The sequence below is a fragment of the Falco peregrinus genome, chromosome 1 (genome assembly GCF_023634155.1).
Source record: "Falco peregrinus isolate bFalPer1 chromosome 1, bFalPer1.pri, whole genome shotgun sequence".
NCBI lineage: Eukaryota > Metazoa > Chordata > Aves > Falconiformes > Falconidae > Falco > Falco peregrinus.
In genome coordinates this window covers 4714512-5002869 of record NC_073721.1, presented here as the reverse complement: position 1 = coordinate 5002869, position 288358 = coordinate 4714512, and the positions used below count along the sequence as shown (strand labels likewise).

Below are 288358 nucleotides of genomic sequence, written 5' to 3'. Positions count from 1 at the left end.
CTCTATCTCTCTGTGTGAGTTTTACATAAGTTTTCTTTCCTTATCAGTAACCCGCATGGAGTACGCAGACTGATAAGAATGCCAGAGAAAGCAGCCAATACTTGTTTCATTGCTTGGGTTTATTTTGTACATTTATTGCATTGAAAAAAACTTAAAGGAGATGACAAGGCAGAGTTTTAGTTGACTGAAAATGATGAATTTTTTAGAGGAGTTTTATTCACATGCTTCCTGCTACTGGAGAGATGAGGGATGTTATTAACCTATTGAATACAGGTTGTGGTGGCAGGTGAGTATCTTGGAAAATATGAAACTGCATCAAAACCAGACCTCAGTACTTATTTGGTTGAGCTACTTACTGGAAGCAAGACTAATCCGGGTGGATTTTTCCCATGTTCATAGGAGACAAGTGGTAATACGGTGTTTTGGCTATACATACTCTGTTACAGAAGTGATTCTTTGTTCATGTGAGCCCTACATCAGCAAAAGGTCCAGGTAGGTGGGTATGATGCCCTGTGCTTTGGTGAAAGCTTTCACAATGGCTGTTGTTTTGAAATCAGTCACTTTCTTTCTTGGAAAATTTCTTTCTTGGAAAAAGATATTTCTCGGAAGTTTAACTCATATTTCATCTTGCCTGGTAATGTTACTTTAAAGAAAACTTCACCAGTTTTTGCATTTGTCCTGTTGCTTTGCTCTCGTTCCTCCCTTCTGTGAGCATACTTGAAGACTAGCAGAAAACAAGATAGAATCACAGAACGGTTTGGGTTGGAAGGGACCTCAAAGACCATCTCTTTCCACCCCAGTGCCCTGGGCAGGGCCCCCTCCCCCCAGCCCAGGCTGCTCCCAGCCCCATCCAGCCTGGCCTTGAGCACTGCCAGGGATGGGGCACCCACAGCTGCTCTGGGCAGCCTGGGCCAGCGCCTCGCCGCCCTCACGGGGAACAATTTCTGCCTCACAGCTCATCTACATCTTCCTCCTTTTAGTTTAAAGCCATTGGCCCTTGCCCTATTGCTACAGGCCCTGCTAAAAGGTCTGTCCTCATCTTTCTTACAAGCCCCCTTTAAGTATTGAAAGGCCACTACAAATCTCCCTGGAACCTTCTCTTCTCCAGGCTGAACAAGATCTTCTCAAACACATGAATGTTTTGCCACTGGTGTCACCAAGAGAGAATTCAGATCATCCTTCGTTTTGGTGGCTGAGACCTAACCTCCAAAGGCAGTGTGGATGGCTCTGTCCTCTGTCTTTGGGTCATGAGGAGAACAGGATCAAGAGAAAAAAGAGTTTAAATTTCTTCATCAGGTGACTAATTTTTTATCCCGAGGAACAGAGTAGCCCTTTCAAAAAATCTTAGTCCATTAAAAGCCACCTTCATCATCAGACAATTTTGAAGAGGTCTTTTAAAGTCTGAGATGTTATTAATCAATCAAAGCCAGTATCTTTTATTGGCTATGCACATAAATGATATCTATGCTAAATGAAATTAAGCAAGTTAAAATAAATGAAATCAGTCTGATACAATTACCCTATTTCTAGTAGGGACTTAGTAAACATTAATCTCCAGGCATTTTAAACGAATGCTTGACCCATAGCTTTCTGACCCATGCATCCGCACACATTGCAGCGTGTGTTTGCCCAGCAGAAATGCAAAAAGATTTGGCTTAATTCTTCAGCGATAGGACTATCCAGTGTGGTATGCTATCAGCATGGTTATTGCCTTGCATTTTCATTTTGTTAAAATTCATTTACAGTCCTGCAGTGTTCTGACTTCATGACTCCAGTGCCTCTGTGAGCTCTTGCAGGTCAGATACATCTCCTGCTGCTCCAGGCAGGCTGCAGCATCTCCATATATCAGCTACAGCAACTCATGCATTAATTAGTTTTGCATTTGTATTTTTTCTGGAACATGCTCTGCTCTAGGCCCAAGGAGAGCCATTGCATATGAGTTGCAATAACATGAATATCATGTTTGCTCCCAGCTGTAGAAAGCAACTGGGATATCTCAAAAACAAGTCCTGTTTGGTGTCAAGAAAGGATCACAGAATCAGCTTTTCCAGTTCGTTGTGATCTTAAAAATTCGATACAAGAAGGCAAGCATTTTTTCAGAGGCTGGTAGTCCATCTTTCTTGATTACAAAGAAGATGCCAGTATAGCCACATCTGTAGTAATTTCACGTGACAATCTGTCTAAGAACCTGCTGGTTGTGGTTGATAGGCAAATGATTGATATGAATTAATACAGAAACCAAGTATGGTTTGTATTCACCTCCTTTATGCCCTCCATTTTGTTTGTAAAATGTTGACTTAGATTTACAGGTTCTAAATAAAAACCTTTACACTAATAGCCATTTAAAATGAAAAGGCTGAACTGATAGCAAGGGCACGCCATACCTCATTAGGAGTGCTTCCCAAACTACAGGCCTGGAAATAACATATCTATTTTAAAAAGGCTGCCTGGGCTTATTAAAGGGATTGCGTAATTCCTTCATTACCATGGTAAGCCAGTTAAAGCAATAATTAACATTAGAATTTCAAAGTCCTTAATGTTAGTGGACGTGTAGAAAGTCTTCCAGTGAAAAGAAGCCTTATAAAACCTTATCAATATATCACAAATCCACAGGAATCACAACCCAGAAGAGCTGCTGCAGGGAAATAAGCCTGTGATAGACTGCTTTGCAAGGAGTCTTTTAGTCTCTTAAAGACCTGTGAATTGAATGTTACCTTCCCTGAGCTGGAAAGGCATTAATAAGTTTTCCAGTACATTTAAAATAGTTAAGCAATCAGGTGGAGAATTTGCAGGTGATACACAATTAGCTGAGCTCTGAAGTCCATAACTCTGGCACAGTAAGGGGGAGCAAAGCAAAAGCAAGGTGTGTAAAAAAATATGTATGATCATGCAAAAAAAAATTTGGAACCCAAATTCTTTTGCCCAGCCTAAGGCAAAGATCCAAATATCCTTCATTAATAAAGCAGACATACTTGGTTAGAACATCCCCATATGTATAATAACCTCCTCCCCTGCAGAACTTATTAGAAAGAGGAGAAATGGTACTCTGCTCAACAGAAAAACAAGAAGCAAAAATCATTTATTTCAATTACAAGATAAAAATTTTAATAACAGGCATTTCATGCAAGAAGTGAATAGATATGAATAGCCACATAAAATTGCTGTACTAGAAGCAATTATAAAAACCAAAATACCTAGCTAATTGTTAAATGAAAGGTTATGACAGTGCACATTCACGTATGGCTTTTTATATAGAAACAGGTTCTGACATCTATGTATCGTTTTAAAAGCCTTCTGTTGCAAGCCTCTAGTTTTGACTTTGCTGAGCGAGAAGGAGCTAGCCCAGTTTAAAACAAGAGGAAATTTAAATTCTGCACATCTAAAAAGAGCGAGTGTGACAAAAGTGAATCCTGCTGTGACATTTTGAAGAACCGCAGAGTAAAGAGAACAAATTCTGTCTGGAAGAGTGTAGACGTGATGGGTATCACTTGTTATCAGAACATGGGAATGATATAAAACCTAGTATCTAGCAAATTCAGTCCTGCCTTTCCTTCGGAAAAACTGGGAATTAATTTGTTTTGCCTGTCTTCAGATGCCAAAAAATATTTTTGGTCTTTTAATTAGTGGCTGTCTTTTTTCTTCCTCTGCATTGCAAATATCCAATGCTTTTTCCACAACAGTTTAAATCCCAGAGAGACTATGACATCCTAGGTGGCATTATGAGCAGTGTACCAGAGGTCACTCCTAAGCCTAATTACTTTCCCTGAATGAGCGCCTTTCCAGTTGCATTGCCTTCTCACTTGGCTGTAGGTCTCCAAACCTTTTCAGGAACTTTTGAAGTCACCTTCACAAGCACAAACTTCCCAGGGCAAAGCTTTCCTCCCACACATAGGCAGACATAGTGAAGACAAAGTGCCTTTGGATTTGTTGGAGACCTCTACCGCTACTACTGCAAATTAACCACATGGCTAGATGATGGCGAGTCTCTAAAATCAAGAGCAAAGACAAAGAAAGGCATAGCTTGGGCCTTAAACAGTCATGATAACAAAGCCAACCCTGTCAGCCCTAAACCCATGCTGGACCTCTGCCAGAGGTGAGTCTGAAATGCAGCCCTACCTGAGCTCAGGTTGCTATATCCATTGCCGAGGCGGCTCCGCTTTTCTGAGGGGCCAGGCCACATCCTCGTGGCAAGCCTGGGAAAGGAAAGGATGCTGACATCCGTTGTGACTGTGCAGCTCTTGTCAAGGCAGTCTCAATATTTGATGGAGTCCTCATTACCTCTCCTCACGGGAGACGCACTCGCGGGTACTCAGGGAGCCCCTTTTACATGCACATCAGTTTGCTCTCATCCTTATGACAACATTGTCAGGAAAACATCAGAGTAAGAGTAATAATAACAGTTTTTTAAATTCAGGTGATATTTGATTGACATGTTTTCATGCGAATAACATCAGAATAGCTATGCATCTTGCAAATAATGATGGCATCCTCTAAGTAGACTTCAAGTGCATGAATTCCTTTTCCCCACTTTTCCAAAGGTAATTCTCATTCAGATGCTGTGAGTAGCATTCTAGATAACATTTCAACAATTCCTGGAGGCTGGAAATCAGTCTTTCTAGAAATACCTTCCAGGTTTAAGTCAGAAAGGGTGCTGGGGTGTGCTGAATAATTCTAACCTCGGCAGATGTGTATGCAAGAAGATGAATGGTGAAAGAGCTGATGGAAAACTTTACTTCCCCTCTCTGAAAGAACTGATATTATTCTAAAGGCTGGAATATTATGGATATATTCATTTAATTGTAATGTAAATTGGAGGGTTTTTTTATTTGGTCCTTTTGAGTTTTTCCACATCTCTCAAAGATGTTTCTCAAAGAAAATTATGTTAATTTTAAAATTAGTTATTATTTTATTCACTTGCATGTAAGAAAGAGGTGAGAAGTAAAAACATGTTGAGAATGAAAAAAGTCAGAAAACAAACCTGGAAGTCTCTTATGTCTTTAAAAACATTAAAATATATCTATTTATTCTTTGCTAATAAATATATCTTTTGCAAGAAATGGTAGCGCACTTAAAATGTGTTAGCCAAGCTTTTATTTGAGCCCTCCTTGTTGTGTTTATAGGTAAACCAAATAAAGCATGTACATCCATGCACTCTCTCCTTTAAATTAGTATTATTCTAATATAGCTCAATATGAAGATGAAGTGGGACTCAATATCTGCATCATCGATCATATGGATATGGAGCGATTCCAAAATACAAATTGTGAACCAGACCCCATGCTGGAATACGTCATTTAACACCTCGCACTTGCAGGAATAACACAGAGAGACCAAGTTACTCTCCAACTCGCACCAAGTGACTGAGCTTGCTCATCCACTAATTGGTCCCCAGGAAGAAGGCTCTCACCTGGTGCAAAAGCAGCCCAGGGGAAGGGCATGCTGTGCCTTCCACCTACTCACACATCCACCCACAAGAGTCCCTGACTCAAAGGTTCACATGGCATGCTGTTGCTGCCGGCTTGATTTGATTTCCTGAGCTGCCCTAAGAGCCCTTAAAAACCCAGCCAGCAGGCAGAGGTGCCAGAAGCATCAGCCATGTGCCTCAGGACCTGATGTTTCTATAATTCCATGAAGCAAACTAGCTGCGACAACCTGACCATGAATAATTCACCGGGAGGGCTCTGGTGCACAGCCTTGCTGTGGCTGTTGTGGCACTTGCAGCGCAAGAGCAGCATGGCAAGGCAGCGGAGGGTTTCCCTCCCCAGTTCCCCAAAGCGGTGGCCCGTGAGAAACTGGCTGGCTGGCCAGTACCCCCCAGTTAGTCCCAGTGTGCCATGCAGCGTTTGGTGTGTGCAACACACAGCATTTGCTGGAGAGCAAGGGAATGAGCAAGAGGCCACTTGTGACGCTAGTTACTTGGGGCTAGGAAGAGGGGGGAGCTGAAGTTAAATAAATTTTGGTCAGTGAAGAGGACAGAGAAAGTGTAGTAGCTACTTCTGCACCATGACGCTCTGCCAGCCAGGGCCCAGGAGGGACAGAGCTGAGGCTTCTCTCTCTGCCAAGCAGCCTTGCCAAGGTTTTGCATGGTACTGGGCTGAAGACAGACCAAAGTCAATTCGCATGAGTGCTTAAAGAGCTTTCTTGTGCCTTCTGTTCTTGAGCCTCTGCCCTGGCATGGTGACCAAAGGCTTGGATCATTTGCCACACAGTGAATCAAAAGTTATGGTTTTGCAGACACAGAAGAGAAAGTGTTCTCTGCTCCTTCTGACATTGTCAATGGAGCAATGAACTACCAGGGCCAGCTGCCCAGTTAAGTCTGTCTACCATCCTGACAAAGCATGTAGACATTACACAAGTCATTACTCACATTATCTGTACTCTACATATATGGTGAAATTCTGATGGCTGGAGTCAGTGAGACTTCACCATTGATTCAGCAGGATGATGATTTCGTGAGACATTATCTTACTCACATAAAAGCAGACAACACTTTGTTTTTTCCAGTGTGACACCTGACCTTCAAATAATCAAAGAAGCTGCTGCTACTAAAATTTAGCTTAATTGACAATAAAGTGAAACGACCTGGTTCTACAGTTCATGAATTTATTACAAACTCTCCAAACAGCCCTGAACAAAAAGTAAAGGCTGGTGGAGGCAAGAGGAAATACCCCTGGGCTAGCTGCAGGCACACCGGCTTTCCAGGGGAAATTGGGTGGTTTTGAACTGGCTAAGACACAGATAAAGGAGAAACAATCTCTTCCATGTGTCAATACTCCTGTTATTAAAGTCCTGTAATGTTTGTACACTGCTGATCAAAGAAGGAAGGCGAGACAACAGGAGAAGGAAAGTGCAGTGAAAGCATGAAGCTGAGATTCCCCAATTTTGACAGAGAAAAATTGGAGAGCTACAAACTTCAGTTCAAAGGAAATGTATCAGATCTCAAATGCATTTTCAGGTTAGATTTTCAAGTAGTTTTCTCAGTCGTGTAAAGCTTTAAACATTAGTTTCCTGTGAAATGAGTGTTTTAGATGTTTTAGTTAGGTCATCAGAATAGCCTCCTATCTAGGATATTTAGGACATAACTTTGAAAATTTCATTTATCCCAAGTAGCTATTTCATCCTCTCAGTGGGACAACATGCCTAGAAAGTTCTTCCCTTCACAGACACCACAGCAAGAACAAGTTTTCCATCCAAATGTCATACATGTTTTTAAATTGAGAGGTCAACCCAAAATACGGAAGATATAATCAGCTTCGTGCCTTTGTCCATTGCCAAATAGAGACAAAATGTAATAACAATTACTGCACGGACAGTAAAAAAATAATGTCTTGCCTAGAGGAGTTTCATATTGTTGCAATATCCCTCCTGTTTGGTACAATGCTAGTACAAATCATAGCTCTGTCAGGGTAACCTGGTATGCATGAGGTATGTAGGCCACAAAACCATTTGCTATAGGGCCATTGTAAAGGAATGACAACAGATTTCTGTGATCCTTCTAAAAGTGGTCATTTGCAGATAAATTTGATTAAGATAAGGCTCAGGATCAGGACCTCATTGTATACAAACTCCTTCCCTTTGTCCCCAGGAGTTTATGGGACAAAGCAGAGTTAGGAGAGGTTTGGTGAACTGATGCCCCCGTGGTCATGTAGGACTCAAATCTCTTGGTTACCAGCTCAGTGCTCTATCTGTTGGGCCGTGCCACTTCACAGTCACCTCTGCATTTAATATATATAAAGTGCAATAGATATTCTGTGATTTTGTGTGCTTGACAATGGAGCAAATGTCAAAGGACTCCTGATCTCCTAAACCAAGCCCTAGTACTGTCAGACTTCACTGGCAAAAATCCATGTTTATTAGTAGCGCTTATTGCTAATTCATAATGTACTCTGTCACTGAAATATCACAAACCAAACTTGCAGCACCTGCCACTAGGGGATCACCGGCAACACATTAATTTCCTCTACAGTGATAAAATATGCTGTGCTGGCTTTGGCCGGGCTGGAGCTGATTGCCTTCACAGCCGCCGGTGCGGGCCACGATTTGGGTCTGTGCTGGAAGCCGTGCTGATGACACAGGGATGTTTCCGTGACCGCTGAGCGGTGCCTACACGGAGCCGAGGCCGTTCCTGCTCCTCCCCCACCCCACAGCGAGCGGGCTGGGGGGCACGGGGAGCTGGGGGGGCACAGCCGGGGGAGCTGACCCCGACCGACCCCAGGGATACCCCGTGCCATGCGCCGTCACGCTCGGCATATGGAGCTGGGGACGAAGGGGGACGGGGGGACGCTGGGAGCGATGGCGTTGGCCTTCCCCAGTCCCCGCTGGGCGTGCTGGAGCCCTGCTCCCCTGGGATGGCCGAGCACCTGCCTGCCACGGGCAGCGGGGAACCAGTGCCGGGCTTTGCTTTGCTCCTGTGCGCGGTGTTGCCTGGCCGGGTACGCTGTCTCCGTCTCAGCCCACCGCTTTCCTCACTTTTACCTTTTCAGTTCTCTCCCCCGTCCTGACATGAGGGCAGCGAGCGGGTGGCTGCTGGGGGCTCAGTTGCTGACCGGGGCTAAACCATGACACACACACAGCATATTATTTCTTTCTGCTTTGTATGAAATGAAATTATTTGATTGGTCCATCATGCTGTCTTAGGTACACATGATAAATAAATCCAGAAGCATTCAGTAAATATCCTCATTCCACCAGGGGAATCAATTATGTAAATTATTTGGCCTTTAGAGTTAGGCATACATACCTAGACTCAAGTCAATCATCAAGAGAAAACTTCAGCTTTCTCCTGAAATCTAGAAAACTTTTTCACTTGACTGTCGATTTAAGCCCTTTCCTGTAAACATTTTTCCTGTAAACACTGGGAGTCCAGCCTGACAGCTAACAATGTTTTCTTTACCTGAGAAACCTGTACCACACAAAATAGCTTGATAGGAGAATAGAACAGAATAGAAAAAGCAATCTGTAAACTGTGAAGGGTAAGACTGCGAATGCTTCATTCATTTAGGCCAGCAACTGCTGAAGGACATGCCAAACCTGCTGCTTTAATTTAGGTTTCTCACACTGATATGAACAGTAGTAGCACCCTACCAAGCTCTGGGGGAAAAAGAACTAGGTGGAGGGAGGGGAGATTTCAGGTCTTGGAAGAAGGATCTTAGACACCATGCGGAGGATACAGGGGGTCTCGTCTTGACCATCCTGCAGCTATCCACCCCTGTATGCTTCTCCACGCCCTGGTAAAGAGATCCTTTAGAGCCAGTCCACAGTCCTGCCAGCCTCTCCTGCCCTTAAAGATATGTCCACCACCACCGTTTCCTCCACAATATCAGCTCCACATGGGCCCCTTCATGACAAGCCCACTGCAGTGTCTATCCCAGGCCACCCCCAGACCTGACCTTTCATATCACATCACTGCTTCACTGAACTATCTCATTCAGCCTCCCATTATTTCACATCTATCTATCACTTTGGGAAAATCCTCTTTTCGTGACTGTCACCCCTAATCCTTTTTCTCCAGACACAGATTCCCTCCCTTCCTGTCTACCCAGGCTTGACAGTGGTGCCAGAGCCCCTGTCACACCAGGGAATTGCTCACGAGCAAAGCTTTAGAATCCAGGAGGCACCTCCGCTCACTAAGGGGGAGGCAGCACACGGCTTCAGGAAAGCATTCTGATGAACCCATAGCCTCGTGTGTCGCAAGGTAAGATAAATGGCTAAATTACCTGGTGCCTGTGCTGCTGGGTCTTGAATGATTTGTGCAGCTGGGGGCCTTGCAGGATTGATTTGAGCCACGGAGGAGGCTGGGTGCGGGAAGGAGGAGCCAGGTATCACCTTCACACCAAGTCAGCATGAGATCCCCTTCTACCACTGTCATGGAGTACCTGCCTCCCATATGGCACCAGGTTTCCCCCTCCTTTTTCCCTGCCCTTCCTGGCATCCCAGCAAGTCTTGCCATGTTTTTCTTCTCGGTGGCTCTCAACTCATACAGCTTCTTGCCGTGGCGCCGTGGCTGTCGTTGCTTGCTGAGCTTTAAGCTGGCATCACGCTAGGCACTGTGAGGTGGACACCCTGCTCGGGCTGTTGGTGCCAGGACACCTCTCTCAGCCAGGGCTGTTGCTTCCTACCCAAGAAAGAAACTTGCTGAGGTTCTGGTTCTGTGCAGGAGCAGCAGCAGCGAGATCTGCGTCTTCTCTCCCATCTCCTTAGCCTACCTCTCCTAAGAGGGTAAAGACTCCTCTTACTTAAAAGGGTCACCTTCAGGCTTTTCTCGTGTGGCTTTGGATCAGTGCCTCAGGAAAAGACCAGACACTGAAGTCCTGCTCCTCATCCAACCCAGCACTTGTGATCTGGAGACAGGGAGCTCCCGGGGCTCACGGAAAGGCCTGGGCTCTGTGCCCTGAGCCGCTCCCCCCTGCTGCGTGGGTCCCTGCAAGACCTACATACCCAGCTACACTGTCCCGGGAGTCCCAGCCTCCCGTCTCCATCAGCCCTTTAAAGCCGGGTTTAAGGAAACAAAACACAAGAGGTGTGGAAGAGAAGGGGCCTTCCTACAACATACCAAGCTCTGACAGCCTGCAGGGTGACAGCTCTGCTACTGAGCGGATGAGCCCAACGAAGAGTTGCTGTAAATCCAGCGTGCACGGCTCTGGCAAGGGCTGTGAGCACAGAGGACAAATCCCCCTAAGCATCCAGCTTTCGCACACGTGCAGAGGCACTTACTAAACCACAATAACTGTGCTGCAGGGTATCTTTTGCTTTCTTATTGTGCAGGGATTAAGGCTTGGCTGCCTTGATGAGAAAGCTGTCCCGATTGCTCACAAAGTCTCAGCATTCCCAGTTAAAACTGTTTTAAAGAGACAGGAAAGGCAATCAGAAAACAGTTCCCACTCCGTCCTTTAATACAAACTGAATTTTAACACCTAATTATGTGCTATACAGGCTTATTCCTATTTCCTGTGCCAAGCTGCTGCTTGGTTCTGATCTCGCAGGATGCTCACCCTCCCAGGGAGGGAGGCTTTCATTAGGAAGAAGGAAAGGCTGTGGAAGGGGAGAAAGCACGGCTGAATAGCGAGACAGGCAGCATGTTGCTGTCTCTGCCGCTCACCTGCTCTATGACCTTGGACGTGTGACAGTGGCATTTGGGGCTTTGGGTTTCCTGCTTTTAAAGGAGGAGGGCAGGCAATCAGGCAATTGTTTTCCTCCTATGTATCGTGCTTGGAGACACAGGAGTGTAAAGTGCTAAACTAGAGCAGTAAAATCATTCTGATAGCCTAATGAGAGCTCCAGAGAAGCAGCAGAATACATCCACCCCACCCCCCCCCCCCCCCCCCCCATCTTTTTGATGAAAAGAAAGACCCTGCCCTGGGTGAGAGCAAGCAGCAACTGTGAAAGTGATGCACTGAAATGTAGGAAACGCACCGGAGTGCAGGAATTTGGTTACATGGCTGTTTGCAAATTAATGGCTAAATCAATTAAATGAAAGCATGGGATTTCTCTTGAGGAAAGTCTAGTCACAATCGCAAGGAGAAGGGGAGGGGTTGTGGAAGGGGGATGACATAATCACATTTGCGAATCACCAGCAGTGTGCATGCTTTAATCCATTAATGGGGTTTTTATCTGTGATCATAAAAAGCAGGTTACATTCAGCCTGGAAGGGAGTGAGGGTTGGAGGAGAGGGGAGGGGAGAGCAAGAGCAAGAGAGCGAGAGAGAGACAGAAAGCAAGAGAGAAAGAGAGCACAATTCATTCGGTGAATTGCTTGCAAGCTTGGGGCTGATAATTAGGGACCTCAGGAGAGCAGTTTCTCAGAATAACCTGCTCTCCTTCAAATGGACCGAATGGAGACAGTGGTTCAGTCCTGCTGATATTTTTTAAGCCCTCCTCGCAGTTTGATGGGCATTCCCAGTGCTTTTGTGCACGTCTCGGAAAGCGTTGACGTGGAAAGGAACAGCGAGGAGGGGGAGGTTGGAGAAAAAAACTGCAGCTCTTCTAAAAATACGGAGGGCATGCAAGAGTGCGAGCAGGCTGGGGAGGAGGGCGAGGTGAGCGCGCCTCGCACCATGTTCCCTGGGTGCTGGCACGGCGCAGTTTCGGAGATGTCCCTCCTGTGACTGGACGCACCATGAGCATCTGGGAGGTGATCCTGGCTTTCGTGGTGGTGGTGCTGATGCTCGTGGCCCTGCTGGCCAATGTGCTGGTGCTGATGTGCTTCCTGTACAGCGCTGACATCCGCAAGCAGGTCCCGGGATTGTTCATCCTCAACCTCACCTTCTGCAACCTGTTGATGACTGTTTCGAACATGCCCCTGACCTTGGCTGGGATCATTTACAAGAGTCAACCAGGAGGAGATCAGATCTGCCACATTGTGGGCTTCCTGGAGACTTTTCTCACCACGAACTCCATGTTGAGCATGGCAGCTTTGAGCATTGACAGGTGGATTGCTGTGGTCTTCCCTCTAAGTTATCACTCCAAAATGAGGTACAGAGATGCTGCTCTCATACTGAGCTACACGTGGTTACACTCGGTGTCGTTCCCGATAGTGGCAGCTTCTCTCTCCTGGGTGGGTTTCCATCACCTCTATGCCTCCTGCACCCTGTACAACAAGAGACCAGAGGACAGGACACAGTTTGTGATTTTCACTGGGGTCTTTCACACCCTCAGCTTCCTCCTCTCCCTTATAGTCCTGTGTTTCACATATCTAAAAGTGCTGAAGGTGGCACGGTTTCACTGTAAGCGGATTGACGTGATCACTATGCAGACCCTGGTGCTGCTTGTGGACATCCACCCCAGGTAAGGTGCCTGTGCGTTCAGCAAGGGAGACTAGTCATTGCAGAGGAAGCAAGGAGGATGGGGATCAGTGTTATGTTAAATACAGTCTGATCTGTATCACAGCAGGGGATGGGGAGCGGGAAAACGAGCATCCTCCTTGCCAGTTTCTATTCTGCATGTTTCTTGTTAGTTGTGTTTATTTTCCTGGTTGCAGAAGCAACTATTTTTTTGCATGCTTAAGGGCTTTTTTGGGGGGAGGGAAAGCGAAGAATCAGGCAGTTTTGTCTGAGCATCCGCTTCCATTTGAGACAGTGATCAGATCACAGCCCTTTGTTTCTGAAGGTGGATTTAGTGGTCGATAGATTTGCATTTTTTGGCACTGTCAGCCCAAAAACGTGGCTGGATCCCTGAGGGAGCAGGCTGAGGCTGCACATGTCCCTTCAGTCAGAGTTCAGAAGGGAAGCTGGGTGCTGGGTGCCGCTCTTTCACCCAGCAGATTCCCTATTGCTGTGCTCTCTGTAACTTTATCTTTCCTGAAGGCAGAGTTGTAAGGGAATAACACCTGCAAAACGCATATGTTTGAATGCCTATGCTTAAATCTGAGAGAGAGAGACTTCAGTAGCAATGTTCGTATGGCAAAGCGAGGGATGTATATAGTTCATTTCAAATGAGAATCTTTAAGCCTCTTGTGCCTAGGCACAGGAGGAGAAAAGTCTCTGGGGGCTGGGAGGAGAATGGGCTTGAAGGCAAGCACCAAAGGGGTGTGAATGTGTGCTGGGATGCTGCGCAAAAGAGTCATGTCAAGAAGTATGCACAAACTATGAATCTTGCATGAACAGGCTAGGTCTGAATGTGGAAGGATGCAGATTTGCTGTGTGATACGGGGGAAGAAGTCTGCCTGGAAGAGAGGAAAGCTTGGAGCAAAGAGGGCAGTCCCACGCCAGGCGTCCCACCTGACCTCCCTCGCTGTCCTTTGCTCTGCGAGCTGGAGCCAAACACCAGCTCTCTCCGTTTGCAGCCAGCCGGGAGCTGAGCTGCAGAACTGAGAGCACATGTGGCTGTCCTCAACAAAAGGTCATATTTTGGGGATTCCTAAGCCTAAGGCAAATAAGTCTGAAAGGATCAGGGCAGGACAGCGCACTGTTAGAGGTACAGAGAAACATTTGCTCAGAACAGTCCAGTTAAGCTGTTTGATCTGTCTCTTGACCAAGAATGCAGACCAGAACTTTGGGCAAGTCCTGTTACTGTTCTTGAGAAACACATGTATAAATCTTCCCTTATTCACCAAGTCACATAGAGGAAAAAACACTCTTCTGCCCTACGTGCTGTCTGGTTGCTAAACTGTGGCTTGGCTGCTCTGAGTTCCTGCACGCACTGGGATGCGGTGGTTAGTCCCAGGACAGTGCCGTAAACCCACTGGGGCTATTTGAAATAGCAGTCGTTATGCCTAATGCTTAAAGTATGCCTGGACTGCACAGCAAAGTTTAGAAAAAGGGTCAAGATCTCAACGGCATTTCTCCTCCTCTGCTTTTTTTCTGGTCTGGGTTCATTTGAAGGCGTTTGTGCATTTTGTGCTCATCTCACCGAGGGCTGGATTCAGTGGGGCTGCGGGAAAGATACCTCCTTTCTTCAGAGGAGACAGAGCTGTACAGGCATTTGCTGCGAGTAACCTGCATTACTAACTCTTCTTTATCCTTCACATCAGGTTATTCTAATACCTCTCTCTAAGAAAGGAGAATTTTAGCTTCTTTTCTAGACTACAGAAATGGGGGCTGATTCGCCCCACAGTGGTGCTGCCTTAACTGGTGACAGCTACTGCTGCCGAAAGGGCCAGACTCCGATTTCCTTCCCTGCTGTGAGAGCTACACAAAGGCTGCAGGTCTCCCAGAGCAGTCAGTGACATTCCTAAAGGTCTGACATAACAAAGCATCGTTTGAATTATATAAGTGGTATATATACAGGCAATTTCAGTGTTCACTATAGTACCTAACAGTAGACAGCGATGCTGGGAGCATGCATGTGAGAGAACAAAGTTTGCAATCCCACCTTAGACTACCCTGACTTTTCTGGCTCTTTGCACAGTCTAGTTTCAAGGCTGAGAAATGTGTACAGACAATTTTCTGCTTCCTATGACTCAGAATCCACCCGCAAGGGGGTCTAGTGACAGGCATTATGACAGATGGCTTTATTACCTGTGACTCGGGAAGGCACGAGTGATCTTCTGAAGATCATTCGAGACGAGTACAAAGGAAACCTCTAAATACCACACAAATTTGTGTGAATGTTTAGGGCACATGTCCTTTCAAGTTAGCTTAGGCATTTTTACTGGATGCTGCTTTTCCTTGATTTTGTCCTTAAGACCAAGCTATCTTAGGTATTGGTTTCGGCAAGACTTCACTTAAGTGCTTAACCCATGTTTTTCTTCACTCAAACTATCTATACTATCTTTTTGGTGTGTTCAGCTCTACACATCTTAAGGTCCAGTATCTCATAAACTTTGTTTAAAATACCAAACCTTCAAAGGGATATATCTTAAATTTTCCAGGAAATTAAAATCTTTACATGAAAGCTTAGTCAATAATCCAGTTCTATTACTAGTGTCACTACTGGAATTTGCATATATGTTCTTATCTTAGTGCATTAAAGTGTGTGCAAAAGCAAAATACTCATCTGTGTACATTGTCTATATGAAGGAGTGAGATAAAATACCTTCCTCTGTGATATGGTATTTATTAGCTACATCTGGAAAGGCTGAACAAAAGAAATTGGTTGAAGTCTATCAGGACTTCCCAAGTCATGCGTGAGCTCCAGGAGTCAAAGACAGCTTCGTGTGTGCCAGTAAGGAAAAGACATAACTGGGGAAACTGGTAGAGACAAAAATTACACCATCTTCTACACCCTAACAACACCTCAATTGAACCAATTTCAGAGATTTCTTTTCCTATATCACTGTGTGCCTGGGTTACTATGAATGCAATATGACAGGTCTTAAGTGAAGCTGTTGAACGTCTAAGTTCATCTGTCTGCATCTAAAAATACTCCAGGTTCTCCAGCTCTTGCAGAATTGAAATCATATAGGTTCCCTTGGAAAGGTGGAATTTTTTTTTCCTTCTCAGCTGTCATTTCTTGCTGCAAATAACTCAGACATGCAACATGTAACACTTTCAGATGTGTTTTCATTCTACTTAGGCATATTCTTTAAGAATAAGATGATTTGTTATTTCAAGGGGAATAAACTTTCCCTCCAGTATTTATTTCATTTTACACCTCATGATAATTGATCTGGGGACCAGGAATGTAAGACCATTTATAAAATGGAACAAAGGAAATAAGTTTTCTTTAACACAACCAAAAGGTAACACAAGAACTCACGGCCACAGCACCAAAGCACAGTGAGATCCTCAGGACATAGCATGCGTTTAGATGATGATCAAACATTTCCAGATAGAGCAAAGAATGTAAGGGTATGGCCATAAACCTCACAGCTATTAACATATGGGAGTGTGGGACCTGGCAGTGAGTCATCAATTACAAATTCACAATAAAAACGGAGAGACCAATGCCAAGCAGTCAGGAAATACAGCGCGTGGCCGGACCATTTGGTTTGCCTGAGACGTACGTGATTGCGTTACCACGAGACCCGTGCAATGAGTCAACACACAGCAGTGCTGCTACGTGTGTAGAGAGGGATTTCAGGACTGCAGTCTGGCTTGGGTTTGCCCTTTCCCAAAAGGGTTTGTTCAGGTAGAGGTGGCCCTGGTTCTCTCGGAGATACAACCAGTTGGTGCCCATTGGACCTACCTGCCTGGAGAAGGTAGTAGCTCATCCACTTCCCTGTGCACAGCGAGCAGAGGAGTAACACGAGCAGGTAGAGGAGGAGGATGGGCTTTCATTGTATCGCTCTCTCAGTGAGTAAATGTGCTGCCATCAAAGGAGACTGCCTGCAGTGGAAGCATGGTCTCCGCCCCATGCTCCCATCGCCTTGCTGGCACACAAAGGTCTTAGCAGCTCTCTGGTGGGCCTGGTGAGACCATCACCAGGGATCTCAAAGGAGAAGCTCTTGTCCTAAAATGTCACAGGTAGGAAAAAACCCGGGGGGTGATTAATTTATATGTGTTTAATTGGGAACAAGGCTGATTTGAGGCGAGGAGTCAGAATATCACAGCATTGTGGATTTATTATGCAATTCCCGGCTTTGCGGAGCATTCCGCACGGCAGCCATACGGAGCTGCAGGGGCTGCCGAAAGGTTAATGGCCACCTGGCTCACAGCGACGGGATATAGTGGATGCTCCGGTGCTGGGCTGTATGTTCAGGGCATGTTTTTTCCTATTATGGTTCCGTTGTGTTCTATTGCTTATCTTGCTGGGAAGTTCCTCCTGTCTAAGGTAGTGGTGCTGGAATCGCTATTTCTAGGGAAGGAGCATGCTGCCTACCCCACTCTGGATATTTTCCAAATCACTGGATATCATGAGGCAAACTCTGGCCTGCAAATTTGGAATTCAGAAAGGAGCTGCAGCTGAATTTAAGGCTGAATTCCACCAATCTGACTGTATATAAATTGATATAGTGGGTGTGTGTGCATATAAATATGTAATCATGTATTTCTCACTAATTGTTTTTGGAGGGTAAGATGATCATACGATGCATTAATAATTGGTTATGTCCCCTATAAATGCAGCGCACCTGGTATCGGCTTATGTAAATACCACAGTTACTGGAAAGATTGATTTCCATCATTCCATAAGTAAAGCCATTAAAATCTGCTACCTGATACTGTGATTCATGTTCTTGTTTGTGTTGAATGTCACACAGTGTAAGAGAGCGTTGTCTAGAAGAACAAAAGAGACGGAGGCAGCGAGCAACAAAGAAAATAAGTACCTTTATTGGTACTTTCATACTTTGTTTTGCACCTTATGTAATTACAAGGTAAGTGTGAACCTACATACTGGAAAAGACTACTGAGACGCACTCTTAACTCGGAGAAGTAGGGCACTCAGAACCAGAAAATGATTCAAGTCTCCTGTGAAAATTTTGTGCACTGTTTCTACTCTCACGACAGAGATTGCATTTAGTGAGCTGACAAAACGATGTAAAACGTCAGAGCGTTTGTGCAATACCATTCTGATGCCATCTGTGGGTGTTCGGTCAGCCCTGTCGATATGCTGGCTGCATGGGAGTGATTTAGGAAGCCAGTCCACAGGATTCTGCCGGCTTTTTGCAGGCCAAATAGTCACCTACTCCTCCGATTGCTTCCCTGGTTCAGGGGGTGATCTGCAAGGGAAGACACTTGTCTGAGTAGGTCAGACTGTAAAAATCTGCTCAGCAAGATCCAGCTGAGGTGAGAACATGGCCCACAGCCTTAGATGATAGTTTTGTCTGACTGGTTAGAGTTTATTAGTCATAAACATCAAATAGCAAATCTGTTCTGGCTCATAGCTAACAAAAATTCTTGTGATTTACGGTCAGATATCTGTCTGTCTACTAGCTTATCTTTGGAAATGGGTCCTGTGGGAAACACAAAATTACTCCTATGAAACATAAAGTATTAGTAAGTGAGTATATCCAGAAAAGTGTTATCTAGTTGTTGAAGGAAATTTACAACATACGTTCCTTATTAAAAATCTCTGGAAAAACTGAAAGGCTGCTATGCAGAACAGAGAAAGAAGAAAATATTTTTAAAGTATTTCCTATTCCAACACTATTGAACAGAAACTGTTGGGGCTGACTTCAGTCAAACTCGGATCTGTCATAAAAAATTATTGAAAAAGCTGAATTAAGACTCAGTATAAATGGACATGTAACCAGCCCCAACTATTACCAATTCAGTATAATATCCTGAATTTTTATTTCTAACAACTCACCAGAAGGTATGGTAGTCTCTTGGTAAAAATGGAAATCTACGTGTCACATTGATTTTATGTTCATGATAATAATAGCTAATTGATTCATGCTGTTTGTTTGTAACAATGTTGCAAATACATTTGTGACAGTGTTACCTCGGTTTACCTTCACTTTCACTTAGTAGTCACCAAGAGACGCTCCATGCCACACACTCTAAAAGGGTATGAAAAGATTCATTTAGGGTCATTTAGCCTAGTAGTTCTCAGGCTACAAGTTATATAAAGCGTTTGTCTCATTGCAAACGGTTAATTTTCATTTTATGTTGGGTCTCTGAACTTAATGCAAGTCACCGCAGTCACAGAATAGCTCGGGGCTCCGTCCTGGGTGCCCCCCAGGGCTCTAACCAGAACTGTCAGAAGCATTTCTGTGCTCCTCCAGTGGCACCTCAGCCCAGCATTCAGGCACCAGCCCCCCACCTCCTCGCAGCTCTGTGGTGTCCCGATTTGTGTCCCTGGAGCCTTCAGACACAGAAGAGGGGTTAGGAGACCCCTGAGCCTCCTTCCTTTAGTCCATACAGGGATCACTGAAGTGTTCCCCTGAGTCTTTAGTCTGCTTTGCCACAGCGATGGATGACCAGAGGGTCCTGAAGGCGTGAAGATGCCTGCCCCGGGGTAGGCTGGGGCCTCGGCCAGGCACGCCAGGCGGGGGAAAGGCTATCACTTGCCTGCCTTTTTGGTTCTGACACATCTAGGGGATGGCTGCAGAACAGGCTGTGGGGAATTCCCTCGCTGGATACTTGAGAGACCTCGCCGGACACCGTGCTGCAAGGGCAGGTGTTCAAGGATGCACGTTATTGTGCTTCCCTGTGCCTCACACGTACAGCCGAGGGTGCTGAAATCCAGGGGATTAGGAGGGGTTTTGAGCTTCATTATGTAGGCAAGTATTATTTTCTGGGCTGTGTCCAGTGCTTTGCATTCACAAGATCCAGGCAATCAATCACAGGCCAGAAGACAGACGATGAAGTGTGTGGCTCAGCCTCTCATTCGGACAGCCAGCACCAATCAGCAATATGTTTAAAGTAAACATGTTTTTAAGTTCTTTGTGAATTGAGGCCTGAAAGCAGCAAATGACAAGATTCTACTATAACAAAATCTTTCTGCTTCCACACTAAAATCAAATAGCTGTCTCTAGAAATTCCATGAACCAGTGAAGGAGTTGTGCTTATAACCCCAATCAGATAAATTCTTCTCTGGGTAAACCAGACTTTTTCAGATTACATTAAGATAAAAATCAGATTAGGCACCTCTTTTATCAAGTAAACACCCTTCTAATTAGTTCAGTGGCTGACCTTAAGTAGTATATGAGTAGAGCCTGGTTCTTCTTGATTAAGTTTTTCCATTGTACCAGTATGACACATGTATTATCCCATATTATATATTTCTAGGCATAGCTTGTTTCTTGGTTTGTAAAAATTCTATTAGGACACATCTCTTCTTTTACTATATTTATCATTATGTGATTAAATAACATTGTTCAAAACCTATTTTTTCCAAGGAGCTTTTTCATAAGAAAAAATAAAATACCGATTTCTAATATTTATTTCTAACTCCAGGCTTTTCATACTGAAATACAGAACTTTGCTCATGTAAGTTAATAAGTGCTGTCAATGTGTGAGGAAATTGGCCTTAAATTAAAAATCTTGAAGTAACATCTGAAAGAAGTTCGTATCCCCGAGCCCTCAGGTTACAGAGGAGGATGGTAGAACAGGCAGAAGAAGATTAAAATTCTCTTGTATCATCTCTGGGGGTTAAGGGGTAAGCAAACAGTGGTTTTAGGCTGGTTGCCTGCTCTCTGCATGCAGATCGTGCTTGGGTAGACAAGCAAGTTCAGAATTCCCCTGCAAGCTTTGTTCTTGCATGTCTGTACATATAAAAGCATGGCTTTCCTATACAATCATAGGTCGACATATTTGAAGAAAGTGGCCTTCTAGTCTTTGTCAAAAGCTTCAGCTGATGTGAGGTAGAGATATTTTCCTTCTGGGTGGAAAAACCTTTTGGTTCAAGCTGGCCAGCCTTGTTTGCTATCCTTATATCTCTGTGCTGACCTGTGGTTCCTGCAGCTCTGAGGAACAGCAATGACCAAAAGCAATGGTCTGCAAGATTGGCAGGTCTGGATCCAAGAGTCCCAAAGTCATGCTGTTTCCTCACAGAAGCTGGCTGGTTGTAATACATGCAACATTTGTAATACCTAATATTTACCTTTAAGAGGCAAAACTAGCTAAGGGTAAATCGGCTGCTGATCACTGTGATGCCATATTTGTATCGAGAAGCAATTATTAAAATCAGGGTTTTTTTCACTAGCGAGGCTGCATACAAAAAAGATTCAGTCTATCAAGCCATAAAGAGAAAATAAAGTAAAATCAACAGCAAGATCAAATGGACGGGCAGCTAATTCATACGACTAACACAAAAGAAACAACTAAGGTATAATTCTGATACTATGGGACTTGGGGGGTGGGGGGGAGGGAACTATCAGAATGAGACACAGAAATGTTAAGAATACAAGCTTAAAGAGCTGATTCAGATTCTTGGGGAAAGGACTGAATTTCTTCGTGTGAGAACTACATCACCTACCAGCTCCAAAATGCAGTGCAGCTTTGTTCCACTCCTGAAGAAGACATTTTTGCTTGTTTGAGACTCTGGTCTGTTCAGAGTGTTCTCCATAACTCAGTTAAGTTCTCAGGTTTAAGCAATGCACAGCAGATGTGTTGCCATTGTAGCAGCCTGCCAGCTGGATGTATACATGCTCAGTAAAATATTTTACTTTAGTGATTAACTGCACATGTATATGAAGGGTTTTCAGTGTGTATTATCTGCATAAGAGATCAAGGTCTTAATCTTCAGCATGACATTCTCGTTTGTTTGCTGAAAGTCAAATAAAATAATTGGATAGCCATGTGACATGACACACTCTTCAGAATTCTAAGTTTCTAAAATATTAAGAAATTATCACAACAAAACAGCTTATAGCTTTGAAATAAAAAGGTATTGAAGACCAGACTAGAAGAGTGGCTTACGTAGCAAGATAGGGAACTACTGTAGAATTTAATTTACAGGTAGCACTGAAATATTAATGCTCCTTCACTGAGAATGTCTTCTCTTTGGCTGAAACATTTCATGAAAATTGAAGCTATGCATATAATTTCCCTCATAAACAAGAAACAAAAGCCTCTTTTCAAAGGCAATAAAGTATGTGATATGCCTTGAAAGACTGACATTTAATTGTTTGTACACAAAATGGAATTGCATAGCTTGGGGTTTGTCTGAGTTTCTGTGTTTGCTGCTTGATATCTGCAATTGTAGTTTACTATAAAAAAATAACACACAAGACTTGCAGAATGTGTAAATATCAAGGACACTTAAGGAACATAATCAAAGAAAATATATAAAATTCTGTTGATAAGTGTAGGCTTGTTAGTTAATCAGTCAATGAAGGTAAAATTAGCAAGTCTAGGCTTGCAACCCTGATATGCCCACTTGATATGCTTTAAATGGAGATTGTTAACAACTCGTAGAACTGATTGACAGACACTGAGGCATAAATTTGTCATATTTTGGTCATTCAAGGCATCCACTGAGTTTAATTAAATGTAATCAAATTCACATTTGTAAAGGATTCAGTAAAAGTGAATCAGCCAGATGAAATTCAACATGATGAAATGTAAAATGCAAAGAAGGCATCAAATATATGAAGCGGAGAATAACAGGAAAATGGCTCATGGTAGATTTCAAAGTAAATATGACTCAGTAGATGATTAATTTCCAAATAGTCAATTCTCATTTTAAAGCATATTAATGTGGGTGTCATAAGTTACATTTTATTAAAGAAGAGAGAATACATGAGGTGAGACCACCAGGCATCTTTAGTAGATGATTATTATGTCTTTGTTTCAGTCCTGCTTTGTAAGAAAGATATCAACCATGAGTTACATGGAGAGGTTGAAAGAACAAATTTTGGTTAGTTGAGGTGAAAGGAGAAGGAAATGGGGCGGATGGCAGTTCTTTAGTATCTCAGAGTTGCTTACAGTGATCAGCTGAGCCAAGTGGCATCAGTGGAAGGGCAAGAGTAATTCCCAAGTATTTCCACATAACATAGCCTGGTCACCTTAGATGTCACATGTCTGTGAGCCCAAAGAGTATTTTGGCTAATATCACCACTCCTAAAAGCAGCATTGTGCAGGTTGCATCTCACTTCCAATGGAAGCGATACACAAAGCGATCACATCGCTAGCACAAAGCACATAGAACTGTGCTCAGTAATAAAATTACCAGTGCCGTGCCAGTGGCTAAAGCCCTAAAGCATGGGCTGCAGACCCATGGTGCTAAGCCCAGCACACGTATGTAGGAAGAGACAGAGCTTTTGCCATGGAGATTGCAGTCGAAGCAAACCAGAACAGGGAGAGAAGATAGAAGCTTGTAGTCTGTGGTGCAGAAAATTAAGGATCCTTAGTCCTACTTTGTGCTCAAATGACTGGACCATGCCATCTGCCAGCGCTATTTTAAACAACACGATGTAGTGAAAGTTTATGGAATGAGAATAAAGTGAGTGAGGCAAAAAAATCCCCATTTCTAAACTGCTTGAAGTGCCAACACTGTTGTTGGTGCTGCTGCAGGAACCATGCTCCTGAATGCTCCTTAGAAATGATGCTTTGTCTGAAGAAACGTTAGGAACCGAGGTATTTTCAAGGCGGGTTTGAGGGCATCTGCTGCTGAAGAGTTTCAGCAAAGATCTTATTTGCCGTTGCATAGTGGGGCTCTCTAGCAGCATATGCAGCTGTTCGTCCTCTAGAAAAATCCCCAGTTTCTCAGCAGCTGTAGAGATGCAGAACAGAACTGCCCTTCAGTGTTGCTCAGAGACTTGGGGGAAGAAAACCTTGTGAGGTTATCAATATTTCACTGTCAAAAATACTTCTCAGTACAAAGGGTTAGGGTTATCTATGCTAGTCTAGGTATGAGAAGTATACAAAATTCTTCCCTCCCTCCCAGAAGGAGTTAAAAGTTTTGCCTTGTTAAATTGGTTGCAAATGTATACATTTGGCCTTTAAACTGACCGGTGTTTAAATTCAAGATACATTATGCCATTTCTCAATGATGAATTTTCCTTCCCTGTGTGCTTCTCCCATGACCCAGACAAACTGTTTGCAAGCACCAAATTATCTAGGAGCTGAACTGGCTAAAAAAGCTGGATAGCACGGGTGAGGTGGTTTCTCAGATACTCTAGAGGGGACATAGAACCACCAGTTCCGACTAGATGCTAGATTTTTAGATAGCTAATGGTGGGGCAATATGACTCCCATGAGCCCAAGCAATGGCACTTTTTGTCCCAATCTCAAACTTAAGTGCTCAAAGTATGGTTTTGCATCAATATTTATAAAATTATGTTTGGTTGTGAAGAAATAATTGTTTACAATACTTGTGGTTAAATTTGCCCTGCATGTTGGGTCCAATGGGGACAATAAGTGTGAAAATCTTCAGAAAACATACCTGGGGAGATTATACTATTTTAATTCCCTTTAGAGCTATATTGAGTCTGTGATGAACTTCAGCTGCCAGAAATATGATCTTATGACACACACTACTAGAAAAATGCAGAAACCAAAAGTACAAAATTAAGAAAAAACAAGAAGTGAAACATTAGTGTCTAACTAGAGACCTTATTAGGACTGAAAACCCTAGTCATCAGAGAGAGTAACGCACATTGTTCGTAGGGTTAAGTTTTGGCACAGAGACTAAAAGTGTAATGGGTGAGGTTCTATTATCTAGGAAGTGATTTTATGAGTAGATGCTGCGTGATATTTGTCATCAGCAAGAAACTTTCTGTGAAGTGTTGACCTGCTTACCACAGAGTATTTATGATCCTGAACATGGTGTTCATTAGGCCGCAGAAACAGGCCCAGGGTACAGTACTCTAGAGAAAGGGGTGTCCCTGTATCACGTGTCTCGATGGCCCAAGTGAGCCAGATGAGTTGAAAACCCATCTCTACATCAGAGATATGGAGTCAGGTTTTAGTCTCCAAAAGGTGTATTCCAATAACAAATAAATAGGCTCTTTTGAAGACTGCCTCATGTCCTGATGGAGCGATCCCATTTTGCACTGAATTCTTCAACATTTATTGAGGCACATGATCAAGAGAGGCTTTTAGGAGGCAATACATTTAAGGTCCACTTCTGGCCTAAGTAAATGTACAGGTAAACGTACAGAGTCAAGTTGCAGGTCCAGATACTCTGACAGGAGCTGTGTAGTCCCATCCTTGGGAACGAGTTTGTCATCTTAGAAATGGATAAGGGGAGGACTACATTCACAATTTCATCAGTACGGCTTTCTTTCTTTTGTTTTCTTGCAATTGCCCAGGAATAAATCGGGGGGTTGGGGCACCATTGTCTTACAGTTGTGCTGTTGCTCCATGTTTTTAATATGAATATTCACTCTTTCAACCTTCCTCTTTCCACAGACTTGTCGAATTATCCTCTGTGGTCCACATCAATTCCCACTGGGGAATCATTTCCAAGTGCTTAGCTTACAGCAAAGTTGTTTCAGACCCTTTTGTGTACTCTTTGCTACGGCATCAGTACAAGAAGACATGGAAAGACATCATAAACAAGATCCTCAAAAGAAGCTCCATCAATTCCTCTGCCCTCATGAGTGAATCGCACAATAGGAATACATTGCAGCTGAACGAGTGAGGAACCTGGTATGGGACCTACAAGACACGTGAAACAATATATGGGAAACAAAAGTAACTGGCCTATCCCTAGTAGCTCTCCTCAGCTGTCAAGGTTTTGGGAGGCAGTCATGGGCAGGTTGAAGCTCAGTCCATGTCCCTCCAGTAGCCCATGCAACACCCAAGGGAGGCAGGCTGCTTTGCACGCCCTGCCTCCGACTAATGGTATGCTATTGATCTGTGGTCCTGCAGGCTCCGCAAATACAAATCTCCCATTGATCTCCATCAGCAGTTATACACACATATAGGGTAAAAAGCCAGCCCTCAGCAGAAGGGCTCATTGAAGTAACGGGAGCAAACTGATGCCATCACAAGGTTATTCTAAAAAGCTGCAAAGGGATATTTGTGCTTTTCTCCACCCCCTGCTTGCTGCAGGTAACACTTTCTCTAATGGAGCTGCCAGCCTCGTTTTACAGACTGTCCCCCCCTGCAGCTGCTTGAGCAGGTCCTGTATAGAAAAACTCTTAATAGGAAAAACTTAATAGAGATATCATTACCTAGATACTCATACAGTGCCCAGCATAGCTTTCAACAACTTCTGATATACATTTTTTGAACAACCCTGTAGAATTATAGGAAGAGAATAGTCACTTCTGAAGTACGCTACAGGCTAGCTTCAGCCGTGTCTTCTTTGAGTTTTTTTAAGTAACTTCCGCAGAATCCCATTAGTTTTCTCCCCACTCAGTTTCAGAAAAAATAAAAAAGGTAGACAGGATGGAAAGGTCAGGATGCTGCCTGCCTACCAATATATCTGTGGTATAAAGAAATGGATTTTGGCCAAAGCTGCAGAACTGGGCCCTGTGCCCAGAGGAAATTTTTTTTTTTTTTTTAAATTTCTGAGGTGTTATTAATCATGTCTTTTTCCTACAGATATGTTACTTAAAGGAAAGAGGAGACTAAAGCTGCATGTAAAAGTATAATTTCCAAAGCAAGTGGAGAAAAATAATAGACCTCCCGCCCACCGTGACAGTGCAGCCAATAATCTGAATTGACATCTGAGTGGGCAAGTCTCAGGAGGGTTTGGTATTGATCTTTATAGGTCAAGATTACAGCTACGCATAGTAATGTTATTAACACTTACCACGCATTCAGTTCAGCCTGCAGATAACGTAGGCCTAAATACCAGTTAAATTTTCAAAACCAGGGTAATCCTACGTGTCATACTTCCTCAGACACTGCCACAGCATCTTATTTTTTGTAAACATTATTTATTGTAAGTACAGCTACAGCTGGTAGATGGCTTCATGACTGTCATGTAGACATATGACGCTGAAGCCATCTTCCAGCGATTCACAAAGAATTACTTTCCTGGGTAATTTTCTGTGACAACATTATGAAATGAGAAAGTTTTTCAAATGTTTTCTTATTAATTAAGCCGTAGAATATCAAAAGCAATAATTAATCAGTTGTGATTTCTGTTGTTTAGGAATAACTTGCATAAACAAAATGTGTTGTCCTCATAATCTCTTATAATTATTTTCATGTAGAGAACTATTGGTTTCAAATGCTTCACATTTATACTTAGATTGGCAAAACACTTATTACCAATTCTGACCTTAATTCTACACATATTTTTCTCCAGAAAGTGACTTAAAGTCCAAGTTCACATCAGAAATTAAATTCAGTTTTGCTGGGTGGGTCAAAAAAGCTTCTGCCTGGTGGCCATAAGGTACAGTTTCTTTTGTGAGGGTGAATGGCAAATAGATGCTCAGATTTTGAATAGTCTTGGTTCATTAGGCTCCATGCATGCCATGGCAGTGTAACTAACAGCTGACGTAGCTGGCTGTATCGCTACCTATTCTTGCTCATATTCTGACTGTCAACACTGTGTTGAGAAAATAAAGTTAGGATCATGTTGAGAAATAAGGCCCTGAGTACTAAAATTGTGGGATTACTTTTCAGTTACCACCTCCTGCAATCTCCCATCCCCCAAGCAAAGGCAACTGTTTGGTGCCTACAGAATCCCCAACAGCAAAGGTTAATGAGCTCAATTAGTATATTCCCTATCACTTATGCCAAATGATCAATACCAGTAATTCTGCAAATATTAGCATGCTCCATTCTGCAAACTCTACCATGAATATAAGTCTTTGATAGAACAGACGTTATGGCAACTACGATTTCCTATGTACCTTACAGAAAGTGTCCACTGCTGAAGCTTCTGGCCAGCGATTCAAAGCCCAGACAAGTAACTCATGGGGGGCTTCACCCCAAAGTCTGTGAACATGAGGTAACACCTCAGCTGTCAACCTGGAGAGCCTTGCCTTAGCCCTCACCCTGGCATGGTAGTACAGCTGCAAGGCAACATGTTAATCTATAAACTTACATTGTCACTTGCTTTATAAATGGAAAAATTAATATAATGAAGATCATCAACTACCGTGTCAATAACATTTTTTTCAGCTGAACTATTTAGTCATAAAAAACCCCAGTTACAATAAAATATACACACAAATACAGTTACAGCGTTTAAGTAAGTTTTTACAATGTTGCATGCAAAAATTACCCTTAGCCAGATGAAATAGTCTACCTCATTTTAACCATTTTACATCTTAGGTTTAACGTAATTTTCTCAGGTGCCATAGGTAAAAACACCCCGTTCAAGACTTGTTTCTTAAGAAAATCAAGTCATTTTGATGACTTGATTGTATCAGAATGCATGATGTTAAAAAGTTAATTATTAGTGAGTTTAAAAAAGACAAAAAGCTCTATATCAGATTGATACATGTTTTACGAAGACCATTTTTAGTGAAGTAAATTGCAACAGAATGATTGTTGAATGCAACAGAATGATTGTTGAAGTCAGCGGTTGTTGTCAACTTATACGTGGGGCTGCTGCCAAAGTCAATGGGAGTTTTGTATGTCAATCAACCTAGCCCCAGAAGGATTTCAAATTTTAAATCAATTATTCAAATAAAGTAAGATAATTTCCCAGGAAAAAATAATTATATACTTAGGATGGCTAGTGAAAGACAGAAGAATACAACATTGGACTTGTCTCATTATGCTTGTATATCACAGTCAGTCGCTGGTTGATTTATGTGTCACTGTGAGCAATAAATCTCTCCCCTTTTATGTGTTTAAAAAATTGTCTTTCTTTCATGGTGCCTTTCTTCTCGAATTAATCTTATAACAGAGAATAAATATAATTTCCCCTTACTTACATCAGCTGTCTGACACATTGTCATATTTCTACCATCTGAAGCAAGCGAGAGTTGTAAATGCTGGTGCTTGACAAACTGTCTCAGTATACAAAATAAAAGTAATACCCTCACATTTCCTGATGACATTTTATAAGATACTAGAAATATGATACTGTGGCTCGTTAAGTGCTAGATATTCAGCTGAATTCTTATAGGCAACTGGCAAAATTTTCTAAAATGTGTGTCTAAGTGATGAATGTAGATATGAGTAACTGTCTGCTGAGTATTATATGTGCTGTACAACACTTTGACTCGAGTGAGTTAGAATAATGATGGTAAATGTAATGCACAATAATTTAATATCTCTGGTCATGAAGCAGAACTGTTTCTCTTGTCTAACACAAATGCGCATGTGTGCGTGGGGGGGGATTTTCCATTTGTTATTTAAATATTTTTTTTAACATTTGTAAAATATGGCTACAATGTGTGCCCAAAGTATGGAACTGCATGTGCAAAAATTGTGCAGCTGCTTAGGCAATATGCAGTTTTCTGTTTGTTGGTATCTGCAATCCATATGCAATATCTATTTCTCACATGCACGTTCAATTGACATTTTCTTCATATCTTGTAAATTTGGCAGGCAGAACATTGGCAGATGATTAAGAGAATTTAGTCCACTATGTCATTTTGTGGATTCTGAGCTTTTTCCTCCATTTGTTTTACAGATATTTATATAATCTCAGAGCCCTAACTGTGAGCTAGGATCCTGTTTGATGGTATGTTTTTGAGCCAGTTTGAATGTGAAGATCTGGGTAATTGCATTTGGCAAAACCTCTGAGAGACTGATAAGAGTTTACAAATAAGTAATAAGTACCAGGTCCTCTCCTGGCATACATCAACATTAATAGTTGGTTGTTCCACCTGGGGATTGGGCCCCATTAGATAACTATATCCAGGTTTTATAGATCTGACTTCTAAATGTGTAGGGCCCAGTTTTCACGGTGTTTATGGATGGAAAGTAAACAGGATCTAGCGAGTTCCTCATGTGCATACATGCCCACTGGCAACGTCAGGCCATGACTCTTCTCTAAATAACTTCTATCCCTGTTTTTATTCTTTGAGTAGCAGACCCAAACACCCTCCTTTCAGTGGTCCTTAATCAGACTTTTTATAACCTCCCTTACTTCTGAAACAAATAAAATCTAGATTTAAAAAACATTCCAGACAAGTCTTTATGAACCCTGATGACTGCTGTGGCAGTAGCCATGCATGTCACAGCATCACAGCCCAGCCAAGGTTGGAAGTGACATTTGGAGGTCACCTTGCCCAGCCCCCAGGAGGCACATCGCTGCCTCTTGCATAGTTTACCTTCTCAGTTTTTCCAATGCATCTGTTTGCTCTGCAATAGTGTTGGGAAATGATCTTAGCCTGCTTCAGGTCAATAATAAAATCTTCCTGGAAAGAATTTTTTTTTTAAAAAAAACCAATTTTGGGAAGATAGCTTAGACTTACCTTCAAAAACAGCTGCATCAGAACAACTTTAGAGGTTACAAAACTGGGGCAGAAATAGATGCGAACAGGAGGCTGAGGATCAGGAAGGTTGGGAACTATAAACTGGTTTTGCTGCTGTTGCAACGATATGTGTTGCCCGGCTGCAGTGGGCTTTTCCTAGTGACCTGTTTCCACACTGAGAGCTCTCCAGGTCTCTCAAACACCCACTTCCCCCAAAGAGAAAGGCAAAATTTCTGTCAAAGCCCAGTAACTGCCAGACAGTGGGTCAAGGGTCTTGTTGAAGAGCAGCACAGCCTCCACAGGAGGACTCTTGTTGGGTTGGGAAGACGCTAATGGTTTTCAGGTGGGTTACAAGGAAGTTACTCACATTGTTTGAATGACCAGAAGCTACCTACACCTGGATGAACCTTACCTTAGGAGACAGTCTAATTTTTAAAGCTCAGGAGGTTTAGGTAGCTTGCAAAAGTAATTTCTGGACCTACATGCCTAAGGTTTCATAGTTCTCTTACCTCTCTTAAATGAAGAAGGCTCTGAGGGCTTTGAATAACTTGTCCTACACATTTGCACATGTGCAGTGAATACCTTTTGAAACAGCCCTTTGGAAATTGCTTGCTTTTCACTACTGTTAGAGCCCTCTCCTCCCCATGTTAAATGTTCTTGTGATTAAAGAAAGATTAAATGCAAAACCAGAGACTTCATACCTATGTCAGCTCATTAATACTTAACCCTAAAAATCACTAAATACTTCAGTGCATCACATTCAGCACAGAAAGCTCAGCTAGATCCTGATCCTATGTCACTATGTGTTTGCTTCGATGGATAGTTAGGGCTGAGCATAGGCTTATGGTTTTGCAGAATCAGGGATTGTATCTTCGTAACCTACCCAAGCCTGAATAAGTGACAACAATAACATTTTAGCCTTAAACTTAATTTTTTTTTTCTTTTAATTTGCTTTTTATGCTTTCAGCATTCAGTATATCAAAAATCTTTGACGGGTGACGTTTCTTTATGAAAACTGTCCTGCTCAAAAAGGCAGCTGTCCCTGTTGGAGGGGTATAAAAGTTTACATGGAGAAAAGAGCTGCTGTAGTCTTTGTAAAATGTCTACTTCTTAACCTGTAGTCCTGGTGTGTATCATGTAAATATGTATTTAGGATTGTCATGTTTTAAGCCAATAATGCTCTGATGTAATGAACTGGAGAGGTTGCTATAGTTTATACTGTATGTCTATATTTGTAAGAAAGATGGTTACCCTATAGACTGTAAGTGCACTTCAGAAATGTGTGTGTCGAGAAGCAAATGCATCAGGTGTATGACAGCATGCATGTGTGGTAATTGTGTAGTAAAGTATGATTTTTGTTGAAGAAATGCTATTGCACATTTTCAACATACCCAAAGGCATGAGTCCACATGGTGGATTAACAATCTGCAAAAATATATTAGGAAAAGGGTCTCCATTTGGAATTATTACTGAATACTAGGAAATTCTTTTCTAGTCACTGTAGTCAGCTAGAGCTGTAAAACAAACCTTTCTAGAAGTCATACCAAAAGCAAGAAATCGAAAGCCTCCATCCTCCTGGGATTTGGATGCAGCAAGAGTTCCTAAGGAAAAAGCAGTGCTTTTGAATGAAATGACCGTGCATCCTCGGGAGATACTAGTGGGAATGCAACAGGACCCAGGGTGCACGGTTGGCTATAGCCTTCCCAGTCCTGTTTAGTCATAGTGCACTGACACTACCTTGAGTTCTTGAACAAAAATTTAAAACGCCCTGTTAGATATCGGAGTGTTTTACCTTACCTTCTGACCACAGGGTCCTTATGCAAAGACAGGTAATTTTTTACTCCTCCTTTGCTAATGTGATCAATGAGCTACAGTGAGAAAAAAGAAAGAAATCTTGTGAATTGAATGACTTTTGTTAGGAAAAAAGCTGTCTGTAAAATACTCGGTGCCCTTAGGGTCACACAGCAAACATGTGACAAGGCTGGGGACAAGTTCTGCACACTCTGCCATCCATCCCAGCCTCATTCAAGTAAAATAAAGCTACTGGCATCAGCCAGAGTAAAGAATGGGTCTTTTTATAACAGAAACCATAGGGCTTCCCAGATAAGACGTTTGAAAAATTGTTATCACAGATTGCCTTGGAAAATAGAAATAGATAACTTAAAAGGTGCCTTGATTTACCTTCATTTATACACAGGGCATTTTTCTAAACCGTAGCTTTTTTTCCCACAGTGCTTTTAATTTCTTAAGATCATTTTAGGATAAAAAAATCACATTTGGCAATCACTAATCATTCCCTTCCGAATTCTTGCAGGAATGTAATGTATTACCAGTCTGTCCAGATACAGTTAGATATAAACATTTTCCCCTAGATTAGATTGTTAGATGATTACTTACTTAAAAAAAAAAAAAATGTTAGAGGCTGGTTTTACAAATATTTGTTGTTAGGACAGAGGGGTTGCTTGGATGAGTAAGGACCATTCATATAATGAGAGGCACAAAAGGTCCGGCCTGTGTATTTAAGCTTTTTGGTTTTGTTTTGCAAATAATGAGAATAGATGGTTTCCTATTTCTAAAAGCACCTAGCCAGTCTGAAGAAAGATAATTCTGAAATAACATTAATAATAGCTGCTGTAGATAGGGCATGTTTTGATTATATTGTTATAAATATTCCATTATAATTTATTGCATTATACTTTTTTGTATAACAATGGTATATAATTGCAGGGGCTATTTATTTAGGAAAAAATGGAAATATAAATAAAACCTTTCTAAATCACATGGACAGAGAGATACACAGACCAATTTGTGATGACAACATGTTCAAGAGTGCCATGGGTTAACTGGGACTTCAGGGTCCCAGGTAAGCCAAACTGAGTAATCTCCCAACAGATACTTCAGAGATACAGGTTCATTCATGTTAAAGGCAGATATATAAAATTCTACTACTGTACCTACAGTTTAAAGGAATACAATAAAATAAATTTTAATCTTGACTTCAAGTTTTTGAATAATAGGGCCTGTGCTGTCTATTCTGTTTACAATGGCTTGTGCTTTGTGAATACACATCAAATGTTGTAATATATTTTTATTACATAGAGCTAATGGTTAATACAAAGTGTCATATATAAATAAATACATACTATATATGTATATTGTGAATTTGTTAAATTTACTGTTAATGAAATGTGATTATGATAAAAGACTTGGTGTGAGCTATTTTTTCATATAAAAGTTAATGTTTTAAAAAGTCTGTTTCACTTCATTGTTGCAAATGTCAAGCCTCTAATGTCATTGCAATGATGGGACCTGATCAGACCAGCTCATTTTTAGAAATCTGCAAAGTCAGTTGCAATAGAATATTACTTCACCACAATATGAGTAGCACAAGTGCAATAATTGGAGAATCTTAATACGTAAGCATATGTCTAGTCTTAATACACATGGTCCTACTTAAATTGAGCAGGTTTCACAGCTGATGTGAAACCAAGGTTGGGGGAGAGCTGGTGGTGTGGGGCTCCCTCTTTTTGTTCCTTGGGCACCCTTGCCCACCCAGAGCTCTCACAGAAAGGTCTCTGGAGGTTTTAGACTCATCCCAAACACCACCCAGGAGGCGTACCCCACAGAGGGAATAGCTGGTAGTCCTCACAGAGGAGTCTTTTGCTGTCTATGAAGTCCAAACTCTTGATCCTCAAATGTGCTTTACTGCTGACTCAAAGGGTTTAATCATCAACTGTGCTTTAATAATGACATAGAATCAGAGAACGGGTTGGGTTGGAAGGGACCTCAAAGACCATCTATAGTTCCAGCCCCCTGCCGTGTGCAGGGCCCCCTCCCCCCAGCCCAGGCTGCTCCCAGCCCCATCCAGCCTGGCCTTGAGCACTGCCAGGGATGGGGCACCCACAGCTGCTCTGGGCAGCCTGGGCCAGCGCCTCGCCGCCCTCACGGGGAACAATTTCTGCCTCACAGCTCATCTGCATCTCCCCTCTCCCAGCTTAAGGCCATTCCCCCTTGGCCTGTCACCACGTGCCCACGTACAAAGCCCCTCTCCAGCTTCTTGCCGGCCCCTGTAGGTGCTGGGAGCTGCTCTAAGGTCTCCCCGGAGCCTTCTCCTCCCCAGGCTGAGCAGCCCCAGCTCTCCCAGCCCGGCTCCATGGCAGAGGGGCTCCAGCCCCCTGACCACCTCCGTGGCCTCCTCTGGGCTCGCTCCAACAGGTCCGTGTCCTTCTCATGCTGGGGGCCCCAGAGCTGGTCGCAGCGCTGCAGGGGGGTCTCACGGGAGCGGAGCAGAGGGGCAGAATCCCCTCCCCCGCCCTGCTGGCCACGCTGCTGGGGATGCAGCCCAGGGCACGGGGGCTCTCTGGGCTGCGAGCGCACATTGCTCGGTCACATGGAGCTTCTCATCCACCAGCACCCCCAAGTCCTTCTCCTCGGGGCTGCTCTCAATCCATTCTCTGCCCAGCCTGTTATTTGTGCTTGGGATTGCCCCGACCCACGTGCAGGACCTTGCACTTGGCCTTGTTGCGCTTCATGAGGTTCACAGAGGCCGGCCTCTCAAGCCTGTCCAGGTCCCCTGGATGGCATCCCTTCCCTCCCGCGTGTCGCCCGCACCACACAGCTTGACGTTGCTGGCAAACATCATAACTTCAACGTTCAGATGTGGGTAAGATCTCACTGAAATCACCACCACCACCTCCAGTCTTCTCCTTGTGATCTTTAAACAGAGATTTGGGGTGAAGATTAAATTCCACTGCAGTGCACAGTTTAGGCCTCTTAAGAGCTCTTTGGCTTCCCTTACAGGTGTTGAATCTCCACTGCAGAAAAGCAGAAGAGACCCCAGAAGAGCTCAAAATTATCAGAGACTGAGTAATTTCTGATTTAACCAACATGATTACTTTGTACTATGTCTTTGGCTCCCATTTCCCCCCTTTATTTTAAACAGCTCAGCAGGTAAGTTTCTGTTTCCATTTTGCTCTGCGCATGCCCTGCCTTCTTGTCACACACACACGTGCATGCACATGCATGGACACACTTGTGCATGCGTTCACAGAGTGCTCTACAGATTAAACCCGCGCTCTCAGAAAGGCAGGCAGGGCTGGGTAAGGTGCATCATTTATTCATGTTCAGCTCATAACCATTTTCAGTTTGCACAGAGGGCAATGCACAAATCAGGCTGCAAATGCAAAGCTTTCACTGTTGCCTTTGGAAGAAGAAGCTGGAGGCACGCTGGCTCTGCCAACCCTCAACGCCACAGTAATGTCCTCTTGAAGGGGAAAGACATTTCCCAGCATCAAAGATCTGTCCTGGGCTCCAGGCTCAAACAAACACTCAAAGGAAACCTGCTAACACAATGTGAGAGACTCTGGGAGGCTGTTCTCTCTGAATCTGTGGGAGGTTTTATTTTGCTCTGGTCTCCATTACAACTGCTTCTTTTCATCCCTTAGGAAGGACCTAAATATTGCCTTTGACATTACAAAGGCTAATGCAAAGAATATTAATTCCTGGAAAGTTTTGCCTGGAGATTTAACAGAGACAGAATAATTATCCTAGAAAATGCAAGGAAATGTAATTTGAAAGGACTTGCCATCCACATGGTTATAAAACTTTTTTCTTCTGCCAGCGTCATGCTGGAACCCAGTTAGAAGCCTCATGCCAGCTTCTTCTACCCAGAGTTTTGAAGGAAACAAGCTGTAATGACAGCAGTACAGTGGACCTGTATCCAGCATGGCAAGACACCTCAAACAATAAAACTATTTTTTCTCCTGTATTTATTAGCACATACAATGCAGAAAAGGGGTCCAGCCAAAGGTGTAGGAGTCCCAATGCAAAATAAAGAGAAGCATGCTGGTCCCTAGGGATGGAGTCCATCCCTTGGGTCAGCCTGGTCCGGCACACTGGAGCAGTACATGGGAAGGCGAATCTCAGCACATCTCCAGGTCACCAGAGGCCTCTGAAGAGCAAAGGTGGTGAGCCATTTAGTGGCTTATGGGCCATTAGATAGCAACAAGGTAACCTAAACCAGTGTTATATTCTCATATGTGGTGGTATGGACCATTTTCCAATGGGTGTGTGCAGATATGCCATGGAAACAATGCAGAAATACCCATATCAGTGTTATTTATTCAAATTATTTGCTAGTGTCTCTCCCAGAGTATTCCCAATGTATTTATTGACAGAAAGGCTCTAATGAAAGATAAAATTAAAGAAAACAAACCAAACACAATTACTTGGCAGTAAATAAGTGGCTATTCATGTGCAGTGTCCTGTCAACAGAAGGAAAAATTGTTCCAGAGGAAGATATAATTAAACTACTCTTCAACACAGGGTAAGTGCTTCTGGATAGAGAAATAGCTCTGGAGGTGATTTTCCAGTTAAGCAAGAGAAAAGAGTGAGCAGCAGCTGTGTCCATTCCTGCCCTGCCTGTACTCTGGCCAGCATGCAGTTAGCACTGGAGCCCTCACTGCCAGCTCACCTTGACACTGAAATAAGGAAACACTTGTTTGGGGTTTTTGGTGTTTGGTTTGGTTTGGTTTTAAATTAAACTCTACAAATTCAGATCTTTGCAGCACAGTATTTTCCAGGTAATTGTTATTTTTTAAGCCCCAGATTTGAATATGCATATAGTGAACCGTTATATTTGATAATTAGAATCAATTAACTTTGATGGTAATTTTGAGCATGCATAGAGGGTTCAGCTGAAAGAAACACTAGAAGGGAGCACTGCATATCATTCTGAATTTAAGCAGCCAAAATGATTCAGCTTCTTAGTTGAGGCTGGACATAGCTAATGCTATTTGCCTTTGGGTTTTGGTAAGGACTTCTATCACTTTAAATTGCAAATATTTCTTTTCAGATTTCTTTTTCTTTTCAACACTTCCTGAAAGTGCTCTAGAAAACCTATTTCCAAGATGACAAGTGATGTTCTGACACCTTTCTTAATGGTTTCATCATTACATCTGACTTAGTAATTTAAAATTTAATACTGCACCTTTACTGCCCAGATAGCACATTTAATTCCCATTTTACTAACTGCAGCTACATAGCATTTTCCTGTATCTGCCTATATGTGACATCACTTTTGCTTTCATTAGTTCTGTAAGCTTCTTAAACTGTAAAATAAATTATTATATACCTTTTCTACAGACCAGTAATTCCTGTTGCTATGTATTAAATATCCTGACTTTCATGACATATGGGAAGAAATAATGTTGGCTTGATTTATCCTGGTCTAACCCTGTTTCTGAAGTTGTGTGCTTGAACGTAATACTCCCAAAAATCTTAAATTTACCATTTGTCCAAATTAACCATCACAAGATTTCACTAACATCTTGGAATACACCTCTCATTCTGTTAGTGTTTGAGAAAAAGACCACTGGGGCAGGATTCAGCCAAAAACGTTTGCAGTAATATCTGGCCTTTCTTACTTCTTTCTATTGTAACCCCTCCACTCCTCACAGACAAACTGTCAACTCAAATTGTTCCATTTAAATGCAGGTTGCTCTGGAATCCATACAACTTCATACTGCTCATAAAAAATAAAACATGATACCAGCAGCCAGCCTAGCAAAACAGTAACATCCGAACGCGCTCTAGTCTGCTTAATTATCCCCTTTTAGACAAAGTGTACTTAAAGCATTGCATTTCAGAAAGTGAACCACCATGTCCTCCCCCCAGGGCTGTCAGTCATCCCCTGTGCTCCCACACCAGCCCCAGGACGGCTCGTGCTGTGTCCCAGGGTCCGTGCAGGGCACAGCGCCTAAGCAAGGACCCAGCATTCGGGATGTCCACGCACATCTGGGCTTCAGGTCAGGCTTCCCTCAGCACCTCTGCTTTGCAGGGAATGTTCCTTCACATTATCATCTACATCACAAAGTCTCCATCATTCAAATGGATGTGAGAAAGGACAAAGTATGTTAAATGCATTTTCGCCTTATTCAGTGTAAGAGTTGCCAATAACAATAAACATATCAGATACCTTTAAGAAGTCCAGTGCCTTGATGATTTAGGAAGTCAATTTTCCTTCTACCTTTAGGAAATGTAATACTTCTCAATGAATTAATGTAGTTTGGTCTACTAAGCATGCCCCTGCACAAGAGCCTTCACCACTACTTGGAAGAGTCTACCTTGTAGGCTGGTTTTTGGCAGCGAGCTTTGCTTCTCTGGCTTTGCCTCTCTGCCAGGGAGATTTTCTTGCCAGCTGATGTGGCGATCTGTCTTGCCTAGTGCCTAGGACTGCTTTCCATCGAGGCAAGCATCCCCAGAGGGTAATTTAGAAACCCCACGTTGGACACAGTAACATAACTAAGGTGACATGACCTGACACTGAAATGTCCAGTCTTTCTTCCAACAAATTTGCTGGAAGTTTTTTATCTGAAGTTTGTTTATAATTACTAAAATCCGACTATATGAGCCCTGCACAATTATTTTTTTTTAACTTCTATTATAATCATTGCTAATACCAAAAAGCTAAAATTCTTATAGGTCCATAAGGAAGTATTTAAAAAGAAATGTTACAGCAAACGATGGCAGAAAGTTAAGAGATAGCCTGAAGGGAGCTGATTAACAGGATATTGTAGAGACTTTCCACTGAGTCCAGGGGCTCTTGGAGTAAAGTCTCAGGTCTGAAAGAGTTTAACTATCAAATTCTCTAATTGCAATCAAGAAAGCATAAACACTAGATTTACAATCACGGGTAATCTATCAAGTGTACATTAATAGAATCACTTCCATCTGCAATGCTTTGGACTGGAGCATAATAAAATAATTCCTCGAGAAAATATTGCAGTGAATCAGACATCTGGGGCTTGCTGCCGCCAGGTAGGCTCAGTTATGACTGATCCAGCTCCAGCACAGGATGGCCTCACTTGGTTTTTAAAACTCTTAGTGATGGATGGTTGTTCCACAAATCCTCTATCGTCTCCAAAGTATTTCAAAATTTTACTGTTTCTATAGTTAGGTTACTCTCTAGAATATCTAACTTACTGCTGCAAACTTTGTATAGCAAACTGTATATCTCTTAATCGGTTTAATTCCAGTGCAATTAGAGAAGGAAGCACTTTAACAAGTGAGAATCTGAGGACTTAAAGCTCAGTTTCCAAGAAACTAAGAATATAAAGGAAACTTTCAGAAAAAAACCCATAAAGTTTCCCAGCCTTTCTCTCCTGCAAAACCCCTTTGAAGTGGATAAACACTTGCACAATAAGACTCTCTGTGCACGTGGATGGGATGCTGGCACAGGTCAGTTGCATTATTTCCAAGCTGCCAATGAGTCAACAGTAACAGTGTTACACGATTGTTTTGAAAGACTTCAGGACATTAAGAAATTGGAAAAAAAAAAAACCCCAACAACCAAACCCCCACATTTTCAAGATTTTGGTTACCGAAAACTTAGGCAAAATCTTACCTTTTCCCCACACAGTGCCCTATAGATGAAAGTTTTTGATGGTATTTTATATACAAAATATACATATCCTATAATATTTATGTTGTATGGAAACCTTGATGGGATACAAACAGGGGCAGCACCTGCAGGTTCCTCCTCATGTCCCTCCATGCCTCCAGCACATTCCACCGCACAGACGGAATGAGGTGGATAGGGAACACAGGCACTAAATACCCCGCTTGACACCAGTGGAGAGCTCCTCTGCAGCTCCCGGCAGCTAGGACCAGGTTTCACATCCTTTGAACGGTACAAGCTACCAGGGCTGGCAGGTTGGTCCTGAAATGCTGTAGTGTGTTTTTATAATCAATAAATATCCTTTTCATTTCTCTGAATGCCATTGTGAGGGCTCCCGTGTAGCTACTCTTGTCTGAATGGAATGAACGTATCCTAAAGGGATCCCTTCCCCGCCTGCCCCACGGCCCGTATGCTTTTAGAACATCGACATCACCCTTGATTTACAGGATGTGTGCGCAGTAGCATCTCCAAGCCTTCAACTAGAAACCGTCTCCAAGACTTCCATCCCAAAGTCCTACAGGAGCCACATGCCTGCCAGGCTCTACCCCCACACCCCTTTAGGGGGAACGGGGCCAAGGCTCCTGCTCCCCCAGGCCAGCCCTGCACACCACAGTCCCTGGGATGGACCTGTTGTGGAATCACCCTCTGGGCAGCCATTTCCTTATGTTCAATCCAAATTCAGTCAACTCCTGCTCTTAGCGAAGCACAGCTCTTGTCCTGGCTTTTTGTGTCAGATCGGCCTCTTGGCAGTTTCAGATGCTAAAAATTCCAGGATATTCTGGACATCAAAATAGTAATTATGAAAAGCAGGTGCTTTATTAAAATTTTGAAATGCTGACAATTACCTCAATCATTATCACAAGGTGTTTTGCTAGAAAAAAGATGCACCTGCACACTGTGGATTGAGAGAGAGAGGATGCCACAAAAGTCAACAGTCAACGTTACAAAAACGCCTGCAGCAGAACAAACCGGGCGCTAACAGCAAACCTGGCCGTACTGCGAGGCTCAGGCGTGATCCCAATTCAGTCTGTTCTGAACTTGGGCAGACAAGCAAGAGCCAGGGTGGCACTTTGCTGCGCTGATTGCTTACAACGGTCTGCACTTCCTCAGGACTGCAAATTCTTGCAAGGCTGCTTTTTCCTTCCATTTTTTTGATATAAAGACTGCTTTCAGCACTGTATCATCTGTCCTCATTTAATCCTTTTCAGAAATATCTGTGCAACATGAAACATTGCCGTTGATCTCATTAAGTGTCTTGTAATAATTGCAGGTTTTAAGAAAGCTAAAGACAAAAACTGACTGAAATTAAGCTTGTAATGAAAAAGAACTAGAAAAAAATGAGTAGGAGTATGGTAATTACATGCTTACGACTGTGACAGTAGGCAAAAGAAAACAGAGCAGCAGATGGTATCTAAATCTAAAGGAAAATGTAAATGATGCTCAACTCAGACCATCCTCTAAATAATGGTGTCTTTAGCAGCAGGTAGATGTTCCACCTAAAGAGGTGCTGCTAGATAATTCGAGTACCTACATCCAATATAGGAGGGACATACCAGCCACCTTTATTTGGATGAGAAATCACTATATCAATTTCTATGTACCCCAGGGCCTTTACCTCACTTTCCTGGCCATCTCTACAATTTTGTTTATCAATAAACTTACATTAGATTTGATATTTGCCAGTGGCAGTGACAGAAAACATCACCTTCCTCTGTGACCTTGGCAGCTTTAACATGACTATTTGCAATGTAGCTTGAGTCATAGTAGCTGGCCTCTAGTTCAGTGAGGAAAACAAACATAACACGAAAAGAGAACAAAAATTATCAAGAGTGTTTTAGGACACACTCCCGGAAAGGCTGCTCAGCATCCTAACAAAATTGTGATGTGAATAAGTGCAATGGAAAACTCAGGTCTCCCCAGTTTCCCATGTCTTTGCCTGCACTAGAACATGAAAGGCCAAGAGAGGCAGGAGGTCTAGCCAGCAAAGTGCTGACTTAAAGAGGTTTTTTAAAGAAGGGTAGGAAGCAAGGCATGTGTGCAGTCCAAACGTTTCATCAGCAAAAGCTTCTGTGACAGGTCTGATAAACTGCTGCCCAAAGCACCAGCCAGCTGCCTAAAAGCCTCTACCCAGCTATGAATTATCATGTGTGCATAAACACAGTGGATAAGTTTCTAGGGCCTTATTTTTGCTCATTTTATTATAATTCTGGAACCAGCAATGTACGACCACTCTGTAGAATCAGGCAGTATTTGTCTAAAGATATTTTTGTTCATACTTTGTTCCTTCTTTGCAATGCAAAAGAAAGAAGAGGAAAGGCGTATATACCTATGCATTTTTCACATTTATATACTTCTATATTTATAACACACAAATATATATATCTTTTACAAATGTATTCCTCTAAGGCAATGCTAAAGGCAATAAAATCTATTATCTATAAAAAGTTAGTAATTTTTTTTAATAAAATAATAGTATTTTGAGATTATAATTATTTTCAGTTCTCCTGTGTCAAGGGGACCCAGATAATATTGCTGCCTAACAGCAAACAATGAATATACATAAGCAGTGAGATCATCATCCATGAAGAACCTGCAGTTACTTTAGATTGTCTCCTCTATTTTTTGACCAACTTGCACAGATTTCTTCCAGGGACTGAGGCATATTTTTGTCTATGCTAAAAATAAGCAGATTAGATTGAGTTGATTAGGTGACAAAGACGCTATCTGTGCCTTCCTAATTCTACTTTTTCTTCCTCCATAACCCAAATTCCATGTGTGCCCACAACAAAATCTTCAGTGATTTTAAAGAGTTTCCTGGAGGGAGGTGATCATCCAGCGTGGCCCCAATTTTGAGTGCCTTGCTTGGTTCACCTGCACCACCCATGAGCTTCCATACCATGGCGTGACCCAGCAACACCCTTTTATGCTTTGCACTATGCTCAAGATCTTTATTATATCATCCCACGCTGCCTTACATAGTATTTTCTCCTTCGCCTTTCCATCTCAGCTCCTACCAGCTCATGCCATGACCTGCAGATGGGCTGACAAGTTACTGCTTGTTATTCTGTAATATCTTCCCTTCTTTTAATAGATGCAGGTGCACACACTGCTGAAACACTTTCCCCAGGAGCCCACAGTTCTTAATCATCCCATTAAATTGATTGTGTATTTGCCATAATTTTCACATTAAAATTATCTACTTTAACTGCACGCCCAGAGCTGTTCAAATTATTTGTTGTGAACAGCTGATTGAATTTGGCTCTGTTTGTTTACAGATTGTCCCCTGCCTGTTCACAGTTTCAGGGAGCTGCTGAGTCACTGAAGTTGTTCAAGATCTTTCAGAGATTTTGGGCCGGGGGAAGCACAAGCGTGATTGCTTACAGCCAACTGACATGAGCATGCTGTTCCTGAAACGCCACGGGGCACCTTGCAGACTAGCACCTAAACTGGTGGCAAGCCTGGTCTCCAGTAGGCGATCAGAGTTTTTCTCATCATTAATGCATGTGTGCACAGAGTCTTCCTACAGCAGCATCATAACAAAAATAGCCTCAGCCCTAGCTTGGCAGGAGCAACCTCTGTGGATAGAGCACTGAAGCATTAAGCCATCTGAGTAGATACATGTCCTGATATATGTCCATTCTGTTTATGCAGAGCCTGTGCGTTTTTGTCTTTCCATACTATGTTCTTCAGTCTTTTGGTCCAGCTGGCTGATATGCATAAAACAAGGGAGTTTCCAGGCAGCCATTTAGTGTCGCTTGAAGTGGTGTAACTGCTTGCTTTAAATAGCTTGCTTGCCCGGACACAGCGAGTATACATGTGCACGGCTCCTGCCTTGGAGGGAAGTGGTGAAGATGATGACCTCAGACTTCTGGCACTTTTTAGAAAATAAGTGATAAAAAAACCATATTAGCTACAACACTGACCATGGAAATCTCTCCTGTTCTGTTGTTCGGTTTTGAAAGTAACATGCTTTTATATCAGGATTTCAAGAAACGTGGGGATTTTTGCCTCACAAAAAGAAATATGCTGCAGCAGCACCCTGGCTGGTAGCCGAAGCAGCGTGGCCAGCAGGGCCAGGGCAGCGCCCGTCCCCCTGCGCTGGGCACTGGCCAGGCCGCCCCTCGAAGCCGGGCTCAGCTCTGGGCCCCTCACTCCCAGACAGACCCTGGGGGGCCGCAGCGTGTCCAGAGCCGGGCAGGGGGCTGGGCAGGGGGCTGGGGCACAGGGCTGGTGGGCAGCGGCTGGGGGAGCTGGGGGGGCTCAGCCTGCAGAAAAGGGGGCTCGGGGGGCCCTGATGGCTCTCAGCTCCCTGGCAGGGGCTGTGGGCAGGGGGGGTCGGTCTCTGCTCCCAGGGAACCAGCCACAGGACAAGAGGGAACGGCCTCGAGTTGCGCCAGGGGAGGGTTAGGTTGGGTGGCAGGGAAAGTCCTTCTTCACCAAAAGGGTGGGCAAGCCCTGGCACAGGCTGCCCAGGGAGCTGGTGGGTCACCAGCCCTGGAGGTGTCTAAAAGGGGTGTAGGTGCGGTGCTGGGGGACATGGCTTAGTGGTAGGCTTGGCAATGTTAAGTTTACTGTTGGACTCAATGACCTTTAAGGTCTTTCCCAATCCAAACAACTCTATGATTTGAAAAGCTCTATAAATTTAAGAAGACATCTCCTATTTAGGAATGCTTCCCATGAACTTCTACTCAAGAACTACAGTGCTGTTCTAGAATTAGTCTCTTGGCTTTTCCAGCATGCATTTGTTTATAACACGCACATACATGCACTGTTAAAGCTAATTTAGCTTGCAGAAGTTTGAAAATTATGCCTTTGGTTTAGAAACAACGTATCAGTGAACTGAAAACTACCAAACGCTGCTGTGAGTGCAGCTGTGACCATCCCCTCCCCTCCCGTTTTACGTTCACAAGAAGAAAAAAAACCCAGAGACAAGCACTGGTGATGCTACTCTGTTTATTTGTACATGAAGTACTGTTTCCCTGAACACAGGAGGAATGAAAAAGAGGGAAAGCATTTCCTTACTCCCAAGTCTCTTCTCTCTCACCTCCTCTCCCTCTGGGACGTTTGGCATGAACATACTTCCAGCATGTTTCTTTCAGGTTTTCTCATCTCATTTCCCTGCCCCTTACACAGTTTCTCTCTCTCGGTCACCTACACCGTCGCAAACAAGTTTTCAGCTTCTGAGAGATGGCTAGCTGATGAAAGGAGGTAGCTACAGCTGAATTTCAGGGAATTTTCTGTGCAATACATAATAAATGGACAATGCTGGATGTGCCAGTTATCTGTATCAGTCCCCACTTCTTACTGTGACACATATTTCTGTGGGGACTCTAGCTGGTCTCCATTTCTCTCTTTTATCAGCAAAATATTATAAACAAGAATTTCACCAAAACAGGGTGATTTTCAGCAGTGGCTTGGATTATGGCTCTGACTCTGGGAGGCTAATGCTTATTGATCAAGATGTTGTGCATACGACTTAGAGAGGGTAGAAGGAGCAAAGGCAATAAGGTACCATGTATAGCATAATTACAATTATCTCCTAAGTACAGAAAACATTCTTAGAAGCTCAATGTTAAAGCTAAACCACAACATTCCAAAAGCAAAAGCAGTCTTAGGAAGCAACAAGTGAAAAACAGAATATCCTGATCACAGAACCAGTTCAATGTCTTAAAAATTTCTAGCCTGACCCAGGCAAAGTCCTGAGTTCAGCTTAACCCCAATGAAGCGAACAGAAAAATAAAACTGAGAGCATTGGTTTTTGGCCACGGTTTCTCCAGATACTTGCAAACTTCTGATTTTTGGCTTTCTTTTACAACCCCAAAGGCTTTTAAAATAACAAAAGCTGAGATTCTTCCAGGGAGATCTGTATAAATACATGTGCTGGCAGCATTTTACCAGAGCTCAGATGACACATATTTATTAGTATTTTGTTTACAGCAGCACCCACAATGTGCTGAACCTTTTATAAACATTCAAATGTGGATGGGTCACAAATCTGGATGTAGAAAATTATCATACTTTCACGGTAGGAATCAGATAAAAATTAACTCTTGGCAAACCACGACCCTGGTCTTTGAATTACTGATAAGGAAGTCTATCAAATACAGCGACAAAATGGCTGGGCAATTTTATCTTGATTCAGTAGGTTTTGTATGGCTTCGACAGATGGGAATCTGTTCTTGTTTCCTCTCTAAAGCCTCTTTACAGCCTGACATATAAAAACATGCCCAAGTTCGTATTTCAAGGTAACATTTTCAGATACAGAAGCCACAGGAGGAGACTTTGGGGTTTTCTTCAGCAGGGTGTTTAGGCTTTTGTTTGTTGGGTTGGTGTTTTTTTCCCCCTTTTTCTTTCTTTTTTTTTTGCTTTTTTTTGGAGGGGCGGGCGGTGTGTGTGTGTTAAAATCATTATTTTACATCTTTAGTTCTTAGGCTGCAGCTTCATCACCACAACAAATTAAATGAGATGTAATCAGGAAAGCTGATAAAAACTACAGCCTCCTACACTCTGCTCTGATTGTTACTATAATAAGGCTGCATTCGTACAGTTTGGCTTTTCTAATGTCAAACAATTGGCAGCTCTGCAGTGTCAATGCCCCCTGAGGGCTGCCTGTCCTCATAATTGCTTCTGTCTACTGAAAGTAAATTTACAAAGTGTATACAACATGCCCACATAATGCACATAAACACAAACACTGGTATTTTTGTGGGTCACCGAGACACATTTCTAGTCTATCATATTTAACATCCTAAACTAACTTCTTACTCGCCCTCTGGAGTTTTGGCTTTTTTTGTTTTGGTTTTTTTTTCCTTCTATTAACAGACATTTATTTGATTTTAAATTGGAAATGGATAATTTCAACATCCTCAGCAGTTCATGATATTTTTATAGTATCTATTTAGAAACTCAACACCTCTCTCTGGATTCTCTTGCGATGGGACAGTGATGATGTGGAGCTGTGCCTGCGCCTGGTATAGGACAAATACTCTGGAAAACTGGAGGTAAACAGAGCCCTGGCTTGGCTTATGTCACACTTGCTCCACTGACTGTCCATGCTCCTGCTGTGAAAAAGATGTAACACCATTTCCTCCTTTGCACCAAACGTGAAATTCATGTCAGATCATGAACTCATCAAAGGAATGCTTCTGTGACCATCCTATTTCCTACCCTGAGCTTTTACCAGCTCTCTTCCAGTTCCCTTGATGTGAAAAACACTCAGTCTTCTCCTTCCTGCCAGATCCTGAATTTCACAGACATTTTCTTTTATTTGAAAAACTACAGTGATCAATATTTGGTGGAAAATAATATGCCAAAATCTGCTTCTGAACTCTCTTGGACTGGAAATCTTGAAATGCCACCGTCTGAGCTTTTCTTTGTTGGTCGTCTCACTGACTGCTTCAAAAACAAGGACTATTTGAAAATTCAGGAAAAGGCAATTTCATGGAAGATCATTCAGGACAAACAGCAGATTAGAAGATTTCAACTTGAATTGTCTCTTCCATGTTTCAGTTTGTCTCTGAAAAAGTAGTTATCTTTCTCCCGCCCCAACCTCATGTTTCTTCTGTTCTCATTTCCCAAACACCAGCCCTAAGAAGCTAACAAGTTTCCTGCAAGGATGAGTTCCAGGGAAGCTCTATGGAACTTGTATTTTGTGCAGATCTGGTCCGTAGTATTTCTTCTCAATCAGCATTTATCGTGCATTTTCAAAAGCGGGGAAAATTTGCTCTTGGTTATTGTCCCAAGAGTTAGTACCAGCAAGCCACCAAGCAAGCGACAGGGTGAAACCCCATCGTCCACATGCACTTACTACATTTGATTTTTAGCCCGCTAACAGCAAATCATCCAGCAGTCAAGGTATTAATAATACATCTAAAGAATGTGGTAATCTGAAAAGTACTCTCTGGAGACTCATACTGCTTTAGGAATGATAAATTGCTTCCAAAGCCAAGATGGAAATTCATCAATTCATTTCTATGAACACTTTAATTATGAGAAACTAATTTTATAATGCTGGATTTTCTCCAAATCATGTATGTTCTGCACACCACAGTGCTGAAGGTGGCATGGTTATTGACGATACAGTACCATCAGTAGTCAAATTTACAGTGACTCAAAGTCATTAAACTGATCCTTGATGACCTTCTTAGGGCAAAAGTGGTATAAAATATATGGTATAATATATATACAAGGAAGCACTGCTGTGAAATTTCGGTAAAACCAGGTACTGTACATCCCAGAAGAGTAACTCTCAAAGTTCTAACACTGAAGGAACTTGTTTTAGCATTTAAAAATGACAATATAGTAACAGACAATAGCAAAACCATCTAGAATTAAACTGAATAAGTAGATTTAAGGGCTTACACTTTGGTTTCGGTGGAGCTGTGGAGCTGATGGTCGTGGTCCTTCAGTGCAACCATAGGGGGCTGAAATACTACCAGGAACCGTTATGTTCATTACAGTGGCTCTAGATACCATTCGTTAGCCAAATATAGAAAAATAGACTTTTGTATTTAGGCAGATCAAAGTAGATCATACTATGAAGCTGTCAGTTCTGCTTGTGGGAGCCTGATCCAACCTTAGAGTCACCAGGAGCTGATTAAGGAGCTGGGGCAGGGCTGGGGCATGCCACTAGGAGACAACCAAGTGAATGAACCCCTTCACCTGTGAGCCACAGGGCTCACACAACTATGATAAACAGGAATGCAATTTTAATGCCTTTTATACTGAAGCCATGTAACCAGATCCAGATCCTTGTGATAAGAAATAGATCTCAAGTTTAAATCCCCCTGGTCTATTCAAGGGAGCTTATGCTGTCATTGACCCTTATTAACCCAGGTATTGAATTTCTGTCACATCTAAACCACAAAAAGTATATCCATTTTTCATATTTTTACATATTTTTGCTTGCTGACAATAAAGCTGGCTGAATTTCGTCAAATCTTTAAATGATGGTTTACTCTGAATGCCCTTTTTTTGTTGCTGTTGGGATACTACAGAGTTAATAGGAATGATTGTGCTGCTGATGTAAGAGGTGCATTGAATTCTAGAAAGCAGCTGCTGCAGATTAAGTGAGAGTTAATGACTAGAATAATTAAAATATCAGGTGGTTGATATTACTTCATATAATAATAGGTGGAATTGTTACTAACTGCTTTCTCTAAACAACATCAGTTGTTTTGGAATATAGAGTACATATTTGGAACGGAAAAGAATTCAAAAGAAAAGAGAAAGCTTTCTGTTCATAATTATGATTTAGTATTACTATTCTTAAATATTATTTAAAACATTCAGAGGAGGTTTTTTGCTTGCAAACAGCAAAGTATTTTATGTTGTTGTTTTTGGGGGGGTTTGTTGTTGTTTGGGGGGGGGGGCGTTGCATCTCATTTTCATGGAAAAACCCATTCTGTATATATATTTTTATCACAAGCCTGGCTGAGCTCTGTCCATATGGGCCTTATCCAGCTGGCATGCTTGAGGCTACATCCTGGGTCTCAATATATTTCTTTAGATCTCTGTACAACCTATTCCTTATACCTTTTTCTGGCCACAAAACCTGCTGTGCACACTGATGCTTTACCCTGTAAGGCAGTATCTTTCAGCTGCCTTCAGCCCCCATCTACACTGGATGTTGCAATTCCTCGGTATGGAGCGAAGGACAGGATGGTTTATTATTTAAGCCACTAAGGAAAAGTATGCATTTTCTTATGGAATTCATACATGTTGCAAGACAAATTTAAAGACATTTATAACTTCTCCATAAAGTCATGCAGAAATAAAATCTGAACGCAAAGGATTTCGTATCAAGCTATCATTTAATTTTATTTATTTATTTATTTAACATTCATCGTTTATCAGTCCGTCAGCTGCTTCTTTACCTGTGTTCCTGATCAGGAAAATAGAGCTTTCTAAACTGCCCACACCTTCTCTTAAAACAGTATTAAGCTAAAAGGGTCGGCATTTGCAGAGCAAGGTGATGGTCCTTTGCAGTATTTTGCTGAAAAAGCCCTACTTTCAGAACTGCTGATGTACCTTGAGAGCCCAAGTGCTGTCTCCAGATGCGATGCTGGCACTCCAGCCGTGCTGCACTGACCTTCACCTGGGAGCCTGGCTAGTAGGGAGAGGGAAATGCTTGAAAGGTCTCCGAACATCAGTTTAGTAAAGAGCCAAGCAAAGCAGCCTGAGCAGAAAACTGTGTGGGGTATTGTTTAATCCAGCTGTGCAAACCACCAGACACAGGGGAGGGGAAGATGGACTTAACCTCTCTGAGCCTGGCACTAGAGCAGAAGATTAAAGGCACTCATGTAACTGAAAAGGCAGATTAAGTATGTAAAAACACAGCTATAAAGTACCTCTATGTTCGCTGCCTAAACTTTTTTCACAGGTTTTCCAAAGTCCCATTCTTGGCATTTTTTACTGATAAATGCCTTCATTTCAGGTAGTTATGACTTGGAGTGTTATACCAAAAATTGTCCAGTCAATACAGCCCCTCTGAAAATTATGAAAGGTGGGAAAACATCATTTTTCTGCCTAATAAGCAGGATAATGAGCAAGAGAGTGCTGTTTAAAAAGTTCATGTGTAGCAGTAATACACAACTCCATCAAAATAAAACTATCTTGTCAGGTTAAGAGGACAGAGAAGCCACCACAGCAGCTGATCAATAATTTGTCCTGCAAATCTGCACGTGGACTTGGTGGGTTTGTAAGTCTCACCTAGATATAAACTGGCTATGTGTGCTGTGAAATAGGGATTGGATCAGTGGAAGATGGCAGAGAATGGTTATTTAGTGACTCACTGTTCCAGGTATAAGATTGTATTCACCGAGATAGCTTTTTAAAACAAATTTTGCTGTTAAAAAATCATATTATAGCATCATTGAAATAAAAAGATGTCATTGCAAGCTAAATGACCTTCAAAAAGAAAGACTAGTAAGCACATTAGACTAAGTATATAGATGTGATTTAAAGTTAGAAAATTAATGAAATACCAGGATAGAAACCTAAAAGTTCTATAAGTTAATCACCTGAAGCCAAAAGTATTCATAGCTGTTTATTAAGGACCGGAGAGGACTGAGAAAACTGCTTAGGGCTACAACAGCACAAAGTAACACAGGTGAAAGTGGTACTAAAATTATCCATGAAATCAACTGTAAAAATCACCGACCCTCTCTCCGTGTAAGCAACTGTTCCCGTGAGAAAAGCGAAGGATGTTTGAAAGGCTGTATCCTCTTAGCGAGCATGAAATAGAGCTTCTGTGGGCTCCTGCTGGGTAGTTGGTGGGTGCACACAGAGCTGTTTGTCCCGCGGGATTCCCATGCCGGCATGGCAGCGTACTGCAGCAGGAGGTGATGCTACCGCAATGTGTACATCTTGTCTGTGCGTCTGTACCCCCTCCCTGAGGCTTATGGCTGTAACCTGACTAAATTCACACAGAGACTGATTACAAAGATAAACGGTGCAAAGGCACTTTTGCCTCCGAACTCAGACGTTTTCAGACCAATAGCAAATATATTATATGCCAATTTTTAAAGGTTAAGTAGTAGAAGTTGCTGGTGTGAAACCACTTGTATTCTATGTCAGGTTAACTCATCTCTGTTCTGCTGTTTCTCTAAAAGGTCAACCACCTACCACAGCATGATAAAAGAGGCAAGTAAATTAGGCTGTATAACTCTGCCAGTGACTTCCGAAATCCACACTTTGGGAAGTTGTCCCAAATTCCCTGAAAATAACGAGCTGAAATTAGAGGGAAAAACCCCATAACTATACACACATAAAAGAAAGAAAAGCAGCTGGTGGCCCAAGTTGAAAATACGTGACAGACTTCAAATATCTAATGAAAAATGGCATTTCTTCACCAGCATAGCCAATACTTCATTTACATTCATTTTTATCAGTGTGTTTTACCCACACAGAGCTCAGCCTCCTGGTAAAAGCAATACTCACATACCCCTAGGAGCCTTCTGATGCCAGCAGATTAAATTTGAGTTACAGATTGCCAAGATTCATGACACTTATACCAATGTGTGTAAGCAGATACAAGTTTTAGGAGGTACAGTTTTGTTGGCTTCAGCATTCCCAAGCTGATGTGCAGATACCACAAACCGTCTGAGAGGTTAGCCTACTTGTAGTTACTAAGATGGATGAGAAAAACTGATAAAGGGTGATAAAAATTATGATAACTAAATAGATAAAGAATGAATAGCTAGATAGCATGACATAGATAGTCCAGAGCCAGCTCCCACTGGATTTTATGATTGTCAGAGCTCTGCATGGGAGCAGGTGACTGATGACTGGTATTATCAAGGAGAGTGGAATATGTCCTGTTTTAACCTTTTCTTTATTTAACCTTTACTGTATGGGTGAGATTGTGCTGCTGATTGTCTTATTACTTGGAAGAGATTGTATTTTTTTGTTTTATATCAGGGATGATCAAAGTTAACAAAGTTCTCATGTAATTAGTTGTTAAAATAGATCTGTAATTATAAAATCATATCCATCCTCAAGTTTTATTTCCTATCATTTCTGCAGGGTTACCTGTTTCCTACAACACTAAAAGGAAAAGAGATTAAAAGCACAGAATCTAGAAAAAATTACCTACTCTAAAGACATGGAAAAGGTAGATAGATAGAAAACACTGGTATTCAGATTTATTGGTTTGTGGTTTGGATCTCTCTAAATGTTAAATAGCAGTGCTATGTATTTAAAAGAAAATGAACATTCAAACTCCCAAGTGCATAACTGTAGCAGTAAATAGGGCACACATCAGTAATAATATATTCAGGGCAGGCATAACCATTTTATCTCAGCAGAAGATATTCACACATCTGGAGCTCCTAGTAAATTTCCTTTGAATTTGAGTGTTTTTCAGTGTAAAGGTACAGGAAAATCAAAAAAATAATTGCACAGACAAGCAAACTTGACAGCTAGTAGGCCATTTATTTAACAATGCCTGGACTAAAATGGAGTAAGGTCACTTGCATTAGTCATAGTCCTGTTGTGCCCAGGTACGTGCAAGCACTATTCACAGCCAGTAAAGAGAACCAAGGCCACTGTCTTCAGCATCTGATGTTACCGAGGTCTCCAGCAATCAAAGTCCATCTAATTTTAGCTAATAGACGTTGAAGAATTTCCCATCAAATCCACTTCTTGCTATCAAATAAAAAAACAACCTCTCGTTGAGATAACTCATACCTGAGAACAAAGCTTAGGGACCTCTAGGTTTGTAAAGGAAATCTCAAACCAGCCTGAAACATTATTTCAAGATAGAACTGACTTGCCAGGACTAAGACAGTAGATTCTACCCTCAGTCTGATTATCAGAGTGATTTAAATTTGGCTGGTTAGTTCCTCGTTTGCCTGTCCATGCCAGCCACCCCCAGCAAGATGACTACGTAGCCTTTGTGGGACTCCAGAGAGAAGCCACCTAAGAAACTCCATCAGTTCACAAAACCCCATGTATGGCCCTGATCTATTGTGGTGGCAACAAAATCTGCATAAGCCAAAGAACAAGACAAATTAAATTGCTAACGGATTGTCTGCTGTCATTACTCCATATTCCAAAATGATTTCACACCATTACCTGCACAAAGACATCATTAATGCCTTCTCAGCTGCCAAAAAAAAAAAAAAAAATAATCCCATCTTGACAAGTTGCTGTTATATTTGCTATACAAAAATATATGGCATATAGAATGCTGTAAGGGTGGTAAACAGAGTAAAAGTAAAATAGAATTCCAAATGCTAACGTACTGATTGGATTATTTAACTCTATTACTTAATTTAAATTATGCTGACTGGGAGCTGGAGTTCCATAATTACAGTTACAGAAACCTATGTACATGCTCTTCTATTGCCTTTGAGCCCTTGCTGCCAAATAAATTGCTATTATTTAATGGTATTGTAGAACAAGCATGGACTGGAATTGTCTAAGAAATTTAAGAATGTGACTTTGTTATGCAAGGTTCTATGTTGTTCATTCTGCAATCTTCTGCCTTTTACCTGTTTACAAGATTTGTTGACAAGAAAAAATGATTTAATGCAGGTGATATATGATATTTTTACAGTAAGGTTTCTACTTGCACTTTATTTTTCCTCAGTTTTGAATGACACTTTGATGAATGTCTTTTCAAGGATAATTTTATATAGGCAAAAACTGCAATAGCAATTAAAATGTTTATAACAGAATTTTATTTGGAGGTGTATGTTGCAGTCTTTCTACCAAGCATATTAAGAGATGTTTATTTAGCCACAGACTTTTGACTGGCTAATATCATGCAGCTGGCCCTTCATTTGGTGTAATTAAGGTCATAAGACTGAAACCAACAGAGCAAAGTTGACGTTCACCACCTAATACTTTGTCCAGTGTTTATTTAGCTCATTCTTTCCTAGATCTGATCCGCATCCTTCCTGAGCCTCAATTCTATTCTGCTGTACAATTTTATTACTTAAAAGCCAATAATAAAGAACAAATCCTGCTCCCATAGAGTCATAAGGCCAAAAAAGCAGCAGCAGCTGCAGTGGCAAGATGAGTGGACCATGCAGAGAAACACAGAATCCCTTGCATGTCGTAGAAGATAGTGGCACAAGGTGTGCATGAGCACAAAAGACACTTACAGGCAGGCCAAAAATCAAGAAAAACGATGGTATCAGTGGATTTGCAATCTATGCACGTATCAGTGACCAAGGCTCTCCTTTCAAACACATGGCACAACTGGCTGCATCCACAAGAAAAGCTTTGTTTCAAGTCCTTCTCCAGGTTAGAAAAGGGGTGCCATGCCACAGTGCTGAAGTGGTCCTTATCCTGTGCCCTTTCCGTTAGGTTTAGTTCACGGAGTTAAAACGCATCCTTAAAAAGCAAGAGGAGAAAACACTCCTGGCATTAAATTCTGGAATCACAAGACATCCTTAAACATAAACAACCCAAACAGGAAAGCTACGGTGGGTTATTCACTTCAGGATTTTTCCCCACGTATCATGGTCCTTGCCAAAAGGAAAGGGGACTGAAATTTTGACACGAGTTTTAATGATATTCAACAGAAGTTGTCCCCTCTCAGCCTTCCTCCTCTTTATTTTAAGAATAAAATGTAGAGTGTTAAAACTTTTTGGAATTGCAAAAATATACCGATTTTATACTTTAGAAACAATATTTTTCAGTTTTTCATTCAAAACACTTCTCCTTTATAAGTATCTTCTTTTTTTTTTCCTGTTCTATTTTCTATTTTTAAAGAAAACAGATTTACAAAGGATTAAATAACCCAACAAGGAAAAAATTTCATTCCAGGTTAACTCAAAACATCTTTCTACATTCTTCCTGCCTCTCCCCCGCACTGGAGCCTGTTTTGGTTCAACTTGAATTTTGTTTCTGATTTTTCACCCAACAAAAAAAAAAAAAAACAAAACAAAAAATACCCCACTACTCATCCAGCTCCACTAACAGAAAGGCCTCGTGCAGAGAAATAATGTATGCAGAGATGGGCTATGTAACTCTCACTACGACTACAGCCAGGCTGATAGAAGCAGAGCTCGAGGGCACCGCGGGCTGCTGGGCTGAGGTCTATCGCTGCTGCCGCCACTGCCGAGCCCTCTGCCGGAGCCGCCGCATGGACAGGCTGATCGGCTGCTTCCCGAACTTCTTCATGATCTCCTTGATTCTCGCCAGGTTGGTTTTGGAGATGGTGAAGTCGCACTGGGTAGCTCCCATGTCGTAGCCGACTTCGCAGGTCTTGGTGGCAGCGGTGTAGCCCTCCGCCTTCACACTCACCATGTATTCCCCTGGGTTGAGAAGACGCCAGTAATCACCATCGGCTCCTGGTAGGAAAAGAGATGGTTTTCAGAATGGTGGCCCTTTCTCCTGGAGGAAAGTGGTGTTTGTGAGAATATAGAAGTGCCTGCACACAGATAAGCTGACACCACGGGCACCAGCCCTGCGTCCTCCCACCAGGGGGGTGTCAGTGAGGCTGTTCCCCACCACACGTACCCCTCCTCATCCTGCTGAATCTACAGGAAAATACACCTCCAACATGTTTTGCAAAAGATGAAAAGAGGACAACGGGCCTCAATCTGGCTTAAGATTTTTGTCAGTTGCACTCAGGAAGATCCTGAGGCACGGGGCCATCTTGTAGCAGTGGGTGATTCCTAAAAGACCTTCCCCAAACTAATTCCAGCTAACAAATCAAGACCACCTGGACACATCATTTGGTGCTATTCAGTATGCAAAGTCTGTGAATGCATCATGTCAACTCACTTAGAGATCTAAGTAAATATGCCCTTCTCTAAAATCTTACATTGAGTTTATTACACTAGTTTTCCTACAAGGTATAATTCATCAGGGTACTTAACCACTTGCTTACCGGTAAACACATGAACAGAGCTCCTGTAATCAACTGAACGCCTCAGGCACAAAGCAAGATGTATTTTAACACCTTGATCAATCAGGACTTTCTGTTTTCTTCTTTTTTTTTCCCCACAAACAATCTCAGATTGCCCATACGTACATAAGGATGCTATTAGACTTCTTTTTAAGTATTAATATTAGCAAGTATGTTTAACTCTGGATTGGAAAAGGTGAAACACTAGCATCTAAAATTAATTTTGCACTCTGTCCTGGGAAAACCCACTGTGGAATGAAAGCGCATATTCAAATATGCAATCCTATATATATCTCTTGTATGAAGAGGGGGTTGGGGTTTTTAGCACTGATGAGAACTGACAGCTTTACTATCACTAGCCTTGGGTCTCTTGCGATGCAGCACGTCGCAAAAATTAAAGATGGTTTGCATAAAAGGATTATGTTTGGGAAAAGATCAGACTAGCTAGGCTCTGTTTAAAGGAACAGGATTTTAATTTAGGGGTTGGTAAAATAAAACACATGTTTGCAAACAGACAGCATTAGCACAACAGCAATATCAACTGCCTGATATTGCAGTCTCTGAATGCAAGTGTGAAATTGTGTGCAAGTAGCACACCTGATTGGGTTAGTTCTTGCACACCAGCTTGCTCAGGTTTTTCTTTCAGCCAGTTTAACCCTGCCTGGGGCAATGATCAAGGTCCAGATTTTCTCTTTCTCAGGACTCAGGCATTTTTAGCAAGGGTGTTCTGAGAAGCTCTTTATTCAGTTCTCCCTTACTATGGGATCCGTTGGCACCTTAACCCAAAGACAAAACATAACACTGTCCAAGTTTCTTGAATTTATCCCTAAAGGCTCATTTTTTAGCTGTAAATGCTCTGGCAAAACTACAGGGCTGGCAAAAGACTACAGATCACCCCATGTGTGGCCGTGAACTCATCCCTGCTCAGAGGCTGGCTCTAGCCCCTGGAGTTCATAACTGACCCACATTTTTCTGATGCATTTAACAGGCAGTTCATCGCAACCCTGCACAGGGCCAGAAAAAAAATCTACACATTTGTGCACCACCAGGAAAATTATTACAAAGCTGGATATTAAGCTGTTAGCAGTATGCACTTTACCCCCTTTCTATTTACAAGTAAGTAGACATCAGTATTTCTGTCAACTGTCATTGCCCAGAATTTAATACCAGATTAAAAGTTGTTGTTTTTTGTTTGTTTGTTTTTTAAATCAGATTAAATGCAGTAGGTAAAAAAATTCAGAGCAGATGGCAAGAGAAACACAATTAAAAATATGGATAAATTTAGTAAATAATAGGTTTGCTGAAAGAATAGGCTCCAGTGTGAGCAGGCTAGAGGCAGACTACATCTATCTCTACCTATTGGGTCTGGAAAAGAATTTCCATGTCTGCTTAGCTAAAATAACAATGAATAAAAATACACAGATAGTATTATTATGAATCAAATGTGTCAGATGACTCCACAAACACTTCAATTAAGACCAACACTCCTTTAATCTGATAGGACAGACCTTTGTCGCAATTCAGTATTTACACTCAAATGTTCCAAATTTTACTTATTCAAATACATTATAAAAATCTATCTTAATGCTGTGTTACCTACAGAAGACTCTCCAGGAAGGCTAGCCGTAGTGTTGCACGCCTGATGCATGTAACCACTAAAATCAACTTTTCTCTACTGAACAGGAATGAGGCTGGAGAGGTATAATACTGGAATTATGCTTAGTTTAGACTAATGTTATTAAATATTACTAAATGCTACTTCAAAATATTTGGGTTTGGTTACATGATGTATACTAAACTCATATGAAACTCACCAAAATATTCCTAAATTTTTTTTCTCTGAACCTTATGTGAAATTAAGTTAATTACGCTTTATTAAAAACAATCACGCAGAAATGTGCATCTGCCTTTGAACTCTGGCTGTGATACAGAAGTGTTTCACTAGAAAGAAATGGTACTTTTCTTAGTCAACATCTGCTCTGAGATTTCCAAAATGTGCAATTGCAGGAAGCAACCCACAGAACTGCCTTTGCACCCTGGGGGAAAACGTGGCCGGCTGCATTTGTCCATCCAGTTGATGAACTCTTTTCCAAAGGTTATCTAAGAGCACGGTCCACATCTAATCTAACAGTAACAACATGTAATCAGTCAGACTTAATCAATAGTTACATCTGAATCCAGAGAAAATGGAATAATTTTCCACAAAGCTCTTACTCTCAGAATCAATGATTTCAATTAGCCTATTAATCTTGTTAGCACAGTGTAAGCTGCCCTCTCTTCCCATAAGATACATTGTACACTGAAGAGAAAGGTGGTTTTTTTGTGTTTGTTTTTTTTTTTTTTAAAAAAAAAGTGCTTTCTGTGCACTTTTTTTGTCCACGGGAAGAAGCAGAGAAATTTTCTCAAACAAGTAAATGTTATTTGAGTGCCTTTACAGACAACTTTTGCCTGGCTCTACAGGGTAGTCAACCACATTAATGTATCAAAGAAACAGAAGACACCATACAGCTTAGCTCACTTGAAGCAAAACTTATATGACTAGAGAATGTGGCCAGAATTCTTCTCCTGCCTGGCCTATTTTTATATCAAAGCAACTCAGAGGTTTAAATGGATGCATTTTTCATGTTGAAAGGTATAAATGAAATAAGAATGCTGACAATTTGCCTTCTTTCTCTGGAGTTTTAAGTGTCATTTTGGCTTTCTGGTTCCAACATAAACTCTCTAGTTTCAAAGACTAATGAGACATACATTGTTATCTGTATAGTATAAACCAAGATAGAACTATCATGTTCCCATCTACAAAGTGATTCCCAAACAGAGTGTCAGCTTAAACGTCTCATTAAAAAGAAGGATTAAAAAGAATGAAATAAGTACCTTTGTTTTTACTAACAAATGCAGATGGCCTTGAGCCACAGAAACTCAGCTCTAAGTCTAGATGTAAATAGCTGTAAGATTCTCCAAGCGTTACAAGGTGGATTCTGGGTTCTTGCACATTTATTACACATGCCACTTCCCATATGCACATTTGCTGTCTTTAAACTGTTGATTTTTCTTTCATGTAGCAATCCAGTGCACTGAGAGCTGGAGATTAATCACCTATTGCATTACTTGGCCTCAACCAGAGCAATGTATTAATTCTGTTACCAGAGTAATACAACCTACAGTTTATGGCAGTCTTTCAAGACTGCCAAGACTTCCAAGACAAGGCAAAAACAACTGACTACTTTAATTCCCCCTATCATTTCCCAGTGGTCCCATTTTGAAATGTTTAAGACAGATTCATTATTGCCTAATTAAATATCTGTCATTCAATGTTTTCCTTTACAACAGAGACACAGTAGCACTGAAACAAAATTGATCATAAACTAAGTTAGATATTCCAAGTTTTATTATTGGCTCAGATAATCTACTGTAGAAAACATTAAAGATTTGGAAGTCTTTTATCTATATCTCTATGACATTCCATAGCCTGAAATCAGTTTACATGTCAAAGCGTGCCATGCTGTACCTAGGTGGCAAAGCATGTGAAAGTGGCTGCAAATGAAGGACCCAGACTTCCAGTCAGAAAGTAAAAAATACATAAAATCAGTGTTCCTGTTTCTAATATTAAAAGAAATCTAGAGCACACAACAATATGATTTGGCTGATTATTCACCATGATGCTACTTCTCCATAAACATCCAAACAGAAACCTTGTTAACCTCTTGCAACCAGCACCTGGAGTGTGATCACTAACGACTCCTGCTGATATCTTGTTTGGCTATTTCTTTCCATGTGCTCCTCTCCTTGCTTTATCCCTTCTGTTTCTCCATTTCAGATGACTCTGTCCTAAATCACGGTACGGTACCTACACAAACACATGGCCATCGGACACTATCCCGCCTGCTGCCTGCCAACAGTTTTAAAGTATTGCTATTAATCTTGAAATTGGCTAGTGTCTATTTAAAGCAGTTCTTTATTTGGTGCCATAACTACTTTCCAAGCCATTAAACAGGCTTAGAGTTTACTCTGGGTATACATACCTGCAATCTGGGTATTTAATCTAGATCAAGACTGTGCTAACAAGGCAAATAGCCATTTATGCATTATTTTTTTAAAAAACTATACGTATTGAAAAGTAATTCACTAGGCTGAAATTCCCCAGTGCAAAGCAGTGTTTCTGCTGAGCCCCATTCGAAGTTCTTTTACAAAGCTGTGGTGTTTCTTCAGGTTGTGAAACTCCCCTTTCCTTGCAACAGCTGTTTCTCCTCTGGACACAGCTCTAAATCACATCTCCAACACATTCACAGTCCTATAACTGCTAACAGCCAGAGAAACACTCTTTGCCCCACAAGGCATTACCTACACCCTTGTTTTTCAGTGCTATAATTATTCTGGGTGATACTTGCACTACCTTCACATGAGAGAAGGAGCAGTAGGAGTTCTTTAGGCGCAGCCTTTCTCAGGCTATTGATTTTGAGCAGATAAAAGTCTATTTGCTCAATAATTAAAAAGAGGTGGAAAGAGGAAGGGGGTAGAGAGGAAAGCCATAGTTCTATTCTTGTCTACACAGCTGCACCATGGAAAGGAGCAACCCCTTCCCCATGTGCCACTCCTGCAACCCTCTCCTTGGACTGTACGCTATCTCTGGCTTTTCTTAGAAAAGTTTTAAGTTGTTATGAGGTTCCGTATTTTGTTTTTACACCATGAAACTGTTCATTTGCACTGGTGGCTTTGTTTTTTTTACCTGTGCGAATGTCATGGTTAACACCTTCTACTGAAATAACAGCATTTGGGATTCCCTTTCCGTGCACATCTTTTACTATGCCTTTGATGCCCCGATGGACCTATTGAGAGAATAAACCAACAAATAAATATCGCACAGCAATGAACAGTACTATCACTGGGAGGATAAAACAAATGATTAATTTTATATGTGGAATTCTTGTATTATATGCCTCTTCTTTTGGATCACACGATTTTGAACGATCATTATTAACCCAGTATCAGCCTTCCAGGCATTAGGTTCTTGTGAATCAGCTTACAAATTCTGTCAGGATTCCTGAGGCATCACATTCAAGAGATAGATAAAATGAGCAGATAAAGCAGCAGATGTAAAGGTTTTTTTCTGGCAGTCCTTTCTAGCAAGCTCTGCACCCACATCAAATTTTAACAAGCTTCATTATTTTATCCGCCTAAGTCGAAACAGCCCGGCTGAAGTGATAGGCCCGTATTGCTTGTAGGTAAGATTTCTAGCACAAATACCAATATTCATATAATTAGTCATGCAAGAAAAATATCAGAAACCTTAAACTCCCTTTCAACCCGAGAAGAGTTGTGTTATTCAGAAGTCACCCTTCTGTTGAATACCTGTTCCATAAAAACAATCAGAGACTCGCGGTTGTTTTCCCATTCTTCGGGCAGCTCGCTCTCATGGGGATACTTGTCACAGCCAACGTAGATGGACAGCTCAAAGCAGTTGGTGTGCAGATAACTGAAGTCATTTATGCCTGTCAATAGGCAGTAAAAAAGAAATTATTTTATATCCTCTTTTAATCTGTTGATCAGATCTGATTATTTTATGCCAAGTATTAGAACTTATTTAAACACAAGCTGTGTGTTTATCTAGCTGGCTCAGTCTGCAAACCTGGAAGGGCAAAAGTTTTTTAGAAACACCACATCTCCTGTAACAAAGCACCAGAATAATATCAGAGCTATATGTTTAACAAAACAAGACTTTCTAAAGAGTGTCCCATCACATGTTCAAAACAGAGGACTCAGGATTGTACCATGACAGCATGGACCACTGTGTCAGCCCAGTACCACATCCCCAGTTCCTCTGCCTCAGAGAGCAGCATCCTTCTGCCATCACAAAACCTAAAAGTAATAGAGATTTAGCAGAAAACAAACAAAAGTCATTCCAGAGGAAGTCTCTATGATATTGGTGGAAAAGATGGGGACACAACCAGGAAGATGCTAGGAAGGGTCTCTCTCTACAGCAAAAGGCTTGTGCTTTGCTTTTTAGAAACCACTGAGCTTCACTAATCCTGGACACTTTCCCATGGAGCAGCGTTCACTTCTGATTGCCCTGGGTAGAAATGGGATGGGATGGGTTAGCTTGCATGGATGTGCAGCCATTAACTGAATTTATACAATTTATACAGCCCTAAATGCCAGGACACAGGGTAACATGCACACAGTGATTGTTATGTAAAAGTGATTTATCGGAGCAGTTGATGAAACAGTTTCTCAGTCTAAATGTTTTCCCCCATAAGTAATCTAGATGATGAGAAAGCCAGAAAAATCAAGGTAGTAATAATTCTTTTAAGTTATATATAGTGTCAGCTTGTAAGGAATGCAAGGATCTATTCTAATGTCTCTGCACCATTGCTCTGCAATAGGGATTTCCATCAGAAATACATCCTAATCAAAACCCAGGAACCTCAGTACCTCTGACCTCTGAGGAGCTGCAGTTCACGTCTGCGTTACAGAGTGCAGTGAGCCTTCCTAAGGTCCTGAGCACTACAGAGGGCTGCATTTAGATACAGATCTCAAACATTTCCATTTCTCAGATTCCTTTCCCATTTTGCACATTATTTTTCCTTTGCGTAATTCCATTTATTAGTTCTCCACGATCACAGATAACATGATACAGTACGTGAACACTAGAGGAAGAAATGATGTGAGCTTCATTACTTATTCCTCATGCATTTCAAATAAAAAATATTCAAAACACTTATTAATGTTTAAATTAATAATTTTAAACATTTATAAATGATTATTTATTATATTTTACATGGCAAAGTTTAGGAGGAAATGCATTCACCAAGAGCTTCTGATTGAAAAGAGCTTAAAAAAAAGCTTTTAGTCCTGTTCAATTACCACAGAGCAGTAGTCAAGTATTTAATGAGCCCTCAGTGCCTTCTGGATGCAGGAGGATTATATAATACAGATGTTATGCTTTTTATTTTTGTTGATGGGGAAAGCCTAAATATCAGACAGTGGCATATGCTACTATGCATAAACGTGCTTCCTCTCTGTTTGAGAAACAGCCACAATTATTTTCCCCTCACATACTGTATCGCATCCTGATTAATCTGTTGTGAAATGTTTTGCAATACACAGTAATTGCTCAGTTTTAATACATGTATTTAAGAAAATGGCTTAACGTTGCCAAGAGCAACTCTCCGTGTAGTGTCTGAACATGCAAATGCAGCCTTGAAAACACTGGAAATAAAATGAAATTCATCAGTCCTTTGCCTTTGTGCAGTTTATCCAGTGCAGAAGTGTGATATGTAAAAGAGCTGAAGAATTTGAATTCATTGCAGTCCGAAATATTTGCGGGAAAGAGTACGGCTGGGCTTCAAAGGCATACGGAGGTGTGCAAAGATAATCTGGGGTGCTGATACCTCTCTAGGGACTCTCTGGTGCTGAAAAGGAACTAGAAAAATCCTGTATAAATTTCTCCCTGGCATGAGCGGTGAGCAGTTTATCTGCATGATCACTGCAAGGCCAGTCAGCAGGTGGATGAGGAGAGAGAGGATGGGCAGCTTCAAGCTGTGGGACAGCAAGGAGATGCCATCCACACCAAAGGGCAGGTGGGGCAGCTTTCTGCAAGCATTATAGTGGTGTGTCACCTTCAGATCAGGCATTAAGCAAGCAGTGGCTTAGGAGGGGAAAGTGTTACATGTTGATCCAAAAGGTAAAGAAACAGAAAAAGTGGAATGAGCTATAGAACTACTTCTGTATAGCCATGGGATTACACAGTGAAAAAAATACAGGACAAATCTGTCTTCACATCTCGAATCGTATTTGGACAACCCTTTACAACGCAAGGTGCCATTGGTTAACTAGCAGCTGCAATACATACATATACATATATATCTGCAACAGAAATCGCACTCTTGCCTAAGCAGGCAAGAAGTCTAAAACCATCCTGCAGGCTGGAGGCTTGAGCTCAAATGGAAACTACATCTTTTGAGTTTTAGTCTTGAGTGCAAGGTGTAAAGAATCGAAAGTAAAAGCAATCTTCCAGTGTTTTGCTCAAAGACAATCTTGGAAGTCTTACTATAGTGTAAGAGAACAGGATGTAAAGCATAATGAGAAACATCATAAAGTAATAAAACAAATCAGATGAACCAAATCCGAACGAAATCCAATACGCAATTGTTACTGAGAAATCAAGATGCTATTCAGCATCCATATTGTACATCATTACTTAACGTAACTTAGTGTGACAGCTGTTAGTGACATGGCCAACGTCATCTCTTCTGAATCCATTCTTAATCATGTTTCTTATAGCACTTAGGAAAACTGAACTATAAATGAGACAATTAAGTGGTTGAGTTAGCATTCAGAGCTTTTTTTTTTTATAGGTTGCAGAAATGCATAGCAATCTACTGTCAGGCATTGGCCTTGTGATCTAAGAGTACACTCTTTCCCCCTGAAGTCACCCAGCACTTTTTAACCTCCTGAAAAAATATTTTGAAAAGTTAATTCTTGGCTCAATGCCTTTAAAGGCTGGCCAGGATTAACTTGACGTGGGCCAATGTAAAAGCCACGTCCAAAATTTAGAAATGTTTATGCAGTGAAACTACCTGCAAGCCACAAACATGAGCCAGCTCCAATAAAACGTGGTCTGCACAGACGCTCACATGCATCTGCTTACCATTACTGCTGCGGTTGTTCCTATTGTCATTCATGTGATGGCAGATGCACAGCTCATTTCTTAATTTCACAGACTATGTTGGCTAACCGGTGCACTTATAAAAACAAATATTTTGAGCAGATTTGTGATGAATCAGCTGAGTGCCTGATTCTGAGCCTGCTCGAAGTGTATACCCATAGAGATAATCACGCCTATTGCTGCTAAAAATGTGCTTATAATTGGGCTTTCCTGGAAATCGATGCTTTTTCTGCACTACAGGACATGGCTTCCCCTTCGTGCTCGTTAATGGGGTGACAGGCTTGGGCATATGGTGAATGATGGAGTCTGTAGTTTATTCTGGCAGCAGAAATGCCTATGGAGTCCCCCCAAGTTTAAGTGTAAGGAAGTCCAGGTCTCTTAAAAACAGGACAGTAGCAGGCAAGCAGCAGCTTTTGGTGAAAGCAGGAGGCTGAAATCATGATTTTCTTATCTAAGGGGCACTGGAATCTCTCCCTGGAGTCACTGCTTTGGCTCTGACACTGGTTACCTTTGATGTTCAGCAGCAGTTTTCTGTTGGCATTCTGTGAGATGGCAAAGGCTAAGAGGCTCTCCGCTGCTAGTGGGTTTGCACTGGGTTCCTTTTCTCCTACCAAACCATCTTGAATGTACAGAATCCATAAAACTAATGGAAATACCCAAGAAAGGCTGAAAACCCCAGTAGTCAATGAAATGGTCACCAGGTCCTAGTGACAGTCCCCTTCAATCTTCTGATACTTGATGAAATGCAGCAAACAGACTTTCACATGGCCAAATATTTTTCTCAGGGCACACGTTTTACCATCATTGCCTCTGCAATGTACACCAGGCAGCAAAAGCATTATCATATTTAGAAAGGGACTGCTAATTGTGGTTCCTACAGACACTTACTTCCAGCCACGGTGTGCCAGGAGGCTCCGTTAACAGTGCCATCCTCCTTTTGGAAGTCCTCTGTGTGACACGCTCTCCTTCTTGCATCCGTCATCAGCCGGTGAGTGGAGGCATAGGAATATGCAAGCCAGCGAAAGACATGGTCGTCCGGGGTAGGTGTGTAATCCTGGGTTTTCCACATCGATCGCACCATGTCGTAGGGGTACGCCACCACCAGCTCTCCTCCCTGCAAATTGCCTCCCAGCACAAAAGGAATTTTTTCCATCCATGCTATTATTGCTCGTGTCTCAACTGCCACCTGGGAGAAAGAGAAACAGGAGCTTTGGCTCAGCCTATGAAATTTAATAATCTTGTTTTAAAGGTAGACGAGGCAGGAGCCCTGCTGTGAGCTTCTCAGCATGGAGTAGCCAGCACAAGAGCTGTGGCCGAGGAGAAGGGCTCCTTTAAATTACGATGCCTGCCAGCCATGCTTAGGAGGTCACCGACAACCCATAAAAACTAACAAAACCTTAACATTAGTAATTCATGCAGCAGGAACATCTACCTAGTGCGAGGCCAAGAGCAGCAACCCACAGAGATGTCAGACTGTGACACGGCTCCCCCTGCCACGGGCTTCAGCTCATTTAATGAGTTTTTGAAATTAGGGATTTTGAACGCAGAAATATGTCTAAAGCCCCAGAACTGCCACAGTTAAGGGCCTTCCCCTCAAACCGGGGGAATCTCAGCTGCTATAAATAGTTGCCATTGTATTTAAAAGGCCATGTAAAAAGGAATTAACTTTTTGGCGCTACAATAAATGACTTTAGCATAAGCCACTGCATTGGTTTTGTATATGCCTCAGCAGCTGCTGTGTTATTTCAGGTAAGAATATATTTCAAATAAGAACAATTAAGAAAACTCAGGAGAAGTTTGTATGGTGACTGAGTTTGCAAAGAGCTCATCTACACCGCAAATCTAAGGAGAAGCCTAATTTACAGGACTGAGCCCTGTGGTGGGGTTCTCTTTGTCTACCTGTTGCTGCCTGAAAGTTGGGTACTGAGTTCTCCAGGTTCTTGCAATAAATGAGGGAAAAGAGAATCCACCAGGAAGCAGTTCCCTTCCCAAGGGCTGCCTCTATAATACGGGACTGAATGGTGCTTTTGTGGTACATTTTTATTTCCATGGACTAACAAGTAAGCCTAGACAAGTAGCTAAACTACTTAATCAGGTATGTAACTTCAGCCACAAGTTACTAACTTCTTGAGAAACGTAAAGCTCACTCTTTCAGCATGCTGCAGCCTTTGTGCTCCCCTCCCTCTTGTCTTACTCACAGTAGCATTTTCAGACAGGTACCAGTCGGGGATGGGGATGTGATGGTTTGGAACTTTTTTTTTACTCTTCTTCTGATCTTCTGACTCCCAGAGCAAAGAGTTTAAATCAGGGAAATTATTGTTGATGTCAATGCCGTCCTGAGTCCATCGTCCTAAAGACCAGCCCCCTAATTCTGAACCCTTAGATAAAAAAAAAAAAAAAAAAAAAAAGGATAAATATTCATTCGGAATACAACTTATGAGCCCTCAGCGAAGTGCTTGGGGATGTGTGAGAGATAATTCTATACAGAGAAATGGAAGGATGAATTATGTAATGAACTGAGATGAATAATTGGCTTTTTATTTATTTTGTATGAAACCTCAAATGAGGTAAAGCAAAGTCCATGAAAAATTACTTGGGGTTAGCCAAAATGTTCTAGTTTGTTTTCAAGGTTTCTTTTTAAGACTGGGTTTCCCCTAGGTTGCGATGGAGGTAGCATATATTTCCTTCCATGGCTGTGAGTTGACTTGTGTTCCAGTCTTCTGCAGACTTCCTTGGAAGATTTTCCAGTGCATTTGACCCTGAAATTTTTCCTCCTGGTGTCTGTCTTCTTCCAGACTGAATTATTATGATGCCCAACACGTTGTGCTCTCCTTAAAGATGCACTATTAAATTTCAGCTGCAGAGGAATGCAAAGTTTAATGTGCCTACTTGAGTTTCTCATGAGAAACACTGCATGAATTTTTCCTTTTCCATAACGATGTTTCCATTGAACTATACACCTCGGTATGTTTTTTTCTGCCAGTCTTCATGACCCTTCTTTCAATTTCTTTCCACACACATCTTCCTGTTAGCCAATGTCACATAGAAAACTATTTCTTTCAGCTTTTTTTCTGAGTAATATGTTTCAGTGGCTTATGTTTGCTTTGATGTGCGTATTTGTTTGGGGTGGGTTTTTTTTGATTGTTTGTAAAATATGATCTGTGGGGGAAAAAAATGACAACAGGAGCACATTTCGTTCATCTACTAGAAGCAAAATAATTCCTCGATATTTTCCTGATCGCATTACCGCTTTATACGCCTTGTCGTATCCATCCGGATTGACTGAGGGCAGGAGGTGGATTCGGGTATCCTCAATGAGATGTACAATGCGCGGGTTCCCAGCCAGGTATTCCTGGCACATAAACTGCATTAACAAAAGAATTAGCTCACGTCCAAGCACTTCGTTTCCATGAGCTCCTGCAATGTAGCGGAATTCTGGTTCACCTGTTGAAAACACATGGAACAGAAGCGTAGTCAGCGCAGCAAATCGGACATCTAACCAAATCTCAACATTTCACTCAGGGAGAGTTTGAGAAATGCCTTAGCTGAGCAGACGATAGATGAAAATGTAACTTTACAGAAACAATTACTTTCTGTTCTATTGTAGAACAGGTTTATATATCACTGATATCTAAAACCACTGTTTAAAACCTTCAAAACCCATTTTCCATTAAACAGATTTTTAATTATACTCACATTTTCAGCATGTTACAGGTAGATTTTAGAAGTTCTGATAGCCTAAAAATAACATGAAAAGTACACTAGCAATTCTTTGGGACAGATGTTAGGGCTCTTAAAAGGTAAGGGTAACTATATGTAATTGATCTTTGGCTTCACACACTCCTTTTCCTTCACTAATGGAAGAACAGGCTCACATATATTTTTCATGGTTATATCGAATGCCACGATGCTTGCAACTTAACTACAAAATCCGTCAGAGGTGATTAGGAATAGTGCCAGCTATTAAAAAAGGCCCCATCATGTAATTGTCTTTTGTATGAATAACACTTGCAACCAGCACCAGGACAGACCCTGACTGGCCAAGCCACGGCTGGGGGCTGGATCCTGCCTCCCGGTTTGCCTGGCCCGTGGGACACTCCTTGCTTGTTTTCTGCAGGACTCTCAAAAACACGTGAGTGGACAAGGCATGAATTATTCTGGTGTTAACATCTGAGATCAGCCCCAAGTCTACTGAGAAATTACACCTGTTGTGCTCCATCCCTTACGGCAAAGGGAAGAGATGTCTCAGGAGCACATAGCGGCACTCTTCACACGGGATAAACACCTATCAGGGAATTTATGGACACCTTTATTCCAACAGCTACCCCAGGCACTATCACAGTGAAACCTTTATTTTTTCTCCACAGAAGGACCAAAGACTGAATGAGTTTCTATTCTGAAGAATTATATCACCATAGGAAATTTTACCCCAACACTCACCAGTGAAAGATGATTTGGGAGATACGTGCATTCACCCCATAGAAAAGAGGTAAATGTCTATCCAAAGCTACCTAAATCCCCACAACTAAAATCCATTCCTCAGTACTAAAATTCACTTTTATTTTGCTATTTTAAAGATTAAAACTCATTATCATTAAAGAATTTGATCCCACATTCAAAATGCCTTCTATTTGTGCTCCCCCTCCTCTTCCCAATTTAGAAATATAGCATTGAAGTTCCTCCCACATACATTTGAAATCTTTGCTGTCGTGAATACAATTCCATCAGTGATAATTATTGCAGATACAGAGAATGAGGAGGAGAAAAAAAAGCCAAATCCCAACACCCTTCAACAGATTTAGTTAGACTAAATCCTAACCAACTTCGTGTTCTCCTGGGTTGTCAGAAATCTCGACAGCATACAGCTTTAGTCCTTGGTTGCTTTTTCCAATATTGTAAATTCTTGTGATGTTCGGGCACATTTTATTCACAGTTTTCATCAACTGCCAACAAAAAAACACAACACATAGTTAGACCATGCAGCACCGAAATAGATCCAGTATTAATTATTTCATTCCAAATTGCTTGTGGCAAACCCTCTTTGTTTGCTTTTCTAATTATTTCTTAGTTGTAAAAGCTTTATGTTTAGTTCATGAGTTTATGGCTCTGCTATCACACAACATAATGTTTGTTCAGCTGGAGTGAGCTGAGTGCTGTCTGCTGAAACACCACAGCAGATCTTCCTTACATGAGATGTATTTGTAATATTTGTAATATTATCACGACATTAAGGACTTGAAGGGGAAACCCAACAGGAATAAACCCAGTAAAAACATACAACTATAATATCAAGAGGTAGTAACCCACATTTTTAAAATGTTATGCAATGGAGAGTAATTGTCCAATTTAACATTTCTTTCTACACACTGTGATTTACTATAGCTCTGAGGCTTGAGAAGACCCAGGGAGTCCCAGCGGCACAGCAATGCACGTACGTTAGATTGCCACAGACACAGCCTGTCCAGCAAAGCAGATTTCTCTTTCCTCTGCCCTATGCAGCAGCAACTTAATTCAAAACAAATGGAGAGAGAAGGATATCATCCATTCAAACATTATTTCCCCCACGAACTCTGATTACACCTGCCTCTGACGAGGTAGAAACCAAGCCCACCCTTCTTTTATTAGAATGTGGAATGTCATAGGGGAAAATTGTTAGTTAAGGCAGTGTTGATGTGGCCAAACCAGCAAAATGGATTTCTCATAACTGACTTACCAACTTTCAGCAAAAAATAGATTTACTAATGCCAACAGCCTGTTTGAAATCATTCCTCCCATCAAAACCTAGTCTATTCACTGTTTCTGCAGATATTGCATGACATAGTCAAAATATAATTAAATACCCTTAGTGCTTACTAAAGCGCATGGGGAAGGTCATGGCTGAGGGTTTCAATGGAGTTACACAGATGTCATCTGGGTAAGGACACCGGAGGCCTAAAGTGTCCCACAAATGCTTTACTGTGGCATTTCAGGTGAATGTTAAAATTTACAAACAATACTGAAAATTTATGTGTTAATAATAAGAAGTTATTGCAAATAGCTTGGAAACACAAGAATTTGTGTGTCTCGATTTTTTCCCATTAGAAGGCACTGAAGAAATAAGGACTTTACCGTAAACTGGAACCGTAGGGACTATTAATTAGACAATCTTTTCATAAGCATGGATGCATACATTATTGAAGAAATATTGTAGCATAACAGAACTCTTTGCTTACATAGTGTTAAATTAGAAACAGTATTGGCTGATGATTTAAAAAATGCAATAATTAGATGTGTCCGATTCCCATGCCGCCATTTAGCAAATCTAAGTGGAAACCCTCCTCACATTGGGAAGAACATCATTAATATTCCTCTCATAAAAGGCTTCACTTCTATTTATAATCATGTTGCAAAGAGACTGAAAATATGCTATTTTTGTACATTTGTCATCTCACGTTGGTTTTACACGTATGAGAAACAATTTCTTTTCCAAATCTAAACTCAGCGCCTGTCTGAAAAATACAGTCAGTTATGCTCTTGCAGAGTATTGTCTAGTTTCATATCTACTTTTTCTCACCGCTGTCATCATCATCAGTGTGGTGGGGTTATGGGTACCCAGCTATTCCCATGACACTCTTTTTAAAGCTCTGGGCGTGCCTAAGTGGGTATGTCATCATTTGTTGTTCCAGCTGAAACACATAGGTGAAGCCAGAGGACACTGTTTTACATTTTACAGTGTCTAATTTGAACAAGTCAATTACTTTTTTGAGACAGACTTAAGCCTTCATGATCAACCTGCTCATAAAAACAAAAATACTATCCGTGGATGCGGAGCTATGAACCTCTTGCTAGAGCCTCACAGACCGAAACTTATCCAAGGTCTACTGCTTGGGGATTATTTATGTCCTACTGACAAGAGGACGAAATGCATTGTTATTGGATCAGAAACCATGTTTTTCTCCAATAGAGATAAATATTATTTGTTCACTATGCTGATGAGTACAGGCACTGCATTAAAAGAAGGTCTATTTTAGCAGGCCAAAACTGGCTGGCTGTAATGTGTAAATCATCATGGAATCATTTAGGTTGGAAAAGACCTTTAAGATCATGTTACCGTGCCAGCCCTGTGTTTACTAATTCCTCTCCTTGCACCCTGTTCAAACAGCAGGGAACTCCCTCCTGGCTGACGTACCCCTGCGCCCATGCAGCAGGGATGTGAACAACATCCATTGACAACTGGGATGTGAAATAGGGAGGACGAGCTGGACCTCCCGGAGCTGCCTCTGAAGCCCAGCTGCAGAGCAGAGCCTTTCCCAACGCGCCTGGCACTGCACTGCTCACAAGGTACCAAGAACATCAATTTAGGAAAGCAGTTAGAAGTATGTTAAATGCTCATTGCTGGTAAGAAAAATGCCTAGAACCAAGTTCAAAGTATATTACAATCAGTGGAAATATTTGTATTGGCCTCAGTAAACTCCCCATCATCTCTTTAATTGCAAGCATGTGATTACTTTCTGAGTCAAACAAAGAGCCTTTCCTGAATTAGGGCCTCTGTAGTAGACGTCACTGTGGCTCTTTTGATAATAGTATGGATATAACAATGTAGTTAAGTGTTTATATGTAAATAAGATACTGAAAATGAACATATTTCGTATTTGCTTTTCTCATACCCATTTCCTACAAACGGCACAATAGGTCACCTGAAATGTCACAGTGTTTTCTTTGTGCTTTGTACAAACTGTCAAAGACAATTGATGATAACAGTCAGTCAGGGCTTTATTAACAACCAGCAGGACTGTAAAACACTTCCACAATTACGTTCACTAACAGTTCTGATTTGACAGTTCCTATTTGTTTGTCACTACCAATTATTTACCCTATTAGTGCCCTGGAACAAGACTGCATGCAGCCTTTGAAGAAACCCTGCAAAACTGGTTTCTGAAGGTCCAATTCCTCCATTTTGCAGAAAAGGTGTATTAACTGTAGGTCTAAGTGACATCTACACTTCGAGGTGGCAAAGGGACTCTCCGTCAATGCCTTTCAGTTTAGGGCTATTTCTGATCCTCTGCGGAGATCACAGAACCATTTAGGTTGGAGAAGACTCTTCAGGTCGTTGAGTCCAACTGTTAACCTAATGCTACCAGGATCTCTGTGTTTCTTGTTCTGCTGCCACCCAAACCTGAAACTACCTCCTCCTTGAGCTTGGAGGCTATCAGATAGAGATGTCGAGCTGGCATTGCATGCAGCCTAGGATATTTGCTGGGCACCGCTCTGGTTTTCTACATTCGGTTGTTTCACCCTTCGATACAGATACAAGTGATCTTCAATATTCTGTATTACCATTAAATCTAGTCCATAAACACAGCTGACCATGAAGAGCAACACAAGACTTCAGGGGTGCTTGGAGTCTGGCTTGTCCAACGGCATGAGCGACATCCAGTTAAATGGATTTCAAAATTAACGTTACTAAGAAAAATATAATCTGGGTTTGTTGTTTCAAAGACAAGGTTGTACTCCAGTGTCCATGTCAAACTATTTCTGGGGCTATCTAACATCCATTTTAACAGCTTCCTATTCAGCACAAATACATCATGTAAATATTTTGGACTCTAAGACAATCCTGACTTCTGCATTCAAGACACAGCAAGTTGTTCACATTGACTGAAGAAAGAATCTTGAATGGTTTTTTTTAAGAGAAAAAATTGGTACTATAAATTTCATCTTCCTAAACAGAGAGTTCTGTTAAAATAAGCTGACACTAAGGAAAATCCCTCCTTCTCACAAATTCTTGACATATTGCAATGTAATATAACACTTCCAAAACATGGCCCAGGGAACACCCTCTCCTCCTCCAGTGTTTGTGATCAGTTTCTTCAGAGAGAATTGTTTTTCTAAGATGGCTGGCAGTGAAGTAGCTAGCAAAACTGACAACAGTGCACAGTATTTTTTTTAAAAAAATAAGTTGACTCTGGATCTTGACAATTATCGCTCCATTTTACGCTTATGAAAGAAATTATGAAGTTCTAAGGGTAGCTTTTGGGATATAAGACTTATTGCAACCCAACCTACAATCTTCTGTGTACCAGCAGCAGAACCCACTTAGAATACAATGAGCTCTAAATACACTATTTTGACACAGAGAATTTGGGAGAGCACAAAGACAGTTGACAGCTGACCAGCTGTCATCCACAGTCACAAATTTTCTACTTGTATGAAAATTAGAAAAACATTCTGTTTTAAAGCTGTGGTGTTTTTTTCCCCCCAAAGATATTTCTAACGTGATCAACCTGCCTTTCTGCAACGAAAATCTAAAATACACTTTATTTTATTATTCTTGACAGTAATTATGCCAATTGAGTTTCTACTTGTCTAATCTTTGTGCTAAGAAATATAGGCCATGAAATCTCTACTGAAATAAATGTGTGACTCAGTACACAATTGCTCAATAAAAATGAATGGTGATTCATGCAGTATAAATATGCTGAAAATCCAGCACACAGCAAATGATTCACACACTTCGAGTCCAAACGTATTATCCTTATAGCTGAAGAGAAAGTGGGCAGAAAGTCTTCTTTAGGACAACCCACACCTATGTCTGTGGTGATATGAAGCAAGATTAAGAGCAATAACAAAAACAACAATGTTGCCTATTTGGAGTTAAAGGAACAAGAGTAACAAGGCTGGTAGGTTTAAAATTATACTAAGAGGATTTTTTTTTCCTAGTGTTTTTGGTGATTTTCTGCTGATTTTCACAACTGTGAATACAGAATTGGACTCCCTAGAGTTTATTCTGATTATCCAGAGATACTGAAATATAGGAGAATTCTGATGGCTAAGGCAGGGTCAGATCTGAATGGAAAAACTGCTGCAACATTCACCACTCAAATAAACCTACAAGAAAAATGATGGCAAGTTACGTGTAAATACTCCCTCTGCCATGTAGTGTCACCTGTTAAAGGTTAGATGATGTACAAATTAAGACTTTGGGCTTTAAATAGATTAAAACCAGAAAAAAAAAATTTTTAAATAGGTTGCAGACATCACTTAGTAATATTGTTAATGGGTAGAATTCAGATGCTATAAGAACTCAAAAACCTGCACCCATCCACCCTTCATCCAGGAGGTCACACACCAGCCTCTTTGCCTACCTGCCTCATTTCCTTGTAGTTGTGATGCTTAAAGTCCAGATTATCTGTGGTTGTCATTTCATTTCTTCTGTGGTAATAATTATTTGGGTCTGAGAAAATAAATAAAAGAATTTTCACATGCTTATGAATTTCAAATATAAAGATGCTTAGCCATAATGCATGCAAGGAATGTGGAAATCTGAATTCCACCATCCTATATGTATTTAAAACAGGTTTTCAAAAGCAAAACTCATAGAAACAACACATTTGAAATACTTCTAATTACTGCACAAATCAGCTCCCATAGATCCAAATAGAAACGAGGAGGCAGCAGGCATCAGCTTGCTAGACAGCTACTCTGCACAAACAGCTAAACTCCCAACAGAAAAGCAGAAGGGCATCCTTAGGGTACAGAGGAGGGTGAAAGACACTGGAAAACCATGAGTCATGCAAGATAAGAGAGCAGGGTGGGGAAATCATATCAGAGAAAAAAGCCACAGCAAATGTTTTGCGTCTACTTGATTAATTTACTATTGCAAGGAATTACCTTTTAGTTTTCTTGATGAGTGTTTTCAGAGCCCATGTTTGCAAAATACAGAAAGGTTCTACTGTGCATATTAAACATTCCCAATCATTTTCATTATTTTCCCAAACATTTTTTTGTGGAAGTTGGTGTTTGTCACTTTAGAATTAGCATATTAATTTCTATACATATATAATGTATAGTTTGTGTGCTTTGATGAATCAAAGGAAAATATGTGGCAGAAGAAAATGTTTTGTTTCCTTGACTTTCCAGGTTATTCACCTGGAAAAAAACCCACCAGAAAACAGGCTAAAACAGTTCAGGTTCAGTTTCATATTTCCTGATATCTGTGCTCCTAGCCTAATCTGTTATGATGTAGAAATAAACTATTTGGAAAACATCAGAAAATTCCTTAATTTGCCATATCTGGGATGTCTGGATTTTTAAGTAATCATTTGTTACACCAGTGGTTGTCAGGCTGTTATGAAAAATTGTCTCCCTTAGCACAAAATCATCTTCAGTTGGTTTAAAATTATTGGGAAAAATCCAAATATGTAAGCCAATAATAATCCAATTATCAATCCAAGTATTATCTTGTCTAATTGCAACACAGCCAAAATCCATTGTCTCTAGAGCAGAAAAAATGATATTTTGAAACAGTATCACCTAGCACTTATAATTTGTTTTTTGGGAAAAAAGCATAATTATTAATAGGAAGAATGTGTAGATGCTATCCTGCAACAACAAACACTTCATGAAATTATAGAAACCCCGTAACACTTAAAAATACCTTATAACTTAAAACTTTTAAGCTTCATATTTCTAACATTAAAACCCTCTAAATTCTCAATCTTGTTCTTCCTATAACATTCTAGAAGTATTTGGGAGTTGGTTTTGAGGGTTGTTTTTATGTGGAAGGAAAGCAAAATTTGAACTATTTAAGTTATTTATGATATGAAACATGCAAGTTCCATTAAGCTTCACTTACTCATGTTCTCTAACACTTATTCACATGCTTGTTTCCCCTTCCATTCCCTAAGGTTTCCCAGAAGAATTAAAAAATTCTGCCATTAAAAATTAAAAATAATAATAAAAAAAATCCCGGCATAAATACTGGAAGGTCAGTTGAACGCTGTTGTACTAATACGACTGAAAAATGTCAAAAACCATCTTGCTTCAGCAAAACCTGGCTGTTCAATGCAGTCTGTCCTTTCCAGTGGGAACTTATTCTATCAGAAGGTCACCTAGAAAGGGATTTGAATTTGAACTTGATGAGGTAAGGAAACAAGATTTCTTTGTTTAATTTGTAGAAACTAAACATTAATATATTGATGACTGAAAAATGGAAATCTTTAAAAAATCCCACTTCTTCTAGAAAGAGAGAATGTGTTTAATGCCATACAGAATATCTTCACAATTGTAAAAATATAAACATCATAAAACTGCCAGGATGTTGAAGGCTTTCTCTATCACCACGAGCCAAAATATACAGCAAACGATATTTGTTCTTAATACTTTAATCCCATTCCTTTCAAAGTCTGGCACTTCTTCCATACATCAAACATTATTGTCATGGGAATGACTGTGAATGCTGTAGAGTTGGTGGAAACAAAGAAATGGTACAGTGAGAATGATTGTGTCTCTGGTCCTTCCTCAAAACCTGCCCAGTTTGACAGGTCTGTAGAGAATTAGCGCTCGTGTTTTGCCAGGCTCTACTGTAAGTCTGCTTGGATCACTGGATTTCTGCTGCAGCAGGAACACAGATTAGAAAATTAAAAGCTTAAATGTAGAAGGGCATACAAATCTTGTGCACAGCTGGTTAGGTCCACTTTGGCAAAAATAATTCTCTTTAATAAAGCAGAGAATAAGAGACTAAGAAACTCAAATCACAGAAGAACTAGAATTGAAATATACTCATTTATTCATGGCAACATCTCAGACAGTCTTTATTCCAAGCAGAAAAGGTCCTACAAAACTGTGGCACTCTCTTTTATATAAAGTAATATCTTAGCTTTTTCGACCACTAATTTATCTTTACATTACCGGTTGAGTTAATTAAGTTTGCAGGTAAAGGTGTCTTGTTACCTTCATAAGTATAGTCTTTATATAAATGGACAAGTGTCTAAGAAGCTCTAAAATACCCAACGACTTTCCAGCATGAGAGCTCTGGGGATTGCCCATAAAAAATACCAGAAAGGACCAATTGCTCAGCAGTTTGACATATAGAAGGCATCTGTGCTGGTCTTTTTTTTTTTTTTTTTTTTTTTTTTTTTTTTTTTTTTTCCTTCCCCCTCCTTTGGTTTTCAGTATTCTTTTAACTGGCACTGGAAAGGTATGAAGTGAGCTTTGCAATGACTTGAAGATGAAATCAACACTCACCAAACAATATTATCAAAATGCTCTCGTTTAGTAAGTAAAACTTGCATCCATTCCAAACAGGATTTTTGTGCTTCATTCTCACAGGAGTCCTACAATGAGTTGTATGGTATTGTACTGATGGAGCTTGGAAGCTCAAGTGATGCTCACATGATGCTCCAAATGGATGAGATAATTAAGTCAATCCAAGTGATTTAGGCAAGTTTTTGATAAAAAGAATATTCCAGTCTAAATCCTTCGGACTGCCTTAAAAACCTCAATGTGCCATTTTACAAATGACTGGGTTTTTTTCATTTCCATGTCACACAAGTGGATTTGACTAGTCTTCACAGAACTGAACATGCCAGAGAGAACATGTGTAATCTTGAAAAAAAATCTGCTGGCAGATATATCAGCTGATTCTAAGTTTTTATTCCACAGGATCTGTTCCATGGCAGTCATGAGCATTAACATCACACATTAAATCACTGATGAAATAATAAGCTTCAGCTGTAGATGGATTCTTTCCTATATGCATTGATGTATAGTCAAATACCAAACAACTAGTTCCCATTAAGCATAATGAATAATAATAATAGAAAACTCAACCTCTTAACCTGCAGTAGCTGCTTCTAAAAGGTTTTCTACCAACATTTGATCTTTCTAATGATTTCCTACAGTTTGACTCTGATAATAATGGTAATTCTGAGGACCATTCAGAATAGTATACATTTCATTTTACAAATAAAATAGAAAAAACCTTTTAACGACACCCACTGCATTGCTGGGGGATGGTACACATCTGTCTTAATGAGTATGGGGAAACATAATACATTGGCCTTTCTTGGGCGAATTATTGAATTTGGTCTCATTTTTATTCTGCCTTTGCCCAGGCAAACTCCCAAAAATTTTAAATTGCCCAAGATTAAGTTTAGCTTTGCAATGATAAAAGCAAAACACAAGGACAGACTGTCAGTCTAAGCAAAAATCTACTCTCACAAGTAGTTTGCTGAATTTAGTACTGCTGTATACATGATCACTTATAATGAAAGATACTTGTAGAAAGTTAGTTTTATACCAAATGAGCACACTTCTAGACTTAAGCAGGGAGCCTGGCAATAAGAAACAAGCAGTGAAAATAGGACTGAATGATGCATCCACTGCAAAACATAGTGTTCTGCTACAGAGTAAAGTTAATTTATCATCTTGGGTTGAAAGTGATGGCATAATCATGATACCAATGATAGTTTTCTATATAAGAATTATTAAAAATTAAAATTCATCACAAATTTATTCCATTAAAATAATTGCCTATTGCCTTGAATACTCTACAGTATAAATAAATGCATGAAGAGCTCAGCTAATTTTCTGTCTCCTATCTTGGGGTACTTTTGATCATATGCAGTTTCTTTCTGATTTTCCTTAGATTTGAAAAAGAACAGGCAAGGAAAGTACATCCATCCCTCTGAGGCAACTGCAAAAGATTGTGTGTGTCAGTCTACATTTATGTAAATACCAACAGTTTTGGAAACCGGGAAGGGAATTAAATGCTGCTGCTTTTGTCCCCTTTTTTTCCCAGTAAGAAATGGCAGCACTGATCCTCTCCTATAGGTAGGATTTTCTGGCAGCTTTCCTCCACAGCTAAACATTTTTTCCTTGGTGAAACAGCAAATCACTTCTGTTCCCTGAAAGATCGTATTGACATAGTTGGATAACACAGCTTGCTTTTTTTTTTTTTTTTTTTTTTTGTAGAGCTACTGTAATAGTCTAGAAAAGATTGTTTGTCAAAACTAGCCTACAATACACAAAAATGTTATGAATAATAGATAAGCATTTAAGTGATACAAATTACAGTCATCTTATCTAATACCACTTATATAATTGGTAATTTCTCTGTTCCAATTATCTAAATAATGCTTTCTCACGGTTTGTCCAACTTTTAGTGCACGTAGCATATGCAGCAGGTTTTATTAACAGAGCACTAACAACAGGAATGAGTCCTAGCTGCCTCGAACCATTTCCATCACATTCTGCCAGTGCTAACAGGCTTTTCTGGAATATTAACATCTTATTCAGATTTCTTCTTTATCTGGTATTCCTTTCTTACCCTCCCTCGTGAGCCTACGTGATGGAAAGCTGATATAGAGTACAGACTGAATGCAAATTCTTAACTTATTCATGGTTTAATAAAGACATGAAACCGAACATTACAAGTTTAAAAGACATGCAAAGAAGTTCAGTCATGAAAAATTACATACTTTCCTTCTATCTCCCCTTTTGTCCTGGAGTATTTCCCTACGCCCCATCTGCCCATGCATTGTCATTGCCTCAGGAGGACAGGGTGCGTGGATGCTCTAAAACATGACCAAACTGCTCCTCCAGACAACTTGATCTCTTGTATGTACACACTCAGGGTGCAAATATAATCAAAACCACAGTGGGTTTTCAAGGAAACTGAGCATCACATAGTTTCTTTTATGGGTCTTCAGAAAGGATATAGATGTGTGAACTGACAGATCCCTACCTCCTGATTTTGATGAATTTAGGAGACTTGCTCAGTTTTACTTAGGAGGAAACTCGGTCAGAAAAGAACCTTGGTTTCTAGTCGCACAGTCAATCGGTGTACTAGAGCAGTGCTATCAAAGACGCTGGAGCCGCGGCCAAACCAGTTGGTTACCTAACTTGGATATGAATAAGATGATGCCAATAAAGGGTAAGGAATCCAGTTAGAGGGAACTGCAAAAAATAAGTCATGTCCTACAGGAAGAAAACGTGCATGAAAGGGCCTCAGCAACCTGAGGAACAGCTTTGTTTTGAGAGCCTTGCGTGCAATGAATAAAATGAACTAGAAGAAAGAAATGTCAGTTCTTTATGAGCTAAAAAGACGGGTCAGCAGCTTATCAAAACCTATTAGTTCTTTCAGTCCAATTACATTTTGAATAAACACACCCCATTCCCATTGTGTTTCTCAATGAATACTTCTGGTATTTTCTTCCAGGAATAAACTGAGTCAGTCACTGCAGGCAATTAACTCAATAAATGATTATCAGGAAGAAGCACTGATGCTGTTTCTATGTTAACCCAAGACGTGCAAGAAGCTGTAACAGCTCTCGTTGCAGCAGTGGTGGAAATGCAAATAAAGTTCTTACCTTGGTAGCACCTTCACCCGCTGATACAGCCCCCTGAAGCTGAAGGGTGACAAATGCTAACACCACAAAGCAGAATTTGGCCCTGTATGGGTGTATACCCAGTAAGAATCTAGTGTAACTGCTGCACTTAATAAAAATCACCTTTCCAAATACCAACATTTTTGCTCCTCCCTCTTTAAGTATAGTTTTGTGGAATACAAAAAGATTGTGAGAATTTACCTTCAAATTGCTTTCCAAAATGGTTTGAGTGTCAGCTCTGTTACTCCCTGGAGACCTCTATGCATGTCCTGCATGACAGTGAAGTCATGGTGCTGAAGAAAGCTACGCTTTTCCTTCAGCCTCACACCCTGTGTTATAGAAACCAGATCCTCTGCAAACCCACACAGGAATTTGGGATAGATCACTGCTCTCCCACAGCCCACCAGTCCTTTCAAGAGCCATGGGGAAATACTGGCTCTGGAATTGTCCCTCCAGGGTAAAAGGTACAATGGGAAACAAGCAACCCACAGAGCCGAATTTTTCTAGATCCACAGTTGAAAGAAATCAGAATCCTACTGAAAACATGAATATTTACATACAGAGGACACCCTTGGTCAGTGCCATTCAGGTGCAGGATGTATTTGTCACCCACGGAAAAGCAGTTGTCCAAGTGCTGCTGGCGTTCCCTGCTTCATGGTAACACACCTACAGGCTAAGCTTCATGACACTTGCCCCATACTTCTCTTTGTCAGAGAGTTGTCCCTTCCACGCCCCAGACTGGTGTTGGGTTGGGTTTTTTTTTGGTTGGTTGCTTGGTTTTTTATTCCATGAGTATTTAAACATCTAAAAGACAAAAATCAGGCTACCTCTGCTTGTCATGTGAAGACCCTACATCAACAGTGGAATTGGAGGCAGCAAGTCTCCGAACAGCAGCAGGAACAGTTAAAGCGGTAAGGATAGCCTCTGGAAAGGCAGCGCTTTTTCTGGCTCTAGTATTTCTGAAAATACTATTCATAGCCCCCTGCAAAAAAAAGAAAGAGCTATCCCCAAGATGCCAGAATTTACAAACAATGAGAGTGAAAAAAAGAAAAAAAAGCAGATGAGAGATGTGAAATGAGTACTGGGCAACTTAGAAAAGGTTTGAACAAACAGTTTTGCAACTATTTATATATACATACATACACATATGAAGGCACAAATCTACCATGAGACTATTTACGATGTTCTTAACAGAAACATGGCTTTGCCATAATCTGCAGTACTGAATGCCGAACGTTTGGGGTTTTTTGTTTTTTTGGTTTTCTTTTTAACTGGGCTGTATAAGATTTCATTTTGTACACTCTGTTTGGCAAAACCCTAATTGTGTTTCACACTCAAAAGAGAAACAGCCAACACTGGAGGCTTGTGCTAAACATCAGGTTGTGTCTCTTCCACAAGCTTTACCAAGGGTAGGACCATTCACCTTCACCTGAGACTTACCAGGGATCATGATGGCTTTGATAACTCTTGAAACTGGCTAGAAATTATGTACATGCCCAACTCCCCTCCTCCCCCCTACAAGATAAGCACTAGTTCAGTCACAGTATTTGCCTTCAAATTAATTCAGGGAAGTCCTATGGCCTGTACAATGAAATTAAAAAAAAAATATTTAAACATCAGACTACATAATCATAAGAAGCTTAAGACATCTGCAAGTGACTGTCCCAATACCTAATCCTGTTCCCTCCCCGGTGCATGTGCACTCAGTAAGATTAATTGCATTTCAGCCCAAATAACAGAGAAAATCTTGTTAGATCGTCCACACAATCTGGTTTTATTAATAAAGCTATAATAATACTATGAGGTCGCATTTGAAGAGTTATCTTGATGCTGTCAATGTATCTAAATAGATGCATTTGGGGTTGGTTTTTTTTGCATAACTCTCACTAAAGACAGGTATTACATCAAAAGCAAAGATATCCAAAGGAAATAAAATTTCTGAGTCTTGGCACAAGCAGCCATGTTAACATCAATTGAGAAAGACTCTTACCTGGCAAAGGACACCCTAAGATTTCCAGCCTCATACAGATGCTACCTTCTTCAAACCAGGACCGAGGGTTTATACGGATATAACGTGCAACCAGCGGCACCGGCAACATATTGAGAACTGGGATCTCTTTCTCACTGTTTCCTTCAAAAATCTATGCAGGCCAAACATATGAAAATGGCAAGATCAGTTCTTCAAAAAGTCTCCTAGCACTTTTGGTAATAGAAACAAATACAGTCACCTGGTACAGCCCCAGGCTGATGGTGGCTCAGGCCAGAACTGCTCTGCAAATAGCGCAGTCTCCCCATGTCCCTCAGAGAGGGGCAAAGGAGCTGGAGCTCCACACCCTCTCTCTGGCAATAGACACCTCACAGGCATGAGATGTCCTCAGGGATTAGCAGACTGCTGCTAACCTTTGCACAGGCCATGCAACAAGAAACATCTCTCATCATGGACAAAGACTACTGCCAGGGTGGCGTTCACATCCATAGGCAGACACGTGCAGATCTGTCATACAGGGTGTTGCAGGTCCCTCTCTGTATTACGTGATTCACTCTTAAAATTAGTGGGACTACTGAGAAAGGTGGCCTTGTAGTCTTACACTGGCTAATCTGGCAAATCAAAACTGCACGAGGACAGCCCCCGCTTTTCCATCTCTGCCTTTCTTCATAAAACGTGTTTTGTGATACTCACCACATCTCCAGATTCATTTCTGACAGCAGTCCATGCATGACTGTCATTGCTCACCAATACTCTGTAAGAGGTCACCCAGTTACTCCTTGAAAAAGACAAAGAGTAACTAAGTTATTTTTTCATAACTTAGAAAGACTGCAAATTGTGTTTAGTGTAATAAAGCTTGTAAGACTGCTAGCAATGGAAATCCCACTTGGCAAAGTCACATCAACACTTGGCTGAAAAAGTGACATGCAAATCTAGATTCAACAGATAATTTAAAAAGCCTAGCACACAGAAGCAAAAAAAAAACCCACCAAGGTAACACTCTGGGATTTCAGGAGGTGAGGGATTACTGCTCTCCTTTTCTTTTATACGCAGAGTTTGGGATAAATGGCTTATCTAGAACCGATGCACCAGTGTTCAAAAATCTTACCTTTTCAGCTACAGAACATTTATTATTTCTGCTGCTGTTATCAGAGAGAATGGAAAAAAGTAATAAATCCTCTAGGATGAAAAGTCCGTGAATTTCAACCAGAAAAATTTCCATTTCTTCCAATACAAGAGTGACTGGAGTTTGCAGTCATTCCTGTATTTATTAGCAACAGATAGGAACAAAGAGACAATTCTGCCTCTGCACAGCAGGGTCCTATTGATCACAGCACTAGTGCGCTACTACAATATCCAGATCAATCTTTGGTAGGCTGATCTTTCTAGCGGTCTGTTATCTGATTTACAGCAAAATCCCCTGTAATCTACAAAAGCCAAATCTTCATTTGTACTTGAACTATGCCTTGTCTGTATTCAGCTAAAAGAAGAGTATAAGGAGAAATAAAATGCTGTTTCCTATGTTCTGAGTGGAGTCAAAGCAACGTAGCTTTTACACTGGACATTCCCATTGTAATGTGTATACAGGTATGGAGAAGGTAATGCCCTGACTCTCCTCTCATATTTAAAAAGGGCAGAAGAATTGATTTTTTTCCCCTAACACCTTCCTGGTTTCAATAGGTAGTGACATGGAGGAGAGTTTTGGCTTAGAGGTGTGTTTGTACCGTAAAGTCAGTCCAGGATGATTAAATTTTATATTCATGCATATAAACAGATTGTGCATAACCAGTAGTCCTCTAGAGCAGTTGTTGAGCGCAGCTTCCCAGCTAAGCCACACGGTCACATTGCTGGAAGTGAAACCAGGGCGAGGAAAGCTCTTGGGACTGGGGAGAACGGGGAATTTGGGCAGTTATGGGAAGAGCATCAGAGCACATGGATCAGAGATCAGGGAGTACCTGGAAGGACAGAGACACCTGTCAGAGCTGAGAGAGGGGAGATGTAGATGAGCTGTGAGGCAGAAATTGTTCCCCGTGAGGGCGGCGAGGCGCTGGCCCAGGCTGCCCAGAGCAGCTGTGGGTGCCCCATCCCTGGCAGTGCTCAAGGCCAGGCTGGATGGGGCTGGGAGCAGCCTGGGCTGGGGGGAGGGGGCCCTGCCCGGGGCACGGGGTGGGACTGGGTGGGCTTTGAGGTCCCTTCCAACCTGAACCATTCTATGATTCTATGACCTGAGAAAAACTTCTCTTTGTACTGCACCCATACAAAGACAACTTTGCTTTTCTTTCTTTTAAAACCAACAAATAATATTAGCAAACTACCCATAACTGCACACATTGACTCCACTGGCCTTATATTGAAGGGACAAACTAGCCCTTCTGTGTTCACTGAAAGAGAGTCAGGCCAGGGTGAAGACCAAAAAAGGGGCAGGGGCAGAACAAGAGCAAACTCATAGCCACAAGATCTGCACAAGTTCGCCCAGCTTCATCATGTACACAGTTGTGACCTTCAGATAATGCCTAAATCAATGCATGGCAGCATAAAATTTATAACCTTTGACTTCCATCTACTATTTCATTTTCTCAGTAACAGTGGTCCTACTCACACAAAAGATTCAAACGGATGCCCAGACTTAGAATGACACCTCAATCCAAAGATTTAGGTGTTTAGTAAGATTTAGAAAAGCACTTATGTATGTAGTATAGTCATACCCTCAGAAGTCAAAGATGTCATGAGATTTTGAAAAAAAATGACTGAACAAATCCAGCTGGTTTACAGATGAAACCAGTCCTTTGCAAATTTTCACCCAGCCTTCTTCACTGAATAGATTTTGCCATTCACGTTAGTTTGAATGGAAAAAAACAGGACTAGTTTTATTATCTTATTGAAAAGTTGAATACATCTATCACTCACAGTGTACACACTACTACATCATGTGTTAAACAACTTTAACAAGTTAGAAGTACTCTGAAAGTACTAATTGTCTGCCTGTCAGTGGCAGATCTCCTGGGGTAGGGATTAACTGGAAATCTGTGAAGTTCCATGCTGGCATCTCAGGTCTTCATGTGTGGAAGATAACCATGACTTCAGCATGCTATGTAAGTTTCTACTAACTCTTGTAAAGATCTTTACTTTCTTCCCTCAGCTTCTCTGTGACCATAAGTTGAAGGCAGGTGGATTTACTTCTAACAAAAATGGAAATTACGAATTTTGAAAATGGCCAAGATCAAACTCCAGGAAGCAGAAAAATAGCTTTTTCTGACTGAAAAAATCCCCCAAGCTTGAGAGCCAAACTCATGGGTTTGAATAAGGGTGGTGGTGGTGGCAGTGCACATATCCAGTGCACGTAAAATGGTGGTGAGTACTTTGTTGTTTGTTTTGTGGGTTGGTTGTTAGGGGGCATTTGTTGGTTTGGGGTTTTTTTTTTAATATTCTTGGCCATTTTTCAAAATTAGATTAAATGACTAAAAGAGGCCATGTCACAAACCAAATAGCTTCATTGCTTTGGAAATTTTACAGACCTTTTTTCGCTTCAACTGCACAAACAAGATTAGTAGGGCAAACATAATACATCCTTATTCATTACTCTACACCTGGAAAAAAATTGAAACGGGATATCATGGTCACACGAAAACAAGAAAACATTGAACACTCTTCATAATTGATAGTTTTATAAGAAAATCATGGCTCATATAGAAAGTTTTAAAAAGAACTCGCGTGTTTTACTGGCATGAGAAAATGCTGCTGTTGCACTAGTATTTCCAAGACAGAACTTTTATTTACCATATTTTAATTTTCTCACTCTCTACAGTTGCAACGGTTCAAGCTTCTCCCAAGGGAAAATGTATACTAGTCAGTCGTAAACATTTTCCCTCTTGAGTGGCAACAAGTAACATGCTTTCCAGAGGCAGGCTGCCAATTAAAATATAAACGGGACTACATCCAGTCTTGCACATTTTCAGTATAGAAGGCCTACAGAGGGTCGTGGGACAAAATAAATAGGCGTAATTATTAGGTTGCACACTGCATCCTATTAACTGTGCTTGCCTGTAAGGAATAAGCATCCAGTTTTCATTTGTTGAGGTACAGAATAAAACTGTCACAGGTGAACAGATCCTTCTCCCACCAGCACTAAATGCAAAACTGCCTCTAGGGTCTTCAGGTTCCCTGCCCCGCCCCCTTTTTTTTTTCCCAATGTCATAAGAAAAACAGCTCTTGCCAATAGTTAGAAGGCTGCTGTAAATTCAGATTCCCCTCAAAAATGGCATCTTCTGCATTAAAGTCTTATTTTCCGTGGTGGGGAAGGGGAACTCTGCATGTATTCTGAGTATCTGGAAAGCTAGCAGAAGCTAACACACAGGACTTCTAACCAGGCATCTGAGTATCTTTAAATCCCAGATATTTCTACAGATACAGACCAGCAGAAGAACATTCAACATACTAAATCTTCTCAGAGGCTGCAGGTTTTCTACACATGCCTGGCACAGGAGGTCTGATGCTTCTAGGAAGCAGATGGATGTGTGGCACATGCTCGAATCAGGAGCCAGCCTGTTTACAGTAAGCACGGTGCTTCCTAGAACTGAAGAGTTTAATACATACACGGTGCTCATGTTGCTCACGTAGACACAGAAATTGCAAGCTTTTGGGGAGATCCATCACAGAAACATGACAGCTAAAGCACAGTCTTGTGCTAAAAGAAGTATTGGAGAATGTCATCTGTGTTGTTACCTGATGACAAGAAGATCCATCTCATTGGGTTTGGGATTTGCAGACATTAATTTCTGCAGCGCGTCACATCAAATCCTTTCAGGGCCCATCAGCACTGAACAATAAAGCTATCTAAGGAGAGCTGAAAGAAAGCCTAAAGCGTTCCGGTACTTTGGGTGTCCCTACCGTTTTTTTAGAGAAGCTTTCTTGAATTCACGCTACAAAATCTCCCTGGACCTACTATTATATTCCTCAGGCAAAAATACAGATAGTTGTTGGTTTTGTAGAGTCAAGGAGACATCATGCGTGGAAAGCCCTATGCCAGCATTCAGAGAAAAGCGTGCTAATTATGGAGCTCTTTCTTGGCAGGAGGCTAGGCAATACCAGCGTTATTGCGTGACAGTACCTCTAAAAGTATTTGAGGTTACCTCTAGTTCATCATGCTCTAGCACAAAGTGCTACTTACATGACTGCCTCACAGATTTCATCAATGCTAGAAAAGGATCACGAGACACAGATTTGACAGGAATCATTTGGATTCAGGTGCTTCCTATCAAGAATCCTTTGTAAAATTTATGCCAGCCTTATCTTTTCAGGAGGAACCTATGTGAAAAATCTCAGCATCTATTGCCAACATTAATTAATTCACTTCACAGAAAGTAAATGCAAAAATCAAACTATGATCCCAATTCACTTAATGTGGTGGGGTTTTTTTAAAAAAAAATATTAAGTAGTTGGGTTTTATCTGAAACGCATTAGCTTTAGACAAGGCTTATTTAAACATCTTCAATTTTAAATTCAGGTTTTTTGTGATCCATGGAAGTGTTCAGCTTGTCCATTTCCATCCAAAAAAAGACAAGCCCGGGGATTAAGTGACTTACCCAGGGACAGAGAGGAAACCTGAATGAAAGCAGAGAATTAGAAACAGATCGCCTACAGCCTTGGCAGGTCCTGTCCAGCACATCAGCTTTTCCTTATCTAACCACATCATCAGGCAACTGAGCATAGGGAAAGGCATCATGACAGAACCAGAACAACAAAATGTCTTTCTGCCTGGACATCCCCAACATAAGTTGTTTACTTTTCTGTATGTGTGTTAGACACAGACGATTCCCAACTCAGCACAACACAGGGTGAGCACTAAATGAGAAGCAGTGGAGGGACGCAAGGCTTTTGGCTGCCCAGCCTCAGCAGGTGAGTGCATCAGCTGACACTTCTCACTCTTTAGGTACGGCTTTATTTTGTTTGAACAGCATCTGCTCTATGTAATACTTTAAGGGCAAGCTTCTCAACTATGGAAAGCTGAATAAGCAACAAGTGAAATAAATCTGATACTCTTCTCCTAGGCTCTAAGGATGCTTTTCCACATCACTAAAACCCCACATGAATTGAGATAAATGAGGAAGGTTGGCATGTGCCGGTCAGCAGAAGCTTAAGCCCACAGTGGCAGAGATGCTGGGGATGAGACTAACAGACATTGGCAGAGGTCGTGTTAGCAACATCTACAATGGACCTGGCTCCAGCTGACCATATTATTCTTCTGTTGTCATGATAATCTGATTTATCTCCATTACAGAACCCTAAAATTAATAGAAAATAGAACCAGACAGGCACATAGACGTGCATCCTCCAATAATATATAAACTGATACTCCAAAATACTTGAAAGAGCAGAATATCTATACTAAAATTATGCTAGGCAAACCTTCAATAGTACTCATGCAACAGAATCAGCATGCTGGCAATTAAATGGTTTCTGCTTGAAAAAGTAATTTGTAGTCTCATGCAATTAAATGTAAAACCATTAATATTAATATTCTATAATAATATTTATGCTGATAAAATTTTAAATCATCCACCGCTCAACAGTTTCAAAAACAAGCCAAGTCAAAAAATGCTTTACGCTAACCACAGGTAGCCCAGCAAGTTTTACAAACTAATTAAAATAAATATGATTTAGAGATGGAGTTTGACTAGCAAGCAAGGGTATTTTTTTTAATAATTGAAATCTTTGAATGTTTAATTTTTAAAATTGCTTCTAGCTGACTGAAATGAATATACTGCTGTGAAATCCAGCTCTTCGGAGGCCCTATGAAGAAAGGCCCAGGGCCAGAACTTCATTTGCTCAGAATGAATTAAGTACAGATTTTTCAAACATCTCTGCTCAGTGAGGAGAAGCTGGGGTTGCAAATGCATTTCCCATCCAACAGCTGCCACTTACAGCCAGGTTTTTACAAGATTTTAGTCTCTGACTTTCCAACCTTTCCCAAAAACCCAGTGCCAGCTGTGGGTGTTTCCTTTTGCTGTTGTGTGGTCAGATAGGAACACCTGAAGGTGCCAGGTCTCCTGCGTGGGGTCAAAGACATCCTCTGCCCCAAAGATGTTATGGCCCTAACACTGTCATTTTGGGCCACTCTTTGCCAAGACATGTGCCTGTGTCTGAAATTCTTCCTGCACCAGACTTTCCCCTTTCATATCTTCTATATCTGCTGAAGACGACCAAGCTAGGATTCCTTTTTCTCCTAAACCTCTTCGTGACATTTTAAATTTTCCATTATTTTTTTGTGTTTATTACACCTTTGAAAATCAGTCATGTATTTGAAAAGTCTGAACTATATAGGCACTGCCTCACTATGTCTTCTTGTCTCCTTCCCATGAATATTAAAGCAATGGGAAATGAAAAGCTCTGTCAGTAACCAGCAAATCCTGCCATTTGCGTGCACAGCTGTGGGTGTATTTTAAGTCATGCTGAAGGGCCTCACATCTACCAAGCGCACACAAAGATACAGCCAAGTGCCACTTGATGCACGCCAAAGGGATGCTGACTTGGGAGGGCTGTGCAGGGCACGGGCAGAGGGGAGAAGAGCAGCTGCCTGATGTCCCTTAAGTAACCTCCCCCACAACCATTCCCATTGCAATGACTCAAAATGCACATGGAAAATATACAAATCAAGGCTGTGATTAATAATTGTGAGTAATCTGCTGTAGCAAATGCCTGTTTTCATTTGATGCATCCCTCTCCTAAAGGCTTCAGCTCACTTGATTTCAAACTACCCATTGTGGTCCCTTCCATGGAGGTTAAAAAGCTTTCCTTCCTCTCCTGAACATCCCCAGCAAGCCTTGCAAGAACCTGCAAAGCAGGTTCTCTTCACACACCACCACTCTTCCACAGTGCCAAGCAGTGGTTCATCCTTCTCCTGGGGATGTCTGTGACCTGCTCCCTCCCAGCGCTGCACAGAGAGTCACCAGGTCCTTTGGCAAGAGCTGTAACTGGAGCGAGAGCACCATGACAAATCATACCCACAATAGAACATCATCAGTTTAGACATTTTTGTCAAACTTGTGAAAGTATGAATACATTTCTGGGTGTGCTGTCAGAACTCCACCTACATGGGATCATCTGAGCTGGTCACAAACCCAGGAACAGATGGCGAGCGGTCATCAGCAGTGATGAACGTGGTACCAAAATCCTGTGTAGATGACAAGAATCGAGGAGGAAGATTAACATGGCACAGGGATTGAAGTTAAGCAAATAGATGGAGAGCACTGGAGGCTGAAGCTGCAAAAGGCAGACTCAGTGTTGCAACCACTGAAAGCCCGTGAGATGGCTCTACCAAGTCAGAGTTAATGGAAAAATATAACTTATTAAGAAAACCAATCACAACCCCCAGTATAATATGTAACTAGTGACATTAATATGCCATGGGAGCTTTTTCAACACTGAATTCAGGTTGTTTTATAAGTCAGATCGATATAGTTGATATGATTTCAGTGGATTTGGAACAATTCACTGCACGAGAGGCTGACTTTGGGGAAGCTGTAATGATCTCTGCAGTCCTGTCACCCAGGCACCAGTTAAATGTACCGTAACAATTCAAGTCAGGACACAGCAGCTGTTTTTTTTAGCACAGAATTTGGATAAAACATGGAGACATTTTGATTGAATTTGCTGCAGTTTCATCAGGGTGTATTTTCTCAGCCTCTGTGTGGGGGCAGGAGGTACTGCTTTGAAAGTCAGCACCAAGTATGTCTGTTGTCCTTGGGAGCTGGACAGGATCAACAGTTTATTCCACTATGCTTTCAAAAGCAGCATTGCGCCATTGCTGTATTTTGCTCCTTCTTCATGTGTAGAGTGCAAAATCATTCCCTTGGGTATCTGCAGAAACGACTTTAAACACCTATGAGTAACCACTACACTGTCCTAAATGCTAATACAATTACACCAAAAGGATTATCACTGCTCTTTAAACTGTTATTATTAGAATAATGAAGGTGCTGATGTGATTATCTCTTCATGAAGCTGATCTTACTACTGAGACCATGGTCTTAATACCATGAATGACTGATAAACTGCAGAGGAAGAAAAGTTTTTTACCCTCTTGCAAGCAACAAAGTTCACCACCTTGCAATCCTCACATACGGATTGTCCATGAAAGTGAATCTCAGTTCCTGAGGAATTGTCAGTAAGTGCAGCAATAATTAAAATTTGGGGCAACACATCCATTTTGTGACTAAAGAAACAGCAGAATGCTGTACCACCAAAATTAGAAGCAAGTAAACTGCACTGACCTAAATTTATCCTCTATCTCTGGAAGGTACCCAGCTTGCTATGGACCTACAATGCCCCAAGGGCAGTTTGTCAAAAGGTATGCTGGGGGATCATGAAGAGCTACACCTCATACAGAAGGCTGAAGATGAGGATGTACTATAAAAAATTGCAAAAATATCCCCCCCAATTCAATTATAAATACCTTGTCTTTAGCAAAAGCATGATCACACACAGAAACAGATCTGCTGGATATTTATTATTTGTTATCCCTACAGAGTAGTACAAGGAAATCAAACAAGTGACACAGTAGGGAATGCGTAATGGTGGCTACGCTAGCTTCTGGTTAAAATAGCTTCAACAGTGATGAAAAAGAGTGACCAGTTTAAAAGTATGTCAGTTTAGAAGCAAGCAATATGTGTAAGTAATTGTAATTATTCCTTCCAGCTAACACCACCAATGATTTATCATCTCCTCCAACCAACAAACTTTTTGAGTGCTGTTGCAGGTTTACCAGGTGTATGGACTAACCCCTACCCAAATCAGACTTTGAAAATTGCTCACACACACCCACCCACCAACCCATATTTTTTTTCTGAAAGATTAGTATCTTGCATAAAAATTTTTAAAATCTTAAAACCTTTCAGGAAAATATTGAAGAAAACATACTTGAGAAGGAAGTCTATTTTGATTTTTTTTCCTAAAAATTTCAGAATTTTGCTTTGGAATTTGAGCATTCTGCACAGATTATTTAATCCATGCTTTTTCTTATTGTTGTCATTTTATTATTTCATAATGTGCAGTGATAGTGCATAATTTAACATGGTTGAAAAGTTAATTTTAAGAAAATGCATCAAGTTACAAATCCATCTCACTCAAACATTGCAACCTCTTCTAAAAGTCAAAACATCCTCTCTGCTGAAACAGTCTGAAGCTTTATATTACAGTCGGTATACACTCTCTCTCTGTTTAGACGTGGGTTTTCTCTTGACAAGAAAGGTGGTGCTGAATTATCAAAAGATTGTTTGGGTTGTGGGAAACATGTTTTTTAGATTTTTGCCAAACTGCTGAGAGTGATAAATATTTTCTTTCCCTCTGTCAAGAGAGTGCATATTTTAAACTATCACATCATTGTTTTAAATATGTGGCATGATTCCACACTGATGCTTCCCGTGTCCCACTCGACAGCTCCGAACAGTTGTTTAAAGATACTTAGTTCATAAAACTGAAAGAGTTATTGGCAGCAATGTAAGGAATTACATACTGTATTTCTCCCCCAAATATTCAGCCATACACCCTCTTGTAGGCCAGCTATGGCATCATTCACCTCTCAGAGGAGGATGTCACATGCCTTCCTTAAAGGTCACATCACTCACAACTTTCCCTAGCCTGAGAAGGCAAACAAAGCAGTTCTGCAGAGAGGCATCAGCAATGGCCGGCTATCGACTGCTGGATATCCATAGTGAAACTGTGCGCTCACTGCCCAGAGACTCCCAGCTCCAGATGTTCTCGGTCTGTACAGAGGAACTGGTATTCTTCCCACTCCTGAGGTGTTAGCTTTTATTCATATCAATCAACACTTGCAGCACTCCTGAGTTTTGGATATCTTTAGTGTAAACACCAAAAAGAAGTGCTGGTTCTTGCAGGTGGGCACCACTTTATCTGTGAAATTCGGCATATTCTGGATCGTCTAAGCAGAGTTTGCCATTTACAATGGTAAAAAGAGCACTTTGCCTTGATTTCAGGTTTCCTGAGAATGACCAAGGTGCCCGAGCAGCAACAACCCTCGAGGCTGTGTCCTTGCTTTGACTGGTAAAAGGAAAGACTCCTCAAATCCAGGAGTTTTTGATTCAGAGCCTGTTTTTGCTCGTTACAGGAGGAAACAAGTAAAGCAGAAAGATTTGATTCCACGTGACTATCATGGAATTCACAGCAGGTGGTCTGAGCGCAAAACTTGACTCAAAAATCTTTTTCCTTAAAAAGGAAACAATTAAACAATCCAAGTATCCATCACTAGCCAAGCACAGCTTCCTCCTTTCTCTAGGCAGGTCCCCCCCTGCTTTCAAGAGCTGTTTCTACACCTTGGCCTCCCCTCCTCGAGGCTCAGACGCACGAGCCCTGGGTGGGCAGGTAGAGCCCCAGCCCCAGGGGAAGTTCAGCTGGGAACCAGCACCTTTCCAGTTGGTATGGGGAGAGGGATAACTGAGGCCAAGCCGCTCCTGCCAACATCCAGAAAGTGACCACCCCACGCATTTGTGTTCTTTGCATTGTGTCAAGTACATCCTTCAATTCATCATTGCCTACAAAGCTCCAAAACCCCAGAAAGCAAGGCTGGATGTGAATAAACTGTCTCTGGGTGAAGTGGGCCATCAGCAAAACCAGACTGCTGAGGCCAGTGCTGCTGTAAAGGAGTAAAGGTTTGCTCCCACCACCAGTATACTAGCTCTGGCTACAGCATCAGTCACACAAGCAGAATCCAAGACCAGACTGCTAACAACTCAAACATTGCAGCTCTGCAGTGAGGGGCAGTTATTTGATGCAGGATTCAGTGGGTTATCCTTGCCTGCCCTCCCTTGTCATTTCACACATCCTCATCAGGTCAGCAGCAGGAAGCTAAAGGGATTAGGACAGGTGCAAATCTGATGCAGGCAGAAGCTCAGAGAGGACTTCCAGTTAAATACGTTTTTCCACTTTAACAAAGTTTCTTGTTCAATACAAAGAGGGAGAAAAAAAAGGGTTGTTTTTCCAATTCTTTATCACTATCACATAATAGCACTGCTGAACCTAGCATATATCCGGGTGTCTAAATTATTTTATTTTTTTTTTTAATATAATGCTGGGAAAGTCTCCAAGGCTTAAATAAAAGTTTTACTTTGGCTCTCAAGCTTGGCAGGCTTTTGATTCTAATACAACACAGATCAGAGGGGTGTTTTTTGGCTCTTCTACCTGAAATAATCTTATTCTTCAACATGTTTCTATTAGTTATGAAAGCCGTATATTCTTGTCACATAAGCTCATGAAGTTGGGAAGGTGCCTCAGGTAACAGCGTGGCATCTTTTTGTACAGACTTTCACATCATAAACAGTCCTTTTTGATACCAACACAGCCAGCAGCGAAGCATAAGAGAAGGAATCTAATGAGTCCCCTTCACTTCTAGTGCCCGTTACAGCAAAATGGTCACAGAAGAACCTGCCCGCTCCCACAGAAGTCCTACCAGCCTGTTTCTCCTGGACTGGCTTACAAAAGCCAGTTCATTGCATGCAACCTCCATGACTACAGCCAGATCATTGTCCACAAAATTTGCTGTGACTACCAAAGCTTCCACCATTGCCTCTGAACCCCACCCAAAGGCAACTTCTGCTCCAAGCTCAGGGTCTCTACTGTTGTCTAAATTCAGGTCCCCTTTGTGTCACTCTTCCCCAACACCAGGATTCATGTTTTCTTCCTTTTTCTTTCACCTTCTTGTCTGCTGGAAGGAATTGGGGTAGAAAGTCACACTGAGATCACCTTTCAGATGCAACAACATGACTAATCCAGAAAGCAGCATCTGCCATCCTCCTGGTTATGATGTTCTCAGGTGCTGATACTATGGAAACCCCAAGACACCGCTCTTGGCTCAGATGAGGGATACATACCTCAGTCAAAGCTCTTTTGAAAGCATGAGCATCTTTGGTACCTTGGGGAGCACCAAGTTATTTTAAAAATTGAGGGACTTACAGATGCAGAAGCAGAGCACAGAAACGTCAGCTACACTGGTTTTATCTGTTCAAGCTGATGAGGGGAGAGAGAAAATGAGGTGGATCTCCAGGGAAGCAAGTCCCACAGACAAGACTGTATCAAAAGACACCAAGAGAGATGGAGGCTATCACACCTGGACAAAGAAAGCCACCTCCATGGCAGTCTCTTGTGAGCAAGATGGAGATAGGCAAGGAGGTCACCCCCTTCCTGGAGCTATTTGTCCCCACTCCCCTGCCCTCTCCATGGGGCAGAGCTCAGTGTTACAGGGCATGTTTTTCCACAGACAGTAGCCTGCCCCACAGTGCAGCTGGTCCAGCTGAAACCATCTTTGCTCCTATAAGGCAGAAATGTGCCTGTTTCTCCACAAATCCGAGTAACAACCCAGGAGGAGACTGGACCTGCTCCCCCAGCACCAGCTCTGCTCTTCCTGCAGACCTTCAGGGTTCTGCCCACCAACTCTTCAAGAGGGCAAAAGCAAGATTCAGTAATTTAAAAACCAACCAAAAAAACCTGACTGTGAATACCAACTATAAATAGAGCATCAAGTCCTGCTGTAAACTCGCAGCAGAGCTGAACTAAAAATAGCAATATGACAAGACAAAGCCGTGCAGCACTAGTGTTGATAGGAACAGCAATGTCAAGAGTATGACAGAAGAATAAGACTTTGCTACAGTAATTATCTACCTAACACAGAACAATGTGGAATAAGTATAGAAACCTTATTGCCGAAAAGGCTCCTACTCCCACAGCAACATTAAAAGAAATAAAATTAAAAAAGCAGAAAATTAAACTATAGAAGGAAAAAAACCACCTCTTCTTTTTTCTTAGGTATGGCGGTATTTTTCTGGTTTGCCTTTTATCATATTGCACATTCATTTTCTTAAGTGAGAGAGCTGACCAGAATGGATCTAAGGCTGTGCATCTCTTGCATAATTGGTCAAAAGGTCTAGCGGCGCAAGTGGGGTTATTTGCTCACATAATGCAGTGAGACTCAACCAGAAATTAAGAGACTGAACAAACACTGTAAAGATCAGGAAAAAAAAAAGAAGCCCTCGCCTCCAGTTCCCATTTATGCCAGGTGATTGCTTATTCCTTATATACAATTCTCATCTCATTCACACTGGCTGTACTACAGAGCCGTCTGGGCACCTACATACAGAAGCAGGTCACACACGAGTATATGCACACGAGTCTGTGCAAAACAGTTATTTCCCCGTGCCACAGACTAGTTCTGTAACACAGGCAGTAACCAGAAAGCTCACAAATGCTTTCAGCGTTGGAGCGGGCAGCACTATCACACCAAAGCTGGGTTCCTGGGCGATACGTGGCTGGATTGCCTCTTCAAACTGATGCAGCAAGGCAACCAACGGCAACTCGCTCATGGCAAGCACTCCTTCCTAAAAGCTTTTTAAGCAAGCAGGCTGAAACTCCATGGAACCTTCCCAGCATCCATACACACAGCACAGCATGCCTGCTACCAAACACTGCAGTCCTGCTCAACGCATACTGCGTGGGTTTTGGTTATAATATAGATTCCTCTTCAGAACAACAAAAAAAAAAGTATCATATAAAATTTGTTTTAACTGCTCATTTAAAAATTATGTTGTTTTGCAATTTTACCAATTATTTGGTGATTGCCTGTTTATTGGGAAATACCAAAGATGAGTGGTTATTTTAAACTAATTTCTAAAAAAAACCTGCTATCTAAATTAAACATGTTAAATACTGGAAAAGAATGAGGAAGTTTAAGACAAGCAAATTTGACAAGGTGAGTATAAAGTCATATAATCTGAGAGAATCACACCTATTGCTTTGCCAGATGTAGATACTAACTATAGAAGTTTACTATCCTTAAACTTGTATTTTATGCCATATATAATCATTTAGCCTTCTATTGTTCCTCCATTCAATCATTTGATGTTGCACAGCATTTCCATTATTTTTTCCTTAAAGGACCAAAACACAATACAACATGAATTCCTTGGTCTGAAAGCTCAGAATCTCATGGAGAAAAGTAAGCATGTACTTACGACCAGAGAGAGTTTCTTCCCTGTGTGATGACTCCAGTGAATTTTGTTAGCCTTCGAGCATCTACTTCAATCCACTGATATGGGTCATTTCTTCCTGCACACCAAGCCCCATCATAAAAATCATTTTCGTTAACACCTGCCTGAAAAGAAGGCAAAACTGTCTTCATAAATCAGAACCAAGAAACTGAAGGTCTTTCACGAGGGGGAAAAAAATAATAAAAAAAGAACACATGAAGTCATCATTCATTCCATTTACCCCTTTGGCACCAGTTTAAGACCCCTGAGACTGTCATTATCAACAGCTATATGGAGTGACCAAATTATTTCCTTACTCAAAGCGAGAAGGGAAGCTTTGCAAAGTCCCTTTAAAAACTAAGAACCATTACATATAAATTTAAGTTAGAGTTAGAAAACATAAACAGAGCTTCAGTTCATTCCACCTGTCTGTGGCTATGGCCTGATAGAGCCTTCATCCAGAACAAATAATCCATGTGGTCTTCAGAGTTATGAAAGTCCTAAAAGCCAGCTCCAAACCCATGTAAATAACGGTCATCACTAGAGCATCTTTGTTCCCCGGAAGCAGCAGAGGACAGTATAGGGTGTATGGAAATAATAACACTATTTCCCACCAATTTTCAGTCCCAGAATTATCAATTTTCATCACTAGGGTGTCAAAGGTTAAAAATTCAGGAATCTCAAGCTGCACTCCAACTTGTATAGCAACATATATCCCGCTTTATGCTGGGAAAAACACCACAAACAACCTTCTCAACATTTTCAGAGAAATAGCTGCAAGGTATTTTGAGTAAGCTGTATTGCAAATACATCTGAAATAGCATTTAAAGTAACATAGCATCTGAGGTCTTTAGATATTTATCTTATTACTAAAGCCCAGGAAATATTTGGCACCATGCTGGCTACTGTCATAGAGAGCACAGAAGTTTTTCCATATGGTCCTCCAAGGCTACATGTATTTTTATGAGCTTTCATCTGTGTTTATGTGGATTTGTCATTGTCATCCGTGCAATTCCAAGAACGGATATCGTTAAACATTTCCCAAAAATAAATGAAGAGTCTGGAAAGCTGTGTAAGTTCATATTAGAGATGGATTTTAAAGCTCTGGTATACAGCTACTGCCTGTTAGCGGTATATTTTCAGTTAGTGCTTGTGTATATGTAAAACAAATGAAATACCCAAGAACATGACTGTCAATTAAATTTCCCAAATTATCCTTCAGTGTCCCACTGAGCAGCATTAACAGATATTACAGTCATAGCTGGGTTGCAATGGCAGAGATTGACAGGTCTGTCTATGTCCATTTTTACAGACCATTTCCACCAAAACGGCCATTGGGTGGGTCTAACATGAGGAGAAGAGGCAGCTGTTAATCCCTTTTCCCAATGTGAGCCTGGTGCCATCTGAAAAAGAAGTGCTGCAAATCATAGCCACAGATTCCTAAAACTTCTCATTTTCTCAGGTATTCAAATCTGAGGTAGGGCAGCTTAAAAATGACTTGTTTGCCTCTACCGAAATTTCATTAAGCCAACTACTTCTATGTATTAACTCTGATATTTTAAACTGAAGGTTGTATAAAAGCCAAAGTATAAGATAAATAAAAAACCTATTAACAATAGAAGATAAATTCTTCAAGGAGAACCGAATAATGGGAAAACATAAGAATATAAAGATAATCACTGACCTGAGTTATAAGCTTTTTCAAGAAAAAGTTTCAATGCATTTTAAAATAAGATGGAATTTGAAGTAGCCTTAGGCTTTACACCCAGTGCTTGCCAGGAAGCGTTAAGATCTGCAGAGCACCTTGAACCAGCACCAGGCTAATCCCTTTCACACTGATGAAATTCCACCACTGTCCACAGAGCGAGTACCCCAATGCTCTCATTGCTCAGCTGGGTCCCTTGGTCCTCAGGCAGGCTGAGGATGTCCCATCGGTGTGGTGCTCCTCAGGGTGTTAACCTCTCCGCCACATTACAGTGAGGAGAGGGAAGCAGAAGAGAGAAAGAAGAGCTTATTTGCTACAAAACCCTAGTTACATACTCAATTCTCCATGGTTTCAACTGGAATAAATAAAGCTAAATGTATGTTTAAGCTGCATATTAAATATGAGGAATCTAAAGGATATATTTACAGCTTAAAACACTATGTCCTCAAACGGGGCAAAGAGGGTATTAAAAAAGAGAAACTGTGCTGCTACTTCTTCCTGCTCCCTTATTTCCTGACATCAGCCTCTCTGAAGCTAAAAGAATATTTTTACTAGGTAAAAAGAAGCAGGTGTCTATGTATAACTACCACAGAGTACTACCTGAAAAGGAGGAGTTCAGACAATGAGAAGTTCTTATTAGAAATATTTCTGAAGGAAGAGAATCCCAGTAAATTTATGTTAGAACTTCTGTTTTCAAGCTTCAAGCCTGTATTTCTTTCTTAAGGTGTTTGAAGTTTTGAATTTGCCTTATGGACATTTCAAAATATTGTTTTTACTAAAAAAAAGCTTATAAATTCAATCAAATACTGAGTAGCTAATATTGCTATTAAAATTAATTGGGAAAATGTTAATTCTTGAAAGATGAGAACAATTATCATCAAATATTCAATCAAAGAATATAGATCAAGATTCCTTTTCTCAGTAACATGTTTACTTTAATTTTAAAATTGCATATTGAATTAATGGAGATAATGGATTCAAGTTATGACATGCATAACTTTAAGCTGTATATTTTAAACACATCCATTATCGTCATATGTAGGAGAGTGGAGGAACTAATGAAAACTAGAAGTAAGGACTAGGTCTTAAGCAAACCCTTTGTACCTTCACTGAATTTTCAAGGGTAACTCAAAGCCTAAACCAGCTTATTTTTCACTTGCGGCCAAATGCAAAAACAATTCTCAATATTCAGAGTCTTATGAAAAAGTACCTTTATGACATAGGAAAAGGGACATTTTTCTGTCAGTCCTGAATAAGTTATTATAAATGTGAATGTTGAAAATTATGATTCAAATAAATCCACTGCTTATTATGCACCCAGAAGCCAAGATGAAGGGAAATCAAAAGGTTACAATTCCTTTACAAAGGCTACGATGTCTGATTTTTATTCCTGTTTCTCTTCCAAGTTAGGCATGTGCAAGACAGAATAAACACTTACCCACATTACCAGTGCTCCAAAAGCCTTATTCTATAACGAGGAGAAAGGTATTACTGCCTAAATGTATTCAAATGAAGAAAGACACTTCAGTCTTCTGCCACAAGTTAGCTGGAGCAGCAGTAAAAATATACCTGGTATCAAACCACTTCTGCTTAAATTCTTCCCCATTCCCAGCAGGGTGATCACAAACATTACCATAGAAAGTTTGGAAGGGAAAGAAGAAAAAGCATTACTCATCACAGGTATTTATAGCAACCACTGCCAGCAGAGAATTAAAGCACACAGGTTGAAATTCGAACTTCAGTAATTTTGCCTTTTGAAAAGCTCCATTATCAAAATACAAGCAAAAGAAACAGTGAAATGAAGAACTGAAACAAAAAGCATTATATCCTGCTTATCTGCATACACGATTGCAGTACTTGGTTAATCTTCAGTGTTGTTTGGATTTCTCCAACGAGAAAAATGGGGAAGGGGAAGAAACATAATTTCACTGATTTTTCCAGGTTTTAACCACTGCTAATTACTGTACAAGTGACAAATACTAATGACTTTTATCCCTGAAGGCAAAGCGCCTCAGTGAATATTATTTTATGCCCTTATTTTTCCTGATGGTGGTAAATTACTACTGGTTGTGCCACTACTGCTGTTGCAAGCTAGATCTCCCATATATGAGGCTCTAGTAGCATCACTCCTGCCCTTCTGGAGGTCCCGGCTTAATCACCACATTTATACAGGACCAGGAGCAAACTCAGGTGCAAGGTCACAAGAGAAGCAGATCCTAGAAGGTCTTATCCAGTCCTGCTAAGCCTGTCCTTCCTTGGACTAAAGCATACACGGACTGATTAATTTCATATGCTTCGAATGATCTAAACAGAAAAAGACCCAAACCCTCAGAAGCCTTTGAAAATCTTAATTATTCTGTGAATTCCCTGTGACCTGAGGTAATGCCAGTTACCTGGGGTGAGCCCTGAGCTTCTCAGCTGACTTCACATCAGATGATGAGGTTGAGCAGCATGAGCTTTGTCTTATTTCAGGGAGGAACACAACAGTCACATGAACATCGCGATGGCACCGTAGATACCCAGACCATGCCACAGGGACAGCAGCCCATAAAATGACTCAGTACCACACAGACCACAGTGCGCTGGGGAAACTTCAGCAGAATATTGGACTCTCAGAGCCTCGCTGGCTTGGTCCAAGCGTTTTTCTTCATGCACACTATTAAACAGCATGAAAACACAGCTGTTTGAATACCAGTGCTCTTTGCCTTTCCCCAGCGTGCCACAACCCTCCCTTCTGAGCAGCAGACAGAAATCACCAGGGACCTCATTACCCACCTGACACGTCAGCCCCCTGTAGGACCTATTCTTGATTATAAGCATATCTCTTCTGAATTTCAGTAGTATTTAAAGTCTTAATGCAAAGCAAAATCAAGCACTGCAACCCAAGTGACAGGGAAGAGATTTGCAAATTCTAAGTGGCTTTGAAAAATTTTTAAGTGCCATTAATTTTAAGCTAATCCGAAAAGCAATGGTATCTAAAGAAAAATAAATGCAAGTCCATACTTTCAACTGTGCCCGTCATAGTAGTAACTCTAAGCGGTCAAGGAGTTTAGGGAATTAGCGTTTCTATACTATACAGATAAGCTTTCAGTAAGGGTAAAAGCTTTTGATTTGAGGATTACAAGAAATCTTTATTAGAGGTAAAGATGTAGCAGAGAAAAGGGGCTACTTTTCAACAAGGAAAGCCAGAGAAATCACTTTGCTGTAAGCCAGATGTTGTGGGGTTATTTGTACGTGAGCCTCCCACAGACCTGCGATCAGGTAAGCCCCTATATCAGAAAAGAGCTTTTGGATGATAAGGAGAATCAACCCACGTAGAATTGCCCCGTGTAAAGCAATATAAAACAAGACGAGGCTTCCAAGTTTTACCCCCTTTAGTAATATGAAAATCTGCACCAAGAAGCAGCGTGCCATTGTGAAGCCTTTGTTCACCAGGAAAAAGCCACCACCTTTTGAATGGAGAAGACTAAAACCCCAGTTTGCACTGGACAGGAGGTCCCTTCACCCATGGCTCTGTGCACACTCCAGGGACGGCTCAACAGCCCCTGTGCTGCAGAGCTCATTCTCCCAATAAATGCAAAGAAACCGTCGCCACAGAACCGGCAGAAGGATTACAGCTGCAACGAGCAGGCACGGCTGCTATCCGTGCTGCCCAGCAACTGGAGATGGGACAAGAGGAGCAGGGGCTGTGAGGTCCTAGGAGAGAGGCCACCAAAAGAAATGCACTTGGTCTGATCCGAGCTGCTGACGCTTGCAGGGAGAAAGACCCGAGTGGCACCTCACTTCTGCTGGCTTGCCCGCAAAAGGCTTCTTCTGGAGGCTCCGAGCTATATTTCGGGGAAACATCATCCATAGGTAAGACTCTTACACCTCTCCATTTATTTTAGTGCAGTGTTACTGGTGATGACAGGACACCAGGCTAGATGGACTTCTGGTCTAAACCTGTACGGTTGTTCTTGTGTTTAAATAAATGGAACTTCAACACCAGCAGGAAAAATGAGGAACTATAACCAATTTGGAGGCTTGCATCACAGTCCTGGATCTTATGCCACTACGTTAACAAACCCGTAATAAAATAACTGAATATTCCTACAGAACCCATCTGAATCTTATCTGTATACTATTTTTGAGTTTCTGACTTTTTTTTTCCCTAGCAGAGAACGTCAAGCAGAAATGCAAATGACCCCACTCAGACCTCAAAAGAAATTAAAAATGAAGGCTTCAGGTAAGACCTCACGTTGCACCCACCCTGCTGTACCCACACACTGGCACACTTGGAAAGGACGACCCCACTCCTGCTTCTGCGCTGGTCTCCTGCCACTCACCTCCAGCTGGCTCTGTCCTCTGTGTGGCTGCATAGCAAAGTGGCTCATGGAGATTTCTGACCAGCATTAGTGGATTAAAACAGACACACACAAAAAAATAAATAAAATATGTGTGTATGCCAGTTCCCCCCCCCCAGGAAGCTCACAGAGCTGCTTGCACAGAGGCACTAGAAGAAGCTGAGGCAAAGGGGAGGCAGCCCCGTGGTGGGATTTTAACCACAAGTGGTCCCTCCCCCCAGCAGCCCCCCACCGTTACACTGTGGTGGGCACCAGGTGAAACTGCACTGCTGACTAGCACTGATCCTTCCTAGTCCCAGTCTTAGTTCATTAGCTAGCAAACCCTTTCAGCTGGAGAAAAAAAAAATCTAACAGAGGGTCTAATAATAAAAGGTAACCTAAATAAAATAAATAAACTTTAATAAATAAACTTCAGGGATTTGTCATTGCCGACTTGGCGCTAGAATCCTTATGACTATGACTTTAAGTTTTAAATGTTGTACTTTGTCATCCCAAAGTAACATTTTTACATTGGAAAAGACTGTATTTCAGAAAAGAGCACTAATGAAGTGGAAAACATAAACATAAGAAATGGGAAAATAGAATTTGGTCCTGTAAAGCACCTAAGCACATCTTTAATATTAAATAAAAGAAGCTAAATGAGATTGTAGGCTAGTGACTTCTGAATTGAAGGGTTTATGGTAGTATAATCATTGCCTCTGAGAAATTGCCTTAGGGCAAGTTCTTCACTTGAAACCACACTTTCAATTAACCATTGTCATTAACTACAGACAAACAACAAAAAAACCCCAGCTGGCTGTGTGAGCTCCCTTCCAGGCTGGTTCTTAAAGGAGCTGGGATCTCTTGCAGCTGGGAAGGGAGCAGTTCTGGGCTGCCCCCACCTCTGCTTGCTCGTAGAGGTCTGTTTGGGTTTGCACCGTCAGCATGCTCAATGTGGAGTTTTTTTCTGCCTAAGCCCCACGAATCTAAAGGTTATCCATCAGCCTGCTTCACTTCTGTAATTCCAGTGTTTCCCCTTCATTTGAATTACATGAGCTGACAAAGTAGTCAGAAAGGATAACCATCCAGGGGTTCTCCGTATACAGCAGTGCAACCTCCAGCCATTCTCCCACTCAGGAGAAAAAAAAATCGATGTTACCTGAATATTAAGCCTTCCTCTGTGGGCCCCCAGGCCATACCGCTTCGCTGTAGAGGCGTGGAGCTGGAAGTCAGTAATTTTTAATGTCTCTAGACCAAGTGGAGGACAATCTACAAAACAAAAGGTTGATTAAAATTTAATTTAACCCCCCCCCCAAAACAAAACAAAAACCCAAAACAAAACAACAAAATCCACAACAGAAACCAAACGAGTATTGAAAGTTTCTGGATTTCAGTCGTGCCAAGCTGGCTGGGGTCCTCAGCTGGCACAAACGAGCCCAGCACCGCTGAAAGCGATGAGAAATGGCAGCTCTCATCAAACCACCAAAGCAGTGCTGGCTCACACTAGCTGAGGATCTGGCTTTCTGAGGGTCCCAGGTAGTTATCGTTGCTTGCTGTAGGCTTCAGTTTCTCACAGATATGCACAGTATTTCCCGTCAAGTGCTTTTCAGTCCAAAAATCCCGTAAAATGGCCTTTTATTTTTCTCTCTTTTTGGCATTTTCTTTTTCATCTCTTGTTTTGATTATCCCCGCCTCCCCCTCCCCGTCCTCATTCCAAGCTACTGTATGAAGTTATGTTTCTAATTAAAGTCTGTTCTGGAAACTTCAATCCCAGTCCCTCCGGTTGCACAATAGCATCTGTTACAGAGGTCTGGGAGGCCAGACAGCTGAGCTCCGCAGAGGTAATGACTAAGCACAAAGAGGGCAATTTGGAAACAAGGGGCCAACTCTGTAAGCTCCAAATTGTGCAAAGCCTTGAAGAAAGCCCAGCAGATGCCATGACTTCAGCAGCTAGCCAGCAAGGCAGCAGCCTAGAGCCTGGAGCTCTGGCTTTGGAAGAGAAGATGTTGGAAAGAGTCTACTTCATGATTATCAGAAAAATGTTCCCCTGTACAACAACCCCAGCCACCACGGGATTTAAGTCTCTCACGAGGCTTAGCATATTTACCCTCAAAACAGTGTGGTGAGGAGGCGAAGACCCTCTCTCAGTGGCTCAGAGGAGGCGAGCAAAAGCTCAGAGAGATGCTCAGCTGTACCCCAGAGCACAATTCAGAGACCCTGAAGTCAGCACCAGCTGGAATTGGAAAGTCTACATGGGGCTGAGGGAAAGCAGTGGCAGACTTACTATTTAGATCAGGTACTTGTTAGGTCAGACTGGGTTTTGCACTGCTGTGGCCATATCAGTTCTGGGTTTGGACAGAGGACAGATTTTTTCTGCAGTCAGGTGTGGGAGGTTTGCTGTACCTCGCACGACAGGGCTGTAACAGGGACAGGAGCCGAGCACCAGGCGTGGAGCTCAGGCCACATTTCCAGCCCCCAGGCCACCCCTCCAGACCCCAGACCATCCCTCCTCACCACCTGCCTCACAGCTGGGGCTGCCATCTCCCCTGTGCCATGGTTGCTGGAGAATCGCCGGAGCTCACTCCCATGCCCTGTACCTGTATCCCACTTTACATATATATTTTTAATCACTCACCAAAGAGTCATGAGGGTATGTACCTGAAAATTTATTTCATCCTGGCGGTGTCTAACTTTCAGGTGTACTTTTGCACAAACTGGCAAAATGTATGAGACCTCCTATGCTCCTCCTTAGCTCATAACAACCTAAAATCCCTCAGGAAAAATGTTACGTGCTGTCAATTCACACTAGTATTTCTTTGTTCATCCCTAGGAAAGTTCTCATACAAATCCAGGGCCAAATGTCTCCATCAGAGGCAGTGAAGATAAATGTTAAATATTAATGTATTTTCTAAAGTACCAACAGTGATCTGAGTCTTACACAAGAGACAAAATGTAGACAGGTCCTCATTTCAAAGAGCTTTCAATCTAATTATCCGAAACAGAGAAGAGACAGGATGTATAAGGAAAGCCAGAGGAAGGAACAGCTCAGAGGATTTTTGTTTCATTGGCTGATTGTTTTAATTGCATTTCCTTATAGAGTGTTTCATCTTTCATCATACTCCAACTGGAAGAAATCTCAGGCTCTGTCAGATCTCTACCAGGAGTAAATTACACCAGCTGGGAACTGCCTGCCTTTCCTTAACAAGTTCAGTCCTTATGACAGGTTTGGAAATCAATCTCATGGTGTAATCCTGCAGAAGCATTTGCACTTCGGTATATTTTACTCTGTGAATAGTCTCACCGTTCCCAGGCGTGCAAAAGCTACCCAGAAGTACCCTTGCCAGGTCTGAGCTGCAAGTAAAAGCAAGCTGCTTTTACAGTTCATAAAATATCATTTAATTTGTTCATACTACACCTACAAGGCTAAGGGGCAACCTATGGGTACTGCTAAGAGTTAATAAAAACCCAGAAAATTTCCCACGAATGGAAGAGCCAGCTCCATCAGGAAGGGTTCCACGGAAGCTCGGTCTCTTCCAGGTTGCATTTCTCAGCCCATTCTCGGCTACCAGACGGGAGCGAGGGCTTACGGAGCTGCCCTGGAGCAGCCGGCGCATCGCTGCGCATGGGACACACAGCCACGCCACCAGCAGCCCCTTCCCGCTCCTCACCATTGCTCTCTTCCGTAGAAAGCCCTATTTTCATGAACCCTGTAGGAAATTCACTCATTCTGAGCCAGGCAGCTGCCTGGCAGACCTGGCTGAAGTTACCTGGAGTGACATACAGCTGCCAGTGCATGTACGAGAAGTGGGTTTGGTTTTATTCAGACTGCAATGTTACTAATTGACTATAAAACTGCAATATTCTTGGGTTGCCTGTGGGTTCAGGGAGGGTTTTTCAGACTGCAAGACAGGTATTTACGGGCTGACAAAATTGTGTGCATTATCTCTGTTTCTAGAGAAACTGAAGGCTAATAGTAGACTCAAAAAAGTTCATATGGACCTCAGTTAAATATGCCTGACTGCTCTTTATTTTCAAAGGATTAATTATTTATATTGTCTGTGAATGCATCAGATTAACAGGCCGATATTATGAAATGCTCAGTTTAACAGGAGTTTTCAATTAAAGCAAGATTAGGCTGGCGGGAGCTATCTATGAGGTGCGGTATAGATACCTTTGGTGAACACGGTGCAATACGTTGTTAACCATATGCTGTCCTTTCTCAATGTGCTCAAGCCTTACAGTATTTCAAGTGAAATCATTGGGATCTTTATGATCAATTCAACAGTATCCAGGAATTTATTTTACTGTTATTTATATAAATTAGTAGGAGACTCCGTAACTTGCTTTCTCTGGAACTGAACTAGACTTTAAGCTGTGACTTCACTAACTCACCAAAACACGTAAAGGGTTGGTTTTTTTTCTTTTAACTTGGAAAGAAAAATCAAGTATTTTGCTCCAATACTTGTCTGAAAATTAATGAAAAACGTTCCTTTCACAGTTGGTGCCTCTTTCTCCAGTGACCATCCCAAACTGGGAACAGAGCAGCAGGACTCTCCATAAAAGACCATTGACCTTTAAGATGTTTCCATCTGTGCAGCTCTGCACGGGGATGATATTCTTGGAGTCACCATGCCTATTGTTTGCAGTAGCTTTGATGTATGGCATTTGTGCTGTTTTCCAGAAGAGAAGACCTTTGATTTTGCTTTTAAAAAAAATTGTCTTCTATTTATAACCATAACATTTGACTATTAACACTTTAGGAATATTTTTTTTTTTCCACATGCATATGAATTCCAGCATCAATAAGGGGATGAAAAGATGAGCATATTAGACTAAAACATCAAACTGTCATGTACAGAGATGGTGTGGACAAATTTGTCAGTATGGCTTCATCTGATTAACTCCAAGTTACTCATTATAATACAACACAATCCACCTAAAGTTGCCATTTCGCTACTGAAAAAAACAAATCCTGAGTCATACTGTGAATTAGAACTTTAGGTAAGTTATTTTGTTGGTGTGTCCCTCCTACTTCCTAAAGCTACTAGAAATAACCAGAAAAACCTATTTTTGAAAAACATACAGGAAAAGAAATGGATTTTTGGCATTCATGAAGACTGTACTTTTTAAAATATCATTTTAATGTATTTTATTTAACTTTAAGAAATCTTCCATACAGCAATGAAAATTGCCACACAATCAGTAAGACTGTCTTAATGACATTGTATTCTCCATGCTAGTTTTAAAAACCCTTGCAGAAGCTACAAAAACTGGGTAGCATGAATAATCAGAGCAGTTCATACCTTATAGATTCAACTGGAAACGACCTAGCAAATTGGTAATTTAACTGGTTGAAAAAGTAATCATTATAAAAGAAAGGAAATTCAACTTTGACTTTCAAAGACATTTAAATCCACATACTACGTACATAACAAAATGCAGCTAGAGTATTTATGTTTTAGAGCAATCGAAAAGCAAGCATTAAGCTTGCAGATGCAGGGAAGAGGCTGTTATGGACATTTCTGTCTTCCTGGCCCATATCCAACCGTGATTTTGTGTGTGATTTGCAAGCATGAATAGGTATTCACTTGAGAAACAAGCCACTAATAAGATGTCTGGATCAAATGAATTAATTCCAAGACCTAAAAAGGGATGGGGTTTGGATTCAGTCTTAATAACATTTGTACCTTGAAGAGTGTTCTTGTGAGGTTTGTATTTCAAAAAGCTTTCCTATTAGCTGTGTTAAATGGCTGTATCTCAGTGTCCATTATTTTCAATTATGCTTCTGCTAGCCAGACAGGTGATTGTATCCCAGCTACGGGCAGCGAGGCATGTCTGATACTTCGACAACATTAGCAGTCGCCTATCCCTTGAAGTAAAGAGGAGGAAACACTTGAGAATTACTTCAGTCACAACCTCATCTCTTGAAATCTGAATTTACCAGTTATAATTTAGGGCTTGCCTGTACTGAGAGCATTACCTGAAGGAGCCACTGAGCTCCCTGCTCAAGACAGCATCAACTCAGCTTGCAATCTCAGCACGGCTCGGTGCAGGGGTGTTAGCCAGGTCTGCAGTTCCAGCCTCATGATGGCTGTGCCCTCCTGACAGCGTATCTTCCACCAAAAGCTGGTCAAACCCCCCACCTTCTGCAAAGCCAGCTTCTTTATACCTGCAGTATAATTACAGCTGCTCTGCTGCAACATTAGCTGTTCTTTATGGTAAAACTGTATTAGCAGGCATGCTTAGAAACACACTGATTCCATAAGTAGAAGACATATGCATGAGCAAGGCAAGGAAAACACTTCTGTTCATCTTTATTGCCTAAATCATTAATTTATTTTATTTTCTTCTGGTCGAAATCAAGATTGTCAGATAAGCACAGATAGTATTTTTTATCTCACGTATCAAATAAGGATGCATTTGGAAATTATTCTGTACTGCTCTTTCAGAGGCACAGTAGATAAATGATCGTTTTATTGAAATAATGTTTTCCATCAATTTAGGACTATGTTCAGTTTTTCAAATGGAAAGAGAAAATGAAGCATCATGTTTCCTCCTCACTTGTATTTTTAAGAGCCACGCTTATAATCCTTTTCAATTCCTGCAAGCCTGTGCTTGTCTAACTCCTCATGCAGAGTGATAACCAGATCGAGCAATGGAGAAATATCAGCCTTGTGCAGTCTGACAGTCTCCTTGACATTTGGAGGTAGAATGTACACTATTTATTTTCCATGATTCTAAATGTGTTTTAGCTCCAGGAGTTCATCATTTTTAAACACCTAAGAATCCCCTTGCACTTCAGAACATTTGTTTGGAGAGAAAGGATGTTGCACTATAGAGATGCAGAAGTTCAAAGAAGACAAGAGGAGGTCAAGGCAGTGCTGACGGTGTGCTATCACAGAATTTTCTCTATCCAAAAAAATGTTTTTAGTGCCAGTATTTTTCGTTGCTGCTGGTATCTGTAGCTTTGCATTTGGCGCTCGAGCTTTTACCACCAAAGTCAACAAAGAACATCATTATGATATAAATGAAGACCTCATCACCCTTCCAGTTCAACTGATTTCTCGAAGTTGTGCATTTTCCATCAAAACATACACTGCCAGTACAATTTTCAGTATTGCAGAGCATCCCAAGTTATCACTGCATTCAGCAGCAACAATAGACGCTGAAGTTTGTTTGTTTTTTTTAAATTATGCTGATCAGTTTAGAGGGTCACAACCACGTTGCACGCCTTGGCCTTAGTGTGGCCAGAGTTTGCCCAAGTTGGGGGATGACAGTGGTCAGCAGGCATTTACAGCAACAGAGATGATCTGTCAGTGTTGGAAGGGAAGCAGGTATGGTGCCAGCCTGATGTGGTCCAGGGTGCTATTTCTAGTAACAACCTATCACTGTAATTAATACCAGGTTTTTTTCTTTCTGTAAACCCATTTGCCTATCAGACTTGGCTATAGACTCATCCCTTCTCTGGAGACCTTGTTCTCTGGGGACTCAACACATAGCTTGCCGGCAAAGTACCGTTAGGTATCTCATGGCAAAATGCCATGTAATAAGACAGACTTAGCTTTAGATTTAGATTCCCCCTTTTTTTTTTTTTTTTCCTGGTTCATCCCCCAAGGTAGATGCAGAAATTAGGCCTTGTTTAAGCAAAACACTTAAACATATAATTAATGAAGAAGATGCAAATCTGTGAAGCTACTGATATAGGTAAGTTAAGCATACAATTAAGCATATATTTTGGGGGATTAAGACTTTAACACTTCTACTATTCATACTATTCTTCTATCTTTATGACCTTGGACAAAAATTCTTAATGAGGTTAATATAATAAATTTTACCCTAACAGCTAACTTTTTTTTTTTTCCTATGAAATTGTAGTTGATAATTCATCTTCCAACAGCAGACACTTTTAATGGAAACTCTGGCAGTCTAATTCTTGTGTTTCAAGTGATACTTAGGTCACAGGTATGCAAAGTATTTTAATACTGCAATGAACCTGAAAGGCAAAATAACAGGAAAATCACATTTCTGCTGACCTGTTACTTGCTAGAAATTCCTTGCTTTTCTGTGATGGACAGCCTTTGAGGAGGCTGAATTAAACAGAACAAGGTTCTCTGTTTTCTCAATAATTTTTATATTTACAGTCTTAGGACATTTGTGGGGGGAACGTGGTCTAGCTAAATTTTGCTGTTTTGACGATGTGTTTGTGAAAGTGTGAAATTTCCACAGATGTTCATGAGTCACACTCTATACTTGGTATAGCCCAGCTTTTCCCTGGAAACAGGTCCATAGATTTCAGTCTGAGCAATTTTCTGACTTTGTTCACATCCAAAGTATTGGTGGCAATACATACTAGTTTCTTTTCCGGCCTGGATTCAGGCCACCAGCCCCCATGCACCCCAGATTAATTAAAGCAGTACAGGCAGATGAAGGTTCTTCAGGCACACACACAGTTTCCTTTTATTTGCTTTTTCCTATAAATTCATTCCCAGGGCACGAAAAGAACAAACCAAGAAATGTGCACTTACAAACAAATCCCCTATACAGAAGTTAAAATACTGAATTATAGTCCCAGATCAAAGATCAAATAAAGGATTAAATAGATGCCAAAATTTTATATCCTAAGACAACATTAATTGTTCTCTAATCAAAGCTGTATATTTTTCTAGGACAAGCAACAAATACTGCACAGGGGTTTAAGACGTTGGGAACTTCTCTCAGAAGGAAAGGGCAATATTTATCACACCGCTGCAACATACACATCCTTACGGTTGCTGTTGAAGATTGGAAAAAAAACCCAAACCCACAAAACCACAAACACTTGGTTAAAAGCCAAAAAGCCCAGCTCTGTTAGAGGTCTGACCCGAAGCCTCAGGAGGAACATTTTCATAGGCTCTGGGTGAGGGGGAAGCCTAAGGAGGCTCACACTAGTGTTTCCCAAGTGATACCTCAGAGCTGCTTTTGATGATCAGATATGCCTTTTCTTTGCAACCACCTTCTCCAGTGGCTGCCTCTGGACCAAGGAGCTGTGTTTTGACAACCTTGTAGCCTGTGGGAGGGAGGTGATTTTTAATTCCTAGCTTGCTTGCTTTGTCTTCCAGGTAAACACGCTCCTTTCCCTGCTAAGACTCTCACCAGAAGATTTGCTGCGTCCATCTTTCACGTGTCCCGTGCTACCCACGCTTCAAAAACTGAACCAGCTCTTTTGGAAAGGAGTGGTGGCACAAGGACAGCCCTGGACAGAGAAGACATCCCTTAGAGTCAGAGGCAGCAGGCAAGAGTGAAAGCCCTGGGACATTTTCAGGGCCACCAAAGTTGTGTCCTCACTGTATCTGATACCAGGGACACACAGAGCCTTTCCACGGTGCACAGACACCACATGCTTCCATGCCTTCTTTATGCCACCGTGCAACAGCTGGCATGACTGGGCACAACAGTTACTTGGAAAGTTGCAGGGTACAGACTGTGTGCAAGGGTAAAAGTGTCTCTTCTGCTTCCAAGGTTGAGGGAAAATTCAGCAGTTAAAGGTAAATACAGAATAAATTAAGAGTTATCTTGATCCTTTAGGTCAGGTCTGACCTGAAACTAAACATTTCTGAGATTCAGAAAGTCCTTTGTATTTTTCTTCTGTTATTTTTCACGTTTTTTCACCCTCACACATACAGGTTGTGGCTGGTTCTAGATGCAAAAGAGTGCATTTAGCAGGAACAGCTTCTATTATTCCCGGCACAGCTGGAAGCAGGACTTTCTGGAAATCCTGTTCTCTGGGAATTTTGCAGCCAAGCTTTCAGACCCGGGAGGCTCATCTAAGCTCCAGATACCCTTTACATCCCCTGAGCTGCCTACTGCTGCCATCGTACAGCCTGCCTAGGAGATGATGTGATTTATGACATGGATGATGCGGGAGCCCGATCCCACATGCACACAGTCAGCATGCTTGGGCACAAAAAGCATTCCCCATTTTTCCTCCTGGCCCTGTTTCTTGCTGCTTCTGGTCCTTCTGCTCAGGGGGCAGAAGCAACCATACCCATACATGCCTGCAGGCAGCAGCATCCTCCAGGTGGAGAGGTGGGTAGGTATGGAAACACTGTCCGTAGCTCTTGCATGTCTTAAACTGGCTTCACCTTTCCCACATCTCTTAACGAGAAGAGAAAGGCAGAGGAAAGGGAGGTGCAGGCAGGCATCCCAAGTTTCTGCCTCGCTGCCCATGGAACACCTTGCTGACCTGACATAGGAAAGGATGAGGGTGGGAATCGTACTGCAAACCGGGTCATGGCATCTCATTAACAAATGAGACAATGTAAGGACAACTTGCATTCAGTGAGGACCATCAGCATATAGAGGCATTAAGTATTATTCTAGGCATAGCCCCGGGAAAGGTTTCAAGATGCTCATGATACAAGGTATTATTAGCATCCAAATCTGACAAGTCTTCCATATTCTCTACAAAGGAATATGTGTACTTAGTTCTGAAAAAGATGTATTATCGCCTTTAATGGTCAAAAAAATGCAGCCTGAGAAATATTGTATCAATTCTTAACTTTATTATGAGCTTTGACTAATGCTGAGTTTTGTGCTATTAATTTTAAAATGTCTCCTCTGAAGTTTTTCTGAAGCACAGGATGAAGACTTCCTGCAATTCCAGCTAAAGCCACAAAACCGAGTACAGCCATCAAAAAATATCTTTTTTTTTTTTTTTTCCAGAGTCAAATAAATAGAGTTAGCCAAACAATGGAGAAATAAAATGAGACAGACTGCTCGCACACAATGGCTGGCTATAGGACTGAAACTACCATTAAATATGGATATCTGTCCAATGTCTTCATGCCAGAAATAGCTTAAAATATCAAATCACTGAGGTATACCGCAAGAACAAAGATTCTACAATAGGAACAGTGATTGTAGCCATTAAAAATAAACACTGAAACTCGGAATAACATTAACAAGTACAAAATCAAGATGGAAAAGAGCTGCTATCTTAAGATACAAACCTGGCTCACTTAAGACACCTTAAAAGTGCTAAAGTTTAATCACTTTAGCAATTCAATTCGAGTGTATTTTACCAAAAATAGTACAACTGTATAAGAACAGTTGTATGAGTATAACATTGGCTTACGGTGCAATCATTTTTCCTCCCCCTCTATGAAAACTGTAGTAGCAACTTTATACAAAAATATATCCATAGTTAGGTATAACGCGTTCACTATGCAGTTGTATAGAGTAACAGCATAGTCATTAAATTCCTTAAACGTTAATAACCTGGAAAATGTCCCTAACTTTGGGCCCTGGAAATATACATCTACCAAGAATTCTGCCAGCTTTAAGGATTTTGCAGCAGAGCCACCTTTTTGTAGCAAAACAGGGATCCCAGGAGCACAAGGGAAGTATCCAAGTTGGAGGACATAGGAAAGGTGCTGTATATGCTCAGTCATGAGGATCAGAATTACACAGCTGGGGCTATAGTAGACCTGGTGGTGAAATACACATGAGCAGCTTCAGCAGTTCTCCAAAACCACCTCATTTCACTAAAATAGATGGCACTACTATGATATCACGCAGTTTTCACCTTCTCACTCTCCTAAGCACACCCGTGAAGCCCACACACATAGAGCAGGAGAAACCTGAGAGATTGTAAAGGAGGTCTCATTACCAGGGACGAGCCATTAAATTTTATTGCCACTACTATAGTTACCTCCACTCCCAAGTACTAAATTTACACTTGAGAAAGATTGAAATCATCACTTCTTGGTCAGTACTACTTAATGTTATTCAACCTTTAATCAAGTTAAGCTCTAGCACAGACCAAACTATATTTCTTTTACTTTTCCATAAGGTGGAAAACATGCTGAAAATGATACTGAAACAGATGGATCAGCTTCCTTTGATGAAGCAGTCCAAAGCCTAACACAAGTAAATCAGGGATGAAGACAGAATCACTTTGCTGTTCAGTTTTGGATTTCATAGTAGGCTGTTTTCTACCAGTTTAGCTTTCTGACTTAGCTCTTGATGGGAGCCAGCATGATGTAGTATGTGCTATGCCTTTAGGCAGCAGACAGTCATTAGTCATCTTAGTTGTGAGTTGAAATGTCATCTTTCACTTTTTCATGATTAAAACTAAAAATGCACATTTACCAACAGAACGTAGAATAGAAGTAGTCTGCATCTGCAGAGACCTAGGTGAATAATAAAGGATCATCTTTCCGAGAATCATTCCTCCCCTGCTGGTTTGTGAAAAACTAATCTGTGTCAGTTTTAAATCTTCCGAAAGAATATGCTGCTAATTAGAAATGACATTAAAATTTGCTTCCTCTGCACGTGGGCAAACAGAGCTGCAAACACACCTCCATGCAAGACGACCCTCAAAGATGGGCTGACCACTTCAGCAGAGATGGCCGAGCCAACCATCATACCCCAGCACCCCGCCGTGCTTTCACCCCTTGCAGTTAATGGTGCTCCTCTGGCAGGGGTAGCAGTGCTGCCCACGCCGAGGCAGCACCACCCATGGCGTGGGGGCGGCTGCTCCAGCCTTAGAGCTTATCTGCGAGTCCTCACCCGGCACAGCCTGGTCTCAGTCCCTGTCTAACCCTCCTCCTCCAGGTTGCACATCTGGGCTAAATACTCGACCTATATAGACAGCCCGAGACAGGAAATACCTAAAAGCAATCCAACTTGGTTTTAAAACCTTTTATAAAGTGTAAGTCTCAGTTTTATGGAGACCTGGTGTGTCTGCTCTAGCAGTGACTTTAGACATTTATACTTTTTTTTTCCTAACATCACATCTGTTGTTATTATTTCATATGAACTAGTAAGAGGAATGAATAAAAACAAAGTCACCGTAGTGCCTGGAGCTATCTATTGCTCAGACAATGATTTCAGTAGAAAGTTGTGTGTTACAGATAACCTGAAATCAAATTTCGTGCACCGTCCCAACCCTGAAAAAGGAATCAGTTTGTATTTTCTATCACACAGGAAAATAAAAAAAAAAATTAGTTGGATTGTTTGCTTGCCACTTAATTATTCTTTTGGATGGACTTTTTAAATTGCCTGGCTAATTCAAGCACAGCTCTAAGTACCAAAAAGGCAGAAGTGACTAATATATTTAAAGTCCCAAACAGTGGAAAACAATTTCAGCAAAGGGATAAAAAACTGGCCGAGTGCACATAGAAAATAACCAGAGGTTCTTTGGATACACCCAGAAGTCCTGAAAAGCAAAAGATTTAGGAACTCATATAACAGAGCTTTCTTCTTTCCTTTAAGGCACCCTATGTCCAAGCTGTTGCACCCTTGAGAAGCACCCTGCAAGCAGAGTATTTCAGTTTGAAGAAAGAGGAAGCAAAACCCCAAGAAACAAATAAATCCCTAAGTTTTCAGAAAATCAGATCCAGGCCTCGATTGAAATGTGACTACCCTCATTAAAAAAAAAAGAACAAAAAGAAAAGGGGAAAGTGTAAAGAGCAGAGGAGTGGAATTGCTGGGACGCAGGGAATCCCACTGGAAAATGCACCATCGATGAAGAATTCTAAGGATAGAGCCCAGCTTGCAAAGGCAATTCATTATTCCCTAAAGTAATTTCTGAAAAAAGGCATGATTTTTAAGAGCTCAGAAAACACCACATGCACCCTGCAGTTGGGCTCTCCCTTTGGCACATTTTACCAGCTGTGCTTCCCACGAGCTTTTGCTCACCTTCCTAAAGGATTTCAGCTTCCAGGTGACTTTTTAGCTTTCACATTCACATCGTGAAGACAGCACTTTGCACATACCATAATCCACCCGTTTTACTTCCCCTTCTCTACCTGCCTTCAAACTAGTTATGGAAGAGCCAATTTAGGGAACTAAAAAAAAAACCTCCAGCCCAGGCAAGCACCAGGGTTCCGTGGCTTTAACATCTCAGTTAATATCTTTTAAATATCGAGCATACAGCATTTTCACAAGCCTCTCAGCTTCCTGCCTGCAGAAAGAGAATTGCTAAAAATACCATGAAAAAGATAGGGCTCTTGATATTTCTGAGCTGATCGGAGGGGGGAACTGGAGGTTCAGCTGTTATGAAGCTCCAGCTCCATGCTACAAAGCAAAGGAGCTGAAACAGTTCAAGCAAGGTTCACACAAATATCTCAAAGGGTGGGCACCTCTCCAACTCAAATGACTGAGTGTTCAGAGGTCCTTCCTCCCTGTTCCAGCTTCCTACGATCTTGCAGCTTTACACAGCCCACAAAAGATTCCCCAAATTCATTCTGTGTAAACATCTTTTCTGCTTTGTTTAACAATTCAGCCCTGGTCCAGCAAAGGCTCATAGTCACAGGCTAAATGTTTAGCACATAGGCGGCTTCACTGATTGAAAGCTAAGTGTGTCAGAAGCCTCAATTATATGAAATGTGAGTTATTAGTGAGTTTAAAATCGCATGCAGGCATGTCTGCTGGCTCCAGGCTAAAAGCCCAAAGATCCAAACCAAAGGCAATGCATTTACCAGCCTGTGGACCCAATGAGGACTGCTCAGGAAAGCATTCAGATAAACCCTAATATATAGCACTTGCCCAGCGAGGTTTGACATCCTTTCGCACGATAAAAGCATCATGCTAGCAATAGCCCATGTTGTCACCGAGAGAGTCCCTGTCCTCACTGCAAAATATGAACGGTGTAACGTGAAAAGCAAAGGCCATGATTTGGGACTTACCATTAACTCAGCTGCTTCCTTGAAGAACCCAAGAAGGAGAAGCTCCTTCCCACCCACAGGAACTGGTAGTATTTATTAAGCATAGGTATTCTGCACTTGAAAAGCCATGGAACAGAGAAAGCTTTGAGGCAAGCTTCCCCGAGCATAACCCCCACCCCATTTCTCAAGTTTCTAATCAGGAGGAAAATCGTCTGATTCAGGATTAATGAATAGAAATATAGAAGAGTTTTGCAAAGGAATAGTTCTGTGCTGTTTTCTCTCCACTTTTTCAAAGACCCCTGTGGCAGTTTAGCTGCATAACTCCATACTAGCATTTTTTGTCATATTTTGGAAATTTTCTCATTCTATTCATCTTGTAAGAGTGTAGGGGCTCTACATGTATGACTGCCACTTGACTAGCATTCAAGCATCAAAAAACCCCAGGTACATAATTGCTGTTTGCATATTAGCAGTATCAAACAAGACACGTCTGCAATTATTTTGTATTCCACATGCTACTAGTACCCTTCATCATGATTTGGGTTATTTAGAAAGCAGACCTATAAGACATTGTTCCCCCACTCCACCCCAGCCCTTCCCATTCAGTAGTTTAAAATAGCACTGACTGCTTTCAGCTGCTGGCTGAGAACTTTGCTATTCGTTCATTGTGGGTTTGAACTACTGCTTGCAAACAGGCATCACTTTTTTTTTTTTTTTAAGAAGTGTTTTCAGATCCTGAGCAACAAGCAGTAGCTTTGCAGAAAAAATGGATCAGGAGTGTATTACCCCTCACATTTTCTTTTTAAAATAAAGAATTCAGTCATTCAGGCAGACAACAGATGCTATACCTTGTGATTTCAGTAGCCGGATACCTCAACCCTCATTCCTCCTGGGCTCACGTTGTCAGCCTTTTCAAAGGTCTTTGGAAGAAAGCTCATAGCCCTCTGACTCTGTATATGATCTCCCAACCACCTGTTCCACTACAAGATGGAAACAAGATATTTTGGGGGCTCTTTACGTCATTATATGTACCTAATGAAATACCTGATGTAAAGGAACTGGACCAGATGCAAGACACTCATCTGAGGGGCCTGCAAAAGTTTTGCACTCCAGTCCTTTGCTGGGATCCAAAAACATCCAGAGGAGCATGAGGTCAGAAATATCTGCAAAATAGATGTAAAATATTTTTCTCTTTGCCTTAGCTCAGCGTGCAATGGACCCTGGCTACTCCTCCCCTCAGCACTGTTCACCAGCAGCATAAGAGCTGCTGCCTCACCTTAGGGGAAGCCTCCTGCTCCAGTGGCATCCACTGAAGACTGGGGCACATCCTCATGCTGTTGGGTCATCTGCATCCTTGAGCAGATCAGAGTCTAGATTTACTATGGGAAATTCCAGTCTTCCCCCAGCCATGTGTACAGGACATCTATAATCCAGACATACTTTTGGCAGAGCTCTCAATGGAATTTTTGATTGGAATTTAAAGTGTGTAAAGAAAGTGTACTTTAAATACTCTATGGGATAAAACTGGGTCTATCCTTTGGGGTAGGGTACTTGCCATTGAGCTTGTGATGACAAATATAATTCTAACAGTTTCTGAAGTGTTTTCTGTAAATTCTCAGTACATAAGCTATTAGAGGGGGAAAAAAAAAAGAGAAAAATCATGTTGTCAAAGGCTGAAGTTTTAAGTCCTACTTTTATGCAGTCACACATGAAAGGCTGTTTGGCTGAAACTGAAGTTTATTCTAAATCAGTGAAAAAAAAAATCTCTGGGATGGTTGAAATCCAGCTCTGTGTTCAGACACCCTCGGTCACGTATATGGGGCAAACTTATTACACTATTGAAGGTTATATTGGGGAAAAGAAGAGTGCGTTAAAGCCAATTCTGACATAAAGGGTGGTTGCAACAGTGGTGGTAGGGAGTGCTTACACCCAGGTTTGAGATCAGCTCTTCTAAGATACTTTCAACTTTTCCCTCCATTTGACAGATGTTTTAGGAGGACTTGAAAGTAGAGAGGAGTCATAAACCTGTCACCATAAACCACTGTATCTCTGAAGAGGAGAACATGAAAATACTCTGATTTCTGGAAAGGAATGAGAAAGATGGTTGTCAGCTGCTCCCATCGCAAACAACACTGTCCCCCAGTACACCACAATGACTAATGCACCCAGGCGGTTTACTGTAAATCTTCAATGTGTTAGAGGAAGGAGATACTTGGCCTCACTCTGTGCTCTCAAACATAATTCCTCTTGAAATGGCCGACTGTTTTGCTTTCTAAAGCTCATATAAGGAAACAGGTAAAAGGCAAATCTGGGGACAACAGATAGCAGACCTCCTGAGCCCCTCCATAGGCCAAGTCTGAAAGTCAAGCAGGGACATTTGGGGTTCCCTTTTAGGTCCCAGCTAGGAGGATCAATCCTGTAGAGCCAAAAAGAAGGGAAATGACAAGAAAACTAGTGGATTTGTGATACATGGGAATGTGAGGAAGAAATAATCCTATAATCTGTAATTGAAGAAAGCAAATCCAATTTAGGAGATTAGTTCATCCAGACAATGGCTAACATTGAGGTCCAAAAGAAGAATAATCTGAATACAGGACTCTGGTACTTAAGCCAACTGAACCCCATTATAGACCAGGTGAGTGCTGTACATAGATTTTCATCATCTAGAAAGAAACACTACTGGGTATGCTATCTGCTGTGTACTAGGATTCAAAACTGAGCATTTGTCTGTCCACATCTCCTGGATGGATCAATACACTGCAAATATGTCCAGCGCAGCAAGTTCTGGGAGAAACATGGCCACCAGACAAGGCAATGGAACAGGCTGCTCCAATTTATCTGACTTCAAATGATTGCCCAGATGGCTGAAGCACTCGTATGTCTGTTGTGACCATACGTCTCGCAGGGAAAGTTGCTGAACATCAAGCTAGTGAGGCACACAGGTGTTGTCAGCCCACACTACAGGAGATGCTCCTTTTGTTTTAAAGCTCAGGAGGAGCTGAATGGGGCTGGAGAGCAAGGATGAGCGTGATTCTCCAACATAAAGACTAGGGGATGAGAAATCCTTCCCTGATGATTACTTGGGTATTTGTATTAGCTCTCAATGAATGAAATAGAGAAATATCAATCACAGTTTCCATCACCACCACCAAAATGATCACTATCTGTGGCTGTATTTTTAAGGAAAGGAACTTCTCTCAGATTGCAATCTGTTGTTGAGCACAAGACCATACCTCTTCCAAAAATATCTGTGTTTCTAGAAGTTTAAAACTATAAAAAGGCACATAATCCTATAATATTCACCTCATGAAGATCTAAGTTGTGTTGTTAGTTGAACTTGGTCCTTGGGAATCATGTTGATCATAGGAGAACAGCACTATTCCAGGTACATACCTCACATAATTCACAAGCAAGCCAAGGCTGACAGTTACATAAATCTGTCAGGCAATTCATTAAAACAAAAAAGAAAAAAAGATAAACCACAAAATAGATCTGTAAATAATTAAGAAACAGAGAGCGAGCACACAAACTCAGTTAATCAGGTTCACTATTCACTTTGAAAGTATTTCCCGTGTTGGTAGCTAGAAACTACAGAGTAGATTCACTGTGCAGTAGAAGAAAGTAAAAAGACATGTAAACTGCCACTACATGAACTACATTCAGCTTGCGTATACAACAACATTTGGATACAGCAGCACTTTTTTGAATACAACAACCTGCTAATGTTTGTGTGAAAGCAGGAGTAGAACCGTATTATTTACTATTACTGTACTTCTACAAGATTCCCATATGTAAATAACCACAAGTAAACAGAACATTAATCTCCTATCTGGGTGCATTCACTACTAAATTAGATATGCAGCTCCACCCATGAGCAATGGTTTCTGGAAGTCACCATGGCCTGCTGAAGCTTGCCAGCTTTTTTTTTCTGCAATATCAAATCCCAGTGGACGCACTGTGATGCAGCCCTGCACAAACCATGCAGGTTTGGGGTTTGCTCATGTGTCAGAATAGGAAATCATTCACTCTTTCTAATCCAAGAGTAAAATATGTTTCTCCAGCTTTGACATAGTATTAGTATCTTACGTATTTTACAAGACATTGTTGTAAAATATACTTTACAGTGTATAGGGCCCAATTCCCATTTATAAAGCAGCTCCTTTAAACACCTCTCCAGAATCAGAAAGTCACTTTAAAACCTTGTTTAGTTTAGAAAAACTGTAGATCACTGTGGAAATAGGGAATTAAAGCCTCATCTCCATTTAACATATAACATGGTACAAATCTTTGCTTGCCAATGCCAGTATGTTACCCACCAGAAAGGAAGTATTTTATGTCCAAAAGAGGACTTAGATAAGTATCAGCAGACTCACCAGACTATCTTTTGTAATTTTGTAAAATTCAAAAAGGGCTAGAGAGTAACAGCTAAACCCAAGTACTCTAAGGATGCTTTAAATGGCCCCCACGTACTTCCTCTGATGTCTTCATAGGCACTCTGACTCTCAGAGTCACCATCTGGCATGTCTTCGTTCCCCCTCTTGTTTCTCTCACCTTTTTTGTTGCCATTTTTAGCTATGAGTAGAAAAGAGAAACTGTTTCCCTTTTACACCTGTCAAGTTGATTTAACACTGCCTGATGACTGTGCAAAGAATAAAATGCCTTGCTCTTCTCCAATAGTGCTCCATCCCTTCCAGCACACAGCAGACACCCAGAGTACCCTGTTCTTCTGACACTGAGATGATAAAACCTCAGAGGAATGGAATCCTAAATGTTCCTTTTGCTGTGCTACAAAGAAATTAAAAATGTGTTTTCATCAGAAGCAATGAATTACAATTGCAGTGTATTTTACTAACAGCTTAACATAGGTGTTTTTCCTTACTTCATCAAATATGCAAAACCCCAACCAAACACCTTTTGAAGTCAACTAGAAGGCTTCCAGAGGAGCAAGGCTAGCCCCTGAAAGAGGTAGGTATGCCCACTGATCAGCATCATCTGCCATCAAGGAAGAGAAGTCCCCATCAGGAAAATAATCAGGCAGAAGCAATGCTGGAGACCCATCTTGGGGCTGGCCACAGTGCCCTCTAAATGTTCTTATTCCATCATCCATTATTTATTCTTGCCTGGGCATGGATAGCGTGTTCAGGTAGGTGACTGAGAAGTAACTTCTACATTGGAGATGTAACTGCACAGATACAACAGACATGACCATCCCTGAATGAAATCCCATGCCAAATTGAAGGAAACTTGAATGCTGTCTTTGATTCATGGCCTGTTGAATTAAATAGAACCAAACTGCCTGTTAAGGTAGCTCCCAGGGACAGAAAGATTAAAGGTGATTGCCTGCTCCTAATATGAGCAATTATCCCCAACACCTCTGTTTTCTCTCAGTGAATGTTTGAGCTGAGTAAAGGCTACAGAGTGTTTTGCACGTGTGATCACTGGATTTTGAAAGGCAAATAATTGTGACTACATCAGAACTTGCTTGTTCCCATTTTCCTTGGGTACCCAAACACCTAAACAAAGGCACGTATTTATATGTTCACTTCAAAAAGCCTTGCTTTATAAAAATAAAACAAACAGACAACAGTACCACAAGACACAACCTCACCATAAGCCTGACAAGAAGGCCAGATGTAATGCATCCTCTGCATAATAAGGATACAAGCACAGGCAACCACCATGCATCAATGTGGCAATCAAACCTCAGCTCTGTACCCAGGCAACAAATCTTTAGGTAATCTGGTTTTTACACGGACAATGAATTGGGCAAGCCTCAAAAATCCCAGGAAGAAAAGGCTCAGATATTGAAAACTCAAGAAATTACTTCTTCTACACCATACCTTCCATTTCCACTACTTCAACTTTTTGACAGATGCTAAGTTCACATAGCTGACAAGTCTTCACACCAAAACCAAAAGAAATAAGTGAAATTTGATTGTGAACCATTTGAATGACCTGTCTAGCCAGCTCACTGAAAAGAGAACAACATTAAAAACCAAGAATGAATTCAGATAATGAGTGACTTGTAATATGCTGGCATTTCAGGAACAAGTCTAGACTCAGGTTCATACTATTAAAATCTATTCAGTGAAACTGTCCCTTTTTCAAAGGGATATTTTTCTCACCTTAAAAATTAGTTTGAATTCACAGAAGGCTGCTAGGAGAATTATTGTAGAAAACTTCTCAAGCATAATCAAATCTGTTTATTCTGCTTATTTTTTTTTTCCTCATGTTACATTATTCATTGAAGACATGGGTAAGGAAAGATGCTAATCAAAAAGATCTGGCCAATTTTAAGAGCATTGCTCATTATTAATTCTCAGTCATCTTTTGTCCTCTTTTGTTATGACATTCTTTAAGTGGAATGGCTACATTATATTTCATTATTCTGCACATTTGTAGAAGTGCTGATGAGAAAATAGAAGCATGTAGATGAAAGCAAGCTCATTAAATGCCACACGTTTTCATCTTTGCTTGTCACATCTGGCAATTAGGAGGGGATACAGGTTATATTAAAATTCATGGGTTATGCACCTAGGGCCAACAAGTTCATTCTTAAGAATTATCAGTATAAGAAGTCTGAGCAAAAGCTTTAAAATTAAAATCTGCATTCTAGGTCACAGGAGTGCTTCACTTTCACAGGAATGGAAGCCAGCTACAAAGTTTGAGAGAAAGGATACCAGTGGGCTAGAAAACAGCACTGGTAAACACTCAGTGTTTAGGCAATTCTGTGCTTATTTCTTCTTAGTTCCTATAAAAGTCATTTATCACTGACTAGCCTTCACTAGAGACCAGCCTATGTATGCAGTCATCCCCAGCCTTCATTTTACCCTCTGATTCCATTCTAACCCAAAAGCCAATTTCCTTTCCCCCCAAAATCTCTTCTTTATTTCCAGCTCCTGCCCGCTTTCCCTTCACACCTTTCCCCTAAGCTCCCTGACACGCTGCCGAAAGCCGATGCTGGCTCTGCTCCTGCCAGACCCACGCCAGCTGCCTGTCCCGGCTGGCTTTCAGCCCCCCATGTTCCACTTGGAGGCACTTCACCAATGTTTCTAATGACTTCTTCCTAGCCAGAGCTCTGAGGCATTACCCCACCTTCAATGTGCTGGACTTCAAGCGTCTTTGGAAAACTTTGATGACTCTTTGTTCCTAGGCTTCCTCCTGACTCTCCAGGTACACCCTCAGCCTGCCTGTGTTTTCAGGCTTCCCCCTTTTCACCTTTCCTCTAGCTAACCCCATCCAAACCCCCTATTCCGGCAAGCAATGCTACCTCTTCTTTCCATGTTTCCTTCCGTTCTAGCTGGAAACCTGGCATATCTCTCTCTAAACCTCCATTATCTTGTTGTCACAGCACTGTCAAAACTAGCTGGCTGCAATGAGGCTTTTACCATCCCATACCAGGGTAACATCAATAAGTAGTTCCCACATTGTCCCAGCACAGCCACCCATCCCCCACAAGGTTTCTAAGGTTCGTCTACTGCCTGTGCTGTTCCTTCATCCTCTTCAGGCCAGTCCACCTTCCTTCTTGCCTCTGCTACATCTGGCTTCTCTCTTCTCCGTGTGCCTCTTCCAGGCGGCCTCTCCTCACACAGGCCCCCTTCTTCTCCCAGGGCCTCACTTTATCTCTCCTACATCCAGGGAGCTCTCTCTTCTTCCTCTGTTTCTCCCAGGTCTCTCTTCCTCCACTCCTCATTTCATCTGCTCCTCTTCCATACCCCTTAGAGCTATTTAACTACTTAGCAGGAACCAGCCACAGCTGCACATTATCCACATCAGCCAACCCACTGCCCCTCAAGCCAGCCCACAGCTGTATATTATCAGTGTTAATTAACCTGCCTTCGTTCCTCTATAATTCCTCTACATCTCATATCTTGATAAACGCCTCAATGAACGTAATATTGGTCTATTTTTATAAATACAAATTCTTTCTGCAAGATAAGTTTTGTGGTTGCATGCATTGGTCCTTTTATCCTCTTTTTGCCTTCCCTTACTGACTCCTCCTCAGACATGTGGTCCAGTGAGATCCTAACCCACTCAAGAGATTCCTATGCACTACATAAATTAAAAAAAAAAACAAAATAAAACAAAAAACAACAACAAACCAAGAAAACAAACCCCTTAAGAATTATATTGTTGAACAGGTGGCAACATTACCCCAAAATAAACAAATACGGGGCAAGTAAACAGTGATGCATCTGTGAACTTGCACCAAATCTGGGGAAAGCAACAGATAAGACAAGACAAAGGAAATCATGATTACTACACACACACATACATTGGATTGCGCAGAGATCAGACACTGGAAGACCTGTGAAATACAGAAGAAATGTGCACTAAAACCCTTTCTAATCACTGTCATACAAATAAAGATTACACTACTCCTTTGTTTTCTAAAGGCAGTTAGAATTGAGGTATGGCCAGAACAAGAACTATTCTAACACGTATAACTTTCGCAAATCAAATCAAAATAATTACAGATTTAATTGTGGTAGATTTGGGCACAATAGGATTGTCAGTGGGACTGTTCAGTCACTACCCAGACCAATGTGCAACACTGAGCACTGTTCGTGGGGACCTCAGCCTCGTAAACTCCTCAGTTTTTTGCCTGTGTTTTGCCTGTGTGCAGACGGACCCCCAAACCATCTGTAGGGATCTGCCCCACAGATGGTAGCTGAGACTGCATTTATTAAATTCTATTAAAGGCCTCATAAAAGAAAAACATTGATGTTAATAAGACTCTTTCCACTGATTTGAATGGGCTTTGGATAGAGGCCTAAACAAACAAGGATGGAATTAGAAGATGGAAGTATGTATAGAAACCTGTCAATCCAACTGTTTACCTTCAAGGATGACTTACTACCACTTCATTTACGAGTCATTTAAAGGGCAAGGAGGCAGATTGATATTTTTAACTGTTACCTGAATCGAGTATTTGCAAATACTGATTTTAATAATACATTTTTTTTTAAAAAAAACAACATTGTAATGTCACTGGCATCAGTAGGATTTCTTTCTACACTAATATTTCAGAGACTGAAAATATCTATATTCTCACCGCCTTCAGTAATTAGCTTAAATAAATTGAGTCTGCATCATCTGTTATGTGCTGTGTCCTTCAGACTGCTATGTTTGATTTCAACTTTGATTCAAAGCTAGGGCTGATCAGTACCAGCTGCTCAGCCAAAGGGCAGATCACACATTCCGGTTTCTCCTCTTTCTTCATCCCAGCTCCCAGCCAGCCTATTGTTTGTTACAACTAATTAATCCCGCATGCCCCAGCTGCCAGCAAGCCTCACAAAAAATCAGATTTTTCAGATTTTTGTATTTACTGCATGTCCAATAAACCAATTCCAGTTCTGGATGTATGTAGTACACATAAATGTGTACATATATGCACAACACACATATTTACAGGGCCAGATGTGTAGTTACTATTCATGGATACCTGTTTGGAAACTGCTATTACTATTCCTAGCTGACCTCTTAACAGGTCAAATGTGAGAAATCATAGGTACGTATTTTTATTTAGGCACCTCTGTGAGGGGGCAGATTTCCAGATCTTCATTTCAAACTGGTCCCCAGTGACATGTCACTAAGCATTGGAGTCACTGCATTGGCAGGACCTGGCCCTTTCCTGCCTTTGGGAGAGGAGAAAGAATAAATTTCAAATATGATAGCCAGAACTTTTAACACTGTATTTAAAATTGCCTGACACTTCCTCCTAAAAACATCCTGTTTTCACTTACATCTTTAACAAATGGTAACTATTCTCTGCTGGGTGTTTGTCTTGGGGCTTATTGTGGCTATTTCAGTTAAAGTAATTCAGCTGCTTCTGAGGAAGTACACTGCATTTTCCCATACTAAAGTCAGAGTAACAACTAGTTTGTTGGGTTGGTATCAAACCTTCATGTGCTGGAGTGAGGAGCGCAAGTTTGGTAGAGGGGATCAGTTGTTTGTTGCAGCTCTGGCTAATTTTTTAAGAGCTCATAGAGGCTTTAAAACCTTTTATTGCACGTGGCTGGTGAAAGCTTGGAAATTCAGCTGTGTCAAATGAGCACAAGCCTGCTGTGGAAGGAGGGACTGAGCTATTTCTAGCTGCTTTTGGTGGTGCATCATCAGCCTTTCCTGTGCTTCGCCTTGACCTTGTGCTTGGCCATGCTGAGGAAGAGAAGGAGGGTGAGGAAGAACATAGCCTGACTGAATGCAGAAATAAAATTACTTCCTGGACTCAGAGTCAGGTAGGATGGAAAGTAAAAAAGAAGGAAATTAGAAGATGAGTCCTGCACATGTCAATTGGTTGGCACACAATGAGGTGCTTTTTGGGCAAGGTTTGAGGAGTCGTTTTTGGGGGTTTTTTTTCCTATTCTCGTTCCATAACTTCCTATATAAAAAAAATGAATGTGATTACATCTGTAAAATCAAGCATTCTTAGGAAATGACCACATCTGGGCTACCTGTAAGAGCTCTGTGTGTTCCCCTAGTAGGTCAGTGGTGTAATATAGTTTGAGTTTTGTACTGCTGTGTCTACACTGCATAAACAAAACCAGGTTTGGAAGGGATGAGTGTTCCGTAATGATGGAGGTTGTTACTGATATAGCTGTTGCACCTGTTTACTTCTCTGCACCTGTAAAGTGCTCAGTTCAGTGGGTGGGGAACAAGGAAGATGCCTATCTGTAACTCATAGAATGGTTTAGGTGAGAAGGGACCTTAGACATCGTCTTGTTCCACCCCCCTGCCCCTCCCCCCAGCCCAGGCTGCTCCCAGCCCCATCCAGCCTGGCCTTGAGCACTGCCAGGGATGGGGCACCCACAGCTGCTCTGGGCAGCCTGGGCCAGCGCCTCGCCGCCCTCACGGGGAACAATTTCTGCCTCACAGCTCATCTACATCTCCCCTCTTTCAGGTTACTTTATCATTTATCTTTATTTGTAAAGATAGATGAGCATTGCTCTCACAGGGTGGATGCTATCCTCATTGCTGTCATGTTTGGTAGAGTACGTGTAAAGTCATGGTGCCGGGGAAATTGGGAAAAAGCACCCATGAAAGTTAAAGCAGAGTTGAACTGCAGAAGACCCCACCACAGGCTGGAAACATGTATTGTCTCCACCGCGTTGAAGAAGAAGCCTGGTACCTAGTTAGGTAGCTTTAAAATACATGTGTTGCCCCTGGTTAGACACTAAATCTAATAAGCCAGTCCTTGAGATGGTCCAGGCAGTATTGTCTGCTTGGGAAGCTGCTGCCTGGCTGCTGGCCATGGAGGGAGCCACGGGCACAGATGTCTCGTGTCTCTGCTCCCCCGCACAAGGTATATTTGCTGTCATCCTTGACTTCTGCTGTGAGTTACACTGGCAATCTAAACTGCCTGCCCCATAAACTGTTTTCCAGATTTCAGAAATAGTATTTTCTTATCACTGTTATTATCAAAGCTTGTATCTTGGCTAACCAAAGTCTAATTAATTTCTCTTAGTGTTAACATTCAATAGAAAATATTTTGTTTTCTAACTGCTACATGTAACTGGGAAAAGTTAAAGCCACTCTACAACCCTTGATCCTCTGTTTTGCTGTATGCGTGTATTAATGGCTCTAAATTGCAAACTTTGTGCCATATGCTCCAGCTGTTAACATTAAAAATTAACCTTCTGAAGTAAAGGGGAGTTCATCTGTAGGGGAGTAGGATTTGGCCCCAAATTTTACAACTCTAAAGTTCATGGGCCAAACTGTCTCTGAAGTAAACCAGTAAAGTATCTGCCATACTTTTGGGAAACACGTAATATTACTTTTCTTTCAGGGTGGTGTAATTAGCTTTTAATGGGAGCAACCGGATGGTAAAAGCTGATCAAGTCTCTGCCGACTTTAACAATTGCATATTTTCATGCAATCCAAAGCAGAAAATAGAAAATGGAATTAAGGGTGGCCTTTTTTTTTTTTATTATAAGGCATCTTTGTTACTGTTTACTTTCTTGGTTTTACAGGTCAATAATTAAATTGAGCTTGTTATGGCTTAGTCTTTTACAGGAAGATCTTTGTTTACATATCTTCCTCTGGAGAGCTTTGAAGTGAAATCTCAAAGAAATTCACAGGTTTATAAGTAAAATTAATTCAGAAACATCTCTTAGATTAAAATGACAATGCAAAAAGTAAGGTGTCACAATATACAATCAGCTTTTAATATGAAATCTGTCTCTCTTTCTTTTGCTTATAGAACAGCAGCATTAACAACAAGCCAGTTGTCAAGTGTAATTAAGAAGGAAAAGTCCATATCCTAGCAAGAGTGCAGCACAGTTAATACATTACCACTCTGAAATCTCTTTACTTGATGAGGAAAGGGTTAAAAAGCCTATAAAAGTTCTGTAGATCTGTTCTGTGGGATATAAAAAATTAATGTGTTGTCATCATCATCACCATGAGAACATTTAATGTTATTATTACCAAGACTGCCATTAACTGGATATTCATTAATGCTAAAAGTCACAGTCAGCATGAGATTCAGCAGACTCCAAGCTCTGGAGGAGGAGGTGGAAAGTTACCTGGTGGAGTTTCAAGAATAGATTTTCCTTTTTTGTTGCTTTTCTTCGGTTTTAACTCTTTCCTGCTCGGTTTGAACCCTGGGTGCTCCTCTGTCTCTGCAGCACGGATAGGTCCTTCCTCTCCGGGTTGCTCCGTGAAAGGAAAAAGCTCTTCACCGGGATATGGAAAGGAATAATAATGATCCCTGTTGCTAATCTCCTGCAGGTAATAATCCTGATCGTCCATGGGTGCAGCCCGGGACACATCCCCCAGCAATGCCAGCTCAAAGGCGCAGAGAGCGAGGCAGAGTTGAGAAGGACATGAGCCTTTCTTGCTACGGGCAATCATCGTTTGCTTTTGCAGAAATCTCCTCTGCAAGTCCCAGAACTTTATTTGTAGATGGGGAAAACGGAGAACCCTGGCAGCTGGCAACCCCCCCTCCCAGCCCCCAGAGACACAGAGGGCTAAAGGAGCCTGCCTGTGAAAAGTGCCTCTGCTTTGGGCTAGTTTTGCAAAAGTTGCGAGGAGCGCAGCGGGACGGAGGGCTGTGGAGGGAGGGGGCAGGACGGGGATGCATGTGATCGTCAGGCTTACCAGCCAGACAGACGGACAAGCGCTCCGCTCCGCCGGCGTTTGGCAGGTGGGATCTCCAGCGCGGTTAGCTTGCTGCTTTTCCTCTCCTGCCTCTCTTGCTTCTTTTAATCTTTTTTCATTATTACTGCTGCTTTCTTCCCAAACCAGAGTTACAAGACGGTTTCAGCTAAATCCCCTAACAGTTTCCTTAGCCTTCCCGCATGCAGTGGATCGAAGGGAGCATTTATTCAAAGAAAAGTAAACTTGGCAGCCCGCCTTTGCCTCCCAGCCTGTATGCAAAAGTGTTTTCATCCCCCAGATGATGCTGTGCAGATGGGGGTGGGCACACAGAGCCGGAGATGAACCCTGCCTGCAGCTGGCAGACTTCATCTGCCTGTACTTTGACCCTGGGCATACAGGAGGATAAGTGTGATGTGGGTCTGTGGCAAAGAATCCTCATTCCATACATGCTGTGCTATATTCCCTTTCATGGTGGTTTTTTTTTTTTAGCTTTTACAAACCTAGGATACCCCTCCAACACCTATCTCAGCCTCCCTTGTTTATTTTAGTTTATAGATGTGTAACTTTATATATAGCTTATATATAATTTATATTACTTTATATAGACATTTGTGTGTATATATATTTTTTGTATATATATACACATATAAGTTATCGATAAGTAATATAACTCAACACATACCTTGTGCCAATTTATAAGAGGCTTCTCCTGGGCCATATGGGAGCTCCTTGGACTCAGCCTAGCTGAAAACCAGAAAGGACATGTTTCATCAGTGGCCCTTTTTCCCATTCTTTTTGGAATGATCCTGACTTTTGTTCTCTCTGAAACGTCTTCTAAACAGATTAGGACGCGTTGTGCTAGCAGCTGCACACATGCAACCCAGTGTCATTAATGGAATCAATTTGTCTGAGAATAAAATCTTATCTTTCATCTTTTTCATAGCTCTAAAATAACCTTCAGTGCTGAAGGAAATGTGCAGCAGTTGGCTCATGAAATATGAATCCTTATTCCTGTGTTGAAAATACCAGCTTATATTTTCATCATGTATATTGTATTTCTTGACATTGTCCAGTCAGCTAGGAGAAAGCATAATGTGTTGCCCTGCTCGTTATTCTGCCTTTGCAATCACACTTAATATGTGTTTCTCATAACTTTAATACCATAATAAGCATAGTTTCCTATCTCAGTACCTGTGCCTTTTGGTATATTTGGTTTCCAGACTGTGGGCGATTCAGTCCCCAATATTTAATGATCATCCTTGCTTTCTTAGTTGCTATCCCAAAAGCAATTTAGCAATTATATTGTGTCTTTTGTCATTCCTTTTAGACAAATGAAAATATGCTTTCACTAGCAATTCCATTTTTATTTTCCATTTTTACAATTTTCAAAATCCCAAAACTGTGCTTTTTCTATTTTAAATATAGGAATTTTCATTTTCTAAAACGAGAATAAAATATACTTTGATTTTTTTTTTACTGTTTTACTGAATTATATATATAATTTCATTTTTATTTGATGAAAAACTGCTTCCCATGTAACTTTTCAGATAGTTTTATCTGGAATAGATGGCTTTGTTACCTTGAGCACACAGTGTGCAGTGACTGGGTGGAGTGTGGGAGCTAAGACCTACTGGATATGGGTGTGAAACAGGCTTCTTGTTCTCTGCATTCAGTGGCAGGCTGAATATCCTGGATATCCCGTCTTAGCGATTTCACAGATGTTCTGACTTCATTTTCCCTTTCCAAAGTATCCAGTCCTCTCCTCCCTTGGTCCTAACTTCTGAGGACAGAGCACAAGCTACAGAAAATGTGTACAGTTTTGTTACCATTTGCAGCACAGTCACTTTTTGCAAATGTTGTAGACATTCATGTACCTAGGGAAGTAATAAATAGACTGTTCCATGACATCATTAATGACCTATTTTTTCAATAACTAAAGGAGCTTTAGCTGCAAATTATTATTTCACTCATTGCAGTGGTCGAAGAAGGATACATAGAAATAGAAGAGGATTTACCTTTCTGACCATAACAAGAAGGATTTTCATAAAATACAGAGTTAAGCATATGTTAATTAAAGACCTGAGGAATGCAGTTTGGGGGGTATTTTACATTATTTGCTTTTATCAACTTTACATGTGTAAGTTACAATAATGTATGTAAACATCATCTATTTTCTCTCCCATACAATACCTTTTTCTTTAAAGGGACAACTGTGTGGGCTTTTTATTTTTAATTTATCATATATAACAATGTGTCATATTGAATTTGGACCACTTTAATAGGTGAGTATGCATAGGAGCTGTATATATGTAAATGCATGACTATAATATAGCAGCAAAAATCTTCTGCCGATATCAGACCTGTCCTTATTTAAGACCTAAAAAAATACATTTAAATGACACAAATATCCACCCAGATGTTACCCAGATCACCCATCACAATACCTTATTGTCCATGTATCCAGCAATTCATTGCTGTATGTTCATGTTAAGTGAGGTGTTGGTGATAAAATTAGGGGGCAAATCATGCTCCAGCAGCGTTTTGTCTCATTCTTTCATCTTGCCCCTAATAATTTCTGAATTTGCTGGCAGATTACAAGTGGATGCATCAAAGCAGCGAATATCTCAGTGAAGTTTCTAGTCATTGCAGTTAGCTGAGTGTCCCTGCAAGGGCCTCCTCACCAAGTGATCTGAGTTAAAAGGCTACCACGTGAGCTTGTGTGTTGGTGGAAGTGGGGGAAGCTCAAACATGCCTTTGGGGACACCCGAGCCAGGAGAGGCTTGGTGAGCAGTTTGTGGTCAGCCATGAGGATGTACCCAGCAGGACACAGCAAGGGACTTGAGGACCAGCAGCTTTGCTTGCACACCTCCACTTTTGCAGGTAAGACTTTTGCAGAACTTCAAGCAGTGCCATGCCCGTTTCTGCAGTCGCCACAATTAACTCTTTTCACTCTGTGTGTACCTACCTTAAGAAAGATTCATTTACCCAAACATACCTATCAATATCTATTCCTAGGTCTTGACTTGTGTCAATAACCAGCTTCCCTACTTTTATTTTGCTTCAATTTTAATACTTCCTGCGGGTGTGGGTACGGATGCACCTTCCAGACTCCTCTCTGGTTTTGGGGTGTGCATGCATCCAGCCAGCTGGTACCACACAAAAATCTGTCTCTGGGCAGAATTTTGGTCTTCCTCCCTCTAAGATGTTTTTACCAATTTTTTCCCCTCTTTCAGCATACATACAACTTACAGGAAAGAAGGTGTTTTTTCTTCTTAGACTGGCATGGGAGTATTAAGTTCACTGAAGGCTCAGATGTTTTGTGCCTAAGGGCTGCTCCTTATTTTTGCCTATGAAGTATCGTGATAGCTTTTAAAAGCTTGCATTCGATGTGGGAGGAGATAAAGCTAACTAATATTTTTGCAGAACAACTGTAACCAGCATTATCATCTCCTCCTGGATCGATGCCAGTGATAATGTGTAAGTCATTCTACCATTTGCTTTAAATCTTTGCCCTGCTGAAGTGAAACACAACATGCTGTTATCTGCAAACAAGCAGAGCTTTCCCCCTCTGTTCCCAAGAAGTATTTATTTGAAAGATGAAGGTTTACCCTCTAAGCTGAGTTAACACTTCTCAGGCAGTGTATTTTGAGCCACTTCCAACAACATCCCTGGAAAAAAAAGGCACTCCCCTTCACCCCTAGCTGCAGGCAAAAAGTTATCTTTAGCCTGGTCAGTCCCCATGTCACCCCTGAGCTGGAGACACTCAGGTGCCAGCAGTGGAAGAGCACAACTAAGCAACCCTTTCCTGCCCTTCTTATGCATCAAGATGGTGTTTCCCAGCTCTTATTTCACATATACTGTTCTGACATTATATAGCTTTTGTGGAACTAGCGGTTTGTGTTTGGGAGAACTGGGCTTTCTGTGTTGCGTGTTTCCCCTCCCACCTCTGCAGCCTTGTTTCTCCTTATCCGGTTGTCAACAATCATAATTTCATGAAGTTGCTGAGATGAGCAGCTCTGGTCTCAAAGGGGGGAAAGGATCTTTGCACAGAACTTAGCAGGGTTCATTGAAAAAGTTTTAAACTATATTGGAAGGGGGAAAGGGATAAACCCAGGCTTACTAGAGGTAAGCCTGGGGGTGGCATGCCGATGCTTGAGGGACTGTGAGGTCTTTCGGTCTGCTGTCTCAGTGGAAGTAGGGGATGGAGATCCATGTGCAGCAAAGATGCAAGGGTTATTGATGTGTTAGAAACCATGGAAGCCCTGAGAAGAGTCACACAGGAATTAGGGCTTGTGCCCCAAAAGGTGTTGGGATCAATTGCCCAACCGAAGTGCATCTACAACAACACGGCATAGGCAGCAAACAGGAGTAGATGGAGACCATCGTGGAACAGGAAAACTATGGGATAATTGCTGTCACAGAAATGTGGTAGCGTGACTCACGCAGCTGGAGTGCTGCAACGGATGGCTGTAAGCTCTTCAGAAAGGGTAGGCAAGGAAGGAGAGATGGTGGGGTCACCCTGTATGTTAGGGAGTGTTTTGATTGTCTAGAGCTTAACGATGGTGATGACAGGGTTGAGTGTTTATGGGTAAGAATCAGTGGGAAGGCCAACAAGGCAGATAGCCTCCCACCAGGGTATTACAGACTACCTAACCAGGATGAAGTGGCAGATGAAAAATTCTAGAAGCAGCTGGGAGAAGTCTCATAATCATTAGCCCTTGTTCTCATGGGGAACTCAACTTGCCAGACATCCACTGGAAACAGAACCCAGCGGGGAGGAGGCAGCCGAGGGGTTCCTGGGGTGTGCGGCAGGGAACCCCCTGACAGCTGGTCGGTGCCAGCCAGGGAAGGTGCCCGCTGGACCTGCGGTGTGGGGACAGGGAAGGACCTGTAGGCACTGTGATGGCTGCGGGCCACTTTGGGCACAGGGATATGAAATGATGAAGGGTTTGGTTCTGGGAGAAGCAAGAAGGAGGGTCAGCAAAACTGTGCCTTGGGCTCCTGGAGGGCCGGCTGTGGCTGGCTGAGGGGCCAGGCTGGCAGAGCCCCTTGTGAGGCAGTCCTGGGGGGCACAGGGCACCTGGAGGGCTGGGTGGTCTTCCAGATGGAAACCTTCCAGGTGCGGGAGCATCCCATCCCCCTGTGCCGGCGGGGAAGGAGGCTGGGCTGGCTGAACGGAGAGCTTTGGCTGGAGCTCCAGGAAAAAGGAGAGTTTATGGCCTTTGGAAGAAGGTGTAGGCCACTTGGGGGGACTACAAGGAGAGGTTATGCAGGGAGAAATTAGAAGGGCCAAAGCCCAGCTAGAACTTAATCTGGCTACTAAGGGACAATAAAAGACAAGTTTCTATAAATACATTAGCAGCCAAAGGAGGGCTAAGAAGGATCTCCATCCTTTATTGGAAGTGGGGGGGAAACCGTGACAAAGGATGAGGAAAAGGCTGAGGTACTAAGTACTACTTTGCCTCAGTCTATAAAAGTTAAACCCGGTCATTCTCAGGGTACCCAGCCCCTGAGCTGGAAGACAGGGATGGGGAGCAGCGTGAAGCCCCCACAACCCCAGGGGAAATGGTCAGTGACCTGCTCCACCACTGAGACACACATCCATGGGGCCGGATGGGATCCACCCGAGGGCACGGAGGGAGCTGGCGGCAGCGCTCACCGAGCCGCTCTCCATCATTTATCATTGTCCCGTCCTGGCTGAGCGGGGGGCCCAGCTGGCTGGGAGTTACCAAATGTGACGCCCGTCTACAGGAGGGGCTGGAGGAGGATCGGGGCACTACAGCCCTGCCAGCCTGGCCTCGGTGCCGGGGAAGGTTATGGAGCAGCTGATCCCGAGTGCCGTCACACGGCACGTACGGGACAACCGGGGGATCAGGCCCAGCCAGCGTGGGTTTGTGAATGGCAGGTCCTGCTCGACTGACCTGATCCCCTCCTGTGACAAGGTGACCTGCTTGGTGGATGAGGGAAAGGCCGTGCATGTTGTCTGCCGAGGCGTGAGCCAAGCCATTGACCATTCCCCACCGCATCTCCTGGAGGAGCTGGCTGCTCCTGGCGGGGGCAGGTGTCCCCCTCACTGGGTACAAGCCTGGTGGGTGGCCAGGCCCAGAGCGTGGTGGTGACAGGAGTCAGCCCCCGCCGGCGGCCGTCACACGTGGTGCTCCCCAGGGCTCGGCGCTGGGGCCGGCTCTGTTTAATCTCCTGATCGATGACCCGGGTGAGGGGATTGAGTGCCCCCTCAGTCAGGTTCCGGCCCACACGCAGCCGGGGGGAGCGCTGACCTGCCGGGGGGCAGGGGGCTGCAGAGGGACCTGGGCAGGCCGGGCCGAGGGGCCGAGGCCACCGGTGTGAGGGTCACCCCGGGTCCGTGCCGGGCCCTGCCCGTGGGGCACAGCCGCCCCCGGCAGCCGCGGGCTGGGGCAGGGGCTGGGAGCTGCCCGGCGGGAAAGGGGCTGGGGGGCTGGGCAGCAGCGGCTGGGCATGAGCCCCCCGTGTGCCCAGGGGGCCGAGAAGGCCAGCAGCACCCTGGCTGGTAGCCGAAGCAGCGTGGCCAGCAGGGCCAGGGCAGCGCCCGTCCCCCTGCGCTGGGCACTGGCCAGGCCGCCCCTCGAAGCCGGGCTCAGCTCTGGGCCCCTCACTCCCAGACAGACCCTGGGGGGCCGCAGCGTGTCCAGAGCCGGGCAGGGGGCTGGGCAGGGGGCTGGGGCACAGGGCTGGTGGGCAGCGGCTGGGGGAGCTGGGGGGGCTCAGCCTGCAGAAAAGGGGGCTCGGGGGGCCCTGATGGCTCTCAGCTCCCTGGCAGGGGCTGTGGGCAGGGGGGGTCGGTCTCTGCTCCCAGGGAACCAGCCACAGGACAAGAGGGAACGGCCTCGAGTTGCGCCAGGGGAGGGTTAGGTTGGGTGGCAGGGAAAGTCCTTCTTCACCAAAAGGGTGGGCAAGCCCTGGCACAGGCTGCCCAGGGAGCTGGTGGGGTCACCAGCCCTGGAGGTGTCTAAAAGGGGTGTAGGTGTGGCAGTTAGGGACACAGGTTAGCGGTGGCCTTGGCAGTGGTGTTTAACAGTTGGACTTGATGATCTTAAAGGTCTTTTCCAACCTAAATGACTCTACGATTCTATGAAGTTCAGATTCAGGACTGCATTCTTACTGAAGAGAGGTAGAGTTGTACATGTAAGTGAAGACCTTTTCCAAGATCTTTTTTTTTTTTCATACTACACAATCAATGATCACATGTTTGTGCTTAATTCTACTTCACACTGCTTCGTGACTCCTGCAACTTCTCCTTTGGAATATGTGCATCATTTTTTTAATTGGAGAAAATCTTTGTGCTTGGAAAGAAAAGATGAAAAAATAAGCATCCCTCTTTCATTGCCATTCCACAGTAACTTTCTGAGGTAGCACATAAGGTTTCTATATGTCTTGGCATCAAAACAACACTAAAAATAACTTTCCGTCTGAACACCAGTAAAGTTTCTGTTCCTTTGTACTTCAGATCTGTAGTAAATCATGGAGCACAGGAGCAAGAAAATTGAATTACACTTTTTAAGCAGTCATTTTCTTTTCCACATAAAGCGTTTACCCCTGCTGTCAACAAGTTCAAACCATCTCAGAGGAAATGGAAACCTAAAACTGACATTTGGAAATACAAAGTAAACTGCATTTAACATTTATGCATTTCTTGGATGCCTGTTTCTTACATACGTAACAGAGACAGATACTAGCTAGCTGTCCTTCTGCTTGCCTGCACACACTGCATGCATCCTGGGGTATCCAGGCATTTAAAAGCCTATTTGCACTTGTTGATAAGGCAAATGCTTGAAAGAGTGGCTTTTACAGCAAAAATGACAAGAAATGAAAACAAGCTCTCATACTGAGCCATTTTACTGATTTTTAAGAGTCATTTGACTTTAAAGGGAATGTCCTTATTTTACCATGTAAGAGATACCAAAAATTACGGGATCTTAACATTTGTCTCTGAGTATATCAAATAATGATACAAAATATGAGTGAGTCTAACGTATATCCAGTTATGCTCCCTCCTTTGTGAGCAGGCTCCTGTTTCCTTTAGGTAAACAGATTTTAGAATAAACAAATGACAATAATGGAGGTAATAATTTCCTTTAGCAATTGCTTATTTTAACTGGACAGAAATGCAGCATGCATCTTGACTGGGGAAATTACCCCAATGCATTATTCTCTCTAACTTTTCTCATAAGAACAACACTACCTTCAGATAATCATTCAGCATATTGCTTTTGTGCTTGTGTCTGAAGGAGCTCAGATTGCCATGGAAACAAAAGTTCCTTGTTCTCCTACACTTCCCTGTGCTATGATATGATTTTCACTATATGAACCATTTTCTTAGCAAGAAAAGGAATTGCGGGATTTTCATGTTTTGGGCATCTCAAACTCAAAATTTTAGGGATGGCTCAGTTCATGGCAGAAATGTTTTGAATGTGGAGCAGTGACTGCATCCATCATTATTGTTATTTAGGGATAGTTAGATCAGATACATCTGCATCAGTCCATTTCTGCTGGAGAAATGAAAAAGCTCCATGTACTCTTTTTCAGAGTTTTCTTTACTTTTTGCTTCCAGATGAGAAGAAACAGCATTTTAAGAAAGACAGTGTTACCCTGTGACATAAACAAAGCCAACAAAAAGAATTTCTGGCATTTTTGTAAAGAATGCAATAGTTCTTTTTTTTTTCTTTTTTTTTCTTTTTTTTTTTTTTTTTATGATGGGAACAACATTTCTTCATGCCCCAGAATGCCTGTAGATTTTCTGTTGACAACACATTGCCCTGACATTTGGCAGCCACTGCTGGATCAAAGCCAGCAGGATTATCACTAGGAAAGGGACTGAAGAGGCTGCCTTGTGATTACAAAATCTGTAAAGCTAGCAGTACAAAAAGGAGAATTAATAGTAATTTTTTTTCTAATGCTATTTAGTTTTGGTGGATTTATCAGCATTTGAAATACTTCAGGTCTCCATTAGTCAATGATTTAGAGTTTTTTGCACTGTTCAAAAATGGGCAAATTCTATGTGCATTTTGTTTTAACACTAAGACTGAGCCAACATTAAGCCAACAGAGATGACTGGATGACAGTAGTTTATGGAACAGTTGGAGAAAATGGGACGAAATGCCCCCACTGTGCACACAGCCAGGCTGCGGGTGATGTGCGGCTGGAATGTCCCTTTTGGTTTGCTTGTGTGAAAACAGCCACTTCTAGCAAATTCTCATGGACATCACCTACCTGCCAACATCTGAATTTCAAAAAGTAATGACTCTCACATTTCAGTCTGGTATTTCCTGGACTAAAATTGCTGTACGTGTGCCATGTGGAGTGTGAGCAGTATGTTTAATGCATCCCAGGCAGCAGCAGGGAAGTGCAATGCGGAGTTTGTCTGAAAGCTACTCAAAGGCCATTTTTCTGGGATTTCTTCAATATCCACAGCCTAAGTGTAGCCTGAGAAGTCATGGACAAAAGTCTGGTGGGAACTAAAGGTTCCTGAATATACTACTGAATGTAGTAGTCTCTGTCATGTTAAATGCCAATAAAGTTGGCAAACGCAATGTTGTCAGAGAAGAGCCCTTAAAATGTCTGTGTTTAAGGATTGTGTTTTAAAGACAGAACAGCAAGAACTATTCCTTTCAGAAACAGGTAGTAATCATGGCTGTGATTAATTTGGCTGATAAATACATAATGTGATACTTCTGTATAACTGTGTCTCTGCAGAGCTTATGTCCAAACCCAAACAGATTCAATATAATTTAGTGAAGTTTGATTATTTATTGTTAATGTATTTGTTTGAAGGTGGAAAGAGGTGATTTTGTTTATCTTTTATCTTCATAATCGGATATTTTTGACAATATACTGGAAGTACCTTCCATAATGCATTTGTTTATGAAAACAATGAAAATGCAAGAATTTATAGGAAAGAAAAGCTGTGAAATGAGTTTTCACTTGTCATACAGAAGGCATCAAAGATTCATGTCAGACTTACATTACTGTATATGCCAATATAATTTCACAGCTATGTAATAAACTTGTTTGAACTTGACTTATAGCCATTAAAAAAGGGCTTGTGCCAGCACGTTGGATAAAGTTATTTGAAAGCTGAAGGGATAGGCTTTAAAGATGCAGTGAAGCTTTAAGGTGATGTAGATGTTTACTAATATGTGGTATAACATAAATTACAAAGTTCCACGGGATTATTTTGCCATCTCATATCACAAATGCCCAACTGTTTGAAATGCACTAATATATTTTTCCACTGGGATGGTGAAATTCACCTTGCTTTTTAAAAACTATCTTAAGTATTTAATTTCCAAAAATCATAGAGTAGGCTAGGTTGAAAGGGACCTTTGGGAGACCAGCATCTCCCTTTTTAACCCCCTTTTAATATTAAAGTGTAATATCTCTAAGACAGAGTTTACTTCTCGCGGTGTGGTTGTATATCCCGCTCATGAGATCAGCACTGTTAGAGATATTATTGACTCCCACAGTTATGTCATAAAGAGTAGCATTAACATTTGGGTTACTGAATTTGACTTTTGGAAATACTGAAACTTAGCCAACTACACCCCACAGTGCAGTTCAGATTGGTTTTGCTTGCTTCGTATGGATTATGGCGAACAGTCCAAGTAAAATACCTTGGCTTCACTTGAGGCCAGATAAGCTTGTTATTTGAGTAGGGAGTAATTTCCAGAAGCATTCATCAGAACTTAAACAGCTTATCTTAGAAATAATGATGATAATAACAATAATAATATTTTTTAAAGGAAATCACTTGTGACTGATAGTAAGAAGAACTGCTGTCTCCTTTGCAACAGTATTGAGACAAGTGAGTTTCGTGGGGTTTTTTTACTGTTACAACTGGATGGATAGCAAAACTGCTACAAAGCAACTTGAAAATTCTCTGGCATTTTTAAGGATGCCATTATCTGCTGTTATTGCTTATGACCTTCTTTTCCTCTCCTGCCTGTGGTCCCTACATGTTTACCTTGGGATGGGCCACCTCTTCTTTGGCCATGATGTTGCATGGCATTGACCATAGTGTGTCGGGGGAGAGACTAAGCCCCGAGGGCTGGCAGACCAAGGACCATGCTGCTCCTCCACATAGTGAGGCATTATATAGTCAAGCAGGCTCCACAATTTTTCAGTGTCACTTTACCAGATTTTAATAAAAATATTGCTGCTGAGACCTGCCTTCACACTTGTGATTGTGTTCTGATTCGTTGTTCCTTTCTGTTTCTCAGTGGCCACAGTCTCACGGCTCCATTTCATGGGAAATCTCAGAAGATTTGCAGTGGTTTTGGAATGAGATCAGTAGATGACCTGCAAGGCTGGCAACCCAGGGAATGGGACATCTGCAGACCTGAACCTTGAGGCTGGCCTGATATTTATGTAGGTATAACACTGCACTGTAATGATCTTCCCTATCTAGTTTCACAGGTGATTTGAAGCCATACTAAATATGATGTTTCTTCTGAATATAAACAAGCATTTCCAAATGCATTCATCATCAGTATTTTATTCACTTTAGACAAAATCCTGGCAGAAACTCACAAGAGGCTCCAGATCATTTGCAGGGAACATTACCAAAGGCCTCTTTGCTAGCAATGAGGAAAAATGAAAATTTAGTTCCTCTCTCTCCAGAGAACTCCATCATGCACTTACAGACTTTGATTATTTAATGCTGAGTGACAGCTTTAGGTTTTAAGGGTACTTTACTTGTATTTTAAATGAAATTACAGTCATATGAGGTCATGATGTTTTATAAGTTGTGGAAGCCACTTTCAAACACTCATCTGAAAGCTGTGACTATATAAAAAAAAATGTCACACCCTTCCTATATATCTGGATTATCTCCAACAAATTTAAACTGCCAGGGGTGTTTTAGAAGCATCGTTTTTCCATCCTCACTCCCTCAAACCCCCATAATTTATTTAGGTCTTTGCAAATGCCTGTCCCATTGTGCTGCACTGTCACCAAGCTGTCTGTCCACCCGTCTACCCAGATGTCTGTATATCTGCAGTGGCCTTGTAACTAGTCACACTGGAATCCTTGAAGGGCTTCGTTTGAACTGAATGGAGAAATCAAGACGTCACATAAATTCCCTTCGCATAGTATGAAAATTGGATGAATAGTGAAAACACAGCCAAATTAGTAACCACAGAGATGGAAAACTGCACTGTGAATTTAATGATTTTCTGTTCTATTTAGCTGCCTGATTTCTCAACATACAGCTTCAGACCAACCCAAGCATATGAATCCTTTTGCCAAGCTGGCAATTTGGGGGTGTGAAAGAGAGCCAAAGAAATTCAGTCAGGACAGGGGAGAGGGAGATATGAAGAAAAATTGAACTCACTGTGATGAGCAGGCATAGGAATCAATCAAGTCATTAGAGAAGAGCAGCCATAAGTATCAATTCATTAAAGAACCATACAGGGTACATAGAGCAGAGATCTAGAAGAAATTACGCTCAGCGTTCTTTCTGCCTGCACATGCTACCTGTACCTCAAGTTCCCCCAGGACACTTGCTGCAAGCTTAGGGTTTTTTCATTATTTCTACATCAGCCTCCCTTTTCCCAAAGGCTGCAAAGGTCCTCCAGTCCCTCTGCCCCCAGTCAAAACAGTGTGTCATAAGTCTCCCCTGAGGGAACATGCACCATCTGTAGAGGGTAGGTACTGCTGCTCTGCTCATGCGAGAGACAACGATGGTCTGAAGCTGCCATTTCTGCACCAACACTTCTGGTGTGTGATTTCCACAGCCCTTGCAAGGCTAACAGGCGGGGAGGGGAGCAGACTGCTGAAAGCTCTTCCTGAGTGAGCTTCCAGACCTGTAGGCAGCACATCACCAAGCGGAAGGGAGTTTTATAGGCACATTTGATTTAAATCACACATATTTGTCTTCAGTGCAGACGAAAAAGGAAACTTCACTCACAATACCTGTCCTACCAATGAGGTCACCATATGTGGAACTTGGGTTGCAGTTAAGGACTTCTGGCTTTTTAACAGCTATGAGTATGTCGTGATTGGTTTCTTAAACTAATATGAATACAGTCTTTGGCAGCAGATCATCTTCTCTGAATTTTTACAATGAGCCGAGCTGTCAGCCACATCTTTCTTTAATCCTAGAGCTGCAATTATTTTGATTCTTGATTCAGTAGGTGCTTTGCTTTGAGACCTTGGTGAGTACCGTTTGAGCAGAGTGGGAAAGTCCTTCCCTGTTCTGAGCCACCTGGCAGTCGGTGAACATGGATGAAGGGCTCTGAGCCATGAGGAGGAGAACACTTAGGTAGACATGAGGCTCATCAGTGGTCATCTTCCTTACATGCCTGTACACCTCATCATATGTCTTAGCAATTCACTGCAGGGCACTGTTAGTTATTCAAGACACTCAAGAATCCACTCACACAAACAAAGGCTTTCCCAGCATCAGATTTTCATGTGTGAAATGCTCCGTGTCACGAGCTTTCCCATAGCCACAAGCATCTACTGCCTCCAGGGCCGCACGGTCAACTGTGTCCCAGCAACCTGAGGGCCAGCATGGCAGGGAAGAAGGATGCGATGTGCCTAGAAAATTTTCTTCTGCTATAGCACACTGGTAGTGGAAAATTAGCTTCAAAAGTTTGGATCAGCTGGAGGATCACTTACAGCTACTTTCTACATGATTTGCTTCTAATTGCCATCCATCATACATACCCGACTAATGGATTACAGTGCAGCAACTTTAGCTTCATCTTCCTTTATCTTGGAAAATCTGGGTAATGGTATTAAGTGTATTTTTCCATAAATAATTTGTACGAGGAGGCCAGCCTTGTAATTGCAATGGAAAATATTTGTTTCTTGTTATTTTGCCCAATCATGTGTAAATTCCTCCTGCCTACTTGTCTAAGACTGTCACGAAAGAAGAAAAAAAAATGCTTAAAAGGCAATGTTGAAAATGCCCTGGAAAGCACCAGAAGCTTAAAACAAAACAGTAGGGTAGAGAAAGGCAAGGCAAGACAGTAAATTCTGGACAGACAGCCAAATTCCACAGATAATCACTAATCTGGAAAAAAACCCTTGCAATTTCTAAGGTTATTGGAAGCATGTATCAGTTACTATTGATTTAGACTTTCTAGTGTTTAAATACTTCTGCATAAATAACATCACCACCACTCATCTACTGCAGCAACAGCACGACAGGCAAACCACGTGCAAGGGTTCTGATGCAAACAGCAACCTCATCCTGCCTGCAACCTGCCGGGAATGTAAAGTCCGCTGGCTGCAGACCTTGTGCAAACATCACTCCCAGCTCTAATTTACAACAATATTCTTTTCAAAAAGCTTTAATGAGATGGTGTTTACAGAGCACCACTTGTGCGTGTGAGCGGTGCCGGGGAGCCCGGCGGCCGGTGGTGCAGCCCTCCCCAGCAGGCAGCCCTGCCGTGCCGAGGCGTGCAGCCAGCCCCGGGCTCCATCAGGCCAAAATTACTTTCTTCAGGCCACATCAATTAATGATCCCCTGAATTTCTCTCTCGATTCCCTTTCACGTAACCCAGTTATTTTGTAGTTTGGTCCTTAATGCTTATGCCATCATTTCATGTGGCTCCTTACGCCATTTATTATGGTGTTGGTGTTCTCCGTGCCTCACATTTTTCCAATAGCTGTTTTTGCTAATAAATCAGGATGAAGCCAGAAGGTTTTATTATCAGCCCAACAGCAATCTACTGAGGTAACACTGCCTTTACAGACAGACATTTCTGCTTGGTCTGTCAGTCTCTTTATTTCCCTTGTCAGAAAATAAATGTCTGTGCTACAAAGAAAGGCTTAAAATGGGACTGTTGTGATTCTGGTCTCTTTGGAGTGGACTGCAATTGTGCTTCTATAAAAAAACCCAACCTATCAAAAACTATTAATGCTGGAGAATCGGAAGTGCATGTTCATCTTTAAACAGATAAGCAGCAATGTTGCGCTCTTTCAAAATCAGATTTAGAACTCAAGAAAGAGGAAAACTTTTTTTCCTCATAGTTTCTCCCTTTGCCCCAGGCGCAGAAGTGCTTCTTGCATATTTTCCCTTTGTCCAGCTTCTTTGCACTAGCAACAACATGTGGTTCAGCCACAAGCACAGAAAGCTGAGGAGTAGCAGAGCTGAGTCTTGCTTTGAACTTTGGCGCTGACCTGCTATGGGAACTGACCACATTGTTTAAACTTTCTGTAACTTCCTTTCTCTGTTTATTCTTCTTAGAAAAAGTGCATTTTTATGTAGCTGATAAGAGCTATTAGCATTATTCACTTTCATGTGCATTTGTATATTGAACACAGACTCAATATTACCAGATAATTTTGGTTTTGGAAATTTATTTTAGGAACTTTAATTAATAAGTAAGTTGACTATAAATGGTGCTCCACCATCCTAACAAGGAGAAACCAAAAAAAAATGTGGCATCTGTTCAAATAGTGTCACCTGGTTGCAGACTCTTCTCCAAACTATTTCTTGAAGAACCTACAACTTGTAAACTACCAACCAGTTTTTCAGGTATCCTGTTTATAAAAGGGAGTGTAAGAGTCTCCCTCCTGCTAAAATGGCCTTTGAGGTCTCATCTGTGTAAATTTCCTGGCTAAAATAAAAAATAATCACAGTTTTCATTTGCCACAAAAAAAAAAATAAAAGGCACAGGTGAGATGTCAGCTATATTAGTAGTTGATTCATATAAAAGACAGTTTCCTTTCCTAAGCAAATGAGGCAAAACTGAATGTTTGTACTTCTCACTGAAATTAGGATATTTCCCTAATGGAAAAATTTGGCATGCAAATTTTTGAGTTATACTCAAAATATAACTTTCTGCATATAACAAGCATGTTGTGTGCATATGCTTTTATAGAAAGGTATAGGATTAGTTGGTTTTATGTGGCTGCTATAAAGTTATTGAAGTGTAATGTTCTTAAATGTTTAATTACATAACACTGGCTGTATTTTAGATATATATGTAGATTTGTAATTGTAATGTATTGTATGAACGCAATAATAGTGTGTACAATGTAATTGCATGCCCCATATATAATAATGTAATAATACAGATTATTCAGGAACACATCTGTACTATAGTAGGGATGAAGGTGAGAGCACACAGGTTTGCCAGCAAATCACATTATCAAGGCTGGTGTTGAAAGACAGGCTCTTCCATAGACCTCAGGAGAGAGGAGGGGTGGATATCAGAAGGAAAGGGAAGAGAAAGGAAAAGGTTATTTTCTGAAAGCTTCGCAGTTCCTCAGTTTAGGGTTAGTATCACAGGAGGATCACACCTGTCAACTTCTCCTAGGTAGAAGACTTGGTGCCATTTTTTTGGAGGTGCTGGCCACGAATTGCTGACATTTTAGATGTAAGACAGAGCACGAAGCCTTTGCCCAGCCTCAGGAAGAGGTGTTGCAGAGAGAGCCGCCGGCTGCCTGAGCCTGATGGACGGGGTGCCCTGGGCAGCGTGGCTGCTGTCTGCTGGGACGGGCCATGCCGGCTGGGTGCAGAGCAGGCTGACCTCCTTTACAAGTGCTGCTAATGAGGGCTTCAAAATGAGGCCAGGGATTTGGTTTTGTCCAGAACAACGTGCAGCTGATAATGATGTGTAACTTCTTCTTTCTCCACACTTATCATTAATTCAGGCTAATTCTGAAGAATAGGCTCATGATATGGATGGTAAAAATTGTTATAATTGGATATTTAACTCCCTTTACAGAAGCTCAGGGGAGCTGAATGCTCTTTGACAAAAGCAGCAGAAACTCTTAAAAATGTCTGTTGACATTCTCGAAGGCTGATGTCATCGTGCAGCTTTTTCTTAATAAAAGGGTGATATGTGTGGGTGCCTACAGTATTAATTAACTCTTCTTTCTGTGTGGATCTGGATAGTTAATGATTAACACTTCTCACATGATAGTGGTCAGAATGGATTAGCTCAAATTACTCCTGTTACATCTTTTTAAAAAAAGCAGATCATAACACCAAATAAACAGCAGCAATGGCCAAGGCAACCTTTAAGTATAACATGAAATGAAGTCAACACAAATAGTGATCCTAGGTCATTAGTAAGAGGGTGTATGTCCCTCTCTGTGCTGGTAGATGCTGTTTCACATGGTTTCTTGCTTCTTGATTGCATTGATACTTGTTCTAAAAACAACGGCTCCTGTCCAGACCTGTTTGAGTCCCCAGATCCCACCAGCATGTGTCCTGCGACAAGCCCAGGGCTGATGGATTAATTTAAACAGTAAATGTAATTTTTAGAAGATGCCACGAAAATGCTACGGTATCCCCCAGACGGGCAGTGACTCAGCCCAGTGAACAGCCTGGAAACCATGTGAGAATAGCTGCAGGAGTGTGAAACCCTGTCTGCTTGTGATGGCATCCCCGAGAGTGCTGTCTGTCCATCATGATGCCAAGCGTCCAACCGAACCTCGGTGTGTGCTTTGGGGCAGATGTGCTGTGGAGCGTCACTGTCAGTTATTTCAGACCATGCCTGACTATTTCGAGAGCAATTAATGGTGGCAGCTCAGGGTTTGTGCTGTTAAACACCAAGTTTCCATCGTTTTCCTTGTGTTAAGTTAGTTGTGATACACTTTTTCTTTCTTCTTTTTTTTTTTTTTTCCCTTCCCTCTTCTATTAGTATGTTATTATATACAGCCCTCTGCTCTCTGGGGACCACATGGACATCGGGGGACTGGAGGTCCCCAGGTGCACCAGTCTCACGGATTTTCCCTGAAGTCCATGGGCAACACTGAGCAGCGCGGCATGGTACACAGGCACCAAGAAGCAGCTGCATTCCCAGATCAGGCTAAATATCTGTCTCAAAACCAGAACAGAAACTATGGCAGTTTACATCACATAATGACCCATTACAATCAAAATTATGATGAATAATGTTTTATGGTGACTGAGCTACTTATGATGTATCTCCCCACATAAATCCTCTGTCGTTTATTAACGAGTCAGTTCAAGCTATGGGCTATTCCTTACTCAGAGCATCAGTAATCTGTATTTCCTAAAATTAAGAATATGGGAAAGGAAAACAGTGGTAACCTTAAATCCCTGCAGCCTTCATATTCTCTGTCAAAATCCAATGAGCCAGGCCAACTGGAGCAAAAGTTATTAGAGTAAACGTTCTCACAGTATGGATATAAAAGCCTAATTAATTAACAAAACAGGCTAATTAAAGCATCAAACTGGGATTTGGTAACAGCATCCAGAGCACTAATAAAGTTAATCACATGTGCACAATTAACATGCTGTGGCAATTTGGGCCAATAGATTACAGCTTTGGAGTCTCTGTTGAACATCAGGAAAAGCTAAGGAATACCTCATGCCCGGGCCATCGTTCGGATGAACTGCTGGGCATCAATTATTGCAGCAGGTACCGTCAGGTAAGATCCATGGAGACTTCTGCAGTGCTACCAGTGACAGCAACTGAACCAAGGTCGGCTTGTAGGGCTCGAAGGACCTAGTTACTTCCAGCTTCTTCAACATTTGCTTGAAATTATCTCAAGTGTGATGGATCCATTTAAATGAGATTGTACATAAATGCCTATTATAATTAATAATGAAAGCAGTTGCAAGGGCCATACTTATTCGTTACCCAGCCTCCAGCATGGCTCATGCTGAGACCCATCAGTGCTGCCACAGCTGGGCACACCGGGCATGCTGGTTTGGACTGATCATACAAGACTGAAGCACATGTAGGTATAAATTGCTGTAAATCTGGTGCAGAGAAAATTAGTGTTTCATTCTGGCTACCTAGGTTTTCTGAAATAGATGACCCAGTCTTGACTTCCACTAAGTGAATTTACTCTCCAAGATACCAGAGGGAAGAAAGACTGTCCCTAACAATGTGTCTGCAGCCAGCTTGCCCTGTCCACTTCTTTCTCTTCCCTCATGTGCCCCTTAATGCCTGTGGTGCACAGAGGGATGTAACAGGTTGTGACGATCCTTGTGCCCGCCAGAAAGGGTCCTTGTTTCTTCTTGCAAGCTTCACCATGGATTGCTCTGCAGGATTTGGCCCCTGGAAGTGCCCAGAGCAGGATAGTGTTCAGCTGGCCGATGCAAAGGAAAGCCCAAAGGGATCCACATCTAGCCAGCAGGATGAGGGTAACAGCAACTGGAACATAAATAACTCTATATCCAGCATTCAAAAAACATAAATCTGGAGTTTCAACCAACAAATTGCTTTCACTTTGCAGAAGCAGAGCTAAAGGTCCATTTCCACAGTTTTAATGAAAGCCATATTTTTATCAGAGCTATGAAAATAAATTAGAAAACTTCAGCCTTTGGACTGTTGCTAGCCTTGATGGCGTTTGTAGGCACTATCATCTTACATTTTTTAAACTTCAGGACTTTCTTCTACTCTGGATGAAGTTGTGTTGCTATGAAATACAGTCCAAAACAATACCAACCACACCACAGAAAGATGCCTTCTCTATAAGAATGAACATTGTCACACGCACATCATGTGGCTGCCTAGTTCATACTGAGGACAGCTTCTCAACTTGACCCATTTTTCTTGATGTTGTTTTGAAGAATAACTATTCCAAGGTGAAATCTGAGACTTAAAAAATTTGAGAAAGGGAGACGGGGAAAAAGTATTTTTGAATTTCACCACAATTGAAATGCCAGTGTTTGCAATTCCAACCCATGCAACTTTTGGCAGTTTTAGAAACAGAGCAATTTCAGAACAGAGCTACAAGAAGGGTACCAGCAAAATACTGCCTTCCAAAATATAAAAAACTCTCTTTTTCTGTGCTATGCAACTGAACACCTGACTGTGAGCTAGAAGTCCCCTGGGTGGAAATAGGTTTCTGACAGCAGAGGGCTCTTTGGCTCAGCAAATGATGGAATTATCAACCCTAACAGCTGAAACCCACTGACAGAACAAATAAAAAGCAGAACAGAAACGAGCTGCAAATTTTTAACAGTAAGGCTAAACTTTATTGGAACAACTTAACTGGTGACAGATGTGATAGAGGAGTGAGAATGTCTTTAAAAGTTACAAATTTTGGTGCAGAAATAACCTAATAAAATTCCTTTTCTTGCCTGTATTTTGTAGTAGATCAAAATGGATAACCATAAAAATCTGTCCCAAATTTACAGCTGCTCATTCCTGTATGGAAAATGTCATGAACTGAGGATGAGGCTGGTTAACATGATTCTAATATTTATATGTCGGTATTCCAGAAATTTGTTTTAATGGAGATGTCCACAGAATTTTCACATTTAGTTGGATTTTAGTTACACAAGTTCACCAGCCTGATACATTTCCAAAGTGTTTGGAAATACCATCTGAGGCTTGAATTTAAGATTTGGAGAGAAATCATGGTAAAATATTTGAAATCATCTAACTTAGGGTTCTTGGTCACTGGAAAATGATACTTTTTTCCCATAGGAGCATGAAGTGGAATTCTGTAATTCAGTAACAAGAAAGTTACTTAGTCATGCATCTTCTATTCCCGAGGCCACTTCATATACTCAGGATCTCAGAAGATGAGAGCAGAAAGGAGCACGTGTGCATGTAGGTGCAAAAAGTTTATACTCTAGCCATGGCTGAGTCCATCATGACCTCGACCAAATGACCAGCATCCATATGACTTCCATATTATTAGGCACATTTCATCTTCTTTCAGCAGGGCAAGCATTAGGGAAGTGCTCTGATATATGTTCTATCTAAAAGCAATCCTACTTAACAGCAGACTGCATACTACTTCTAGATCAAAACTTGGTATTAACATGTGATGCTTAATGTCATGTCAAGAAGTTTCCTACAGTAAAGTTAACAGCATGTATGTGGTTCTTTTCTGTGAACTGAGATTTTTTTTTCTCAGTTCTGAATTTTTTATTTATTTTTCTTATCTTATTTATTGGTTATTTAGTGTAAAAAACATTGCCGTATCTCTTCCAACTATGTGGAAATAGTGATTAATCTCTGCTTAATCTGAGTTTGCCAGTTAGAGGTTACCTTAGCTCAGCATCATGCATAAATGCCTATACGTGGGGTCTCTTCATGGAACATAGGGAATATGTAAAGTAAATACAGGCAGCTTTTGAAATTCATAAATAAATACCATATGTCAAACCTTTTCACATGCCCTTGTGTAAATTGTTGTTTTGTTTGCAATATGTAACCAGATGTTGCTATATAAAATATCTCCCATGCTGAGAGTTGTTACTAGAGGCTGCAAAGAGCACATGCCGTTAGCGAAAAAACAGTGTTCTTGCCTTTTTTCCTTCTATGTACAGGAGTTTATAATCTTTTATCTCTTACTCAGAGTGGATTTGGTCTTGATTTACATGCTCCTGAAAGAAGAAGCAGGCTGTATTTATGCAATGCCCAGTGCCAGCATTTCCATCAAACTTGAAGGCTGCTCGTTCTCCTCTCACTTGGAGGCAATGTCGCCTTTTAGCACCCAGCCATGGGGCTGAAGGTCATGCAGGAACCTGTTCCCTTTCAAGAACAAGAGCAAGTGAACAACTGTCCTTTCCTCCTTGTACACCCTGCCCGGGCAGCAGGGTGCAACTGCACGTCTCCAAAAATGAACAAGTTTTTGGCCTTAAATTGGGGCACAAGCTTTGCCTTTGTTGCTGTTTCTTTCAATATATGTCCTTGGGCTCATTTTCTTGACTTGAACACAAAGAAATAGTATCAGAAAAACTGGACATTTTCCATTCTGGGGTATTTCATTGCAGATGACTTGGCACCACACTTTGCACCTTCCCAACAGATTGCAGAGCTGCCACCTGTGGGCCACATTCAGGGCTGGAGCTGCTGAGCCAAGTGGTGATGAAGATCTACCCTGGTCTTTAACCTTCCCAGGACGATGGGGTGTCTTTGAGGAACAAAGCTGGAGGCTTTGCAATTGACTCCAAAGATTCTTCTCCTTCTGTTTCCAAGGGCCTCTTTCATAAGCAATGGAGGGCTGAAAAAAATGGACATTTGTGAGTATTTCTCTCTCAAAACAACTATGGCATTACAATGGCAGCAACTTTGCAGAGCGAACTGCTCCTTTTGGAAGCATGCAGGTTTTCACACACAAAGGAATTTGAGGCAGGACCTGCATGTATGATCTCCTTCAAGTTAGTAACGTTGCAGAACTTGAAACCCCTAGAAGAGGACCTTACAGATTAAAGGGAAAGATGGGGGGAGCTCACAGACTTTGTTGAGCACTCAGAGGGGTGAGAACCTGCCTAAGAAGGACCCATTCTCCCTCTGAGAGCAAAAGGCAGATCAGGACATATTTATGAGTCTTACGACAAAAGAAAGACCTTCTTCAAATAATGAATACAATATCTCACAACAATCTTCTGCTTTGATCTGGTCAGCTACCCTTACCACTGCTCGCTGCAAAACCTTTGTGTTGTCGTTCACATATGGAGATGCTTTAAGCAATTACAAGAAAGCAAGACAAGCTGTTCTGCCACTTTATTTCGGAGCTCATTGAAATGGCCCTCGTCAGACAATGTAACGGACCACCAACTGCTAGGAAATTCAATCAGAATACAGCAGTACAGTGAAAAATTAGCCTCCTAAGGAGCAAGTTCAGTTCTGTTCAACTGAACAATGTGTTAAGACCATCTCTGAGCATATGGCTCCCCTATGATCCCCATTTAAAAACAATCTGAGCTGATTGATGAGGGAAATTAAAGGGTACATCTAAGCATTTCCTACAGCTGTTGAAACAGAAGAATATTTATTTAATTTTCCCCTATAGGAATATAGGACTCAAATTTCTGTAAGGCCCTCAGCTATAGCAGCATGTTTTTCGACACCGTCAGTGATACGGGCATAAGGCCTGGGTAACAATTACCCCATAAATGCTGCTTTTAACCACCTACTGACTTCACTCGCATCTATCACCATCAGACAGCAGAGTCTGTCACTGAAATTTAAATCAATGTATTTTAAGTTAGCAATGTGTTATTATTTTTGTTACTACTATAGATATCCCTTAGCCCATAGCAAGAATTTCTGGTCTTAGGTTTGGATGCAGGAGTGGATCAAATCGAAGCCAAATTAGGGGAAGAGCTCATCTTTTTAGATTTGAACAGGTCTGAGGCACTATACTAGGGAATCCTCACACTCAATTTTTGCTGCTGGTGTCACCATATTTATGCACATACCTGGGACCAGGTGATTTCCAGAGACTCTCCAGGGCCCAGGATGTGCTGGCTCCACAGACACTACAGATCTCCATCATTGTAGTAGAGCTGGCAGAAGTGTTATAACGTGGACCTTGTAAAGTTCTTGTAAAGGGGACAACGGGCAAAGAAATCACCTTTTAGATCACCTCTGCATGAATTTTCAGAGACCATCTGCGGGCATTTGTATCTCTTCATGTCCTGCCTCATCGTGTTCTCATCAGAAAAGCAGAAAATGGAAAAGACGTGAAGAGGGAGAGACTCTTTGGCTCTGTGTTGGTTTATCTACAGGATGATGATATATCTTTGCATGGAGTTATAATTAAGGGAAATGTTTTCGTTCAGCTCCAGATACTGCGATCAAAACTAAGTCTTGAAATAATGATGATAAAGCTTAAATATTTTTTTTCTTGAGGCCAAACTAATATTTAACACAAGACTTCTTGCAAAATCAGGTGGTAGTATGATGTATATAAAGAAAAGGTTTTACTAAAAGCTCAGGGATGAGCTATTAATTTGATTTGTTACCTGTAGTCCAAGCAGAATTGTGTAATACATTTCCTTTGGTTTCAGATTCATCTGGGAAGAAAAGGCATCGCATGAGCCCAGGTCTAGGGATGTGCTGTGCCTGGAAGGTGAGGTAACTGCCATTTCTGAGCTAAGCTCAATTTCAGTATTTTGATAGGCAATCGACCTGGGCTGGAGATAAAGTCCTGCCTGTCTTGTGCTTCTGAAGACCTACATTCACCATTAGTGCAATAGTAATGCAAGAGTTTCTATGCCTGAAGCTCCCAATAATTCCAAAGATTTGAATTGTCCTTTTGTGGCCTTTTCTTATCTGTGAGTCAATACTGAGTCAGTACTTGCTTCTCTGATAATGAAGAGTAAAATCTGTTCATCTTTATAAATATGGGGAAGCCAAGTTAGTCTTTTAAGGGAGATTTACTGAATGGCTCCAGAAAAAAAGAATGCAGCTACTTTGCATTTCTGATGGTATAAAAAGGCTCTTTGCCTTCTACACGTCACCCCTTACAGTGTTTTAATAAGAAACAAAACTTTTGACAGGGCAATGGAAAAGAAAACCTGTCATAACCTACCATTAAGCAGTAACCATACCAGTATGTGTTATATCTTTTAATAAGCTAAACAGTCATAATTCAGTGAATCTCAGACCACATGGCTGAAATATCTGGATATTACCAAATGTGAGGTGTCAGAAGAGAAAGATGAATCAGAAGGAACGTTAACAGTCACTGGTGAAACCTGTAAGGTCTTAAGCCAGAATCTTCAAAAGTAATTTGATGCCCTAATTGTAATGGGAATTGGGAGTAAGCTGTCCCACAGCAAAATGTAAGTTCTAGAACGAAAAGAGAAGCAGAACTTTTAAAATGTAATGCATAATACAAAGCACAGAAGAGATGCCCCATAATGAGAAACTTCATGTTTGTTCTGCTTAAAGTGAAGACAGTCTCTTGTTTGCATTGAAAACCTCTTTGCAAGTCACAGAGATAATCAAGTTATCTCTAACCTATTTAGAATAGTTTAGAAAGAGGATAAGTGATCTTATTTGTCTCTTTAGCTGGTAAGCCTATGAAAAGACATAAAAAGGGTTTTTTTCTGAGTCTGGTGGCTATCAATGACTGTATGTTACTGTAATTAACCTTGGCAGGGAAGGGGGTGGTGTGAGAGGATGTCTCCCCAACACATTGGCTCTCCGAGGAGAAAAGGCAAAAGGTGAAATTATTAATAGTTCCTATTAGATGACTTCTGAAGTACAGAGGTGGCAGCACTGCTAAGCACAAATACCACATTAGTTTCATAGCCAGCAATTTCATCATAGCACAAACCAGTGTTCCAAAGTACAACAAAATGATAACTTTAGCCCAGCCCCCAGAAGTGATAAACATCACAACAGGGAACAGATACAGCGAGTAAGGTGTGACATAACACAACTCTGAGAACACACGCTACAACTCTGAGAGCAATTAAATCAGCATTGTGACCAGAGACTATTAAAGCAATACAATGAATGCTTATGACAAATCTGTTTTAACATGCTGCGGTCAGATCGGTTGTTATCTCAGCCTTTTGAGCCCCACAGTGAGCACCAAAAAGGACTGTTGTGGTTTAACCCCAGCCTGCAAGTAATCGCTGCGCAGCTGCTTGCTCACTGTCCTCACTACCCTCATGGGATGGGGAAGGAGAATCTAAAACCAGTAAAACTCAAGGGTTGAGATAAGAACAATTTAATAATTAAAATAAAATATAAAAACCCCAACAATAATAATAACAAATGTAATTTAAAGGAGAGAGAGAGAGGAATAAAACCCAAGAAAAGCCAGTGATGCACAACACAGTTGCTCACCACACACTGACCAATGCCCAGCCAGTCCCCCAGCAGCGATCTGCTCCATCTCTGTCCAACTCTGCCCAGTTTATACACTGAGTATGACATCCTATGGCATGGAATATCCCTTTGGCCAGTTCCAGCCAGCTATCGTGGCTGTGCCCCCTCCCAGCTTCTGTGCCCCTCCAGCCCTTGCGCTGGCAGGGCCTGGGAAGCTGAAAAGTCCTTGGCTTGGTGTAAACATCACCCAGCAACAGCTAAAACCATCCGTGTGATATTAACGTTGTTCTCACACCAAATCCAAAACACGGCACTGCATCAGCTACCAGGAAGAAATTTAACCCCATTCCAGGCCGTGCCAAGACAGAGAAATACACAGCTACACATAAAAAACTCCGCAGAGTGCAGGCAGCACAAGCATTTCATAAGACTTCCACTAATGCCTTTCATCTTCTTCCTTTTCTATTGCCATCCAAACTGCAATTTCTTTATTTAATGCCTCTTCTCTACACATGTCACCTCCTTCTTTATCTTTCTCACCTGACTACGTTTCTCTGTCTGAAGGGGACCAACAGGCTTCTGTGTAATTCAGAGTCCGGAGGATGCCCAGATCTATCTTAGCTGACAGACGACCCTACAAAACCTTTTATTGTAGCTCCTTCAGAGCAAACATTCAAGAGTATATTTGCCTCCTTTGCAAAGAGCACTAGTCAGTGCTGGCTCCCTTGTGTGCTTCTGGGGTTTGTGGCCTGAGTAACAGGATGATTTTACCAAGGACGCTGGAGAGACTTATGGCACTGGAGTGCTGTGTAAAGGAGCACAGTGTATCCCATGAAATGTTTTTTTTAAAATCCAATAGAAGTCAGTGCTCTTAAACTGGAAAATATTTTGCATGGCTTCTCAATCCCATCTTGTCCTAACATTGTCCCAGCTGCTATACGTTGATCAGGGTTGATATCCTGATTTCCTATATAATATCAGGAAAAAGATAAAACTTAAGGTACATTATAGCACACGGTGTAAACAGCACTGTTTCCATCAAGGTGCCTTTTTTGCTGGCTTGTGCTAATGATAAAATTGCTTACACATTGTAATTGATTGTAAGTAGAGCTGACTTGAACCATTCATGCTGTCTGAGTGATTAAAATTCTCCAGGTGGATCCTCAAAATACAAAGGTCATATAATAAGTCTCCCCTTAAGTGAGAAATACTTTCTTCAGGGTCTATGCAAAATAGAGTGTAGTATATAATACACATATCTCTGCATACTTCAGTTTGGAGTCTGTTTGTGCTGTACCACCTCTCGGGTTAGGAGAATGGTCTCAGCTTAAAAGAGACACTTTGTACTCACTGCAGCACAGAGTTCTTGTATTTTCCTGTCATACTTACGAACATCATACGAGCAGCAAAGACCTGTATTATGAAGTTGTTAAGTAACAAGCGTAACTTTTTATGCCATGTTTTTAATCTCAGTCTGTCTGCTCCTCTAAACCTCCCCTAGATTGCCATGAAGAATTTTGTGGGTTTTTTGATTTGGATTAACTACAGATGCATTTGCAACAAGAAAATATGCCTTTAAAAAGATGCCAGAATTTTTGTCTGCCTAATTCTAAGTAATGGGAATAAATACATGTTAAATTATTAAAATAATCTAGAAAACCTTAGAAAAGGCATTGGCCCTTCTACTCAAAATGTTCTGTTTTTCCAAAAGCTTTAATTTAGGTTTAACCACCAGATGTTGAATCCAAGCGTAGATCTAAACCGTGAGTTTTCTCTTGTATTTTCTGCCACATATTGCCTCTGATGCATCTAGAGATGGTTGAAATTTTTCTCGTACATAGGACAGGTACAAACCCTCAAAACAGAACTTAAGTGCAACTTTTCTAGTGAAGCAGCAGTGGATTTCCACTGAGACCAGAGGACAAGTTTTGGTCAATGCTTTCTGAGTTGCAGAAGGGTTGAGAAGTATTTAATCTACTATGTTTCAGGCAGAACTTGGTGATGATGTGTGCAGCTATGTAAATACAAAGTGATTACAAATAAGAGATCCACCTTTTGAGGTCTCACAAAAGGCATGGGGTAAGGGACTCTTCAGTAAGTTATGTACAACCTTCACATCATCCACCACATTTTCGTTGTTACCATATTTTCACTGCTATTTCCTTCTCCACCTTGCTACCTGGCAAGTGACTCTTGCACACCCAATCACTGTGTCTATAAATTGCCCCTTAAAAGTTTTTTCATTTCTTTAAAAATTCTAACTCTACTGTTTTTTAATTCTAATTTTAATTCTATTCTAGATACAGTTAATTTCCTGTGGTTTGGGATGGATGTCTTTGCTTGGATGGCAGATGTACAGTGGTGGTTATGCTCTAGCTCGGGACTCCTTCGGGAATTTTCCCTCTAGACGTCAGGGCTCTCATTGTGGCCAGACTGCATTTTTTTTTCTCCAGGAGGACTCTTTAGGAGCTGAATTTCTTTAAATTACTATCTCTTTTTACAGCTCTCCCATTTTATAACATGACTAATTCAATTTCACTTAAATGTAATTGTAATCTCATTCTAAAAGCCGACAAGATTCTGTTCCTAAAAACTGACTTATGGTTTAAAAGGACCATATAATTTTAGCAAGGCTGTTCCATTAATAATTTATTTCTACAGTTTCTCTCTTTTCTTTCAGAGTTATATGCACTTCACTTCTAGACTTCCATCTTTTGTTTCTCTCTCTCCCTTTGAATTTTCTGGGTGAAAGAGGACTGCTTGTGAGGCTTGTATTAGGCTCCACCTAGAGATATCTATCCTGGACAGGCTCAGATATCAAGGCCACCTTTCTAAATTTTATCCAGTGTGAATTATATAAAGAACAGAGTTTAAGGCATCTGAGCTTTTAGTCATCATAATTAGCAAAGTGCACCTCTCTCTACGCTTTAAAATGCATATAATGCTTCTGATGTTTAAAAAGTATCCTAATGATACATATATTTTTTAAAAATGCAAATCAAAGAGAAAAAAAATGGTCAGATTAATCCTTGAGAACTTAGCATCAGCGTTTTATCATTGATAAACCTGTATGTCATCTGATGAAGAGAAATAAGGCACAACTAGACAGTTGAAGAGTTTGGGGAAAGCAGTAGCTGAAGATCCTGAAAAGTAAAAAGGAAGGTTCTGGTTTTTAAAGAGAATGTAAAATATCTCTCTTACGCTTTAAAAATGTATGCAAGATCATGTAAGCTTCAATCAGCTTTTAAGTTTAGAATGCCTTCCTAAAAATATATAAAGTCCATTTCAAAATAGAAATAAGAAGTCTGGGACAGGCAATGAATTGGAAAATACTAAGGGTTTTGTTTGCAAACTGAAGGTTTTGCCTTTGCCTAATTTCTTGTTACATGGACCTGTGAGACAGTTTACAAGCAGCTAAAGTAAATGATCTGAGTCTTCCAAAGAGGTTGGCATGGGACAATCCATGATAGGTAATTATGGAAGAACTTGTCCTTAGAAAGAGTTCCCTGCCACAGCTGGCCAATCCACAGGGAAATGGGGACATTTACAGTAAATCTTTTATCCTCACTAGTCATTCTCAAAAGCTGTTTTTTCTTCAAGAATGCAAGGAAAGGGATAAATGCTCTTCAGCCCTCATTAATGAGGAAGAAGCTGATCTGGGTTGCACCAGAGATCATCTGTCCTCTTCCAGATGCAAAACTGAAGAGTTGCCCAGACTCCAGCTGTCACCACAGCTAATTCCCCACTACTGCAGGTGGACTCAAAAGCAAATCTCCTGTGCCACAGCTGGTCCTTCAAGGCTGAGGAGTGATCCGTCTTCTTTGTCATTTGGATGGATGGGTTTGGGTTGTCCTCCTTGTACAGCATGGGAACAGCTTTACATGTACAATTTTGCACATACACCTCCCTGCTCGGCCCTGGGAAGCAAGCGAAATACTGTTTTCAGCCACTCATCTGCACGAAATAAACCCTCTGCTGCCTTTGAAATATGCTCATAAATTTAAATCAATACTGAGCCTGGAGTCTCCACTTCTTGATAAGAGCACATTTTTCATGTTGCAAGCATCTTGTTAGGACTCTAGAGGCTGCATCCTTGTCTGCCGGCCAACATCTGGGGTATCATTTTTTAAAGCAAACATTCTAGGTCATTATAAACTGCACTAATCTCCCTTGTTGAAATTTACATTTCTAAACCAAAGAGGGATCATGATGCATTTGTCCTGTCACATAGTACAGCATTTAACCAGGAGGTTAATTCATTGATTGACTTACCACCTCTCTTCAGCCTGCTTTGCTACTAATCTTCCATACAAATGGGGTTAAGGAATATCATTTAGATTTACCAACATAAACAAAGTGTAGAGCCACCCCACTAGGATGTAAAGCTTAGGGAATTCAGGGGATAAGAAGAAAAAAGCATAGCTGAAGAAGCAATAAAATTCACAGTAAAATGCACATGCTGAAAATAACAAAAAATAGAAGGAACAAATTAGGGAAAGGAAAGTTTCTGCTTCCAGCTGGCAGGGCTGGGCACAAAGGCAAGAGGGGGTGGAGAAGACAGCAATGTCCCTCCCACCTGGTAATCCATGTTCATGAGCCACTCTGGCTGCAGACCACAGGTTCCCCCTTCTCGCAGCATCTGAAATTGGTGCCCGATGGGCAGGGCTGATGGTTCCCCTGTTCCGTTAGAAGTGCATGGTGGTTTGAAGACCTCCAAAGGACACTGCCATGAGCCCCAAGGTGGCTGTCACTGCTGAGCCATGTTGTGGCAGCTGTGCTGCCACAGCTGTAAACAGGCAGAAATCTGGTCCAGTAGACTTAAAGCACCCAAAACAGACAAGCTAAAAGAAAGAAAGACATTAAATAATCTCATTGCATTGAATGGTTTCCAGCAAAACCCCCGGCTGAGAGGGCTTGCTTCCTGGAAAAAAGCAAAAAAAAAAAAAAAAAAATAGAAATGCTGGGTTTCTTTCTAGCTCAGTTTCTCTGCCCACCTCTCATCATACACTGGCACAGAGCAATCCTACCCTTACAGACTCCAGGGGAGCCAGGAAAACCCAGCACCTCTCCACATCGATCCCTCAGTGCTGCTGTTACAGTTTCAGAGCAAATTCTACCCTGAAGGTAGATCCTGTCAATCTGTCTATCAGCCCAGCCACATGGGAATAATTTCTGATTATTAAAAGTACCATGAGCTCACCAGCCTGGAGACCCAGCAGGCTCCAGGGACTCTCTAGCATCAGCCAGAGTGAAAGAAAATAGCAACTTCTGTCAAAGTGGCACAGGTTTTGCAATGCGCAGTAAATATTCTGTTCCATCCACCATCAACCTCGTGCTGTTGTGGTTGCTGCCATCAGCCAGCTACGCCGTGCTGTGCCTCGATGAACCTTGCCTCTCCCATGCCGTGGGACCAGGGCACTGCACTAAGACCTGCCGATTTCCTCGTGTGCACTCAAAGCAGTTCTCAGACTCAAGGCGTGTTCATTTTTGCCTCCCAAAGTGGAATGAAGCTGCGGGCATAAAACTGAGCAGATTGTCCCACCACTGGTCCTACCACGGGAGCTCTTTGTAGATAGCAATGATGGAGTGGAAGGCCGTATGTGCTGCCATTGTTTGTGTTGTCTGATGCTTTGATGTGGTTAGGGAGAAAGTCTATGATCTTACTGAAACGTGGCATAAAGGTGTGAATACATGAGGCGATTAGCAACCTCCATCTCAACAAATGAGGGTTAGGCAAAGTATTTTTACCCCTCTGCCTCCTTTTTCTTCTCTCTCCCCCATCCTCTAGTTAAAAAGCTTTAACTATGGAAGTCAGGAGATTTTTCCAATGGGTAAAGAAGGGGAAAACGAATAAATCTCAGGTTTGGAAACAAAGGAAGAAATCATTGGATGAGCAGTTGCAGCTGCCTTTTCAGAGCATGCTGTGCTTGAACAGCAATCTCCTGCTTTCTCTGGCAATAAAAATTATCTTCCCAGCACTTGGTGGCAAAGCCTGCTATTGAAAAAGCTTTAGTGAGGTGCTGACTTCAGTCTACCATCTTCAAAGCATTCAGTCTTGTTTACAAAAAAGAAATGTATGTGTTTTCAATACAAACCAATGCAAGCAAATCCTTGCCAACTTAGACTTTTTGCTAGCTGAGAAGGTGGTAAACCTTCTCTAATTTTAGTGTCTTCAGTCTGATCATGGTTCCTTAGCCTGGGTGACCTGTTGTCTCAATTGTAGTTTCTTTTCAGAAACACCAAAATACGGTTCTTTGTGCCTGTCTGTACCTTATATTCTAATAAAAGTGCTTTGATGGAATGATAACCTGGCAAAACTGTCTCAGGCCACAGCCCATGCAGCCCACAAGCACACAGTTGCCCTTACAGGCATTGTGCCAATCTTGAAAAAAGAGAGAACACTGAATATATTTTAATGGTAAAATCCATTTTTAACAAAAATCACATCTTAATTGAAAAAAAAGATTATTCAAGTGATTCTATTTTCAGCTAACCAGCAAATATATGAGAGATCTTTAAAAACCACAGAATTTTGATAGAAATGTAGAAGGCTGATGTTCACAGGCTTTGTAACTTACTTTTAAAAAAAATCTTTAGAAAAATATTATGTAATGAAAGGTTTTCCCCTTATTTTTAAAAAAGAGTAAGTCAGGGAGTTATCATGGATTGACTATCACAGTCACCTTCCCTGAGAAATGTTTATTCAATATTTGGCTGCTTTTCATGCTTTGTCTGACTTCAGTCTCACAAAATGAAAACACAGCGTTGAGGGATGTTGTCTGGGACTCGGACAAGAAAAATAAATGCAAGAGTGTTTTCTGATCTGTTCCAGTTAGAAACAAAATGAATTGTTCTCTATTTTTTTATTAGTGTGTCTGGACAATTTTGGCTTTTGGGGAAAATACCAAGCCAGAAGTATTCAAAATGTTCCCAAGATACGACAGGGTAACTGAAATGAAGTTGTTCTATTTACTGTTCTCTTGGAGGAGCTGGACTTTTCTGGCTGATTTGTCTTCTCTTTACCATCACCACTAACTGGTAAAGGATGCATCTGAAATGTGTATGTATAGCAGATCCCAAAGAGCATGTCAATTTAAACATTGGGAGTAGGGAGGTTTTGAAGGCAAAAATTTTGCAAAGGCCCAGGAAAATGTCACCGGTACATTTGTGACAGGTATCTAGAGTTCTCAGAAAAGGTAGATACATTTTGTGTGCACATATCACTGAATTCAAACAGTGTTTGGTGTGGATGTGGCAACACAAGGAAGGAAGGACACCCCCAGGACAGACTCAAAAGAAGGAACATTGATGGAAACCTTTCTTTCTTTTCTTAAAGGAATCTGTTCATATTTAAATGGTAAAACCATTGTGGCTTCACCACATAACGTGTCCAAGGAAGGCAGAGATTTTTTAGGTTAGAAAATGTATTTTGTTTACCCTTGTTTTCTCAGGGTAGAATCTAGAAACCTAGTTCTCAGTTTGTTGCACTTTCTGCTACATAGGCTGGTTTCTTGTGACTTACTGTGGAATATGTTTTCTGAAATAAAAGGTTTTCCTTTATACAAACTGTGACATGACTTTCATCCGGCTGACAAAACAGAACAGTGAACATTTTCAGTAGTATGTGGGAGTGGGTTTGGGGGCTTCTGTTTACACGCAAGAATTACTTGAGGTAATGAATCAAACTGCTGGCATCTAGCTTTGTCAAGACCCTACAATCTCCTTTTCATTGTATAATAATATTTACTCTCAAAGCACCCCCAACTCCAGCCTCAAAATGTCACTGCAATAGATAAATTTCCCGTACAAGTTACAACAGATACTTCCTTTTTTTCCTGTACCACGAGGTTGTGGTTTCTGCTGCAGATTCCTTTTCTTAGTTCTCCTCCTACACTCATTTTTCTCCAGTGCAGCTTCCATACAGTTATTCTTCATATCTATCAGCATGATCAAATGCATACTCGGCGACAGAAATATTGTTAAACAGTTTTTTCAAATCTCAAACCCAGCTTATTTATTATATTTAAATAAGAACAGATTTTTCCAAATTTGCAAGCATGTCTTGGTAATAACCCACAGTACATTAATAAAACATGTTTTGTTGCTTGCAGTCACTGTATGTTTTCCAGAGGTTGTTCCAGTAACAAAAGCATATCCAATGTGTTCTTTAAGTGAAGTAAAGAAAAACGAGATCAGCCCAGCAGAGAGATTTCAGCTGCACTCCTCAATGTGTACAGCTTTCAATTCTGATCATTGTTGATTCCCCTAGTTCAGCTGAGGAAATGCACTCTGTGCCTTTGTTAAGGTTTATTGAGAAGAGGTCAATGCAGTACCCACAGAGCTCAGGTTTTGTAGAGCCAAGGTGATGACCTGCCTCAAAACCTTCCTGGGTCTGACCCCTACATTCATTGCCCTGTGGTCCCCAGCAGAAGATGCTGCAGTCTGTGGAGGAGCAAATCCATGATGTTACTCAGCATCCTTCTTTCCTTGTGCTGGGACCAGGATGTAGGTCACCAAGAACATGGGACCTCAGACAGTTTGGTGGCCAATTCTCAAGTTACTGGGTCCTTGTGCCATAACTGTGCTGTGTGATACATGACACAGGTAATGTATACCGAATTTGGTGGTGTAAGTGCTGCAGTCAGTGACACGTCCCATTGACTTCATTTGGTTAGGGCTTTCATTTGGAAAGAAGAATAAATAATCCAATTTTCTGATTAAAAAAGAAAATAAAAAATTAAGCTTAGATGCTAATAAAAATTTACATAAACAAATGCCATGTTGAGTCCAGGCAACCTAAGCAAAGTCATTGTGTTGCAACCAAGAAAAATTCATTTTTATAAATGGTAGAGCCTGGGTTGTTGTCATTGTTATCACTGAAAGAAAGAGGGAATAAAAAGAAGAAAAGATTCCATTGTATTTCTTAATGTTCTAATGAGTCCTGAGTCACAGGTTTTTTCTTCTCAGGTTAGGTCATTAATAAGATGGTAATTTTCTAGCTGGCTGTGTGTCAGGAATATAATCTTCATACTGCTTTTTAGAACAGTTAACACTTATAAGACTGTGATTATGCTATGTGCTAATCCACAGTAATTATTGCAGGAATTTGCAGAGACAATATCCTCAAAGCCCCATTGCTGCATTTAACTAACTTAGAATGATACAGCCAAAAAATCATATCCTCAGAACTCAGGCCATTGTGGATATGGTCCTTCTGAACAATAGAAAACCTCAAGTACTCTATTTGCAGGTATTTGCAATATTGTGGTGATTTAAATAAACAATCTCTCAGTAATAAAGACTCAGTCTATAGCACTGTCAGGCATTAAGCAGAATGAGATCAGACACTGAAAGTATTTTTCATTGGAAAAGAGATCTCATTTCACATTTTAGAGCTGAATTTTCCTTTTTTATTAACATAAAAAAATCAAACAGTTGATTATTGTGCGAGTAATACCATAGAAATCAGTAGAATCGGTCCTGTGTTCAACAGGAACACAAACTTCTGTTGTTCTGCTTGTTTTCAGATGTAAAATGACAGCTCTGCAAAGAAGACCATTTTGAAGAGGGTATTGACGAACACTTCAACTATGAATGAGAGCAAAGAGAGTAGCTCTCAGAATGATGTATGGAAATATAATTTCTTCCGTTTTTATTTTTTTTATATAGTTGTACTTGTCCTTTAAGTTTTACATCAAACTTTGAAAATTTTGACCATACACCTGACTTTACTCCTTTCATTCTTCATGCAAGTCAAGGTTTAGAAATGTGTATGGTATGTTACAAAGAAACATATATGAAATGTATATGGGGAGGTGTTATGTACCAGTACAAAACCAAAAGTAAGTATAATGTAATTGATTATGGAAAATGGTGTTGGAAGGGGAGAGGAAGTTGCACCAATAGGTTGGGATAAATAAAGGAGAGTGGGAGGAAAAAAGAGGAGAATGGCAAGAGCACAATGAGCTGTATTATTTTCTTAAGATATGGGAACATCCCCGAGCCTTGATCTCTAGGCGGTGTAAATCTGTGGATGTATATTGATTCCAGCTCAGCAATGCCAGCACAGATAACTGAGTGTTCCCCTTGCAGACTCTCAGCAAGTCCCTCACCAGCTCTGCCACGCTTCAGGAATTTTCCTTAAGGGACTGGGAACGGGCCTGTGACAGCAGCAAGGGGTGATAAATGTTAGGGTTTGGGGGTTCGTTGATTTAAGTTCCCTGGCCAGTGCGGAGAAAGCACTTTGCAGGCCTTCATTTGGATAATCTGGCTCTTTGGAAAGTTATTTTAAGAATCTGAGGAAAATCGAGCCTATCATTTTGGAGTGGCATGCAACAGTTGCCTTTGCAGGCTGGAGAAAATTACCTTGTTGAGGCTCCCAGCCACAACACAGGGAGATTTTCCTTAGTGGCATCAGCTGGTGTTGGCAAATACCCTGCGCATGCCAAGGTGAAGAGCTCACACAATTTGGAGTGAGACAAATACAAGAAAGAGACCAGCTGCAGGCTAGGGACCTGTCCTGGGCTGTGCGGCAGACCCCGAGCAGCAATGAAGTTGACTTTTTGTTCCACTTTCTCTATCAATGGTGTCCAGCGCAACATGATGGCAACTGGAATTGTGACAGTGTCTTTTGTCTGTACCTTTTGCTTCACCTATACAACTAGTACTCAACTACTACTTGACAAAATTTGTACCCGTTTCCTTCTAAACTATCAGGATCAGCCTCATTCTGCTTCCTTAAACTCAGCAGAAATGAAGACGTTCTTGGAATAATGAGGCAAAATAATACCATATTTTATAAAGACAGTTCCAGTCCTGCCATCCACAAAATGATATCATTATGTAACTGGACAAGTGCTGGATTTTTAATAGAAACTGTAATAAATACATTAAATGAAAACATGTGGTGCTAATTTGTTCAAGACCTGCTCTGTTTTCTTGCACTGGCAGTTCCTCCCCCTTTAACTCAGCATAGGTTTGGTATTTCCTAAGAGTCTCAGGTGCTGGAACAACAAATGCGTTTTTATTTACATAGCATTTGTCATGGTAAAAGCATAGAAAAGCCTTGTTTTAAGGTCAAAAGTACAAGTAGAATCTCATGTGAAAATAGATGAATGCAGATACCTGACCTTTGAGGAACACTACCTGTCCAGTAACCCACTCACCTGCAGCAATGAGGCCAAGCCATGGACTTGTGCTCACTGCGTAGGCTTCCAGCGTTTGCCTTGACCCTGGAAGAGGGCTGGAGGTCAGCCATCCACCCGAGAGCAAGGCACACCAAGTACTCGTAGCAGCCAGCCCATGAAGAGCAGCACCTCACACACTGTACCACTGAGGAAAGGTTTTATTACAAGTCACCTGGTAATGAATATTTTCTTTAGAGGTCCATTAGCTAAACTGATTTAATGTGCAAGAGTCTCAACTTTCTTTTTAAAAGTTCATTTCTAGCCCACATGGCTGGGAAGGCAAACATGAAAATGAAATAGGAAACCCATGGATAACAGGGAAACACGAGCTTCAGAGAAAGCTCAAATGTTTTACTTTAATTAATCTCACGTTTCTTGGGATTGGACTCATTTTTTTCAATACATGGGATTAGCAGCAGCTCACACGCAATAGATTTTTTTTTTTTTTTTTGCTTTTAATTAAATGTCAATTAGCTGAAAAGATAGGATTTCTTATGTGACCAAATGTTCTGTAGAGATTTTTCTCTTTTCTTGCAGATACACCACGGTCCAAAGTTGGAAATCCCCCACCTTACCCAGGAGCACCCAGCAGCACTGACACGTACCAGAGGTCTGAAGCAGTACCTTTGCAGAATGAAGCATCCTACTGATGCTTTGGCTGGACCATATCTTTTTTAAAAGTTAAGATGCTTTCCTGGATTTTCGCACACAGACCCAGCAGTGCTGTCTGATAGTAAGGACTGCTAGGAGCTGAGGATTAGTAAGAGATATGTAATAATGTCAATTAAAAACAGTATTTTGGATGGATTACTAGAATCAGTCTAGTATCAGTAATCCCAAGTTAACTTTCAAAGACATTTTTTAATTTGGATCTGTGTACAGTCCACTTAGAAGCAGCAAAATAATTCACATTTGATTCATCTAGTTAAAATTCTAGTTGGATTTTCTTCCACAAGCAATGGATTAAACTGGATTTCCTCTCAATCACTTAGCATGGAGATCTAGTATGATAAATTGCCCTTGAAAATAAAACTGCGAGTCTCTTATTAATGGTAAAAAAGAACATATGCAGAGCGTGACTCTTTCTTAGCTGAAAAGGCACAGCATTCAGTAGATGAAAACCAAGATTATTAGAGGAGAAAGTTGAATCGATAAGTCTCAAGATGCAGAATGTGCACGGTTGTGGTGGAAGTTCTCTCCTCTTTCCCACTCAGAAGACCCCGAAGTTGGCACAGTGTTTCAGCTAGGTCACACACCGAGGTCATTTGCAGACCTATTGCTGTTGACATCTGAAAAATACTTGTTCGATATAATAAGTAAGTATAACTCCTCCCACTAATGACTAGTACATTGATGACGAGCAGCACAATTACAATGAAGAAAATGACATTTGGAAGCAGTATCAAACAGTACTTAACAACAATGAAGCTAAACACGGGGTGGTTCTCAGATAACCTGGGGAGACTTCAGAGTTAAATAGAAACAAGACCAAATCTAAACGAAGCAATAATGAGCTAGAAAAGGTGCTTCATTAGAAAAGAAAACTGAAAAGCTGGCTGTGATGCTTATTAAGACAGAGACCAGTGGCAAATTTCTGCATGGAGTGAGATTTCAGCAGGAATGTATCCCTTGGCTTGCACGTTTCCCTGGTTCCAACCAGTTTCATAAACAGTTGGACAGTTTCATAAACAAATGGTCCATTTTTAGTTTTAGCACAATAGTTTGTGCAGCAGTTAGTTATAGTAGCTAATTAGCATAACAGTTTGGAGCCAAAAAAAGAACATCTTACAAACAGACTGAGAAATGTAGTTTAAATTTAGTAGGCAAAATGCCAGAAATAAGCAGAGAGGAACTGATAGAAAATGAACTTCCAGTGTGGCTGAAACAAATATTGGCTTCAAATACTTTTAAACAGCAAGACCACAAATTCAGCCAAACAGGTGGAAAACATTTGGATGCTCATTCTCTCAGACATTTCTGATACTTTAAGAAAGGGAAGGGGGATTTTAGTGGCTGAAAATATAACTCAGTATTTAGGGTTGTGGTATAAGGTTTAGTAAAGAAAAGAAACCATTATAGTGACCTTGCCATGAAAATTATGCTGTTCATATTGCTGTGAAATGGAGGAGAAACTCAATATGTTGGTATATCGTGCTCTGTTATCCCAAAGTTTACAAGAGAAGAGCTCCCACACAAAAGTAATTCAATCATTTTTAATCTGCCATTTAAAAAGCGGGGAGGGGAGGCTGTCATTAGCCTCATCTTTCAGCCCTAAGGTGCTGAGACCTCCAGCTGTGTTGTAGCCATGTCAGCTGAGCTATACTGCAGAACCGGGAAGGGTGGGGGGGCTGCTTTGTTTACCATGACTACATGTGCCACCCAAATGACCAGGGTGCCAAGCCCACACTGGCATGGGCATGCTGCTGAGGTGCAGAAGGTCCAGCAAGAAATTTATTAAAATTGTCCACTAACATCAGGCCAGAAAAAAGGAGAGATATTTTTTATTCCCTCATCTATATTGACTAACCCAGAATATTTTGGATCTTCGAAAAGCCTTCAGTCACGGATACTCACGGCTGATAGTTTTTTCTGTTAAGACATTCTATATTTGGGTGTGAAATTGCCATAAAATACTTTTTTGATATATTGAAAGTACTCTGATCTCCATGCTGGCTGTATATTTTATCCCACACACTGGGATGAGGTATGGATAGGCTACGGGAAGGAGGCCATGGGGTGTCTGACCCTTCACAGGGCATCACTTGTGCTTGGCTGCAGGACCAACCACCAGCGCTGCAGAGACAAGGACCAGGAAAGGGTCAGATACATCTGTCCGGCTCCTGCCTGCTCCTGTCTCCTTATCCTCCAGTCTGACCCGGCTGCCTGCTGGGGGCCATGTTCAAGTGAAAGGTTGAAGTATTCCACACTTCCCGTCAGAAAGCTCTTCTTACTCTCTGTCAGCTCTGCTTGCAGCTTAGCTCTACTCCCCCCACGGGAAACACAGAGCTATATCCTGCTTGGGACTCTTGGAAGTCTCCCTGAGTACCTACACGTCTTCGAAAATCTTGAGAGTCAAAGACTCCAAGTGAGAAAAAAAAAAATTTAGCACTAGACCTTGGACTTGTCAATCACAAATATTTGTGGCTTCTTTCTGATGAGCCAGCCTGGGCCAGCGGTTTCAAAATCTCTTCTGACCCCATATGACATCTCTACAAATCTGAAGGGCTTAGACTGCCAAAGGACTCAGACCATTGCTGGCACTGAACAACCCCAACCTACATGCAAGGCAATGGGTTTCCAACACACACAAATCTCGTAGTCATAAAGAAATTATATTCCTGTTGACTTACATGATGCTGGGTTAACTCCTGACAAGGTGCTGAGGTGTACCCTCCATCCACTCACACAACGTAAAACATTCTGCAAAGGAACCGGTGACTGGGGCTGGATACCAGGCATCTTCAGGGAGAAGTTATCACACCAGGCTTTCTGCTGCAATAGGTATATGGGTATATATATATGGTATCTATACCAATATACAGCCATGGTATCCCACTGCCCCTTTTTGATTTCCAGTCTCCTAGCAGAGGGGACCCAGAAGGGTGCTACGACTCAGGCTCAGGTGCTGAACCGCAAAGGATGCCCTCACAGAGCCAGCAACCCCCGAAGGACCCGCTCTGGGTCTGTAAATGCCATCCATCACGGTTCCCTAAGCACAGAGGCAAGCAGCAAGCATGCGCTTGGCAGCCACCCTCCGTTTTAGGGAGAGCTTTTGTCAGGGAGGTGAGGGCAATTTTTTGCAGATGGTTTTATTTATTTATATCTCAGCAGCCCTTTCTCGGCTTTATTTATATTTATTGCAGGGGTTCTGTTTGTGGTTCAGGGATTGCACCGGCGCTGGGCTGGTACATTATAATTAGTGCTGATCGTTTTGCTTGTTGAACAAATGACAACTGGCAGCCTTTGTGGTGTTTCCATGTTGTAAGCACTTACCGCTGTGCCTCTCCGTGATGAAACACATGTCAGCTCCCAGCAGTGTAGGACCACCTGGAGCACATTAGCATCAGAGTGATTTAACAACCTGATCAGACCTTTTCCAAACAAATGGCATGTGGAGGAAGCAGGACATGGAAACTTTACCCGGTTGTCCCAAGCAAGCACACTTCCAAGCATTTCCCTGGTTTTTAGCCCTCCGTAACTTCCAGGTTCACTAGGTAGCTGTGTGGCATACAGTGTATCAGAGGCTCTGAAAGCTGCCAGAACTGCAATCTTGCTGCCAGAAGAGCAATTGTACCTGTCAAATACTACCAGAGCTGAGCCAAAGAGGGGAGCAGCGTCTCACCCATCGGCACGAGGAGTGGGTTGCTCACAGGAGTCAAGGGTCCTGTTCTTCTAAAAGGAAGACAGACTCTTCCAGAACCTGCAACGATCTTTTGATCAGGTTCTTCATACAACAAACAGCCTGCCAAGGATAATGTGGCTATAGCAGACCAAAGCCCATTCTGAAATGGCACCGTCATTAAAACCTCTCAGAAGGTAAAAAATGCCAGCATCAGCCCATGTGTGTCTGTGTGCATGAGTGTGGGTGTGCAGAGCCTGTGGGACACCCTAACCTGGGGCTGGCCTCTACCACTCCGTGTTAGCACAACAACTAGCACTGCGGGTCCTTACTCCTCCCCTAGCATCCCCTATTATGCCCCTAGAATAATACACAATAGAGGAAGCAATCTGAATCATTACAAGGATTTTCGGGAAGGATGGAAAGAGTTGCAAAGGAATTAATGCAGCATTTTAAAGACCCTAGAGATCTTTAGCAATAGCTAAAGCCCAAAGATCTCTTATTCTTTTCTTAAAGACTCAAAATACATTTTGTAGCTTTGGAAAATGACTTTTTGTACAGCTGGACTGGAAAAAATTCAGCACAAATAGTAAGCTTTTCTTTGGTTTATTTTTCATGTAAAGGCAAAACGTTATTTTCACTGGGGAGGCAGATGATAGGAACAAAGAGATAAAACCTTCTTTTAGCATAACGGTATTACAACTGGTATAATCTTTACTGCATGAAGGCTTCCTCATGGCAACGAAAAAGAACCCTAGAACAGCAAACATTTCTTTCACTAATTTTCTTTAATGGGAAGCTGGAAGGGACCACTTGGGTCATCAAGTCCCGTCCCATGTAACGCCAGGTAGCCATATAAATGGATGTTTAGTTTAGAAGGGTCCCTAAAACCCCACCTGAGATGACCTACACCCTGCACCACCTATCCCAGCAACACATTCAGGACCTCAGCTCAAAGGTGATGTTATAAAGTACACCAGGGAGAAAGAAGGAACCATGTAGGAAATTCCGAGTTACTCTAGTTTCCTGAAAAAGCAACAGTATTGCTGTTGGATAAAACTCCCAAATGTGTATCTAGATTTCCATATATTTTAAGTAAATTCCTGAGTTTTAATTTCTTCCTTTGTTTTTTTTTTTCCCACACAAGCAATTTGTGATATTCCAGTCTTCTCTTATTTATGCATCTGGAAATGCCTTGTTTATAAAACAGCAAGATCCCAAGGCCATATAAAATTTTGATGAGACATGTTCTCCTGGGGGTGAGAAGATTCAACATTTCACCTGAAAGTGCCTCTTCTATTAAAACTAGGCCACTTCAGCCTATCGACTCACATGGCCGAGACAGCAGCCCAGGCTTCTGGTGGGACTTGCTGGCTGGTAAGAGCAAGCTTCTGCTGTGAGAAGTGTCCCTCCAGCAGTGGCCAAACACCTTCCCACTCACCGGATGGCTCCCAGCAGATGTGCTGGATGCACATCTGTTTGCTCAGGACCTGCTGAGCTGTGACCTGCCCTCGACATGTGGCGGGACCACCAGGGAAACACCTCCCACAGCTGGGACCTTCTGCTTCTGCAAACAGCCAGGTTGCTGCAGACCGAGGGAGTGGGCTTCATGCCATCCCACCCTCATACATAAACAGAGAGGAAAGAAAGTCTCTTTGTACCACAAGAAATACCCAGAGGAGGCCCAGGTCAGACCTTTGGAGAGCTTCCCACGAGCTTCTGTTGTTCTCTGCATGGATGACTTTGGCGCTGCCCCACCTTCTCCTGCTGTCCCTGTGCAGCCACCCCACATACCCCATGGTGCACACCTGGGGTTTATCCCCCAGAGGGATGTCCATGCTGATGAGAAGCAACGCAGTGGCACCATCTCTTACCCATCATGGGACTGGTGTATATAACGTGCAGGCTGACAGCCATGAAGGAGTGATACAGCTCCTGCTCCTAGTCCTTGGAAAGCCACTCTCTGGTCCTGCCTGCTAGGTTTTACTGACCCGCACTCAGAAGGCACAGAGGGGGACTTCATACTTGTCAGTGGATCGCCAGTAGAATTATTTCCTAAGCAATAATTACAGGGCCAAGAAGATACATCTCCACAAAGTGCACCCCAGCGTGCATAAATGTATCAGAGGGCACAAACAGATCCTGCAGGTCCTGGAGCTTCACTGCTGCTTGTGTCGGTAGGGGTGGCGTATAGAGGAATCTTCTTTTTCCTTCTTTTACTGTGACTGTATTGCATCTTTTCATTTCTTGCTGCTAGTCTGCAATGTTATTTTGTGTAGCCTTTATTTTCAGAGCGGAACTTCAAGCGGCTGCAGTTGAAATACTGTCTTGTGATTTTGTTTGGATTTTTGATTAATCCTTAGCCAGTAAGAAATCCTTTGAAGCAGCAGAACTATGCTTCTCTGCAGGTTGATCTGGACACACAATAATCAGAGATAGACAGCAGGCAAATGTACCGGAGCAGAAATCACGGGTTTGCTGCTCAGTCCCTGACAGCTCCAGGTAGATACTCTGCTTTAGTTTTACTCGCTTCCCCTTGCACCAAAGACAGAAGCAACAGTGAGAGGACATTGCCCCATTAAGTCCCCCTTACTACTGGCCTTAGACCAAGCAACTAATCCTTACTATAGGGGCTGCCAACAGGCTGAGTAGGTGTTTTGTCTGCACAGAGCCCTGCTCCAAAGCAGCTCACCACTGTCGGAGACCTTCCTGCTACTCTCCCCCTCCCCAGTAGAGCTTCAGGCTGGGACCACCACAGTAAGAACCAGCTCACGTTTAGGCGAGGGAGGGGATAGCTGATGTGGAGCCCCTCACTTCTCCTCAGCCCTCGTTGTTCCCAGGTCCCCCTCCTCTCTCTGCCAGTGGGGGTGGTGGGTGGCGAGCATTTAACTGGAGCAGCACGTGCAAATGGAAGAGGAAAAAATTAGCTCAAGGTGCATAAGTCTCAGCTGCGGCTGCACAGCGGCAGCTAACGTGGTTATGAACCAAGAGGGGATCGACCGGTGGCATGCTCTGTGTCCGCCGCCTCTCCTAAGAGCGCCTTAAAACCCAACCGCCCATTACACAAGTGCCATAAAGCCTGCAAAGGCAGAAGCACGACAAATGGCTGGCGCTTTCAGGAAATGACGCCAGCCAAATGGATTTTCCCTTTGCTGAGAAAAAACTGGCAGCAAAGGGGCTGCTTGGATGAGAGGGGCAGCCTGAAAGTAATGCCTCTTCTCTCGTTTCCATCCCTCGCTGAGGAGCATGGTGCCCATCACGTGGGTGGATGCAAGACAGTTTTGCCCTTCCCTTGGGCTGCTTTGCACACTTCAAGAAGGTGAAAATTTCCTACTTGCAAACCAGATTGGTGCAATGCAGAGGATAAGTGCAGGGCTTCGGCTCCGCTTCAACTCTGGGTGTGTTTCACCTCATTTTCATGCTGGTACAACCTGAAAACAATTCTTCTCCCGAATTTCTTCAATAAATTATAAAAAGCAGATAGTACATGCTGGAAATAAGTGTTGCTGCCCCTTGCCGTCCTATTCAAATTGACTTTAAGCATGTGAAATGATTTTTAAACTGCAATGAACGTAACTACATGTACATTTTAAGCATCTAAGTTTGCAATTGTGACCCACTCAGAGATGCTTTTCTTGTGTAATATCCTCTAGGCTTGCATCTCAGCGTATACATTTTCTTTATCATGGAAGAACTTTGAAAGACTGTAATTCAGGGAAAAAATATTTATACTTCAATATTCTTCCTGTTGTGTTACAGAGTACAGGAAAAGACTTTGGCATCAAAACACTCTGTGAGGTAGCAGCTCCAAGTTCCTCTCCAGGCATCCAGCCTGGCTCTTTTGCAGCTGTGCTGGCACTGTTGGGAGTGTTCATATTCACCTTTGGCCTCAATAACCTTGCATTTGTGTTTAAAGAAAATTTGCACTTTATTTGGGCAACACTTGTTCTACTGAAGATTTCTTCAAGTGGCACCTTGAAGAAAGGCATGGTGCAAGTATCTGCATCAACCCGACCTGCAAACCCGAGCCCATGTTAATTTTCTTACATCTGCTCTTTAATACTGGGCTAGTGTGAAAATGCTTTCAGGATAACCAGGAACCAGCTCAGCTTATTCTGGGTACTTGTGTGAGCTGTAGAGCAGAAAATCTGCAGCATGTGTCTAGAAATCTGTTGCTCTGGGGAAAAGTAGGACAAACATGTTAGGAAAACCAGGCCTGAATGGGGCTATATAAAAAAATGGTATTTCTGCATGGTAAGACTACCAACATATTATAAAATCCTCTAATAAATTCAGAATTTTTTTCTTCTTAGGCACCTGGTAGATATCATATCATCATGTTAATTGGAAGGCCTTCTAAAAACGTGCACAATGTAAGGCTGAAAGCTCCTGTATCTATGTGAATATTGCAAAGTATCTATGTCAATATTGCAAAGATCTCACAGAGAAAACTTGAGGTGGTGCACTGGCAACTGGTGTGGTTAATCACAGCACTAACTATGCTGTCTAAAAGCCTGGAACTTGGTATTTGCTGTGGAAATGGGAAATGTTTCACAGCTTTGCCTCCTTTAAAGATAGCTGGTCTTCTGTACTATTCATATAGACAACTCCCCTCTTTTTTGCTATAGACCCAGTGTAACAGCAGATATTTCTTTTTGAAATGCAGTGAGGATCTAGTTTAACTGTTGATCAGCCATAAGGAGAAGAGGGGAGGGAATGGCTGCAGGGGAGAAGCACACAAAATTGCACTTCCTGAACAATGTGCATGTTTACAGGTATAGAAAATAATAAAAAAATCCCAATTGTTTGGGGTTTTTTTCTTGGTTCTTGGATTTAGAGATAACCAGGTTTCGGCTACCTTCACAAAGCTTTGTAAAAAGCTATACGTTTTTAAAAAATCTCAGGATATTGTTCAAGCTACATATTCTAATCAGTTATATTCCTCATATTCCCTTTTGCCTTGTTCTTTTAAAGCTACCTGTCAAGAAAATACCAGGCTGGTTCCCTGCAGCAGAGGAATTTCTCCCCATGCCTTTACACAAGCCCTGCCAAGCTCTCTAGACTCTCCTTCACTCTTCCCACCTGGAGCTACTCCTGCCCATCCACAAGCCAGGTTTCCTAAGTAGCTTTCTATTTTTCTTCCCGTGCCAGGTTATCTCATGAGACAAGGGATGTTTGGTGATGTTTTACACTCAGGGGGAATATTAGTTTAGGCACAAGGCCAAGCCAAGGCGGCCGGTTTGCCTCCTGATGTTAGCCAGCCTTGAGGGCAGGCAAGGCGAGCCCCCCCGGTCTGTCCTGTTAGAGGCTCCCCTGAAGTCGGACGGGGGTCTGGGAATGACACGGTCACGGAAATCCTCTGAGTCCCAAGGAAGTACATTAGCTGCAAGATCATCTTCCTTTCCTTTAGGTTCGATGGCTACAACCATGAGCTGGGTATTTTATTGTCTGGGGCAAACCCTTGATGCTGCCCTCTGGAAAGTAAAGTAAATGTGAACAACGAAGAATATGCAGCTCTTCGAAAAGGTAGTCCTAAGAGCAGCAACATATTTTTTAAATGCCCACAGCTGAGGGCACTTCAAAGTTTAAAGATCTACAGTCTAAAATTTCTTAGATAGCTGCCAAGACAACAGTGAGCAGTGAACGTTTCTCACTAGCTGCTTCCCTTTACAGTTGCAGGACCAAATCACTCGCACAAGCCAGTTTCTCTAAAAAAAAATCAACTTATCCCCACTCCTGCTAGGACTGCACTGACAGCTGTTCATCTCTTTCTGCCCTGACTTCTCCCAGTCTCCAGCACTTCAGTTCCTGAACTTCAGAGTGTTAAAATTCCCAATTTCCTGGCTCTGCCAGCAGTTAACTTCAGCAAATCCTGCCTCCCACGGTGCTGGACACCTACAGTTTCTGCCTCCCGAGGTTTTATCGTACTCATGCTAGTACACTTCTGCTAGCCCAAGTGCTTTGAACCCTCTGGCTTCAGAAGCTCAGGATTTTGACTGTTTGCTGAGTTGTTCTGTTTCAAATACCTGTCTTAGCTCATGCTGTGCTGCCTTCAGCCCCCCAGCCTTTAATTACGCAGCAATACGTACCTACCGAGGTGTTCTTTAATTAATGTACACTTCTGTAGCACATACAGAAGAAAGGAAAACTACTGAAAAGCAGCTTAATGTAAATGTATAAATTCAGTACTTCCCAAATACAGTATTACAAAAGCTCAGCCACAGTTGGAAGGGCAGGACTGCTCTGCAGCACCGCCTGCTGAAACCAAATACACTGAGTAATCCGGTTTCAGAAAAGCACACATTAACTTTAATTAATCAGTCCAGACATTATGCACACTTGGCTTTGGGTTGGGAACAAGCATTCCAGGATTCACCCTGAACTGTCTGACACAGTACCGTCAAGGACTGACTCATGCACGCCTGTTTGGAAGGTGTTATTTAAATGTAGAGGGTGTTTTTTCTCTCTATGAAACTTTTTTTTCACGTGTCAATAGTAGTACCAAAGCAAAAGATGCTTCTACACCACTCAGTTTGGTAATATCACTGTGAAGCAACAGAGCATTATTATTGTTTACATCTATAAATATATATATATGTAAAAATATGTATGGTTATATATTTTAAATTTATATATATATAGGAAATATGTGTTTTATATATTGGAATTTCATTTATACATATTAAAATACATATTTTTATATATATATTAAAACTGTTTAATGATTCAATAACTACTGAGCTACTGCTTAGTGTGCAACTGTCACAGAAGGATTTTTCAGTGGAGATGAACTGTTCATATGTCCTTTTCCTGATATATATTATGCTACAGGACAACTACGTAACGCACTGAAATAATAAACTCATAGAAGCTGGGCTTATGTTTGCCAGTCACAATGAGGAAATGGGATTTTTATTTGGTACCTTCAAAATCCATATTAGTTGCATCGAGGTTTGAGAAGGGATTTGCATTTGACAGCATGAATCAGCGTGAATGTGAAGGTGTGGGGACACCCCAGCCCCGACAGGCTCACGCAGGAGAGAGAAGGTGCAGGGTGATGCCAGTGCTTCTGCATGCACAGCATCCATGCCGTACGGTTGGACCCAGTGACCTTAACGGTCTTTTCCAAGCTAAACGATTCTACGATTCAGTGATTCTGCGCTGCGTGTAAATTGCCCTGCTGTGCGTGTTTCAGAACTGTTGCATAGTTCTCCCCGTGCTTTCTGTGTTATGTTGAGTTATGTAGGAGTTACGTGCAAGTTCTATCAAATTAGCTGAGTTACGTATGCACGTATGTTATGTAGCACGAGAACCACTTTCCCTTCACTGCTTGGTGCGATGCTGGGGAACTCTTTTTCTGATAAAAGCTTTTTGTGAGTGAACCTCTCGCCAGGGCAGGAGGCTTTGCTCACCTGGCTGCAGTCATCATCAGACTTGTCCCTTCTCTTGCTGCCTCCTGGGTGGCCTTCGCTGTGGCTGCGCTGCAGGGCAGTGGCCCTGGGTCTGACCACGGCAGCCAGCCTTCCCAGCTGCAGCTGCGTTCCCAGCTATGCCCTGCCCTCTCGTGGTGTGCTGCTGGCCTCATTTCTTGCTGGGAGAGCACCGCTGGAAAAGAAATGCCCGGTGACGTCCCAAAGCTGCAGCTGGGGGGGATGCGGGGGGCAATGTGCAAACACGCTCCAGGCAGCTGGGGTTTGGCAAGTGTCGTGCTGCACCCCTCCTCTCTGCCCCTGCCCCACATTGCCTCCGTCAGCAGCATCGCACCCTGCCACCTAAAATCATCACTACAGTTTCCCACAAACACAGGCTACAATAAAAGGCGTATTGTATTTTTGCAATCTGTTACATACCCTCCGGACCAGAGTCCTGCCCTTGCATGGGTCCTCCCATCTCCAGCCTGCACGCAGGGACCTGAGAAACCTCCTAACGCCAACCTTTTTCACTTCCCAGCTATAAATGCAGCGGTTAGCTTCTCTTCAGAATCTTAATCCAGTCAAGTAGCTCCTGTTCTTATTTTAGCTCCCCCCCCCCCCCCCCCCAATAAATTATCTGATCCCTTTAATAGAGTTCAGTCCTTCACAACCCTAAATGAAGGGTTGGACTGTGCTGTACGCGCTGGGCAGAAGAAGGTGAAGGACTCACATTTCTGCGGATCCCATCCCTGTTCCTCCTGACTCGGAGGTTAGACCTCCCAGTGCAACATGCAACAAAAGCCAAGTCTGCAGTGGGCTCAGCCGATCCCTTTCCAGTCAAGCCAGCATAGTTTCCCCAGGTTATACCATGATTTTCCCTCCCTAAGTCTTTTCAGATAGTCAAAAAAACCCACCTTTTCTTTTCATCTGACAGCCGTACATCTCCTTCTGCTTATTTCTGTCTGATTTCTTCTATTTTTTGGCTACCTTGCTTGGGTTTACCTTCTTCCACGCAATTTTGCCCAATCGATTTGTCGCATTTGTCCAGGATCTCATTTGACCCAACTGCAGCATTTCTTTCTTATTTCCCCCCTCCTTCCACCCCTTTCTGTAGCTGTTGTATCGCAGCCTTTGCCTCCTCGCCCTGCTGCAGGGCCACACTGCCTGGGGTGCCCTGTTTGCATCAGTGATCAGCATTTTGCATTGCTTTCTGTTTCTGAATTCAACAAACTAGAGGAAAAGTTACCATGTGTAGATCCAATTAACCACCCGGGTAACTGGGGCCACGCAGGCAGGACAGCACAGAAGGCAACCCTTGGCGTCTTCCAGGTCTGGGATAACTTGGCTGGAGATATCCAAGTGTATTTCTGCTTGAAATGCCTATTTAACGGCAGTGTGATTGTTCTCCAAGTGCGGGGTTGGTAATTGCTCTTCTCATAGAAGACCTGAGAAAGCAGCAGTCACTTAAACGAAGTCAATTCAGGCCCCGAGTACTGTGTATAAATAAATCTGCGCACGCCATGTGTCACCACGAGAGCTGAGCTGGGAAGACAGAAAAGCTGGGCATGACCTAAATTATATTGTGTGCTTGTCTGACTTACAGATGTGTTCGACAAGTCTATAGACCAAGGAAAAATAAACACCGAAGTTTTAAACATAAGGGTTTTTTTTCTACAAGCTCTTTTTTCAAGATTTCGCTGTGGAAGAAGACCCAGCTTGGTTGGCTAAACTGTGACATCTCACTACAGGTATGATGCAGGCAGCCCCAAATCTTTGGTCTCTGAGAAACCCAAAATGTTCAATAATCAGGATGCACTGCTTTTAGCTTCATCAAAAGCTGAACCCCACGTTATTTGCAAGTCATCTGTGGCTTAGGCCTCTGTAGCCTAAAATAAATAGTTTTGGGAGCTGCTGTGAGGCTTTTCTTCTACTGCAGGGCTGAGTACTAGCACAACCCTTCCCTTTCCTCGTTCCCATTCATTAGTAGAGGAAGAGATCGTTCTGTAAGTGTGCAAGACGTACACAGACTGAGGGAAGTGCTGTGAATTATTCTGCCCCTCTTTTTGAGAGCAAAAGGCAATGTTTGCCCGTGTTCTTCTTGGGAAGATGCCCCATGCAGCAGCTTTGCAATGCCACCACTTCCACACAGTAAGTTGTTACTGCAGCAACTGCTACTTCAGCAACTAAACAGTATTTTTAAAGCTCTTAGAGTTGTATTTTCAGCATTTTTCCTCTAGATCTTCCACAGCTGTGAGCCATAGCCAAAGGACAGCAAGCAAGTGGGGAGGCAGGGAAGGAGGGTGTTATGGTGTGTGTGGGGGGACCCTGCTGCTGGGCTGGGGATACAAACTGAAGCCAAAGGGCATGGCTTTTCTTCACTGGGGCCAGTGCTGGGCTTTCCAGTTCAGGAGAGACAGAGAACTACTGGAGAGGAGCCAGCAGAGTTACCAAGATGATGAGGGGACTGGAGCATCCCGGATATGAGGAAAAGCTGAGAGGGCTGGGCCTGTTCAGCCTGGAGAAGAGAAGGCTGAGGGGGGGTCTCACCAATGTCTATTAAATATCTTAAGGGCGAGTGCCAAGAGGACGGGGCCAGGCTCCTTTCAGTGGTTCCCAGCGACAGGACAAGGGGCAACGGGCAAAACTGCAACAACGGGGAGTTCCAGCTGAATATGAGGAAGAACTTCTTTACCTTGAGGGTGAGGGAACACTGGCACAGGCCACCCAGAGAGGCTGTGGGGTCTCCTCTGGAGACATACCAAACCCACCTGGACGTGGTTCTGTGCAGCCTGCCCTAGCTGAACCTGCTGTTAAAGGGAGCTGGACTACCTGATCTCCAGAGGTCCCTTCCAACCCCAACCATTCTGTGATTCTGTGATTCTGGGGGAAAGCAGCCAGGTACCAGCTGCACTCACATCACCCACTGGGGCTTTTTACTCCAGGAAGCAGAGGTGATGAACCAGTCACATCATGGGTTTGGGGCTTCTCACCACTGCGAGCATCAGAGGAGTCAAACCACAGTCATCATGATACAGATGTGCACACAAATCTTACTCCCTTTTCCTGCAGCCATCATTGGAGAAAAGTACATTTGGTGGGTGATACCAGGAGCAGGCACACGGACACCCAGGGAGCCTGACGTGCCCAGGGGTGAGAGCAGCCCCTGCCCCTGCCAGCCCACATGCAAAGACACCAACGCACCTACACCCGCTTGGAGGAGCAGCTTTTCCACCCAGAAGACGGGTGCTCAGCAATGACACGGGCGACGGACGGAAAGTGTGTCTTTCCTCTGAAATGCAATGCGTTGATTACTATTCGTGTCTCTTCCAAACCTTCTTTTCTGCTAATTGTGCCTTAATATGTACACAGCAGGCCTCTAATTTTCAACGGCAGCTTTCAGCCCGGCAGTCCATTAAGCTCCTGCCATGCTGGCAATCATTTTAAGGGCCTTTCTATTGATTGAGGCAATGCAGAGAGCTGGCAGAGTTTCCACAGGAGCTGTGACTTAAAAGCAGGGGTCCCTAGCAGGACACAGCCGAAAGTGTGGAGGCGAGCATCTCCCTGGCCTCACCCACTTGATGGCATCTTTCCCTTGATATAGGCAAAGAGCCTTTATGGACAGAAGTGTGGATCAACACCCTTAGCAGCATCTTTGCAAACCGGGATTCCCAGGCCACAGCCCAACAGCAGTTTGGTACCTGCTCTGAGCTGACTACTCATTAATAACTAGAAGTACTACTACGATAACACAATCTAACAAATTCCTTCCGTGCAGAGGTAGGTGCTGCACGATGGTCTGCACTGGTGTCGGCAGGTCCCTGTGGGAGGCTGCAGCAGTGCAGGCAGGCAGGACCCTGCGGCAGCTCCCCAGGAGGGACTGCAGGGATGAGGTTGTGGCGAGGTGGGGTCAGTCTCTGCTCCCAGGGAACCAGCGACAGGACGAGAGGGAATGGCCTCGAGTTGTGCCAGGGGAGGGTTAGGTTGGATATTTGGAAGAATTTCTTCACCAAAAGCATCATCAAGCCCTGGCGCAGGCTGCCCAGGGAGCTGGTGGGGTCACCATCCCTGGAGGTGTCTAAAAGGTGTGTAGGTGTGGCAGTTAGGGACACAGGTTAGCGGTGGGCTTGGCAGTGTTAGGTTTACGGTTCGACTCAAGTGATCTTAAAGGTATTTTTGAACCTAAGTGATTCCATAATTCTATGATGCTGGGGGCTGTGCGGAGTCAGTGCTTCTCCGTAGGCTCCCCATCTCCTGGGCTGCGCTGCAAGTTTTATTCCTGTGCACATCTGAAAAGAACTGAAAATTATTTTTTCTTTTTGCACCCGCCTTTTTAAAATGTAGAAAAAAAAAAAAAGAAAAGAAAAATCATGTATGTCCACGGCACGAAGTATTGCCTACATAGACCACAAGATGGTACTGCAACACAAGCATTTCTGTTAGAAAACACTGCTCGTGAAATGCCCCCTTTAACATGCCTGCGTTAGGAGCATGTATAGCATGTAGCAGGAGGAACTTTTGGTGACACCGTTGTGCCTTGTCTTTAATAAATGAGCGTCTGGCTTAGTTGGAAGATGGATTAATTTCTTGGCAGAAAGATATGTTCAGAACGGTGACAACGTCACTGTTTATCTTCAGTTCATTAAGCTGAAGCATACAAGCCTATGGACCGGACTCTACAGGTAACAACAGACTATTTCCCATGTAAACCGGTGCCTGTTTTTCTTAGCAGGAGATCTTCTGACTGTGCTTTTTCCAGCCAGCCAAGATGTTTGGCCCGAAGATGCAAGGTCTTACAGAAAACACATTTCACATTCATCTGCAGTAGCAGCAAGAATATTTGGAAGCGACCCTTCCCTCCGTGCCTTTGCGCTCAGGAAAGCTGCATCTTTGCCCAATTACTTTTGTTCAGCAGAGACATAGTATGAGAGACACATTTTCTGATATCTTTGCGAAGAGCCACTGCTATGCTTTGGCAAACGTGAAAATATATTGTGTTGATAATAAATCTGATTTCTGAGCAAATTACTGTTCTGGGAACGTAGGCAGCTCAGTGCTTCTGTGAATAATAATACTACTACTACTGAATTCTTTCACAAGTAGAATTGTCAAGAGGGGTAAAGGGAACTGGAAGAACTTGGGGTGAGCCTTACCCTATGTAGAGCTTGGCTGTGAGGCTGGAGTGAAGCCACTGAATGGCAGTGGCACGCCGTCTGCTCTGCAGCTGAAGACCACGGGGTCTGACACCCAGTGCTGTCATATCACTCAGGAAAATCAAATGCCGTTTTATTATATTCTGAGTCACCAGATCAACACTATTTTTATAGTCTGGACTAGAGAGCAAGATCCTTACCTCCAAGATGTCCCCTTGACAGTTAATTTGCTATTTTACGATACTTAGTCATGCCACAACCCCACAGTATAAAGTTGCAATGTGCTACACCAAGAGATCATATTTTGGAGCTCATGAAAGAGATGACTTTTATAAAAGCAGCCTCGTTGGAGACTTCACTTTCAGAAGGACCACAGGCTCCTAAGCGATGATCTATAGCCCCTTCCCTATGTGTTACTGCGCTACACACGGCATGAGGACACTCCCTGTTGATTTTATCCACACTTGGACACACGTGTCCGCCACCATACAGAAAACATCCAACTTTCTCCTGCCACCGAGTCAGAACTAGGCAAGACCTCCATTTAGCAGGGTGCTGGGTATGATTCAGCCTAAAGCAGAAATTCTGACCATGAAGGACGCTTTGATTTAGATTATATATGTAGGCAAAGGGCAGAGAGAATCTCCCCGACCACCGGTGGACTGCATGTGGCTGCTGGCCAAGATGAAGAGTTCCGTGCCACACACCAGTGTGTGTGTCATTTGGTCATGGGATTAATGCTCACGCTAAATGATAATGACAGGTACATTCATTAGCTTTTAGGTAAGATAATATCGTTAGGTCATGGTTCTAGCTGACAACTACGTGGAAATATTTGACCATGGCAGACCAGGTTAGCAAACATTTTGTATAGTTATCCCGACCACAGAGTGTTGACTCTAATTCCGAGCACAGCTGGCAGAAATCCTTAGTGTAAATAAATTGTTGACTGAAAATTTTACATTTGCAAACACTGGTGAATTCATTCTAGTTTTCTGATTCATGCTGCCATGCTACTATTTTTTACACTGCTAAAACATGTCATGCTCAGTCAGTTCTCTAAGCATTTCTGGTCTGTAAGCATTTCTGAACCAGAACTAATCTGTTACGGTTGTCTAGAACTACTTCCCTAAACTACTTACGTTGGGCTTTCCAAATGCCAGACCCAATCCTTTTTAAACAGCACGTTACCAGTCGGCAAAGAACCTAGAAATGGGCTTCTATTGCAAAAAATGTCACGTCATCGATCATATTCATGTGTGAAATGTTCAGGATTCATTAAGTTTTCAGCATTAATTCTCAACTGGGAAAAATCTGTCCCTGTGGAGCAGGACGGTGAATAGTTACCCTTAGTACTTTTAAATGTATCTGCGACTCCATAGTAAGCTCTGCTGTGGGGCTCAGCGTAGAGGTTGAAAGGGCACATGAAGGCAATTAGAGATAAGTCTTTGGGCTTTTGATACCTGCTAGCTAAATATCAGTTTCATTTGACCCACCCAAGATGCACTCTGGGAAGAAACAATTATTTTAGCCCTTGACAGCAAATTATCCCCAGGCAGCATTTTCATTTGTCCTCAAGAGTCCCCAGCTCAGGTACACCACACTGGCCAGTTCCACCTGCAGGAAGACTGCAGCTAGCAGTGACCCTAACCAGGTGTGCTGGAAATCAAATATTGAACTACTGTGCATTTATATAGAAATCCAGCCATTTTAGTCAAATAAAAAGCTTTCAGATAGTCCAAAGTTTCTCCATAACTTACTTTTTTTTTTTTTCTTAAGTGTGCATACCTCAACCTTTTTAACTAGATATAGACGTTTTTCCTGAAGAGGGAAACACATAACGTGCAACTAATTTATTAGGTAACACATCCTTGCTATAGGATGCATTTAATAACAAGATCTCATACTGATTTTAAACTACATTTTTCTTGGTAGTGGAGAAGAGTAATTGTGTAGAACCTAACAGAAAACTCCATAAAAGTTCTCCACGGCCAGCGATGGACTTCACATCCAGCCCATTAGTGCTTTCCTGGGAAAACATGTGAATGATATGATTAAATGATAGGTATTCATATTTACATGAACAAAATATGGAAGACAACGGATTTGTTATACTAAATGCTAAATGTGCCCTGTTGTTTAGATTTCAGTCATCCATTCTTACCTGGAATATACGATTTTCTTTTGCAAGAACTGTGACTAGGAAAGTCCATTTATCTTGAAGATATAAATTAGACTTGGAAATTTATGTAAATGCAATTATCCCTTATCTTTGTTTCAGAATTAAGGAAACATAAAAACCTGAGTGCAAGCGAAGACCATTTGTGAATGTGCTGACAAAAAGAAATGAAATTTTAGGTTGAATTCAATTAAAAATTTTAATGACTAAATGACATTGATAGTTTGAAAAAATGAATGAATAACATATATTGAAAATGAGATTATAAGCGTAATTGTAGGAAACTGATGCTATTTCTGTGTTGCAGCATCTTAAAGAAGGTTAAACTTCAACATCCCCGTGGAGAGTTTAAGAAACCACCTTTGTACTAATGTTTTTCCACTCCATTCTTTTGCCAGGGTAAAAGAAGTTGCAATAAACTGATAAGCAAAATGCTTTACATTCTCACAAGGAAAACGTGGTATAACTGTTGTGAAGTGTGCTGACTGAAGGTGAGAGTCTCAGCTCATCAATCGGCTTCTCTTTGGAATGGGAAAAATGTAAATATCCACACACAAAAATAGAATTTAAAAAAATAAAAACTCCTTTAAGCAGTGTATTTGTGGCACTAAATTTACATATTATGTCCTCTTCCATAAAAAAGCATCATCAAAAAGAACTTGTGCCAGTTTTGTATTAAAAGGCCTGTAGAAATCTCTTAAAATTGCCTTCGTTGTTGGTAGCATAGGTCCCAGACTTCTGTCTTCAGGTCGCCTAGTGTTTGATGCAGGACTCTTCGTAATCAGAGCTTCTTGCTTCTCACTTAGAGGTTCTGTGGAAAATAGAATTTTTTCTCAAAATATTTCACAAAAAATGGCCATGGTAAAGAAGCCAAACAAGAAGACAAATGACTAACTCAGAAGGCTTGCCAGGGGAAGACAAATGGAATTTGCCTTAGCAGCAATGATGTTTCAGAATATTGAATAAAGTCTTAGATTAGCAAAATAAATCACTGTTAGTAAATATGGATATAATATCTTTTCCTTTCACGTTAATTAATCATCTCTAAAACAAGCAGCATAAATCATTTCTGGAGGGAAAAAATCTGTTTTCAGAAAACAACTATGACATTGAAAACAACTGCCTCTCCATTCTAGAGTTGCAATTTTTTATACTGCTATTTCATTTGATGATGTGACTTATCTAATACCTGGTAGAAACGCTACAAGCCTCACTCACGTAAGCCTTCTTTTTGTTTGTTTTGGAGGCCGTCAATGAGATCAAAGTGGTACACAGGTATAGTGATGCCCCCCTTCCAGAAAGAAACGTAAGCCCTTGACAATGTACTTCAGCAAGATAGAATCCCACAGACTTTTCCAGTGTAAACCATATTCAGGAAGAAGATGCCAAGCTCTTCATCTGTTCAGTCTGCTACACTCGAACTTTCTCATCATCTAGACCAGTGTTTGGACCAGCCAGACTATTTTGCAGCCACATTTTCATCCTCTCGCTACTGTCGAATCAACATTGGGCAACATTTTGTCTGCCAGCGTTTCTCTGAGGATTAGCAACAGATGTCTCAATCAACACAGCAAAAACACAATTTCCCCCTTCTCTCTGGCTAGAAACACAACCTTTCATCATATTCAGATTTAGAGTCTGGATTGGTGCATGCTGGCAACAGCATGCACACCGTGGTAGCGTTTCGATTTAAATTGCGTGGGATAGATCTTGCACCTATGTAATCCCATGACAAACAAGCCCTGACTGCCTTCAGAAGCAGGACTGGCTTCTGTATGGTGAGATATATTCCTACATTCTGAATGGTTTTGATTTTTTTTCTTTATAGAGTCTTACTAAGATCTTCCAGCACCAGCCTTTCTATGGGAATTTTAATTTTGCTTGCCTCCAGGCAACAAGATTAATGCATCCTTCAAGACAGATTCCCATGCTTCTGTTTTGTCTCTTAATAAAGCAAAACTGACCTAGAAGAGGGATACTAATGATTTTCTTCACTTGTCTCAAAACAGCCAGAAGACACCTACCGAGATCCAGAAACTGGAACACCATGTGCATGGTGTATTTCACATTTGATGCATGGTCCTCCAAGCGAAGAACGAGTATCTGATCTTTGTCAAAAACCGTCAGCCAGTCCAAAAGATACACAACATAGAGCCCAACCTGTAACCTTACCTGTAAGCACACCAAAAAAAAAAAAAAAACCAAACACCAAAAAACACAAACAAATGAAAATCAATTCATGTACCAACGCTTCTAGCAGTAAGAAACCAACACCCACCTCCGTCTTCTGAGCAAAAATCCCAAATACCTGCTTTTGAAGCACCATGAAAAGACAGCATATCCAAAAATTTTTAAATTTTTTTTCTTAGTTTTAGTGCAGCTTAAGGAAATCTTTGCAAATGACCTTTCTTTTGGTGAAAGGTCATTTCAGTAAGGGCTTGGATGGGCACTTGCTGCTTCAGTCACAGGTCTGCATGAAAGCGCTGCACAGAGACAACCGTGTGCAGAAGGATGTTCGACCGCCTCAAGCTCCATGCTCCTCCGTGCTTGGGATGACCCAGCCTTCATGGAGACACTGAGGGCTTTCATCCCTCGAGAGGCACAGCAGAGGAAGGGAAGATGCTTATTCCTGCTACCTTCTCCAGGTTTTAGGGCTGCTTAATTCACCTTGAATATCAGCTGCACTGGATCATGCTGCCACCAATAGTACAAATATTCTGATTTGGTGTCAGGAATTAGATTTGGGTGTGTTTGCTTGTATTCTCTGATTGCAATAATTAGGTTTAGATCCAAGCTGCAGTAGCAGCGGCGGCTAGACAGTGTTAATGGTGCATTGTCTGAGAGGCGAGGGGAGCACCAGGCTGGGTTAGACCAGAGATGCGAAAAGGCAGTTTTTCAGCCTGTCCTGACTTAATCTCTGTTTTTCTTCCCTCCTCAATTTTACATAACAAGTTGAAATATAAAAAGGGTAGTCTGGTGTTCTTAAAAGTCCAACCTCCAACTGTGCTTATAAATATTTTTCTAAATCCCTCCAGGCTCAGAGGAGAGAAACATGAATCCCAAGTCATAAGTATCTTTCATAAAGGAGACTTAACATCTTCAAGTCGCGTTACCGCAGAACCCATGAAGTCAGATAACAATAGTCTCTTTTGCTCCTTACACTGACTCATACCCTAAATTGATACCTAAATTCCAGTAAAATAAGCCATATTTTGCATTATTGCCAAGTCGTTATTATCATAATGTATGATTCTGATGTGTGTCTTTAGCTGCTTGTAACAGTAACCCCCCATATTTAGCAGACTTGTTTACGTAAGTGCTACACAATAATTCAAAACATCATATTTGTTTAACACATCAGCCTAATACATGTTAATCCTGGCAGGGCAGCACTCCAGACCTCAGCAACACCCCACTTCACTGAACACGGGGGCAAACACACGGCTCTGTGATGGGTTTTGCTTTTCTTTTTCCCGGGAGATGGAGGTGAGCGAAGGGCAAGCATCGGCTGCGTGGTATCATTTGGGACTAAAGTGCTTTCCCACACGGGCTTAGAACCTTGTTTAAAGCATTTCACCAGAAAGAGGATTTTAACTAATTTTACTTAATATTATGGAGGCATACGAGTTAAAATTATGGGGAATATGTTCCCCCGATTTTCAGTTTTCTTGGGATCAGCAAGAACCTTGATTTTCTTCCCTACACAGTGTGTTGTACTGACTTCTTTTTCATCTGGCTGGTCTTCTCAGCCAGACGGTCTCTTTTCCATAAAGCCCCAGTGTTTCCCCTATACATCAAAGGCAACAGTAGAGTTCCCCGAGACATTCCTCCCTCCACAGAACCCATTTCTGCACGTTCAGTTTGATCGCCCTGGCTCGGCATGCCTCTCTCCGAGTAACACGCTTTTCACTGATTCTAAGTGAGGATAAGGTGACAAACACCCTTTTCTTTCCAGGTTAGCGTCTATCAGCAGCAACGATGTCTATGATGCCTCCCTTGTTTCAGGAATACACTAACAAATGGCAAAACAAAATCCTTCTAGCCTCATCACCCTATCAGCAATCTAATGATCTCACCGGGGAAAACGATATCTACTTTTTCAATATGTAGCAAACCACGCACATAACAAACTTCAGCAACTTGGCTGAAGAAGCAGCAGCTCAAAAAGCCCACTGAGGAGCACAGGGAGCATTTGTGGTTTATTACAAACACCTGCCTGTGGCTCTTTGGCAAGAGGCATCCTCTGTTCATTCAAAAACATCTTCTCCAGAAGGCTGCCTAAGACAACAAATGAAGATTGGTTCTGCATCCCGAGGAAGACAAGAGGAAAATCTTTCCTTCTGGATCTCTCTCTGCCTTTCTGTCCCCACGCTGGAAGAAATGCATTTGTGCAAGCAGGCGGCTGGAAAATCGCACCTCCGTGAGGTCCTGGAGGCTATCATCAAAGCCCAGCAGCTCCAGCCTACCTGCCAAGGTAGGAAGAATGTCCTTCTTGCCCTCCTGCTGCAGGCTCAAGCCTGTACAACACACTCTTTTATGGTTATTTTATCGAGTGGAAGCAGCAGTAACTTCACCCTGGAGACAAAGGAGGGAAGTACTCCCTCAGAGTCCTTTACAGCCTCAGCAAATAAAATAGGATCGAGTGGCAAACCAGCCAGACGTGACGCTTCCAAGTCAATCTCTTCCCTATTATTCTCCCCCCTGAAGAAAAACTTGAAGTCAGTTCTACACTAAAAATGTGAATTTTGGGATACTGAGCCTGTAATACTTACCCATTCTCCAGCCAGAAGTTTCTGTATTTCCCATTATCATTTTCTGATGTGCACAATTACAAAAAAAATTAAAGTTTTATCTAGTTATTGGTAGCCCTTTCTTGAGAAAGAATAGATAATTTATTCTGATTTTGAGGCAATTTCATACCACAAAGATCCTTGCCAGAGCTACTTTTTGGAGACATCTGCAAAAAGCTTACACATTAAACTGTAATCTTCACTGAATGTGCTCCCCATACGCTTGCACAATAGAAAGACCATATTATTGCTGTTGGCATTCATCGGGGAACAGACTGAGGAGACAGCTGAGCCAGTACATCAGCTTTTACATGTTTACATATATATTTGTCATCCGCTTTAGAAATGAAAAGGGAGAAAGTTTTATTTCTTGACGCTGATCTGCACCGTATTTCAGTATTTTAATAACCTCGACACAACGTCCCGTTAAACAAGCAAGGAATCAAATGTTCTTGGAAATACGTACGGGCATGGCATTGTTCAGGGTGTTGTTGTAGACGCAGGCTCTCAGTGAGTAATCCAGCACGCAGTTCTCAAACAGCTGCAGTGATTCTGCCACTTTTTCATGAAAATCTTCCGCAGATTTATTAGCGCTTGCAAAGTACAGATAATCCGAGTACAATCTGCAAATGAGATACATGTAAGTAAATGACAGAGGAAGTGAAAGAAGATTTGTTTTCGTGGCAATGGCTAACAGTTACATGAATTGAGGGGAAGGGTGGATATGGGTAACATTGCCCCACCGACAGCCTGCTCAGCCACTCAGTGCTTTTCTATTTTTTCTATTCACTTCAATGGGTTTTGGCTCAAAGTAACACCCACTCCAGGGAGGTGCTAAACATCCTCCCCGCTTTCAAGGTCAGCATCCCTTAAGAACCTGTGTCACGGCACTCTCCAAACTAGCCAGCTGCAACAAGGTCTTTTACTATCACATACCAAGATACTCTTCACACTAGTTCCTCTGCTGCCTTCTCCTCGTCTCTCCTCATCCAGGACATGTGCTTTCTCTCTGCTTCTTCCTCCTCTCTCTTCCTTGGCTGTCCCTCTTCGTTGGCTCTCAGCCACTTAACTTAACCAGCCACAGCTGCACCTTATCTACATCGGGCCAACCCCCCAACCCTGAAGCCACTGCACAGCTGTATATTACCAATGTTAATTAAGCCAGCTTCATTCCTCTACAAACCTGACCCTAGTAAACGTGTGAGCAAGTGTTTTATCCTGAAAGCAATTTTTTCAAATATATGTACTTTAATCTAGTATCACCTATGAACAGCAGAACTGGTCGTGGCTGGCATCGGTGCCCCTCTGAATCTAGTGCTCCACACTCCCATGGACAGAATTGGCCCTCACTGCAAAAGCTTAAAGTTGATTTCGAAACCGACACAGGAATGGGATGGGTTAGAAAGAGTGATTTTTATACGATTCCCTAAGCTTGGTACCATCAAGAGGAGAAAAGAGTCCAGATACGCTAGTTTTTGGCAGAAAGCTCCACCTCCAATCCTACATTGACTTTCCATCCCCAAAAAATCCAATTTCCAGCATTCCAACTCCTGGGTTTTTTTAAGCTGAAGAATTACAGCTAGGTGAATGGCTCACGATTGCACCCAAGCAGTCCCACCGCTGCTCCGTGGGCAGCAGGACACCCGCGCATGCCTGCAGGCCAGCAGCGCCCCTGCACCAGCTGCTGCAGCCAGCAGAAGCAGCAGCAACAGGAATTCCCCCAAGTTACAGCACAGGAGTATCCCCTCACTTCTTATTTTTAGCACAAGTTTTACAATTGCTTAATAGAACTTAAAAGAGATTATCTAAGTCTTTTTTAAGGGTGATGGTGGTGAAACAACCCCAAACCCACAGACAAGTTAAAGACCTACTTTAGTGTTAATCCCTGAAATCCTGACTAAACTTTTACAAGATAAACGTGGCTCAAAGGGACAAAGGAAATGCTCTGATGTGGCATAAGTATTAGATCTGCCGAATGTGATATTTTAACTTTATTTTGTCTTTAGGCTTAGAATCTATGACCAGAACCCCAACAATACTGCAGGATTTTGTAGACAATTAACACTTGAGAAGGAGTCCCTTCCCTGAAAGTGCAGCACAAACATTACACCTCCATAGCACCCACCTCTCGACAAAATTCCAGAAATCCTACATATCTTTCAGCCGCTTTCAAAAAAACACAGGTGACTAAGAAATGACCTAAAAAAATCAATCTATTTAGGTTTCATTTTATTGCTGTAGTAACCTGTTGTATTGCACTTCATTTATTTTTCAACTTCCCTAGATTTCCACAGGTACTTAAAAATTCATCATTTAATTTAGAAAGTTTAGGTCCTAATCCAGCAAAGCACTTAAGCACAGGAATAGCCCCTCTACACTCATTATTTATGTTACTGTTTTGCAAGAACGGGATTTTATTTACCATATGAAAAAAATGAAGACTCTCTGATCATTTAAAAAGGAAGAAAAAGGATAATTTGTTGCAGGACGCTTTTAATTCAACTTTTATGCATATTTTTTATGCATTATGTTTTATAATGAGGCAGAGGCACCCAATACTACCTATAGGAGTCCCCAGCTAAGAAAGACAAAGATTCCGATTTTTGTCCAGTTCTTCCCAGCCTGGCAAATGCATTTCAGACAGTTTTCTTTAAATGAAAAAATTCCCTCTCAGACCAGAGGGAGGGTACCGGGATTGGACTAGACTGGCTGGGCAGCCTGTTTCAAAGTGATGCCCACCGGTGCTTGAGGACCACAACCACAGCATCACGTTTTTCCTCTCCCTCTGCAGTGGCAGACCTGGGGTCCCTCATGCTGCACCCACCCAAGAGCCACCCCACCAGCACAGGGTGCGAAGGCGAGCTGGGGAGAAGCTAAGGGACAAAGCCAGCCGACTACAACTAATTTAGGCACACAACAGTACCTCCTGCTTGCGGAAAAACATGTACCTCAACCAGACTCGGGCTTGCTCAGCTCGTCCCATGGATGGCAGGACGGACTGCTCCTGGCAGAGCAGGTGAAAAGCTTCCTGCTGGGGGAAGTCAGCCAGCAGGCATCATGTACAGCATGGGCCTGGCTGCAATTTTATTTAAAAGATTTAAAATGCCTGATTAGTATTTCTAATCATTCATTAACATAAACGCATCATTTTTAAGGCTTGCTGACATCTTATGGAAAACTAAGTTCTTGAAGACAAGTTCTCTCTCTGCAGGGTAGTTGAGATTTTCTGTTTCTTTCCATCTGTTTTTAATTCTGGGGACATCTGCCTTGAAATAAAACCTTTGCTGATTTAGGATTTCAGCTGTTCCAGCTACTTGAAGTCCTTACCTTCAATTGCCATCCATTACAAAGAAATAATGATGCCACTGACACCCAACATCACGAAAATTAACATCTTCCACATATCCCCCGTTGGGGGACAACCCAGACCCCATGCAGTTTAGATCAGACCCTGTCCCAGAGCCTGTGCAGCACCCACGTCCTCCTGGCTACGGCAAGGCAACTGCCCTGCTGACCTGCATCGCTGATGGGGCTGCCTGGGCTGCCCTTCTGCCGCAGCTGCTTTTGCTCCTGCGGTTCAGATGAGCTATCAGCAACAAGGGCATAGGGGATCGTAAACAAAAAGAAACCGATTTATTGTAAATACAGCGAGGGAGAAGAAGCTGACTTTTTATGTCACCCTTATTAAAGCTGGCAAAGAGCTACACCCACATTACACAGGGCGGTTAAAGCAATCAGGGAATTTGTCGGTAATTTACATGAGGAAGCCACTTCTGCCAGCTCTCTCGCATAAAATTACCATCTGTTAAATCCTGAGGTCAGGAGATGCCATTAGAAGTTGAGAGCTGTGCTTTCTGACACAGGAGATGGGAAGCGCTCTCACAGCTCTGCCTCTCACCAGGAGCCACGTCCTACCCCCAGGGAAGCTCGGCAAGGAGCACCCAGCCCTTCCCACTGCCAGGTTGCTCCGGGCAGCTGCTGGGCAGCAGGGTACATGCTGCCTGCACAAGCACCCTGTGCCCACTCTTCTCCCAGTGCCTGAGCTTACACCAGGTCCCCGTCATCATTTGCATCCCCTTCTCTCTCCTGAGTGTTACTGGCGCCTTGCCCTTGCGCACTGACCTAGCCCCAGGTATCCTGAAGATCCCCATGGAGCTACAGAGAGAAGGAATTCACACCCCCTCGGTCTGATCCTTTCGGACTCTGCCTTCATCCCCTCCACCCTCCCCGTTACCCTCATCATTATCATCACCTTCCACAGTGGAAAGAAATGTCCCAGGAATCTGGAGGAAGACTGGAGAGAAAAAGTGAAACACAATGCTAAAAGTGAAAAAGCTAACGCAATGGAGAACCACTCCGGAACAGCCCATGCCTTTGCAAAAGCACAGCCCTTCCCTGCAGGCAAAGTCAGGAAGACCAAGGTGGACTCCTGTGTAGCTGCTGGCTGTGCAAGCTACAAGCGCCTAGCAAAGCCTTGTATGAATGTTGCACCAAGCGTTTTTTAGATCAAAAATAATTTGTATCATTTGCTGGCTCTGGAGCTATTTGCTATCTTTCAACCATTTTGAACAGTATACCCCCTGAAGACATAAACTTTATTATTTAACGTGAATTGGAGCACTTCATAGGACCACTTATGGTGCAACCTGTAACTACAGTGCCATACTCAGTCTAGTGAGCCCTGCCGAGGACCAGGGCATGCATATCAGCTCAGGTAATAATCACATTTGGCAATGTATAAATTATCTTTTACAAAGTAGCTCAGGTATCTATGTATGGCACTCAACTGTGGCATTTACACTCATGTGCCCCTCTTTAAAACACTATCACAATTACATACGCCAAAATATGCGGAATAAACCCCCTCATCATAAACCAAGTAACTGTGAAATAAGTTGTAAACATTTATTTGCATCCAAGACAGCAAGAGCAAATACAATTATTATAATAAGAAAATTTTCTTGTGTACTTTAGCAAAGTGATCCTTGCTCACCTTTCAACAGGGTCTCTCAACATGATGATGAGTTTGGCATTCGGCTGGAAGGCATGGATAAAATCTTGGATTAAGAAGGGAGGTTCTCCTTCAGTACTGTTGTCATAAAAGAAAATCCAAGCGTTGTTGTCCCACATTGTCGAGGCACTGGCCTCCCCTGGAAATCAAAAGCATCTCTGCTAGTAACTCATTTCATTCTTTGTATTGGAGTGGAAATTGGCTGAATTATGAACTGGTGTAGGCTGATTAAAATTGACTCTATTAATTTCAACAAACCTTGGTTCCTGCAAATTGATCAGGCCAATGTGCCCCAGAGCCAGAGCAATCACACCGCCTTGAACCTTTGTGAATGCAGTGATGGTTGAGGCAGTTTTTATGTAATTCCACCCGAAATATTACTGTCCACTAACCACACTGCTTCCTGTTAGTGACTGACACATGCAAATTTGATCTGGGCTGCAACAGACTGCTCAGGTTTGGGCATCCCCTCCAGAGCGGAGGCAGGAGCTCGCTGCTGCTGAAGACCTGCTGTGCTCTCCATAGCACCCCAAAGGTCCGTTCTAATGCTCCCGATGTCAGAGAAGTAACTTGCTAACAAATTGTATAATTTGACACAAACTAAAGAAAAAAGTGGAAACGACCACTCCAGCGGATCGATATTATTTAGAACACAAAGAGGAGACGTTGGTGAGCACATGGGAAATATTAAAAAATAAATGCACTAACCAGCTGAATTGTGCCACTGCAGTTTGAAATAACCCTTTTAGAGAATTATCCATTATCAGAGATTTTTTATATAACTACAATTATTCATGTAGATTAAGTTAAATATAACTATTCACTATTAGACAAAAGGTCTATAGAATAAATAACACATTGGGTTAAATGCCAGATTCGGATACCCTTAGTTGCTGAAGCAGCTTGCTCTCAATGGAATGCTACAGAGAGATACACAATCAGTAACGTCTCTGTGAGAAAAAGGTAAATGATGCTTCAGCTGCTAAATAAATTATCTGATACGATGTTTTGAACTGTTTAATCTTCCCTGTCTTTTAAAGTAATGCTGGCATTTATGTGGCACACTGCTGTTTAATAAAACATAGAGAGAAACTTTTTGGAAACTTCCACTCTTTGACAGTCTAATGAGAGCTAATTCTTGTTAATTAGATTTTTCAAATCAAAAGGAATGAGATGAAAAAATAATAATGTTGTAGGCTTACAGACTTGCACATGATTTCCCTCTTTTTATTTTTTCCCTTCTCCTGGGAATGTCCAATAAAGATTTTAAAAGATGGCCAAAACACAACATGAAAAAGATACTGGCTCCAAACTTCAGCTTAACATAATGTGATTCATTTATAAAGTCTGGGAGTTGTTAGAAAACACATTAATCTTCTGTCATGTTCATTTTGCCTCTTTTCAGAGCAGGAGATCAGGTCCATTGGCTAAAGCTGGGTGTCCACAACAGCTCTGCTTTTTCATTCTAAATTAATTAGCCAAAGCACTGCCTAATCATCGGTGGGCTTTGACTTGTCAATTAAAACTCAGTTAGCCCAGCTCCCACGCTGGGTGAAGCAGAAACACAAAAGACTAAATATAGGACAAGAGCTGAGAGAGCCGTACCACAAAACCACCACGCAGCTACTCCTGCGCTACCAGAAGGCGCTACAATGCAGATGGCACGAGCACTTCCATCCGCGGACGGGCAGAATGGTGGTGCCAGGGACGACAGCGACCTCGGAAAGGCACTGCTACATCTCTGTTACAGGCACGGCTAGGCTTAACGGCTCCCTCCAAAAGGTTTGCCTAAATCACGCCCAAGATTGAAGTTTATGACCTCGCCAAGCCATCTAGTCCTCTCTAGAATTAATTTTCTGGTCTTCTTTCATACTTCTCTCCCCTAGAGACCTCTGGGCATATTTGATGCTCTATTGGAGTTATTCCAATTAGCGCATACATAGCGACCAAACCTAAGAACATCTGCTTACATGTGTGCCACCTGAACTAAATGAAACCAGTGCATTTACAGAAAAATGGGCAGATTCTCCTATCACAGACCCAACCGCTCCACAGAAATTGCTCCAGCTGCATCAGCTGCCACCACCACAGATCTGCAGGCAGCACCAGGGAAGAGCACAGGCACACGACCGAATCATGCTAAAGCATTAACAGGGACTCAGGGTGCTGCTCTAAGGCACTCAGTCCGGGATAGTCTGGGTTCAACAAGGCAAATCTTCCCAAAACAACATGGCTGTCAAGAATTAAAGGGGGGGGGGGGGGGGGGGGGGGGGGGGTGTAGGATTTAAAAAAAAATCATCATCCTGGTCTCTGCAGACTCTTATAATTTTAATTTCCCGAGGCAGCCAAAAATACTCCTGACAGTTTGACAGTGTTCCTTTCTGTTTCATAATACGGATTTAATATCTGGAAAGAGAACAAGCCATACTAAACCTGAGATAAATTAATCACTGCTATAGTAATTATGTAAAATTACTGCAGTGCAACCAAAAATATATTGTTTTTTCTTATGGACTGAAAGAACATATGAATTACTAAATTGCCTGAAGAATGGATATGTAACAAGAATGGATATGTAACCTGTTTATTCAATCATGAATGAATTAGCATCATACTGTGTTTTCACAAGACATTCCTCTGAATTTATCATATTAATGATCACAAATAAACAAGTCCAGCTCAGAATGCCTCAGGCTAGATCAGTGCTGTCCTCTTTGGTTCATCTCTAAGCAGATGTTGGATTATATGGGAAAATGCAATTATTATCCCCTAAGTACAATAACCACAGAAGCCTAACTTTTCAAAATAACGTAACATGATGGACTACTGAAATGTTTATAGTTCTAATTCAATTTTTCTTTCTAGTCATCCGATATAAGAAAATGAAGAATTCTAAGCAAACTTGATATTCATACAGATTCATTTCCAACTAGGTAGCCTTGGTTTGTTTTATACCAAGGTCATAAAAGACTGACTTAATAAGTATAATCATTCAGGACTTTTCCCGTAAACTTAATAAGAAAAGTGAACAGATCCTTAATGAAACAAGAAATGAGACTACAGGAAAAAGAAACACAAAGTGAACTCTAGAAAAAGCTGTAACAGGAGGTAAGTAATCAAAGATGTACATTGCCGATTAGATTAGTGAATTTAATTAGTATAAGCATTTCACCCATGAAAGGACAGGAGATATTATCATAAGCAGGAGGAAAATATGCAGGTGTCCTTGATGGCAACATTTCTTAAGACCCCATCTTGCAAATTTTGCTCAGTGTTGAATATTTAATAAAGCGAATGACAGACTTAAATGGAGGCTGAGGAAAGTGACTACAGCCAAGTCTCTGGTTTAAACAACGTAAGACCACCACTATTTTATCAAGCCAACAATAGGTTAAACTTTTTTGGTTAGAATGAGACCCCAAAAAATTATTCTGAGGGTAGGCAGCAAAAACCTTGTCTCTATTTTGTGCAGAATAATGACTTCGGGCCTACTTGAATTCTTTTTCCGACAGGGAACTGTCTCTTGCACAACTAGTACTGTCATGGAATGTGTCTAGTTTCCTTGGGAAACTTTGAGGTGACAGTGTAAGACTGGTAAAACTCTCTACCCCTCACTTTTCTGGTTTTAGCAGGCAGCAAAAGCAGAATTTAGAAATCCCTGCTGCTGTTCCTCATGGGCACTGCAAACAGATGGCACCACGGACCACAGTGGGCGAGCGCAGTGGATTGAGCACTGTGTGCCACGGAAAGCAATCCAAGGTGCCCTCCCTAGAGCCCGGTCCTAACCATGGACTGCCACAAGGTACAGTACAACAGCACTTCTAAACCATCTTTAATGCTAATCAGGTAATTTAGCATCAACTGAAACTGTAAGATTATCTCCAAATAGTGTCCTGTACTGTGCCTCTGGGTTCCACGCCTGAAAAGAAATACTGGGCAGGAGAGTTTCAACTTGACTCTGTATATTCCTGCTCTTGAAACTTCCATTGTCTTTGCTGTTAATGAAGCATCTCAGGCTACATAGGCATGGTGACACAAAAAATAGTGGTCCTTCTTCCTACATGTATCTTATGTTGCATCTTGAGAAGAGAGAGACACTTGGAGCTATCATTGTCATCAAAACTGTCCCCGGTCAGGTACAGGATCTCTACAGCACCTATTTTACGTCATCATACCTGAATTAGTGCGTTATCCCAGACACACTGCTACAGCATTTGACCCTGAAGTTACAATCCCATCACTACAGGCAAACCCCTCATAGTGGAATCAATGCTTGAAGGAGTCACCAAGGTCATTCTCCCTTTTTTTTTTTTTTAAAAAAAAAAAGATTTCATTAAATCCTAATGTTCATCAGACATCCATCACTTGCTCAGGCATTTTCTAAAGATCATCACAACATTTTAACAAAGCAAGTAACCACCCTCCACGAAAAGGGAAGAACTTCTGCACTATCCATGCACAGCAGAGAAAACCAATGTCACGGGCTCAGTGCTGGGAACTGTTCACACGTGGGAAAATGCCCCTCTCGTGCCTCAGCTACCAATGTTGCCCACCTGGAGCTACAGGGACATATTTCAGAGGCTGTATTTGCCCTACCAATTATAATGTTGTTCATCTGGCCACGCTCATTTGCTGCTTCGCTCTGCAGCACACCCTGGATCTGATGTGCCGCTAAGTCAAACAGATCAAGGTAATCTTCCACCGGGTAACGATCATGAAATCCATCCCTCAGACGAATGATTCCTACAAACAGTGAAAAAAGAGAAGTTAAAAAAAAAGGGAAAAAAAAATCACAATGGCATGCTGGTGTAAACCAAGACAGCTTCATTGACATGGCTGGCACTGAGCCAGCCAACATCAGCACAAAATTAGACCGATGAAGTGTAACACTCAGATAAAAGTGCCAATAACAAAGTAGCTGAGATTCAAGATACTATACAATCCAGCTATAAATCCACAGCGATAGCAAATATCTTAAGTGTTCTGTTTTATAGTTCCTGCATGAATAGCTTGCATTTATTTTCTTCTAAATTTAGCTTTTGGAACGAATAGAAAAGACCAGATTCTGCTTTCATTTGCACCAATATAAATCAAAGTAATATTGGACTCCCACTAGATTTACTGTATTGAGACTGAGAACAGGCTCTGATGCCAAATATGCAAATCAACATAACTTATCAAAATTAGAAAACTGGGAAATCATTCATGTATTTGTCTTTCACAAGTATGAAAACAAAGCTCCACGAGAGTGTCTTATTTTAATCCCCTCCTTCCCTACGCCCCAGGGTCCGTTTCAGTATCACCTTCTCACTGCATTTCTCAGCATCTTGAGTCCCATTTTATGATTTTTATGCTCCTTCTCCCACACTTCTTTCCAAATCTAGTCTCACTTCTCCATTTTCTGCACACGCTCCCCAGGCCTGTCTGCATTCTTGTTTCTTACTATGCCACAAAAACAGTTTCTCAAGTGGGCAGTGGTCAAGGACAGCCTTGGGAAGGCAACAGAGTAGGAGCAAAGCTAAGAGCATAGAGCAGGGCTTCTCAGCTCTCCCGTTCTTGTTCCTGCAAGGCCAATAATTATCAATTATGTGAGAGGAAAGCTCAGCAAGGGAGTTCTTTTTTCCATTCCCTCTGATGTTCCCCTCTAGGAAAGTGGAATTTAATGAGGGTAGAAGAAAGATCAGCAGTATATTTTGACATGTTTTGAGGGGGGAAAAAAAAAAATGCACAAGCATGGTGATACAGGCTGCCTTGGTTTGTTGCCACCCCACTCACGGGAATAGAAATTGTGGCTAAGAGCCAGGAAAGAGAGACAGTCAAGCTGGGACAAAGTCCTGTAGAGCATCAACCACCCCAGCAGAACGGGAAAGTGGTGATTTGTGAAATGGGGCGTCCCCAGGAGGGCTGTTTAGCTTCAAACGAAATTAGTCAGTCTCATAAAAATCCACTGAATTAGAGGATGCCATAGAACAAAGAGAATTTCTTGTCTAGATAAGTGTTACAAACTAAACGAAGTTAATAGCCAGGAGCATAGCAGCCATATCCACTAGCGGACTCATAAAGGCGGCTGTCTCGGTTTCACTTGTTAGTCTATTTGTCATATTCTCCTTTTTTCTTTTTTTTTTTTTTTTTTTTTTTTTTTCAGTAGTAACCATTAGCTAATGAACTGTTGAGGTAAAATGAAAGGACTGAGCCACGAGGAGCAAACTTAATCTTTCATTCTCAATGGCAGACAGCTTGAGACGATCGGAAAGTCATCGCTACAGATCTCCCTCCCATGAGTTCCCAAGTGCCGCAATCTTTCCTCATTCTTCAGCTATACAAAGTAACTTTAAAAAATTTAATTATGCAAAGAACATTCTCTTCAAGGATCTGCACTTGATCCCCAGTGGCTGGCCAAAAGAACGTGCAAGTGGAGGGTTTGCAAATGCCAGCACAGAGAGAGGAATTCATCCTTGTTCTCAAATTATTTCTTACACTCCTCTGACTGTGCGGTAGGTCCACTTCTGAGCTTTAGCGAGTTCAGTCTTGCTTTAATAAGGATGGGTGCACTACCTCCTCCAACATTAATTCCAAATTTATTTTATTTATGCTTCATTTATTAATTAATTTATTTATTTATTTGTGTTGAGGCTAATGTAGATGTTGAGAACTATTAAGTATAAAGGATTTTAGCTTAACGAATCAGTTCAGTTCAGCCTTCCCTGCCAGCACCCTCATGGAAGACAAAAATCTTCTACAGAGGGTCCCTGTAGCTACACACCCAGGGACAAGCAGCACAGTATTCGCACTGGGAGGTGTCCACGTCTAAAATCCCCTTTCTTCACTGATCTGACTTTTCACCTTCGGGTCAGGAAGTAATTCTTATCATTTGTCTTCAGCCACCCGCTGACTGTGATGAACGAGTGCCTTCTCAGGGGGCTTCAGGGGGCACCACCATGCTTCTCTTGTTTGACCTTTTTTGATTCCTCCATCCACACTGGTACCTCTAGTGTCTCCTAAACTGGACCAAATTATTGTAAAAGCAAAACCGTACTTTCATCATACCGCTTTAACTCTTTGTTTGTAACAAACATGTAGAAAACGTCTAAAATACTTATTTTAGCCACTTCCTTACGGCATTTTCAGAGGAAGAAAATACCAGCTCTAGGAACACAGCAAGACCATGAAATCCTGGCTCTGGGTCTAAGCCTTCCTCCTCACTGAGCAGCAAGGAACAAAGCCCCATCTGCAGGAGCTCAGAGGTTCTTCTGGGCTCCAGGGCATGAGGAAGGGAGATGGAAGTGGCAACACCACGTGCAGGAGAAATAAAGAATTTAAAGTACACCCCCAAAATTAAGAACTGAAGCAACACTGCAGGTGTCCCACTCAGAAAGTGTCTTTCCTTGCCTTTAGCCACAGGAGATCATTAGAAGAGGTAGTTTCCCATTTCAAGGAAGCTTAGAAAAGCACCAAGGGAAAGCAGTGATGCAAAGCCGTTATCAAATGATCTACCCACAGAGCTAGGTTTTCCCCTGCTCCAAAGGCAGCGTCTGCAGTAAAGCAAAAGCAAATGAGAAACAGAAGCGAAGATGTCACCGTAAAATAGCCACTATCTTCCTCCTGAAAATAGTAATGTCACTGAAAAGCCTGTGATCTGTGATACCAAAGTCATATAAAGCGAGGACATACCAGTACTTAACAGCTAGACCCAATGGTGGGAAAACCCAGAGCCTGGGTGGAGTACAGCGAGCGTTACATGCATCAGCATCTAGAGGAAGGCACTAAGCACACAGCAGACAGGACCAGAAGTCTGTCTTCTCTGCCTCATCTACTCTCTAACCACGAGTCTGACCTTCCTTGGCACCCAGGGAAGACACAACAAGAAGAACATAAACACCTCAGACAGATAAAACGATGTGCTCAGCCCCACCACCCTCAGACACCCTTTGAAGGTGCAGCCACGATGGCAGGGGGGTGCATTTCGCTCCAGCAGGCCGTAACCTCAACTTATCAAGTCTGCCTTCAGAGCCAAAGGGTCACTTCATGAAATATTGATGTCACCCAGGAAAAGAGCATCAAAAGTATGTGCAGGTTCCTCAGCGTGAGAGCTTTCTCCTGCAGAGCATCTACTGTTCAGTGCTTTACTAGAGCTGCAATACTAACAAAGCTCCTACCACAAAGCAGATTTGTATTTATTGAACCATAAGAACCAAAGCCGCTCACGTTTCAAACATGGACCCATCATTTATTCATGTAGGAAAGGCTTTACAGAATTTTGCAATGCAAAACTGTCACTGCTATTCTTTAAAATTTTCCATCACGACCTAATAGTTCCTCTTCCTGCTCCTACAAATTCACAGGGTTGGTTTTATCTAGTGTTTTTATTTTTTTACTAGATTTTTCCAAACCACTGCAAATAAATGAGATGTGCATCATCTTGAAAAGTTTAACCCAAAACACCATTAAACAAAAGCAGGCTGAAACCCAGTGAGCATCCATCACCTGGATCTTTCAAAACTGAACTCCAGTGGTTTCAAGATAAGCTAGTATGGTGCAAATCCATAAACTTCATCCCAAATGTATACAAGAAATGTCAAAGTTTAATAGAGACAACTTGCCTGGATACCCGAGGACACGTTTACTCACCAAACCGTTTTCTTGTCCACCAGTGTGGCTCTTTGATCGCTGAGAACCGAACGTCGGGGTGCAGCCTGAGCCGGTCATACAGGTCTGTCGTCCCACACTTGGGCTGGCCAATGATGTAGAAATGGGGGAGGCAGCGCAGGCGGTAGTGTTTGTCCTTATAATGGTACAAGTGGTTCCAAAATACCTTCCTGAGGTAATCAAATATGGTTCGAAAGCGCCTTGAATACAGTGCATAGGAGTTTGTTGCATAAGGATCTGTGGTGGTGTTTCCTCTGTACTCTTCATACCAACATGGGTTCTTGCTATTTGGAAGGAATTTGTTAGGAATTACTGAAAACATCTGCAACATAAAGAACAACAATTTCAGTCAAGGCAGCGAAAAATTCACAGTTGTACTATTCTAACTTAGCACAGTAAAGAGAATATGATAGAAACACTAACTGGACATTTTTAACCTTAATTTTTTTATCCACAAAGTTGACCTAACTTATTTCTTCTGATGACAGCGGAACCAAATCCTGTAGTAACAGTTGGACTGGGAGAAGAGGACATTTAGTAGTCCTTTGATTTTAAGGCCAGAAAGGACCTCAATAATACTCAACCCCCCTGCAGCCCCAGAAATTAATTTCTGAAGTCAAACACGGAATAGTCAAATCAACTTGCAGGTTTTAACTCTGAAATACAAGGTTTGCAATGACCAGATTTTCAGGAAGGCACACTGGTAACCAGTTATTAGAAAGGCTCTTCTTTATTTATCATGTAAGATGAGTGGCAAATCAACTCGGAATGATTTTGCAGGAGACAAGGTATAAATTCAATGAGGTTGTACAGCTGTTGGAGGACTGCTTGATTTTTTTGTTTCAGGTGTCAAGACCATTTATAGAACCCATCCATTCTGCCCATGACTCAGGACATAATCTACAACATCACCCTTTCAGCTGGTGTAAATCAGGAGGCTCCAGATGGTGTAAATCACTATACGAACACCTCAGCAGCTCCACTTATTTTATCTCAGTAAAGGATTGACTCAAAGTCTTAAAATAAGCACACAGCAGTTTAAAACACAGTTCAGCTCATACTTACATGTGGTTCTTGTTTCCTCAGCTCTTCTAAATCAGGGCGCTGTCTCGTCATAAACTCTATCTTTGAAGTAATAGTGTCAATAATTAATTTAATGCTTGGATAATCCTTTACGTATGAAATATTCATTTTAGAAGGCTGGTAATGGTCTTTCATGTCACTAAGGCTTTCATTGTCCATTAAGCTTGGATTGCTAGTAAAAGCTCCGTAATGGAAGGGAGATGGTATTAACAACAGGCCGTGCTTGGCTCCAGTCAGTATGTAGGATGCCATCACTAGAGTCATTATAATCAACCCAAACATTAAGCTGCATAGCTTCCCCTTCCTCAAGCAGAAAAATCCATTCCAGCTTTCACTGTGATCAGTCCTCACTTCCAAAACTGCAAGCAACTTCATCTGCTTGCTATCCGTGTACAAAGGGATCTTATTTTCTCCTTTGCAAACAGGACACTTCTGGTTATTGTGATTAGATCCACAGCATGTGAAACACTGTCTGTGCAAGTCATCTGGTAATAAATGTATGCAACAATTAATGCAATACCTCATATTACTGCTGTTAAACTCCTGTGTTAATGAGCCAAGCACAGCCATAAAAATATTTCTGAAGCATACGAGTCATCTTCTCTAAGTCTGAAATTATTTAATTCCTTGAGTGATTCTACAATTACTCAGCAATGCCAAAGGACAGGTTCAAGCCAGAATAGGTAAAAGCACTCAAAAAAGCTACATATGTCACATAAAGAAAAACAACAAAACAAAACAACCAACACAAAAAAATAGATGTACTGTGGATGTGGCTTTCAAGAATTTGGCTTGGTAAGAAGAATGTGGCAAAGTAAGAATCAGCTACACAACTGGCTCAAGTTTTTCCCATTGAACAAAATGAGGGGGAAGAAAAATTGTTACATAGCGTGAAAATATGCAAAGAATAAAAATAACTCATTGTCCTCTGATTTACGCTGGAATAGGCAAATATGGGTAGAAATTTCCAGGTATTCTTAAAACAAGTGGGTTCCAAACCAGACTGCTGCTACTGGAAGCTTCATCTTCCCAGAGATGGTTTCAAAGATTTGCATTGTACAACCTAAAGAAACAAAAACATATATATATATATATAGACACACACAGAACAACAGAGGGAATATCCACACCCACCTCCATTCAAAGCCATAGCAAAGCACCATCTACTGCAAGTAACTGTGAAAGCTGTCTTCCATTTGCCAAGTGTATTAATTACAGTGCTCACAATGTTAAGCCCAGGAAATGTTTGTCTTCAAGTTCACGGCGAGCTGCCCTTTCTGTTCATCACCCACCTGCTCACATCAGTGAACAGCTGCTACGACAGGTAACACGGCACAACTTCCCTGTTAGCTGCTCGCTAACCTTCTAGCAGACCTTAATCTGCTCTTTATATATGGGAGCATCTACCTGTACATGGGGACCTTAAATTAACTGTCCTGAAGTGGGGTAGGACCCTACTTAAGAGAACAAGGCAGGGATAAGACAACAGTCTCCTTTCAAGCATACAAGATAAAAAGCCAAACAAAATACCCAAAAGCCATTAAGTGAAACATTCAGCAAATTGAAGGGATTAAATAATAGACAGGAGTAAAGGCTCACGACAAGATCTCTGGTTTCTGGACCAAATGATTCTGGGACGACAGCAATCACCTGCAAGGCACTGCAAAGTCACCAAGATACCTTCAACCACCACTTGCCAAAGACTTTGAAAACACAGTACTCACTAAAAATGGCAAGATGTATTACCTAAATAAAACTGACCCGGTTTCAGATGGGACAGAGTTAGTTTTCTTCCAACCAGCTGGTGCAGTGCTGTGTTTAGGATGAGAATAATGCTGATAACACAGTGATAGTTTGGTTGTTGCTGAGCAGGGCTTACACCAAGCCAAGGATGTTTCAGCTTCCCAGGCCCTGCCAGCACAAGGGCTGGGGGGGCAGAAGAAGCCGGGAGGGGGCACAGCCAGGGCAGGTGACCTGAACTGGCCCAAGGGGTAGTCCATGCCATAGGACATCATGCTCGGCATATAAACTGGGAGGAGCTGGCTGGTGGAGAAGGATGGCTGCTGGGGGACCAGCTGGGCATCAGTCAGCAGGTGGGGAGCTACTGTACCGTGCATCACTTGTTTGGGTTTTTCGTGAGTTTTATTTCTTGTTCTCTTTTTGTTATTTCCCTTTCCATTACAATTATTAGTATTACATTTTACCTTACTTCAACTATTAAACTGTTCTTATCTCAATGTATCTTTTTTTTTTTTTTTTTTTTTTTTTTCCCCCACAAGCCTCTTCCTCATCCCACTGGGGAAGCAGGGAGGAAGGGAGCAGCTGCGTGGTACCTAGTTGCTGGCTGGGGTTAAAGCACAACAGGAACATACCATCAGGGCTGCAACTTCAAGGCAAGACTCTGGATTCAGCAAATGCCCCTAACGGTCTGCACTTTGGTACCAGAGAGCCCAGGCCGAAAACGCAGGAGCAGGTGTCCCCTTGGTACAAGGCAGGCACCACAGGCAGGGACTTGAGCATTGATGGGTCCCGTGAAGGTCTGCCACGTCCACACAGACCAGGGGCTGAATCACCCTGTGGCACAGGGTATGTGCCATTCCCCTTTAAACACCTCCACACTGCAGCTGCTTACAGCCAAAAAGCAACCAGTGCTGTTTAAAGTATTTATGTCAAGCTTTCGTCTTGGTTGGAGCTTGTCCATGGCTTGGTTTTCCAGGCAGCATTCGGAGCAGAGACACTTAAAGTCACAAACAAGTCACGAGCTTAAGGATGGCCTTCATTAAAGCATATTTATGCATGGTTCCTCTAGAATTTCTGTTTCCATGGTTTATTAAATATCCTACTGGCATTACCCACATTTTTAAGCTCAAAATCAACTCTTTGTTTTGAGAAACCAGATTATCAAATACAAAACTTCATAGATAATATACCTTCTTCTATATACCAGAAAATATTTTTATTTTCTAGAATTACTTCTCTGGGGGAACTAAGCCCAGGAAATATTTTAAAACAAATCTTGAAAAGTCACAAGCAAAACAAGAAATTGGCATAGGATGAAAAAGGAAAGAAAAAGATGGGGAAAACCTAAGGAATAGTAGTAGTACGTGGCTCTGACAGGCAACTTCTATTTTGCCTTTTGTCACCTGATAAAGACATTAAGGCTCCAGTGCTGTGATGCTCCTTGTCCATCCTGCTGTGGGCACCCCTGAAAGCAGCGACTCAGCTCCCGCCTCCACACCTCTGTTTCCTCAGCATCCGCCAGGACCTGGTCTGCCACAAGGCACTTTTCGCTGTGCCACAGACAACCCCAGTACTAACCCCAGCCATGGCCCTGATGGGTTGGGTACAAACAGTTTTAGCTACGCTGGGACTGCGGAGAGCAGGGAGGGGACTGCTCCTCCTGCGCGAGGCCGACGGAGGGCACACGGATGGACCGCACGCGTGAAAGGCAACACATCACTGCAGATAGCAGCGGCACTTGAAGGAGTTGGAAGAATTCAGGAGATGACAGCTTTACCGGAAGAAAAGGGTATCTTTTGCCCAGAAGACTATGGATGATGAAATGCTAATTAATTAATAATATTTTTCAGAGGCAGCTAAGCTCTGTTATAATTAACTGCACCAGTCCAGAGAACCAGTTCATTGCTTTATGGGATTTCTAAAGGTCCAACATCCACTTGTACTACTTAAATGAAAATACATTTTCCAAGTCACCTTAATCAAAAAATGAAATAGATGTTTGAGAATTCACACTTACAAAACATTAGTGTACAGCAATAAAAAAAAAAAATCTGCACCACTATAATTCTTATATAGGTACAGTTTTCTAGTTTAAACACACATCAGTAGCCATGTACAAACTTTTTTCTCATTATCTTTTGCCACTGGCTCCCTCCTCTGGACCCACAGTACTTGTTCCTTCTCTACATTCATCTTTCCTTTCAAGGCTCAGAAATGCTTTTTCTCTGCATTGTTTCCAAACACTTTTCTTTCTTCTCCATCCTACAGCGCTCTTCATTCCCCCCAAAAACATCGAACCTAGCTCATTCTTTTGACACCTCTGTCTCCAGCAGAAGCCTTCCTGCCTGACTGTGTCCCTTGGCCCCTGAGAAAGAACACTTACACATTGCTGAAACACACATTTGGGTAACGTCCAAGACACCAACAATGACAATAATTTCTCGTGACTACACAATGGATACACAAAGGGCCCTCTGATTACCCCTACAACACACCAAATCACAGAAGTATAATCACTACTAATTATGAGCCCCAGAATCTGGTTATTTCGCTTTTAGCTCTTTCAACGTATCTTAATTCTTCAGAAACACTGCTGTCATTCGAGATAGTAAGTTCTGGTTTATTCCCACAAGAGCGTCCAGATCAAATGGGTAGTCACTTCAGATCCTGCGTTAATCATTGTTCTTCTAGCTGCATTTTTTTATGAGACAAAGTGCTTTTGTAAAATTATCTCTATTCTTGATGTTCCTCCCACCTAACACTGTCACATATTGGAGGCTTTCTGCAATCAGAGCAAGCGGGCTGTGCCTCAAGGACTCAAGAATAATTATTTAGAAAAATACTGAACAAAAGTATTTGTAAAATCCCTTCCCACAAAAAAAGGTTCATTTCCTTAATGAGTTTATTCTACAAGTCAGATGAGGCAGACAGAAATCGCAGCATAATCATTACTGACTACATTTAAACCAAAGGGAAATAAATCAGTGTAAGACCTTTCAATGAAACTAGTATTTGAAACTTCTCTAAAGAAATGGACCTGTGATGATTTTGACAGAAATGTGAACGACTATAGGGAGAGTAAATCAGATTCATATGTGTAATGCTAAACCCAGAAAATTTATGCTTTCTTAAACATAAAGTATCGCCCCCCCGCCCCCTCAGTGAATGTCCAAAAGAGAGAGACATGGAAAGGAGCCAAGAGCTCGTCAGTTGTCCAGCCACCATGGATGTTCCTAATGGCTGGAGAGAAGAACGAGAAAGGGGGGTCCTGTCAAGAAGTGAAAAATTTCCACTTTGCAAGTCAACATTTCAGGCAGCCATAAGACACCTGAGCAAAGATTTTCAAAGAGGAAGCAAAGCAGAACAGAGAGAGTTCAAAAAAAAAAAAAAAAAAAGCCAAAATACTGTAGAAAAAGAGAGGCTGGAGATGAGGGCCTTATAACGAGCAATAAGAAATGGGACGTGAAAAAAGCACCTCTTAAAAAAGATGCACAACGAAGAGACTACAGGTTACAGTGGTAGCTATAAAAAGATGTGGTAACCACAAGGTACTCTACAGCATCACTTCAGTTAAATTTATCACCTGCTACATGTTTGTTTTTGCGTAATTCTTCCACCTGAACTCCTCCACTTTGACACCCAGCGAGTACCTTGTCATTGCCCCCGACCGCTGCTCTCCAGCTCCGTGCTGTTTATTTTCAGAGGGACCAGTCACTATGTACTGTCTATTTAGGAAAAAAAAAAAAATATATATAGATATACATATATATATATATATCTCTCTCCAATTTATTTTCCAGTCGTCTTCTAACGGGGATCTGAAACTTGCTCAATGATAGTGACTGAACAGATTTATCTGAGATAGTCTTGCAAAATCAATTCAAGCCTTCTGTATTTGACATTAATCGTAATTTTTTTTAAAAAAAAGAGCTGTCAGAGATACATTGATGAATACAGAACGCAGGGTCTTAGAAAAACCACATAAGCTTTTCTGTCCTATCTTATGTCCATTTGTATGTTAATAAAATGGACTGGAACTGACTGAATCCTCCCCAGGTGCAGACACTTCTCATTAAACTGTTAGAAATATTACAAAATCCAGGAAAAACAATGTTAACTGCACCTTTAACAGCCGAGGAAAAGGCTTTATTGAGGAAAAAAAAAAAAAGAAATATGCTTAGGCTACAGTAAAAGTGATGTGAAATGAAAACATGAAAGGGCAGTGAGGCTGGTAGAGTAAAACCTTCATAAAATTTTCATAGAAGAAAAAAGCAATGTTTAGTAACAGTGCAGCACAACCGCGTAATTCCTCTTCCATTCCTCCATCTCCAATTGACATGTGGCCCGTGACAGCCAGGACCAGCACTCTCCCAGTACAACAGCAATTCTTCATCCCATGGAGGATAAGCTTATGACCTCTGGACATAAAAAACCTGCAAAATTTTACCATTATGGATACTTTTTAGCTATCAAGCTTACTGGAAATGATACCAATTGAACCAGACTACAGGCTGCACAATGATTTTGTGCCTAAACATAGTCTCTCCAGAACAAGCCAAAGTATTTGTACAAGTGTTAGTGAAGTATTTGTACAGCATGAGGAAGTTCATCCTGTCGGTGGGCAGGTTGCAGTGCTTCAATAAATAAACAGTACAAGTATTAAAAACATGACCAAAAAAAAAAAGAAAGAAAGAAAGAAAGAAAATGAGGTCAGGAAAGGAAAGGAATAATCATAGATTTTCTCTGTCCTGCTTATCGTGTACATTTGGCTCAAGTTAACATTTTCGGAAGAGAAACTTTGCCTGAACTCATGTCTGTTTACCTCAGAGAAAGCTGCTGGAAAGAAGATATGTCAATAAAATGCGAATCATGAACCGCTGATCTCTGCAACCTCCTTGCAAAAAAATAAAATAAAATAAAATAAAATAAAATAAAATAAAATAAAACCCAAACCAAAAGAAATTGCAATGGTTTAGAAAAGCCACAGGATTCATCACAAAGTTCAGCAGCCTCCTGCAGACTGAAGTTATGTAAAGCTCCACAATTTGCTTAAAAAAACTAATTTAAAAAAAATAATCAAAGCAACTCCCAAGAAATTGTATAAACCTACTAAGAATATTTTTTTAAGGCAATCACTTGAAGAACAGTTATATTTTAAAAGCTAGACTCTGTGGTCATAACCCATGATTATACATTCAACCTGTTGAACAACTGCTGAACACTTGTTCAAGTTTAAAATATTCTTTAAAGAACCCAGTTCTGGAGCCTTTAAAGCCAAAGAAAACCTCCTGAATCACCACTGAGGCAGCAATCTCGCCTCAATAACAACTGTGGCTTACTCCATAACCCAGCTGGTTTCTTTCTCAAGATCTAACCCAAACACGCTCTGCTCCTTCCTCATCAAAGAAAACGTGAGAACGGAACAAACGACACCATTTGCCAAAAAAAAAAAAAAAAAATCAGCAAACTCCCCTAAAATCAGTGTAACGTTAGTCGTTTCAATCCAATGAGGACTTGCTCTTATTATCTGTGCTGCGATGCTCAGGAAATACTTACTGAGCTTGAATCACCGCTGCATTAGGGCATAAACGCTGCCCGAATAAACCGGTTATTGCAAGCAAGGAAAGAAGGGGGACATGGGGAGGGGGAAGGGGAGCAGGAGGCTGTCCTGGATCAGCTACCATATGGCCATGCCTTCCCCAGGAACCTGGCATCGCGTCTAAAGCCTTGTGCAGGTTCTAGAAATTACCACGGTCCCGCTTCTGGTGCTCCTAACATGGCACACCCACACCTTCCTATGCATTTTTGTTTGATTTGCCTTGAAAATGTGAAAATAATAATAAATCTCGATACTACCCATTTTTATTTACACTGGTTTTCAGCGGAAAGAGTATCACTAAAAAATTTCTACGACTTCTGTCTTGTTTTTACTATTTCACCTGATTTAAATCAGTCTAGAATCAGACCTATCACTTATTTTTGGGCCACTTGCAGAAGAAAAGGTCCAGACAGAGAAACAGAACAGAACCAAAGCCAGACAACTTCTGGCCTACTGATAAACCCCAAACTATATTACGGTCTTCCAATGAGATCTAAAATAGCATACAGGTTTAGAAGATAACGGACTGGTTCCTCCACACCTAAGGCAGGGACAAGATCTCGCCTGCAACTCCTCTGCAGCAACACCTGCCTCAGATCCACGCTAGGTCATTTTCCAAAAGGAAGAGCTGTGCTGAAGGTTTTGTGAGAGCTGAAGAGAAGTGCAGGACTTTGGGGCATCATCACTGTAATGGCTTCTCCAGAAAGGCAGGTCCAAAAGCCCTGGAAGAAAGCAAGCACCACTGCCAGCTGCCCAACCTGTGGCACCATGTGTCCCAGGCACCACGAAGCCCTCACCCTGCATCAGGGTAGAGCTCCCATCAATGTCATTAAGTCCTTCTCCTTGTACAAACATGGAGCCAAATTATGTTCTCATGTTTTTATAAGGATGCTCAGTGTAGAATTTGGCTAACGGTACACACTGGCTTCTCAACTCTCGATCAAAACTTGCTGCCTACGAGGTGCAACATCTCCGGCAATTCATCTTTTCACTTCACTTAGTTTCTATTCATCTCACATAGCATCTTGCTACAGAATCAGTGACAGATTTATATTGAATATGAAAAAATTGCACACTGTAGAAAAACTTTGCCTTTACATAAATTACTCCAGTGCACGTCTTTTCATGGAAAAGCCATTTTAAGCCACTTTCAGAAATCATCATGCATGGTTGAGGTTTCATATCTTTTCTCTTCTTTTAATTCTCAAAGTAACTGTAAGCAACCTCCCAATATATCCTACACAGTCCTTGAGGTCATCCCAAGAAAACAGAGATAAACCAACGCATCCATCCCGTGGGGCTCACAGACTCCTCTCCCAAAAATCTGGAACCAGATTAAAAAGTTCTGGTAGCCAAAATGCAACCAGAAATCATGCCTAATTAAGAAAAAACACTCAGCCCCTCTTCAAAATGGTCAAGTCACCGACAGCCAGAACAGACATAAAATACTGATGCTAATGGCAGTTAACTTTTACCCCTTGCTAAGAAAAAAAGTATATTTTCTTAAATCTCCAGAAAGACACCCAAGGTCCAAATAAAATAAAGACAGGGATAGAGAAAGTTAAATAACTTATTCAGTGATTTAATATCACTGAGAATTCTTCAGGCTGAATTCGCCTTATTGATTTTCTTCTGCAGAAAACAGAAAATAACAAAAGAACTCGCAGTAATGGTAAAGGGATCACCTGAAATACAACTTCAGGTGCAGAGAGCGGGCGTGAGAAGACTGGTTCTGCCACAAATGTTTTTATTACATTTTTAATAAGATCAAGCAGCTGTTGAAGTTTCATTCCCGACACAGGGTATCCCATTACTTTACAATAATAGAAAGTTTTACCTACATACTCTTTCAAGGAATAAATCATTCCACAATCATTCCACCATCATTCCACAAATCAGCCAAATCCCTGCTATAAGTACTAAAGCAAGAGGGACACACGAAGCTCGAAGGCTGGATCTGTTACGAAGCTCTTCCACTCCAGATAATTTTATCAAACAAATCCAGGGGAGTTGGGGGTTGGCAGGTAGCAAAAAATATTGTATCTAAATACCGCTCCCATACGCCCTGCAGCCAGGCTGTAATCAAAAATACCTACTTCAAAGGCAAATAGCTGGACTGGTATCGACAAGTTCGCTTATCAAACGCCAGCTATTTTTTGTTATGCATTTCCTTCTGACAACTTGCCTGTCCTGTTTTATTTTCAGGCTGCCACGTCTGCTTCATTGTTTGAGTCTCTGGACAGATATTGCTGTAATTTACTCAAATAGCCCTTCTGGAGCAACTTGCTCAATAGAGATATGGGGTTTCCCTTCATGCAAAGCTCGGTTAGGTGAGGACAGTACGCTCGTTTGCAACACCTTATCTGAACAGGAGGAAATTGCTCCGGACAGCCAATTTCCCTGTGTCAGCTACAACGTGAGGATTGAGTGACTGCCTCAGCTTTAGGCATCTGCCACGCACGCCTCTCAGGTTGGGTGAGATGAACACCAAAGCCTCGCTGTGCTAAAGAAAAATAAATCTTCCCCATCAGAGTGCCAGCTGACTTACTCGAGGAGGAGATGGAGAGCTAGCGTAGCACAGTTGCATTTGCAGAAAGAGATCTTTCAGTGCTGAAGAGCTATTTTAAGCCCAGGTCTTTGTCTCTTGCATTGAGTACTGGTCCCGAACCAGCACGTGGGAGAAAAATGTTTGGAGAGTTATTTCCAACGGTCCTGGCAAGCATTTTCAGCCTCAGCATGCTGCAAAATAGTGGGCATTCACAGTTATGTTACTCTGATTACCGTCTTGTTCTTTTTACACATTTGATTTTGCTTGATTTTAGCAGCTGCTTCCTCAGGTTCGTTTAGAGTGAGAAACATATTCTTTCTACCATCTGAAATCTAAGACTTTCTGCCACTTTGCAAATGGTATACAGTACAAATTGCCAAGTCTTGTGGGTTGTGAGAGATCAGCTGCTAATTTAAGGCTGCTTTGAGGGGATGAATAACATTCTATAGAATAAATAGAATATGCATAATGCAATGCCTTCAGTGCCTGTTTATCTCATGGCATGGTAAAATGTTTTTGCATGCAATAATGCAACCAAATGATATCTACTAGAATTCATTTGATATACCTTCACGCTTCATAAATAAGCAGTCTTTCTGAAAGGGATGGGTCTATGTGATAGTTAACATTGCTTTAAACACAATATTGTTGTGACAATTCTAGAGAACGTATATGCTAACAGCTGCTCATTTGATTTTTAGTGACTGAGAAGGGATTTTCCTCCACCTCCAAACTGAATTTTCTCCATAAACTCTACTATCTTAACACAGTCAACTGAATTTTTTTGTTATGAGTCATATATGGTACTTCTCTATGAGACATACATTAAAATGGATGGAAAAACATATCTCATCTGTACCTAAGTACCATGTAAGTGCTTTTTTCATGAATAGGGCATTTAATCTTTCATCTAGTGCTGAGTGGGTGAAAGGAAACATACACAGCTGCATCCTGAAAAGACAAACCCAGTATTAGAGTCTGTCATTAAAGTTTCTTGTAAATTCAAACAAAAATTAGTCAACAAAAACTATTCATCAGCCAAATCACAACTGTGGCTTTGTTTCAATACTTAGGGAAAAAAAAAAAAAAGTGTTCCAAGCTTGGTAGTTACTTATAAATGTTCAACAACTTTAGCTCTTTAAGCAACGACACAGCAGATAAATCTTGGCCCATTAACCAAGAAACCACTCACTCGTTCGGAAGTGGACTCAAAGGCCAAATGGAGAACCCAAAAAGCTCTAGGTACTCTCATGAAATTGCTAATTAGTTATCTCTGTAAGAGTAACACAGTATCACCAGATAAAATTCTGCAGGTAACTTCTGGCTACAGTTTATTAAGCAAAACCTTTCCAGCATAATATATTATACTACTTTCAGCATCTTAGGAAAGTCTTTATTTTGCATAAGTCAATCAACATTTACTTCCAAAGTCTTCTACTGCTACTCATAAGTGTTTCATCAGAGGCTTAGACTCCATCCTTCTTCTGTATCACATGCTCTTTAGCGACACAAACGTGCAACAATTTTTACTAACCAGCTTACAAGATACCATCGTTCTGAAGATGTTTCTGCATGGCTATATTCTGTTTTGCTAACAACATACATCTTTATAGGCAGAGACACACTTGATGTGGAACCTAATGCCATCTGAAAATGGATTAAATCCTTAGTGCCCTCTCATATCGTTAGACCATCACAGCTAAAGCACAGCACTTCTATCACAAACTTCAAAGAAATCCAAACAACTTCTTTTGCTGATTTCCAGTGTTGCCAGGAGAACCTGTTGCATTCTTTCACCAGCCTCTCAAAAATATCCCAGCTCCCAATACAATTTTCATAACATGGTAAACATGAGCCCAGTAACCTTGCAATTTCACAAAGACCCCCGTTTACAACAATTACAAAAAAAAAAAGGGGGGGGGGGGGGGGGGAGCAGAAAGCCATGTTATGTTTGGGACCCAGTAAGCTAATACTGTAATATCCAGAACAATAATAAGATAAATTGGTTCCCCGGCTACTGAGTCGCCAACTCCCTTGACTTGACTGTGTGTTCCTCCAGGATTTGCCCACGTTTGACTTCAGTGTACTCATTTTCCACTTGGAAAGAACACAACCACAAATACCTTTTCATGCTTTATGCTGCACTTAGCTGGGTTGGAGATTGTAAACAAACAAGATAAAAATCTGAGAATTTTCTTCACTGACTTTCCAGGAAAAGAAACCAGGAAAAATAAAACAAACCAAAACCAAAACCCAACTCTGCATAATGATGAATGTACCAAGAAAAATTTGGCACGCACTCCCTCACACCCTGCCTTTTCTGCAACATTTTCTACAACATAAAGGCAACATTTAGCCCAGCAAACTAGATGGTCTTTACTTGTGGCACAGAATCCCAGGCAAGCTAAGAGACTTTTTTTCCAATTGAGATGTTAATTACTTCTGTTGTAGGGAGACTGTCTTACACCAGTCTTCCAATCTTATTCTGTGTAAACTACACAGGGGTCAAAATTCGCTTTTTAAGGCCTTGCGTTGAGAAATTATTTTTAAATATATATATATATATCTCCTTGATGGAGCTCCCAGATGTAACAACCAACTAATTCACACAGTGGTCCTTACTGATCCCTACCTGAACACCACCTGGGTGCTATACAGGGATGCCCGGGGCCAGGATGCTCCTCTCGCTTGCTCTGTGGGACAGCCCATCTCCCAAGATGGCCCAGAAGACACAGTTTTAAGGAAAAAGGGAGAACAACTGTTCTTAGATGCTCTGCTCCAGCCAGCTCTCACTCTGATGAAAAATCCCTCTGTCTTTGGAGGCAGCAGGGCACAACTCACAAGTGAACAGTGAGAGGTAAAGTGATGGTTTATTTTCAAACAGCAGTGCTTGTTGACATCCTTGGTTCTAAACAAATACAGGACATAGAGTTGCCATAGGACATAGCAGCTGAAATCGCATCGACACCTGTTCTGGAGCTCAGGTTCCACTTCTTGAAACAAACCATTTACTGAAGCAATTCACAGAAGAAATGTGAAGTGACACAAATTCCATCAACTGCAGTTGGCAGCCAGCTTTTCAAGAACAGATGCATGACTGTTAATGATAACCCAAAAAGCTTAGTTTCTAATGCAGAAAAAATTGAGATAGCAGAGAACACTAGCATCTCCAGAATACCCCCCACAAAATAACTTGCAAGGACTTATAAACTCCAACTTTAGCAGAATTAACATATCTAACCGAAAACCATCTCCAGCAAAAATTCCTCCCAAGTTTTTAAAGCATTTCCATATGTTACATTGCTCTGTTGCCAATAGCATTTACTCTACCTTGAGTCAAATGCATGAATCTTTGATTTCATGGGATTAATGTAATAACTTGGTTTAGGCTGTTAATGCACCCAAAGCTTTCAGACAGGCAGGAGACTAAGATGGCATCAAGAGCATGCAGATGCGTTTGGAGGGGACATTTTTTTATGTGAAAGAAACTAGAAATTCCTTAATATATGTCTGCACCAGGGACTAGATTGAAATAAAAGCTTGCTAGGGTGTCTTAGGATGGAAGAGATGGCTTTTAAACCCATTTATGGTTTCTGAGCACTAGTGTATAACATAAATAACAATAAATAACACCACCAAGGAAAACCCCTAAAACTCTTATCAAATAAGTGACAACACAAGCATTCTAGGAAAGCGGGGTTCACTTCTCAAAAGCAAGACCCAACCACTACAAAACAATGAGAAATCAAATATGTACATTATCTGCAGATAACAGTATAGAAATACGCTGTATTTGTCAGCAGAAGAGCTCGGTCGAGGTGATGCATCAAACTGCAACTCCAGAGGCAATGGCTCTTTCAGTGCCTCAGATCCAGGGAAATGTGAAAAATGGGTCTGTACTGACCTGTTCTATCCATAACACCATCCAGTTGCACATGTTTTTTTAGCGGCCACCAAAAGGAGCTGTATGGTTTCAGAAACAAGGCGCTATAGGAGCTGGCGCACACTCGGTTTCCTCTGACACTTTCCACCCTCAAGAAGGGTTTTAACAAAACACAGCGGTTGCCACAAGAAGCCGTTATTAATCATTGTCTTCCACAAAGATCACTCGATGCCCACATCTATAGACAGCAACATGCAATAAAGTGCCACAAAATGCCACATCTTCCATCAAAGCATCAGGACTGCGAGAGCAGCTCCGGACACCGCAAGCCCTCCGTCCTGCATTACGTCCTCTACAGCCAAGGTCCCAGGAGAACAAAGCTGCCTCCACCCCAACGGCTCTGGTTTGTCCTGGCTCCAGCAGAAACAGTTTAACACCAATCCAGCAGCCCTGTCACCCAGACGCAAGAGCCTCTGGGCCATGAGGCCATCAACCAAATTGGGTCTTTCAGTTGGGTTTCTTAATCATGAAGTGCTGCAGTGCTCTCCCCATGAAAGCCCTCCACCCTTTGGCCACATAATTGTTCGAGCTCATCTCTTCGCTTAGGCTTTCAAAGGGGAGTTGGCATCTTGGTTGTGACCATCCCCATCTGCATCTCCCGTGTCCTTCGGCAGAGCAGGTCCCGCTTCGCACAGCTGGAGCAGAACCTTGAGCCAGGCAGGGCCAACAGGGGAAGGCGCCCAGGGATCAGCTCTCTGGCCCAGATGGACAAACTCTTCCTAGTGGACAAAAATGAAACCTACTACATGAATAACTGAGTCAGTCCTGCTGCTTTTATAGCGGTTACCTCACCAGGATGTGGAGAAATTAGGCATGCTAGAAGATCATTCATCCTAGGTATGTAAGAGAAATAATAGTCTCACCACTGACCATTTGATTTAATTTACAATTTCCTTGCATGTTCAAATCCTGGAAAACATCTTCAGCATCCAAAACGTTTATAACCAAACTAAGTGACTTCAGAAGTTCAGAATAGTCTAAACTCAGAAAATTTCAGTTCTCATCAAGTGAAAAAATAAATTATATGCTGATAATATACCTCATTTTATTTGCGTGAATGGCTCGGTGTTGTAAATTAGACTTCAATAATAGTAGCAAATCAGAGTAAAACCTTACAAACACATGCTTTTTCTTCCTTTACATGTGAAAACTTTGAAATTATTCTTACTTTTCCTCCTAAAGGTACAGGGCTAAGCTACGCCAACAAAACTAATCTGGAACTGACAAACTGGTATTCTCCAAACATGAATATTTAAATACAATGTATGCATTATTTCATTAATGTTTTTATCTAGAAGCTTCTGTCCAACCTGAAAAATGATTTAAATGAGTAAAGGCAGCAGTTTCACTGCAAACATTCATGCCACACACAGCAGACTCAGGGGGATGCTAGAGTGCACTCAAGTGTATCTCAGAGTTTGGTTAATGTCCATGTGTATCCGACCCTTGGGGCAAAACCAGTATTTGCTTTCTTGGAGTAACTCCCAATGGCAGATGTCAGAGTGCTTTTCAAAGGTGCTTTTCAATTTGTGGATGACAAAATGACAGAGTACTGACATGCGTTACCTATACTACCATATGGCATAAAATGGTAGAAGTCCAAAAGAAATCTAGTTCTCCCAACTCACCATGCAGAATCCCATTACATGGGGATTGAGGGACTTTGAACAAAACGCAGATATGTATTGTGCATGATAGAAAGTCACCGGCAATCCAATTTCTAAATAAATCATCTAAGGCAGAAAGCATGGAATCTGAATTTCCCGCAGTAACCGTATTAAAACAGAGCGAATTTCAGTCTTTCCATAGGCTCAAAAGACAGGGAGGGTAATTTCCCTAACCTTCCCAAGCTGCACTCACGCTCCCCATCCCAGAGCCAGGCTGGGACCCCACTGCACGATGACAGCAGTGAGCACTTTGGGGGGCCAAAGCTGGCAGGTGGCATTTTCGGGAGCAATGGTGCAAGACCTGCAGCTAGGAAGTGAAACCCCTAGTTTCATAAGCAACTCTTAAGAACTGAAGCCCTCAATAATTGGTTTCATATTATCTGCTAAAACACTAATTTGTTGCATTTAGAAGTCAACACTATTTCTGTTAGTTAAGGAGTGCTTTGCTCACCTCCGGTTTTGCTCAAGCATAGAAGAAAAGGAGGGGGGGGGGGAAGTCTGTGCCATATACTCTGCCTCGAGTTAATGAATGCCATGCTAGAGCACATTTTTCACCACAGATGAAAAATGAAGGTAGCTAGTCTTTCAAAACAGCTGCTCCTGAGGACTCAAAAGGAAAATAATTTGGAGAGCAGCCCTCACATAATTCATTCGGAGCAATGGATTGACATCCTCCAACTGTCATGAGATCCACAGAGTGAGTACAACTCCATCTCAAACTGAAATCTGAAGTAGAAGACACATTCAAAACATGAAAACAAACTACAATACTACCACTGGGGACAAAACCCCAAACATTAATCATTATCCTTTAGCAAATCACTCAATTTTCAGCTGTTCTGCTTCAAGTCCAGAAAATGAAATTTCCCCTTTCTAATGGTGCTGCCTTTGAGCACAGACCAAAAAATAAATGAGCAAGAGGCTTATGTGACCAGAGAACAGAAAGAAGGTCTGCACCTGTCGATCTAGCATCTCTAGTAATGAGAGGAAAAAAACCCACCGTTGAGCACCATGACCCAGATCACGAGCCCTGTGCTCGCTCTCACTGGTGAGCAATCCGTCATCTCATCCCGCTCACTGATACTGCTCACACTCACTGGGGTCGGGAAAAACCGCTTTGCACTGGGTACCAAGTGTTCCTTTTCCACTTTAAGAGATATATCACCATTTATGTTTATTTACCCTTTTCTCTGAAGCCTTTAAACCCTGTGGATCAATTGCATCGTTCTGTAAGCGGATGCTGTTCTCTGATTCTAGAAGTGGTCCTCCCCCCGTCTGCACACACTTCCACCTTGCTTTCAGTCCCATGTGACTTCAAGACTCATCTCACTGCTTTTGACTTGGCTGAAGAGGAACATATATGCCACTGGTTCAAGTGTCTTTAACAACAGTATAATTCCTAACAACAAAACTGTCCTTTCTATAAAAGGTACTTTCATCCTATTGAAAATCTAGAAAGCCTATTAATTATTTTCTTAAAGACTGAATTTCAAAATGTCACTGCTGACATTTAAGGCTCATAAAAAATGCAAGCCTATATTATCTGTGAGAAATGAGTTTATACAATCTATTTTAAGATGGAAATATTTATCAAGGAAGACAGTTGCCCATTATGAATAAAAACAGAAACAAAGCCACTTATAGCAAGTTGCTTTTTTTTCTTTAATCTTTTACATACCAGGGGTGTATTTCTCCCAAGCACAGTGGTGCACAAAATAAGTGACATCTGGTGGCTATATGCTGTAATATAACAAGGCAACTCATTTCAAAGCTGTTTACCAATTCAAATTTTAAGTTTACTGCTTCTTAGTAAAGCTTTCTAGATGTTTTATTTATTTATTTTGACACAAATACTTCTGAGACTCCTAGGCATCACGGTCCCTATGCATGGTGACAACTGCTGTAATCTAATTAAAGTGGGATTGTCATACTCACATCAGGCAAAACATGACTCAAAAAAGGAATTAGCAAAACAGCACCAGGATTTAGCTGGGGGACACCAGAGAGAATTGTACAGGGCCAGACTGTAAGACAAGGCTGCACAGACTTCTGCAAAGGAAATCCTTCAAGTCCTCAAAGTAATTAATATCAGCCCAGGTTTCTCTGAGCTGTTTTTCATAAGGGTTTAATTGAACAAAAAAAGAAACAGCTGCAATTTTGATTCTGAGCTTAGCAGCGTCCTGGTGACTTACACTTATACAAACCTGAAGCAGCCTTTCCACTTTCCATACCTTGTTGCTCCTCAGCAATGGTCACATCTAATCCAGCCAAGCCCACTGCACCCAAACCTGCACTCCAGACACAAAGCGAGCACAGCTCCCCTTCTAACTCCTACAGCCCAGGAATAAAGCTCTCTTGTAGAAAGCTATAAGCCTCTCTTGGATAATTAATATATATACTGTCAGTCAGATACAGTTAAAATTACAAAATTGCTAGCACTGCATTTTCAAGGCTTGTAATACCAATTTCTTCAGTAATAAGTATTTATGGGAAAAAAATCTCTAAGCACTAACAGAAATGAGATTAAATATAAACAGACTCTAAATATTTATCAGCAGAGGAAGTCCAAAAATATCCCTGCAAAACTAAAGCGGATGGCAAGCTAAATCCAGAGCCATTGAGCATTCTTCGAAGGATGTGCCAGGAGGAACTTCATTTTCAGTTTGACATCGCTAAATCAAATTAATTCCTTCCTCCTATTCAATTGCTACCTAAAAATCCTTGATGCCAAAAGGACAAAGATAAAAATGTCCCTCAAACCATGCCTGAATGCTGCACTGGGTGCAAAAGCCTGCCCAGACTCCCACCCACACAATACCGTCGTGCAATACTTTAAATAAAGAGGCAGACTTTGGGGCTTTCCATCACTTTTAAGACCTGAAAGTCCTTACCAGGAATGTCCACCTCCATGGTCAGCTTCCCTTAGTGTGGAAAGGAGCACACGTCTGCAGGATCTCAATAAAAGGGGACCTCTGGGATAACACAACTACCGATAGATTATTTCAAAGAGAAATATTATTTCCTTTACACATACCCTCATCCCCACCAGACACGATCTTCAGCTTAAGGCTTCCTCCTGGCTGAACTAAAGAACAGATGCACAGAAAAGTGCAGCTGAATGACTTCAGCTTCAGTCACTCATCGAGAAGAAAACTTTTTAAGATCCCATTTCAATTCTTTTTTTTTTTTTAAATCTTGGCATGCTGAAGTCAGCAGGAAGACGTTTCATTGACTTTAATGAAGCCAGAGGTTCATCCTGAGAATTGCCTTTTGGAATGAACACAGCATTTATATTATCTCATTTCAAACCCGCAGTTTTTCTGTTCAATGCAACTTAATGATATTTGCTATTTCAGAATTACTTGTTATCTTTAAAAATACACAAAGAAGGTTATTAAAATGCTGCAGTGTGAAATTTTTAGTGATTATGGCTGGGATATTCTTATTTCATTAACAGGCAAGTATTTTTAATGCACAAAAATACATTGTCATAAAGTTTCAGTTCATTTTCTATTATGGAAAAGCTTTAGCATTTAGGAATTGTAATAGTCCCACAAAAATTACTGTTGATATTTACATGCTTACCTGCATTTTCACAGCACATTTCTTAGTGGCTTTTGTTTAATCTTTCATTATCCAATGTACTAGTGCAGCAAGATAAAAAACTGAAAAACAGGATACGTTACTACACCCACTTAATGGGTACCATTAAAAAAAAAGCTATCGAAACTCAGCTGAAGCTTTTTATGCATTCCCCTGTGTTACACCACACTGAGCTATTGCAGCATTGTAACTATGATATCAAACTGCAAGAATACTCCATTTTTAAAGCTTTACACAGAAATAAGCAGCAGGTGATTCAAAGCCATCTAAGAAAGGCATTTTACCCAAAGAGTTACTGGAATCTGGTTTTTAAAAAGAAATGTAGTGGTGGCTTAAGCTAAAAACTACTTGCTGTCCAGTACCAGAGCGTTATAGCACTGGTTTTCCAGCCTTACCGCTACAGCCGCACACTTTGTCGAGCAGAGGACTCTGACCTTCTCCAAAACAACTGGAAAACATTTTCAGTGCCCACAGTTTGGAGGAGCCAGATTCTGGTCCCCCTTACACCACTGAAAACCAAGAGCTGATTTACTCTCCATCTACCCTAATGCAAGAGAAATCCACTTGGGATTTCCATGGATACCAATATATATTCTATTTTACTATGCTGTGTGTTTTTAATAATGCTGATCTCCTTAGCAATGTTCAAAAATCCTCTCTACAGAGTTAAACACTTCAATATTTAAAATAGCCTCATGTCAGACAAATGAATTTTTCCTCTTTCCTGTAACGAGAGGTTCCACTGTTCCCTTCTGTTCACCTCTCACATCTCATCTCTTGTTGAAACTGTTTTTAAAGCTGGTATAAATAGCTTTGCAAAGTAATTCTAATACTAAATGTCAAAAGCGATCGTGCTTTCATTCTAATTTATCCTTATCTGTTCCTCAGGCAAGTTAATCCTCAACCTGAGATACTGTTTTCATAGCTCTATAATTTATGAAATTTTTCATCTAAATTATTTACTTTATGAATGGCTCCAACGAGTTGCTCAGGGCATAAAGCTGTAATACTCGATGCTGAAGTGCTCAAGAATACACTTTTGTCTTTCTAAACGAGGAGACCGCCACCACACCTTGTGCTGTAATGGCTATTGGTAGCCTTTAATGCACAGCAGTGGTTTTACCCGGACTTTTTAGCTGACCTCTGCACATAGATGCAGATACAACCCAGACACCGCAGTGTTACCCCAGGTCGGAGCTCCAGGGAGCCACAAAACGAGCAGAGAGTCCCTGATCCTGAGCACAACCTCCCAGGGTGAACCCATGCTCCACCGGGGAGCTGGACAGGCACCAGCTCTGCGCAGGGTCAAAACCGCTGCACGTGGGACCTGCTGCTCTTCCACCTCAACAAAGCGACCTCCCAAACCCCTTCCAGAAACAGCCCCAGGAATCTTCCTCAGGCTTCAGTAATCAATCCAGAAGGAAGAGCCGTAGAGCAGCCGTCCTGCAAATGTACTAGGCACGGACTGAAGACAGAAGAGGAGCACGACCGCCAGCCTAACGTGGTGAAATAGATTTACAAAAAGCTGGGCTTTCAGAGTGCTCCTTGAAAATCCTAGAAATTTCAGGTTCATTATCCATTTAAATTATTTAACATTAACGATATCTATTGAACATTATCTCTTTAATAGCTGCGTAGCTCAGCCAGAAGACAAATATCTCAACCGACAAGTAGCCAAAATCAAAGAGGCTGGAAAGGAATATTAGATAAGGCATCTTATGGACTTGAAAAAAAGTGTTGGTTTTAAGACCTGTTGAAAGAATTTTCAGGAGATGAAGCTCCCCTGTGAAGAGCTGGCCCTGCAAGCAAACCCATCTCATTTCATAATATATACTGCTAATAATCTATTAAGCTACCCTTCTCCATTTCCTCCCGTTTCTAGCTTTATACAGTGAAACCTCCTGGCTGCACCAGTCAGAGTCCCTCTTCTCTGGGCTGACAAATTCCAGCGCTCACAGGCCATTTACATCTTAGCTTCAGTGCAGCAATGTGAACACCAGGTTCTTACGTTTTCTTCAAATCACATGCAAAATCTTCCAGAATCCTGATTTCTATTACCTTTTTTTTTTTTTTTTTTTTTTCCTGAGGTCTCCCCTATTTGTTGTTCTCTCCCTACTAGTTTGGTGCCAGATCCAAAGCACTTTAAAAAGTGCTTTTTTTCCCCACGCTGCCCCAGGACATGAACCCCAACTAGGCACGTAAAGCATATAAGGAGACCACGATCTTCAGTCGTCTGATACCATCCAATATTGCAAACTCACATCCAACATGCCGCCTACTTTCAACACTACTGGCCACCAGGTTTCTTGTAACAGGTGCCCTAAGTACACACATTACAGATAAACCTTTATTCTTTTCCCTCTGCATCTTACAGAAGCTCACATTTTTTCAAACTGGTTTTATCTTTTTTTCTCTGTACATCTTTGAACCTTGCATTTTGCTTTCACTCTTTTTGTTTGATCTCACAGTTCTCCCCAGTTAAAACTCACCTGTAACACAAAGACCGCCGTTATTTGCAAGAAATGTCCTTCCCTATAATCCATGCAATACTGAGAAGCTACCAGGTCTAACTTAAACTTGGTTTATTTAAACCGTGCACCAATATATGCAAAAAAACCTAATAATGCAAAAGTCTTTTTCAATCTCATCAGTTTTTCTAACTTTACGGTAAGATAGCAGGGTACATTCAACCACACCGAACATCAAGGTTTTTTTACAGGAAAAATACCTCCTCGTGTTTTTTTTCCCTACTGGAAGGTGTGAAGCAAATGAAAAAAAAAATGTCAGTGTTAGTATATGGTATTTAGGTACGGATCTACACCTTGTACAGTGAGGAACAAGCTACCTTAGATACAGAGTTGGCATAAACCCTCACACACCTATTTATAAAATGGTGTGCACATTTGGTGAGTCCAAATGATGGCACATGAAGTTTTAGAATAGAAAGTGTGTATTTAGTCGCGCTTGGCATATAAAAGAATAAAGACGTTTTCACCTCCCTGCCCCTCCATCACCATCGTTCTCCTCAGGACTGCGCTCCTTTCAGATGAGCCCCATCACAAGAAGGCAGGCGCCTTGGCAGACAAGCGCCTTTCCCCACCGATAATGCTGCCGGGGCCGTAGCGGCTCCCTCCAAATCCCGGGAAGAAGGTTGGATGCACCAGGAGCTCCAAAAACGTTTCCGGAGCTGGGTTAGCTGATGTGTGCCACCTCATTTCTGGCAGGTTTGTAAGGAAACCAGCAGGATTGCCACTTCAGAGATTTGGAAACCGTGTTCCAGCCAGTTCCATGTCTTGGGGGAATTTTAAGAAGCTGGATCTGTGAATGAGAAGAGGCAGGGCGATGGGTTGGGGTGGTGAGTCCATGGCCTCTGGCGTGCTGCCACAGAAGTAGAGTGTTGGGACAGAGCCTGCCACAGACCTAGTCACCTTCCCCATCACACCTGGTCACCACCACAGCTGCCTTGTCATTGCCACCAGCCACCCGTACTCAACTGGACATCATTTTTCTTCCCGTTTCTTCTCACAAGGTACCATGGCCATCACCTGGTTGTCTCTTCTTATAGCGGATGCCACCCTCCTTCAAACTAGCGCTTGCAACCCATGTTCAACAGCTGCTGGAAACCAGGTGTAACACAAATCAATAAATATTCCATGGAAAAGCTACATTAACTGCTTGCCCCTGAAGTGCTGTTTAGGGGCATGTCAGGCACAGCTGTGTAATCAAAGGATTACAGCGCTGCAACGCGCCTGCCGCACGCAGCTCGTCGGGAGCTTGCCGGTCTCCCTCGCATGTAAAAACCAACACGAGTAACCAGGACAGAATTGTAATCATGTCTTTCAGCCTGGGAAACACAAATGGAAAGGTCGTGGGGACAAACAGCCACTGCGACTGTACAACACGCTTTCTTTTAGATATATGGACAGCCCTACATATTTTTAAGGGAACGAGTCAACAATGGTATACATAGTTAGTCAATAGTAGTGAAATTGCAGTGGAAGTGGAGACATCAGTGTAACTCAGGCAGCTTTGAGATAAGAACTTGTAGAAGCTTACAGAACCTTTCCCCTTGCGTGAATAGCTGTATTTAGACTCCAAATCTGGCAACACACTTTGTCAGTAAGAAAAACAGTCCACTTCGCTAAAAAACATAAATAAATAAGAAATACTAATTTGTGGGGGAAAGCAGTGCAGAAAAAAAAATGTACTCTTATTGGAAATCTACCTTGTCTCTTCACAGCACTTTGGATTCTTCCAGCTGAGCAACATAACTCCAGCCAAGGAGTGAAGTGGGAATTCAGAGTTACCTCTCACTGTGCAAGGTACGGAGGAAAACAGGTGGGTTAAGGGTGGAATTGCAGCCTGTAGACAGCAATTAAGGAGCCTGGTTCAAACCAGGGCACAGCTCCTACAAACTTGATGAGACATTGGAAACAGAGCGATTCACATCACCCAAGTCAAGCATCCAGGGTAGCACTGGATGATTTAGCAGCACATTTCCTTGGTGTTTCTGATTGTGGGATATACAGCCTTTTAAGGACACAGTAACTGCAAGAGTAATTAAGAGATAGGAGGGAGAGGGAGCATACTGGCACCTGCTTAAGTCATGGCTTTCTTCACCCGAGTGATGTATCAATAGGAAAACAGAAACGCAGTTGCATGTTCTAACTGTCTAAATCAATTATGTCATTCAGGCAAGATCAGAATGCTTCTGCTAGCTTACCTCTAGAGAAAGTATATCGGAACGAAATGGTAACGCAACGCTGAGTTACAGCTCTTCAGAATTTTGCTCCCGTGAACACATGAGGAGCCACTCAGCATAGGAAAAGTAGTTAACAGTAAGAAGGAATCCCTTCCTAGTCCACAGAGGAATTTGATAAGAAATTCGTATTGGGGGGTGGAGGGATTGCAGTATTGTGCCTACAATGCCTCATGAACTTTGGAAGAGTTTGCTGTCGTCCACCTAACAACTTGGGCTGAAACATAAACCAATACTTTGAGAGACACTTCAGTGTTGGGACACAGTCCATCTTTAAAAACCTGCGCAATAACACTGACATCACCTGGGCTACCAACGTAACCTTCGCCCACTGAAACTCCTGGTACTCACAGAGCTCCTGCCACAGGTTGCTTAAAATAATGTTGAAATATAAGCAGGATTTTATCTGCACCTCTGTGACTATGCCTACGTAATCCTATCCTTCCTAACGCTGCTAGTGGATTACATAACTTCATCTTTCAATTTAACCACATGAAATCATGAAAGTCTGCCTCAACCTTCTCATTTATACTATTGCCAGATCCCTAGTTTTAGTCTAGCAACAAAGACAAAATCCATTACTGTCTTCCACTGCATTAATGGAATGGCATGTACATCTCCACTGTTTCATCATATTCCTGTTACAAACCACCATATAAAATGCTCTAAAGTAGAGATTAGTCCTCCTGTTACAAAACCTGAACCATAAAACTATTCTGTTATTGATTTCAGAACTGCATGGTGACTGCACTTACAGACACAGGATCTAAGGGCCATTTAAGAAAAAAAAACCCCACGTAGTTTCACTACTAAATCTTCGTACAAGTAGTTTCCTCTTTTCTGCATTCAGATTGATTTTCTTTCTTTTGGCGTGTGAAGAGCCAGATGAATCCTTTGACTCAATGCCCAAGAGTGAAATGGCACCAGCAGCAGCAGAGAAGCTCTCAGGACAAGAGACGTGTGACCACATTTTAATCATTGACAAAAAGAAAAAGCTTCAGGACAACTATTCCATTAGTATTTACCGTTTATAAGGGAGTGCATATGTATATATGTGTGTGTGTGTGTATATATATGTGTGTGTGTGTATATAAAATACATATATCAATGTATATAAATAGCATAGATATAAATACATATGTATAGTCCATATCTACATGTTGTGACCCCTTATTGACGGAAATTTCCCTTTTTGCCAGAGATCAGGTAGTGCCCAGTTAGCATCAAGTGCAGTGCTGTTCAATTAGGCATTTGTTTACACAAAGGAGTGCATATGATTTTCAGCTAAACCTTAAAAATATTTACTCTTCATGAACAGTTCCAGCAAACTCTGAGATTTAATCTGTAATCTGCTCAGCTGACTACTCTGCTTTTTTTAGTCACAAGATACAAAAGGCACACGTTTGTTCTGCAGGAGATTATCATGATGTTTGGTCTGGTTAACAAATCAAGAAGTGAAACCAGTTGTATGTCATATGCAAGCAAATTAATAGTGAAGAGAACTTTAGGCCATAGAACTATTTAATAATAAGAAAAAGATAAAACCAAACAAATACATTCCTGCATCTGAAAGTTTGGTAGGTGTTGAGATGCACCATCCAAGAAATAATACTATCTATTAACCTACAAATCTACCTGTGTCTCAAAGTCAATTCACTGCAGAGTAGGGCTGTAGTGTTACAATGAAGCAGCACAAGGAAAAAAAGAAAAAAAGATAGGAAAAAAAAAACCCCAGCAAACAAACAAACCCCCCCAAAAAAGCAAAACCATCCAGGACACCACCAAAGTTCAGCTGGCGGGTTGTTGCTTAACAGACTCTAACCATAATAACCCGGCACTGAACCCTGACTGCATTCCCAGCAGAAGCATGCTACGGGGCTATTTTTAACAGCCAACAGCTTGCATTTAAGAAATATCCCTCTTTCCTTAAAAATCTGCATCGCTGAAAGGCAACATCCATCCACGGCTTCATTCCAGGTAGGATGCGCTGCCGGCATGAGATGGACCCTCCAGTGAAAGCCGCTTCCCCAGCGCCAGCCCACCCCACCAGCAGCGCAAGGAGCCGGTGCGCCCCGGCAGGCGGCGGGGACCAGCCCAGCACCGGGCGCGGTGACAGCGAGTGGCTTTATCCCAGTCACCATCCCGCCCCCTCCCCCGGGGCGCCAGCCGGCTCGGGGGCACGTCGGGAAAAGTGTGTGTGTGTGTGGGTGTGTGTGTGGTGGGTGTGTGTGTGTGTGTGTGTGTGTGTGTGCGCGCCCGTGTGCCCCCCCCCCTCACCCCGCCGCCAAGCACCGGGGGATGCTGCACCCGGGAGATGCTGCACCCGGGGGATGCTGCACCCGGGGGATGCTGCTCCCGGGGGCGCCCCGAGGTGCCCCAGGCCCGCCCCCGGAGGTGGGGGGCCACACTCCCGGACCCCCCTTTTGCTGGGGGTGGCACCGCCAGGCTTCACCCCGCAGTCGCACGGGGAGGGGGGGGGGCAGCCGGCCGTGTCTCCGCACCTCCCGAGCCGGCTGGCGGCGGCGGGAGCACCGCGCCCTCGGGGCCGCCCCCCCGGGGCTGCCCCCCGCCGTGCCCAGCCGTGCCGAGCCGCGCTGCCCAGCGGTGCCGCCTGGCTGCCCAACTTCCCGCAAAGTCCCGCCGCCTCCAAACTTGGGGAGCAGCGGCCCGGGGAGCCCCCCCCTCCCCGCCTCCGCCTCACCTCCATCCCCGCGGCGGCCCTCGCACCTACCTCCGCCAGCTCGGCTGGGCTCGGCCCGGCTCGGCTCGGCTCTGCCCGGCTCGGCTGGGCTCGGCTCGGCTCGGCTCCGCGCCGCGCTTGCCCGCCCGTCCGCGCCCGCCGCCTCTGCCGGCTCTACCCCGCGGGGGGGCGGAGGAGGAGGAGGAGGAGGAGGAGGAGGAGGAGGAAGGGGGAGGGAGGGAGCGGCCCGGCCGCGCTGCGCAGCCCGGGAGGCGGCGTGCTGCCGCTCGGCTCGCCCCCCCCATCCCCGGCCGTGCCCCCGGGGAGCGCGGGGGGGGGACAGGGGCACCGCGGGGAGAGGGGGCGCGGACCCCCCTTGGTCCCGCCGGGGCGGCGGCGGGGGGTCCCGCCGGGCATCGCCCCCTTGGCTGGCCGGTCCCGGCACCCGCTGGGCTGGGCTGGCTCGGAAGCCGTGGGAAGGAGCCGCGCCTCCACGGCAGCGGCGCGGAGGTGGCACCCACATCCCAGGTTGCGGTGGGGGTGGTGGGGTGGGAGGGCAGCCCGAGGAGACCGGGGGTCACATGCAGTCGGGCCCCCACCCCCTGAGCAAGGCAGCCTTGGATGCCATGGACTGCACACAGCACAGACGGCCACAGCCCGGGTGTGCGATGGCAACGCTGCCGACGTGGGCTGGGAAGCCAAAACCTTCTACTCAGTAAGTGCAAGGTTCGTTCTCAGCCCAGAGGATCCTGCCATGGGCACTTAAACATACATACATGTTCCATATACATATCTAAACACGCCGGCCGCTTACTGCACCAAGCCACGCAATGCACGCGTGCCCTCTGCGGCGCTGCGCGCATCCTGAGGGTTTAATGCCACGCTCATGAAGTTACCAGTGCCAGAAGCTGTTGGGCGGCTGTGACTGCCCGCGGCTGCCAGGGTTGTGGGAGCGCACGGGAGGAGGAAACTCCTCGTATTTCCCTCCTAACACTGAGTGAACCCAGCGCTGGGCTTAAATCCACGTGTTTCATAGGCAGCCGCATCCCTCCTGAGAAGTGAAGGTGACGAAGCATGAGCTAAACACGACGGAGTGGCCAATGCTCTGTTCCAGTATTTCCTTTCGTGATCAGGTCCGTCGTTGGTTATAACTTTCACAGGCATCTACAACTTCACACAAATTTGTGGGGATCTGTTTTGAAGTGGAACCATATGTAACTCCATAGCCAAATGCAAAACAGAAGCTTCCAAATTCCACAGCTGTGGTCGGGAGCTGCAGCCCCAGGATTTCAGGCGGAACATGGTACACCTGTAAGATCGTACATAAATAACTGAGGGACTGACTTAAAAATCACACATGCGCACGTTTCCCACCGCACAGACTGTCTCTCAGTTCAGGTCACATCTGATTCTCACCTAGTTCTCAGGGAAAAATATCTCACAGAATAAAACAGCTGACGAGGTGAAACCTGTGATTTATAAAATATTCATGTATTTTCAGGGTTTCTGGTCCGGGTTAAGTGTGCTGCCTTCCAAGGCCTTTGTAGGCCTCCTGGAATGCTCTGAATAGCAATTATGCTTAGCCAGATTCCTGCATCATTATACTCCCTTCCTTTTAATGCATTTTTAACAAAAAATAAAAAATCAGAAAAGCTGTCACAAAGACAAGATCTTCATTCCCTGGGGAAGTCTCTCTCCATGCTATTCCTCACCACCCATCGGCTGGAGTAAATATCTTGATCTACACTTGGTAGCCCAAACTTCCAGGCACTCCATAAAGGTTGTGTCTAACCATGTCACAAACTATCTTCAACATCACCTGGTGAGACGGGGAAGGAAGAAAATAGAAAATTTTATGGCATAATAAATCACTGTCCAGGAACTATTTGTGTTACCATGAGCAATGATTAGCCAGAACAGTCAGAATAAATAGTCTGAAAAATCTAAAAATGAATGCTGGACTTTAATTGCCATGGGTCAAGGTGTTCAAAGAGGGAGGACATGAAGAGACCTCAATACAGGAATTACAGGAAAACGTTCTCTAGATGGGTTTTCATAAAACGAGAGCTCCTGACCTCCACCTCTGTAAATATGATTGCTGCTGGTCGCCACGCTTACTCCGCCCCATATAAAGCATCATCTCACTTTTAAAACAAGTCCATACGTACTTCTTAGCTCAGAGCAGGGTCCTCTGGTAAAAAGACGGGCAAGCCCCTCAGCAGCCTTGCAAAGCAGGCACGCGACTGGTAGGGCAAGTGTGGGGGTTTTAAAGGTGATTTTTTTAGGCAGCGGAGAGGTCCAGTGGCTGGGTCTGACAGCAGCAGAACTGTGCCTTTACAACCAGATTTAATTCCGGGATAAACAAATAGGCTTACGTCCTCAAAGCGCCGCTGCAATGGGATGCTTATCCCAGGAAAGGGATCGCTCTTCCTCCATGTGCCAGTGACAGCACCAGCATCTTTAGGTTGTTCACCCAAAGGGGGGTTAGAAATGCAGATGTTTCTGCTTTGTGCTTCCTCTCCCAAGCTCAAAAAACAGAAGAAAAAGTTCATTGCCCGCAAGCGCTCCGGAGACTTTTTCTTCCCACTCCTGCTGCTTTTGGGGAGCCCTTTTCCCATGACCTCCCGTCAGCAGGCGCCTCTTACCAAAGCTTTTCTCAAGGGATCTTGCTGCAGGGTACCAGCATGAACTGATACCCTTACGTCAAATTGTGATCTCACCAGAAACAGATGTAACTTGTGACAGGAATAGGCAAAAACTTCCCCAAAACCTCCCTGTTCCCCTTCTGCCGAGAGCTGCAAGGAGCAAATGGATGTGCCGAGTTCACCGTGGGAGCTGCCCAGGTTAACAGGTTCAGGATTCCCACCTCACGCAGCAAAGCAAAGGGGCAGCCAGAACTGGAAGCAAATATTTTACTGGGTGGGGACCTCTAAATTCAGCCAGGGAGTTTCCATGCAGTAAGTTTGAAAAACCACAAGGTGATACGTACGTTGTACTTACCAGTTTTCGGACTCAACACTGCTGTGCTGCTGAGCCGCTCTGCTGCACCGCGGCAGAGCAAAGCCCCATTTCCCGCAGCCCTTCAATCCTGGCGGACACGGTTGCTTTCTAACACAGGCTGGGGCTCAGATGTGCAACCGCAGCACCCCGACACCTGCCGAGACTATTTCAGCTCTTCTCCCAGCTCCGGGGCTGAGCTCTGAGCTGTGAGTTGGCGCTATGAGAAAATTGCAGAAAGATTTACTATTCTGAGTTGCCTGTTCTCCCATTAAAACGTTGGTACAATTCTCACTGGAATTAATGGAATGTGTATGTTTTGAAGAAATGCATTTCCACTTTTATTTTCCCTGTGGTATCCTGGCAACAGACACGTTCCTAAAATACAGATCACTTATTTCATACCTTATACATCCTTCAGCTTTCGGTAAAGGGTCTACCCGCCTTCAAATTCTCAGAATGCTTTTTTTCTCTTTTCCCAGCTTGGGTCAGGAATTATTCTTCTCGTCATGCACATCCCTGGAGTGCACCTGGGAGTTCTTGCTCCGTCTTTAAGTGAAGACTATGCCTTTTTTTCTAGAATAGGCAAAAATTAATACTGAAACATGATTAGATGAATGTGTTGGTAAGACACATTACAAATGGTCTGTAAGATTTTAGTGACGTGTGTCGAGAGCCAGTTTTCTTCTGCCTAACGCCACCCTTTTATTCCCAGTTGTATGTCCTTCAGCACCCTAAGGAATTCCTTTTTTATTTGTGATATTTATGCCCTGCAAGTACTTGTTGAAGGGTATCATTTCCTTCTTAGTCATCGTTTAGCCAAGCGATATGTATTAAGTTCTTTAATCTTCACTCATAAGTCAGTCTCTTCAGACCCTTAATCATTTTTATTGGTCTTCTATGAATTTCTTCCAATTTGTCTGCATCTCTCCGGCAATGAGGTACCCAGAATTCAATGCCTTATTTTAGGTGTAATCTCCCTGCAGCAATACAAAAGATGTTACCTCCTGCTACTTTTATCTACCACTGATTTAACAATATGCTGGAGTCATGAAGTAGCTGGGAATCAATTAAAATAGATTTTAAATGGTTCAGTGCTCAGAATTACCATAATGCTTTTGTGGCACCGTATGCAATGAGGAGGCTTGAAGCCAGGGTTGAAGCCTGCTGCTTTTGGAAATACATGCGTGTGACTTCTAGGGCAGGCAAAGCTTTTAAAACCCACTGCATGAGCAGCCCTGTGATTCTCTAACTGAATATGAACGAGGAGTTACGATTTAGAAGACAAACGGAGACGGGTTCAAATTGGCACCAGAAATAGCTCGTGCATGCTGATGGCTTGAGGGTTTCACACTGCTCCTCCTATAGCTCTTACATACGTGACACTAACCCAGGGCTCATCACAGCAAGGGTAAACCGAGGTGAGCCAGCAGCCAAGGAGCTCGACATTAGGTTGGTTCCGGCTCTTATTGAAATCATTTACTTTAATACAAAACAAAAAAAGTCTTTAGAAATCTGTTACACATCATGAGTGTTGATTAAGAAAGAGCTTAAGATAGCTAAGGAGCAAACTAAATGGGGAAGGATGCTCCAAGACCTTGCAGACCTCTGCTGAAATGATCAGGTGATGGGGGAAGATGGTCCAAGACCTTGCAGATCTCTGCTTAAATGACCAGGTGGCTTCTTTGTCACCACTGCATGTGGTCGCTGGTGAAAGGCACATATCGCTGCCGCTAAAGCTGATGGGAGCTCCGCTCCTGGCTTCTCCTTTCCCATATGAACAACCCTGTTGTTTCCCTCTTGCTCTTGTGAATCAGGAGGGAAGAGTGTTGCTCTCAGAGGCATTTAGTTTCTGTTACAGAATAATCTTTTCCCCCCTGTGCCATATATTTAAACTGTCACTCTCCGGTTCTGGTATGTATGTTAATATATTTCATCTCTGAGCCACTGACAGGGAATTGTAGGTCACTGGGTCCTTCCGTGTGTACTCCAATGCCCAGGGTTTTTACTTTCATGTCATTTATTACTCCCCCTCCAGCTCTTGAATTCAAAACTAAGCATTTAAAATTTGACCAGGGATGTCTACTAACGACTGCTTGCATTATATGTGTGCCTTATTTCCTTAGGCCATTTTTACCATTCTATTTACCTCAAGAAAAATCAGATTAATTTTATTTTATAAGGTCTTTTTGCTTTATGCTCTAGTCTTTCCTCTTTCCCATCTGTTGTTCCTCATTCATGCCTAAACCCCAAGTTCCTTGCAAGCCCCAGCCTTCGGCAGGGGCTTCAGAGTTGAAAAAAACAGATTGTGACATGAAGGAAATATACATACAATACATGTGCTTGGATGTGCATGCACGTATGACTCTTTCCTTAAGAATTACTTACATTCCGGATAAACACCTCATATTCCTGGGGGGGGGGGGGGGGGGGGGGGGTGGTGTGTGTGGAGAAAAGGGAGGGGGAAAAAAAAAAAAGACTGTTTCTTTTAGCCATAATATATAAATATTTCAAGTACCAAGGCTGATTTGTTAATGTTGAGTTTGTGGGATGAGTGCTCACAACATGGACTTGCCGTTTGTAGCAATTCCTGTATGAACAGCAAACGCTGTGCTTGCACAAGAGGGGACCCAGGGGGGACCCCCAGCATCCCTCAAGCCTGATAAGAAGTTACTACCTGGCCAGTATTAGGGAGGGAGTGCCCAAATCTGGAGCCCAGAGATGCGCTCCCAGCCTGCCATGCCTTTGCACGCTCTGTTCTAGCCCGGACGGTACCCGATCCAGGGAACAGCATGGTCAGCAGCTGTTCCCGTAGGTATGATGTCACCGGTGAGGTCAATGCATGAGGTCAGCCTGCGTTTCAAAGAAGAGTTTTTACTTGTACAGGGATGGCCGTGCCGTGTTTCTTTACTTCAGGACCAGAAGATGGTCCCTGACCCTGTACAGCTGCAAAGAGATGCACTTCCAAGCATGCTTATGGTACATCAGCCTTCGTTTTACATATACAATTAATGTAATTTAGCTTGCTAGATGTTAGATGAAAACTATCAAGATAGATCAACTGTCTTTACCTTCAAAGTTATGAAAACTATTATTACAAAGATAAATCACATACCTCCTTGCTGACATAATGATAAATGTTTTCTCCAAGTGTTATTCTTTCTGTTAATTTCAGAAAAATGAACATTCCTTTTTTCTGCCTCCTTTTTTTTTTTTTTTGGCTAACTGAGGCTTTGTTACAAAGTCATTTCAATCTGCAATCATTCTTCCAGTACCTGAAATGACAGAACTGATAAACACTTTCTTATATTATAATTTTTAATGACTGCCAGAGTTGCCACAGAATTTTGACTTTAGGAAAAATACCAGAGATGGCAGAAAACAGAGAGATAAAATTTAGTCTCCATCATACAAGCTGAAGAAATAGCACTGGAGGGATGGATTTCATACATACATTATCTATTCTTTTTTTTTTTTTTTTTTTTTTCCTGATAAGTTCCTACACATATAGTTAAAACGCTGCCATACTCAAATCTGTAAAGAATCTCTGAGTTTCTCTTCGTGCTGGTTGCTTCCTCTCGCCCAGTGCCTAAAAGCGGAAACATAACAGCAGAGCTTCTGCACACTGGTAATATCTTGCTGAATCAGGCAGTTTGGTGCAAAGCCAATTCCTGTGACTCCTGTGGTCTCGCATGAGAAATTACTTCTGTTGAATAAGCGTTGACCATTTAATATACGGTGCTCGTGACTCAACATATATATTCAAGAGCACCGTGAGATATTTCGATACTGTCTCTGTATTTTTACAACCTAAACGTATTCCCGGGAGATTTATTCAGCTTTGCATTCTTTTTCACATGCACATTTTCAAGGGGGTTGTGGGGGAGCGAAGAGGGAGCCTAACTGTTGAGGGCAGCTCCCTTAATTTAGTACAGTCCTGTCCTTTCCAGCTCACCCACCTGCAAAATGGGAATAATAATAAGCATTTAAGGGAAAGTATTCTCATGTCTAGCTTGAGACCTCTAACGTTAGTCTCTCCAGAGGCTCAGCAGAGAGAAATAGCTTCTAATTCACATGCTTTGAATGAGCTTCTAATGGAGCCTGGTTCTCCCTGCTGGCCGTAAGGGAGACCAAGTTCTCAGCTCAAGCACCCCTCTATCAGGCGCTTCAGTAACACGCCAAAAGCCAGACACTGTGAGCATCTTCTTTCATACCTCATCCCACAACCATCTCCATGCTCTGTGGAGCAATATCTGATTAACTCAGCGGTTTTTCACGTACACAGAGAGGAGTGGGATGCGGGATGAAGACCGTGCACACACCCCGTGATCAGTGAGAGTGAAAGAAGTAGTATTTCAACAGCACTTTACATGGATTAAGCACAGTGAAAATGCTATTAATTATCAATATGGTCAGTCATTATTATTCATTAGTGGTTAGAGAAAACTACCGAGACTCGGGATTTTTGCACTTCAGTCCCAGGATTGCTTGCAACTGTGTGATATTGAGCAAGTCGCTTCGCTTCCCTTGTCCTCATTTTTCCTGTCATTAGAATATCTGCTTCATTCTTAAGTGTGATGTGAACCTTAATTAGGCTTGAAAAGAGCTTTGAGAACTTCTGGTGAAAAGTGAAATATTAATGTCAAGGATTACTATACAGCAGATGAGACGGAGCGATGGTCTCATCCCTATTCAAAGAGCTCAGACTGGTGCCATGGAGCACTTCGACGGCTTGTGAATTCTACCCAGAAATACTGAGGGCAGAGAAGCACACGGAGCCAATTCTCCTCAAAGTGACAGCCAAGAAGCACCACCGGGGAATTCACATTTGGAAAACCCATCTCTCCACTGCTTTCCTTCCAGTTGCACAGGCAAACTGCCCATCGGTATGCACAAATGGATATTTAGGCACCTAAATATCTGCCCCTGGACACAAAAATACAATTTGTGAGTGTGTGTCACATAGAAGGACTGGCACAGAAATCAATCTTTATTTCAGAAACTCTTCTCTGGTGTTTTTTAGCCTTTGTGTTGCTTATATGAATTAGGTCCCTAATAGAGATGAGCCTCATGTCCCAGAAACTAATGTGCTTTGCTCAAGAACCAAGACTTTCTGCATTTCATCATCATTCTGTTCGTTAATGATTCGGCTTTCCTGGCAACAATGAGAAAAGTTTATCTCCCCTGAGTATTTCTGGATGGTAAAATTACCACGTTAGTTGTGGGCAATTGATGCTGTATTAACTCGCCAAGGCTATATTGCCACATTTAATCACAGCGTTTAGAAGCCTGGCCACCTTCCTTCATACCTCTGGTTGCAATGATACTCTTTGTCCATTATTAATTTATTCGATTTGCTTTTATGCCTAAGATAGTGGCTGCCAGCTTCTGGCTGCTTGAAAGTGTAACAGCAAGATAAAATGAAAAAATGACAGTGACATAAACACTACTGAGAGGTCTTAGTCTGCATTTTAAGGATTGCTGTAAATCAGAGCAGTGGAGAGAGACAGGTTAGCAAAGCCAATGCGGAGAGGTGAATGTGCGTGCTGGAATCTACGTATTCCTGTAAAGCACATCTACATTTCACTTATACCCAGTGCTAATAACACTGCCATAATGTTGTGGAAAAGACGGCTGTGCTGATAGCAAGGTCAAGCTCTTGCACAGTTCCTTCAGCTCTCCAAGGGTCATTGACTGAGTTACTACACATTCCCACAGTGATACAGCCACATTTCCTTATTTACAGCTACCACCCTTCTTAACATCTGCCAGTCAGAATCAACAAAATACATTACTCTAGGCTGTCACGTACAATAAATTCTTCATTTCAAATGTCTTGTAACTTCTGTTTTCTAGTAGTCTCCATCCCATTGTAAAATCCAGCTAGCCTGCCCAAACTGGAACGCCAAACCCGAATAACTGAGCTGAGATGAGTTACATGCCCACACGTACACACTTTTTGTCAGGACGTCGCTGTGTTTTGGGCAATGTAGCAGTGTCACCTCACGCAGGTTCTCTCTGAATGTGACCACCTGCTTCCCTCCTCCAAAAGGCTGCACTCAAGAAAGTTATATTAATGCAATTTCAGGCTTGAGATGTGCCATCTGCTAAACTAGGAGACCCTAAAGTTAAATTCCCTACCAGAACCAATGCTTGGCTGCTCTGCTGTTGCCATCTGTATTTTTCACATTACTGTTTATTCTGTTACATGTGTGCCATAGTGTGTCAAAATGTTCACAAACTATAAAAGCAAATGAGCAATGTGACAGGGTTCGGCGCAGTAAAGACAGTAACTTGAAAATGATCAGATTTTGTAGACTTAAAAATCTCAGGGCTTAACCTTATGTAAACCCTTGGTTTTTCAATTTCAAATCTCTACTCTTAGTATTTGAAATCTTGCAATATCCTTATTCCCTCCGCACGTTCAGCAGATCGGCATACCTCTCGTGTTAGACTAACAAAGTACCACACGTTTGAGAGGTCTTTGTTCAGAATACATCATTCTCTCTGTTGTAGAATGTGCGACTACTGGTATCAATTGCTCCTGCAGGAGTTTTTAGGTCAGCACAGCTACTACGTGCTGTAGCAAAATCATGCCAAAAGCTTTGGTGCTCAGCTTCATGTGCTTCCCATCTCAAATTCAGCTTACATATGAACAAAGAAAAATGCTTGGGAAATATACAGGGATGCAAAAATCCCCACATTTGATGATTTACTTGGAGGTGACTCTTTTTTTAAAACATGCAGAGTCACACAGTATTGGAGCAAACTTCTGTGTGGTTGATATTTCTTAAATGAGTTCTGACATGCATTTGCTTCCGCAAACTTTTCTTCTTTGGTGGGCTGCAATTTCAGGACTTTGTTCAGTTGTCCAGGATTTCCAGTGGTTTATACCAAGGAGAGAGAGGCCTCTGGAAATGTTTGATGTGTCTCCCGCGGTAGTGATCAAATGTAGAGATCGTTCCCAGCCAGCCCAGCGTTTCTGGGCCATGCCAGACCAACGGCTCTTGCCTCACCTCGAGGGGCTGGAGATATGCAGGGGGGCTGATGCACCTTGAGCCACCTGCACTGACCGTGCACTTGCAGGTCACCCACATTTGCACCTTCCTGGAAGCTCTCAGCTTCCCGGGTGGGGGACTGTCCCGGGATGTGACCTCCGGCTTTGCTTCATTTTACCAGGCAGGAGCAAAATCCCGTGCTAGCACAGTCAGCCGTGTCAAATCGACATGAGGTTGGTCTGGCATGTCCTGGCTACAGGCTCAGCTGGTGTACAAACCATAGGGAAAAATAATGTAAAAGAAAAGCTGTTCGGATGAGAAAATGCCGAACTGCCTAGAAAGGCTGCTGTAACACCATTGCTTTTTTTTTATTTCTGGATCAAAAAAAAGAAATGCCAGTCTGACCCATATGCTGGAATCCATGCAGAACCCCAAAAGACCTATATACACGCTGGAAGACAAGTGCCCATATGGCGTCTTCATTCATTCATTGCAGTGCTGGTAGGCAGCAGAAATACCGCAGGGAAGAATTGGGGCTGAGAAGATATTTTTAATAAAACAGACTGCAGTGATCTATTATAGGAATAATCACTGAGCCTTTTTCACAAATATCTAAATTTCTATCTCATATACTTTCCCTTCCAGTTCTGGCAGAGAAAAAGCAGAAAAGAAAGCTTTATTGTACTATAAAACACTGAGAAAATTTCCCAGTTACCAGTGTTCTACTGTATCAAGGTTACCGTTAACTTCATTAATATTCATTTTCATTTACACTACTGCAAAGTCATTAATGTGATAAGAGTGTTATTATCTTTATAACAATAAGTATTTATTAAAAGCATGTACAGTGAAAATTGGTAATATGATGAAGCATTGCAAAGTAGAATGCAATGAATCCCTTAGGAAGAATAATAAAGATTTTTAGCTCTCTTTATTCCTCCCAACAACCTCACAGTATAAAAAAAAGCAAGATAACAAGGCAGGCTTGAAGTCACTTATCAGAATTTGCAAGTACTCTGAGTGTTTATCCTCAGTGAAAGCTGGAGGGATCCATTTCTAGAAAATTATTATTGTCTGCCCTTTTAGCAAGAAGCTGTCTTGCTGGTTTTGTTTAATTAAACCACCACTGTCAATTACTGCCTGCAAATAACATAAAAGTATTGAATGGTGAACTTGGGAAGGCACTCGGCAGTCACCAGGGCGCTGGGAGCTCCCTTTGCACTCCCTGCCCATTTATCGAAGGTGGGACGTCTGGTGCGAGATAAAATTCCTCATTTCTGTCCATTCACCGCTTCCTTCAAGGAAATAAAAATGATCCATAATTGATGTGGCACCATTGATCAAAACATCAGCATTTGCATCCCAAATTGCAATATTTGCTTCAGTCCCACATGCTCCATGTTTGTCGAGCCTTTCCTGTTGTCCTGGCCAGGGTTTCCTCCCAGGGGGGCTGGAGCAGGATGCTCTGCTCCGCTCTGACTCCCGCTCAGCCCTTTGGAGCACTGCCCCGGCCAAATCAGGTGCTCCTTTTCCCCTCACTACTGGCACATCCCTCTATTTCCCATTCTGTAATCAAGGTTTTATTCCTGCACTATTTTTATTTTTTTTTCCCCCTCCCCCCAGGAGAAGAAGCGGTTTGCTTTATGCTCCGCTATTTACCCAGGCTCTAGGGCCAAGCAGTACGTGAAGGTAGAGCAGTCCCAGAGCACAGGAAAACAAAGAGCCGTCCTTTCCGCCCGTACACTGTGTTCCCTGCAGCTCGGCTGGAGACTTCCTTCGGCAACAAGAAGTCTCACCACCGAGCTGCAGCTGAGTCTGGCAAGTGTTGCTGCGTGAAAAATGACAATCTTTTTTTTTTTTCTTTTAAACCGGTCACCAGCTGAGCAATGGCTCCTGGAACTTTTCTACTGCCAGAGAGTTGAAAAGTTGACCTCTGATAAACTTTCTGGGCCAACAACCTCATACTCGCTGCCACTGCGCTGTAGGTGAGGACTGCAGCGTGGTTCTGGCTGCCCCAGAAGTCCTCTCCTTTATTAAAGTCTCCCCTTTTTCATCCCAATGCTATCCCCAAAAAAAGTGTGAGGACAAGTGTTAGCGACATATATGGTCTTAATTGAATTGGATGTAACCTCTGACCAAAGTAACTGAATTCTCAGGAAGATGCAACCAGAGAAGTTCCACCGTCAAGTCGTCTTCCTTTTTGGAGTGTAATTTTGCTGTAGGAAAACTCCCCTTTTCAGTGGCATTGAAGGCATTCTTCCCTTTCCCGTGGCCACCCATAAAAAGATTGTTCCCCATCACATCCATAAAAAGATTGCTCCCCATCAACTTTGGATGTTGAGGACAGTTGAATCTGGGATAAGATTTTCCGTGATGTATGTGGGCTGTACAGTCAAGATAGGATGTACCTGGATCCACGCTTTATTTTCAAGGTGTACAGAGATATGAAATACCATTACAGCAGAGTTTAGTGTTAATTAGGTTCAGTTTTCCTCCTGCCGGTTTGCTCCACCACAGTTCACTTATTTTATTTCTGGGTAGATTGGACCAATGTTCAAGTACTTACTTGAATACTTGCTCATCCCACATACCCATAAATCTGTAATGCCATTAATTTTTGTAATGCTCTCATCACAGGAGGAACTCCAGCGTCCCGACCCACTCTTTCCCAGAGGTGTGCTGTTGCCCAGAGCCATTCCCATGCTCTCTCAGGGTTTGCTGCTGTCCCCCAGCTCTGCTCACCCTGCCCGAGGTTTCGCTCAATCTTTTTAGCAAAGAAGCCTTCTGTTGCAGCAAAGGCAAGCCACGGGGGCCTGGGACTGCAAAAACATCTAGATAAAGTGTGGGCTCATGGGAGCTCCTATGCTCACAGAGGTGACATTCCCCACCACGGGCATCGGGTACCGCATGTCACACCTCCTGGGGTGCTGCCCTGTGCTTGCAGGGAAACGTGGCACCTGTGCTCGCTCACATGTCTGCCCTGGAAGATGGAGAGGGCTGGGTGTCCTGGCCTGGGCAGTCTCGTGAGGATGTAGAGCAGGAGGAAAAGGGGCAGCAAACACTGCTCAGGCTGCGCTTGGGTACCAGGACAGTCAGCACGGGGCGGGGGGACTCTGCCCTTTGAAACCACGACTTCCAGCAGTTACAGCACCGCTGTCGATGCCATTCTCACGTGTACCTTGGGAACATTGTTCCGCTAAATATTTTCTGAAGTATGCTAACTTTACTTGTAAGGTTCTGAGCAGCTTTGCCTATTTCAGGCACTAAGCTGAATTTATATCAAACCTGAACGCGATAAAACATAGAGGTGAAAGAACCACAGCTAAAGCGATGCATTCATTTTATGTCCCAGATGCCTTCACTTATTCCTTACTGTTTGAATCCTCTCTTCTCTCCTTATTGCAGATTTAGCTTTGATCCATCCTGGCAGAATCAACAATCTTTTGTAAAAGTTCTTTTCAGTCTGAGCCCTTTTTGTGATAACAACTAAAACAGTACTGAAGGAAGATTTGGATTATATTGACGAGTGACTAGACGATTGATCTCACAGCCCAGGAAATGAAAAATACGCTGAAACTAATGTGATTTTAAATTTGACCAGGAGGAGGGCATCAGGATGAAGCCAACCACAGGTCAGTGTGGAGTGTCATTCTGTGGGGACTCCAGCCACCTCCGAAAATCAGGTTGTGGTGTTTGTATGGCATAAATTCAGCTTCTTCAACTCACTGTGGACCTGGTTTACTCCAGGGAACATTTTCAGCCTTTTTAATGCACCTTACTCCCATCACCTACACGCTGTGGAGAGGCGGCAGTGCATTCTGCCTCGCCCGGGATGATTCCTGTCTTGAACACCTCCTTTCCAACCTCTCGTTCACCAAAATCCAGTTTTCATCCCCCTTTTCTGACCGAGGGCTTTCCCCCGGGGAGGGCGGGGGAGGACTCAGAAGAGGTTCTTCTCTGAACTCCAGTTGTTCTGCGGTGAGGAAAATGCGCCTGTTTCTGGCACAGGGTCCTCAGATCCCACCGTCAGCTGCTCAGACCTCTTCTCATCTCCGCTGGGACTTGGCTCGGCACAGCAATCATGAGGCAGGTTGGTCTGAAGGGAAACGGCGATGCCTGTCTGCCAGTGTGCTGGGAGTTTTTTCTTCCTTTTTCTACTGTAAAGCATTCTTCCTTCCCCAGGCTGCCCTTAAGAATCTAATTAGTGGCCTAATTACCACCCCCATACTATGCCCTAGCTGACCTTTGCTGGCTCATGTTCTCAGCCTGCCTTCCCTTGTCGATATGATTTTGCGTTGTAGGTCTGCATGGTCTGCGCTGCTTCCCCCGTGCATCGCAACGTCACTGCGCTCCACTCAGTCGTTGTTTTTATTCCGTACTCCAACAAAATTGAACTCTGAAAGGACTGTAAATTTTCGGCCTTGAGAGGCTCTTCATTAAGTAACAAATAACTCCCTGCACCTACTCGGTATTACCCTGCTGGTGGCGGTTTGTCACACGCTGTGCCTTCCTCCCCGCTCAGCCCACTGTGACAGTTCCACTCAGCTGACGGAGCTGCTGCTTGCCAAATAACTGCACATTCTAGCGTGTTTTCTGATCCTCTGGCTTTAATATAAAGGCAACAGCAACACTTTTATCCTCGTTGCATTCGGTTCAAAGACTCGCGCTATCTCACCGGTGTTATCAGATGTCGGCAAGCAGTATTTCCCAGGACCAAGATCCCCGTACTGTCCTACAGGAATAGCTTTTTGTGGCTTCAAGAGCACTGCTGTTGCTAATGGCATTTCCACACAAAGAGGTGCTGTCCAAAATAATGGGCTACATTTAATACATCCGCGCTGTTGTTCCTGACACTGTCTCGCCAGGGTGCCGGGTAGCTGGGGTGCCTCTGCAGCCCAGCTGCCCCAGGTCTGGGGAGCAGTTTGAGCTCCAGCTCCTTTGCAGATCCTACCTGCCTTTGGGGCAAGTGGTATCACAGATCTCTGAAAGGTGCATTATTGATTTTCCAGGCACAGTGCATCTAAAAACCAACCACCACCCTGAGAAGTATGCCATAAAACAAATATTTCTTTCCTGCTGAAATGCATTATTGAAGCCTCTACCCTATAAATCCCAAGTAGATAACCCTCTCCATGGCACCTTGTAAAATAAGCAATTTTCTGCTACCAAGGAAACAAATTCTTTTTCTCAATCCTATCTAAACTCCACCAACATGGTGACAGACACAACATTGCATCTGAGTTTGTTTTTGACAGTCTCATACATTTCTAACACTGTCAGCAAAAATAAATGTATGAAGCTTTTCACTTTGAAGAGCTCTGGAGCAAAAAGGACTTTCTGGGACCTGCTTCACCCTTGCCTATACCAGACTTTATGCCCTAACCTTTCTCACGATTTCCACCACTGCTTCATTGCGAGGGTGAGGTAGAATTGAAGTGCCAAGATAAATCCAGCCCAAGCTGCCTTTTTGAACAGAGGGAGTGAGGCTGGAATTAGAAAGGTAGATATCACAGATTCCCATAAATATGCTTCTTTCCCCCTAGAACACGTCAGGATGAAGCTCACCATGCATCGTACGGGGCAGAAAGAAGGAACATCTGCCTGCTGCATCCAACAGCCCGAACTTGCATGCACTATCATGACACAAGGGCTTTAGATACCAGCACCTCGAACAGTATTCTTGGAAAATTCTCTGAAAATGTGGTTAGTGCCTGAGAAAAGCAAGCTGCAGGGCACAGTCTCGGCCATCGCAGCCCCGGCTAAGACACATGGAGCAGGACCTGGACAAGACCAGTTTTGCAGCAGCAGGGTGTTTGAGGTGACAATAGCAATTTTGACTACATTTTCTAGTTTCCTCATGAAATTGTCAATGGTTTGTTTCAGTAAGGCGTTAGCTTCATTGTTTCTTTGATTTGGGTTTTGTGGTTTGTTGGGTTTTTATTTTAATGTAACACTACAATACTGTTTCTTGATGATTATTATATCAGCAAATGTTAACAATTTATTTCAGTTTGGAATTTAAAAAAAATTAAGAAATTCCAGAATTTGCCTACAAAATGGAAGTATTTTCTAAAAAGCTCTAATCAGCTACCAAGACATCTGAAAATATTATCCTGTTTTCATCCATTATGAGCCTATGCAAGTATACAAATTTATTTCTCGGAGTGAGAAGTCCATGGGATCATTCATTTCAGAAAGCTATGTAATGTCTCTCTCCAGTGTTCATTTCTAGAGCAATCAGGAGAGTTAACTTAGCAGTTCATTGCTATTTTTCTGTTCTTTGATGCACAGAGTGTACATGCCCTGTACTGAGCAGCTGCCAGCAAAGGATTTGGTATCAACAGCCATCAGGGTCCACATGTGACCGCAGATTTTCAATACAGATATTTCCTTTTTCTTTTAAAGCTGAAGTTAAATTCAAGAAATCTTTATCTACATTAACATGTATTCAGGGATCAGCTGGAAGCCAAAATAAATTTGTTTCATATTATGGGTGAAAAAATGGCTTGTTCTCCAGCTCGGCAAAGACAGATCATTCAGCGTAAATCCCTCATATTAAAGCCCTTGCTTCTTACTACCAATACAGAATTCCCAATGAGAAGAAAACATATTTTCCTTTTCCTCCTCATTCTCGCAGTTCACAGAAGGTGTAGCCTAAGCATTTGAAAGTATTTCTATTTCAATATTCAAAAAGCAAAGCTTAAGTGGGTAGATATTGCAGCAGGCTCGTGTAATGGTGAAAAGAGCTGGACTAGAACCACTCTGCATTATTATACCGGGATACTGGGGCAAATTCACAGTCACCTCCGAGTCCAGCCGGCCCATGAGAGAGCTGCATAAATATTTGAGTAAAATCTTCAGGGAGCTGATGTACTGACTGACAAGTGTGATACCAAGCAGCTTATCATATATCTATCCAAGGAATATCTTCAGTCTGAAAAAAATGTATGAGGGACTGCAACCTCACATGGGGATGGCGAGGTTGCCGTTTTGTTTAACTAGTTAGAGCAAGAAAGTGAAGTATGCCAGGTCTCAGAACTGACTTCTCTTCAGCGTTGCTTTTCCCCTGATAAAACTTGTAACAAGCTGCTTTCCTTGTGTCTGAGGAAGAAACCTAGAGCTACATCCATGAGAAAGGACCCACAGTGTCACTCAGTCCTGCCACGAAAACCAATTAAAATTCCTTCGCAGGGAAACCAACGTCGGGTTGGTTTTTATTTTCAGCCTGCTATTATAAATAATAGCAAGGAAAAACAAAGTTTTTAATTTGTGCAAACGCTTTGACAAAGTTGTGCTTCGTCTTTATGTAAATATTGCTCCTGTAACCCTGCCAAGGAAAGGCCTTGAGTGTCTGCAGCCAAAAAACCCAGACCTGCTCCTATGTGAGCCCGTGAGCCCTTCGTATAATTCCTGCTTGTGGCTGGTATTCCAGCTCTTCAAAAACTGCCTACGAGCCCCTCCTGCCTGGGAATCCAGGCTGCCGTTCCCTGCCTGCTGTGCAGCATTGCAGGGGCAGCCATGGCAAGCTTTGCAAGGAAAAATACTTTTGTTAGACCAACTGACAAAGCTGGAGAGAAAGGGCAAACTTTCAAATAAGCAATCCCTTTCTGAACATTTGGACTTGCATGCCTGGGTGCTTATCTGTTCTTTTACAGTAATCCAATAAGAGATAAACTCTCTTCCCCTGAAAGCCATTACCTCACTTAAACCCTAGACAATCATGGCTAAAATACGACGGCTAACTACAAAGATGATGGCAGAGACAAGGAGGAGGGAGTTTGCTTAACTAGAGACAATAACTTTATACAGAATGAACAGAAATGTAATAGCTCTATTGCGTAACCTGGCTGTATTCCTCATTTCAGCTTCTCCAGTGGGTTGCAGCCTGCATTGAAGTGGGGAAGGGAGAGAAACTCCAGGCAAACTCCAGCCGGAGGTGGTATCTGTAGGATGTGTCTCAGCTCTGAAGTTTCCGTTGAATCTCTAGCTCCTGTATCTCATTTGATAGCAAACCCGAACTGTCAGGCACAAGGCTTTTCCCAGTGCCTCTGGAAACGAGGGGTTCAATTAATTTTTGCGAAAAGTGATGTGAGAATCAACAGAAATATCGTGGTTTTGAAAAACACAGGCTGAAGCTTGAAAACCTGCAGGCATTTTGTGATTCTGCCATTTCATAACCCATGAGCTTGCAGATTTGGAGATAAAATTACAGATGGAGTTGAATTTTAAAATCCCATAGGATGAGCTCCTTGATTTTGATGAGGCGTCCAGACTAGACTTCTCATTCCAAGATAGGACTTGCTTACATTCCAATCTAAAATTCAGTAAAGCCACACATGGGGTAAGCCTGCTGTTTTCCTGGGTAGAAGAATCACCTCCTCTTGTGTATAAGCAGGCTAAGGAGCAACCTCCAATAAAGTATGAAAATCTTCTAAATTCTGCTCCTGAGTCTATGCTGCAAGCATGACTTGGACCATTCTCCAGCAAATCATTGCTTTAAAAAAAGATGGTTTTGTACAGGAGATGTGTGCAAGTGGTTTATTACTCTTCTAGGTATCTGCAGGTGATTTTGTGATCATAAAATTTTGCACATAGAAATTTTCTGAACATGCCTTTTGGTGCCAAGAAAGGTAAATGCTGGGGAGCACTATCTGCCAAGGAATTTGTAGTTCCTCTGTTATAGCCAATGCTTTTAGTAGATCTGTTAAATAAGTCAGTAGACATTCCAATAAGCAGGGCTGGCACTACAGCATCTTCCTGCATAGAAAAGTCTGTGGGCACATAATGATGTGGGGGTTTTTTTTTCCAAATGTCTGTTGTTGTCCAGGAACAGGAAAAAAAATCTAGTTATGGTTCACTGTAACACCATATGCAAAACTGGAGTTATTTACAAATTCTCGTAGTCAAAACTACACCCGGCAAAGAAAGAGAGAGGGAGATCTATTTGTAATGGAAATCCACAGGAAATCTGAACTTAAAAGATAAAATCTTGTTTTAAAAGGCAAGATGTGGTAGTAAAAATGCCCAATTATTTCTTTGTTTTCATATGCAACCTGGTCTCACTCGTGAGTGCTGTGATATCCCCAAGAATAACTTCCCAAATGCCAAGAAGATGGAAGATTTCCTTGCTATTGTCCTTTTACCGGTTTTCCATAGCAGTTATCATTTTCTGCAGAATCAGGAGAGCAAGCACAGGTCTCCATCCCACAATCACTTCCACCATTCACGTGTACAATTTTCTCTTATCAATTATAGTCCAGGGAAATGAGAGAACTAAAATTCTCAGGTTAAGTAAGCTGTGCTGACAAGCTGTGAGTGGGAGCAAGGCCTTAGCTCCAAGTTATCAGTTGACCTTACTATGGCCAACCAATTGAAATAGTTAAATTATTCTGGTTTTTAAGGTCAGGAAACGGTGAAACAGTGAAACTCTTGCAGGAAAGCATATTTTACATAATGCTGCTCTCAGCCCTGAACCAAAAACACTGAGAATAGCCTGGAGGAGATCATGGTCTTTCATCCAGTTCCAAGAGAGTCTGGAAACACTCACATTTAAATTTGTTAACGATCCTTTAACTTTTTCTCTCTTTCCCCACCTCCCTCCCCCCCTCCATCTACCGTGGTCTCTCCATATGTGCCTCCTTCCTGTTTATTAGTTTATTTTCTTTTAATAAAAGAAGGGGAGATGGCTACGATACCTTCCCCTGGCCTCAGCTTCTTTATGATGGGCTCACTCCACCCATCGCTGTGAGCACCGCTGTCCCTTCTCCTGCTGACATGGCCACCTGCTAGATGGTTTCTCATTAGGTACGAAATCCTGGCGTCATGCTTACTGCTTGTACCTGCTGCCCCATGAGCAAGATCCTGACTTTGCCTCCTCTTCCCTAGTGCAGCCTGGCTAACCAGTCCTCAGACAGAGCTTTTATTCCTTCAGAAAAAAATAAAACCACAAACCCCACGCAACTGCAGCTCCCATGCTGTCACTTTGGCTGCACATCTCTGCACTTCTAGCTGTCCAGCCAACACCTTCCTTAACCTCTCTGCTTTGGTTTGCCCATGTCTCTGAAAGCCATGGAAATGCTTTTCCTCTCTCTTGCTTTGCAGCATCACAACAGTGGGAAGTTGTGCAATTTTATAGCCTAAAAGGTTTCTCGCCCTGCAGGGCTGCTCAGCTAAAAGAGAAATCAATGGTAGGGTTGAAAAAGGTGTCGAAAAAGGTATGGGGGTGTGTGTCTCTGCAAAATGAAGGGGTATTTGCCGCATCTGTGGGTCACACGGCTAACCCAGGAGAGGGGAAAGTTGTCACTTCAGAGTGCTTTCCAAGTGATAAAAAGTATTTTAATATGAGCAATACACTCTTGATTCTTGTACGGTATTTGCTGTCTCCAAATATTTAATTTTAATAACAAAGTGCTTAATCCTCTTAATGAACTCATTACATGCTGAGTCCCTTGGTTTACAATCAGAAAATTAGAAGAAAGTGAAGAGTAAAATCTGGTTTCGTCCTTTCTTGTGCTCCCGGTGAGTGAGGAGGGTACAGCAGCTGCCAAGGAGCGGCTGGGCTGGTACAGCGGCTCTCACCCACCTCCACCTCCTGCACAGCAAACAAGCTGCCAAATGATACCAAAAATGGAATAAATTCTGATTTTCTTTATCTAGTACGCATGCTCTGCCAGACTACCAGAAGTGAAAAGTCATTAAAAGTGGCAGAGTATTTGAGTGCTGAGTTGTCACCGGATGTACAAGAGGCACTTCACTTTTGAGACAGAGATGCCATCTCTTACATCGCCCCTGCTCTTAGTTAACCAGCTTTTTAAGCATGCTGATGTTGTTGTTCTTGTTAATGCATTCTAATTCCACTCTTAATGTTTTTGCACACTCATGCATAACCAGGGACATTGCCCTGAAGAACTGTTCACTGGGAAAGGGTGCAAGAAGCCAAGCCAGCAGTGGGAGGGGGAGCATGGGTTTCTTGTAGCATCAAGTAAACAACAATAATGCCACATACCGTGTAATTACCACCGCTCCCTCTTTGTGCTCCTTGTCTGCGGGCTGGGTTCATTCAGCAGGGAGAAGAGGGAGAGGGGAGAAGGGGGGAAGGAGAGGGCGATACCTGCTCCGGCAGCTGCCCGTTCCCCCCGCTGGCGGGACACCCACGAGCTGACCGCACCTGACGAGGCAGCAAAAATCAGGGGGCAGCAGGTTCAGAGAGCTGGGGGGCTGGACTTGGAATGGGATGGGAATGGTCACCCTATTTTGTTACCTCTCCCCACGGGAGCAGTCCGGGGTGAGCAGCCGTCAGGCCCCCGGGGCGAGTGCTCGGCCGTGCTGTGAGGGGCACCAAGAGCCAAATGTGCTTCCACCTGAGGGGCACCAAGAGCCAAATGTGCTTCCATCATGCCAGAGCAACATTCCCAGGAGGAGATCAGCTCTTGCACAGAAGACATAGCGGTTTGATATCCTGCTGGAGCAAGGAAGCACTTTTACAGAGGATCATTGCCATGGCGATTGATTTCAGATGTTAGAAGGAAAGCATCTTGTGTCTCCTCCAAACAGGCGCTGGAAGGTCGCTCCCAGGTCAGCACAGGCTCCTTTGCAGCAGAGCAAAGTGCACCATATGCAGGCCTACCTCTAATTAGAGACCTGCAGTTTCCCACATATGTATTCTTAAAACATCTGTAAGCATAATTGCAGTACACCAGTTAAGCAGCTTAATATGAGGCAGGCGTTCTTTTTCACCAGGAGATTGCCTTTAACGATGCAGCGTACAGTAGAGTTTGCAGATAAGGCCAGAAGTGCAACCTAATTATCTCTCTGCTAGCAGCTACTGTACTTAAACTTACATTTCCATAGCGGTATGCCAAGCTTTTTGTTTTCTTTCACAATGACTCCCATCCCTCTTAATGCTTAATTCTCCACGCACTTTAAAAATTAAGGAAACAGCCCCCAGCCTGGGCTCCAGCTATCAAATTAACTGCAAAAAATGCTCTGGAGCTCAGTGCCATCTCCTTATGCCTTCCCTCTTCATTGCTTTGACGCGTGCTGATAGCGCTCTTTTGTTAGCTGAGGAGTCTATTTAGTGTCTGTTTTGCAGGAATTATTCTATTTTTGCCAAAACACGGGCCGTGGTGTCTCTAGTGTGGCAGAGGGTGTTCAGAAGGAGCGTTCGGCTTTCCTCAAGACTTTCAGCAAGGCAGAGTTGTGGGGAACTATTTGATGGCTGAGACATAGTTCTCCCTTGTGGGATTTTTCAGCCTGGAAAAAGAGATTAAGGAATCAAATTAAGGTTGTCTAAAAATCTGAGCTGTTTTCCAGGGACATTTTATTTTTAACTGGTTTTCTGTTCTCTTTCCTGCTTGCCTGAAGTGTCACCCCATCTCACCTGGGATGCTTGCAACCTCATGAGGAAATTGTTGCTTCATAGCACTGGTCTGAGGCACCTTTACAATCTAGGACCTAAAGCTGGGGACCACCTGGGGATCATTTTGGGGGGAAAGGAGCCAAAGATAGGTCCTTTCTCAAGACAGGAGTCCAGTTTTCACCCCAAATAAAAAGACTTGAAAGATCTGTTGGATCATCTGTTTGATGCCACGGGGGTGGGAGACTGGAGTTTCTGCCTTTGCTGGAGAAGGCACTGCAAGGCTTGAAAGTAAAAAGCAGAACTGTGAAGGTTTCTACCATCACACAAAGACTCTGGATTTTTTCTTTTTTCTTTTTAGCATGGTAAACAGACAGAATGAGAAAAGCAGCTGACTAAAGGAACTGGATTAAGAAGAAAATGTTTTATGAAGAAACTGTTGTCTTCCAGGAAGAGGTCAAAGCTAGGCTGGAGAAGAACATACAGAGTCACTTAAAAGTCAGAGATGCTAGATGTTGATATGATTGAGAGTGGAGAAAAAGAAATCAAGAAATCAGTGCTTGCAAAAACCAAACGGAAATACCCGGAGAGGTCAGAAGGAGAGGAGGCAGCCGGGCGGAGGATCAAGGCTGTTCACATTTTGTGCGGCTCCTTCCCTCCTGTTTGCTTGCGAGGTGGTGAGCGTGGTGTGTGCTAGGGGAGTGAAACACGGGTATTGCTGCTTGCCAAACAGATGAGCACCTTGCAGCCCAGCAGCTCCCTCCGCCCAGGCAGCGTGGGAGCTTTGGTTTGGTTCGAATTTGTAGATTTTTTTTGTCTCTTATGATAACAACCTTCAGTAAGAGATAAACCCCTGCGTGACTGCATAAGCTTCCTGGGAAGAGTCATCTCTTGCGTGTACCTTCCTGTGTCACGGCCGAATTCTCATCATCGCCGACACCAGTTGCACAATCCAGCCCCTATTTTCCAGCCCACAGAAAAGCAGTGCGTGTCCAGCTGGCTTACCCTGGCACGAATGTGACCTGTGGGAACTGACAGATCATGCAACTTCCATCCCCCCACTGACTCATGGACCTCCTCCCCCGTCTCCGATGAGCAGACCAAACCACCAGCTATGTTTGGAGCAAGGGTTGCGCTAGCACCTTCTCCATCAAGCAAAGACATGATCAGAGAGGGATGTGGGAAAGCTCCCAAAGACCTCCTTGCAGATCTCTAACTGCATCTGCAGAGCCTGTGGAGGAAGGCACAAGTGACCACGAGGATATCAGCACTGCTGCTCTTCTAGTTTGCAATATGCACAATGCCCCGATGGGCCAGATTTTGTCTTTAGTGAAATCTTATGGTCACATCCAGGACATCTGCTACAGCGCGGTGACAATCCCATGGCATCGAAGGCTGGGAGCATGAAAAATGGGCTGGACAGTCCTGGTGCCAGGTGTCCAACCTCTCCAGCCTCTCCTGATGCTGAGGAGGAGCTGCCACGGCACTTTACACCTCCACCCCCAGCAAAGGGGATGGTCTTCCCAATGGCAGGTGATGAGCATTCATCCGAGACTTTAGGTTTTGGCTTATTTTAGAGTCAATGGGGAGCAAAGGATGGCACAAGTGGTCTCAGGGAAGTTCTTCTCTACAGACTCTAAGGAGACCTTAGAGTGAGTTTAAATACAGATAACTAAATTTTAAGATGTGTGTTGCTCTCATGCCACATGCCTTGAGTGCGACCTGTTGCGTTTGCTTCGTCCTCATCCAAAGCCTGAGAATATACACTGGGGATTAATTTCTCCCCTGGAGTTCTGAGCATCAGAATTGCATCCTAGTAGTCATACTGGTAATCTTTTTACACAGCCTTACAAAAAGTAAATAAAAACATAAAATATTTCACTGAAAGATTTGGACTGTCAGAAATGACACTCATCTGCCTCTGATGGTGAGCCGTATTTCAGTGTGTTCTTCTGAATAACAGAATAGAAATAGGCTATATGTTTGTACTAATCAAATTGGGAGACATTTTCATCCAATTATTTTTTGCCTGTAAGACCAGTGAAAGCAAGAAAAACATACATTAGTCTAAATAACTCTAGTTACATTTTGTGTGGATTCTGTTTGGAAGCAGATGGTTATGAAGGCAAGTCTTAGCAAGTATTTTAAAAGAATATAATAAATGCTGTATAAATAAGATGTGCCTGATGTCTTGCTGTATTCCTGCAGGATCTGAATTCTGTTGTGGTTCAAACTAAAGGAAAATAGAATTTTGCAAAATAAGCTAATGTGTCTTCTTCCTCTCATACTATAATTGGAGGCAGAAGCTAATTTAAAAGCAGCTTTACTTTTTAATAATCCATTAAACACAAATTTTCTCTGAAAATATTTCTCTGTGTCAATCGGCCCATAATAAAACAGGATACGCTACAGCTATGGGTCCAGTTCCTGCTCCCGGGAAAGAAGTTTAACAGTTTCAGCACAGGTCTGGGCTTCAAGTGGTCTGTATCTGCTTCTGTACCTACATCTGCCATACTGTGTGACCTTAGATAAGTCAGTCTCTGAAACTCAGGTATCGTCCTCGAATAATGAAGGTAATTCTCTCCTAGCTCACAGGGAAGCGATGCACTTTACCCAAGCAGGGTGAGGAGATACCAGTTTCAAGAACAGTGAAGAAATACCAACAAAATAACAAGTTCCATTTTTTCAGTCCGGCAAAATTCAGTATTGGCCTCAATATCTAAGAAATGCAGAAGGGAAACTTTTGTTTGCAAAATCAGAGAAACACATACACATCAGTGGACAATGTCGTTTCAGCATTATGAAATGCTGACTGTTTTTTTAAGGGTCTAAAGAGAACATCCTTTGCAGATGTTTTTGTTCCATGAATCACACTTTTAAAGGCTTATTCAGTATTGAAAAGCAACTTGGTTCCACTTGCATGGTTTCATTCAGCTATATGTGAAGAAAGAATTAGCATCCATCAATCTTTCTCAGCTATCTTTGATCTGGGAGCTGTAGCGATCCATAGGGTGTGCCACCTACATCCTGCTATAGTAGGAGCAATGCGCAGTTTTGCTGGGGATCTGGGTTTTCATCATTAGACAAGATAATATTAACAAATTAAAGATGGTTAAGGCTAAGGCTATTGCCTTTTTGCCCATCCTCATTGGTGTCACTTAACAAAACACCCACTCTTTGGGTTGAGTGATGTGATGGCTGCACAGTGGCCAGCCAAATGAAAACAGCACCAGGACGCTGGTACAAAATTTAAAAGAAGAAATTTTTTTCACTCACTGAGCAGGAGAAGCTGGTGGGCATTGAGAAAGGGTGGGCCCCAGTGAGGGTAGGCATGGTGTGGAAGGCAAAGGCATGCAGAAGGAATGAGGAGACAGTGTGGGCTGACATCTCTGCAGCCAGGCAGGCAGGGAGGGAGGGAGCAAAAGCTCAATAATTCTACCTCATCTCATAAAGTGCTCATCTGAGCACTGGGAGCAATTCACTAATGAAGAGTCTCCAGGCCATAGGTAAGACACTTGGCTCTGACAGACTGCCATGGAGAAGAGGCACTGACCGTGGTGAGATTGAGCAGCACACTGCAAAGAAGACCCTGGGTGCAGGGAAGAGCCATGAGAAGGAGTGCTGTGGCTGCCAGGAAGCCGTGAGCGAGGGATGAGAGGGAGGGGAGCAAGAGGGACGTGGCACTGCAAACATGCAAAAAGTCCAACAGGACCATGGCGTACCAGGAGCAGCTAAATTTAGATTTGGGTCAGTTTGGGGAATGAGCTGAACCTCAGATGGACCTTGTTAGCATGTTCCTAGAAATCTAGGTATGCGTGTCTTACAAAAGGGAAGCCAGAGAACAAGAATAATTTGGGAACAAGCGCTTGAGGACTGATCTATTCAGGGTAATTGTAGCTGCAGGAGATTTTTATCTTATTGTGTCACAGTTTATTACAAAAATCCTTCTAGGTAACTTTGACCATATGTGGAAACTGCTCAGTAGGATATTTTATCAGGGGGAAAAAAATAATATGAATTGTGTCTGAATTACAAATGTTATTAAACAGGAAATCTTATCACAATATGTGATATTGCAGTGAACCATTGGATTATGTTACCCCAGTCAATGATTCCAGCTGGGAAGTGATTAATACAGCTCGCAGACATGGAGATTAGCTCCATCGGCTGGCCAGAGGGTGAGCTCTGATACCAGCTGCCACTGGGTACCACATAACTGGCTCTCCCAGTAGCCGGTTAGATAATACGATAAAGATTTTGGAACATGGTAAGCTCTTTCCGTTTGGCAGAGTTACAGTCATACCTCTTCCTGACCAGTCCAGAGAGATTTTATTCGTGACCACACATTTCATATTAACTATTGGAAGTTATTGGATTACAGCACTGCAGTATGAAAGGTCAGCCACAGAGTGGACTGTGAGCAACTCTGGTTTTGCTGTAGGTCTGCATGAGGATGGGTAATCAGATAATTGTTCTGCGTGCTGGTTTTCTACTGATTTCTGTTCTAGTAGCTCAAAGATATCTGTGTAGTTTAGAGCAATATTCTAGTACTCTTGAGAAAGCACTTAAATAAGCCCTTTCTCTAAAGTGGATGTAATATTTCCATGCAATTTTCCTTTGGGTCTGAAATGTTCTGTGGCTGCAGAGGTTTTCCTGGAAAGCTAAAGGGGAAAGTAAATTTAATTTGACTGTTTCTTGGTTACCTGACCTTTCATTTTCTGTGGCATTGGGATTTTCCAATAGTCTAGAATCTTAATTAGCTTCTTCTCTTGCAATTACCTTTTTTCGATCTCAATTCTACCATCTTTCCAGTTGCTTCCTAAGAACTAGGGTAGAGGTCCACAAAGAAAAATCCAAAATCAAATGGGGAAATCGTCACCTGGAGTAACTCATGGTGTCTCTGCTGACTTCTTCCTAGTCCGGTATCGAAATAAAATGAAAAATACTGACAATTCAGCTGAAAAAATGCAAGTATCCTGATTTTTCCACATGTTTTCTTTCAAATTCATTGAAGGCACAGGGATGGCCTGTGCACTTCTCTGCCCCCCCCCACCCCCCCACCCCCCAATTATTGTTATTATAGAAACAGACCAAAAGGACAGGATTTTTCTACTTTTATATTTGTGTGCAGTAATAGTTCATCATATACTCCAATGGCCTTTCTGCTGTAGACGGGACTTAAACTCTACAGAGGCTAAAACTCATTAATTTTTGACTTAACTGTGGTTTTTATCCTGCTAGCTTTCACAAGCTATTTGTTCCTTCCCAACATAGCTTCCTCCCATGAAGCAGATTATTTTTTTTAACCTCAGAAATTAAACTCCAGTTCCAAGTATAGACAGTTTTATTTCATATGCTAAATTTTCACAATCAAAGGCAGAATCTCTGCAGAACAGGTTTGGAAACATCTGGCTCTTTTCTTTCGACTTTTGAGTCTAATTATCTCAGTGCAGATTATGATTGCTAAGTATGAAATCAAGCTGCCCAGCCGCAACAGTCTTGGAGAGTTTGGGGTTTGGGTGGTTTTTTTTTTTTTTCCTCCCCCTTTGAAACTATTTTCCCCACAGCCTTAAATCATGTTGAAATGGAAAAAGTAAAAAATATGTACCCAGAGAGCCGTCCACATGTGCTGGCACTTGGAAACACCACCACAGGAATTTTCTTGCTGTGTATTACAAGAACCGGCCGCTTTGTGCAGAAACCAGGGACGGTGGAGGGCTCGGGCGTTGGAACAGCGATGGAATCACTGCGCTCGTGGGGACACTGCCCTCGAGCCGGTGTGCACGGGCAAGGGACAGGTATCAACCCAGGGAGGTGAACATCCCTGGGCTGATACAGAAAGTGGTGGCTGAGGGCTCCTGCTGTAAAGGTCTGCCCAACGCGGGATGGAGAATTTCTCATCTGCTGCATCCATGGTGGCCAGGGGGGCTTGGAAAGCTCAGGTCTGATTCCCTGCTTGCTGCTTTTGAGTACATCACCCATCTCCGGATCTGCAAAGCAGTGGCCACAGATCTCACAAAAGAGATCTCAGTCTGTGATTCACTCCCTGTCCATAAAATGAGGGCAAGGAGTTACCTGACAAGAAATATATTAAAAGCCTGTGGCACTGAGGTAGCACAGTTAGAAGAATCATGGATAGTAAGTGAAATAGAAAAGGAAATAGAAACAAATTTCATTATTAAACTGGGGGGAGGATGACATGGCCTCCAGTTGCATCTGCTGATGAATCTCCTGCCATCTCCATCAGTGGAGCATTGCTCCGCTTTGGCTGTCTGCTTTGAGGACAGATGCTCTGCTTGGCAGCGTTGCCCCCAGAAAATTCAAAGAGAATGGATTGAAAATGTGTCAGCTTTGGAGACACCAGGCACCTTTTTTCCCCCCCTCCCTTTTCCCCCAAAAGGAGCAGAAGTGCTGAAGGAAGAGAGACTGTTCCTTCGTCATGTACAGAGTCCCATCTGCTCCAGCTTCAGACCCACGCCCCAGCCTCCCCTCCTTGGCTCACCTCACTCTCTGCCAGGTAGTGTCTAACACATCCACCCACGCCGAGGAAGGGAAAAGGGAAAACAACAACAATGAATCACAAAGAACCAACCAATCTTTCCATACAGCTTGGAAAACTCCAAGGAGACACTGCTGTTATTTCTGTTCTCAAACAGGAGTGCAGACGTGAAGGTGAGGACCAGGGGAGAGTGAAGGCTCAGAAGATGGGAAGGAAATCCTGAGGGAGGAGAGGATGTGCTCCCTGCGCACAACCCAAATAACGCTGTGGATGGAGGGTCAGTTGGGGCGTGCATTTCCCAACTTCAGCAAGGTTTTCAGGAATAAGTACATCTCTCAGGCAGAGGCACATGCCAGTGACACTCATTATTCTAGCCAACAAACACCTGACATTTTTCTGCACTACCTGATTTATATATCCTGGGAACCAGGAAAGGCTTTCTGCCATGGAAATAAAATTAAAAAAAAATCTAAAAAAGAATGAAGTTAGTTGAAAAGCCAGCTTTCTTTGTAAATGACAGATGGTGCTTGGTTGTAAAGGGTGAGGGGAGTCATCCATTAGTGCCGCTACTTAATGCTGCATTCTTTGTTTTAATTATGCAAATGCACTCAGACACCACAGCACAGATGCAGGCTTACGGGGGAAAGTATTTCATCTTCACTATTTTACTAATGTTCACCATTGCTCTTTAAGATATTAAAGAGCCCAAGTCAGAAGCACTTTGTAGGAATGCAGACATAAGCATAATGAGAGAACACGGCCCCAGTGGGACCTGGTGTCTCAAGGCATCGTGCTGCCTTCAGTTTGTACATGGAATTCGCACGTCTGCTCTACTGTTGATAGATGACGCCAGAGCACATAGACATAAACTTTTCTTAATCCCATGTGCAGTTTAAGGAAGTCACTAGCAGTGTTATGTGATGTCATCCATACCTTCCGAGTGACTCTGGAGAGACTTTAGTGTTCTTTACTAAACCCAGAGTATTTTGGGGGCCCCTTTGAGCCACTAAGGCAAGGTCAGATCGCTTTGCCACAGCTCCACACGTTGAGATGTGCAGTTCCCAGGTGCCGTGCACACAACCTGCGAGCAGGAGTCAAAGCTCCTTTACCCCTTCCTCTCCCCAACGTAGCCCCCCAACCTCCACATGCATCCTCTCGTTTGTACAGCACGTTATTTCAGGCTCAAATACGCTTCCCTTGGGCTTACATCAAAGCCTTCCCATCACACAGGGAATATCCACGGCTCTCCTGCTAGCCCTGTGTGAGCTGCTGCCTGGGGAGCTAACCACAGCTCTGCTTGTGAGTTTGGGAAGAGGAGATCCCATCGTCTGTGTGGCTTAACACGGCTCTGTTTGGCATTTTCATTTAAGCTATGCAATTAAAGGAGGCCCCACGATACTTCGGGCAAGAGGTTTGGGATTTTCCTTTCAATGAACTTTCGGGTCATCTTTAAAGACAAGTTAATTAATCACATTTTAAATCAGAGGCTGTCTTCAGCAGGTCTCAAACACAAAACAACTGTGGCCACATGTCCCTTTTTTACCCTGCTTTGCCAATCAAATCCTGCTTTCTCCACCGAAGCCACCTATGGCTTCACTGGCAGATGCTGCAAGTGGAAGTCAGCTCAGAGGGCTGCTGGTAAGAAGTAAGGGAGAAGGCTTTAGCGTGAAGACCGTAACTGCTTTTTCTTAGTCTTTGAATACTTTCCACCCTGTCATCACGTGGAGGACTTGCACACTTCAGTTGTGATTTTACCTGCCCAACTCTGCATTACTACCAGTCCATAGACACCTGCATCCACTGGCTGGAAGCACACCCAACATACCCTAGGTCAGCAGCTTGCTGAGGTTTGTGACCTTCTGGGGAGGCTGAGTGCTGTGACACCAGTTCCCAGGAGCTGAAGTTGTGCAGAAGGGAGAATCAGACAGGAGGCGAAGGGACCCACAGTGGTGTTAGTAAAAGACCAAGCCCCAGCGCAAATGCCCTTCTCACCTTACTCAGGTCACCTTTGTGAAAACTGTCTTACAGTGTATTTCGAAAGACAAGTTGTGGCATGGTTGCACAGAGGAATTAATACTAAATAAGGTTAATGTGGCATAGGCTAAATACAGGGGAAGACACATTTGGTTGCTGGTGGGCTACAGGAATTTTGAAACAGTGGGTCCCTCAAAGGCCCATGGCTTGCCAAGGGTCATTCCTTGGCACAAGGCACAGCAAATGAGACCATTTACAGATCATTAGTCCGTGGTGACTTGTGCAACAGACCGTTCTTCCACCATATTCTGACTTTCTGCACTGTTCAACATTGATGGTGGTGTCTCCACCCCCACACTTCTGAGGCTCTGATCCACCTTTCCCCTCACAAAATTCAGTCCCAGGGTAACTGGATGGTGGTGAGAAACCCACATCTGCAGAGGGCAAGGATGAGGAGGAAAATAAGGATGAGGGGAGCTCACCTCCCAGCTGCAGGGATGCATGAGCCCCAGTGCCCATGGTGATCCAAGCAGTGGTGGGAAGAGCAAGATGTAGCAAGTGGTCCAGCCCTTGCTGAGTCTCATCTCTCCCCCAACAGCTGCTGCTTCACAGGTAAGAGACAAGCTTCCAGAGGAATTTAGCCCTCAGGACCCTGGGCTGGCTCCACATTTGCTTTCCCATGGTACCTTCCCCATGCCAAGCACCACAGCCATCGGCACTCCGCTGTGCGTGCTTATATTGCCAAGCTGAGAGGAGGCTTAAGAATAACAGACAGGAGGACCTATGGTATTTCAAAACACTTCAATGTCAATTGCAAATGATGTTTAATGAGGCTCCTGCTGTGAAACAGTTTCCAGAGATGGGTGTCTTAAGTTACAGGACACTCAATGTTTGGGTATAGGCTTCTAACAGAAGGACTCGAATCAATAAAAGAAACCACTTCTCTACTCACTGTATAAAAATACAAATACCAATTAGCCCATGAGTAAGCCCTTGAAATCCTATGTGAATTAATTATTTAAGATCCTCTTATTGCCTCCTCCTTTCATAATTTCAGCCACTTACAAGGCTAATTTCAGGAAGTCTTCATCGTTATTGTCACAGGGTTTCTGCTCAGCCAGTAGAGGAATGCTGTCTCACTGGGTGTCCCTTACCGCTGCCTGATGGTCCACAACCAGCCAAGGAGGATGGCCTAAGTGGCACTGCTCTGTCAGAGCTGCTGGAAAAGCATACGGCAAAACCAGCGGAGTGTTTCGTGTCCTGCAGCAGAAGCCGGTGGCTAAACCAACTCAGCTGCTCAAGTATCATGGACAAAGCCAAGGAGATGAAAGACCGATGATATAATATTTATTTATTTGTCTGTTTGTTTGTTTGTTTGTTTGTTTATAATATATATATATTTCATATATAAAAATAAATAATTTTCTGTAAAAATCATCTGGGAGACACCACAAGAATTATCTGAAGGGAAGGGTAGTACAAGAGCAAATGTATGTATGTATGTAGGTAGGTAGGTAGGTAGGTAGGTAGGTTGGTCGCTCTTGAATACATTTAAGCATGGAATTAAAAGGTCTCTAATCACCAAATTTTAGAATTTTAGAATTTTTGGAATTTTAGAAACCCTCCATTAAACACAGCAGTGGAAGAAGGAACCTAAACTGTTTTAAGATGGATCTTGGCAGCTTTCTGGGTGGGATTTGGTAACAGAACAGAAGGAAGCCTCAAGTTAGAAATTAAAGGCTTTGAAAGAAGTTTTCCCCACAAGGAGCTGAAAGGAGATTTGTTGAGTAGTTGATGAATTTTGATTGAACCATATTTAGGCTATTAATTAATTCTGTTCTTCTGACCACCGGTTGCTTGAAAGACCACAAGGACTTTTTGACTAGGAGGGGTTTGCTTGCTTTCTTCCAGATCAGCAGAGACTGGTCACACTTTGAGCTGGGATATTTGGAGAGGTGTGACGCCACCCTACTTGCATTCAGAAATATTTTCAGGATGCAGATAGTGCAGATGGTTGAAGCTACGCAGCCATCAGACCTCAGGAAGGAGCATCCTTTCAGCCACGCCTGGCAGGGACTGCCTGGGAGAGAGGGAGGGAGGGAGCAAGGTCCATGCTGAATATCAAATGCACATCTCACCCAACAACTTCTCAGCTATTGCAGTCACGCTGGAACACTCCTATTGGCCTTGTCCTCTTCCTTTGGTATGTTGGCATTTTAGTGGCTTTAAATTTTTTGTACTGATCATAGTGGATTTTTTTCATAGGGCTTTAAAAAGCTCATAGAAAGTGTAATTCCCACTTCCTCTACATTCCACTGTAGGTGAAAAAGCTTGCAGCAGACTAGCCACTGCAAGACAATTTTTGTAAATTATACCAGTTTTATGATGCATTTGATTTAAAAGAGTCGTTTTCATTAGGCATCCACGAATTTTACTATCACACTGATCTTGCAGGAAATAAACAGCGTTTGCAGGACCTTAGAATTTTAATTATCTTGCTCTATAGTCAAGGCTATCCTAAGAAAGAACAAATCTGAGGAAAAGATACAAAGAAACATTACATTATTTAAAAAGTCAACCAAACAACCAAAAAAAAAGCTCCTTTAGCCATTATTTGCTCTTTTTTCTTTGGACCTATTAATCTCTGCAGAGCTGTACAACCATGCTAATAAGTTTCTGGGAGAGGACTTGGTAAATCTGAAATGAATTCCTGGCCTCAGATAATGAAAAAGGCTGAAGGATCATTGACTTATAAAAAAAAAAGAAAAACAAAAAAAAAAACCCACACCACCAAAAACCTTTTTTAAAAAGCTGCTTAGAATAATTTGTTTTTTAAAAAGCCACAGAGCGGTCAGACCTGCCGTCAATGAGGTTAGACTGAAGACTATTTATATAATTTCCATAAGACTTTGTACGGGTTGCTAAAATTTCATTGCCGGAGAGTAACTTCTCCTTTCAGCTCCCAGCCTTCGTAACAATCTCAGGTTAGTAAACTTTCAGAAAGAACAGGCTTTCACTTATTTTTACAGTTTGCACTCTTCAAGCTTGACAAAGATGAAACCGTACCATAAATTACAAACTGCATACATAAAGCTCACAGCTCACTGACGTCACTGAAACTTTATGTTTTTATGAGATAAAACATAATTAGAACATTTATTATTTTCTAGGATCTTAAATTGCCTATAGTTTGTTTGTTTAATATCTAACTGAATTAAATCGTACCTTGCTGCAAGCAAAACAGTATAAGCATCTGAATGTGGGACAGAAGATGGTCGGTGCTAGTAGGTCAGCGTTTGAGAGTAGGAGCATAGCATAGATATCCTGCCATTGAAAAATCTGTTGCATGTCTGTTTTAAAAACCCAGTCTAGAAAGAATTGACCTTGAGGTGCGCCAAAGGAATAACAAAAATATGAAAACTGATAAAAGTTTGCCTCTCATCTTCGATGTGCGTAATTGGTAATTTTGCATTCGCCTGCTCTAATCTGTATTTACTCCGTTTACGATGAAGGGCTCCTTCGTGTACTCTTACTGCCAATTTCAATCTGTTAATGCAATTCATACAACTACTTTATTGCTTTTATTTCTGGGCCATCTGAAGGCCAGTGATTCGAACACTTTAGGATTTATACATGTCTTCCTAGAAGACATCAGAGATGAGCTTTTTTTGATAAAAGATAGCTTAGTTGTCATTTCCAATTCTAATAAAACAATTTGTGCTTTCAAAGTACATTTTCATTTTTACAACAGAGGCTTAGTTTGGCTCTTGAATTTTGAATACAACATGTTAGAAACCCTGTGTTTTCATAATACCAGTTTTTAAAAAAAACATACATTTTAAACACTTTTCAGCAACCAAGTGTGAAAAGTTGAAGGAATCTGTTAACATATTGATTGCTTTGAGCACTGCTTTAAATTAGCTTTCTGTTCCTCTCCATATGGTTTTCCATTAAATTTAAATAAATTAAAGTTCAATTATCTGGAAGAGAGGTACAGAGTCCTCCTCAAGTTGCCGGATGAATTACCACTCAACCTTCGCTGTCAGGAATTCATCAGGATGTCTGCCTTTGGGTATTGTGGACCTAACACTTTCTCTTTTAGACAAGATTTCCACACAGATGCCAAGCACACTTTCAGAAATAGCCCTGCGATTGGAAATTACTTTCTTTCTGCACTATTATGTGAGTCATGCCTGTAAAAAACAAAAACAAAAACAAAAACAAAAACAAAAACAAAAACAAAAACAAAAACAAAAACAAAAACAAAAACAAAAACAAAAACAAAAACAAAAACAAAAACAAAAAAACAAAAAACAAAAACAAAAACAAAAACAAAAACAAACAAAAAAACAAACAAAAAACCCCCCAAAAAACCCAAAACCAAAAAAAAACAAAAAAAAAAAAAGCGCAACAGAAGTTCATCAGCTGGAGAGGCTCCACGCTGACACACACAACAGTTTTCAGTCTGCAGAGATGCAGCAGATATAAACAGGAGGATATGCCACAGATGGCGTCTTTCATTCTGAGAAAAAAACCATAATAAAAAAACCCCTTAGCTTGTATCTGCCTGTTGGATGCTCAGCATGCAGGAGAGGGGGAAGGAGAAGGGCAAAGAGCATCCCCAGTATTCACAGAATTGGATCTAAACCAGCCCATTCCCATCCAGTCTAAGTTTGGGATATATGCAGAGAAGGTGTTTTGCAAGAGCTTTGGAAGAATATTTGGAGGATGCAGAGGGTTATCCTCTTTCAAAACACAGTTTGTCATCTATTTGCCCCTCGTCCATGCGTGTCCTTCCAGCTCCAGCCGGTAGCACAGCAGCCCTGGCACCAGCCAGCTGACGGGAAGCATGAGGAGCTGTTTGATCTCTTGAAGAAAGATGGAAACATCATTCCGAGACCTGTTGCTCTCATTCTCTTTTTCTATCTTCCTTATCCCGGAGAGCATAAAACATACCTGCCTCACAACTTCTGTCAGCAGCAGAGATGCTCCCAGAAGGCCAAATCTCCTCATTATGGTCTCTGCCTCAAAAGTCTCATTTGCCTCAGAAGGAAAATGCAGCTGTGAAAGCATTATCAGAAGCAAGAATAACTTAATGGAAGTGTGACCTGTGAGAAAAATGCTGCCTTGAGGAGCTGAGAGGCCAGCCCTGTTTGCGGGAGAGGGCACCCATGGTGGTGCTGAGCCCCGAGGCCAGGGTGGTGGGCTGCCGGGGCAAGCGGGGCACACAGGCTCCTTGCTGGGATGGAGCTGGGCCATGCTGCCTGCTGGGAGCAATGGGAAGGGGCAAGCCAGAAGGGTTTAGCTGTCTTTTGAAATGATTAGAGAGCCACAAAAATAGCAGGACAGCAAAACAGGGCTGGCAGTAATTTCCACATAGTGGTTATCTCTACAGAATAGCTCTGCGGCTACATAAAAAATGCAGAAAACTGAATTAGGGAACACACGCTGGTGTGTGTATGCGGTGTTGGAAGCGAGGCATGCTCTCCCTGTATAGATACCGTAGACAGAGATATATCTATATTGTGTACATCTGACATATTGCTTCATTTTTTAAAAATCATAGCGTATCAAGCCTTTGTATGAATGCATAGGGAAATTTTGGAGGGTGTGCGGAGGTGCAGACTGCTCAGCCCTGCACTGCTGTGAAGTGCCCATTTCCCTCTTCCCTCTGCCTGAAACGCGACTCTCAGCCTCAAAAGTCTGTGCCCTGCTATAAAACTCCCCGTACCTCCACCTCCTTGAGACTCACCTCCAGTGGCCCCAGACTGGTTGTTCCTTTCCCTGAACATGCTATTCATCCCCAGCAGCAACTAAAAAGTTTTATTATGTGAAAATGCATTAAATGAGTGAATCATTTGTTTTCAAACAACTTGCTGTGCAATCGCTCATTTGACAAGAACCCTTGGTGCCTTGCAATTTGCTCTGCACACGTGGCAGCTCCAAAGGAGCCCTTAGCAGATGGGGGTCAATGAACAAAACACCCCTTTTAGCGAGCCTTGGCATATTCACCCCCAAACAAACCACGGAGTTTATTGTCTATTGTGTCAGGACTCTGTATTTGTGTAAGAGGGAAATCATTCATAGTAATGGGTCTATCCAATTGACAGTCTCCATTTTTAAAATTCCCAGAGTATGCATTTATTTTAAGAGATAAGACAATTAAAGAGGTTTAAACTGGCTTTTATAGGACTATTAAATTTCCCAATAGGGCCGTAAAAATTAATAAAATCAACTGCTGCTATTGTACTAAAATATAAACAGGCCTAGCATTAAGGACTGGGCTTTTTTTCCCCAAGGTTTTGTTGCTGCTGCTGTTTCTTACCGACAGGTACAAATGGGTTTTGTTCCCCGGGACCAGTCTCCCTCACGGGAACAGGGCTGAATTCCAGATGCACTCGGCTCCCTCCAAAGCCCAGCGATAGGGACCAGCGTGGGGTGTGGGGCAGGAGGAGACACCCAAGCCATGATACCGAGGACTCAGTGCTGCAATTGGCGTACATTGATCAGTCGGGCCATAGGTCAAGATAAATGACACTCATCTTGGCTAACGTACAGCATTGCCACTTCTGCTCATCACAGCTACACAGATTTATTGTGCAGGTGATGTGCCCAGCTGGGATCCATGAGGTCAAAGATTCTCTCTTCAGCTGGGTTCAGTGCTGTTCCCAAATATGTGTATTTACTGCTTTTCCTGCACCACGTAGCTCTATTTAAATTGGGTGGGTGGCTGTGCAAAGATGGATGCTGGTTTTCTTGTGTACTCCTGAAAATGAAATTTTCCATTCCTGTAATACAGCGCTACAGGTCTAACTCAGTCTTACAAAAGCAGCTTGAAGGTAGAAGCTGTCTAAATCATGCATTGCAAATTCTCTGCTCCATTAGTGGGGGGAAAAAATCCTTTCACATTACCTCACTCAAGCTGCTTTAATCACTTTAAATCGCTTCAAATGACTGTTATCAGTCATTTCATTTCCCTTGGTAAGGGTTTCTTCCCCTGAAACCTTACTGCTTTCTGCTACTGAGATGTTTCCAACCTCTACTTGGAACAGAACGTATTCCCTCCAGTATAATTTTCATTTTAACCTTTCCTCAATGGTCTAGAAATAATAGATTGCTAAAATTACTTTAATAGATTAGAAATTTAAACCTGGTAGAGGTAACCACCTAGACGATGTTGCAATTCAATGATAAGGCAAAGAATAACAAATCTTAAAGGTTACTGAACTAAGACTTATGTTTTAAGGCTGCTGAAATACCAGGTAGTTTTTACGGCCCTGCAATTAAATAACATCACCTGGTGTTATGGTTCCACATGCTGCTCAAAACCCTTCCACTCTGAAATTGCTTTCTTTGATGGTAACTCTAAGGGCAGTAATTACTGATGGAGGAAAACAAGTATTTTCAATATTTCCCCGTGGACTTCCCAATGCTTAAAGCACTCTGATGCTCTCTCCATAACCTTCTGGGCACTGGAAGAGTCAGGGCTTTCAGTCAAAATCTTCAAGCTAATTATGTGTCTTCATCGTTTGGAGTTGGGAATGTAAACCATGGGAACCTAGTGAAAAATTACTGCAGCTTTAGTAACAACCAGAAAAAATTTTGTGAAATGGTAGAATTAATGGGTTTGTTTCTTGCCTCTGTAGTACCCGAAGGATGGTTTCTTATAGAATATTTTCTAGAGAATTGCTGATTTTAATTCATAACACCCCATGTGGCCAAGCCCCACCCCTGCTGTCTATGGCAGGGTCTTAGCAAGCTGATAGATTTTGTCTAACTGAGATGAAATTTAAAAATTATCCCATGATCTTCTTACGGTGGCCTATGCATAACTATGTATATGCAATTCATATAAAAAGGTGGCGAATCTGGGCATTAGCCTTTACACGACAAGCAAGGCTGTGAACTAGGAGCGGCCAAGCCCAGAGGCAGAGAGGTGGCCGGCAGTGGGGCAGCAGCGGTGCCCGCGCTGGGGACGGCACTGAGCCACTCAGCCCGTCACGGCTCCAGCCTCACGCAGCACTGAACCAGGACAGCTTCCCGCTTGACGTATGAAAATAGACAGGATTAGAGGTCAAGAGAGGCACTTTTCGGGGGGACACTTCAACCACACTTTTTCAACGGAGGTTTAACACCGATTTATGTGCACACATCCCCCAGATATGTGGAGCTAATAACTTCTCTTTGACCACCTGCACAGCCCTTTGCTCTGCTCCCTGGATGTATCGGTTGCCCCAAAAGATCCACTTCTGGTTGAGTCCAAGATGTTAATTCTGTCACACAGAAAAGCTTTGAAGGTCTTGCCTATATGTTATATAGTTTCTTCTTAGCCCCTTGCAGAAAGCTTCACGGTAAACAGAGCGTATGACTCCAGAAAGGTGACCAAAAGCATTCTCTGTCAACATTTTTAGGCTTTTAAAATTGCTGCACCCCATTTTGAAAATGGGGTGCGCAGAGCTGTGGGCTGTGATAAAGGTTTCTTTATCTTCTTCTACCCTGTGTCTAGGGCTGTGTGACACCCACAGCTCTGCAACTCCCCAGCACCGCAGCCATCCTCATGGTGCAGACTTCAGCCAGGGGCAACGTCCACCCTTTACATTCCCCCAAAGCGAGGTGAACCTTGGAAGCAAACCTGATAACTTGCCCCTCTAAGAATAGGCTCAAGTCTGGTTCCTTTAACTGCCACCCCTGGTTTATTGTAATTGCCTGACTTCTAATGGGCTACTTGTGGTGTAAAATACCTTCTAAAAATACTTGGTAATTTCAGTACTTGGGCTGAAACAGCACGGTGCTATGACATTCCCTCTGCGTTGCGATTTTCACTGTTGCAACCAACAGCTACAAAGGCCCAGTAACAGCCTCCTGTACTCAGCATCCCTGTATTTATCTGCATACCATCTATTTTTAGCCTGCTTTTCTCAGATGCTAGCAGGGAGATAGTGCATTGTGCTGCACTGTGCTTTCCTTATTTATCAGTTCTAGAATCATGGAAAATACCACTTCATTCAGTTTACGTACTCCTCCCATGTAAATGCTTTAGCATAGATAGCCTAAAGTTGGGGGTTTTTAAGTTTGTGACATCTATAACCAATTATTTCCAAGATTTCCCATCTCCATCAGCAGTTTTCAAATGTTACTTTCCAACTCGGGGAAACAGCGTTGCTCTAAAGAGAATGGAAGAAGCAGCACACTTTAATTATATTTACTTCAAATTTTTTAAGAACCTACGAGTGAATTTGAGGTCATTAGTGAGTATTTCTTCCAAACTTCCTCCCTGACACAAGATTAACAAAACATATTGCACTAATTGACCTCACGGGAAGCACCTGAGAAGCAGAAATGAATTGTGCACAGCTTTTAAAGCCATCACGATCATACCAGAGCAATTGTTTCTCAGGGCGGGTTCCCACTTTCCCATTGCTCTTCTCCATAGATGTCAAGTGCAAAAGAGGTGCTCAGCGCAACATTTGTTAATTTTGCACCCAAAAAGAAAGTAATGGGAGGTTTGTTCCTGGCCCTAGAAGAGACAGCAGCCAGTGTAGGGTGACCGAGAGGTGGGACTTCCCAATCCCACTGGGACCCCCCGTGCCATCAGTGCTCCCCTTACGTCGCCGTGCAGCTGCAGAGCTCACCCGCGTAGGTGGGGTTACGGTGGCTACTCAGCAAATATTTGAGATGATTCAAATCAGCTTCAATAACAAGCTGCTGTATCGTGGGTTGACCTCAGCAGAAATAAACTGTGAGTGAATGAGTTATGCATATACCACGTGGCATTAACTCATCACAGATGTGACAGGAGGATGGGAATTTTGCAGCGTGTTTTCTGCTCTCCGGACATCCTCAAGTTAATTTAAATGTCACTGAGACACTCATAGCATGAATCATGATTTTAGAGATTTAATTTGGTGGGCTCAAACCCTTTCCAGGAGAAAGCTTAGCTGTTACCTGTGCTACTCCATCCTCTGCTTGGGATCGGCAGCTGACCAGAGCTCACCAGACCGGCAGGCTGCTGTGGTGCATCCAGGCACGGAGCCAGGAACCACTCTTTGTGCCAGCTCATCTTCTGGGCTGGAGAAAAGCTGCCAATGCTTCTGCATGGTGAAAATTCTCCCCAGCTGTAAATCACACAGTCCTGGCTATCCGAATGGACACCAGTGGCATCTGATGACACCTGCTTGACAAATCCAACACGCTGGGTATCTCACGCTTGACAACTCTACAAATGCTTCTGCAGCTTGTGATAATGGAAGGCTGTCAGTCATAACTCTCCTATATCTTTCATTCACATCAAATACTTGACTTTATCATAAGTAATAGGGAGTTAATTACTGCTCTGATGTGACCTACTACAAAGTTGCCCCAGAAATCTGTTACTAAACTGATTGCCTGGGCATGCTTCTAGACCCTTTAACATTTATTTTAACCTTCACCTTAGTGCACAAAACTTATGAGCAGTGCAAGCAGACTCTCCAGTAAGTAAATTCTCATTCAAGTAAGAAGAAAATATGTCCTGGGGCAGGATCCACCCACACTCTGAGTTGATCTCGAAACATCATTTTCATCAAGTTTTGGCACATAATGCAAATCCCTGTACAATAGTTGCAGGATATCAGTCAGTAAGGCTAAAAAAACATTGGCAAAATTTCTCTTTTTCCTTCCACTATGTTTACCTCAGTCGTAAAAATAAATGCCTCAGCCTGCAGTGGAATATTGGAAACATGTAAAAGGTAACTGAGCCTCCCATTGCACAGTTCAGCCAAACAAGGATAGAGATGGAAGAGTTTGCACTCTCATCACCACTCTCCTGCTTCTTCCTCAACTCCAGGGACCACTGACCCACTGCAAAGTTGGAGTTTTAAGGAGTCACGTGGCTCCAACCGCAGATTAATGTGTATCATCTAACAAGTCCAATGGCAGCTGAACGTGCATCATCCAGGGACAGCACGTCAACCCCACTGGGGATAAACTGCTTCCTCTAAATGCGGTGTGCACCCAGCCAGTGGAGGTGAAGATCATAAGGTCAAAATTCAGGCTGTTGTTGGAGCTGTGAACTTGTGGACTCACTGGGAAACCCGGCATTAATTTCCACCTTGGATCTGCTGGCGCCTTTGGAAAAGCACTACTGCTGTGTTGCTCAGCTTGGACTAACTCCACAAGCGCGCTGATGTGCAGAGGAACACTGCAATGTCGTGTGTGATTACTACACAACATCCAACTGCCATGCTGCTGTTTTTGCAGAAGCAAGGGCTTCTCCTTGAGAAAAGAGCCGTAGCCGCCCTGTTTGCGCTGGAGAGGGCTGGCAGCAATGGAGCCATTGACCTTGCTTCCCTAAATATGTTGTTCTTGCTAGTTAAATGCAATATGTGAACTGCATTTGAAATATTTCTCTGCTTCTCCTGCGGTGTGTAAACACTTGCCCTCATATATCAGTGACTATTAAATCACCATATTCTCATTTATATGTACACTCCAAGATGCTGATGGAGTCAAGTACTGTTATGTGTATGTATATGAGGATCTAATTTTACTCCGTGTATTATTTTATGGTTATCAGGCTGGATTCTGCTGACTTAATTCTACTGCCATTAAAAAAGAAGGGTGGAAAAGTAATGGATTTTGCAGTCATTTGATGTGTGGAATGAAAATGTTCTGTCCAAACCAAAACTGCATATGGACTTCAGCTATTTGTAAACATTTGTGTTGTTTACTTCCAGTAACACTGTGGCTTTTTTTTTTTTTTTTTACAGGAAATTCTTACAGGACAAAAACCAACAAGCATTTTTGCTAAAATATTAACACATTTCTGTTGATTTTGAAATCAGCTGAGCTTTTTTTCTCCAAACAAGCAAATCTGTAGGTAATTTGACTTAAAATTAGCAAGCAATGAACCTGTCTTTTTGATCAGAAATATTTTTGCATGGGCAAGCAAGCCATACAGACAAGTGAATTTGCCCTCAAGTCTGCTCTTGTAGGCAGTAAACACCCAACCTATCCAGTGGTGAGCCAGATCAGCTGAGGTCTTGTTTACACTGGTCCTTAAAATGCAACATTTTCTCACCTTTTGGTGATTCAAGACAGCCGGGGAAGGTTTATTGCTGCTGGGGGTAGGAGCTCTGTCTGGGGGCGCAAAGCAGAGTATGGTGGACTCTCAACATGCCCCAGTGCAAGGTGTCACCAGGGGGGAACCACACGGCTCGATTTCCTTGTGGCTGTACACTAAATGCTGGGTACATCCTTGATCAGGACATTTTGTGCCCGCAAAAAGCAGCAGAAAGAAGACAAAAACCTTTGGCTGAGGTCTGGAGTTTTGCTCTGATTCAGGCAGATTTCTCTCTTTCCCCCATTGTACCAGATGCATTGATTTTTTCCAAATTTTATATTGGAGAGCTGCAGAATTTCTGCTGACATTTATTTCTGTCAGTGTCTTTTTGCTGGAATTAGTGCCTGATACAGAGTCAGGAACTGATATGCAGAGATGAAAGCTGCTGGGTATCTTCACAGATCAAACCCCAAAAGCTTTTGGCATTTTGGTTTAAGATGCTACAAATCTGTTTATGGGTCCATTTTATTATTTGGGAAAGACTGTGTGATTGCAGAATTAATGACTCTTGTAATTTATTCGTGAAAGGGGCAGAGTCCCCGTTGCTGATGCAGCTTCACCATGGGTGCTAAAGTGCTTGTTATCATAACTTTGAGGATCAGGCTAGGAGCTGCCAGTGATTTATGTCCTTGGGACTGCCTTAAGCAATAAGATTTGGATGGCTCCCAGCGTGTGCGTGGGTGAGGAGTCAGTGATTGAGGAGCTTCTTCCTCTGCCTAGAAGGCAGCCTACACTGATTTAAAGATGGAAAGTTAATTTTGTGATACCTTCCACATTCCGGTGGTAGATTTTTATATAAACTTATTTTTCAGCTGAGATGGAAAGCCTTCCTCTTCAGATAAATCCACTTCGGTTAAGTAAATCTGGAAGCCTTTCTATTATGCCTGATTTTAATACCTTTAATTCATCGTTGTGGACTTAGAATAAGTCACACTGTAGCTTCTCTATGGTTTAGACAAAATTTAAATGTTGAAAGATGGCTTCATGCTGTCTTTAAAAAGAACAGATTTTAGGTCCTTCTTAGAATATGCATTTTTCAGATGTATAAAAAAAATTACAGAAATCATGATTCTTTGTCATTTTGCAAGACAACATGCCCTTGGCTCATCTGGCTTGCAGAGACTCCCACCTCTTTCTGGGTTGCTTGCTTTGGGGCAGCCACAGAATGTGAGCAACTGCCATGCAGAGTGAGTGTGAAAAACATGCACAATACTTTTGTCTTCTTTGGGAGTCATTCCAGCTTTCTTGTCTTTCCCTTCTTGTATCCCAGAAAAATGGGGGAAGGCTGGGTTCCAACCAGCGAGCACTGCAGGAGCGGGTAGGCAAGCCCAGCGTGCTCACAGGCGTGCGTGTGTCAGGTTAGAGGACAGGACCTGCTGAAACAGAGCACAGGGAAGAGAGAGATCTAGAGAGCTCAGAGCAAGGGCTGGGATTCACCGTCCAGAAGTGGTTAGCAAAAAAAATTAATTACAAGCCAAAACCCTCTTTTTGGTTATGCTGCCATTTATAGCAGCCTTAGTTGTGGATATTTGTTTTAAGATGTTGTCCCTGTGGCAGGGGAGGATTAATCCCTTCTGTTTGCTGTGGAAAAGGAGCTGTTTTCAAAACCAGAAACACTGTGCAACCACCTCAGGCTCTCCGGGGTTGCTGGAGAAGCATCCCCAGCACCAACCAAGCCAGCTATCATATTATGGGCCCTTACTCTAGCTACACCTCCTTGTAGGTGACTAGCCTTGAACACTGCAATGCACTTTCATATGGTGTAACAGATGGAGAACCTGTTCTGGTGAACTAAACATCACATGGGCAGCACTGGTGTTTGCCTTCCTTAATGGGTTCTTGGGACCTCCAGGTGCATAAATGTTCTGCCTCAGTATCTGCAGTCTTACGTGCTCCCTCCATGCTGCCTTGCATGGGTGGCTGTAGTGTCAGTCCTGCCAGAACATCAGTGGAAACCCTGTGTGATCCTGAGCAGCATTGTGTTCTCTGCTATTTTTGCAAATTTTGAGCATGCAACTCTAAAACCCTCTGTAAAACATTAATTACAGGAAAAAAATGATGTCTTTTAAATAAAGACTGTCCCAGAGGAAAACGGAGCTGACAAGTTATTTTGCTTGTCTAATGTTCTAGAACTCTTTGTCATAAACAGATGTGCACAGCAGATACTACAGCCACACTGACAGATTAACTTGCATGAGAACTTCAGGCTTTTAACTTGTTGCACAGCAAACTCGAGTACAGGCTGACTTTTCAAGCTGGTTGTTGCTGAAATTGTTCATCGTCTTGAGCTCAGCCATAGAATCGTAGAATCATTTAGGTTGGAAAAGACCTTTAAGATTATCAGGTCCAACCATTAACCCAGCACTGCCAAGTCCACCACTAAACCGTGTCCTTAAGTGCCAATCTACACATCTTTTAAGTACCTCCAGGGACGGTGATTCCAGTGCTTCCCTGGGCAGCCCAGCTTGAATGCTGTGCCTTTGGCTGGCTTCGCAGTGGTGCAGGTGGCTGCCGGAGGTGCAGCAGGGTCCCACGGGTGCTGGGACTGGCACGGGGCAGGGCTGGGAGCAGCCGGGTGGGAGCGGTCCTGCCTTCACCCCAGAAAGGGGAGTATCAGCGTTTTCCCACCCTCCAGACAGCACACAGATAAATCCACTGTAGCATGTCAGCGCTCTCGCACCGGGGGGTCCTGCATTTGATGGCAGGGGGACATTTCCAGGCTCCCCCACAACACAGTCTATGGAGGGCAATCAGAAACCCATACAACAAAGCATTGCCCTTCTCATTTACCAGCTTGTCCATTCTTTTCCACTTTTGCAGTCAGAGAGAAAAAAACCCATCATGTCAGTGATTGATGCCTCCAGTAAATTGGTTTTGTCATACCCACCTTTTCCTAGCAGATAAATGTCCCCACGGCGGAGGGCACCCCGGTCTTGAACACTTACAACTGGCATCACCAAAAGGAGACAGACTGGGATCAGGACTTTGCCTGGGGTTTTTGCAGGGAGCCTGGCGTGGCTCAGACTGATTCCATGTGTGCCTGCATGATAAAGAGGACCTGGACCAACACAGCTGACAAACCCACCTCCTAGCGCAGCTGCTAAATTGAAAGCCAAACATAAGAAAAAGGGAATAAAACAAGTCACAGTTCTGCATCCGTGAACACTACTTAGTAGAGTGATTGTAATTAACGTCCAGAAAAGCAATTATAAGAGGATATTATATTTTTTATACTCAACCCATCTTATTTCTACATGTGCTCAGAGCAAAATCTGCCTACTTTAGCACCTTGCAGACCTGCTTTGCAGAGCAAAATTCCCTCCAGAAAAGTCTGAAGTTCTGAAGAGATGCTTGTTCTCTTGCTGGGCATGTTACAAAACTATTTTATCTGAAATTAATAACCAAAACGAATCTTCATCTTTTCAGAGCAGTAATGAGAAAGATTAAAAAAGGTAAGTGCCTTTGGAACCTGTGCATGAGCCTCAGCCCAGTAACAACTGGCACCTGCAAGGCTGTGCCAGAAGCTTAAAAGGACACATTTTTTGGGTGTTAACGCCAGCAGCTTCCAAAACCACCCAAAAGCAGCTGGGCCTTTCCCTGCTCATCCTGCAGGTGCTTTTCAAGACTTTGGAAAACTGCTAGCTTCAAACAGTAGAACTTTTAATTCAAGAATATCCTCACTGGTCTCTTTACCAGGGTAGAGCTAAGACAGAGTGACAGCTTTCTGCTAGATGACACAAGAGGAGGCTGGGTATAGCAGGTGATCTTGGAAATTACAGCAGCTTCACAGACCAAGACTGCTCCATAGCTCAATCGAGCCAGGCAAGAATCTATGTAATCCATGACTTTTCCCTCCTTTCAGCTACAAAACAAGGCGTTCTTTTTCATGTCAAGAGCTTTTCCTATATTCACCTACTTTTCTCACCTTTCCATGTGTCCCACCTTCCTCGGGACAGAAGTCCACCCAGCTATGCACCTACACCGTCAGGCATAGAAAGAGACTGAGAGCAATTTACAGGGGTTTAAGCATGTTTTCTTACTCGATTTGTATCAGATTAAATTATTTTTCTCCTTCCATTCTCCTCATACACAGACTTGTCATAACTGTGACCACACTGAATGATGTTCTGAATGTCTCTGGAAAGCTCTTTTGCTCGGGCTGTCTTCAGTGGCTTTTGTGCCAAGTTGTGCTTTCTGCCGCTCCGTAAAAATTGTTTGTGCAGCACATCATGTCCAGCCGCATCCTACCTTGGGCAATGTCAGCTCACGCCATCCCTCACCTTATTTCTTCTCACTCATCACAAAGCCCAGGTGTCAGATCTTAACCAACTTTATCTCTCTTTTTCAGCCTTTCTGAAGCCCCCAGCTTGTTCAGTTGTTGTTATCTTTAGGTATGCCCATTACGCACTTACACACGCTCTTAGAAAGGCTACTTTCTGGTGTTTAGTACCATGCTTTTGAATTTGCCTCCCTAGACCAGCTCCCCTCAGCTGAACCACCCCAGCTCTCTTCCACAGGGTAAGTCCACAGGCTGAAAGCTCTCTTCTAAAGGGTGATTATTTTTCCCATTTATTTTGTTGACATCTAATAAAATTTCATCCCTTGCAAATGAAATTATTTGACTCAGACTACTTGTGATCCAGTAATCGCGGGTTAAAAAAAAAAAAAAGCAAAGAAAGAAAAAGAATCAAACATTTTGTGAAGTCTGTGTGTGGATAACGTAATTCTGAAGAAAATCCACTCCTCAGCCCTCCCCACTGGCTTTGCTATAGCTTTATGTGCACACGGATGACTTAACACAGGAGGTGCATCTCTACTGATGTGCGCGGCTGCTTCTCTGTGCGGCTTCAAACAGCAGTCGCACTTTTCCCTCATATAACTCAAAGCACCCTGCAAAGTAGCAGACCCATATCTTACAAGTCAAGAAAATGTGATGCTGACAGCTTGCTGAGAGATCGAATCAATGACAGAAGTGGAAATAAAACATCGCTCTCCCGTTATCCCAGTCATATTGACCATAACCACAGTAAGCCTGCCAAGTTACCTTTTTTCTGTACTTAAATACTCCCTAACTAACTGTTGTTAGCAAACGTAACATGAACTGGGAGGCAGAAAGTCTCATTTACATCAAAAATCCATGACATCCACATTGACAAAGACAAAGAGGAGCACATCTCCTGTCGGGTACACCAGGGTGGCCTCACCTCCAGCTAAGCTGATGCTGCAGAGAGCTCTGCTTCTGTATCTGGGATCAGGCGCTGGAGGAGACCATGAAATTCGGTGTCTCTAGTCCCACATGGTTCTGCTGAATCAAAAGTCCCCTGTTTTTGCATGCCTTATGACTTCTTTTCTTAGCTCCTTCTGCAGACAAGCCAAGGTCTGCGTCTATGTCCAAGTTTTGAAGCTTATCTAGCAGGGGTAGGTCAGGAGTGTCATTAAAATTCACAGGAGTGATGCTGATTTACCCTGATGGATCCAGTTTTACATAGGAAAAGTCCTGTTCACATTTCCAAGGAAAGAAGTCCTGGACAGACAGGATGGCGTTTAGTCAACAATTCTCCAGGGCCCAGGATCTTGCACAAAGCCAACACAAAACCACTCCATGGCTGCTATTTGACCTCCAGCCTCTCCCCATGAGGCCACCTCCACTCTCCTACCCTTCAGCCTTAACCCTCCACAGCAGGTATGGTCATCAGCGCACACCTTATGCCAGCACACGCTTGCTTAAAAAGGGAAAGTCCCTAAAATCTCTTGCCAAGGTCCTGCGTGTTCTGCATACGTGTCTGCTGCTTTGGCACTGATTATAATTTGGTGTCCGAGCTTTCTGGAGGCAGGAGGGATGAGAGCTGTGCTCACTCCCAACTGCAGCACCAAGCAGGGCTCTGCACTCTGGAGTTCATCAGCAGTACTTGAACTTTCCCACAGGGGACTTCAAAACTTTCCCCTTTCCATTCATTGACTATTCTTCTGCAGAATTAATTAGCTGACTACAAATTGAATTAAAAAAATTAAGGTGCTTTCAGGTTATTCATTGACAGAAACAAAACTGAGAAATGGCAAGTTACTTGATGGAGTATGTCAAATACAGAACATTTTCCCATTTTCTCAGCTCTGACATCACTGGGAACCAGGAGCTTGCATCCTTAATTGGCCATTACTTTTTCTTCTTGTAGTAAATGGGGTATTTAACACAACACTCATTTTTTTCTGAAAATCTTCTTTGGGATGTAGAAATGAATGTTAATGTATGCAAGCCCATTACTGAGAATGGTAATGAAGAAGTCGTGGCCAATGGTTAAGCTTAAATTAAGCACGCTTCAGAAAACAAACACAACTCTTCCCAAATTCCTATTCAACATTTGTAATGGAATAAAAGTCCTAATAAAATGTTTTCCCTGAGAAGTAATAAATTCTGAAAACATGACTGTATTTATTTAGAGTTTTTGTAATGAAAAACTTTTTCTCAGACAGGAAAACGGCTCTTTACAAAAAAACCTCAATAAATACAATTATGCAACTGTTTTCTTGAGACTTGTGCAAATGTGTGCAGTTGTAAATGCTCAACACTTCAGTGAATTAGAGTCCCAGTCCCACATATATGCATGTGTTTTGAACTCAGAGAAAGTATTGCTCAACCATCGAAAGCACATATGTAGTTTTCTCTTTCTGTATCTCATTTATAGAATTAAAAAGTTTTCCAGGCCCTCAGTAGAGGCCTGAAAAGAATTGATTCATTTTTCATGGGAAGCAAGTTTGCTCATGCCATAAATCTTCTGAAATGCAATGCAGCAAATTTCCACTTGAAACTTCTTGAGAAATGCTATATGCTGTAATTTTTTTTATTATTTATTTGGGGAAGGAAATAAATGGATTCAAATTTATGATTTAATCTGGAAAAAAATGCATCAAGTATCATTATGATTGATTTTTTTTAAGTGGACGCTGACCACCTGAATGCTGTTATTGCCACCAGAGTTAATATCCAACAGGCAATTCACATGCACCCCTGAGCCGATGTGAGCTTTTTTAACGATGTGTGCTGGAGTTACACTTTGAAGGCAGGGCTCACCACTAAATTTAAGTGAGTTTTCACTGCTTGACTCCTGCCACAGGGGCTTCCACCTCCTCAGACTGCTGCCTTGTACCCTGTGCGGTGTTTCTGAGTGGTGTTTCAGAAAACTCAGAAGGCACAAAATCATCCTGATCTGCCCTCGCAAGGATGCTCAGGCACCTTTGCTAAGTCTTGAAGCAGGCTTCCTGAACAGCACCAGCTTTCGCTCAGGGTCATGAGAACCTCCACGTGGTTTTGGCAACACTTCATCTGGAAACAGAAAGAGAGAAATAAAGAGAGCTCTCCCAGTGCTCCACAGTGCCAGGTTCATTGGTAGGCTCTGGAGAGTGATGCAAAGCAGCGTACAAACCTAAATCTCTGCGTCAAGCCAAGTCCAGGGCTGCTTTGCATTCCCAGCGCAGTGCAAAGCAGCTGGAGAGCACCTATAGCTTTGATCCCAAACAATAGAAGAAATCCTGATTATTGAGCTGGTGTGATTAGATATTGCTTTAAACACAGAAGCAAGCACATCTCAAGGAGTCGTTGCCCTGTCTCATCCAACACAGACTGCGCTTCAGAGGAATCAAAGCTCAGCAGCTGCATTTATGCAGTAAATAAAACTAGCAGCCTGCATGGTGCACTGCTGTCCTCTCGGCTCCAAAGGCTTTGTGGGATTTTTTTTGCTGCATCACTGAGCTCCATATCACAACAAGCATGAGATCAAAGCACAGGCAGTACGGAAAGGCATTGCATCAGCCCGGAGATGCCCCAGCTAGCAGGACTCACAGGCTGGCAGGTGGTAGGGTTTGGAGGACCTTTGAGGCTGTGACAGCCAGGGCATGATTCTGGATCCTCTCTACAACCATCACTAGGATGAAAAGAAAAGTCACCCACCCCTCTGGGCACTCCGGGTGCAGCTGCTGTCACAGATGATGGCCTGTCGCATGGTTTCAATCATTTCAGTCTCCAAAGCACATTTTGAAGGAGGAGAAATAACGTAGCAAAGATGTTATTTACCATCTCTGTAGGGAATGCCATTTGTACTTCTTCTGATAATTTTTTGTTTCACCTCATTACAAAAATAAGGGGAAATAATTATTTGGGGTTTGTGGCATTTAGATAGGTAAGTTTCTAAAATATTACACAAACATGAAATCATTTTGTTTATTTTTTCTAGCTCAAAACTGAAGCCAAATGAAGATAATTCAAAAGAAAATGCTCTCTGAGACAACGATGGACTGGAATGGCAATACACTGTGCAACTCCTGTAAAAACTTTGGCTCGTGACATGATTTTCATGTATATTTTATACCTCTACTTACATCTTTGAGATTTAATTAGTTTCCTAACAATATTCAAAGAGGAAGTTTCAGCTCCTGAGGCAATTTGGAACAAGTTTGGCAAAAAGTATCTGCGTTACTTAAGGATGACGTTTTTACCCTGAAACTAAAATACCTTCATTTCTCTCCCAAATACCTAACTATCCAGGTAATCACAGTGTCAGAGCAGAAAGTTATCTTATATATAAATGCTGGAAAATCCATCAGTTAAAGTAGTTTAATGGAAATATTTTATAACATATACTGTAGATCATCGACTTTCGCAAAGACAAGATACTCATTCCCATTTCTCCTAACTGTAATTTCTCACATTTCATTAAGCTTTAATCAGAAGACTTAAGTCTTAATCTATCCCAAATTAGCTTTAAACAGAACATGAAGTACAAGTACTGCTAATTTGTAATATCTTATATACCCTTATATCTGCTGAAGAATGGACTGAAGTAATTACTGTTATGCCTTCCCTCTTAGTCCAAAAAAGCAAAGGCCAAAATTTAAAATTTACAAAGTATACTCAGCTACAAATATATTTGACGCCTACCTAGGTCCTCTAAATGCTGTAACACTATAGAAGGACTTTGAAATTTATGTCAAGTATAGTGTAACTTATAACAAAAGCAAGCTGAAAACTCCAAATTAGCTGGTTTTTACATTCTGACTGAGGTGTTTCAACTTTCTGACAAGAAGTGATGCGATTTCTAAGCATTTCTTTTGAAAAGTCGTTAAAAGATACAAGGCTTAGAGGGAAAAAGACCATCTCCTTACTTCATGTCGTGAGTAGAGCTGTTGCTGAATTTACTTCCATTTTTCTTTTCCAGAAATGAAAAGACTGACCCTCAAATGGTAACACAGCGGGAATATTAACACCGACCCGCAGGCACGCGCACGGGACGAAAGCCCAGTAGCAGCGCCCACCGCGGAGGGTCTCTGGTTCATTGCTTGTTTGCAGCTATCGGTGTGGATGCCGTGTGCTTTGTTTAAGAACCCGCGGCTGGCAGCAGGAGGGGAACCGATGCCAGCTCCCCCAACTGCTGCCTTGGAGGGCAGGGGAGATGGCAGCAGCTGAGCATTCTTGGCCAGGAGAAACGGGGCACAAGGGGCCGAGGAGATGGAGGAGGAGACGGGCAGGTTGGCAGGCTCCCAGCACCAAACGCCCACCCAAGCCACAGAGGCATCAGAAAATCCAATTTCTCCTGGGAGTGCAAAGGGAGGTGACTGTGTGGAGTTGGTGGAAAGCAGGAACCATCAAAAACTGTTGGACTGAGAACAAGATTGGAGGAAAAACATGTCCTACCAAGGGGAGATATGTTTGCAGCTCATCCAGCAGCTCAGAGGTGTTCCGACTTTGTGCCCTAATAAAACATATCTTCAGAGTTCAAAAGCCTGCACGGTGATCTTGTTTGCTCTTCAAGGACTAGCCCTACCATGAAATGAGCCCCAACACAAAACACAAGAGCCTTCCTGCAGCCCATGGAGGACTGTTTTCACCTTTTAAGCTTACAGATGACCCCAAGACAGACAGATGCCATAAGGCATGCCCACGAGCACAGCTTCGATGGATCGTCTTGTTTGTACCAGGTCATTATAACATCTGCCCCAAGTGCAGTGGAGCCCTATTACCTTCCTGGCTGCAATGACCAATATTACCATAATTGCTTTATTGTGATGATGAACAGCGGGCTTTGGGACTCTTGGCAGATGAAATCTGCAGATGCTCCTGCAAGATTGCTCCAAGCAGCGCGTAGCCTAATGTGTCCTTATGCTGCTCCCATGCTGGTCTGGGAGGGAAGCAGGAGCTGGGGCCTCCACCACCAGCTACACGGACCTTTCACACATGAGCTAACGTAAACGGCTGTAAGCCCATAATTTGTCCTGTGGGCCCAAGCTGCTGATGTGTTTGCTGGCAGAGCCTGCGAGGGAGCACAGCCGTAACCTAGGCACTTTGGCCAGAGGGACCTCAAGAAAGGAAAATCCTCAGAAACTATTTAAATTCATTTAAAGAAGGGAAATGTTCTCTTCCTGGACTGTGACACTCCTTTGTCTCTCTGGCATCAGGTTAGTAAATCCTCCAAGGAATATGTTACAGAGGAGTTCTGCTGTGAAAACAGACTCGCTCAGGCTTCTCCTATGTTTATTATACCACAGTGATTTGCACATCATGATCCTCCAGTTATCTTCTCCTGGATCTGCATATAAATTTGTGTTATTTTCTCACTATAACCAGACTATAGAAAACAGGCAAGAGGAGGCCTTCCAGCCCATCACCATGACCTCCACCTCATCTTGTTGTGACGGAGCTGCTTTCCTTGGTGGAAACTTGAACAATGCAAAGAATGCATAAACAAGCAGTAACCTGATTACAGCCTGGGCTGGGCTGTCTCTGGAGAGCTAAAAGCCAGGAGAAACCTCCTTGTCATCCCACCAAACTGGGGGATGAGCACACACCACTTGCAAATGGGAATGGGCCCTTCCCATATTGGTCTTTTCCATGGCAGAGCCTCAGGCTGGATTCATCTGAGCACAGAGTAGACAGGGCAACTTTCAGCATCACACTGCACATTTGTTCTTTCTTTAAAATGTGATCATGCAGACAATCACAAAAACCTTCACTGATTTTGTAAGATTATCATTAATCTTATCTTAAATTTTAAATTTTTTAATGAATACTCTGAGGAAGGGATTTAATGGACACTATATCTGCATAAGGGAGGGAGCATGCGTACTGCTGAAATCTGAAATGTAAGAACCAGTGAAGCAGGAAAACAATAAAAAATAGTTCCAGATGAGAAGAAATGAAGGAAGGAAAGATCTTTCTCCATCAGCCATGGCAAGGCTGTTAGGAGGCCCATAGGGAAAGACATGTTAGCTCTGCGAGGGAGAGACAAAGGGAACCAGAGAAGCCCAGTCCCAGTCTAGCACCCACATAAATGGGGACTGTCCCGTCTCCTGCCGTGTTTCCCACCAGCAGCTCGGTCTGAATTAAATCTGCCTGTAGGAAGAATACTGCAGGACTGCTGGGCCACCACTGCCTGGGGTCAGGAGACAAAGACAGAGGGGTCAGTACCAAGACGGAGGAGCACAGACATCCAAGCGTACTGGAGGTACCATGCTCACCATGCTGCACTGCTGCTCACACCAGCTGCACCAGGAGGCCATTTTCTGCTGCAGAGGCTGGAGGACCTTCATGATGCATTTTAAAACCAATATTTGAACCTTGAATTTGCTGAGGAGAAAATAAGGATGTTGTGAATAGAGGTTTGTGGGGTCCCCCTTGGAATCCAGTGAAGTCTGTGGACATGGGATGAAGCTCACAGACTTGCAGCACAAGGAGGGATTGCTGTGAGCATCTCTTCTTGCTGCATTTAGACATGACCTCCGCTGGCCATTTCTGCAGCTGGGTGATGCATCCACCTTGAGAAAGACCGTCCTGGTCTGTGGCGGGTTGTACCTCCAGCATCTCTCCCTCAAATTGCCTGGGTGCTGCAAAGCTGGAAATCAAGGTCAGGCCACAGCTTGTCCAAGAGGGGAATATACTTCAGCAGAAGAGAGAAGCAGCCTTTCAGGTTCAAAATCTGCACTTGAATCAGTTTATTAATCCCAAAGCACAAATCAGGAGAAGAGAGGGGAGGGGGTGAAGACGTGAGGAATTCAGAGAGTCTGGGACAAAAATAGCACTGTTAAACACTTCATTTCTTTTTTTAACATTTTCCCAATGACTTTTAAATCTCCTAGGCTTATAGAAAAAAAAA

General features: G+C 42.4%; 3 protein-coding genes and 1 long non-coding RNA gene across 5 annotated transcripts; 2 read left to right on the top strand and 2 right to left on the bottom strand.

Moving 5' to 3' along the window:
* The first annotated feature begins 11663 nt into the window (after positions 1–11663).
* Positions 11664–33232, top strand: GPR26 (G protein-coupled receptor 26). The gene is made up of 3 exons (XM_005232447.3): positions 11664–12782; positions 17575–17688; positions 25115–33232. Exons 1-3 carry the CDS (start codon positions 12115–12117, stop codon positions 25344–25346), a joined length of 1014 nt encoding a protein of 337 aa, XP_005232504.1. The 5' UTR covers positions 11664–12114; the 3' UTR covers positions 25347–33232.
* A 19177-nt stretch (positions 33233–52409) lies between these two features.
* On the bottom strand, positions 52410–131599 carry CPXM2 (carboxypeptidase X, M14 family member 2). The gene is made up of 13 exons (XM_005232448.3): positions 130888–131599; positions 104875–104984; positions 97674–97813; positions 83353–83437; positions 82663–82813; positions 74649–74737; positions 69344–69467; positions 67772–67968; positions 66723–66902; positions 65413–65710; positions 61209–61348; positions 60586–60685; positions 52410–55299 (listed from the first exon to the last, which is right to left on the bottom strand). The coding sequence occupies exons 1-13, from the start codon at positions 131213–131215 to the stop codon at positions 55046–55048; spliced, it is 2196 nt and encodes a 731-aa protein (XP_005232505.3). The 5' UTR covers positions 131216–131599; the 3' UTR covers positions 52410–55045.
* On the top strand, positions 131407–172515 carry LOC129784857 (uncharacterized). Its single transcript, XR_008747995.1, has 6 exons — positions 131407–131507; positions 134053–134341; positions 142717–142864; positions 155187–155248; positions 166488–166586; positions 168684–172515. It is a non-coding gene; the product is annotated as an uncharacterized LOC129784857 (long non-coding RNA).
* A 14891-nt stretch (positions 172516–187406) lies between these two features.
* CHST15 (carbohydrate sulfotransferase 15) lies at positions 187407–233497 on the bottom strand. 2 transcript variants are annotated; one of them, XM_055798144.1, is made up of 9 exons: positions 233347–233463; positions 212147–212221; positions 206739–207819; positions 205656–205995; positions 201624–201770; positions 197010–197166; positions 192483–192639; positions 189251–189398; positions 187407–188037 (listed from the first exon to the last, which is right to left on the bottom strand). In XM_055798144.1, the coding sequence occupies exons 3-9, from the start codon at positions 207324–207326 to the stop codon at positions 187847–187849; spliced, it is 1728 nt and encodes a 575-aa protein (XP_055654119.1). In that variant the 5' UTR covers positions 207327–207819; positions 212147–212221; positions 233347–233463; the 3' UTR covers positions 187407–187846. The 2 variants fall into 2 exon arrangements, with proteins under 2 accessions (XP_055654119.1, XP_055654117.1); XM_055798142.1 differs by lacking the exon at positions 212147–212221 and having other exon boundaries at positions 233347–233497.
* Positions 233498–288358: the final 54861 nt, after the last annotated feature.

What these genes read in the sequence shown, in the direction of transcription:
- CHST15 (XM_055798142.1), bottom strand. Translation starts at nt 207,326, where the DNA reads ATGGCTGTGCTTGGCTCATTAACACAGGAGTTTAACAGCAGTAATATG. An exon ending in GTGGACAAGAAAACGGTTTG is followed by an intron (nt 201,771 to 205,655) that starts GTGAGTAAACGT and finishes CACTGTTTGTAG; the next exon opens with GAATCATTCGTCTGAGGGAT. An exon ending in TTGAGAGACCCTGTTGAAAG is followed by an intron (nt 192,640 to 197,009) that starts GTGAGCAAGGAT and finishes TCTCATTTGCAG; the next exon opens with ATTGTACTCGGATTATCTGT.
- CPXM2 (XM_005232448.3), bottom strand. Translation starts at nt 131,215, where the DNA reads ATGATTGCCCGTAGCAAGAAAGGCTCATGTCCTTCTCAACTCTGCCTC. An exon ending in GAGGAAGGCTTAATATTCAG is followed by an intron (nt 97,814 to 104,874) that starts GTAACATCGATT and finishes CCTTCTTTTCAG; the next exon opens with GCAGGTGTTAACGAAAATGA. An exon ending in GAAATGAATCTGGAGATGTG is followed by an intron (nt 82,814 to 83,352) that starts GTGAGTATCACA and finishes TGGCCTGCATAG; the next exon opens with ATTTTTGAAGGAAACAGTGA.
- GPR26 (XM_005232447.3), top strand. Translation starts at nt 12,115, where the DNA reads ATGAGCATCTGGGAGGTGATCCTGGCTTTCGTGGTGGTGGTGCTGATG. An exon ending in CTTGTGGACATCCACCCCAG is followed by an intron (nt 12,783 to 17,574) that starts GTAAGGTGCCTG and finishes AATGTCACACAG; the next exon opens with TGTAAGAGAGCGTTGTCTAG. An exon ending in GCACCTTATGTAATTACAAG is followed by an intron (nt 17,689 to 25,114) that starts GTAAGTGTGAAC and finishes CTCTTTCCACAG; the next exon opens with ACTTGTCGAATTATCCTCTG.